This window comes from Gobio gobio (assembly GCF_949357685.1).
Source record: "Gobio gobio genome assembly, chromosome: 16".
In the NCBI taxonomy this organism is placed as follows: Eukaryota; Metazoa; Chordata; class Actinopteri; order Cypriniformes; family Gobionidae; genus Gobio; species Gobio gobio.
In genome coordinates, this window is record NC_137109.1 from 24084460 (window position 1) to 24372817 (window position 288358).

The following is a 288358-nucleotide window of genomic DNA, read 5'->3' on the forward strand; positions in this document are numbered from 1 at the left end:
TGCTATTTCTTTTGAAAAATAATTATTTCGTCACTGGCGCGCAATGAATTCTGGGGTAGGCAAGGCTGTGAAGGATCCATCTGTTGTATCCTTCATTTCACGGGAAACAAAGGACACATTTAAAGGAGCCTTCGAATTAGGGCAGCCTTTATCGTGCCACGGTGACACAATTGTCCTTTGAAGGACGCAGCCTCTGAATTGGAACGTAGTAAGGACTCATCCACAGTTTTACATCATCAATCCGTGACACGTTCAGCATAGTGAGCTGCATTTACATGCAGGATAAAAATGGTGGCTAGCAAACCAAAACCATCTTGAGCATTAATTTTGTTCATGACTTTTCTTGAAAAGAAAATGAAATAAAAAGATAAGAAAATGAAGATGTGTGTGTGAGCAAGTGGCGGTTTGTTGTTGTCTCATTAATTGCGTCATCAGGTTTGGTGCCCCTATTGGTTTTTGATTTGACGGTTGTCGTAGGAGAAGCCGACTACAGCTGCGCCTCAAAACTTCTGTCACTTCCAGAATTCAGTTGGAGGGTATCAGAGTCTTCAGATTTTGGCCCAGGATCAAAGAAATATTTTAGGATCCTAAAAATGTGTCTCAGACAGCCAAAATTGTACAGTGTGAACCCGGCTTTAGATCCTCTGACTTTTCCCCATTTTATGTTTAGACATTTTGACCACCTTATTCACAATCACCTTGGCATACAAATAACATCACAGTATCCAGAAATCAATTTCAATAGTACATTGAGTTTAATGTATCATATTTTTCATGTTTCATCCTTACATCTATAGGTTGTTAGTCCTGAGATTCTTCACGTCAGTGAATACATAGATCTGCTCTAAGTGTTCAAGAGCTGTATGGTCTGGTGGTAGAGCTTTTGTTAGGCCTATAAGCATGCCAGAGGTTCTGGTTCCTAATCTGCCCTCCTATAGTTTATTTATTTTTTTCTCAATAAAACCAAAGATGTTCATCAGTGATTTAGTTCATATTGGTTTTGTTTCTGCAATGGTTAGAGATAGATTAAGCCTGGCAAAAAGTGGCATAGACATGTCCTATGCGCCCCACCCGCAAATTACATCCATTTATGCATGCTTTATAGTAAGTGTTGGCAAAAATATTTACGTAATTGCTAAATAATGATGTTACAAATTAAATTGCAATGAAAAAATGCATATCTGTATGTAGTGCCTTTTTTTTAACACAGGTTGTGATTCAAAGACCTTTCAAAATCAGAGAACAGACAGCTAATGGTCTATGCCATCCTATAACACCTGCTAAAGTCATTGAGATGTTCCATGTCTTTGAGACATCCTTTCTCTCTGGCTGCCTTAGAGATGTGACAAAAATAAATTATTTTTGACAGGAGACAAACTGGCCATAGAATCTAAAAGCAACATAAACTGCAGATGTGCTGCCATAGTTCTCACGCCAAACTTTCAGAGCACTCGTATAAAAAATTACCTGTCAGCAGCTACATAAAACACTGGAATTTTAGTACATTTTCATCTGCGTTATACCATAAATCTGGGTGGGTGGATGTTTCCCAGCACTGATATGTCAGTATTTTTGAAAGTCAAAGCAATAGTTCACCCAAAAAATGAAAATGTTGACATAATTTACTTTACAATAAGGTTGTATTAGTTAACATTAGTTAATGCATTAGTTAACATGAACTAACCATGAACAACACCTCTGTTCAGCATTAGTTAATCTTTGTTAACGTTAGTTAATAAAAATCCAGCTTTTTTCATGTTAGTTCACAGTGCATTAACTAATGTTAACAAGATTTTAATAATGCATTAGTAAATGTTGAAATTGTATATTTCAACATTAACAAAGATAAATAAATGCTTTTAAAGTGCAATTCATTATTAGTTTATGTTAACTAATGTAGTTAACTAATGTTAACTATGAACCTTATTGTAAAGTGTTACCAAGATAATATATTTCAGAAATTTCTCAAAATATCATTATAAGTTTGGAACAGCATGATGGTGAGAAAATAACAAAATTTTCAATTTTAGTTGAACTATCCCTTTAAAGACTACATGCATAATAACATGATTTGTGGCAGAACAATGCTGCACACTGGTGGTAGCTTTGAGTTAAAGCACCTTTTCTAAAAGTATGCAATAAATGATTTTTCCTCTCCCTCATTATTTTCACTTAGAAAAAAGAATATAATATACGACTAAAATCTCAGAATAAAATACACACAGAGAAAAAGGCTGAAAAAGGGTGTCATTGGGGCAGTAGCGGTCCGTGTAACGCTTCACAATTCAATTTTCAGACCATATAGTGCAAATGCAAAAAATAAAATATTGAAACAAACGTCCATTTTTTCCTTTTTCTCGGTTACTTCATCAGTGGATTTTTGCCATTTTCTCTCCTTTTTTCAAATTTCCTTTTGCTAAATTATGACTTAAGAAATTATCTTTTGAATAAATTGAAATCTAACCGATTTTATTTTCCTTCTATTTTTTCCCCCAATTTACGTGGACTGTGCCATATAACAGCGGGGGGAGGTCGCGGACTGTTTTACATCGTTTATGTAAGCTATAGCCTGTGTGCACGTTGAGAAGTAACTTATAGTTTAAAAGGCTAACACAGAGGACGCCATAGTTTTTATTGTTAATAACTGTGCTAAATGTAGAATTCAGGTCTGGCCATCGGGAGCAGCGGGCAAAACGGTGGCCTGGCTACTTATTTCGCCCGCTGCTTTGTATTTATCTATACTTATTTGTTATTAGTGCACGCACACACACATACACACACACACACACACACACACACACTCACTCACGTGCACACATGCACAAACACACACACACACACACACACACACACACACACACACACACACACACACACACACACACACACACACACACACACACACACACACACACACACACACACACACACACACACACACACACACACACTTTATTATATTGATGCATGCCTCGATGTACCCGAATGATTTAAGGACTCGCCATTTGATAATTAACGGCTTGTAATGAACTGAGTTAATGACTGCTAAATTTAAGGGCAAGAGAAGATGTGAGAAGCAGTATATTCAATGAAAAGTTCAATGTTGCCATGGAAACGAAGAATGATGATCACTAAGTGAAAACAATAACATTGACAAAGGAGTTTATTTAGGCCCAAATATTTTGTATGTTTGCATGTAGGCTAGGCTAAGATGTGAATAAAAGCTAACAAAAATTTGCTGAACTTTATAACTTAAAAAAAAAATTATAAAGAAAGAAAAAGAGAAAAGACAGTCACAGACATAGGCTACCAATTCAGATCGATTTTAAACATTAATAATAACTTATTGTACTCTACAAGAAGAAAAAGTGAAAAAAGAGAGAGAGCATTTTCTTGTGGTGCCCCCCTGAGCACTTGGTGCCCTATGCGCAGCGCGTGATGTGTGTAATGGGAGCGGTGGCACTGTACATTTGTCACACTTCCATGTCTGAAAAGCAGAAGCAAGCTCAGCGTAAAATAGACTCTTCCGCTGCCTGTATCAGTGGCAGTGCCCATAGCACGAAAGTATCGTAATTTATTGATGTAGCCTGCAGTTCATAACAGCCACGGGTAACAGGTGCCGCCACGGACCGCTCATGTTCGCATCAGTGGCATAACTTTAACCTAGAAATCATAGACCCCGGTGCACAAATATTATAACTATCTAAAATAAGCCTACTGTAATACATTGTATGTTATACTGTAGGCCTAATACAGTGAGGAAAATAAGTATTTGAACACCCTGCTATTTTGCAAGTTCTCCCACTTAGAAATCATGGAGGGGTCTGAAATTGTCATCGTAGGTGCATGTCCACTGTGAGAGACATAATCTAAAAAAAAAAAAATCCAGAAATCACAATGTATGATTTTTTAACTATTTATTTGTATGATACAGCTGCAAATAAGTATTTGAACACCTGAGAAAATCAATGTTAATATTTGGTACAGTAGCCTTTGTTTGCAATTACAGAGGTCAAACGTTTCCAGTAGTTTTTCAACAGGTTTGCACACACTGCAGGAGGGATTTTGGCCCACTCCTCCACACAGATCTTCTCTAGATCAGTCAGGTTTCTGGCCTGTCGCTGAGAAGATTCTCTGTTGGGTTTAGGTCTGGAGACTGGCTAGGCCACGCCAGAACCTTGATATGCTTCTTACAGAGCCACTCCTTGGTTATCCTGGCTGTGTGCTACGGGTCATTGTCATGTTGGAAGACCCAGCCTCGACCCATCTTCAATGCTCTAACTGAGGGAAGGAGGTTGTTCCCCAAAATCTCGCAATACATGGCCCCGGTCATCCTCTCCTTAATACAGTGCAGTCGCCCTGTCCCTTGTGCAGAAAAACACCCCCAAAGCATGATGCTACCACCCCCATGCTTCACAGTAGGGATGGTGTTCTTGGGATGGTACTCATCATTCTTCTTCCTCCAAACACGTTTAGTGTAATTATGACCAAAAAGTTATATTTTGGTCTCTTCTGACCACAAGACTTTCTCCCATGACTCCTCTGGATCATCCAAATGGTCATTGGCAAACTTAAGACGGGCCTGGACATGTGCTGGTTTAAGCAGGGGAACCTTCCGTGCCATGCATGATTTCAAACCATGACCATGTCTTAGTGTATTACCAACAGTAACCTTGGAAACGGTGGTCCCAGCTCTTTTCAGGTCATTGAGCAGCTCCTCCTGTAGTTCTGGGCTGATTTCTCACCTTTCTTAGGATCATTGAGACCCCACGAGGTGAGATCTTGCATGGAGCCCCAGTCCGAGGGAGATTGACAGTCATGTTTAGCTTTTTCCATTTTCTAATGATTGCTCCAACAGTGGACCTTTTTTCACCAAGCTGCTTGGCAATTTCCCCGTAGCCCTTTCCAGCCTTGTGGAGGTGTACAATTTTGTCTCTAGTGTCTTTGGACAGCTCTTTGGTCTTGGCCATGTTAGTAGTTGGATTCTTACTGATTGTATGGGGTGGACAGGTGTCTTTATGCAGCTAACCACCTCAAACAGGTGCATCTAATTTAGGATAATAAATGGAGTGGAGGTGGACATTTTAAAGGCAGACTAACAGGTCTTTGAGGGTCAGAATTCTAGCTGATAGTCAGGTGTTCAAATACTTATTTGCAGCTGTATCATACAAATAAATAGTTAAAAAATTATATATTGTGATTTCCGGATTTTTTTTTAGATTATGTCTCTCACAGTGGACATGCACCTACGATGACAATTTCTGACCCCTCCATGATTTCCAAGTGGGAGAACTTGCAAAATAGCAGGGTGTTCAAACTTATTTTCCTCACTGTGTAGAAATGTAGAATTCTAGAAATGTATTAAAAAGAAAGACGCTTTCAGCCTTACTCAAAGGCCGCAGAAACATGGCCAGTGGGTTCTTTACACAATCCATTCCTGGCATTCTTATTTTGCTTTTATGTATTAAATATACAGGCCATTAGTTTATGAAACCTTGATCAAAATTAAAATACAATTTATAGAAAAAGAAATTCACTTTAAAGAAATTATTTCTGCAAAACACTCAATAAAAATCATGTCTGACCCCACTCCATGTCTCCAGACATATTGCGCGTCTTATAGCCTATATCTTACTCATGCTGCTCACTTTTCATCATCAACATATGAAATTAAAACAATAATACAACAGGCTTATATTTAAACATATAGCCTAACTATGAATCTAAATAGGCTACGTTTTGCATTTAGCCTACTCCACTCCAAACGCTTCAAAAATGTATTTTGTTTATTAACGCAAAGTTTTTAATTTCAAATTTAATTTCTAAATTCAGTTCATATTTCCAACAAACGAAATTCCGAGCCAAAATAACGAAGTGGTAAAAAAAACTGCAAAAATGAAAAATATTAAAGAATTCGTGGGCGCTTTCGTCGGCATGAGTAAGATAGGCTATAAGACGCGCAATATGTCTGGAAACATGGAGTGGGGTCAGACATGATTTTTGTTGAGTTTTGTTTTGCAGAAATAATTTCTTTGAAGTGAATTTAGTTTTCTATAAATTGTATTTTAATTTTGATCAAGGTTCATCTAATTGCCTGTATATTTAATACATAAGAAGCAAACCAAGAATGCCGGGAATGGATTGGCATGCGTAACGAACCCACTGGCCATGTTTCCGCTGCCTTTGAGTAGCCTAAGGCTGAAATAGCGTCTTTCTGTTTTTAATCCATTTTTTGAATATATGTCTTAATTACAGTAGGCCTATTATAGACAGTTATGATATTTGTGGCTGCACCGGGGTCCATCATTACTAGGTTAAAGTTACACGCTTATCATTAGTGATCCATGGCACCTGTTACCCATGGCTGTTATGAACTGCAGGCTTCAATCAATAAATTACAACAATTTCGTGCTATGGGCACTGCCACTGATACAGGCAGCGGATTATATTTTTCTGCTTTCAAACAAGTGTGACAAAGGCATGGGCTAAATACATTCTCTAATGTGGATACAGACATATATACACACATCACTATACAACACCCTATTAGGAGAAAATACATGTCGTTTTAATGAAAAAAATATGTTGTTTTAACGACATAAGATCTCGTTATTACGAGACAATTATGTTGTTTTTACGACATAAGATCTCGTTATTACGAGAAAAGATGTTGTTTTAACGACATAAGATTTTTTTTTTATTTGTCCTTTGTTTTACCAGGGTAGTCACATTGAGACAGTCGTCTCTTTTCCATAAGATCTCGTTATTATGACATAATTGAGTGAAAAAAATAATATGTATGTGGCAGCAATGCGTCACCGTAATATTTACATAAGGCAAAATGTTTAAAATCTATCTGAATTGGTAGCCTATGTCTGTGACTGTCTTTCCACTTTTTCTTTCTTTATAATTTTGTTAAAGTTATAAAGTTCAGCAATTTTTTGTTAGCTTTTATTCACATCTTAACCTAGCCTACATGCAAACATACAAAATATTTGGGCCTAAATAAACTCCTTTGCCGATGTTTTCACTTAGTGATCATCATTCTTCGTTTCCACGGCAACATTGAACTTTTCATTGAATATACTGCTTCTCACATCTTCTCTTGCCCTTAAATTTAGCAGTCATTAACTCAGTTCATTACAAGCCGTTAGCCGAGAATGATAGGCTTTGATATGCCTATGTATATGTAGGCTATATAATGATATGCTGCAAGTCAAGAGTAGCAGATTCATAATTTGTAACGTTTAATTATCAAATGGCAAGTCCTTAAATCATTCGGGTACAACGAGGCATGCATCAATATAATAAAGTAGGTGTGTGTGTGTGTGTGTGTGTGTGCATGCGTGCACGTGAGTGTGTGTGTGTGTGTGTGTGTGTTTGTGCATGCGTGCACGTGAGTGAGTGTGTGTGTGTGTGTGCGTGCACTAATAACAAATAAGTATAGATAAATACAAAGCAGCGGGCGAAATAAGTAGCCAGGCCACCGTTTTGCCCGCTGCTCCCGATGGCCAGACCTGAATTCTACATTTAGCACAGTTATTAACAATAAAAACTATGGCGTCCTCTGTGTTAGCCTTTTAAACTATAAGTTACTTCTCAACGTGCACACAGGCTATAGCTTACATAAACGATGTAAAACAGTCCGCGACCTCCCCCCGCTGTTATATGGCACAGTCCACGTAAATTGGGGGAAAAAATAGAAGGAAAATAAAATCGGTTAGATTTCAATTTATTCAAAAGATAATTTCTTAAGTCATAATTTAGCAAAAGGAAATTTGAAAAAAGGAGAGAAAATGGCAAAAATCCACTGATGAAGTAACCGAGAAAAAGGAAAAAATGGACGTTTGTTTCAATATTTTATTTTTTGCATTTGCACTATATGGTCTGAAAATTGAATTGTGAAGCGTTACACGGACCCGGTAGCCTACCCTTAAAGGGTTAGTTCACCCAAAAATGAAAATAATGTCATTTATTACTCACCATCATGCCGTTCCACACCCGTAAGACAAATTAAGATTTTTTTTTTTGTTGAAATCCGAAGTCTTAGTGAGGCCTCCATAGAGACCAAAGCAATTTACACTCTCAAGATCCATTAATGTAGCCTACTAAAAACATATTTAAAGCAGTCCATGTGAGTACAGTGGTTCAATATTAATAGTATAAAGCGACGATCATATTTTTGGTGCAGCAAAAAAAAAACTAGGCTAAACGACTTGTATAGTGATAACCGATTTCAAAACAATGCTTCATGAAGCTTCGGAGTGTATCGAATCAGCGAGTCGATTCAGTGGTTCGATTCAAGTCGTTATTTAGGTTTTTTTTGGCGCACCAAAAATATTATCGTCGCTTTATAATATTAATATTGAACCACTGTACTCACATGGACTGATTTAAATATGTTTTTTGTACATTAATGGATCTTGAGAGTATAAATTGCTTTGCTCTCTATGGAGGCCTCACTGAGCCTTCGGATTTCATCAAAAATATCTTCTTATATCTTGTGTTCCGAAGATGAACGGAGGTCTTACGGGTGTGGAACGGCACGAGAAATAAATTACATTATTTTCATTTTTTTGGGTGAACTTTAAAAGGACATCTTTGTACTTTTTTTTTTTTTTTTTAACCACAAAAAGGTTAATAGTAGTACCTTAAGGTACGTATTTGTACTCTATGGTATATGCCCCTTTTAGGAGTAAAAAAGGTACAAATATGTCCTTTTAAGGGTACTGCTCCAGCGACAAACTGTTGTATCCCTAAAGGTACAATTTTGACACCCCTTTTCTCTGTCTGTATTAATTCAGCAGATTGGCAGAGGAAGCATCTGATGCAATATGAAAGTAAAGCCAATTCAGATTTCTCATCAAGACAAAGACAACTTAGTTTTCTGTAAACATTCAGTTTATTGTATTTGTAGAAAACACGTAGGACATATGTTTCCCACCAATATCCATGATCACAAACATACAATGTGTAGTCGTATAGTTGCATATGGGAATACCTGGATTTGTATACATAGATATTTTAAAAACATAAAATACATCTGTAAAAATGAAGTAAAACTTCAGAGCTGATGCAGTAATTATAATAACAAGTAATTGAGATGCACAGGAACTAAAAGAATCTAAAAGCATTAACTTAAAACCATTAGATATGTTTCAATAAATAAAGTATCACCATAGACACTGTGTAAGCTTATAACTACATAAATAGTTCCAAGTTTAGACTAAAAATTGTATGTCTATTTGTGCTAGAATTCTATCAATGATGCATTGCAAAAGCTCCAGCATTTCAGACGGATCTGTATTCATACCCAGTTCAAATTATAGGAGGACAGGTTGTCAGTTCCCTGAAGTTAGTACACAGTAGCGGTCGGATCACCCGGCTGTGTCTCCAGCTCCTTTAAACCTGTTCAACAGGTCAGACATGATGCCATTAAAATGCTTTACCTGAGCCCTCTTTGCTTTCTACACAGAACAAAAGCTATCAAAGCAAAATCCTTCGGCCCCTCCAGCAAAGGCTTTAAAGAAAGGAAGGCTGCTACTCTGTGGCGGCACAGTCACAGTGACAAGGCACATCGGCACTCTGGTATTTCTGCAATTGAGGTAAACATCTGGTGACTGGGTGAAAGAGTTCAACTTGCATTCACCCAGACAACAATCGCTCAGTTTATATCCAAGCTTTATGGTCATTGAACCTGCACAAGTACCCATAAAGCTGGGTAAATGTCACAAATGAGATATCACATAATTCTGACTGAATCAGCAACAAAACTAGAGTCGAATGAAATAAGGAGTAAATATACAAGCTAGTCTAGAATAAACATTTCTATTCATGACGACAAATCGAGCCCTTATACTTAATTTTAGCTATTTAAATTAAGCTAAATGTGTAAATGTCACAATACATAATTTTAAAACAAATGTCATGATACACAATGACTTACAGTTAAAGTTTGAACTACTATTTAAAGGCCTTGAATAATACCGCACATCTTTTTTGATTGTCTGTCCATTTGCAGAACCTTAAAGCGGTAGTTCATCAAAAAATTCAACATTTTCACATAAAACGTTTGACTTCATCCAAAAATCGCACACTTCCCTACTATAGCACTACTAATAGTAGGTGTAAACAGTATGTGACAAAAGAAGTATGTCCGAATTTACAGTAGGAGCAAAAAGTACCCGGATGACCTACTTCTTCTGGTGATATTCTGAACTTAGCATACGATGGACACTTTACTATCCCATGAAGCCAAGGGAGAGGGTTTGTGAATGGCAGAAAAGCGACGTAACTGACGCTGATAATGACAACATGGCGAACAATGGTACATCCGGATTACATTCATACTACACAAATACTACTCATACTACATAGAACATATTTTTTTAACATTTGTGAAGTAATAACCTATTCAAAATAAGAGAGCATGCAAATACAGACGCTTCCTATGACTGAAAAATAAAGCATGTTGTTTTGGACCCTATTGACTTTCACTGTATGGACAAAAACACTGTTCAAAATATCATCTTTTATGTTCCACAGAAGATATTAAGTAAACACATGTGGGTGAGTAAGTTATGACAGAATTTTCATTTTTGGGTGAACTATCCCTTAGTTCAATCCAACTATATAATTCAGAAATCATTTAAGGCTGGCTTTCAAAATGTGAGAGACCATAAACATGACGAAAAAAGTTATATAGATTTAACAGTTTTGTTCCGCAATGTGACCAAGACAGCACAGCACACACTAATAGATTCCCGACTGTGAACACAGGAAATCTTGCGAAATCTGACTTTAGAGTAAACAAACATGGCGCACAACGGGCAAGAATAAATGGCTATAATTGTGTTTGCACTGCTTTTTACAGAAAATTCACAGGGAAAAATAGAAAAAGGTTTGGATGAAGGTGTGTTATGCTTCTGTCAGCTCGCTCTCTGATTGGGTATTGTTTCATTCCTCGTGACAATCTAGTGTGTGCGCGCGTTTGTCCTTCGCGGCTCCGTTCTTCCAGGCAGTTTAATTCGCTCTTAACACAAGTCACACAACAGTAAAATCTGATTCGATTGGAACTTTACCTAGGATTGTCGGAAGGGGAGAATTGGGCCCAAAATCAGCCTGATTATCTTGTAGTGTGTGGGTGCCTTTAAATATAAATCGCTATATAATGCTAAAACAGACAAATATTAAAATGATAAAAATCAATACATTACAAATTATTACACAACAGTGTCACAATCACCATTCTGTGACTTCAGGCTTTGGGCATAAGAGATGGCATCACCAACAGTGTGAAACTTTATTTCTTTGGTCCCCGTCTTTGGGTCATAGTAGCCTCCCCTTCGCAAAGAATCAATGACAGAGGTGTTGCATTGCGCCAAAAGTACATTGACTCCCAGCTCCTTGTAGTCCTTCCATACCTCTTTCAAAGAATTGACTCCGGCAGTGTCCAGAAACAGCACTGGACTGCAATCTATGACCAATGTGTGTAAACTGGTGTGTTGTAGCAGATACACATTGGTGGACACGTCAATCTCTTGCTTCTGGTCTTCTTCGCCTTGTTTCTGATTCCTCTGCTTTTCTAGTTTCCTGCGCCTGGCCTTCTCTTTAAGTGGATCCAGTCCCACACTGCGGTACAGTGACTTCTTAAACAGAGTTTGGTTGGCGTAGTAGATGGGAGCCTCGTATCGGAAAACAGCCACTCCTGGTTGAGTCTGAAGGCCCTTGTAAGACCCAATGTCCTCAAAGAGCTCACGATCCCCTGCTTGGCCCAGCTGAATGACTTGGGCAGTCTGGGTTCGACCTAGCACACAGAACGCAGAGACCAGAACTCCAACCAGCAGACCTAGCTCAGTGTTCACTAGTGCTGACATTGACATGGTAACCAGCCAGATGATAGTGTCCACACGATTGACACGCCACATTTGGGGAATGTCCCCAAACTTTCGCAGTGCCCCACGGAGGTTGACGACTATGATGACGGCCAGAACACATCTGCAGAGTTAAAGAGGATGCAATTAGGAGAAGTATAGTGGAAATACACACAATTTCAACGTGAAAATTGGACTGGGTGTGAAAACCTGATTACTAGGTCTCAAAATGGAAAAAGAGTGTCCAAGATTAAGTAAATCTAAAAAAATTCTTGTTTAAAAGGTTTTTTTTTCTTTTTATATATTTTGACAATATATATATATATAAAATTGTTTTTGTCAAACAAATACAAATATCATGAATTATTAATTCATTAATATCATTACGTGTTTTGGAAGTTGCACCACAACATGAACCAACTTTGCTCTGTCATAAAATTATAAAATAATCAAAAATTTTAACACTTGTTGACCTTGACAAACAGCCATGAGTGTCTGCAAGGACGCTCTCTATGATATCATTTCCCATTTAATATGATTTTTTTTAATGTCACATCACATGACTTTGATTTAGTGTATTTAATGCTGCACTATCGTTTCATTTGGCTTCAGACCATAATACTTTAATTTATAATTATAGTATTAGGAGAGTTAAATTTCCAAATCAGAAATTAAAAGCATGTCCATCATAAGTGGAGGGCTTGACATTAACTTCTTTGCTCACCAGCCACTGTGGCTAGTGGTTTTCTAAAATTACTAGCCACTCAGCATTTTCACTGGGCACAATTTTGACATTGATATTATCTCATAATTGGCAAGCAGCATTTGGCAGCAGGTTTATTAGGCTGCTGTCACTTTAGACCTGAAGCACGGATCCATTGTACTGTTACACACGCATTTCCTTTCTGACGGATTTCAAAACAATGCATCATGAAGCTTCGAAGCGTTATGAATCAGCGAGTCGAATCATGATTCGGATCGCGTGTCAAACCGCCAAACTGCTGAAATCACGTGACTTTGGCGATTCAAACTGCTGAATCGACTCACTGATTCATAACGCTTCGAAGCTTCATGATGCAGTGCTTTGAAATCGGTCATCACTATATAAGTCGTTATTTAGGGTTTTTTTGCGCACAAAAACTATTCTAGTCGCTTTATAAAGTTATTGTAGAACCACTGTAGTGAGATGGACTTTGTGACGACGTCTTCAGTACCTTTTTATAGGTCTTGAGAGTGTAAAGACCATTGTGCCAATGGAGGCCTTTCTGACCCATCGGATTTCAACTAAAATATCTTCATTTGTGTTACGAAGATGAACGGAGGTCTTACGGGTGTCCAACGACATGAGGGTAAGTAATTAATGACAGAATTTTCATTTTTGGGTGAACTAACCCTTTAAAACATAACTGACTGTGTTTAAGGGTTTTTCCTACATTGAAATTTTTTTGGCGGCCGCCAAAACAATTTTTTGTCCCGCCAAAGATTTATTTGATGAGTTATTGTGATTTATGAATGATGTAGAATAGTTGTTGCGCTTGTAACTGAGTGACAGAGAGAACGATCCGAGCTCCTCCCCGCTCGCACTCTCTCTGTCTTCAAAATAAGCATTCTTAGCTTTCTAATATTTCACATATTACGTTAATCAAAATCAAAAGGTCGGAAGACCGAATCCATGTTGCACGTGGCGCTATCAGACGATGTTTTCCTTTCATTACCGCTGGGTGTGAAATGCGCTCAAAAAACATTGACTGATTCTCTGGCCAGCTGACATAAACCATACTTTCAATAAACGGGTAACAAATCGTGTCCAGTTATGAAGTGTTTTCTGTGTGTTGACAAATCTTTCGCGATGTTCTAACAGACGGGATTCGCACACAACGCGTCTGCTAATGTCCGATTCACCACCTGATGACTCCTTTGAACCGAATCATTTTAAAGACGGGTTAGAACAACTGATCTGTCCAACACTGAACTAACGAATCAGTTTAATCATTTACTCAGAACACCTGAAATGAGAACACAAGTGTGCTTACCCCATTTAGCAAGAGTGGGTGTAAGAGTTAGTTTGAATTATCCACAGTCTTTCAGCTTATTTATGTTCATAATGTGTAGTAAAATAAATACCCTATAAATCACTTAGTTTAGACTGGAGTGAGGTGAACCCAGAACAAAGTTGTTGTTAGCTAGCTGATAATTTTATGAAATTGAATATGGCAGAAAATTAGGCTATTTGTTCATTTTCTAAATAGCCTACTACTTTTTAGTATTGATATGATTATATACCAAAATAATTATCAGTAAATAGTGTAAAAATGAGGAACAAAAACAAACATCAAGGTATCCCACATGAAAAAATACTATAGTATATTATAGTTTATTATAGTAAAATTACTATAGTGTTTTTGAACCATACTTTAGTAAAGATACTACAGTAAATTGTAGTATTTACTACACTTTGTTTATTTACTGTAGTATATTTACTATAGTACGGTTCAAAAACACTATAGTATTTACCAGAGTAATTTTACTATAATATACTATAGTATTTTTTCATGTGGGATCAAAATAAGATAAGCAAAAGTTACAAACTTTCTTTGAATTTATTTAAAATGTATTGTCAGTATTGCGCTTGCAGATCACGTGGGTAGGGTACTTTTTTACTGTGCGTGCGTGTGTGTATGGATGACCATGTCTGTCAGCCACCACCGAAGACCATTTTTGACCCAGGAAAAACCCTGGAATACTCGCAAAGACCAGCATTTTGACATTATTTTGTGTGTATTTGACAGTTTAAGCACAAGAAGCAGCGAAAAATAACTCAATTCAGTACTGAGGCGGCTTTATGTGCGCACACTTTGGGTGTTTGCAAAAAATCTGCAAGAATGAGTAAAATTATGAGCAATGCGCACTATCCCACCATGAAATTTAAGCCCTGTAAAACCAACAATATTCCTCCGGAGCAAATGAAGCGAGGTGGGTTTGTGTGTCAACTTACTTTTGTAGAGATGAGAGAGCGAAAAAGCGCAGCTGGTATCGTGTATCTATTCTGAGGAAAACTAGTATGGGAAGCGTTTCAGATATTTCAGTATCGAAAAGTCGAAATTTTTGTCAACACTACATTGCACTTAGTTTATTATTTCTTATGTCTTTTTAAAACACTACAATTGAAAAATGTATATATTAAATATAAAATTCAACCTGCCGAAGTGGCTAGAAGGAGTGACTGCGTTACATGCCACCGCTGAAATCCACCGTTTAGACACCGTATGAATGAATTGCACTTTAATTCAATGTTTTTTAATAAATTAATAGATCCTGACCCTTCCTAAATTGACAATTTATTACCAAGTTCATGCAAAAGAAACTGACATAGTTTATACGTACTTCTGCAATGAGTAGAAGAGAGGTGCGATAACAAGCAGGACGAGCAGCAGCACTAGAGCGGTCACCAACCCCGATACCTGGGTCTGGCAACCTGTGGACTCCTTCACAAGAGTTTTGGTCAAGGCGGCACTGGTCGTGAAACAACGGAAGAAGGAAGGAATGATATTACAGAATCCAATGGCATACATCTCTTGGTTAGGGTCCACCATATAACCATGCTTCTTGGCAAACATCTCTGACAGAGACACCGTAATGGCGAAACCAACGATGGCAATTGAGAATGCATCGACAGCGATATTGGGTATGAGAGACCAGTTCGGAAGCTGTGGTGGCATAAAGCCCGTGGGAATGTTGCCGGCTACATCCGAGCCATAAGTTTCCTTAAATTGTCCGAAGTGGGAAGCTAGAGTAGCAGCAATGACCACAAAGAGCTCAAAGGGAATAGGGGCCTTGAGCTTAGCCTTGAAGCGGTTGTTGAGCTCTTTCGTGGGTACAAGTACAAGCAAGCAGACCACGCTTGTTATGAGGTCGCATATGTTGGTATGACCCAGATTCTTTAGCAGACAGATCCAGGTTTTTATGAGCGAACCCCAGCCTTGGACACGAGGAATGTGAAGCCCCAGAAAGTACTTTATCTGGGATGTGAGGATGGTGAGAGAGGCGCCAGTCGCAAAACCGCTCAACAGAGAGTCGGAGAGGAAGACTGAGACAAAGCCAACCTGTAAGAGACCCATTAACACCTGCAACCCAAGCAGAGCAAGACATTAATACATTTAGAGATTTTAAAAACTTCATAGAAGAAGACTTAACTTGATAGATGTACTAACCTGGTAGACCCCTGCTGTGAAAGTTAGTGTTGCTCCCACCATGATTGCATAGCAGCTTCGGTCACAGACTGGACCAGTGCTGTTGTCCACAATTCCTATGATGGTCTGATTGGTGCCCGATGGGTATCCTGCCAGAGTAAGTTCCCTGTCCACAACCTGTCCCACCAGAAGACACAATACCCCAAACATCCCAACCGATATGTGCCTGGAGGTTCCGAGCAGGGCGTAGATAATGCTGGCAAAGAAGGAAGTATAGAGCCCATAAATAGGGTCTTGTTCTGCCAGTAAAGAATAAGCAATGGACTGGGGTACCAACAGGATGCCAACGATAAGGCCAGACATGGCATCCCCAATGATCCAGTCTTTGAAGTGATATCGCGGCAGCCATTTTACAATCGGGATGGAGTCTACGAGCAGAGCTTTGACTCGCGCAGAACTGCAGGAACACTTTTTTTGCACCTTCCTTCTCAACACCTCCTTCCATGGCACCTTTTCTTTTACATGCTCTTCTAAAAGGAAAGGAACATCCGACCCCGTATTCGCATCATCCTCTGCTGAAACCCTATCACAGGCCTCTTCAACTGGCATAATGTCCAGAAACTCTTGCTGAAACAGGACATATAAAAAAGCACATTGATTAATTTGACTTGAAAAGAAATCAGTTTGTATTACATATATAAACATATGTAAGATCCAAAGGGAATCCCAAGATGACTTGGGAAGAATTTATTCTTCGGAGTATAAATGCCAATAAACTACTTACTGCCTAAGAAAGAGATTAGAATTAATTAATTAATAAATGTAAGTACCAGCAGACTTCTAGTATACATCTAGTAAGACCTTGACTCTCTCAAATCATAAAAAAAAACCCACTTCATCAGAGAAAACAGATGGCAAATATTATCACTCATTATGACTGCAGGAACAAAAATGTAAGAAGCATCTGGCACAGTCTTGCTACTTTGCCAACTAAAGGATTCAAAGTCTACTGAGAACTGCTGCATGTTTGTTCTTATCAGTGAGGCAACATTGGAACACAAATTTTATTTGCCTGTGATTTGGTTTATGTTACGTCAAAATTCACACAGTAGTAACATATGAGGACCATAAAGGATGAATGATTATATAGAGCAGTAAAAAAATGTACTTTGGGTGAATTGTTAACTACTTTTTTATGTTATGCCATTTATGTACTGCTGAGTACATTAACTACTCAGATGGACTGTTTTAAAATATTGAAAAGGTGTAAACTGAAGACATTTATCTCTTTGCATGCTCTCTATCACACTTATTATAATATTTGTCATAGATGCTTAAAGGGGTGATGAATTGAGAAATCAACTTTCCCTTGAGCTTTTGATATATAAAAGGTCATGGTAATATAAGAATATCCTGTAAGTTTCAGAGCCGAAAACTTCCTTGTTAGCCAAAGAAAAGCTTTTATAGACACCAGGCCCAGCAAACGGCAGGTTTTTCAAAGTGGGGATCTATGACGTCAAAGGGAGGCAAGCACCGCCTCAGCAGAAGAATATCAACGCCTACTTCATCAATGCCTGTTTAGCCCCGCCCACCGATTCGCGCATGTAAAATAGGCCTAGTGTGGTAGTGTCAAACCTTCGAGCAACAAAGCAATAAACATGCCATTGAGGATTACAAAATATTGTGCAGTGACTGGGTTCAACAGTAATGCAACATGTAAGTAACTGTGTTCATTCTAATGCCTGATCTGAAATGTGATGAGTCATGTAGGCTAGTCAGATTTTCTTTGTCTGTGTGTCAGTAAATCAGACCAGTGACTAAACGTTTCTCTTAGTAGGATGAAAATAATTTTTTATTTAATGGTGATTCAATTCTATAAAGAAAGCGATCAAAGAAAGCTCCCTTTGCAATCGTTTGAGCAGCGCGCGCTGGTCAATCAAACAGAAGAGTTTATCAGTGACGCGTTTATCAGTGACTCTTGTTTTATTCAACGAATCTCAACTAGATCACGTTTCCGCTGTTAGTGAAGATGAAAACATTCGTTAGTGTACAGAAACTGAGCTGCAATGACGAGATTGCGGCTTTCATGCGCTCAGCATGCGTGTGATCGGCTACAATGATCACCACTGCAACCTTTCATGCCACAATCTTAATATAATGCCATAGATCTAAATGTAATGCACCACTTTTCACGATTAGTAAACCATGAGAGCTGTAATAAAACGAGCTAAAAGAGGGAGTAATACTATTTCAAATGCAAAGACGTTAGCCAATCACAGCAGTGGGTGTTTACACTGAAGTCTCCAAGCAGACATGCCTCTTAAAATGGAGCGTTCAGAGCAGAAGGCTAAAATCAGGTTAGGAAAAATGCCTTTTATTTATCAATTATGACAATTTTTGATGTAAAAGCATTCTAACATTATAAATGCACCCCAGGAAACATCATAAAATACATTAAAAAAAATTTATAATAAAAAAAAAAACACAGTTCATGACCCCTTTAACACCAATTGACTTTCCAATTGAGTGCAGCTTGCATCCTTCATATCTTCCATTGCATACATGTGAAAAAAAGGTCATACATATCACTGATAATAAGAAATGTTTATTGTGCAGTAAATCAGAATACAAGACTGATTTCTGAAGGATCATGTGACACTGAAGACTGGAGTAATGATTCTGAAAATTCAGCTTTGCCATCACAGAAATAAATTGCATTTTAAAATATATTACAATAGAAAAGGTGATATTAAAATTGCAAAACTTTTTCACAATATTACTGTTTTTAATATATTTTAGATCAAATACTTAAAGGCTTAATAGCGCAATCTTCCTGACTGAAAAGTTTGGAATGGTAGTGTATACATATAATAAACATTTAACTCAAGAAACCTGCATTCCCAAAACTGTAAAGAAGTTGTATTATTAAATTATCTTGGTAATACTTTACAATAAGGTTTAATTTGTTATCATTAGTTAACTACAGTAGTTAAAATAAACTAACAATAAGCAATATATTCTTACAGCATTTATTAACCTTTGTTAATGTTATTTAGTTTGTTAGTTAGTTAGTAAATTTTTTTATAGTATATTAATGTTAACTACCGTACAGTTTTTGATATTAAAAATATATTAGTACATGTTGAGCATAACATTAACTTAGATTAATATTAATATTAATATTAATGCTGTAAATGTATTTTTCTTTGTTGGTTAACTAATGTTAACAAATAAAAAAAATAAAAAAAGTTGTGTGAAAAGTTTAACTTTATCACCATCTTCATTATCTATATGGGACAAAAAAGGGCTAATTTGGAGCTAATTTACTAGGTGTTTGCTAATGTCATCACAAAAGAATAGAAAGAGATAAAGGGAAAAAAGAAAGTGAAACGTGTAGATACCCACCAACTTGTGGCTGCCATAATTACATTTACTTAACATTATCCTGTTATTTACTATTGTTCAATTTATTACTATTGTCTATCATTATATCTTGTAATAGTGTTATTTACGATAATTGTATCACCCCAATTACAAATCAGCCCGATCATTAAGTACTTCAAGCCGTAATTGCTGTGGAGATGCTGAAGTTTTCTGAAAGAGTACAGAATCTCCTGATCAAAACACAGGGGAAGAAGAAGCTGAAACCATAGATAGAAGAATTGCTTATGCATATGTAAAATAATATGTAACTTAAAGGGTTAGTTCACCCAAAAATGACAATTGTCATTAATTAATCACCCTTATGTCGTTCCAAACCCATAAGACCTTCGTTCATCTTCAGAACTCAAATTAAGATATTTTTGATGAAATCCGAGAGCTCTCTGACCTTTAATTCCCCCTTTCAAGGCCCAGAAAGGTAGTAAAGACATCGTTAAAATAGTCCAGTGACTCCAGTGGTTCAACCTTAATTTTATGAAGCGACAAGAATACTTTTTGAGTGCAAAAAAAAAAAAAAAAAAAACGACTTGATTTAACAGTCTCCTACATAATGAGAGAATTTTCATTTTTGGGTGAACTATCCCTTTAATATTACAGAATGAAATGTCGACCCAGGATGAGGTATAAGACTGTGAAGCTTTGAGGGTGTACTCATCGTGTCAGGGGTAACTCTTTTGGTGTAAGTCGACTTGCGTAGGCAATCAGCCAGAAGCTACTTAGTTTGGTCTAATAAGTTTTAAATATGGATATTTTTTCTTGCAAAAACATAGCTTTGCTTTAGAAGGCCTTTATAACTCCCTGAAGTCGTATGGATTACTATTATGATGGATGGATGCACTTTTTTGGACCACCATTCACTACCATTATAAAGATTGGAAGAGCAATGATATTTATTAATATAACTTCGATTGTGTTCGTCTGAAAGAAGATTGACATAAACACCTAGGATGGCTTGAGGGTGAGTAAATCATGGGATCATTTTTGGGTGAACTATCCCTTTAAAATGCTATGCCTGAGCATGTGCACTAAACTGAAGTATACTTTGGGCTTAGAGGAGTAGTTCAATTCAGAATTAAAGTTCAAGTCTTTCTTTCATCCTTTTTCAAATAAATTAGGGTTTTTGAGGAAAACATTCCAGGATTTTTCTCCATATATTGGACTTCAATGGGGTACGAAGGTTTGAAGGTTCAAATAGCATTTTCAATGCAGCTTCAAAGAGCTCTACATGATCCCAGCCGAGGAATAAGGGTCTTATCTGCGAAAACGATCGGTCATTTAAAAAAAAATTTTTTTTTAATTGTATATACTTTTTAACCGCAAATGCTCGACTAGCACTGAGATGCGCCAGGCATTATCAGGGCTCGAGAGTGCGACTAAATGGTCGCATTTTGCGACTAAAATTTGAGAGTGTGCGACTGAATTTTACATCCAGTCGCACATGTACGACCAGTAAATTTGCCTGCTGTCGGTACTGGAGAAATTAAGAAAATACACTTACTAATTATAATTGATAGACGTTATGTCTGGCAAATTCTATCTTTGCCAGCCGTTTCTATATGAGATAATATTAAACCATTTGTCCGTGATGCATTTTTGCCATTCGCAATCCAGAAGAGAGAGAAAGCGAGCGAGCTCAGAGCTAACAACTCCACAGCTGTCACGTGGAGCTCCAGCGAACACAACACCACCGTCAGCTTTAATGAGTGAGGATGGCCAAGAGAACTACACAAAAGTTTAGTCTTCTTAAACTTTAGGGATGTGCTGTGATATTAATCTAATTTTATTTTCGATTTTGGCTTTCAAGAATTATAAAAAGAATGAGAAAAAAACTATTCCTATAGCCGTGTTCAGTCGAGCTCATCCTTCCCTTCACAGCTGCTGTCATTTCTCCTTAAACCTAAACTAAACGTCAGATTCAGTGGTTGTTGTAAACTGCAGTCTCTACTGTTGGCGGGATGTGTTTAAAGAGCTATTAAATGCACAATAATCCGCGCAAGAGACGCTGTTTCCAACTTCAAGGCGGTTTATGTGTGTGTGCTGCGAAATTGACCGATTTGCACATTATATTGTAGGCTTTGTGTGCGCGTCTAAACCATCAAATAAACAACAAATAGCCAGTGTCAAAATGACCGGATTGGAGAGTAGTTATTTTAACAGTTTATATCTTAAATGGGCGTAAATAGTTTGGAGAAATAGGAGAATATGATATTAGGCTATTAGTTCTACCTTCGATCTGTCTTAAAGGGGCAGCGTCTAATAAACCTGCTGACGATTGAGCCATTCATTCGAATCGAACAAAAGGCAAATAGAAAATATTCACATCTCTTGAATTAATAACTTTAGCTTTTATAAGCATTAATCTATCCATTTATACAGTGAAAACTATGCAGTGTTATTTTACATTTCATTGCTTTATTAGATTTCTTTGTAGGTTTGTTCTTTCTAAGTAATATTGATGTTAGCAGACCTTCCGAATGCCTGCACCTGGTCCATTTACAAATAGATGTTTTATATTTTTGTTCAAACTTTGCGGTTTCTTTTGCTATAGATATTTTACTTTTCAGATTATAAAGCCATGTTAATTATGTTCTTAATTATGTTTTTTTTTTAATAAAAAAATTATATAAAGTATAATAAAAAGAACCGGTAAGAATACTGTTAAAGTACCGGATCGATAAGCAGTATTAGTAAGAGTAGTAATACCATTAAAACCTTAACGATACCGATCCCTATTAGTAATATAGTGGAAATTAGTAGATTTAGTTAGCATGTTGATTTACGGTGTGCGCCCCTAAAATTTCTGGTTGTGCCCCTAAAATTTTCAGTTGGGGGCCACTGTGCTCCTAGTGAAAAAAGTTAGTCTGGAGCCCTGATTATGTAGTCATATTGAAAAGGTCACGGGTGACGTAGGTGGAGAAGTACCGACCTAGCTTAGAAAGTGAACATGCAAAGTCAAAGCCCTTTAGAAAATAAATAAATAAAAAGGTAAAACAACAATGTCAGATGATTTTGAAGTTGGAGGAGAAAATTAGAATTTTCGCCCTACTCTACCTTTTTGAACTATGTGACGCGTGACCTTTCCAACATGACTGCACAATGCCTATGGTTGCAAAAATCTGGGAATTTTCAAGGCTGGAAACTTTCCGTGGGAATTAACGGGAATATATGGAAATTCATGGGAATAAACTGGGAATTTGCAAAATTGCAGGTTAGCCTATAACAGGGAACTTGAATGCAGTCTTGAAAAATCTTGGTTAAAACAACTAGATTTAATGCACTTTCAGTTGAATTTCTATTATTTCTATTTCTATTACAGCAGGGCTATTGAGGCCACACACCCTGCATGCACTGAGTTTGATAAAAAAAGACAGGAAAAAAACTGAAATATTATTACAATTTAAAATAGTGGCTTTCTATTTTAATAGACTTTAAATTATAATTTATTTCTGTAATGCAAAGCTGAATTTTCAGCATCATTACTCCAGTCTTCAGAGTCACATGATCCTTCAGAAATCATTCTAATATGATGATTTTTTTAAGGATTCTTTGATGAAGCATATTAGAATTATTACTGAAGGATCATGTGACACTGAAATAAATAACATGCATAACAATAAATATATTTAATTTACATATTTACTACATTAGAAGTCATTTATTGGAAACAAATATATCAATATGCAATATATAAATAACATGTCCGCTTATGACCAAACAAAATGTTTATATTTATGTTTGTATATGATACCGTTTATAACATTTCCCAAAATTTAAAAGTTCCCAAAATTTCCAATTTATTCTTATAATCCGTAGATTGCCATAAATTCCTGTCAAATTTCAAAATTGGAATATTTCCAAAACTCCCCAGATTAAATGTACTGGAAATGTTCCGCCCCTTTGCAACCAATGCCTAGCGCATCTTAGAAATAGTGCTAGTCGAGCATTTGTGGTTAAAATGTTTTGTTTTTTTGGGGTTGAAAATGACAAATTGTTTCGCAGATAAGACCCTTATTCCTCGACTGTGATCGTGTAGAGCTCTTTGAAGCTGCATTGAAAGTGCAATTTCAACCCGTTGTACTCCACTGAAGACCACTATATGGAGAAAAATCCTGGAATGTTTCCTCAAAAACCTTCATTTCTTTTTGACTGAAGAAAGAAAGACATGAACATCTTGGATGGCGTTGGGGTGAGTAAATTATCAGGAAATTTAAATTCTGAAGTGAACTACTCCTTTAACAGCTGTTCATTGAAATACAAAATTTTATTGCACCAAATTTTCACCCCAAATATGTGTCCAGGTGTGAACAGTCCTAAAGACAAAACTGTTCAAATTAAATTGTGGCAAGGCATCATGAATAGGCTACACATTGTGTGATTTTTATAACCTTAAAATCGTTTAACACCTTGATCATTGATGCAATTACATGCAAATGTGGCACACTGGGGCAGCCACATTTTAAAGCTTTGATAAAGTGCCCTTTTGGTTGGCCCTTTGTGGTCCAGTTGTCAGACGGGGTTGTAACTTGCGTCACTGAACATGATAACGTTCAGTCTGGGGAAACACACACATGTCATGGTCTTGCGTAAAAAATAAAATAAAAAAACAGTGTGTGTGTGTGTGTGTGTATACACACACACACACACACACACACACACACACACACACACACACACACACACACACACCAAGTGGTGTTTATTAGTGATACTGGCGTGTACAATATGCACTCATAATCTCATCTTCAAAGATGCCTTGAAATTCCGATGAAGTAGACTACTTAAATGATCAAAAATAAGTTATTTAAACAGAAAAGCCACGTTGCAGAAAGTGCATTTTCATACATCTCTCTCTCTCTCTCTCTCTCTCTCTCTCGCTCGCTCGCTCTCTCTCAAATTTGAACACTATGAGGTGTTAGTGTGACAAATTAAAAATAGCAACATTCAAAAACCAAAGTCTGAATATTATTAACGACACCCAAACTTTATAAACAAATGCAACCATTCATAAATAACTATCTATACACAATCAATCCCAATTTCACATCAAGTTAAGCAAAATAGGCTTAACTTCTCGTATAGCCTAATCGCATAAACTTTATGAAAAACGTATGAAATGTATTACGAAAACTAAATAGCCTATATGAAAGAAACGAGGTAATATAACAGTGGTTTGTTTCATGCTCTGTGCTCTGACTGCATGAATGGCACTATTGAAAACAAAACTGCAACGTGTACAACTGACTTACAGTATCCGATGAAGGAAAAGCTGCAGAGATTGTGTTGAAAACTCACCTCAGACCGTCTGCGCTGCGTGATCGATTCATTTAGTCATGGTCATCCGGGAGGACATTCAATCACTCAAGAGTTTCGTCTGACAGCATGTACAGATGTATTACTTAAACTTCAGGATCTACTCTGTGACATATATGAAGCCATGCTAAATTCCTAATATCACGTGGACAGCGAAAAGCTAGCCTATTACCACTTGTCACGTGACTGTTAATTCCTAGCTGGATCCGAAGCCTAAAACACTGCTTTCTCAGTATTCATATAGTTTTCGGAGCCGGAGGTCGACAGCACAAACCTCACAAAGTTTTGACACAGACCCTGTGTCCGGGTTGCGAATACTACGGCGAAGGCTTGTCTTATGAATATTTATTTTGTGCGCCCAGTAGGTCGACTTGATTGGCCATAAGCAGACATAGGTCAGTGTGACGAATGTTACTGTGCTGAAGGTTTGGCTCATGAATATCAATAAGTCTATTTAATAGTCATAAATCAAACCTTCGCAATAGTAGGCTATATAGCTAATTCATACATAGCCTTTTTAATTTATTGTAACCCAGGTCTAAATTAGAAATGAATAGGGTATAATGCCAACTGCTTTTGATTTACCTTTGAATTAGGGTAAATTGTCCATTAATTTTACATAAAGGTACAAGGGGTCATATATGAAGTATATATCCTAAATTTCATGATATTTCTAATGGATTAATTTTTACATTTCTAACTAAATATGCGCATTTAGAATTAATGCTCTTATGAAAGTCGTGGTAAAATATGTTTGCTATGGGTCCCTGGGTTAGCTGATAATCTAGACATGTTGAAAACATTTGTTTTAACAATAGCTACATTGTTCACCAATAACTTTTGAGCAAAAATCCTGCGATAACTAATTGAGGCTTTGTCAGAAGATTGAAAAACCCAATATTTACTAACATTAATGTTAGTATCGGCAGACTTTATCACCATTACATAATTTAGCAAGACATTGACTTTCTTAATCTACAAAAATCCAGCAATTTATTCATCAGAGAAAACAGACAGATGCAAATATTTTCACTCATTTTGACTGAAACAAAAATAAAATATATATTGATATATATATATATATATATATATATATATATATATATATATATATATATATATATATATATATATATATATATATATATATATATATATATATATATTTAAATATATATATATATATATATATATATATATATATATATATATATATATATATATATATATATATATATTAATCTTTGTTAACGTTAGTTCATAAAAATACAGCTGTTCATGGTTTGTTCATGTTAGTTCACAGTGCATTAACTAATGTTAACAAAATTTTTATAGTGCATTAGTAAATGTTGAAATGAACATTAACAAAGATAAAGAAATGCTTTATGAGTGCAGTTCATTATTAGTTCATGTTAACTTATGTAGCTAACTAATCAACCTTATTGTAAAGTGTTACCATTTAGTCATATTTTAAAGTCTCAAAGCCTATTGAGAACTGCTGCATGTTTGTTCTTATCAGTGAGGCAACATTGGAACTCTAATTTTATTTAGCTGTGACTGGGTTGTCAAAATTCACTCAGGAGTAACATATGAGGACCATAAAGGTTTAATGATTATGTGAGCAAATGTACTTGATCAAAGCTTGTGGCTGTGTTTTACTTTCAGAGCTGATTTGATTAATCAAAAAGATTTGATTAACAATCAATCACTGGAATGAGGCTGACAATACACAAACTATCAACACATCTCTGTGATTGATTTTGTATTTCGTAGTAAGATTTGTTGTGAATTCATCATAGGACAGGACGATTTTCATTATTTTATTCTTTTGATTTTGTGTGAAATATGATCCAGATGAGAAGCAACTGCGTGATTACTAAAGTTTTTAACATTTCCTTGACAGATTTGTTGAGCACCAAAATATATTTACGTCCTATAGGATAATGAAACCCTGTGGGTCGAGTAAGAGCATAAAAATGAGTACTCCACTGCTGTGAGGTCACAGGTTTTAATCCATACAGCCTTCAAACTCTACATGCTTGTGGAAATTTAGCCACACTCCCCTGGAAGAAACAAAGAGCACAGTGTGTGTATGAATGTTCCTAGAACACAGGGAGGGGTTTGATGCAGTGTATTTGTGTGGAATCTTTCCATTGCTCAACATTCCTGTGACAGTAATTATTTGTGCAATGTTTTAATCGACATAGCATTTTCAAATCCTTTTACATATAACTGCAATCTGCATGTATGGAATAGAAACTACTGCAGAAGATATACCATTCTGTACATGTTTGTGAGTTTATATGCTACAATGTAAAATAACTGATTTCTTGAGAAAGGGGCTGTTTAAGCAGGTGTTGTTGTTGTTCACTATTATACAAGTGTTTGTCATTTCAACAGATTATACCCCAATTTTCATAAATACAGCTAACAATCAGCTAATACATGAAGGAAGCATGCAGGCAATGTCATGTAACAACAGTAGAGTGATTCAGTGGCAGGTGAATGAGGAGCACAAATCTGCTCTCATGTACCATATGGGCATCCAATTCTCACTATGTTAACTATGACTTTTGCCTCAATAAACTCCTAATTACATCTTATTAATAGCAGTTGTTACGTTTAGGTTTTGCGATTATGAATGTAGAGTAAGTTAATGCAGAATAGGGCATTAATATGTGCTTTAATAAGCAGCCAATATCCTAGTAATATGCATGCTAATAAGCAACTAGTTAAAAGCGAGAATTGGACCCTAAACTAAAGTGTTACCAAAATATTATTTATTTTTAAAAAGTCACTTCGAAGTTTCTGCTAATGTATAACTGTGCATCTCTTCCTTAATCAGGCAGCTAAACCATCTTTTCAAGTTTGTTTCAGTTCAGGTTGGACTGGTTGAAAACCAACATGACTGCAACGTCGAGTGTACAACTGAGTCACTATATCCACTGAAGGATAAAGCTCCACTTAAAATATAGGTTGAAAATACACCTCTAAATTGTAGGTGTTACTGCAATCCTACATTTGCATATATGTTCACGTCTGGCAGACAACTTGACAACTTGTCATGCTTAGCCTACATTAATACAGACATTGGCATTGAACCCATGACCTTGGTTTTTGTAACCCTGTCAGGTACAGGAACTACAGCCGGACTACTGAAACTGTCAATAAACAATACATGCAGTCACTTTACAAAAGAGGTGCTGCTGACAAAAAAACTCGCCTATATAACAAACATGCCAAAGCTTCAGGAACACATTCAACAGCCCTTCAATGGACATAATTACGACATTCAAGATAAACAGAAAGCACGTCATATAGGTAACAACAGGTGAAGATTCATTCAAAAATATAGCCCATGTCATGTTAAAACAGTGAAATCCCAGTTAAAATCAGTTAAATGCCTCTATTCACTTCTGAAATGCCCTCTTCCTTCCTAATCATCATGGAAGCAAAGCCCTCACTTCAAAGGTTGTGCATACGGAAACTTGTTTAGACATTTGTTGGGTCTACTTAGTTACTTATGGAAAGTAATCGTTACGTTACTTTTGTGTTACGTTTTCACTTGAGATGGGCGTGCTTGTTTGCTTTTTTTAATAACCAAAAAACACAAAAGTTGTATTTTGCCAACTGTAAAGGCTCTTTCACAACAAAAGTTAAATGAATAAGCCTCAGGCTGAATTAAATGCAAATTCACACCTGTACAGTACAGACCTTTCAGCTGTGCTGCCATTCTGAATCATAAAAGAACAGGACGCAGGAAAATAAAGTGCACCTTACACATGATTTCTCTCTACATGAGGACAGAAGCGCTGTTGGTCAATAAATGGGAAAACAAAGTAACTGGCATTACTTATCTGAAAACGTAACTCAGATATTTTGTTTTAAATTTAAAAGTAATGCATTACTTTACTAGTTACTTGAATAAAGTAATCTGATTATGCAACTTGCGTTACTTATAATGCGTTAAAAAAACGCACACTCTGTCAAGTCAAGTCATCTTTATTTATATAGCGCTTTTAACAATGCCGATCGTTTCAAAGCAGCTTCAAAGTGTTAAACAGGAAAATAATGCAACCGAATTTTATTCAGCCGTATAGCCATTCCGGAGAAAACGGTGATGTCATCATTTCATTTCAATTATCATACAGTGACAGTGTGGGCTTTAGATCAGTAATTTGATCAGTAATTTAGTTTATTTGGATATTTAGTTGAACAATTTAGTGTCCCCAACTGAGCAAACCAAGCCAGAGGCAACAGTGGCAAGGAAACCAAAACCCCATCAGGTGACCTAATGGAGAAAAATAAACCTTGGGAGAAACCAGCCTCAGCCGGGGTGCCAGTTCTCCTCTGGCCAATTAACAAACATCGTATGATTATTATTCTGGCAACTTTACAGGTCAGAGGTCATAATAGATCGGAATATTCGAAAGATCAGAGGCAGCAGGCCGGAGACGGGTTTTTTGAGGATGATGTGTCGATTAAATAATTATTAAATAGGAATAATCGAAATATCGGAGTTATCACGCCGGACACGGGTTTATTGAGGATGCCGTGTTGATGAAACAATTATTAAAGTGCAATATTCGAAAGATCAGTGGCAACACGCCGGAGATGGATTTGAGGATGCCGTATTGATGAAACAATTATTAAATTGTAATATTTGAACAATCTGAGTCATCACGCCGGAGACGGGTTTGAGGATGCCGTATTGATGAAACACTTATTAAATTGTAATATTTGAACAATCTGAGTCAACACGCCGGAGACAGGTTTATTGAGGATGCCGTGTCGATGAGGCAATTTCAGGGGGAGTCTAATTGACACGGTCTCTGCAGACACTTCAGGGTCATGCGTTGGTCATGTCTGGTCCACCATCTGATCTGGATACGGCCTGGATCTGGCTGACTGCAGTAGACCTCGGGATAAAGCAGAGAGACTATCATTAGCGTAGATGCCATTCTTCTGATGATGTCACGAGTACATCAGGTGTTATGGGAAGTGTTCCCGGTTCTGGCTGACCTAGTTAATGCAGCCTAACAATCATTTAATTGAAAAAGTGTTTTATGTGTATGCCATATAAAGAGATGTGTTTTTAGTCTAGATTTAAACTGACAGAGTGTGTCTGCTTCCCGTACAATGTTAGGAAGACTGTTCCAGAGTTTAGGTGCTAAATAGGAAAAGGATCGACCGCCTGCAGTTGATTTCGATATTCTCGGTATTATCAACTGGCCAGAATTTTGAGACCGTAGTAGACGTGATGGAGTATAATGTGTTAAGAGCTCGCTCAAGTACTGGGGAGCTAAACCATTTAGTGCTTTGTAAGAAATAAGCAAGATTTTAAAATGTATTCGATGTTTAATAGGGAGCCAGTGCAGTGTTGACAGAACCCGGCTAATATGGTTATACTTCCTGATTCTAGTAAGAACTCGAGCTGCTGCGTTTTGGACCAGCTGGAGTTTGTTTATTAAGTGAGCAGGGCAACCACCCAGTAGAGCATTACAATAATCTAGGTCCTTTTGCATTTTGCATTGAGAGCATGTGCCGTAATTTAGATATATTTTTAAGATGGCAGAATGTAATTTTACAGATGCTAGAAACGTGGCTTTCAAACGAAAGATTGGAATCAAAGAGCACACCCAGGTTCCTCACTGACGACGAGGACTTGACAGAGCAGCCATCAAGTGTTAGACAGTATTCTAGGTTACTACTTGTGGAGCTTTTTTGTCCAATAATTAAAAATTCATTTTTTTCTGAATTGAGTTGCAGGAAATTACTGGTCATCCAATGTTTTATATCAGCTATGCATTCCGTTAATCTTGTGAATTGGTAAGTTTCTTCGGGGCGTGAAAAAATATAGAGCTGAGTATCGTCAGCATAACAATGAAAACTAACAGCATGCTTACTAATGATATCTCCCAGTGGTAGCATGTACAGGGTGAAAAGCAACGGTCCTAGCACTGAGCCTTGCGGTTCTCCATACGGAACTTGTGATTGGTGTGACATATCTTCATTTACTACTACAAACTGATAGCAGTCACATAGGTATGATTTAAACCATGCCAATGCAATTCCACTAATGCCTACATCATTTTCGAGTCTATTCAAAAGAATGTTGTGGTCGATAGTATCAAATTCAGCGCTAAGATCGAGTAACACTAATAGACAGATACAGCCACGATCGGATGATAAGAGTAAATAATTTGTAACTCTGATGAGAGCAGTCTCAGTACTATGATACGGTCTAAATCCTGACTAGAAATCCTCACAGATACCATTTCTTTCTAAAAAGGAACATAATTGTGAAGACACTGCCTTTTCAAGTATTTTTGACAGAAAGGGTAGATTTGAGATTGGCCTGTGATTGACTAATTCTGTAGGATCAAGTAGCATTTTTTTAATAAGTGGTTTAATAATAGCCAACTTAAAAGTTTTCGGTACATATCCTAATGACAAAGATGAATTAATGATATTAAGAAGAGTCTATGAACTCTGGTAGCATCTCTTTTAATAGCCTAGTCGGTACAGGGTCGAGCATACATGTTGTTGATTTTGATGATTTAACAAGTTTAGCCAATTCTTCTTCTCCTATAGCAGTGAATGAGTGATTTTTCCTCAGTGACACTACAATGCTCTGTCTGATGTGATACTGTAGTAGACGGCTGCATGGTTCAAATTTTCTTCCTAATATTATCAATCTTACATGTAAAGAAGTTCATATAGTCATTACTGCTGTGCTGTTTACAAACATCAGAAGTTGAAGCTTTATTTTTGGTTAATTTAGCTACTGTATCGAATAAATACCTTGGGTTGTGTTTGTTTTCTTCCAAGAGAGTCGATAAATAAGCAGATCTAGCAGTTTTTACGGCCTTTCTGTATGCGATCATGCGCTCTTTCCACGAATTACGAAAGACCTCTAGTTTTGTTTTCTTCCAGCTGCGCTCCATTTTTCTGGCTGCTGTTTTAAGAGCCCGAGTGTGCTCGTTGTACCATGGCGTTGGACTATTTTCTTTAATCTTCTTAAAGCGCAGGGGAGCAACTGTGTCTAAAGTTTTGGAAAAGAGAGAGTCAATAGTTTCTGTTGCAACATCGAGTTCTTCTAAGCTATCTGGGACGTTGAGGAGATGATACTGATGAGGAAGATTATTTCAATTTAAAGATTACTCTGATTATTTATTACTTAGTATCTCATAACTTTTACATTTTATGTCATCATTGCAATTTTATGATTATTAGTCATAATTAGGATTTACCAAACCATGTTTTTTGGTAACGCTTTAGATTACGGCCTGGAAAGTACTGTGTAAGTAAAGAGAATTTACAGCATAATTTTCGGTAATTATAGTGTAACTATAAAGTAAGTATGTGTAGGTATAAGGGAACAATATGTAATAGTGGGGGAATAAAGGGGTAACTATCAGGAAAATTAACACATTATTTATACTGTAAGTATTTTTTAATTAAGGGGTAATTATCCATGTAGTTACAGGGTAAGTACAATAAACAACACATACAAAATCGGATATCACTCGGAAATATTTAATCCAAACTTAATCCAAAACAGATTTGACACTTCTTATTCATTTTTTTTTTTTTTTAAATAAACTTTCCATTTCAAATAATAACGTCCGGACAGAAAGAGGCACGTTTTGTCCCTTTTTTTGTTTCTCTTGCTTGTCTTCCTCTTCTTCTTTATCATTATTTCGACTGATGGATCTTAAAATGATATTTTGATGATGAAAATGATGGTCTTTTGATATTTTGTATTATTATTTATTAAAATAAAAAGTACACCAAGAAATGCTCTCATAATTTACTAATCTTTTCGCCTCCGATCAGCTGTTACCAGCGCGTGCATGAGTAAAGAAGCTTCAAGCTTTCATGACGTTCTCGCGCGCGTTTAATCTGAAACACACGTGAGAACTGCTGGTCGGAAGCGATAGTCTACAGTTTAAATTTTTTTTTATATTGTTATTTTTCTTATAAACACTTATCGTTTCACTTCAGAAGACATTGATTCATCCATTGGGGTCGTATGGATTACTGTAGTTATTGCTGTATGTGCTGTTTGATGCTTGAACTTTTAGGAACCCAAATGAGTTTTCATTAGCAGAGATTATTTATTTTTCTGTGTTCATATGAAGAAATAAAGTTGTATGTACATCTCGGATGGCATGAGGGTGAAAGACGAGTAAACGGTGAGGACATTTCTGCGTGAACTGTATTTTCAGTGTAGCTGATACATAATACAGAATAGCTAGAGACATCCATCTTAAGATTCATCTGTGGCAAGGACGAAAAAGTAGAGGAACTAGACGAAGATAAAGCCAAGCACGAGAAACGAATAAATGTTGTAAATCTGTTTTAAAAAACTTGTTTTTTAAATAAAGGTTTCCGAGTAATATCAGATTGTGTACGTGTTTTTATTGTACTTACCCTGTACTACATGAAACAAGAGGGGAACAAGAACCACTTTAATTTACAGCCCGCAGATTCATACTTACCCTGTAACTATACGAAACAAGAGGGGAACAAACACCACTTTAATTTACAACCCGCAGATTCATGCTTACCCTGTAACTATACGAAACAAGAGGGGAACAAACACCACTTTAATTTACAACCCGCTGATTCATACTTACCCTGAAACTATACGAAACAAGAGGGGAACAAACACCACTTTAATTTACAACCCGCAGATTCATACTTTCCATGTAACTATACGAAACAAGAGGGGAACAAACACCACTTTAATTTACAACCCGCAGATTCATACTTACCCTGTTACTACATGGATAATTACCCCTTAATTAAAAAATACTTACAGTATAAATAATGTGTTAATTTTCCTGATAGTTACCCCTTTATTCCCCCAATATTACATATTGTTCCCTTATACCTACACATACTTACTTTATATTTACACTATAATTACCGAAAATTATGCTGTAAATTCTCTTTATTTAGGCAGTACTTTCCGGGCCGTAATCTAAAGCGTTAAATGGGATTCCATAATTATGAGATTTAAAATGGCATGTATAAAGCTTGTAGTGAGTTGAAACAAGGGCAAAAGTCCTGGGTGAATAGAGCTATGTGATGTGATTTATTGGAATCATCAACAGAGGAATTATAAAGAAAAGTGGGGGAAGTAGAAACAAGGCATTTGCAGGTGAACGTGGAAGGAAAAGCTTCTGTATTGTTGAAGAATGACGAGGGATCTTACCTGAAATGGTTAAGACCAATCAGGCATAACATTATGACAGGTGAAGTGAATAACACTGATTATCTCTTCATCACGGCACCTGTTAGTGGGCGGGATATATTAGGCAGCAAGTAAACATTTTGTCCTCAAAGTTGATCTGTTAGAAGCAGGAGAATTGGGCAAGCGTAAGGATTTGAGCGAGTTTGACAAGGGCCAAATTGTGATGGCTAGACGACAGTCAGGGCATCTCCAAAACTGCAGCTCTTGTGGGGTGTTCCTGGTCTGCAGTGGTCAGTATACTGGTCCAAGGAAGGAACAGTGGTGAACCTGCGACAGGGTCATGGGCGGCCAAGGCTCATTGATGCACGTGGGCTGGCCCGTGTGGTCCGATCAAACAGACGAGCTACTGTAGCTCAAATTGCTCAAGAAGTTAATGCTGGTTCTGATAGAAAGGTTTCAGAATACACAGTGCATCACAGTTTGTTGTGTATGGGGCTGCACTGCATAGATTTTGCTGTGTACCTAAGCATTGTTGCAGACCTTTCATGGGAACGGTATTCCCTGGTGGCTGTGGTCTCTTTCAGCAGGATAATGCGCCCTGCCACAAAGCAAAAATGGTTCAGGAATGGTTTGAGGAGCACAACCTCAATCAACAAACAAGTCCGATCCATGGAGGACCCACCTCGCAACTTACAGGACTTAAAGGATCTGCTGCTAACATATTGATGCCATACCACAGCACGCTACAACAGTGTGTAAGCCAAAGAGGAGAAGTGCATGTTGTGAAAGTGAGTGTGACTCGTAACTGTTGCATATTAGGTCAGTGAAATCATCAAAAACACAATGTAAGTGCAACAAGAGTGAGCTAAATATGTATATGCAGAAGTGGTGAAAGCTGTTGAAATGAGGACCAAATGGAAGAGAAAGGAGAGTAATGCCAGAAACATATACTGTACAAAAGTACATGAACGTTATTGCTTGGCCATTGCACTGCAAGTGGGTGGTCCTGTTAGGTTAACCTTAACTCTTGCGTTACTGTAGTGATAATAAACCTCAGTACTCAAGCAATACCGTTACTTTCAAATATCTGTGCCATGACTTACAAGTATAGCAAGCTGCATTATGCACGAAAATTATGAAGCAACCAGAGGCATCTGTTTTTGCTTCTGCCTTAAATCTATAAGCCAAGGACCCCTTCAGTGGGAATTACATTTTTATTTTACTTACTACATTTTATTGACATATTATAGAAGAATTAATATTAAAAAAAAAATTAAGCTTTAGTTAAAAATGTTAAATAAAAAGGGATGGGGGATAATAGAGGACACTACCTTTTAAACAGACAAGATGCATATAATAGTAAAATTATTTGAAAGATGCAAAAGAGCTGGTGTTATTGACTTATGCAATATGTTGTAGTTCAGACACTGGAAAAGGAGAAGGGTTTCAGGCACATAACACTTTATATTTATTCCATTAATATTAAATTCCATTATGAGCAGTGTTGAGTTTAACTATTACTAAGTAATCCCATACTAAAGTTTTAACCTTACTAAAGGATTAATCTTATTTTTTCTGTAATTTAATTACAGTTACTTCTGATTGAACTAAATACTGTGTATAGAACAATTATATATAATACAATAGTGGAATTAACATCAGAAATGTAGTGTCCTAACTTTAAAATGCATTATTTTTTATGTAGGGGCTATCATTCTCACATTTGTAACTTTGCTGCAGTTAATAAGAATGATTGATGTAGTTGTATATTATTTATTTGAATGAATTAAAAGAGACGTTTCCTGTCTGAATCACTAGTCAAGGTTGATATAGGATTTAGAAAGTAATTAGTAATGCTACTTTTTGGAGAGAGTTATTTGTACAGTAATATAATTACACTATTGAAGATAAGACTAAGTAATTTCATTTCATTTCATTTCATTTCAATACTTTATTCATCCCCAAGGGGCAATTAACAAGGCCACGTAGAGTAACACACAGTCACTATCATAAAATAGTCATACAATAGACATATAACACTGTGCACAAGTGCAAATATTTATGAATATTTATGAGATTTATTTGTAACTAGTATAGGCTAATAAATAACTTTTTAGAGGAATTTACCCAATGCTGATTATGAGTTCTGTTGGGATAAGGAGGAGGTCCCAGTGAAAGCCCTCAGAGGTCACAGAAGGGGGCACTAATGAGACGGTTTTCACTAAAAGAGATCAAGATAAAACGCAAAACTAGATTTAAAGGAACCGGGATTATCAATAATATATTGTTGATGATTTACCTTTGAATCTATTTTTGTTGTTGTTGTTTTATTATTCCATAAAAAGAAGCCTTGTTAATAAAATTCGTTGTAGGCTATTCAGCATCATATTAATGATTTCTCTGTTTGATACAAGGTATTTTCTCTTATTGATTTTTATTATAGATAGATAATGTCAGTTTAATGTCATATGTCACCGTAAGTAAATAAAACTATACTATTTTATGTTAATTAAAACATATTTTAATGTTATTGCAAAATAAACAAATCGAAGAAGCCTAATCTGACTCGCTGGCGTTATTCACGGTGCTTTATGGGAGTGGGTGCTGAGCTCTGAGATCTGCATTATGAGAGTAGTGTAGCTCTTCAAAGATAAATGAAGGAGAAATCGCATAGCGAATGAATATGTCATGCCAAACATATACAACGAACAGATAAAGCACTCAATTTATTATATTACAATATGTTTTCACTCAAAAGTAGCCTAGTTCATATTGCGCTGAAGCATCTTCGTTGACTCAAGAGTTTGGCTCCCTCTAGCGGAGGAGCTGCTGCTAGCGTCTTGTCACGTGACACAAATTAATATTCAGTAGTATTCGTATCCGGCCGCCTTTCAACAAATCGAGTAATTGGATTGGGGGAACGTGACTTAATCATCTTAATATTCATGAGTCAAGCCTTCGCCATAGTAGACACCCGGGTGGTACTGGTACATTGACTGGCCGAGTCTGTGTGAGGAGGGGAGATGGATGCTCCGCCGCTGTCTACCGGCTGTGGTACTGAACATTTTAAATATAACATTCGAGTCGACTTGTTTTGAATGGCAATGATATTACCGAGGAAAGCAGCATATGAGATGATTGTTTGAATGTTTATTGTATTGTTGTACGAGTAATTGTGTTGATTTATGCAGTGAGTGAGATGGAGGCCGGTAGAGATGAAGAGGGAGAGGCTCGGGAGGAGAGCACGGAGGTGAGAGAGGATGCATGCATGGAAGAATAGGCTAAATCCTTAATGCCTTCGCATCTAATTGTTAGCAATAACGCTCTTTGTTCATAAACATAAATTATTCTCAGAGTAGTGAGAAAAAGGGAAATGGGAGATCTGGATGTGGCTGTGTGAGTTAACCGGCTTTTTAATCCATTCGAGGGTTGACACCCTTTTCATGTGACACTGTCTGCGCATCTTTTGTATTTCATATAAGAGCGCACATCATACAAATGATGACCTTAAATGAAAATTATTAGTTTACTTTGACTCGCATCATTTGTGGTTGCAGATGAAACACCTCTCCTATTGTGGTTTCATGCATTTTCATATTTTGGATGTGGTTTCATTCATATTAATATGTCCAATTCTTGAATTAAACGTTCCAAATAACCTGCATTTATTTAAATTTACAAACGCATTGATGGTTTATAGTGACATTAAGGTTTCAGGTATCAGTGGGTCACATTTTGTGTGTCAAGGCAACACATGTGTTTGCAATGTATAGGAGATTTATGTGATTTACTTAGAAAGGTGCCAATAGGTTCTGCAGAGCATTGCACCACTGTCACTATATCTGACAAAGCCCAAAAGTATAATTTAATATTTAGTGTAGGACCTAAGACAGGTGTATTAGTTTTGGGGTCACAAGACATCTTTAATGAGAGACTGATATCCAGAATAAACTAGCTGGAACATACATACCCTTACATCTACATTTGTATGAGTATACAATAGAGTTAAAAAGTTTGAGGTTGGTAAGAATTTTTTTTTTTTTAATAAGTCTCTTAAAAATCCTCCAGAAATCATTCTAAAAGGCTGATTTGCAATTTCTTCTTATTATATATATTATCTGAAAACAGTAATGCTGCTTAATATTTTTATGGAAACCATGTTTTTTTTCTGGACCCTTTGATGAATATAAAGTTCAAAAGAACAGCATTTATTTAAAATAGAAAACTTTTGTAACATTTACATGTCTTTACATCACTTTTGATCAATTGAACGCATTCTTGCTAAATAAAATAATTAATTTATTTGAAAAAAAAAAAAAATCTTACCGAACAGTAGTGCACATATAAAACTGGTGCTCTCAAACGGTTTAATTTGTTATAACTTGTTATATAAATTCTGTTTATATGCCAACACTTGTTCTGTTTTTTAGTGCCTGAGACTTGCTGCAGAAAGAGATGAGGCTGAAAGGCAACTCAAGCACATTAAACGAGGTAAGATCAAGAAACCTGACTGTGACAAAGAATGTGAAGTCATCTTCTGTTATTTTTTTATTTTAAGGCATGCTTGTCGTTTCAAAATGACAATTAATAGATGTCATCAGTGTAAAGTATCAGATTCATTTTCTAATCTTCTGTGTAGACCGAAGGCCGCCAATTAGCTTATTGTGGTCCAGACCCCGGCTCAGTGTGGACCGCAAATCATTTCTTATAATTTTATACTAATAAATAGCCTTTTTTCCCATAACACCCAAAATAACCCTTGATGGCTCTTTTACTACAAAGATAGTCCAAAAGTCTGGAGGTCACATGAAACGAAAGTTGCTACAGCCTTTTCTTACATATTGTAACTTGTATCCAAGTGAAACTGCTTCTCGAACAAGAAAAAATGTAGGTTGTGTCCATCAGGAATTGATTGGATGGTTGTGCTATTGCTGTGATGTCATGTGATTGACAGATAGGTTGTCCCGCCCTCGCACCGGTAAACATGTCATCAGAGAAGAGATGAGATGTTGCTGCAAGAGGCAGGGGAGGTTATTTAGATTAAAGATTATGCATGAGTAACAATCCTTTTCACTTGTTCCAGCGCTTGAATATTTACATTGGAAAGGCTGAAACTTTTGTGATGATGCAGCACTGACCTGTCAACTGTACGGAGCGTCGTTCATGTTTGTTCACATTCATTGCGTCAAAACATTGCATTGTTTGAAATTAAAAAAAAATTACAGGCCAACTGGCGACTGACAGTTTCATGTACTCACCAACATAATTTTTTTACTCGCATTTGGGGCTTGGGCGAGTGTTCATTTTAGGCCCTATATAGTCACGGTTCTGTGCAGGCAGGAAGACGAAGACGAGTAAATACAGTTCCCAGACATAGTTTAATTATAAATACTCCAAAGACAGCACAACATTTACATTTAAATTTTACATTTATGCCTTTGGCAGACGCTTTTATCCAAAGCGACTTACAGTGCACTTATTACAGGGACAATCCCCCTGGAGCAATGTGGAGTAAAGTGCCTTGCTCAAGGACACACTGGTGGTGACCGCTGGGATCGAACCAGCAACCTTCTGCATATCAGTTCAGTGGTTTAACCAACACATGGTTCAAGTGGTTTAACACATCTTAGCATAACGGTGACCGGACAAGGAGGGCAGGAGAAGGAACAACTTAAATGGTGAACACAAACAAGATGATTAAACAGACACAGCTGAACTAAATGAACTCAATGCTGGTAACCAGGGAGACAGACGAGTGGCGGGAAACTGAACAAAGAAACATGTGACAAATGAAAACAAACTGAAAGTCCATGAACAAAACTAAACAAAATGGGGACATAACGCCCCCTCCGACAAGGCTCGGTCTCGCGCCGTAACATGGTGACACATTGGGAGGGGGTTCTGGAGGGGGACGACGAGATGGCGAAACGATGCCGGGGGGCAGAAGAGAAGGGATGGCGACAGGATGTTGCGAAGAGATGATGATGGCAGGATGACTGGATACAGGTGTGGTGAAGACAGAATGATGAGACACAGGGCTGGTGATGATGGGACGACAAGATCCCAATGCAGCAGGTGGAGGAAGTCCAGTGGTGCAGACCCAGAGCCTGCCAGTGCCGACAGCCCATGGCGGAGATGAGGGAGGGAGGAGTCCAGGCTGATGATGACTGGGGAACGACAGACGGAGGCGTGATCGAAGGATTCGCAGGCGCAGACGGAGAGCTGATGGACTCCAGTGGCATCGCTGGCTCTGGAGATCTCGGCGATGTCGCAGCAATGACCGTCGAAGGCGGAGCCAGAGTACCTCGTAGGCTGAGGTGGAACCGGTGTGACGGAGGACAGATGTGACACAGAGGGGAAGGAGGAGCCTGCTGCAGCCAAAGGGGTGGAGGGACGGAGAGCAACGGATGGCCTGCAAGTCCGTGGCAAAAGTGCTGTGATGACTAACCAAGGGGGAGCCGGCAGGACGAGGGAACCCGGCGAGGCCGCAAGTCCGAGGGTCTCCGGTGGAGCCGTAGGTAGGAAGTGCAAATACGGAGCCGACAGGTCAAGATGGAGCGAAGAGGTCGAAGGCAGGAGGCGGAGCTGCAGGATCCTCTTGCACTGACGCTGCTGGTGGTAACACGACCTGCGGCTCGACGTCATAACAGGGCTTCCACGGAGACGGTGCAGCACTGGAGGACTGGCTGAGTTTAGCAGTGATGGTGATAGTGAGGATTTCCATAGAATGACACAGTCCATACAGTCAATAGAGCAATGAAGATGAAGGTACCGGGTGGGAGCTGGTGTTTCATCCTCGAAGTTAATCAGCCAGTCCTCATTCTCCGTAGTTACGATCCCCTTGTCCACTGATGTCGTGGGCTCACACCCCTGGTCAGACTCATGCTGGAGCTCCTCTTCCAGGACAAAGGTCAGCTCTGTCCTCTTCTCCTCTGGCTCTGGCTGACGCATCACGGCGGGTAGTAGCTCTCCGTCTGAGGGGGGCACACACACAAGTTCTCCGTGGTCAAAGGTAGAACATCGGGCTCTGGGTCTGGCTGTGTCCTGGATCGGGACTGGATGCTCTCCAGACACCGGATGAGGGCTTCCTTCCAATTCAGACCGTTGGTCTCTGGGAGGTCAACGGGGTGATGGTAATTTGTCCCGATCCAGAACAGTGACTTCAGGGTCTTGTCGTCATAGGGGCTATTGATGGTAAGATGCAAAAAACCTGAAAAAAGAAAAAAATCATTGCTGTCCTGAGCCACAACAGCAAATCTTGCTGCATAATCCATTTCTGGTCCGGTCATCTGTCACAGGTCTGTGCAAGCAGGAAGACGAAAACGAGTTAATACAGTTCCCAAACGTAGTTTAATTATAAATACTCCAAAGACAGGCAGACAGGTAATAGCACAACACAACTTAGCATAATGGTGACCGGACAGGGAGTGCAGGAGAAGGAACAACTTTGGCCTAGTCCACACGTACACAGGTATTTTTATAGGTAGTTTTTCCTCCTCCGTTTTAAAAAACAATCCCGTCCACATGAAAACGCAAAACCGCGCTATGATTGGCTGCCTGATACTGCGTTTGCGTGTGGACGCACAGCCAAACCGCGTAGAAAAAGCTGCGGTTTTGAAAATACCCGTGTTCGTGTGGACAGGGCCTTAAATGGTGAACACAAATGAGATGATTAAACAGACACAGCTGAACTAAATTAACTCAATGGCGGTAACCAGGGAGACAGACGAGTAGTGCGAAACTGAACAAAGAAACACGTGACAAATGAAAACAAACTCAACAAACAAAAGTCCATGAACAAAACATATATATATATATATATATATATATATATATATATATATATATATATATATATATATATATATGTATATATATATATATATATATATATATGTATATATATATATATATATATATATATATGTATATATATATATATATATGTATATATATATATATATATATATATATATGTATATATATGTATATATATATATATATATATATGTATATATATATATATATATATATATATGTATATATATATATATATATATATATATGTATATATATATATATATATATATATATATGTATATATATATATATATATATATATATATATGCAATTCTGACCTAAATGAGCTCCATACATCACCTTTTTTGAGGTGAAGATGATCTCACTTGGCTCATCCCACTAAACTGACGCTTGGTGTTGTCTTATCTCATTTCCTATCCCCTCACCCTCACCCATATCACCATGACATTACCTGGGGGCTCTTCTGAATGGTCTATTATTCGTAGGTGTTAGCAGGTATCCCAGTCTCCATGGCTACTGGGAGCCAACCGTGGGGATGCATTAGTGTTAAGGTGACCTTACCTGCTTCCATTCCATTTTGTGACATGTAAGGAAACCCAGCCTCAGTTACTAACTAATTTGTTAGCACTCTGACAACACTCTAGTGGCTGCCAGGAACAGAATCTGGAAATTGTTCTCAGGTGAGAAAATGTTCATTATTCTCTGCAAGATTAAAGTTAGGGTTTCACTTGACATGGTTTCACTTGCTTTTACATAAAAAGGCCCATTGCTGAACTTTTATATTTATGTTTATATAATGAATATGTGCAGCACTGAGGAGTATTTTAACGCATAAGTGCCTATTTATGTAGAAAATAGTAAAGAAAGCACCTATCTTTGGGGTAGCACAACATTCTTTTTGCTGGAGTTTTATTGGTAATACAGTATGAACAGACTTTTGTGCAATTACTACAATTAATTGTTACCAAATTTTATGTATGTGATATTTATATAGTGGATATTTTCTTAATCATACTTTATTCAATGATAACTGGAAGCCTATTTGGTAGATCATTGTGAATATTAGTTATTGTTCATAACTGAGTATTGAGATGAATCCAGTTTTATTTTAGACTAGTTTGGCTTCTGCTTTTAGGATATGCTTGCTGCTCTTTTTTTATTGGTGCCCTGGAATTGTCATTGTTATTCCCTAGGGAGGCAACGTAGACCAGCTGAATTCAGCTCTCATCACTGTCTTGTTATATCACTAAATTATTAAAAATCACCAATTATGAATTATTTATCAGTAGAAAATGAATAGGTACCCGCCTTTCAACCTTCCATTGTAGTTCATTCCAAACAACTCACGCACTCTCATATCATTTCTGAAATGCAATTTAGTGGAAATATATTCAAAATGAATGTCTTGTTATAGGCTATGTGATGTACACAAAATGCATGATAATTTCACAATTACCTTGTGAGTTATGGTAGATTTTTGCACCACATTTTCTTCTTTGTTTTTAACAAAATGGCAGTGTATTTATTTTATAACCTCACTAAATGGCACAAACATGACACAGCAAATGTCAGTAGTTTGCCCTACTTGCTGACATATAGGACAATAGTCTTGTGCAGGGTGCATGTGATTGGTCTGTGTTCTATTTAATGATTGGCTGCTGCAGGGGAACTGCTGTTGAGTATCTGGGAGGTTCTAGATCTGTGTCTGGCAAAGCAGCTGTCTCCCACCTCCTCTTCATTAAGAATCTCCTCTACACTTATGCAAATTAAAACACAGGCCCATGTGTTAAGCTATCAGCCTCATTACTCAGCTTATTTACCTTTACGCTTTACATATCTTACAGTTTGTGTGTAGAAAGAGTGAAATCTTTAGGCCTATATTTACACAAAAATGAATGCTGTTTGCATTTGAATGCAGTCTACTCATCCACCCTGCGTTCGGAGTAGATTATAGGTTGCAAGCACAGGCACAATTAGTCCTGGAGTTGAAATCAAAATTGCTGGGTGATTTAAACCTGAACTGTTACGATTTATTAAAAGAGCTTAATCACTGTGATCAAAATTGGAATGGAAGTGCTTTAGACTAATGCCAGCCTAACATTTTCTTAAAGTGGCAGACAAATGCTTGTTTGAAGCAGCAGTTTCCTGTCTGCTAAGGATGCTACAGCATTACTTTAAGCTTTCGCCTCTGTTCGACTGACACCGCAGAGCCATATTTTGCTCATGCAGCATTAAGCATGGTGGACTTGCTGACCTAGAATCTGCACACAGAAGAAAGCCCAGAAGCAGAGCTCTCTCGGTCAATCATTAGAAGCCAAATGAGTTGAGCAGATGAGTTTGGACTGATCTGCAAGGGCAAGAGGGAGCCACACCTCTTTTATTGTCCTGCTTTATTTTCATGGGCCGCACGTGCAAACTTGCACACCCTGACTCATTAAGTGAATGACCCAGTGTTGGGGGTAATACATGAGTTACGTAATCAGATTACTTTTTTAAAAAAGTAACTAGTAAAGTAACACATTGCTTAAATTTGCAACAAAATATCTGAGTTACTTTGTTTTCCCATTAATTGACTGACAGCTCTTCTGTCCTCATGTGGAGAGAAACGAGGAGTAAATGCAAAGGCGTTGTGTGCGCTGTGTGTAAACATGATGCTTATTGTAGTTCTAGACTAAATGTGAGCATGTATTTACTCATCTCACTTGCACAAAACAGATTCTGTATTCCTCAAAATGAATAAAAACTGTGACATGCAAACTCAGAATATTATGCAAACCTGCAATAATTAAATATATTAAATGACACAAAATATATTTTATGTATTTAATCTCACTTTATTAGCCAACAACCTATTCTACTGCAATCCAGAACTACAGCAGCTGAAATGTTTGTTTGAGCTGCGCCCTCTACTGTACTGTACTCTAATTTGCATTTCCTTCAGTCTGAGACTTATTCATTTCACTTATGGGGGAAAAAAGTGCTGTGGAAAGTAACTTTGAAAAGTAATGCATTACAATATGAACTACTTTACATAGTTACTTTTTAAGAAAAGTAAAGCGTTACGTTACTTTTGCGTAACGTTTTTTCACCTGGCCTGGGCTTGTTTATTTTTTAAACAAAAAAAAGTTATATTTTTGGGAAAATGTAATAAAATTTTTATAATAAGCCTCAGGCTGAAGGAAGGGCATATTCACACGTGTACAGTAGAGAGTGCAGCTCAAACAGCTAAAAAAATAGTAATTTTTGCTTATGATTGAACTGAATCATTAAAGATCAGCAGCAAGTACATTGGTCAATAAAGTGAAATTAAATGCATATTTGTTTTATTCAACATATTTAATTTTTGGAGGTTTGCATAGTATTCTGATTTTGCATTTCAATGATTGTATTCATTTTGAGGAATAATGAATCTTTTTTTGTGCAAGTGAGATGCATGCTCACATTTAGTCTACACTCTAAAAAATGCTGGGTTAAAAATAACCCAAATTGGGTTGAAAATGGACTAACCCAGAAATTGGGTTGTTTTAACCCAGCATTTGGGTTGTTTTAACCCAGTGGTTGGGTTAAGTGTTTGCTTAAAACAACACAATTGCTGGGTTAGTCCATTTTCAACCCAACTTGGGTTATTTTTAACCCAGCATTTTTTAGAGTGTAGATTAGAACTACAATAAGCATCATGTTTACGCAGCACACACAACACCTCTGCGCTCACGATTTTTCTCAACATTGGGACAAGAGAGCTGTCAGTCAATAAATGGGAAGACAAGTAGTGAAAAAGTAACTGAGGTATTTTGTTGTAAATTGTAAAAGTAATGCGTTACTTTACTAGTTACTTGAAAAAGTAATCTGATTACGCATTACTCATGTTACCTGTAATGCGTTACCCAACACTGTAAGTAATGCAATTAATTACTTTTTAGGGAGCAATGCAATTTTGTAATGCATTACTTTTAAAACTTTCAGATTAAGTTCATTTTTGCTTTTATTTTAACTTACAAATGGCAGATCTGGTGATTTATACAGTATTTGGGTAGCAGTTTCTGCCATGTTCAGTGGTGTGATTTTGGTTTAAAACGTATTATTATATATTAGTTTTCATGTCCTTATATTAATTGAGACATGTGGAATAACCTTGTATATGGATTTGGTTAAATGATGTACATTGACATGTGTTGGGTCAATAACCTAAGAAAATGGATGGAATGAATTTTGTATGTTTTTTGATGTGCATTTCTTTAATGGACATTTTGCTGTACTGAATTCTATTTTTATTTTATGTTTTAGCAAGAGCTCTGATAGTTGTTAAAGCTGTGAACGTCACACGTCCCTGCCAGGTTATTTTCTCACTGGCTCTGCAGAGCTGCTCACTGCCGCACTGCTGCCCATCCTGCATATTTAACAGGAATGAAGAAACAGTTGTCTTAATCCTGCTGAATTTGGATTACCCAATAGGATAATGTGAATGTATAAATTATAAAACCATATGTTGTAATGGAAAAAAATTTATTAAATAAAAAATTATGAGATTTGATTAAATTGAAGGACAGTTTTTTTTTTTTTTTTTTGAGGTGATATAATTTCATGGATCACCCTGAATAAGGGGTCAAAGTGAGGCCATGCATTCATAACGTCCCGCTTTCCATTCTCACAGTTTACAGTATGTTACCACATAAAAAGAAAATGAGGATGAATATTTATTCAGAGAAAGGGCTCCAGGGCAGGCTGGTGATGTACTTTGCTGTGACTGCATGTGGAGAGACGCATCGTTCCTGCATAATTCAACAGCCTTTCATGGAATAATGTATAATACTCCCACCCTTGATCATTTCCTGTGAAACGCACAGGCACAAACAATGCATTTACCCCCCTATTTTTGACCGTATGCATCTATTATGTTTTATTTGATTGAAATAGTTAATTAATTTTCAATGTACCGTTTTAAAGACCTGCTGAAAGTTTAGGGTTTTTAGATTCCACCTAAATGTATTTTAGAAATAGCACAATGCACTAAACACAAATGGCTTGTTTAGGAATGACCTCTTTGATGTGAGCAGCTCTGACATTTGCTATGACATCCAATCCTCTATTTGAGAGGCCAGTGTAGTGTATAGAGTTACCGTGCCGGCGCTTTGTAGCAACAGTCCATCAATGGTACCCAAAGTGTTGGGAAATGGTCCCATTGTGAGCATGTAACTGATAACTGTCTATCTCATTAGACTCTGGTAATGTGTCACTGCTGATAAAACCACATCTAAATGAAAATGTACTTTATACAGTTGATATTTTAATAATACTTGTTTTATATGCTGGTAATGAGCCACGCTATTTTTCAGGTTTGATGAATAAAATAACCTGTTTCCTCATTTTAAATATAAGTTATATAATACAAAGTAGCATTTGAATAATTTCTGTATATCTGGATTTGACAGACCCCTCATGAACTGTGTAGAAGATAGTGTGAGAATAGCTTTCTAGCTGATGCTTATATCTAAAATGTGCGTCCCTGTATGCCTGTATTTCTATAGACCACAGAAACACAGTTCCTGCATGATGGATTAGACTGTAAATATGACCTGCTTTGCTTTCATTTACTCCTAAATGCATTTCCTTTCTTTGCAGTTTCCCAAATGGTGATCGAGGAGGTGAACGTACTACAGACCCAGCTTGAGATTGAGAAATCTTGCCGGGAAAATGCAGAGGCTCTGGCTACCAAGGTGTGTATCCAACAATACTATTCTTCTGTTTCGTCCGACAACACTAACAGCCCTGAGATACTCTTTTACATTCTTCCCTTATTGGTATAAAAAAATAAATAAATAAAGTAAATACTTTTTCAGCGGTATACTGTTAGCAAACGTCACAACACCACCCCAAGCTGCTGAGAGCTGCGTTTATATGAATGTGTAAATATATGCCACACGCTTTCCTCTCAATAACACAAATGACAGTGGTGATAAAAAAGAAAGCATGTAGATATGTTTTCACAAGCTCTTCAATTCAGCAATACATTCAAGTCGCGTCACTTTATCTATTTAGCACTTTATACAATAGACTGCTTTAAAGCAAGCAGTTTTACATTATTAAACTTGAGAAGTGTCTCTTTCAATTAAACTACAACTTCAGCTTCTAATACTAAGCAGCTCTACAATGTGTTCATGTTTTTACTTACGTCTGACTCATGGACTGAACAGAAGAAATGAACTGGAGAAGATTTCCACCTCAAAGAAGGCGACACCTCAGAGCACCTTTTATGTATCGCCACGGACCAATGGAAGTTCGAAGGTGTTTAACTTTTTCCGGAAAGTTTGTTTTGGCAAGCTGTTTCAAACTCCCGAAACAAACTCCAAACGAACTTAGTTTTGGCCTGTTTTTATTCAAAATGACGTCACACCAGTTTCGCTTGAAGTATCTCTGGGCCTTAATGATTTTATCTGTTTATTTCTGTTTGTTGACATCTTCAGGCTCTTCAAATATTTTTACTGGAAAGCAATATAATATAATATAGCATGAAAACAAATTCTGGTGTCAACATGATTATAACTGTTGAACACAAAAGGAGACATTTTGAAGAATGTATTGGTCGTGGGCTTGAACTTGAGAATCGGATCAGTATGATTCACGAATGAATCATTTAGAGCACTTTTGTCGAATGTGCCAAGGAAAGCTATGGCAAATGTCAAAATGTTCAAACTTTTATGATAACATATGGTCTTAAATCATTTTGTTTTGATCACTTATAGTTGAACTGCGAGAACAGGAAGCTAAAGTATTTGAGCCTGTCATCACGGCCGTGTCTGGATGAGCTGCTGCCCAGTATTTCTGATTGCATTTCCCTAGAAGAGGAGGCTGAACAACCAGATCCAAGCTCTGACCCCTTTTCTCAGTATAAGCTGCAGGTCAAAGGTAAATACCACAACACCTGTGTATCATAGCAGTGTATTAAAATGAGCTGCAGTTGTACACATTGTAATAAGCCTGTGTACAATTTCCTTCGCCAAGGAATCTGTCGTCATAAACATCAAGGGTAACGTCCATTACAAATTCTCCTTTTTCCACAGATCTCCAAGAAACCCTGAGTTCTTTGCTGGAGGAGAAGAAGCAGTTGGCTTGTCAGCTTCAAGAGCAGAAGCGGCAGATAGAGGAGTTGACAGCACTTGTGAGTAGCAAAGCAACGCTTTTACTTTTAACTCCAACTGAAAGACAGAGCTCAGTTGGTCTGCAAAGCGTCTTCCAGTATTTTAACCTGTTCATAAATAATAAATGATCTTGAAATGAAGCCTGTGGTATTGCTGATCCTAAAAGGATATCAGAGTAACAATGTCTATTTGAGGTTCCTCTCAAATATGTGCCTTATGCTGATTTACAGACTGATAAGGAGCAGGCCGAGATGAAGGAGCTTTATAAAACCATTGAGCAGCAAGGCAAGACCATTAAGAGGTTCAACAGGGGTGAGTGTGGACGTTATGAGAACAGAGCCTCTTCATTTCCTCTCTTGTATTCAAATGCATAAGCATGACATCATCTCAAATGGCCTGCAGTGCATCTGTGCATGTGCCTTCCAAGAAGATTAATGTTTCCCACCAGCCCACTCACTACCGGCCGCACGTCAAAGTCCTTGATCAAATTATCTGTAAAAGATTCACCACAGGAAGTCCCTCTGTTCCAGCTGGGGGTGATGCACTTTGTTTTGACATCCTCCCAGCTCCCTCTATGCTCATTTGTGTTATTACTCTGACTGGAATATTGGAAACAGAAGTGCTCAGGTCATATACTGAACTGACTTATTCAGCGGGTTTACAATGTTTGTTTATTTTTTTGTTTGTTCATTTCAATCTGAGTGAAGGAGCCACAATTGCTGATATATGCACACGTGATTGAATATCGGTTGAATAATGTATGAATGTGTCACTGCTCTTTAGGGCTGGGAACCGAGAATCTGTTCTTATTTTACAGTTCCATATACAAATAATACCATGACAGTTAAGAGACAATACAACCAAATATGTTTTCACTAGTAAATTAATATTATGAGCTGGTAATTATTGATGAAAATGCTTAAAAACCTCCAAAAAGTTCTAACGTTTGTGGTCTGTATGTTTTTAAAGAAGTCTCTAATGCTCACCAAAGCTACCATTTATATACAGTACAAATATTGGGAAATGTTTTGAATACTCAAGAAACATTTCTTATTATTATCAATGTTGAAAACTGCTTAATATTTTTGTGAAAATGGGATATATTTTCAGGATTCTTTGATGAATGTGTTAATAGTTCAAAAGAACAGCATTTATTTGAAGTAGAAATATTTGAACATTTTAAATGTCTTTACTGTAACTTTTGATCACATTTGATCAATCTTACTGACCCCAAATGTTGGAACAGTAGTGTATGTTACCATAAGGCAATACTGTTTATTTACTGAATTTGTTAAGTATATAGTTAGAACCAGTCAACCAGTAACTAAAATAATCATTAATGTAAAATTGGAACCAGTAAATTCCTTGCCATTCCCATCCGTATACTGTAAATCGAATAATAATATGCCTGTAATACTGTCTATTATGATATTTATTTGCATTACACCCCAAAAAGCCTTACAGGGATTTTGCTAGGTCTATTGCTTTATTAGAATAAATAAAGTATTATTAGAAATAACAATCTTTAAACATTTAGGGCCCTATTTTAACGATCTATGCCCATGGTCTGAAGTGCATGCACTTAGGGCGTGTCCAAATCCACTCATGGGTGTGTTTTGGGTTTAACGTGCAATAAACCAATCAGAGTCTCATCTTCCATTCCCTTTAAAAGCCAGTTGCGCTTGCACCATGGTGGATTTGCTATTTACATGCCATAATTTGCGAACGGAAAGACTGAACGCTTCTCCAGAGAGGAATCCTTTTATTTGTAATATTTAAAAAGTTTGTGTGTTGCTGCACGTCCCTGTGTGTGTAATAAGCAGAGTGTACACGTGTTGTGCACCCGCCTATAGGTGCATATTACTAACATGCCCTTTAAATAACACAAAAAATACTGAGCTATTGACTTTAGACCAGATATTTGTTGGTCAATGGCGCAGTCATTTTCAGTTCAACAATGCGCCTGAACACACCTCGTTTTCAGACTAGCTCGCTCATGGGCAAACAGATGGGCACGAGTCCATTTAAAACTTAAACAACGTGGCGCTGGATGTGAAAATGATAACTGTGTCTGGCTGAAACTAGCAAAAAACACTTGCGTCGCGCCTGGCATCGCATTGCGCCAGGTGTATGATAGGGCCCTATAAATGTCTTCACTGCAACTTTGATCATTTTGATCAAACTTACTGACCCCAAACTTTTGTACAGTAGTGTGTTACCTTAAAGCAGTATTTTATATTAGTATGTTTATAGTTAGAAACCATTATTATAAATAATTCATTTAAAAGTGTAACCAATAAATTTCTTACGATTACCATCCATACGGTCCATAGAATAGTCTATGCCTGTAATAAAGTGTCTTTGATATTTATTTGTGTTATACCCGAAAAAGCCTTTGAGGTTTTTTTGCCAAGCCTATTGCTTTATTATCATTGTTTATCTCTTTAGTGTCTATGATGGCCACTCATGAGTATGGAAACATGAAGGAGCAGCTGGATTTGGAGCAGAGCCTCAGGCAGAAAGCAGAGACCTATGCACACGAGGTATGAAAAAAGAAAAAGAGAATTCACTTCATCAGTACACGGGTGACAGGCCAAATTCAGTCCCTGCTCTGACAAACTGTGACCTGGTGACCTCAAAAGACCCCTTATTATTAAGATAAATGTATTTATTGACTGGAGGGTTTGAATTGTCCACGGATACCTGCATCACATGTTTTATTTCTTTTAGTTGCTGGTGAAAACCTTCTGAAATTGTTGTTTCCTCATGTTCATTTTGTCCTGTAGATGATGGTGAAGCAAAAAGAAGCAAACAGACAGAGCTGCATTCTGCTGCAACAGGCAGATCCCAGCATTCAACTGCTCAAAGCTTTGGAAGATGTGGCCAATGTGACCAAAACATTAGAAGAAGAGAGGATACAGCACCAAGACAAGGTACCTTTGAGTCTTTTGAACACATTTTAACTAGATTCTTAGATGTACAAAACCCGAGTACATGTTTTCAATTTTATTAGCTCATTACAGAGAAGAAAAAAAAAGTGAAATGTTAACCATATTTCCACTAACACAATAAGCCTTATGAGTAATCATGGATTACATGATAGGATCAGACAATGGAATTAAAACTAAAACCCCTTTTCAGTTATTTAAACCAGTCAGCTAGGGCTTTTCATAGACATAAATCCTTTTATAAATATTAATCCTCTAATGTTCGTTTTTTAAATCTTCGTAAACGGTTTTGTCTGTGGTCTTATTCACTAGCCACACACAATCCAGTTTAAGAAGGCACTAAATGGGATAAAATAGTGCTATGCATTTATCTAACTTACTTAAAGTTAATCATTAAAAAGTGTTAAAAAGTAAATATAATATTTAGAAAATCTCAAAATGACAATTTTTAAATTGTACATTATAATGTTGTGATGCCTTAATTCTCTTGTTTTTAGTATTCTATTTTTCATTTATTTAGACATAATAGTATTGATTATTTCAATAGTATTTTAACATCTGCAGCACATATCCAGGCATGCAGAGAAGTTGGCATTTCAAACAGCTGATTCAGGTGTCTGGTATCTGGTTGAGTGATGCTGTACAGCCCCAGTAGACTAGAGTATGCCAGATCGTAGACCGCATTCATTCATTCTTCAATTCCCCCACAATGTCTGGTTGGTAATATGTTATTTTCATCTGTCTCCTGTGGCTCTTCTGTTCTACATTTGCATCCTCAGCAATAACATGTAATAGTTTTTAACCACATTAAATGACAAACATATGTGAGTGGTAAGCTGTCAACACAACCACAACTATATTAAACCAACAAAAATCTCAGAGCACCAGAAGGGACATCCAGAGGCTTTGAGAGATGTCATAATTTTGGGATTCATTCAGCAGCTTTCTGTCATATAAGCCGTGGCAACAAGTAAAGAGTTTCCAGATCATCAGATACTTTTTTAGACATTATAGTTACTGATTGGATGCGTGAGGAATCACATGTAAGCAATATTCTGTTCATGCAGGCAGTTACAAAACAATCGCAGTATCACTAATACTAGCAAATGGGGTTTAGAGTTTGTGAATCAGTAGCACTGTTGTGTCATCAGTCAATAAACAGTATGACCCACAATTCAAATCCAAAGAGCATGGATCCTAACTTCAGACGTCATATAATCAATAGGCCATGTTAGCAAAACCTTGTTTACAAGTCAGCCTGTAAATATGTGCTAATTCTGTACCTAAGTCAAGGACATTTTAAATTTTGCTCCAGTCTGAGTTCCACTTCAGTTTATTGTACCAATTCATTCTAAAAGAATGACAACATTTTAATCATTTAACATGTAACCATTTATGGGCATTTAACTAAAAATATTGGATAATTCAAGTCCTCCTTGGAATTTCATATTTACGAGTTGGGAAGTTTGTATGTAAGTTGGGAAGTCGTAATTACGACTTCAGCTGCATTAAAATACCTTGGGTCGGAGCAACCCAACTAAAAATATGTTAAAGGGTTGGTTCACCCAAAAATTTAAATTCTCATTCTCATTAATTATTCACCCTCATGTCGTTCCAAACCCGTAAAACCTTCGTTCATCTTCGGAACACAAATTAAGATATTTTTGATGAAATTCGAGAGCTCTCTGATCCCTTAATTAACACTTCCAAGACCCAGAAAGGTAGGAAAGATATCATTAAAATAGTCCATGTGACTCCAGTGGTTCAACCTTAATTTTCTGATGCCATGAGAATAATCTTTGTGCGCAAAAACAAACAAAAATAATGACTTTATTCAACAATTTCATTCTAGCCTGTGTCAGTATCCAATGCAATTGACATTTCATTCAGTAACATTAGGCAGTTTGAATTTATATCAAAGGCTTTATATATAGGAAGACGTGGTGCACTCTGATTACTAATGAATGGAATAAAGTGCAACGTACAATATGGCGAATAAGCCCCGTCTTCTAAATGAAAGAGCCAATCGTTCATTACTTCATTAGTTCATCACTGCAGCTGCCGTTAGAAGCTCCGTTTGCTGTCAGATTTCATTGGTGATTTCAAATATGAAATTTAATCTTAAGCTTGGTGAACAGTTTTGGAGAATTTGATGTTTCCCCATTCAAAGAGATAAGAGCTGCACTTGCGTTCCGAGAGGCTTTTCAAAGATGGCCGCAGAGTGAAATGGGTTGTCTTAAAGGAACTTTGTTTACATGCTGTTTAATGTCGATGATCGCGTTATTATACATATGCATATGCTTACATATTCTATCGCTTGTAACTGCTTCTTCTTCGCCTGTGTTTTTTATTAGGAGATTCTGTACTCTTTCAGAAGATGCATAATAGTGTCCCCTACCGTATAACAGGGAAAACACGGAAAGCTAGCATTTTGACTTCTTTTTTGCTAGCATTTTGAGATCCTTATTAAAGAACAGATAACTTTGAAAAAACATTCTATTAACAAGATCTGGAATAATGTTTGTTCATAACTTTAAGAGAACCTTGCCAAAGTTCTCAGAATGTTTCCTGTTAGACTTTTCTACAATAATTTTCTTTGAAATGTTTTTATTCAATTTAGGTGCTGTAAATTTAATTATTATATAGACTATGGTAATTGTACAACACTATGGTATTTTGCACATACAATTTAGTTTTATTGTAAATGAAACATTTAAAAAAAAAAAAATATTTTAATACATTTGCCATTAATACAGATGCTGCATCCATTGCTGCATCCGACATGTTTTCTCACTGACAGGCCCCCAACTCGGAGACTTTGGGCTTAAATAAAATCGGTGCATTCAACTCATAAATACGATCTTTTCAACATGACTTGAACGTACCATGTGTGTCTCATTTGTTTGCAGGTAAAGGCTCTAGAGGCTGAACTGGAAGAATGTGCTTTGCGTAAGCAGCTAGCTCAACTGCAAAGGCAACTAGAGATATTAGATGAAGAAAAGAAAGAGACGGAGGGACGACTGCAGGAGGAAGAGAAGAAAAACACTATCTTGGAAAAGAAAGGTAAAATTAAGGATGATTTTACATTTTGAAGGCTAGATACTGAAACGTCTTTAAGAGAGCATATAGGCACCAACTGCAGTGACACACATAACATCCCGGCATCCTTCTGTCATTTGTCACAGTTAAAGAGCTGCAGGAGGCGAGGAGGAGCTGTGATTCAGCATCAGGGCCCTCCCCTGGGACCGCTCCTCCCCCGGCCCCTCTGCCTCAGCCACCTCCACCTCCCCCACCCCCTCCTCCGCCACCTCCCCCACCTCCTCCCTCCCGCTGCAACCCCCTCAGGTAACGCCCCACTTTACTGCACTGAAGCCAGACTGTCATATACCATCATTAAGAACAGTGTTGTTCTTGATCCCAGCTGTGAAAATCTAATTACACTCTTTGTTTACGGCAGCTCTCTCATTGCGATTATGAGGAAATCTTCCAAGGGAGGTAAAGGAAGCCCAAAACTAGAGCAAGCCCCAGGTGATTGTTTCCTTTACACTATAGGCTAGTCAGAACAGTGTATTTTTTTATTCGGTTGCCCTAATATTGGTACCCTGACAAAACACAATCTCTCTCGATGCAGCAACTGAAGCTGTGGATGATGTCAAAGTGAAAGCCGTCAATGAGATGATGGAGAGAATTAAACACGGAGTGGTTCTCAGGCCTGTGAAAGGTCAGGACACTAAGGTGAGTTTTTGAACCTGGACTAAGTTTGGGAAAAATTCCCTTTATGAGTTAAAATTTGAATAGAATTGGTCACACCCCACATTGATGTTGAATTGGAATGAAAGGAAGAGGAATTTAGGCCTACTTTAGTGCAATATAAAGAAATTCAACACAGTCACGCAGCAGAGCAATTTAATTCACCAACAAAATTGGCAAGAACAAATAAATTAATGTTTAACATAATGAAATATTTAATATAAATACTTCTATTTAAATACATTTTATAATGTAATTTATTAATGTGATGGCAAATCTGAATTTTCAGCATCATTACTCCAGTCTTCAGTGTCAGGTGATCCTTCAGAATTAATTCTAATATATTAATTTGATGGTCAAAAAAAAAAAGCGTATTAACATCAATGTTGAAATCAATACATTTTTTTCAGTATTCCTTGGTAAATAGAATGTTCAAAAGAACAGCATTTATTTGAAATAGAAATATGTTGTAACATGTAATATGTCACTTTTTATCAAATATTTTATCAATTTATTATTGTTCTTGTTTTTCATGCTGAAAAATGTTATGCATTATTAAAAAGTATAATTACAGCAATACTTTTAAAATAATTCATTCCAATTGAATTTCTTAAATTTAAATTGCAATCCTACATCGTCATTCAATTGTAAATTGTGCACCTGTGTTACATTGGTTATGAATATATTGTGTGTACTGATTGATGGTCTGTTGTGTTTCTCTACTCTGCACCATCATCTGCTGACCTCATCGTTGCAGAGATTTGGCACGAAGGTATGTCAACTCACACATATTGTTCACGGTGTTTAACAACAATCATCACACCATCATTGTTCCACTTGTTAAACAGCTCAGACTGCTCCATTACAATCAAAGGAAATCCTGTGTTTTACAACTCAGCCCCATTTTGTCAATACAAAGATCCTGTAGAAATGGTTCATAGCATTTGATCGTCCTCCCTTGAGGAAGGGTCAGGTCATTAAAGCATTTTGCGTATAGACAGTTCATAGCCTGAGTCCATCTTGTTCAAGTTATTGATGGGCAAAGCCATCTAGATCATCCTGAGGCTCTGAGGAGCTATAACTTCAGATCAATAGGTATAGTCCTGACTTTAGACATTGCCTATTTCTCATTATGCTGCACGGGCAGATTGTCTTTTGTCTTTTGGGCATTACTCATCTAAAATGCATTGCCTGGCCTAAAACGGCAGGTGTTTTTTGCTAGTTTCAGCCCGACGCAGTTATCATTTCCTTGTCCAGCACCACATTGTTTAAATAGCAAATGCCCTCGTGCCCATCTGTTTGCCCACGTGCTGGTCTGAAAACGAGCTGTGTTCAGGCGCATTGTTGGCACATTGCTGTTTTGAGGAACTGAAAACGACTGCACCATTGACCAACAAAACCAGTAAAAACCCAAGCAGTATTTTTGTGTTATTTAAAGGGTGCGTTAGTAATATGCACCTATAGGAGTGTGCACAATGCGCATACACTCTGCTTATTACACACACAGGGATGCGCAGCAGCACACAAACATGTTTAAATATTAAAAATAAAAGGATTCCTCTCTGGAGAAGCGTTCAGTCTTTCCACTTTGCAAATTCTGCCATGTAAATAGTGAATCCTCCATGGCGCGAGCGCAACTGGCTTTTAAAGGGAATGCATGTAGGGCACCAAGTGCTGAGGGGGGCACCATATATATATATAATTTTTGTGAAATACTTTGTGATTTGATCGTATCATGTAACTTTTCTTTGTTCCTGATCCACAGCAGCCGGCCCCAGCAGCAGCAGCAGCAGCAGCAGTACCAGCAGTAACAGCAACAGTGGAGGAAAAGCATCAAGAAAGTGCAATGGAAGAGCTAAAAGGCATTCTGGTAGGCTTTCTGATTAATGGCTGCTTGCCATTCAATCACCTGATTTTAATACACCCATGTTACATCCACCCCAATCTGTTTGTTTGCAAAAAAATAGTTCTATGATGATGATCATGGTGTTTAGTAGTGGTTGTTCAAACAAATGCATAATATACTGAAGTGTTCTTTGCTCGGAAATGCCAAGATGTCAAACTCATCTGTGGAACGTTGATTCATCAAATTCTGTTCTCTCTCTGAACCTATAGGAGACGGTGAAGAAGAGTCCCAGTCGTGGGTTCCAGGAAGTAGTTCATGCTAAAAAGGACAGTGAACTGGAAGTAATTCTGAGGAGGAGACGCAAACAGGCCTGTGATCCCGACACAGAAGGCAAGAGGATAAACAATACCCTTCAAGAAACCATGAAATAGTTGAACGCATACGTTTCCTATGTATGAAACAGGAAATGTAACATACTTTATCAAAGGCCTTTTAAAATAGCTTTCAAATTTGGCCCAAGAATGTTTTGGTAACGTTCCAGTTAAGTTATGAAAACATTATATTTCTGAATGTTCTCTGAACTGTTTTTTACTTGTTGTAAAAACGTTTCTCGGTCATGCGAACGCTAAGGAAACACACAATTTTGTCATTTTGCAAACATTGTGGGATACGGTACTTTTCAGAGTTCTCGAAAGATTTGTTTAAGAAATGTACACAAACGTCCAGTTAAAAAGTTTCCGAAAAAAAAGCTTTCAATGAATGATATATAAATAATACGTTTTGAGAACATTAAACATTCTATTAATGTTACAAGGAATGTTTTTTTCATAATTTTGAGAGAACCTTGCCAGAACTTTGTAAAGTTCTGGGAACATTCGCTGTCAATTGGTTAGTTGACAACCATGAACCACAATTTGCTACTTTCTATTGCTAGGCAGAGATTTGTGAAATTTTGAAAAATATGTTTAAGTAAAAAGTGCAATAAGTCCTCTTTTTGGCACTATAAACTTTTTATATTTATTGTTGACCTAAAAAATGACGTCTTGATTTAGGATTATGAGTGAATAATGACGATCCTTCATCTGTTGCTCTGTAGGTGACGGGCAGCTGAGTAAAGTCTCCTCATCAAACAGCCTGAACGGGCGACACAGCTCTGACTCTGGCAAAGACACAGAAGGGCCCGGCAGCAGCTCTCTGTCAGGCAGTGAGCGCGGATCAAGAACCAGCTCAGACTCGGGCCGAGAGCCAGCCATGGCTCGACAGAGCTCAGATTCTGGCATGGAGTTCAAAGGAGGCGCTCAGACAGACAGTGTCTGCAGATCTCTCTCTGAGAAAGAGCCCACTGAGCCGGTCAGCAACGGGTGCTGCTCAGGGTAAGGTTACGCTCGCAAAACTCGTTTGTTCAGCCGTGAACCACAGTAACTCAATTAAGTTTTTAAATAAAATTTTTAGTTAATAATTTTGCTAGGTGTTAAAGTGCCCCAATTATGCTATTTTGAAGATTCCAAACTTCTACAATACATGCATCCATGGTCAAAAAACACTTTATTTTTCTCATAATGTACAATGCAGCATCACCTCTTTTCTCACAGTGTCTGAAATGTTTAGATAAAAGTTTCTCTAAACCCCTTTCCTAGAGAATGCTCTAATCAGCTTACAGCGTGTGTCAGAAACAAAATGTCCATTACCATACCTGAATTTCAGCTCCGGGGGCTTCCTCAGTGCTTAACACACATTGATACGAACAGTGACGATGGTGTCAGTTGTACTGTATTCATGAAGTTTAGAAACTGTACATTTTTTAGGAGGCAATAACTTCATTTACCTGTACTTTGATCTGTGAATGTTTGCAGACCTTTTACGTTCACAAAGAGCTAGGGATGCGAAATGAAAAAATATGGGCCAGAACCGAAAATTCTGGATCCTCTTGGCTGAAAACCGAAACTGCTTTTTAAAAAATGCTTTATTATTTTAAAATAACTTATTTTTGTATAATTGTATTAATATTAGGTGTGTGTGTATATATATATATATATATATATATATATATATATATATATATATATATATATATATATATATATATATATATATATATATATATATATATATACACACCGATCAGGCATAACATTATCCCTAATATTGTGTTAGTCTCCCTTTTGCTGCAAAAACAGACCTGACCCGTTGAGGCATAGACTCCACTAGACCCCTGAAGGTGTGTTGGGGTATCTGGCACCAAAATGTTTGCAGCAGATCCTTTAAGTCCTGTAAGCTGTGAGGTGGGGGCTCCATGGATTGGACTTGTTTGATCAGCACATCCCACAGATGCTCGGGGAATTTGGGGGCCAAGTCAACACCTCAAACTCGTTGTTGTGCTCCTCAAACAATTCCTGAACCATTTTTGCTTTGTGGCAGGGCGCATTATCCTGCTGAAAGAGACCACAGCCACCAGGGAATACCATTTCCATGAAAGGGTGAACATGGTCTGCAGTAATGCTTAGATAGCTGGTACGTGTACGCTTTCGGCGGTGGACAGGGGTCAGCATGGGCACCCTGACTGGTCTGCGGCTATGCAGCCCCATACGCAACAAACTGCGATGTACTGTGTATTCTGACACCTTTCTATCAGAACCAGCATTAACTTCTTGAGCAATTTGAGCTACAGTAGCTAATCTGTTTGATCGGACCACACGGACCAGCCTTCGCTCCTCACGTGCATCAATGAGCCTTGACCCTGTCCCTGTCGTTGGTTCACCACTTCCTTCCTTGGACCACTTTTGATAGATACTGACCACTGCAGACCGGGAACACCCCACAAGAGCTGCAGTTTTGGAGATGCTATGACCCAAGCCTGCCGTACTCGTGTTAAAAACTGAAGCCAAAACGTCTCGATTGCCCCCAGGTGGTTGGTCCCAGTATAGGTCATAACTTCCCCCTGCCCCTCTGTGTATTCTAATGGACGCGAGACAAACTAAACAATCAAATTACACATAATATAATTTTTTCCCAAAGTTGGTTTCTTTCATTTTAGGCTATATTTTATTTTACGTCATGATTGACTGCTGTGATTGACAGCTTCTCTGAATGAAGTAGTCACTGAGGAACCAACAGACTTTTTTCAGGATTTTTGGAAGAAGATTGGAGCTTTAGCTATTTATTTCACACCGACATAATATATTTTTCTGCATCTGCGAGAGTGTGAGTTGGCTTTTGAAATCGCTGCTCTACTTCCTGGGGTGGGGCGCCATTTTCAGCTCATATATTCGGCCGTTTTTCTCTTTCAGCAAAAAAACAAAAATGCAATTTTCGGTCAATAATTTTCGGCGGCCGAAATTTCGGTGCATCCCTAAAAAACAGCTATATTACACACTACATGAAAGGTAATAATCGAAAAAGCTTAATAGGGGCACTTTAATATGGTATCTGTATATAAATATTATTGTCTGTGTTCAATTTTGTTGTCATTTTTGCATATACTTTTATTATCAGTGAAGTGAAGGATGGAGATCCAGAGAAGTGGAAGGGGCCCAACGGGATCGGCCATTCGGATGCAAGTGACGACCTGCAAACCATGAGCTCCTCTGCACAAAGCCCCAATGCAGCAAACAGTAGCACAGATGCCGAATGTTAACGGCAAGTGGCGCTGCAAGGACAGCTGCATTATTTGCACAAAACCATGCTTTCTAAATTAGTTTATTCCAAATTTAAAATCAGCTGTTCATATTTCAATTATTATAGGAAGATCATTTCAACATTTGCAGCTTGATTAGAATTACACTTTGAAAAAACATCTTACCAGACACATTTTTTATTCCTTTCACTGAAAATGTACTGTATCTGCCTTTACCAATAAACACAGGGTGTTTAGACTTTAGGGACATCTGTCATACACTTCAGATTAATTCTGCACAATAGTTACCATTAGATTCATCTTGGATTCATGGATTCAACATCTGAGTAGCATTTCCATAAGGACGCAAGCAAGGAAACTTTAAGTGTGTTATTTCTGTGCCACTAGCAGAGTCTGTTTGTAAGTCTGTAATACCTGAAGGATCCTTCGGCATTCACATTAATCTCAATTGCAGGACCCCATGGATATATGGGATTTATGATCTGCCGAAGTTGCAGCCAGTGTCCTCATTCGTCCCTCATGTTGTTCCAAACCTATTTTAAGTCTCAGGCTGCATCCAAAATCGCATACTTCCCTACTATATAGTAGGCGAAAAACAGTATGTGACAAAAGAAGTATGTCTGAAATCACAGTTCTCATAAAAGAGTAGGCAAAACGTCCCCAAAAGATCTAGCAAGATTCTGAATTGTGCATACGATGGACACTTTACTATCCCATGAGGCCACGGGAGAGGATTTGTGAATGGCAGTGAAGTGACGTAACCGACGCTGGTAGTCACATGATAATGACAACATGGCAAATGTAGTAGTGAAGTAATTACTTATTCAAAAGAAGTATCTATGTAAGAGATTATGCGATTTCGGACACAGCCACTGGCTGAATAAATGGTGTGAGTTTGGGGCGGGATTACCTTTTTGAACACTGGCAGAAACTGCTAGTAGCACAGAATTTACTTCACATTCAATGCAAAGCAGCAGAACAATCCTGACAAAATCACTGCACTGCACATCATGGCACCTTTGTTGTTCTAAAAAGGTCCTAAGTGTGGACTAGACTATCCAAATTAATCAAGAGATGCAATTATAAGCCATGTAATCGATTCTTACCTTAAAGAGGATCTGTGTCTGTTCTGTCCTCTTAAGACACACTCACCTCTTGGGGATTTGAGATCATACATCTTAGATATTAGGAAAATGAATACCATCAAGTCATGGAGGGCTACACACGCATGTCTTCCGCCGTTTCCAAAACTTTGCACTGCATGAATGCACTGTACAAAAGTTTGGCTTTGATTGACAGTTGCGTTTTGATTAGATCTGCTCACTAAATCTGAGCTGTTCCAATGCAATATCATCTGCAAATTGTAATATTGTGCAGGATCAGGCTGCCTTTAATAACTGCGAATATTTGCCTTGTGACTCCTCTTGACTCCAAGCGGATCGTGTTAATGGTACAACGTGAGTAATATTAATGAGACAGTAGAGTTCTGGCCATCTCAGTTGTCCTGTTTTTATTGCCCAGCTAACAGGGAACGTTCTCAGAGCGTTGGCTAATGTTCTGCTAAGAATTTCTGGTAAGTTCTGAATAAATGTTCTTCCAGTAATGTAACATTTGTTCTAAGTTATCTGGTGTTTAATAACTTCTCAAAATGTTACTTATACATTGTTCAGTTGGATAATCATCTAACGTTTTTTTAAACGTTACTCGCTGCTCGTTTCAGAACGTTCAGAGAACACTCAAAAGTAACGTTCCCATAATGTGTGCAAAATTATAACATTTTAAACGTTCCCTTAACGTTTTCTGTCACATTTGCAATGTCTGCACCTTTTGAACACTAAGAAAACGTTCAGAAATAATGATTTCATAACTTAATGGGAACGTTAGCAAAACGTTCTTAGAATATATTTTTGTTAGCTGGGTGGTCTGAAGTCTTGATATCAGGCTATCTGACAGCTGCAATAATATATGGCCAATAATTGCAAATGCTGAATTACTTGTGGTTGCAATTATGTATCACTTGTCAGAAAATCTGAATTCTTTTATTATATATTCTTGTTTTCACACTGTCATCTCTAGAGTTTCTGATAACCCACATTGACGTGACTCATTTACACTCTTTTTTTATGTAGGAGACTTGTTTAAATTTGCTCCTTAATTTCTCACCACCTCTGGAATGTGTTTTGGCCTTAATGTCTGCACCACTTCTTCCTTTTCGGCCTTATTGGAGTGTAGGCTTGATTTTGTATAAGAACTCTGAGAGGTGATTGATCTGACTTGTGATCTTGAAATGAGTGTGTTTTGAAGCTTATACTGAGTGTACCTGTTTTTATTAGAACTGATATAAATCTCCCTCTTCAACATACCTTTTAAACTCAACTGAATAAACTTAAGAAGAAATACAGACTGCTCTTTATACCTCTTTTTTTCAGTTTCAAACAGCACCACATCTTCTCATTAAATTTGTCATTTAGCACAATATATGGTAGTTAAAAGGAGCTTCTTTTAATATGAACTTGCATATTCAATTACACAAAAGTCGTACCTTACAGGATTAAGTAGTGTGTTTGGATCTAGATTCTCTAAGTGGTTTGTATAGCCTACTCAAAATGGTATAGTCTTGCGTTCAGTTTAACATTGTAACAAAAGAAAGTGCAAAACATTACAAAGAGTGCAATGAAATATACATGAAGGCATTAACAGGTAATGCAACTGGATCTGCCAGTGAGAAACAGAACCTGGACAAGTAGTGTGATGGGGATTGGCAGGAGTTGACAGAGAAGAAAAGGAGACACACTATATTAACTTTTCCGGGTTAGCGTAGAGAGTACAGCATAATCCAGGGTTCCTACGTAGTTGAAAAATATAAGGAATTTGATTAGAATAATTTCCAGACCTGGATAAGGAAAAAATATGGATTGTGCCGGTGTATGATAGGGCCCTAAGTGACTATGGAAACATCCATAGTCCATAGACACTTAGGGCCCTATCATACACCCGGCGCAATGTGACGCCAGGCACGACGCAAGTGTTTTTTGCCAGTTTCAGGCCAACACAGTTATCATTTTCACATCCAGCGCCACGTTGTTTAAATAGCAAATGCCCTCACGCCTATCCGTTCGCTCATGGGCGAGCTAGTCTGAAAACGAGCTGTGTTCAGGCGCATTGTTGGCGCGTTGCTATTTTGAGGAACTGAAAACGACTGCACCATTGACCAACAAAAACCTGGTCTAAAGTCAATAGCGCAGTGTTTTTTTGTGTTATTTAAAGAACACGTTAGTAATATGCGCCTATAGGTGGGTGCACAACGCGTGTACACTCTGATTATTATACACACAGGGATGTGCAGCAACACACAAACATTTTTAAATATTAAAAATAAAAAGATTCCTCTCTGGAGAAGCGTTCAGTCTTTCCGCTCGCAAATTCCGGCATGTAAATAGCGAATCCGCCATGGTGCAAGCGCAACTGGCTTTTAAAGGGAATGTGAGGTGAGACTCTGATTGGTTTATTGCATGTTATGCCCACACTCTCAGAAAAAAAGGTACAGCGGAGGAACAAAACGTATAACTGTACCTGTAAAATGTACCCTTAAGGGTACCACCCCAGTGACGGCCTCTTAAAAGGGACAATTTTGTACTTTTTTTTGAGAGTGCAAAACACACCCATAAAATAGGGCCCTTGGTGTTTCTTTACATTGCCAACTACTGGCCTGGCATGAATAATACAGTGTTTTAAATCAATCTTTTTTTAACAGGGATTGTTTTGACAATGTTGCCGTCTGTACGCAAAAAAACACAAAGGAAAATTATTTTCTTGTAAACATACACTAAATCAGACTGTACTTCACTGTTTTAGGTTTCTTCTCATCATTATAATCACATGCTATCACTTTGAGAAAACCCAATGAAAAAAAAAAAACTGAGAAAATAAAAATATTATAAAAATAGATTTCTGTCCAAATGCTGATAATAATGCTGTGTGGACTGTATGAATTTATGTTTTAATGGTATGAAAAATTGAAATTTGAGCCTGGAAAAGTATGACATTTTGCAATGGAAAATGTGTAGGAACCATAATAATCATATGCATTATTATTCTGACTAACTAACTTTTAATTCATATTTAACAGTGCTTTGTTATTATTTTAATTGTTGCGTAATTGTTAATGGTTCCATATATCATTATAATTAATAAAACTGTTTTTAACACAATTTACCAAAAAATCACACTATGAAAAAAATAGTAATCATTGTGAATAGCAAACACGTCAAAACAGTATTGTATTATAACAAAATGATGACTTATGTTGGTCAGTCTTTTTGCAGTTTAGTGTTTTGAACATGCTGTACGTCATAATTATGAGATAAAAAGTCATTAAGACATGAAGTTTAGTTATACGTTTTGTTAATGTCCAATTTGTTTCTATTTTTTTGTCTAATTTTGACTTTTATGTTCAATTCACATTTATTTGTATAGTGCTTTTCACAAAATGTATTGTTTAAAAGCAGCTTTACGGAGAATACTTGTTTCTACATTGAAAAACATATTACTCTAAATTGTAGAGTTGACTGTGTCAAAATAATGTCCATATGTCAGAAATGTACAGTTCTATGATAGTACAAATCATGAAGTAAGCTATAACACATTCATTTTGATTTTAGGCTGAAACAATGAGCTCATTATATCAATTATTACAAATTGTGATGTTAATGATTTATATATATATATATATATATATATATATATATATATATATATATATATATATATATATATATATATATATATATATATATATATATATATATATATATATATATATACAATTTGGCAGTCGGTGTGTATGTTGAGTCGGGGTTTTAATCATCAGACATTTCATCATAATTATGATTTATTAAAGCTTGTTTTATTTTTCTTGTGCTGAGGAAATAGGGTCGTTATATGATTTAGTGTGTCATGTCACTCCCGTACACTAGGTGGCAGTAAGTAACTGAAGATGAAGCTTAAATACACGGCGAATGACAAGCTAACATGGCGTCCTCGTACTATCAGGAGATGCAGGAGGTTTTCAGGAATAACAATAAAAGCAGAGAGTTCCCGGCTCACAGTGCTAAAGTGCATTCGGTTGCCTGGAGCTGTGATGGAAAACGTCTGGCGTCCGGATCGTTTGACAAAACCGCCAGCGTGTTTGTTCTGGAAAAAGACCGACTGGTGAGGTTTACCATCCCTGAAATTATACAAGTGATTCATATATGTTGATTATTTGTGGTTAAACGAAATTTCAGCAGTTAGTTCTTAATTTATGTATTTCTTTTACAAGGAAAATGCACGATCTCCAAGATTTCTGTTATTTTGATTCGCCTATATTTAAGTAACACCACGTGATAACTGCAACTACTGTCATTTTAGGTTAGCTGTGTTTACTATGGCAATTAGTTTGGTTTACTGACCCTTGAACCTTCACCCAGGTGAAGGAAAACAATTACCGCGGACATGGAGACAGTGTGGATCAGCTGTGCTGGCATCCCACCAACCCTGATCTGTTCGTCACTGCATCCGGAGACAAGACCATCCGCATCTGGGACGTACGGACCACCAAATGCATGGCCACAGTCAGCACGAAAGGTGAAGCTCTAAACCTTATCTTATGTTCTCGTGAAATATAATTTATTTATCTGTTGGATATTGTCTGACAACTTTTAGGGGAGAATATCAACATATGTTGGAGTCCTGATGGTCAGACCATTGCTGTAGGCAACAAGGATGATGTTGTGACTTTCATTGATGCCAAGACGCACCGTCCACGTGCTGAGGAGCAGTTCAAGTTTGAGGTCAATGAGATCTCCTGGAATAATGACAATGACATGTTCTTCTTGACTAACGGCAATGGCTGTATCAATATATTAAGGTATGTTCATCTGTAGTTGAAATAGGCTGCTGGTGTGCAGAATGGTTGGGTGATTTTATGAAGATTTTAGTTAATGGCAAATGTCATGTTTCTCTCCCTGTTTCAGTTACCCTGAACTCAAGCTTATACAGTCAATTAATGCCCATCCGTCCAACTGCATCTGCATTAAATTTGATCCCACTGGCAAGTATTTTGCCACAGGAAGTGCAGATGCTCTGGTCAGCCTGTGGGATGTGGAAGAGCTGGTGTGTGTTCGCTGCTTCTCCAGGTCAGCTGACATTTTACATTTCACATCTTTAACCCTCATAGTATATCATAGTATTTATTATCCAGGTCGGTATGGTTATTGCTAATGAAAACTATTTAAGGAAATGTGCTAATTGAAATATATCTGAAACAAAATATACATTTTAGATGAAGAAAAACTTTCTTGTTTCGGGTTACACTTTACTTAATCCCTTTATGTGTGATTAGGGCTGAACGATTAATTGCATTTGCGATAATATCGCGATATGATAAAACACGATTTCCTAACCGCAAAGGCTGCGATTACAGTCTGGTCACGTGACACGCAAGAGTAAAGTCTGCAGAAGAAGCAACTTGGCACGTTACACATGCCTGGCCTAAAAGGGGAAAAAAACTGTTTGTGTTTGATCTATCTAATATTGTGTTGTTCATACTATAGGCTACAATAGAGGTGGGAGAAAAGATTCTTCTCCAATGATTCTGGATCGATTCTGAGCTTAGATTTTAACTGCAGGTGCGTGGTGGCGCTGCGTGTGTTTTAGAAACACCCGTATTCTGATTGCTTCCATTATCTCTCTCTTTCTCTCTCTCTCTCTCACACATACACACACACACACACACAATCACACACGAACCATAAAATAATATTTTATAACGTCCGGAACGGTTGACGGCGCGAATCGCAATGACATTCGCAGGCTTCTTTGCACAGGATCAGGATATGCGCTGTGAGAAACGTAGCTTTGATGTCACGCTTACAGAGTGTGTTCTCGCCCGCCGGTATTTTCCTTACAAACGCTCAACGAAGGCTTCATTCATGTCGTTAGGAATGCAGTGTGCTTGTATATTAAAAAATAAGTAACTCACTGACAGAAGGTTTTCCATTTCAAATGCTCACGCGGCGCTTTGTGAAGAGTGCTCGCGAGCACGCGTCTGTGTGAGTCTCAAAATGCTTTTATGACGCAAAATTAATGTAAACACCGTCAGTAATGTCTTAATGAATTAATCAGACAGGGCAAAAACATCTTATATTTCAAAAGAGATCTGTGCGTTAGTGTGAATGCAGGTCTCCCGCTGTCTATGATGATGTCATGATTAATAATCAAACAACAGTAAAGCTGAGAAAGAGAAAAATCACTCACAGTTCAGACACTCTTAAATTCTGAAAGCACTCTTTGTTCATTGCTTGTAATATGTTTTTTGTTCCTCTTTATGATTTACTAGCTTATGTTTTGCAGCTATATTAGTTTATATATTTAAAATTATTAACATGCAATTGTTTTAATTAAAATGTTATAATGTCCTAGTTATTTTAAAAAGCTTATAATTACATATATCATAATAAAAAACATTTTAAGTTTTTAATAAATTAATAAGATTAATTAATAAGGAAAAAGTTCAATAATTTTTTTGGAATCGGATCGTGACTCCCGGAATCGGATCGTGAGGTACCAATTAACGATTTCCACCATTACTATACAATGATGTATTGTTGAATAATACAGAAGATAAAGAGTTTAAAAAATAATCGCATATTAAATCGCAATCGCAATATTGGTTAAAAAAATCGCAATTAGATTTTTTTCCAAAATCGTTCAGCCCTATGTGTGATGCATTATAAAGTTATGCATAATGTATGGTATAATGCAAAGTTAAAATGCTTTACAGGGAGTGCAGAATTATTAGGCACATTGATTTTCTGATCATATTTTTTTTCTAGGCACATTTGACCAATTCCAAACCACAGTAATCCTAATAACTACTATTGATTTAGTATTTAATAATGTATAAGTGATATATAATTGTTCATGAAGGCTGGAAATGAAAATCACCTTATATTCAGGTGTGCAGAATTATTAGGCATGTTTTCTTTTACAGATAAATTGAGCCAAAAAAGAGATTTAACTCTTTAACTCATTTAACTATTAAGAGATTTAACTATTTAACTCATAATTGCAATACTAATGCAATACGAGACATTGCAGTTAAGGCATGACCATTGGACAGTGAAATGCTCGTTGGGTCAGCAGGATCTGACAAAAACAGGTGGTGAAGAAAAGACACCTGTTAACTGCAAAAGAATTAAGAATTAAGGTGAAGAATTAAGGGTGAAACCATCAGGAAGCCTTTAGTCTCCAGCGCCACCATTTTCTAAAGCTGCAACCTACCTGGAGACTCCAGAAGTGCAAGGTGTCAGGATCTCAGAGACTTCAGTTAGGTAAAGAATCCTAAAGGGAGTTCATTTTTAGTCCATCTCTGCAAAACGGACTTCAGGATGGACTAAAATGAACTCCCAAAACGTACTGCCAGATTCTGGAAGATGAATTCTTCAAACAGTGGTACTAGAGGATGTGGTGCTGGTCCTTCAAGAGTCACTCTCAACCTATCTGTCCACAAAGCCTATAAAAAAACCTTCTTCATGTATTTTACAACACTTCAGCTTGTGATTCTTATCTAGTGGGGGTCATTTTTTAGGATTCTTTACCTAACCGAAGTCTCTGAGATCCTGACACCTTGCACTTCTGGAGACTCCAGGTAGGTTGCAGCTCTGGAAAATGGTGGCGCTGGAGACTAAAGGCTTCCTGATGGTTTCACCCTTAATTCTTCACCTTAATTCTTATTTCTTTTGCGGTTAACAGGTGTCTTTTCTTCACCACCTGTTTTTGTCAGATCCTGCTGACCCAACGAGCATTTCACTGTCCAATGGTCATGCCTTAACTGCAATGTCTAGTATTGCATTAGTATTGCATCCTTCTCATGGGCATTTAATACTTTTTGACTTTTCAGTCTGAGTTAAATCTCTTTTTTGGCTCAATTTATCTGTAAAAGAAAACATGCCTAATAATTCTGCACACCTGAATATAAGGTGTTTTTCATTTCCAGCCTTCATGAACAATTATATATCACTTACAAATTATTAAATACTAAATTAATAGTAGTTATTAGGATTACTGTGGTTTGGAATTGGTCAAATGTGCCTGGAAAAAAAATATGATCAGAAAATCAACGTGCCTAATAATTCTGCACTCCCTGTATAATCACAGATTCATTGTTACATCTGAAATGTTTTTTGTTGTTGTGTTTTTAATGCATTATTCTTTCTAAAAGTGTATTATAACTGGGGTTACAATTATTAATGAGACCATACAACGCATTATAATGTGCATCACAGGCCATAATTAATGGATTAAATATACTTTTATAATGCATTTTACTCTTCCCGGACAAAAAAAAATTGCTGTTTGGATTTAAATAGGCAAATGCTTAAGAATCTATGATTGGATCATTATTGTGTGTCTAGCATGTTTTATGTTTGGCAACAGTTCTTTTAACCCTATTTGATGGAGTGTAGCTTTTGATTTCTTAAACAACCATGTAGGACACACATCATGGCCATATTACAGGATGACAATGTCAAGATTCATCAGGATCCAACTGTGAAAGAATGGTTGGGAGGGAGCATGAAGAATAATTTTCACACATGAATTGGCACCTCTGAGTCCAGACCACTGATATATAAAAATGATTATAATCATAATTAAAATGGATATTGGATCATTTATATAGATCAGTGGTCCAGACCTTAAATTCATTTAAAATATTTGGGATGTGCTGGAGGACACTTTACAGAGTGCTGGACTCTTGCATTGTCAATACAAGCTCTTGAGCAAAAATTGATGCACCTCTTTATGGCAATATCATCACAACATTTAAGATCATGTATTGACAATGCAAGAGTCAAGCACTCAGTCAAGTCTCCTTCAGCACATCCCAAAGACTTTCAATGAATTTAAGATCTGGACCACTGGTCTATATAAATGGTCCAATATCCATTTTAATTATGATTATAATCATTTATATAGATCAGTGGTCTGGACTCAGAGGTGCCAATTCATGTGTGAAAAGGATTCTTCGTTCTCCCTCCCAACCATTCTTTCACAGTATGAGCCTGAAGAATATTGACATTGTCATCCTGGATGATGTGTCTTCCTACATGGTTGTTTAAGAAATGAAAAGCTACACCCAATCCATTAGGGTTAAAATAACTGTTGCCAAACATATAACATGCTAGAAACATAATCATCACTGCAATAATGATCCAATCTTAGACTCTTAAGTATTTGCCTATTTAAATCCAATCAACTTTTTTTTTTTTTTGTCCGAGAAGTGTATAATGCATTATAAAAGTATATGTAATGCATTCATTTTGCCCTGTGGTGCATTGTATGGTCTCATTAAGTTGGCTTGGAAGAGCCAACTTACTGATATTGTACTTAAACTTATTATTAAGTTGGCTTGGAAGAGCCAACTTACTGATATTGTACTTAAACTTATTATTAAGTTGGCTTGGAAGAGCCAACTTACTGAAATCCTAATAAACTTATTATTAAGTTGGCTTGGAAGAGCCAACTTACTGAAATCCTAATAAACTTATTATTAAGTTGGCTTGGAAGAGCCAACTTACTGAAATCCTAATAAACTTATTAAGTTGGCTTGGAAGAGCCAACTTACTGAAATCCTAATAAACTTATTATTATTAGTGGTGCTTGCGTAGCAAGGCATCACTATTACTATCTAGCCCCAGAACGAGTTTTAGTGATGCCTTGCGCAGCAAGGCATCACCATCACTCTCAAACATACCTATTAGTGTTGCTTGTGAAGCAATGCATCAATATTGTTATTCTCCATACTTATTAATATTAGTGGGGCTTGCGTAGCAAGCCCTAAATATTAATATCTCACCCCATATCGGTTTATTAGTGGTGCTTGCGTAGCAAGGCATCACTATTACTATCTAGCCCCAGAACGAGTTTTAGTGATGCCTTGCGCAGCAAGGCATCACCATCACTCTCAAACATACTTATTAGTGGTGCTTGCCACGCAAGGCATCAATATTGTTATTATCCATACTTAAAATTATTATTGGGGCTTGCGTAGCAAGCCATAAATATTTAATATCTCACCAGGATCGGTTTATTAGTGGTGCTTGCGTAGCAAGGCATCACTATTACTATCTAGCCCCAGAACGAGTTTTAGTGATGCCTTGCGCAGCAAGGCATCACCATCACTCTCAAACATACCTATTAGTGTTGGTTGTGAAGCAATGCATCAATATTGTTATTCTCCATACTTATTAATATTAGTGGGGCTTGCGTAGCAAGCCCTAAATATTAATATCTCACCCCATATCGGTTTATTTTTATTATTCTTATTCCGGACAACATTTTGTCCCGCTACTCCTCCCACATTTTTCGTCACAGACCCATGAATGAGGTGTCAAAACGTGCGGCCTATTCGGGAATGGTGTGCTATATCTTTTCTAAGGGGTCGGGGGTGCGGTGTTCGCCCCAGGGGCGAAAAAGTAGCGAAAAAAATCCCATAGACTTAACATTGCAAACATGTAAAAAAAAATTAACAAGTCATAACTCTAAGCGAGGATTTCGTAGAAACTCGTGGGTCACCACATTTGAAGAGGCTGACAGGCCCTGTAAGATGACACATCTCAATGGGGTATAAGTTGTACCCCTGGGGTGCAGGAGCTGCCTAAATTTGCCCCATTGACTTACTATGGGGAGGGACGTCCCATAAAACGCATGCGTTTCTCTTACTATGGGAAATTGCATAGGGATTTTGTATTGACCACAGCTCTGGCTCACAGTGTCTCAGAGACAAGGGGGTGGGCTCAATTTACTCAGACAGCCAATCACTATCTCAGGATGATTGTCAACCTATGAAGCCACGCCCTAGCAACCATTTAGAGCTCCCTAGCAACTGATCCCATAGACTTCCATTGAAAGAGATCAAAGGGATATCTTTGGATAGAAGTGTCATAGAAACACGAGGGTGGGTTTGTTTGACTCGGGGCATCAACAGCCAATCACAAATCACCTTCAATACTTCCTAGCCACGCCCTAGCAACCATTATCAAGCAGCCTAGCAACCGTTAATCACGACCTATATCTCTGCCTCAGAACATCATAGAGGCATGGGGGTTGGTTTATATCATTCATACTGACAAGCAGCCTTTGGAGTATTGTCATTGGATGCTGCCAAGCCACTCCATAGCAACCAAACAGAGTACCTTAGCAACCGTTTACCAAGACATATATCTCTGCCTCAGAACATCATACAGACATTGGGGTTGGTTTATATCATTCATACTGACAAGCAGTATCATCATTGGATGCTGCCATGCCACTCCATAGCAACCAAAAAGAGTACCCTAGCAACCGTTTACCAAGACTTATATCTCAGCCTCAGAACATCATGCAGACATGGGGGTAGGTTTATATCATTCATACAGACAAGCAGTATCATCATTGGATGCTGCCAAGCCCCCCTAGCAACCAAACAGAGTACCCTAGCAACCGTATACCAAGACCTATATCTCTGCTTCAGAACATCATAGAGGCCTGGGGGTTGGTTTATATCATTCATACAGACAAGCAGTATCATCATTGGATGCTGCCAAGCCCCCCTAGCAACCAAACAGAGTACCCTAGCAACCATATACCAAGACCTATATCTCTGCTTCAGAACATCATAGAGACATGGGGGTTGGTTTATATCATTCATACAGACAAGCAGTATCATCATTCGATGCTGCCAAGCCCCCTTAGCAACCAAACAGAGTACCCTAGCAACCATATACCAAGACCTATATCTCTGCCTCAGAACATCATAGAGACATGGGGGTTGGTTTATATCATTCATACAGACAAGCAGTATCATCATTGGATGCTGCCAAGCCCCCCTAGCAACCAAACAGAGTACCCTAGCAACCGTATACCAAGACCTATATCTCTGCTTCGGAACATCGTAGAGACATGGGGGTTTGTTTATATCATTCATACAGACAAGCAGTATCATCATTGGATGCTGCCAAGCCCCCCTAGCAACCAAACAGAGTACCCTAGCAACCGTATACCAAGACCTATATCTCTGCTTCAGAACATCATAGAGGCATGGGGGTTGGTTTATATCATTCATACAGACAAGCAGTATCATCATTGGATGCTGCCAAACCCCTCCATAGCAACCAAACAGAGTACCCTAGCAACCGTTTACCAAGACCTATATCTCTGCCTCAGAACATCCTAGAGACATGGGGGTTGGTTTATATCATTCATACAGACAAGCAGTATCATCATTGGATGCTGCCAAGCCCCTCCATAGCAACCAAACAGAGTACCCTAGCAACCGTTTACAAGGACCTATATCTCTGCATCAGAACATCGTAGAGGCATGGGGGTTGGGTCTTTTGACTCAGACTGGCAAATAGTCTTTAAATGTCACCCCATAAATTGTATAGCCACTCCATAGCAACCATATAGAGTACCCTAGCAACCGTACAAACACATGAATAGGACATATCTCAGCTCCACAACATCGTACAGACTTGGGGGTGGCCTCTTTTGTTTCGGGTGAGAATCCAGTACACACAACATAGCATCCGAGAGGATTTTTTTGCCACGGCAAGCACCACTCACATTTTCTTCAGGAAATGTACATTCTAGTTAGTGGTGCTTGCGTAGCAAGGCATCACTATTACTATCTAGCCCGAAAACGGTTTTAGTGATGCCTTGCGAAGCAAGGCATCACCATCACTCTCATACATACATATTAGTGTTGCTTGTGAAGCAATGCATCAATATTGCTATTCTCCATATTTTTATTATTAATGGTGCTTGCGTAGCAAGCCATAAATATTATTTAGATCGGTTTATTATTCTTTATCTTATTCTTATTCCGGACAACATTTTGTCCCGCTACTCCTCCCACAGTTTTTGTCACAGACCCATGAATGAGGTGTCAAAACGTGCGGCCTAATCGGGAATGGTGTGCTATATCTTTTCTAAGGGGTCGGGGGTGCGGTGTTCGCCCCAGGGGCCAAAAAGTAGCGAAAAAAATCCCATAGACTTAACATTGGGAAAATTTTTAACGAGTCATAACTCTGAGCGAGGATTTCGTAGAAACTCGTGTGTCACCACATTTGAAGAGGCTGACAGGCCCTGTAAGATGACACATCGCAATGGGGTATAAGTTGTACCCCTGGGGCGCTAGAGCTCCCCAAATTTCCTCAAATTTCCCCATTGACTTATAATGGGGAGGGACGTCCCATTAAACGCATGTGTTTCTCTTACAATGGGAAATTGCATAGGGATTTTGTATTGACCACAGCTCTGGCACACAGTGTCTCAGAGACAAGGGGGTGGGCTCAATTTACTCAGACAGCCAATCACTATCTCACGATGATTGTCAACATATGAAGCCACGCCCTAGCAACCATTTAGAGCTCCCTAGCAACTGATCCCATAGACTTTCATTGAAAGAGATCAAAGTGATATCTTTGGATAGAAGTGTCATAGAAACACGAGGGTGGGTTTGTTTGACTCGGGGCATCAACAGCCAATCACAAATCACCATCAACACTTCCTAGCCACGCCCTAGCAACCATTATCAAGCAGCCTAGCAACCGTTAACCAAGACCTATATCTCTGCCTCAGAACATCATCGAAGCATGGGGGTTGGTTTATATCATTCATACTGACAAGCAGCCTTGGGAGTATTGTCATTGGATGCTGCCAAGCCACTCCATAGCAACCAAACAGAGTACCTTAGCAACCGTTTACCAAGACCTATATCTCTGCCTCAGAACATCATACAGACATGGGGGTTGGTTTATATCATTCATACTGACAAGCAGTATCATCACTGGATGCTGCCATGCCACTCCATAGCAACCAAAAAGAGTACCCTAGCAACCGTTTACCAAGACTTATATCTCAGCCTCAGAACATCATACAGACATGGGGGTAGGTTTATATCATTCATTATGACAAGCAGTATCATCATTGGATGCTGCCAAGCCCCCCTAGCAACCAAACAGAGTACCCTAGCAACCGTATACCAAGACCTATATCTCTGCTTCAGAACATCATAGAGGCATGGGGGTTGGTTTATATCATTCATACAGACAAGCAGTATCATCATTGGATGCTGCCAAGCCCCCTTAGCAACCAAACAGAGTACCCTAGCAACCATATACCAAGACCTATATCTCTGCTTCAGAACATCATAGAGACATGGGGGTTGGTTTATATCATTCATACAGACAAGCAGTATCATCATTGGATGCTGCCAAGCCCCCTTAGCAACCAAACAGAGTACCCTAGCAACCATATACCAAGACCTATATCTCTGCCTCAGAACATCATAGAGACATGGGGGTTGGTTTATATCATTCATACAGACAAGCAGTATCATCATTGGATGCTGCCAAACCCCTCCATAGCAACCAAACAAAGTACCCTAGCAACCGTATACCAAGACCTATATCTCTGCCTCAGAACATCATAGAGACATGGGGGTTGGTTTATATCATTCATACAGACAAGCAGTATCATCATTGGATGCTGCCAAGCCCCTCCATAGCAACCAAACAGAGTACCCTAGCAACCGTTTACAAGGACCTATATCTCTGCATCAGAACATCGTAGAGGCATGGGGGTTGGGTCTTTTGACTCAGACTGGCAAATAGTCTTTAAATGTCACCCCATAAATTGTATAGCCACTCCATAGCAACCTTATAGAGTACCCTAGCAACCGTACAAACACATGAATAGGACATATCTCAGCTCCACAACATCGTATAGACTTGGGGGTGGCCTCTTTTGTTTCGGGTGAGAATCCAGTACACACAACATAGCATCCGAGAGGATTTTTTTGCCACGGCAAGCACCACTCACATTTTCTTCAGGAAATGTACATTCTAGTTAGTGGTGCTTGCGTAGCAAGGCATCACTATTACTATCTTGCCCCAGAACGCTTTTTAGTGATGCCTTGCGCAGCAAGGCATCACCATCACTCTCAAACATACTTATTAGTGGGCCTTGCGAAGCAAGGCATCAATATTGTTATTCTCCATACTCATTAATATTCGTGGAGCTCGTTTAGCAAGGCGTATATATACTATGTAACCCAGGATCGGTTTATTATTATTTATAATTATTCTTATTCCGGACAACATTTTGTCCCGCTACTCCTCCCACAGTTTTTGTCACAGACCCATGAATGAGGTGTCAAAACGTGCGGCTTAATCGGGAATGGTGTGCTATATCTTTTCTAAGGGGTCGGGGGTGCGGTGTTCGCCCCAGGGGCGAAAAAGTAGCGAAAAAAATCCCATAGACTTAACATTGCGAAAATTTTTAACGAGTCATAACTCTGAGCGAGGATTTCGTAGAAACTCGTGTGTCACCACATTTGAAGAGGCTGACAGGCCCTGTAAGATGACACATCGCAATGGGGTATAAGTTGTACCCCTGGGGCGCTAGAGCTCCCCAAATTTCCTCAAATTTCACCATTGACTTATAATGGGGAGGGACGTCCCATAAAACTCATGCGTTTCTCTTACAATGGGAAATTGCATAGGGATTTTGTATTGACCATAGCTCTGGCTCACAGTGTCTCAGAGAAAAGGGGGTGGGCTCAATTTACTCAGACAGCCAATCACTATCTCAGGATGATTGTCAACCTATGAAGCCACGCCCTAGCAACCATTTAGAACTCCCTAGCAACTGATCCCATAGACTTCAATTGAAAGAGATCAAAGGGATATCTTTTGATAGAAGTGTCATAGAAACACGAGGGGGGGTTTGTTTGACTCGGGGCATCAACAGCCAATCACAAGTCACCTTCAACACTTCCTAGCCACGCCCTAGCAACCATTATCAAGCAGCCTAGCAACCGTTAACCAAGACCGATATCTCTGCCTCAGAACATCATAGAGGCATGGGGGTTGGTTTATATAATTCATACTGACAAGCAGCCTTTGACATATTGTCATTGGATGCTGCCAAGCCCCTCCATAGCAACCAAACAGAGTACCCTAGCAACCGTTTACCAAGACCTATATCTCTGCCTCAGAACATCATAGAGACATGGGGGTTGGTTTATATCATTCATACAGACAAGCAGTATCATCATTGGATGCTGCCAAGCCCCTCCATAGCAACCAAACAGAGTACCCTAGCAACCGTTTACCAAGACCTATATCTCTGCCTCAGAACATCATAGAGACATGGGGGTTGATTTATATCATTCATACAGACAAGCAGTATCATCATTGGATGCTGCCAAGCCCCCCTAGCAACCAAACAGAGTACCCTAGCAACCGTATACCAAGACCTATATCTCTGCTTCAGAACATTGTAGAGACATGGGGGTTGGTTTATATCATTCATACAGACAAGCAGTATCATCATTGGATGCTGCCAAGCCCCCCTAGCAACCAAACAGAGTACCCTAGCAACCATATACCAAGACCTATATCTCTGCCTCAGAACATCATAGAGACATGGGGGTTGGTTTATATCATTCATACAGACAAGCAGTATCATCATTGGATGCTGCCAAGCCCCTCCATAGCAACCAAACAGAGTACCCTAGCAACCGTTTACCAAGACCTATATCTCTGCCTCAGAACATCATAGAGACATGGGGGTTGATTTATATCATTCATACAGACAAGCAGTATCATCATTGGATGCTGCCAAGCCCCCCTAGCAACCAAACAGAGTACCCTAGCAACCGTATACCAAGACCTATATCTCTGCTTCAGAACATCATAGAGACATGGGGGTTGGTTTATATCATTCATACAGACAAGCAGTATCATCATTGGATGCTGCCAAGCCCCCCTAGCAACCAAACAGAGTACCCTAGCAACCGTATACCAAGACCTATATCTCTGCTTCGGAACATCGTAGAGACATTGGGGTTGGTTTATATCATTCATACAGACAAGCAGTATCATCATTGGATGCTGCCAAGCCCCCCTAGCAACCAAACAGAGTACCCTAGCAACCGTATACCAAGACCTATATCTCTGCTTCGGAACATCGTAGAGACATGGGGGTTGGTTTATATCATTCATACAGACAAGCAGTATCATCATTGGATGCTGCCAAGCCCCCCTAGCAACCAAACAGAGTACCCTAGCAACCGTATACCAAGACCTATATCTCTGCTTCAGAACATCATAGAGGCATGGGGGTTGGTTTATATCATTCATACTGACAAGCAGTATCATCATTGGATGCTGCCAAACCCCCTTAGCAACCAAACAGAGTACCCTAGCAACCGTATACCAAGACCTATATCTCTGCTTCAGAACATCATAGAGGCATGGGGGTTGGTTTATATCATTCATACAGACAAGCAGTATCATCATTGTATGCTGCCAAACCCCTCCATAGCAACCAAACAGAGTACCCTAGCAACCGTTTACCAAGACCTATATCTCTGCCTCAGAACATCCTAGAGACATGGGGGTTGGTTTATATCATTCATACAGACAAGCAGTATCATCATTGGATGCTGCCAAGCCCCTCCATAGCAACCAAACAGAGTACCCTAGCAACCGTTTACAAGGACCTATATCTCTGCATCAGAACATCGTAGAGGCATGGGGGTTGGGTCTTTTCACTCAGACTGGCAAATAGTCTTTAAATGTCACCCCATAAATTGTATAGCCACTCCATAGCAACCATATAGAGTACCCTAGCAACCGTACAAACACATGAATAGGACATATCTCAGCTCCACAACATCGTATAGACTTGGGGGTGGACTCTTTTGTTTCGGGTGAGAATCCAGTACACACAACATAGCATCCGAGAGGATTTTTTTGCCACGGCAAGCACCACTCACATTTTCTTCAGGAAATGTACATTCTAGTGTTGTGATTACTATTCACCTTGACAAAACTTTGCCGTGCTACTCCTCCGGCACCGTTTGTCGTAGACCCATGAATGAGGTGTCAAATCGTGCGACTTATTGAGGAGAGGTGTGCTATATCTCTTCTAAGCGATCGGGTGTATGATGTTAGTTTTCGGCGGGAAAAAAATCGTCCCAATCAAATCCCCATTGACTTAACATGGAGAAGAGGTTTATGTGATCATATCTCCGCCTCAGAACATCACAGAGACTTGGGGCTGGTCTCATTTGAATCGGCCTATCAAGCAGCTAATAACTAGTGACATTCAAACTTCATAGCCACTCCCTAGCAACCAGGTACAGCCCCCTAGCAACCATATATCAACATTAACGAGCCATATCTCAGCCCCAGAACATCGTACAGACATGAGGGTGGTCTCTTTTGACTCAGACTGGCCAATAGTCTTTCAATATCACCCCATAAACTGTATAGACACATCCTAGCAACCATGTACAGTACCCTAGCAACCGTACAAACACATTAATAAGCCATATCTCAGCCCCAGAACATCCTACAGACATGTTTCTTAGCTTTTTTGCATCCCAGTAGCATCCGAGAGGATTTTTTTGCCACGGCAAGCACCACTCACATTTTCTTCAGGAAATGTACATTCTAGTTAGTGGTGCTTGCGTAGCAAGGCATCACTATTACTATCTTACCCCAGAACGATTTTAGTGATGCCTTGCGCAGCAAGGCATCACCATCACTCTCAAACACACTTATTAGTGGGCCTTGCGAAGCAAGGCATCAATATTGTTATTCTCCATACTTATTAATATTCGTGGAGCTTGTTTAGCAAGGCGTATATATACTATGTAACCCAGGAATGGCTTATTAGTGGTGCTTGCGTAGCAAGGCATCACTATTACTATCTAGCCCGAAAACGGTTTTAGTGATGCCTTGCGAAGCAAGGCATCACCATCACTCTCAAACATACATATTAGTGTTGCTTGCCAAGCAATGCATCAATATTGTTATTCTCCATACTTAAAATTATTATTGGGGCTTGCGTAGCAAGCCATAAATATTAATATCTCGGTTTATTATTTTTATTTTTATTCTTCTTCTTCTTCTGGACACTTTTTCGGCGCGCTACTCCTCCCACAAATTTTGTCACAGACCCATGAATGAGGCGTCAAATCGACCGGCCTATACGGGAATGGTGTGCTATATCTTTTCTAAGGGATCGGGGGTGCGGTGTTCGCCCCAGGGGCGAAAAAGTAGCCGAAAAGTCAATGGGATTTAACATTGCGGAAACTTTGACCCCTCATAGCTCCGAGCGAGGATTTCGGAGGAACTCGTGTGTCACCACATTTGAAGAGGCTGGCAGGCCCTGTAAGATGACACATCTCAATGGGGTATAAGTTGTACCCCTGGGGCGCTACAGCTCCCCAAATTTCCTCAAATTTCCCCATTGACTTATAATGGGGAGGGACGTCCCATTAAACTCATGCGTTTCTCTTACTATAGGAAATTGCATAGGGATTTTGTATTGACCATAGCTCTGGCTCACACTGTCTCAGAGACAAGGGGGTGGGCTCAATTTACTCAGACAGCCAATCACTATCTCAGGATGATTGTCAACCTATAAAGCCACGCCCTAGCAACCATTTAGAGCTCCCTAGCAACTGATCCCATAGACTTCCATTGAAAGAGATCAAAGGGATATCTTTTGATAGAAGTGTCATAGAAACAAGAGGGTGGGTTTGTTTGACTCGGGGCATCAACAGCCAATCACAAGTCACCTTCAATACTTCCTAGCCACGCCCTAGCAACCATTATCAAGCAGCCTAGCAACCGTTTAGCAACACCAATATCTCTGCCTCAGAACATCATAGAGGCATGGGGGTTGGTTTATATCATTCATACTGACAAGCAGCCTTTGGAGTATCATCATTGGATGCTGCCAAGCCACTCCATAGCAACCAAAAAGAGTACCCTAGCAACCGTATAACAAGACCTATATCTCTGCATCAGAACATCGTAGAGACATGGGGGTTGGTTTATATCATTCATACTGACAAGCAGTATCATCATTGGATGCTGCCAAGCCACTCCATAGCAACCAAACAGAGTACCCTAGCAACTGTTTACCAAGACCTATATCTCTGTCCCAGAACAACCTACAGACATGTTGCTTGGCTTTTTTGCATCCCAGTAGCATCCGAGAGGATTTTTTTGCCACTGCAAGCACCACTCACATTTTCTTCAGGAAATGTACATTCTAGTTATTATTCTTCTTCTTCTGGCCACTTTTTCGGCGCGCTTCTCCTCCCACAAATTTTGTCACAGACCCATGAATGAGGCGTCAAATCGACCGGCCTATACGGGAATGGTGTGCTATATCTTTTCTAAGGGATCGGGGGTGCGATGTTCGCCCCAGGGGCGTAAAAGTAACCGAAAAGTCAATGGGATTTAACATTGCGGACACTTTGACCCCTCATAGCTCTGAGCGAGGATTTCGGAGAAACTCGTGTGTCACCACATCTGAAGAGGCTGACAGGCCCTGTAAGATGACACATCGCAATGGGGTATAAGTTGTACCCCTGGGGCGCTAGAGCTGCCCAAATTTCCTCAAATTTCCCCATTGACTTATAATGGGGAGGGACGTCCCATAAAACTCATGTGTTTCTCTTACTATGGGAAATTGCATAGGGATTTTGTATTGACCATAGCTCTGGCTCACAGTGTCTCAGAGACAAGGGGGTGGGCTCAATTTACTCAGACAGCCAATCACTATCTCAGGATGATTGTTAACCTATGAAGCCACGCCCTAGCAACCACTTAGAGCTCCCTAGCAACTGATCCCATAGACTTCCATTGAAAGAGATCAAAGGGATATCTTTTGATAGAAGTGTCATAGAAACAAGAGGGTGGGTTTGTTTGACTCGGGGCATCAACAGCCAATCACAAGTCACCTTCAATACTTCCTAGCCACGCCCTAGCAACCATTATCAAGCAGCCTAGCAACCATTTACCAAGACCTATATCTCTGCCTCAGAACATTATAGAGGCAAGGGGGTTGGTTTATATCATTCATACTGACAAGCAGCCTTTGGAGTATCATCATTGGATGCTGCCAAGCCACGCCATAGCAACCAAACAGAGTACCCTAGCAACCGTTTACCAAGATCTATATCTCTGCATCAGAACATCATACAGACATGGGGGTTGGTTTATATCATTCATACTGACAAGCTGTATCCATTGGATGCTGCCAAGCCACTCCATAGCAACCAAACAGAGTACCCTAGCAACCGTTTACCAAGACCTATATCTCTGCATCAGAACATCATAGAGACATGGGGGTTGGTTTATATCATTCATACAGACAAGCAGTATCATCATTGGATGCTGCCAAGCCCCCCTAGCAACCAAACAGAGTACCCTAGCAACCATATACCAAGACCTATATCTCTGCCTCAGAACATCATAGAGACATGGGGGTTGGTTTATATCATTCATACAGACAAGCAGTATCATCATTGGATGCTGCCAAGCCCCCCTAGCAACCAAACAGAGTACCCTAGCAACCATATACCAAGACCTATATCTCTGCCTCAGAACATCATAGAGACATGGGGGTTGGTTTATATCATTCATACAGACAAGCAGTATCATCATTGGATGCTGCCAAGCCCCCCTAGCAACCAAACAGAGTACCCTAGCAACCGTATATCAAGACCTATATCTCTGCTTCGGAACATCGTAGAGACATGGGGGTTGGTTTATATCATTCATACAGACAAGCAGTATCATCATTGGATGCTGCCAAGCCCCCCTAGCAACCAAACAGAGTACCCTAGCAACCGTATACCAAGACCTATATCTCTGCTTCAGAACATCATAGAGGCATGGGGGTTGGTTTATATCATTCATATTGACAAGCAGTATCATCATTGGATGCTGCCAAGCCCCCCTAGCAACCAAACAGAGTACCCTAGCAACCGTATACCAAGACCTATATCTCTGCTTCAGAACATCGTAGAGGCATGGGGGTTGGTTTATATCATTCATACAGACAAGCAGTATCATCATTTGATGCTGCCAAGCCCCCTTAGCAACCAAACAGAGTACCCTAGCAACCGTTTACCAAGACCTATATCTCTGCATCAGAACATCATAGAGACATGGGGGTTGGTTTATATCATTCATACAGACAAGCAGTATCATCATTGGATGCTGCCAAGCCCCCCTAGCAACCAAACAGAGTACCCTAGCAACCGTATACCAAGACCTATATCTCTGCTTCGGAACATCGTAGAGACATGGGGGTTGGTTTATATCATTCATACAGACAAGCAGTATCATCATTGGATGCTGCCAAGCCCCCCTAGCAACCAAACAGAGTACCCTAGCAACCGTATACAAAGACCTATATCTCTGCTTCAGCACATCATAGAGGCATGGGGGTTGGTTTATATCATTCATACAGACAAGCAGTATCATCATTGGATGCTGCCAAGCCCCCTTAGCAACCAAACAGAGTACCCTAGCAACCATATACCAACACCTATATCTCTGCTTCAGAACATCATAGACACATGGGGGTTGGTTTATATCATTCATACAGACAAGCAGTATCATCATTGGATGCTGCCAAGCCCCCTTAGCAACCAAATAGAGTACCCTAGCAACCATATACCAAGACCTATATCTCTGCCTCAGAACATCATAGAGACATGGGGGTTGGTTTATATCATTCATACAGACAAGCAGTATCATCATTGGATGCTGCCAAGCCCCCCTAGCAACCAAACAGAGTACCCTAGCAACCATATACCAAGACCTATATCTCTGCATCAGAACATCATAGAGACATGGGGGTTGGTTTATATCATTCATACAGACAAGCAGTATCATCATTGGATGCTGCCAAGCCCCCCTAGCAACCAAACAGAGTACCCTAGCAACCGTATACCAAGACCTATATCTCTGCTTCAGAACATCATAGAGGCATGGGGGTTGGTTTATATCATTCATAGAGACAAGCAGTATCATCATTGGATGCTGCCAAACTCCTCCATAGCAACCAAACAGAGTACCCTAGCAACCGTTTACCAAGACCTATATCTCTGCCTCAGAACATCCTAGAGACATGGGGGTTGGTTTATATCATTCATACAGACAAGCAGTATCATCATTGGATGCTGCCAAGCCCCTCCATAGCAACCAAACAGAGTACCCTAGCAACTGTTTACAAGGACCTATATCTCTGCTTCAGAACATCGTAGAGGCATGGGGGTTGGGTCTTTTGACTCAGACTGGCAAATAGTCTTTAAATGTCACCCCATAAATTGTATAGCCACTCCATAGCAACCATATAGAGTACCCTAGCAACCGTACAAACACATGAATAGGACATATCTCAGCTCCAGAACATAGTACAGACTTGGGGGTGGCCTCTTTTGTTTCGGGTGAGAATCCAGTACACACAACATAGCATCCGAGAGGATTTTTTTGCCACGGCAAGCACCACTCACATTTTCTTCAGGAAATGTACATTCTAGTGTTGTAATTACTATTCACCTTTTCAAAACTTTGGCACGCTACTCCTCCGGCACCGTTTGGTGTAGGCCCATGAATGAGGTGTCAAATCGTGCGGCTTATTGAGGAGAGGTGTGCTATATCTCTTCTAAGCGATCGGGTGTATGATGTTAGTTTTCGGCGGGGAAAAAATCGTCCCAATCAAGTCCCCATTGACTTAACATGGAGAAGAGGTTTATGTGATAATATCTCCGCCTCAGAACATCACATAGACTTGGGGCTGGTCTCATTTGAATCGGCCTATCAAGCAGCTAATAACTAGTGACATTCAAACTTCATAGCCACGCCCTAGCAACCAGCTACAGCACCCTAGCAACAATATATCAACATTAACAAGCCATATCTCAGCCCCAGAACATCGTACAGACATGAGGGTGGTCTCTTTTGACTCAGACTGGCCAATATTCTTTAAATATCAAACCATTAACTGTATAGCCACACCCTAGTAACCATTTACAGTACCCTAGTAACCGTACAAACACATGAATAAGCCATATCTCAGCCCCAGAACATCCTACAGACATGTTGCTTGGCTTTTTTGCATTACAGTAGCATTCGAGAGGATTTTTTTGCCACGGCAAGCACCACTCACATTTTCTTCAGGAAATGTACATTCTAGTGTTGTGATTACTATTCACTTTTATGAAACTTTGGGGCGCTACTCCTCCGGCACCGTATGTCGCAGACCCATGAATGAGGTGTCAAATCATGCGGCTTATTGAGGAGAGGTGTGCTATATCTCTTCTAAGCGATCGGGTGTATGATGTTAGTTTTCGGCGGGAAAAAAATCGTCCCAATCAAGTCCCCATTGACTTAACATGGAGAAGAGGTTTATGTGATCATATCTCCGCCTCACAACATCACAGAGACTTGGGCCTGGTCTCATTTGAATCGGCCTATCAAGCAGCTAATAACTAGTGACATTCAAACTTCATAGCCACTCCCTAGCAACCAGCTACAGCACCCTAGCAACCATATATCAACATTAACAAGCCATATCTCAGCCCCAGAACATCGTACAGACATGAGGGTGGTCTCTTTTGACTCAGACTGGCCAATATTCTTTAAATATCAAAACATAAACTGTATAGCCACACCCTAGTAACCATTTACAGTACCCTAGTAACCGTACAAACACATGAATAAGCCATATCTCAGCCCCAGAACATCCTACAGACATGTTTTTTGCCTTTTTTGCATTATCCGGGTGGCGAATTTTGCCACGGCAAGCACCACTCACATTTTCTTCAGGAAATGTACATTCTAGTTAGTGGTGCTTGCGTAGCAAGGCATCACTATTACTATCTAGCCCCAGAACGAGTTTTAGTGATGCCTTGCGCAGCAAGGCATCACCATCATTCTCAAACATACTTATTAGTGGTGCTTGCCACGCAAGGCATCAATATTGTTATTATCCATACTTAAAATTATTATTGGGGCTTGCGTAGCAAGCCATAAATATTTAATATCTCACCAGGATCGGTTTATTATAATTATTCTTTTTCCACACAACATTTTGTCCCGCTACTCCTCCCACAGTTTTTGTCACAGACCCATGAATGAGGTGTCAAAACGTGCGGCCTAATCGGGAATGGTGTGCTATATCTTTTCTAAGGGGTCGGGGGTGCGGTGTTCGCCCCAGGGGCGAAAAAGTAGCGAAAAAAATCCCATAGACTTAACATTGGGAAAAATGTAAAAAAAAATTAACAAGTCATAACTCTAAGCGAGGATTTCGTAGAAACTCGTGGGTCACCACATTTGAAGAGGCTGACAGGCCCTGTAAGATGACACATCGCAAAGGGGTGTGAGTTGTACCCCTGGGGTGCAGGAGCTGCCTAAATTTGCCCCATTGACTTACTATGGGGAGGGACGTCCCATAAAACGCATGCGTTTCTCCTACTATGGGAAATTGCATAGGGATTTTGTATTGACCATAGCTCTGGCTCACAGTGTCTCAGAGACAAGGGGGTGGGCTCAATTTACTCAGCCAACCAATCACTATCTCAGGATCACTGTTAACCCATCAAGCCACGCCCTAGCAACCATTTAGAGCTCCCTAGCAACTGATCCCATAGACTTCCATTGAAAAACATCAAAGGGATATCTTTGGATAGAAGTGTCATAGAAACATGAGGGTGGGTTTGTTTGACTCGGGGCATCAACAGCCAATCACAAAACACCTTCAACACTTCCTAGCCACGCCCTAGCAACCATTATCAAGCAGCCTAGCAACCATTTACCAAGACCTATATCTCTGCCTCAGAACATTATAGAGGCATGGGGGTTGGTTTATATCATTCAAACTGACAAGCAGCCTTTGGAGTATCATCATTGGATGCTGCCAAGCCACTCCATAGCAACCAAACAGAGTACCCTAGCAACCGTATAACAAGACATATATCTCTGCATCAGAACATCATACAGACATGGGGGTTGGTTTATATCATTCATACTGACAAGCAGTATCATCATTGGATGCTGCAAAGCCACTCCATAGCAACCAAACAGAGTACCCTAGCAACCGTTTACCAAGACCTATATCTCTGCCTCAGAACATCATAGAGACATGGGGGTTGGTTTATATCATTCATACAGACAAGCAGTATCATCATTGGATGCTGCCAAGCCCCCCTAGCAACCAAACAGAGTACCCTAGCAACCGTATACCAAGACCTATATCTCTGCTTCAGAACATCATAGAGGCATGGGGGTTGGTTTATATCATTCATACAGACAAGCAGTATCATCATTGGATGCTGCCAAGCCCCCCTAGCAACCAAACAGAGTACCCTAGCAACCGTATACCAAGACCTATATCTCTGCTTCAGAACATCATAGAGGCATGGGGGTTGGTTTATATCATTCATACAGACAAGCAGTATCATCATTAGATGCTGCCAAGCCCCCCTAGCAACCAAACAGAGTACCCTAGCAACCGTATACTAAGACTTATATCTCTGCTTCAGAACATCGTAGAGACATGGGGGTTGGTTTATATCATTCATACAGACAAGCAGTATCATCATTGGATGCTGCCAAGCCCCCCTAGCAACCAAACAGAGTACCCTAGCAACCGTATACCAAGACCTATATCTCTGCTTCAGAACATCATAGAGGCATGGGGGTTGGTTTATATCATTCATACAGACAAGCAGTATCATCATTGGATGCTGCCAAACCCCTCCATAGCAACCAAACAGAGTACCCTAGCAACCGTTTACCAAGACCTATATCTCTGCCTCAGAACATCCTAGAGACATGGGGGTTGGTTTATATCATTCATACAGACAAGCAGTATCATCATTGGATGCTGCCAAGCCCCCCTAGCAACCAAACAGAGTACCCTAGCAACCGTATACCAAGACCTATATCTCTGCTTCGGAACATCGTAGAGACATGGGGGTTGGTTTATATCATTTATACAGACAAGCAGTATCATCATTGGATGCTGCCAAGCCCCCCTAGCAACCAAACAGAGTACCCTAGCAACCGTATACCAAGACCTATATCTCTGCTTCAGAACATCATAGAGGCATGGGGGTTGGTTTATATCATTCATACAGACAAGCAGTATCATCATTGGATGCTGCCAAGCCCCCCTAGCAACCAAACAGAGTACCCTAGCAACCGTATACCAAGACCTATATCTCTGCTTCAGAACATCGTAGAGACATGGGGGTTGGTTTATATCATTCATACAGACAAGCAGTATCATCATTAGATGCTGCCAAGCCCCCCTAGCAACCAAACAGAGTACCCTAGCAACCGTATACTAAGACTTATATCTCTGCTTCAGAACATCGTAGAGACATGGGGGTTGGTTTATATCATTCATACAGACAAGCAGTATCATCATTGGATGCTGCCAAGCCCCCCTAGCAACCAAACAGAGTACCCTAGCAACCGTATACCAAGACCTATATCTCTGCTTCAGAACATCATAGAGGCATGGGGGTTGGTTTATATCATTCATACAGACAAGCAGTATCATCATTGGATGCTGCCAAACCCCTCCATAGCAACCAAACAGAGTACCCTAGCAACCGTTTACCAAGACCTATATCTCTGCCTCAGAACATCCTAGAGACATGGGGGTTGGTTTATATCATTCATACAGACAAGCAGTATCATCATTGGATGCTGCCAAGCCCCTCCATAGCAACCAAACAGAGTACCCTAGCAACCGTTTACAAGGACCTATATCTCTGCATCAGAACATCGTAGAGGCATGGGGGTTGGGTCTTTTGACTCAGACTGGCAAATAGTCTTTAAATGTCACCCCATAAATTGTATAGCCACTCCATAGCAACCATATAGAGTACCCTAGCAACCGTACAAACACATGAATAGGACATATCTCAGCTCCACAACATCGTACAGACTTGGGGGTGGCCTCTTTTGTTTCGGGTGACAATCCAGTACACACAACATAGCATCCGAGAGGATTTTTTTGCCACGGCAAGCACCACTCACATTTTCTTCAGGAAATGTACATTCTAGTTAGTGGTGCTTGCGTAGCAAGGCATCACTATTACTATCTAGCCCCAGAACGAGTTTTAGTGATGCCTTGCGCAGCAAGGCATCACCATCACTCTCAAACATACTTATTAGTGTTGCTTGAGAAGCAATGCATCAATATTGTCATTCTCCATAATTAAAATTATTATTGGGGCTTGCGTAGCAAGCCATAAATATTTAAATCTCACCCAGGAATGGTTTATTATTATTATACTTATTATAATTCCGGACACTTTTTCGGCGCGCTTCTCCTCCCACAAATTTTGTCACAGACCCATGAATGAGGCGTCAAATCGACCGGCCTATACGGGAATGGTGTGCTATATCTTTTCTAAGGGATCGGGGGTGCGCTGTTCGCCCCAGGGGCGAAAAAGTAACCGAAAAGTCAATGGGATTTAACATTGCGGAAACTTTGACCCCTCATAGCTCCGAGCGAGGATTTCAGAGAAACTCGTGGTTCACCACATTTGAAGAGGCTGACAGGCCCTGTAAGATGACACATCACAATGGGGTATAAGTTGTACCCCTGGGGCGCTAGAGCTCCCCAAATTTCCTCAAATTTCCCCATTGACTTATAATGGGGAGGGACGTCCCATAAAACTCATGTGTTTCTCTTACAATGGGAAATTGCATAGGGATTTTGTATTGACCATAGCTCTGGCTCACAGTGTCTCAGAGAAAAGGGGGTGGGCTCAATTTACTCAGACAGCCAATCACTATCTCAGGATGATTGTCAACCTATGAAGCCACGCCCTAGCAACCATTTAGAACTCCCTAGCAACTGATCCCATAGACTTCAATTGAAAGAGATCAAAGGGATATCTTTTGATAGAAGTGTCATAGAAACACGAGGGGGGGTTTGTTTGACTCGGGGCATCAACAGCCAATCACAAGTCACCTTCAACACTTCCTAGCCACGCCCTAGCAACCATTATCAAGCAGCCTAGCAACCGTTAACCAAGACCGATATCTCTGCCTCAGAACATCATAGAGGCATGGGGGTTGGTTTATATAATTCATACTGACAAGCAGCCTTTGACATATTGTCATTGGATGCTGCCAAGCCCCTCCATAGCAACCAAACAGAATACCCTAGCAACCGTTTACCAAGACCTATATCTCTGCCTCAGAACATCATAGAGACATGGGGGTTGGTTTATATCATTCATACAGACAAGCAGTATCATCATTGGATGCTGCCAAGCCCCTCCATAGCAACCAAACAGAGTACCCTAGCAACCGTTTACCAAGACCTATATCTCTGCCTCAGAACATCATAGAGACATGGGGGTTGATTTATATCATTCATACAGACAAGCAGTATCATCATTGGATGCTGCCAAGCCCCCCTAGCAACCAAACAGAGTACCCTAGCAACCGTATACCAAGACCTATATCTCTGCTTCAGAACATTGTAGAGACATGGGGGTTGGTTTATATCATTCATACAGACAAGCAGTATCATCATTGGATGCTGCCAAGCCCCCCTAGCAACCAAACAGAGTACCCTAGCAACCATATACCAAGACCTATATCTCTGCTTCAGAACATCATAGAGACATGGGGGTTGGTTTATATCATTCATACAGACAAGCAGTATCATCATTGGATGCTGCCAAGCCCCCCTAGCAACCAAACAGAGTACCCTAGCAACCGTATACCAAGACCTATATCTCTGCTTCGGAACATCGTAGAGACATTGGGGTTGGTTTATATCATTCATACAGACAAGCAGTATCATCATTGGATGCTGCCAAGCCCCCCTAGCAACCAAACAGAGTACCCTAGCAACCGTATACCAAGACCTATATCTCTGCTTCGGAACATCGTAGAGACATGGGGGTTGGTTTATATCATTCATACAGACAAGCAGTATCATCATTGGATGCTGCCAAGCCCCCCTAGCAACCAAACAGAGTACCCTAGCAACCGTATACCAAGACCTATATCTCTGCTTCAGAACATCATAGAGGCATGGGGGTTGGTTTATATCATTCATACTGACAAGCAGTATCATCATTGGATGCTGCCAAACCCCCTTAGCAACCAAACAGAGTACCCTAGCAACCGTATACCAAGACCTATATCTCTGCTTCAGAACATCATAGAGGCATGGGGGTTGGTTTATATCATTCATACAGACAAGCAGTATCATCATTGTATGCTGCCAAACCCCTCCATAGCAACCAAACAGAGTACCCTAGCAACCGTTTACCAAGACCTATATCTCTGCCTCAGAACATCCTAGAGACATGGGGGTTGGTTTATATCATTCATACAGACAAGCAGTATCATCATTGGATGCTGCCAAGCCCCTCCATAGCAACCAAACAGAGTACCCTAGCAACCGTTTACAAGGACCTATATCTCTGCATCAGAACATCGTAGAGGCATGGGGGTTGGGTCTTTTCACTCAGACTGGCAAATAGTCTTTAAATGTCACCCCATAAATTGTATAGCCACTCCATAGCAACCATATAGAGTACCCTAGCAACCGTACAAACACATGAATAGGACATATCTCAGCTCCACAACATCGTATAGACTTGGGGGTGGCCTCTTTTGTTTCGGGTGAGAATCCAGTACACACAACATAGCATCCGAGAGGATTTTTTTGCCACGGCAAGCACCACTCACATTTTCTTCAGGAAATGTACATTCTAGTTAGTGGTGCTTGCGTAGCAAGGCATCACTATTACTATCTAGCCCCAGAACGAGTTTTAGTGATGCCTTGCGCAGCAAGGCATCACCATCATTCTCAAACATACTTATTAGTGGTGCTTGCCACGCAAGGCATCAATATTGTTATTATCCATACTTAAAATTATTATTGGGGCTTGCGTAGCAAGCCATAAATATTTAATATCTCACCAGGATCGGTTTATTATAATTATTCTTTTTCCACACAACATTTTGTCCCGCTACTCCTCCCACAGTTTTTGTCACAGACCCATGAATGAGGTGTCAAAACGTGCGGCCTAATCGGGAATGGTGTGCTATATCTTTTCTAAGGGGTCGGGGGTGCGGTGTTCGCCCCAGGGGCGAAAAAGTAGCGAAAAAAATCCCATAGACTTAACATTGGGAAAAATGTAAAAAAAAATTAACAAGTCATAACTCTAAGCGAGGATTTCGTAGAAACTCGTGGGTCACCACATTTGAAGAGGCTGACAGGCCCTGTAAGATGACACATCGCAAAGGGGTGTGAGTTGTACCCCTGGGGTGCAGGAGCTGCCTAAATTTGCCCCATTGACTTACTATGGGGAGGGACGTCCCATAAAACGCATGCGTTTCTCCTACTATGGGAAATTGCATAGGGATTTTGTATTGACCATAGCTCTGGCTCACAGTGTCTCAGAGACAAGGGGGTGGGCTCAATTTACTCAGCCAACCAATCACTATCTCAGGATCACTGTTAACCCATCAAGCCACGCCCTAGCAACCATTTAGAGCTCCCTAGCAACTGATCCCATAGACTTCCATTGAAAAACATCAAAGGGATATCTTTGGATAGAAGTGTCATAGAAACACGAGGGTGGGTTTGTTTGACTCGGGGCATCAACAGCCAATCACAAATCACCATCAACACTTCCTAGCCACGCCCTAGCAACCATTATCAGGCAGCCTAGCAACCGTTAACCAAGATCTATATCTCTGCCTCAGAACATCATCGAAGCATGGGGGTTGGTTTATATCATTCATACTGACAAGCAGCCTTTGGAGTATTGTCATTGGATGCTGCCAAGCCACTCCATAGCAACCAAACAGAGTACCTTAGCAACCGTTTACCAAGACCTATATCTCTGCCTCAGAACATCATACAGACATGGGGGTTGGTTTATATCATTCATACTGACAAGCAGTATCATCACTGGATGCTGCCATGCCACTCCATAGCAACCAAAAAGAGTACCCTAGCAACCGTTTACCAAGACTTATATCTCAGCCTCAGAACATCATACAGACATGGGGGTAGGTTTATATCATTCATTATGACAAGCAGTATCATCATTGGATGCTGCCAAGCCCCCATAGCAACCAAACAGAGTACCCTAGCAACCGTATACCAAGACCTATATCTCTGCTTCAGAACATCATAGAGGCATGGGGGTTGGTTTATATCATTCATACAGACAAGCAGTATCATCATTGGATGCTGCCAAGCCCCCTTAGCAACCAAACAGAGTACCCTAGCAACCATATACCAAGACCTATATCTCTGCTTCAGAACATCATAGAGACATGGGGGTTGGTTTATATCATTCATACAGACAAGCAGTATCATCATTGGATGCTGCCAAGCCCCCTTAGCAACCAAACAGAGTACCCTAGCAACCATATACCAAGACCTATATCTCTGCCTCAGAACATCATAGAGACATGGGGGTTGGTTTATATCATTCATACAGACAAGCAGTATCATCATTGGATGCTGCCAAGCCCCCCTAGCAACCAAACAGAGTACCCTAGCAACCGTATACCAAGACCTATATCTCTGCTTCGGAACATCGTAGAGACATGGGGGTTGGTTTATATCATTCATACAGACAAGCAGTATCATCATTGGATGCTGCCAAGCCCCCCTAGCAACCAAACAGAGTACCCTAGCAACCGTATACCAAGACCTATATCTCTGCTTCGGAACATTGTAGAGACATGGGGGTTGGTTTATATCATTCATACAGACAAGCAGTATCATCATTGGATGCTGCCAAGCCCCCCTAGCAACCAAACAGAGTACCCTAGCAACCGTATACCAAGACCTATATCTCTGCTTCAGAACATCATAGAGGCCTGGGGGTTGGTTTTTATCATTCATACAGACAAGCAGTATCATCATTGGATGCTGCCAAGCCCCCTTAGCAACCAAACAGAGTACCCTAGCAACCATATACCAAGACCTATATCTCTGCCTCAGAACATCATAGAGACATGGGGGTTGGTTTATATCATTCATACAGACAAGCAGTATCATCATTGGATGCTGCCAAGCCCCCCTAGCAACCAAACAGAGTACCCTAGCAACCGTATACCAAGACCTATATCTCTGCTTCGGAACATCATAGAGACATGGGGGTTGGTTTATATCATTCATACAGACAAGCAGTATCATCATTGGATGCTGCCAAGCCCCCCTAGCAACCAAACAGAGTACCCTAGCAACCGTATACCAAGACCTATATCTCTGCTTCGGAACATCGTAGACGCATGGGGGTTGGTTTATATCATTCATACAGACAAGCAGTATCATCATTGGATGCTGCCAAACCCCTCCATAGCAACCAAACAGAGTACCCTAGCAACCGTTTACCAAGACCTATATCTCTGCCTCAGAACATCCTAGAGACATGGGGGTTGGTTTATATCATTCATACTGACAAGCAGTATCATCATTGGATGCTGCCAAGCCCCTCCATAGCAACCAAACAGAGTACCCTAGCAACCGTTTACAAGGACCTATATCTCTGCATCAGAACATCGTAGAGGCATGGGGGTTGGGTCTTTTGACTCAGACTGGCAAATAGTCTTTAAATGTCACCCCATAAATTGTATAGCCACTCCATAGCAACCATATAGAGTACCCTAGCAACCGTACAAACACATGAATAGGACATATCTCAGCTCCACAACATCGTACAGACTTGGGGGTGGCCTCTTTTGTTTCGGGTGAGAATCCAGTACACACAACATAGCATCCGAGAGGATTTTTTTGCCACGGCAAGCACCACTCACATTTTCTTCAGGAAATGTACATTCTAGTGTTGTGATTACTATTCACCTTGACGAAACTTTGGCGTGCTACTCCTCCGGCACCGTTTGTCGTAGACCCATGAATGAGGTGTCAAATCGTGCGACTTATTGAGGAGAAGTGTGCTATATCTCTTCTAAGCGATCGGGTGTATGATGTTAGTTTTCGGCGGGAAAAAAATCGTCCCAATCAAGTCCCCATTGACTTAACATGGAGAAGAGGTTTATGTGATCATATCTCCGCCTCAGAACATCACATAGACTTGGGGCTGGTCTCATTTCAATCGGCCTATCAAGCAGCTAATAACTAGTGACATTCAAACTTCATAGCCACGCCCTAGCAACCAGCTACAGCACCCTAGCAACCATATATCAACATTAACAAGCCATATCTCAGCCCCAGAACATCGTACAGACATGAGGGTGGTCTCTTTTGACTCAGACTGGCCAATATTCTTTAAATATCAAACCATAAATTGTATAGCCACACCCTAGTAACAATTTACAGTACCCTAGTAACCGTACAAACACATGAATAAGCCATATCTCAGCCCCAGAACATCCTACAGACATGTTGCTTGTCTTTTTTGCATTATCCGGGTGGCGAGTTTTGCCACGGCAAGCACCACTCACATTTTCTTCAGGAAATGTACATTCTAGTTATTTATAATTATTCTTATTCCGGACAACATTTTGTCCCGCTACTCCTCCCACAGTTTTTGTCACAGACCCATGAATGAGGTGTCAAAACGTGCGGCCTAATCGGGAATGGTGTGCTATATCTTTTCTAAGGGGTCGGGGGTGCGGTGTTCGCCCCAGGGGCGAAAAAGTAGCGAAAAAATTCCCATAGACTTAACATTGCGAAAATTTTTAACGAGTCATAACTCTGAGCGAGGATTTCGTAGAAACTCGTGTGTCACTACATTTGAAGAGGCTGGCAGGCCCTGTAAGATGACACATCGCAATGGGGTATAAGTTGTACCCCTGGGGCGCTAGAGCTCCCCAAATTTCCTCAAATTTCCCCATTGACTTATAATGGGGAGGGACGTCCCATAAAACGCATGCGTTTCTCTTACTATGGGAAATTGCATAGGGATTTTGTATTGACCATAGCTCTGGCTCACAGTGTCTCAGAGACAAGGGGGTGGGCTCAATTTACTCAGCCAACCAATCACTATCTCAGGATGATTGTCAACATATGAAGCCACGCCCTAGCAACCATTTAGAGCTCCCTAGCAACTGATCCCATAGACTTCCATTGAAAGAGGTCAAAGGGATATCTTTGGATAGAAGTGGCGTAGAAACACGAGGGTGGGTTTGTTTGACTTGGGGCATCAACAGCCAATCACAAATCACCTTCAACACTTCCTAGCCACGCCCTACCAACCATTATCAAGCAGCCTAGCAACCGTTTAGCAACACCAATATCTCTGCCTCAGAACATCATAGAAGCATGGGGGTTGGTTTATATCATTCATACAGACAAGCAGTATCATCATTGGATGCTGCCAAGCCCCCTTAGCAACCAAACAGAGTACCCTAGCAACCATATACCAAGACCTATATCTCTGCTTCAGAACATCATAGAGACATGGGGGTTGGTTTATATCATTCATACAGACAAGCAGTATCATCATTGGATGCTGCCAAGCCCCCCTAGCAACCAAACAGAGTACCCTAGCAACCGTATACCAAGACCTATATCTCTGCTTCTGAACATCATAGAGACATGGGGGTTGGTTTATATCATTCATACAGACAAGCAGTATCATCATTGGATGCTGCCAATCCCCCTTAGCAACCAAACAGAGTACCCTAGCAACCATATACCAAGACCTATATCTCTGCCTCAGAACATCATAGAGACATGGGGGTTGGTTTATATCATTCATACAGACAAGCAGTATCATCATTGGATGCTGCCAAGCCCCCCTAGCAACCAAACAGAGTACCCTAGCAACCGTATACCAAGACCTATATCTCTGCTTCAGAACATCATAGAGGCATGGGGGTTGGTTTATATCATTCATACAGACAAGCAGTATCATCATTGGATGCTGCCAAGCCCCCTTAGCAACCAAACAGAGTACCCTAGCAACCATATACCAAGACCTATATCTCTGCTTCAGAACATCATAGAGACATGGGGGTTGGTTTATATCATTCATACAGACAAGCAGTATCATCATTGGATGCTGCCAAGCCCCCCTAGCAACCAAACAGAGTACCTTAGCAACCGTATACCAAGACCTATATCTCTTCTTCAGAACATCATAGAGACATGGGGGTTGGTTTATATCATTCATACAGACAAGCAGTATCATCATTGGATGCTGCCAATCCCCCTTAGCAACCAAACAGAGTACCCTAGCAACCATATACTAAGACCTATATCTCTGCCTCAGAACATCATAGAGACATGGGGGTTGGTTTATATCATTCATACAGACAAGCAGTATCATCATTGGATGCTGCCAAGCCCCCCTAGCAACCAAACAGAGTACCCTAGCAACCGTATACCAAGACCTATATCTCTGCTTCAGAACATCATAGAGGCATGGGGGTTGGTTTATATCATTCATACAGACAAGCACTATCATCATTGGATGCTGCCAAGCCCCCTTAGCAACCAAACAGAGTACCCTAGCAACCATATACCAAGACCTATATCTCTGCCTCAGAACATCATAGATACATGGGGGTTGGTTTATATCATTCATACAGACAAGCAGTATCATCATTGGATGCTGCCAAGCCCCCCTAGCAACCAAACAGAGTACCCTAGCAACCGTATACCAAGACCTATATCTCTGCTTCGGAACATCGTAGAGACATGGGGGTTGGTTTATATCATTCATACAGACAAGCAGTATCATCATTGGATGCTGCCAAGCCCCCCTAGCAACCAAACAGAGTACCCTAGCAACCGTATACCAACACCTATATCTCTGCTTCAGAACATCATAGAGACATGGGGGTTGGTTTATATCATTCATACAGACAAGCACTATCATCATTGGATGCTGCCAAGCCCCTCCATAGCAACCAAACAGAGTACCCTAGCAACCGTTTACAAGGACCTATATCTCTGCATCAGAACATCGTAGAGGCATGGGGGTTGGGTCTTTTGACTCAGACTGGCAAATAGTCTTTAAATGTCACCCCATAAATTGTATAGCCACTCCATAGCAACCATATAGAGTACCCTAGCAACCGTACAAACACATGAATAGGACATATCTCAGCTCCACAACATCGTACAGACTTGGGGGTGGCCTCTTTTGTTTCGGGTGAGAATCCAGTACACACAACATAGCATCCGAGAGGATTTTTTTGCCACGGCAAGCACCACTCACATTTTCTTCAGGAAATGTACATTCTAGTGTTGTGATTACTATTCACCTTGACGAAACTTTGGCGTGCTACTCCTCCGGCACTGTTTGTCGTAGACCCATGAATGAGGTGTCAAATCGTGCGACTTATTGAGGAGAGGTGTGCTATATCTCTTCTAAGCGATCGGTGTATGGTGTTAGTTTTCGGCGGGAAAAAAATCGTCCCGATCCAGTCCCCATTGACTTAACATGGAGAAGAGGTTTATGTCATCATATCTCCGCCTCAGAACATCACAGAGACTTGGGGCTGGTCTCATTTCAATCGGCCTATCAAGCAGCTAATAACTACTGACATTCAAACTTCATAGCCACGCCCTAGCAACCAGCTACAGCACCCTAGCAACCATATATCAACATTAACAAGCCATATCTCAGCCCCAGAACATCCTACAGACATGAGGGTGGTCTCTTTTGACTCAGACTGGCCAATATTCTTTAAATATCAAACCATAAACTGTATAGCCACACCCTAGTAACCATTTACAGTACCCTAGTAACCGTACAAACACATGAATAAGCCATATCTCAGCCCCAGAACATCCTACAGACATGTTGCTTGGCTTTTTTGCATTATCCGGGTGGCGAATTTTGCCACGGCAAGCACCACTCACATTTTCTTCAGGAAATGTACATTCTAGTTAGTGGTGCTTGCGAAGCAAGGCATCACTATTACTATCTTGCCTCAGAACGGTTTTAGTGATGCCTTGCGCAGCAAGGCATCACCATCACTCTCAAACACACTTATTAGTGGGCCTTGCGAAGCAAGGCATCAATATTGTTATTCTCCATACTAATTAATATTCGTGGAGCTTGTTTAGCAAGGCGTATATATACTATGTAACCCAGGATCGGTTTATTATTATTATTAAGTTGGCTTGGAAGAGCCAACTTACTGAAATCCTAATAAACTTATTATTATTATTATTTTTCTGACCGCTAACTTTACAACTCTAACTCCTCCTAGAGCTTTAACTCCACATACTCCAAACTCGGCTCAGACCTTCAAACTAGTCTAACTCGGTATGCTATATCTTTTCTAACTGATCCGACTCACGGTTTTCCTAAAAATGACGATTAAAACTCGGAAAAACTCCCATAGACTTAACATTGACGGAATGTTCAGATTTTCAAACTGTCCAACTGTCAAAAATTCAAATCTAAACACTGAAGCCCAGACTCACTCCAACTGACATTCTGTGAAATACATCTGAGCCATAGAGACTCATTAAACTCATCTGGGGTAAACTGGGGCAAATCATACTAGAGCGGGGTAAACTGGGGCAAATCATACTAGAGCGGGGTAAACTGGGGCAAATCATACTAGATCGGGGTAAACTGGGGTAAATCATACTAGATCGGGGTAAACTGGGGTAAATCATACTAGATCGGGGTAAACTGGGGTAAATCATACTAGAGCGGGGTAAACTGGGGTAAATAATACTAGATCGGGGTAAACTGGGGTAAATCATACTAGATCGGGGTAAACTGGGGTAAATCATACTAGATCGGGGTAAACTGGGGTAAATCATACTAGATCGGGGTAAACTGGGGCAAATCATACTAGATCGGGGTAAACTGGGGCAAATCATACTAGATCGGGGTAAACTGGGGTAAATCATACTAGAGCTGGGTAAACTGGGGCAAATCATACTAGATCGGGGTAAACTGGGGCAAATCATACTAGATCGGGGTAAACTGGGGCAAATCATACTAGATCGGGGTAAACTGGGGCAAATCATACTAGATCGGGGTAAACTGGGGCAAATCATACTAGATCGGGGTAAACTGGGGCAAATCATACTAGAGCGGGGTAAACTGGGGCAAATCATACTAGAGCGGGGTAAACTGGGGTAAATCATACTAGAGCGGGGTAAACTGGGGCAAATCATTCTGGAGCGGGGTAAACTGGGGCAAATCATTCTAGAGCGGGGTAAACTGGGGTAAATCATACTAGAGCGGGGTAAACTGGGGCAAATCATACTAGAGCGGGGTAAACTGGGGTAAATCATACTAGCGCGGGGTACACTGGGGCAAATCATACTAGCGCGGGGTACACTGGGGCAAATCATACTAGCGCGGGTATGATCTATCTATCTATCTATCTATCTATCTAAACTACTAAAACTCAAACTATTTCAAACTTTAAACTTTTCAAACTATTTCAAACTATTTATTTCAAACTTTTCAAACTATTTCAAACTTTCTGGTCTAGCTTTTCCAAGCCAACTTAAAGTTTGTCTCGACGAACTTTTTTATCTAGTTAGTGGTGCTTGCGTAGCAAGGCATCACTATTACTATCTAGCCCCAGAACGCTTTTTAGTGATGCCTTGCGTAGCAAGGCATCACCATCACTCTCAAACATACTTATTAGTGGTGCTTGCCAAGCAAGGCATCAATATTGTTATTCTCCATATTAAAATTATTATTGGGGCTTGCGTAGCAAGGCATTAATATTTAATATCTCACCCCAGATCGGTTTATTATTTTTATTTTTCCGGACAACATTTTGACGCGCTACTCCTCCTGCACCGTTTGTCACAGACCCATGAATGAGGCGTCAAAACGTGCGGCTTAATCGGGAATGGTGTGCTATATCTTTTCTAAGGGGTCGGGGGTGCGGTGTTCGCCCCAGGGGCGAAAAAGTAGCGAAAAAAATCCCATAGACTTAACATTGCAAAAATTTTTAACGAGTCATAACTCAGAGCGAGGATTTCGTAGAAACTCATGTGTCACCTCATTTGAAGAGGCTGACAGGCCCTTTAAGATGACACATCGCAAAGGGGTGTGAGTTGTACCCCTGGGGTGCAGGAGCTGCCTAAATTTGCCCCATTGACTTATAATGGGGAGGGACGTCCCATAAAACTCATGCGTTTCTCTTACTATGGGAAATTGCATAGGGATTTTGTATTGACCATAGCTCTGGCTCACAGTGTCTCAGAGACAAGGGGGTGGGCTCAATTTACTCAGACAGCCAAACACTATCTCAGGATCATTGTGAACCTATGAAGCCACGCCCTAGCAACCATTTAGAGCTCCCTAGCAACTGATCCCATAGACTTCCATTGAAAGAGATCAAAGGGATATCTTTGGATTGAAGTGTCATAGAAACATGAGGGTGGGTTTGTTTGACTCGGGGCGTCAACAGCCAATCACAAATCACCTTCAACTCTTCCTAGCCACGCCCTAGCAACCATTATCAAGCAGCCTAGCAACAGTTAGTCACGACCTATATCTCTGCCTCAGAACATCATAGAGGCATGGGGGTTGGTTTATATCATTCATACTGACAAGCAGCCTTTGGAGTATTGTCATTGGATGCTGCCAAGCCACTCCATAGCAACCAAACAGAGTACCTTAGCAACCGTTTACCAAGACCTATATCTCTGCCTCAGAACATCATACAGACATGGGGGTTGGTTTATATCATTCATACTGACAAGCAGTATCATCATTGGATGCTGCCATGCCACTCCATAGCAACCAAAAAGAGTACCCTAGCAACCGTTTACCAAGACTTATATCTCAGCCTCAGAACAACATAGAGACATGGGGGTTGGTTTATATCATTCATACTGACAAGCAGCCTTTGACATATTGTCATTGGATGCTGCCAAGCCACTCCATAGCAACCAAACAGAGTACCCTAGCAACCGTTTACCAAGACCTATATCTCTGCCTCAGAACATCATAGAGACATGGGGGTTGGTTTATATCATTCATACAGACAAGCAGTATCATCATTGGATGCTCCCAAGCCCCCCTAGCAACCAAACAGAGTACCCTAGCAACCGTATACCAAGACCTATATCTCTGCTTCGGAACATCGTAGAGACATGGGGGTTGGTTTATATCATTCATACAGACAAGCAGTATCATCATTGGATGCTGCCAAGCCCCCCTAGCAACCAAACAGAGTACCCTAGCAACCGTATACCAAGACCTATATCTCTGCTTCGGAACATCGTAGAGACATGGGGGTTGGTTTATATCATTCATACAGACAAGCAGTATCATCATTGGATGCTGCCAAGCCCCCCTAGCAACCAAACAGAGTACCCTAGCAACCGTATACCAAGACCTATATCTCTGATTCGGAACATCGTAGAGACATGGGGGTTGGTTTATATCATTCATACAGACAAGCAGTATCATCATTGGATGCTGCCAAGCCCCCCTAGCAACCAAAAAGAGTACCCTAGCAACCGTATACCAAGACCTATATCTCTGCTTCAGAACATCATACAGGCATGGGGGTTGGTTTATATCATTCATACAGACAAGCAGTATCATCATTGGATGCTGCCAAACCCCTCCATAGCAACCAAACAGAGTACCCTAGCAACCGTTTACCAAGACCTATATCTCTGCCTCAGAACATCCTAGAGACATGGGGGTTGGTTTATATCATTCATACAGACAAGCAGTATCATCATTGGATGCTGCCAAGCCCCTCCATAGCAACCAAACAGAGTACCCTAGCAACCGTTTACAAGGACCTATATCTCTGCATCAGAACATCGTAGAGGCATGGGGGTTGGGTCTTTTGACTCAGACTGGCAAATAGTCTTTAAATGTCACCCCATAAATTGTATAGCCACTCCATAGCAACCATATAGAGTACCCTAGCAACCGTACAAACACATGAATAGGACACATCTCAGCTCCACAACATCGTATAGACTTGAGGGTGGCCTCTTTTGTTTCGGGTGAGAATCCAGTACGCACAACATAGCATCCGAGAGGATTTTTTTGCCACGGCAAGCACCACTCACATTTTCTTCAGGAAATGTACATTCTAGTGTTGTGATTACTATTCATCTTGACGAAACTTTGGCGTGCTACTACTCCGGCACCGTTTGTCGTAGACCCATGAATGAGGTGTCAAATCGTGCGACTTTTTGAGGAGAGGTGTGCTATATCTCTTCTAAGCGATCGGGTGTATGATGTTATTTTTCGGCGGGAAAAAAATCGTCCCAATCAAGTCCCCATTGACTTAACATGGAGAAGAGGTTTATGTGATCATATCTCCGCCTCAGAACATCACATAGACTTGGGGCTGGTCTCATTTGAATCGGCCTATCAAGCAGCTAATAACTACTGACATTCAAACTTCATAGCCACGCCCTAGCAACCAGCTACAGCACCCTAGCAACCATATATCAACATTAACAATCCATATCTCAGCCCCAGAACATCGTACAGACATGAGGGTGGTCTCTTTTGACTCAGACTGGCCAATATTCTTTAAATATAAAACCATAAACTGTATAGCCACACCCTAGTAACCATTTACAGTACCCTAGTAACCGTACAAACACATGAATAAGCCATATCTCAGCCCCAGAACATCCTACAGACATGTTGCTTGGCTTTTTTGCATTATCCGGGTGGCGAATTTTGCCACGGCAAGCACCACTCACATTTTCTTCAGGAAATGTACATTCTAGTTATTATTATTATTCTTCTTAGACTAAAAAACTAATTGCTACTCCTCCTAGACTGTTCAAGCTACATCCACCAAACTCGGATCAGACCTTCAGACTAGTCTGACTCGGGTTGCTTTATCTTTTTAGACTGATCCGACTTACGGTTTTCCTAAAAAAGCTGATTAAAACTTGGAAAAACTCCCATAGACTTTCATTGACGGAATGTTCAGATTTTCAAACTGTTCAACTGTCAAAAATTCAAATCTAAACACTGAAGCCCAGACTCACTCCAACTGACATTCTGTGAAATACATCTGAGCCATAGAGACTCATTAAACTCATCTATCTATCTATCTATCTATCTATCTATCTATCTATCTATCTATCTATCTATCTATCTATCTATCTATCTATCTATCTATCTATCTATCTATCTATCTATCTATCTATCATCTGACTATTTCTATCTATCTATCTATCTATCTATCTATCTATCTATCTATCTATCTATCTATCTATCTATCTATCTATCTATCTATCTATCTATCTATCTATCTATCTGACTATTTCTTTCTATCTATCTATCTATCTATCTATCTATCTATCTATCTATCTATCTATCTATCTATCTATCTATCTATCTATCTATCTATCTATCTATCTGACTATTTCTATCTATCTATCTATCTATCTATCTATCTATCTATCTATCTATCTATCTATCTATCTATCTATCTATCTATCTATCTATCTATCTATCTATCTATCTATCTATCTGACTATTTCTTTCTATCTATCTATCTATCTATCTATCTATCTATCTATCTATCTATCTATCTATCTATCTATCTATCTATCTATCTATCTATCTGACTATTTCTTTCTATCTATCTATCTATCTATCTATCTATCTATCTATCTATCTATCTATCTATCTATCTATCTATCTATCTATCTATCTATCTATCTATCTATCTATCTATCTATCTATCTATCTATCTATCTATCTATCTATCTATCTATCTATCTATCTATCTATCATCTGACTATTTCTATCTATCTATCTATCATACTAGAACGGGGTAAACTGGGGCAAATCATACTAGAACGGGGTAAACTGGGGCAAATCATACTAGAACGGGGTAAACTGGGGCAAATCATACTAGAACGGGGTAAACTGGGGCAAATCATACTAGAACGGGGTAAACTGGGGCAAATCATACTAGAGCGGGGTAAACTGGGGCAAATCATACTAGAACGGGGTAAACTGGGGCAAATCATTCTAGAGCGGGGTAAACTGGGGCAAATCATTCTAGAGCGGGGTAAACTGGGGCAAATCATACTAGAGCGGGGTAAACTGGGGCAAATCATACTAGAACGGGGTAAACTGGGGCAAATCATACTAGAGCGGGGTAAACTGGGGCAAATCATTCTAGAGCGGGGTAAACTGGGGCAAATCATTCTAGAGCGGGGTAAACTGGGGCAAATCATACTAGAGCGGGGTAAACTGGGGCAAATCATTCTAGAGCGGGGTAAACTGGGGCAAATCATTCTAGAGCGGGGTAAACTGGGGCAAATCATACTAGCGCGGGGTAAACTGGGGCAAATCATTCTAGAGCGGGGTAAACTGGGGCAAATCATACTAGAACGGGGTAAACTGGGGCAAATCATACTAGAGCGGGGTAAACTGGGGCAAATCATTCTAGAGCGGGGTAAACTGGGGCAAATCATACTAGAACGGGGTAAACTGGGGCAAATCATACTAGAGCGGGGTAAACTGGGGCAAATCATACTAGAACGGGGTAAACTGGGGCAAATCATTCTAGAGCGGGGTAAACTGGGGCAAATCATTCTAGAGCGGGGTAAACTGGGGCAAATCATACTAGAACGGGGTAAACTGGGGCAAATCATACTAGAACGGGGTAAACTGGGGCAAATCATACTAGAGCGGGGTAAACTGGGGCAAATCATTCTAGAGCGGGGTAAACTGGGGCAAATCATACTAGAACGGGGTAAACTGGGGCAAATCATACTAGAACGGGGTAAACTGGGGCAAATCATACTAGAGCGGGGTAAACTGGGGCAAATCATACTAGAACGGGGTAAACTGGGGCAAATCATTCTAGAGCGGGGTAAACTGGGGCAAATCATACTAGAACGGGGTAAACTGGGGCAAATCATTCTAGAACGGGGTAAACTGGGGCAAATCATACTAGAACGGGGTAAACTGGGGCAAATCATACTAGAACGGGGTAAACTGGGGCAAATCATTCTAGAGCGGGGTAAACTGGGGCAAATCATACTAGAGCGGGGTAAACTGGGGCAAATCATACTAGAGCGGGGTAAACTGGGGCAAATCATATTAGAGCGGGGTAAACTGGGGTAAATCATACTAGGACGGGGTAAACTGGGGCAAATCATACTAGATCTATCTATCTAAACTACTAAAACTCAAACTATTTCAAACTTTAAACTTTTCAAACTATTTCAAACTATTTATTTCAAACTATTTCAAACTTTCTGGTCTAGCTTTTCCAAGCCAACTTAAAGTTTGTCTCGACGAACTTTTTTATCTAGTTTATAATTATTATAATTCCGGACGCTTTTTCGGCGCGCTTCTCCTCCCACAAATTTTGTCACAGACCTATGAATGAGGCGTCAAATCGACCGCCTTATACGGGAATGGTGTGCTATATCTTTTCTAAGGGATCGGGGGTGCGATGTTCGCCCCAGGGGCGAAAAAGTAGCCGAAAAGTCAATGGGATTTAACATTGCGGAAACTTTGACCCCTCATAGCTCCGAGCGAGGATTTCGGAGAAACTCGTGTGTCACCACATTTGAAGAGCCTGACAGGCCCTGTAAGATGACACATCGCAATGGGGTACAAGTTGTACCCCTGGGGCGCTAGAGCTCCCCAAAATTCCTCAAATTTCCCCATTGACTTATAATGGGGAGGGACGTCCCATAAAACTCATGCGTTTCTCTTACAATGGGAAATTGCATAGGGATTTTGTATTGACCACAGCTCTGGCTCACAGTGTCTCAGAGACAAGGGGGTGGGCTCAATTTACGCAGACAGCCAATCACTATCTCAGGATGATTGTCAACATATGAAGCCACGCCCTAGCAACCATTTAGAGCTCCCTAGCAACTGATCCCATAGACTTCCATTGAAAAACATCAAAGGGATATCTTTGGATAGAAGTGTCATAGAAACATGAGGGTGGGTTTGTTTGACTCAGGACATCAACAGCCAATCACACATCACCTTCAACACTTCCTAGCCACGCCCTAGCAACCATTATAAAGCAGCCTAGCAACCGTTTAGCAAGACCTATATCTCTGCATCAGAACAACATAGAGACATGGGGGTTGTTTTATATCATTAATACTGACAAGCAGCCTTTGGAGTATCATCATTGGCAGCTGCCACGCCACTCCATAGCAACCAAACAGAGTACCCTAGCAACCGTTTACCAAGACCTATATCTCTGCCTCAGAACGTCATAGAGGCATGGGGGTTGGTTTATATCATTCATACAGACAAGCAGTATCAACATTGGATGCTGCCAAGCCCCCCTAGCAACCAAACAGAGTACCCTAGCAACCGTATACCAAGACCTATATCTCTGCTTCGGAACATCGTAGAGACATGGGGGTTGGTTTATATCATTCATACAGACAAGCAGTATCATCATTGGATGCTGCCAAGCCCCCCTAGCAACCAAACAGAGTACCCTAGCAACCGTATACCAAGACCTATATCTCTGCTTCGGAACATCGTAGAGACATGGGGGTTGGTTTATATCATTCATACAGACAAGCAGTATCATCATTGGATGCTGCCAAGCCCCCCTAGCAACCAAACAGAGTACCCTAGCAACCGTATACCAAGACCTATATCTCTGCTTCGGAACATCGTAGAGACATGGGGGTTGGTTTATATCATTCATACAGACAAGCAGTATCATCATTGGATGCTGCCAAGCCCCCCTAGCAACCAAACAGAGTACCCTAGCAACCGTATACCAAGACCTATATCTCTGCCTCAGAACATCATAGAGACATGGGGGTTGGTTTATATCATTCATACAGACAAGCAGTATCATCATTGGATGCTGCCAAGCCCCCTTAGCAACCAAACAGAGTACCCTAGCAACCATATACCAAGACCTATATCTCTGCTTCAGAACATCATAGAGACATGGGGGTTGGTTTATATCATTCATACAGACAAGCAGTATCATCATTGGATGCTGCCAAGCCCCCTTAGCAACCAAACAGAGTACCCTAGCAACCATATACCAAGACCTATATCTCTGCCTCAGAACATCATAGAGACATGGGGGTTGGTTTATATCATTCATACTGACAAGCAGTATCATCATTGGATGCTGCCAAGCCCCCCTAGCAACCAAACAGAGTACCCTAGCAACCGTATACCAAGACCTATATCTCTGCTTCGGAACATCGTAGAGACATGGGGGTTGGTTTATATCATTCATACAGACAAGCAGTATCATCATTGGATGCTGCCAAACCCCTCCATAGCAACCAAACAGAGTACCCTAGCAACCGTTTACCAAGACCTATATCTCTGCCTCAGAACATCCTAGAGACATGGGGGTTGGTTTATATCATTCATACTGACAAGCAGTATCATCATTGGATGCTGCCAAGCCCCCCTAGCAACCAAACAGAGTACCCTAGCAACCGTATACCAAGACCTATATCTCTGCTTCGGAACATCGTAGAGGCATGGGGGTTGGGTCTTTTGACTCAGACTGGCAAATAGTCTTTAAATGTCACCCCATAAATTTTATAGCCACTCCATAGCAACCATATAGAGTACCCTAGCAACCGTACAAACACATGAATAGGACATATCTCAGCTCCACAACATCGTACAGACTTGGGGGTGGCCTCTTTTGTTTCGGGTGAGAATCCAGTACACACAACATAGCATCCGAGAGGATTTTTTTGCCACGGCAAGCACCACTCACATTTTCTTCAGGAAATGTACATTCTAGTTAGTGGTGCTTGCGAAGCAAGGCATCACTATTACTATCTTGCCCCAGAACGCTTTTTAGTGATGCCTTGCGCAGCAAGGCATCACCATCACTCTCAAACATACTTATTAGTGGGCCTTGCGAAGCAAGGCATCAATATTGTTATTCTCCATACTTATTAATATTCGTGGAGCTCGTTTAGCAAGGCGTATATATACTATGTAACCCAGGATCGGTTTATTATTATTTATAATTATTCTTATTCCGGACAACATTTTGTCCCGCTACTCCTCCCACAGTTTTTGTCACAGACCCATGAATGAGGTGTCAAAACGTGCGGCTTAATCGGGAATGGTGTGCTATATCTTTTCTAAGGGGTCGGGGGTGCGGTGTTCGCCCCAGGGGCGAAAAAGTAGCGAAAAAAATCCCATAGACTTAACATTGCGAAAATTTTTAACGAGTCATAACTCTGAGAGAGGATTTCGTAGAAACTCGTGTGTCACCACATTTGAAGAGGCTGGCAGGCCCTGTAAGATGACACATCGCAATGGGGTATAAGTTGTACCCCTGGGGCGCTAGAGCTCCCCAAATTTCCTCAAATTTCCCCATTGACTTATAATGGGGAGGGACGTCCCATAAAACTCATGCGTTTCTCTTACTATGGGAAATTGCATAGGGATTTTGTATTGACCACAGCTCTGGCTCACAGTGTCTCAGAGACAAGGGGGTGGGCTCAATTTACTCAGACAGCCAATCACTATCTCAGGATAATTGTCAACATATGAAGCCACGCCCTAGCAACCATTTAGAGCTCCCTAGCAACTGATCCCATAGACTTCCATTGAAAGAGATCAAAGGGATATCTTTGGATAGAAGTGTCATAGAAACACGAGGGTTGGTTTGTTTGACTCGGGGCATCAACAGCCAATCATAAATCACCGTCAACACTTCCTAGCCACGCCCTAGCAACCATTATCAAGCAGCCTAGCAACCGTTTAGCAACACCAATATCTCTGCCTCAGAACATCATAGAGGCATGGGGGTTGGTTTATATCATTCACACTGACAAGCAGCCTTTGGAGTATCATCATTGGATGCTGCCAAGCCACTCCATAGCAACCAAACAGAGTACCCTAGCAACCCTTTAGCAAGACCTATATCTCTGCATCAGAACATCATAGAGACATGGGGGTTGGTTTATATCATTCATACTGACAAGCAGACTTTTGAGGATCATCATTGGATGCCGCCAAGCTACTCCATAGCAACCAAACAGAATACCCTAGCAACCATTTACCAAGTCCTATCTCTCTGCACCAGAACATCATAGAGGCATGGGGGTTGGTTTATATCATTCATATTGACAAGAAGTATCATCATTGGATGCTGCCAAGCCACTCCATAGCAACCAAACAGAGTACCCTAGCAACCGTTTACCAAGACCTATATCTCTGCTTCAGAACATCATAGAGACATGGGGGTTGGTTTATATCATTCATACAGACAAGCAGTATCATCATTGGATGCTACCAAGCCCCCTTAGCAACCAAACAGAGTACCCTAGCAACCATATACCAAGACCTATATCTCTGCCTCAGAACATCATAGAGACATGGGGGTTGGTTTATATCCTTCATACAGACAAGCAGTATCATCATTGGATGCTGCCAAGCCCCCCTAGCAACCAAACAGAGTACCCTAGCAACCGTATACTAAGACCTATATCTCTGCTTCGGAACATCGTAGAGACATGGGGGTTGGTTTATATCATTCATACAGACAAGCAGTATCATCATTGGATGCTGCCAAGCCCCCCTAGCAACCAAACAGAGTACCCTAGCAACCGTATACCAAGACCTATATCTCTGCTTCGGAACATCATAGAGGCATGGGGGTTGGTTTATATCATTCATACAGACAAGCAGTATCATCATTGGATGCTGCCAAACCCCTCCATAACAACCAAACAGAGTACCTTAGCAACCGTTTACCAAGACCTATATCTCTGCCTCAGAACATCCTAGAGACATGGGGGTTGGTTTATATCATTCATACAGACAAGCAGTATCATCATTGGATGCTGCCAAGCCCCTCCATAGCAACCAAACAGAGTACCCTAGCAACCGTTTACAAGGGCCTATATCTCTGCATCAGAACATCGTAGAGGCATGGGGGTTGGGTCTTTTGACTCAGACTGGCATATAGTCTTTAAATGTCACCCCATAAATTGTATAGCCACTCCATAGCAACCATATAGAGTACCCTAGCAACCGTACAAACATATGAATAGGACATATCTCAGCTCCACAACATCGTACAGACTTGGGGGTGGCCTCTTTTGTTTCGGGTGAGAATCCAGTACACACAACATAGCATCCGAGAGGATTTTTTTGCCACGGCAAGCACCACTCACATTTTCTTCAGGAAATGTACATTCTAGTTAGTGGTGCTTGCGTAGCAAGGCATCACTATTACTATCTTGCCCCAGAACGGTTTTAGTGATGCCTTGCGAAGCAAGGCATCACCATCACTCTCAAACATACTTATTAGTGGGCCTTGCGAAGCAAGGCATCAATATTGTTATTCTCCATACTTATTAATATTCGTGGAGCTTGTTTAGCAAGGCGTATATATACTATGTAACCCAGGAACGGTTTATTATAATTATTATTATTTTTCCACACAACATTTTGACGCACTACTCCTCCCACAGTTTTTGTCACAGACCCATGAATGAGGTGTCAAAACGTGCGGCTTATTCGGGAATGGTGTGCTATATCTTTTCTAAGGGGTCGGGGGTGCGGTGTTCGCCCCAGGGGCGAAAAAGTAGCGAAAAAAATCCCATAGACTTAACATTGCGAAAAATTTTAACGAGTCATAACTCTGAGCGAGGATTTCGTAGAAACTCGTGTGTCACCACATTTGAAGAGGCTGACAGGCCCTGTAAGATGACACATCGCAATGGGGTATAAGTTGTACCCCTGGGGCGCTAGAGCTCCCCAAATTTCCTCAAATTTCCCCATTGACTTATAATGGGGAGGGACGTCCCATAAAACTCATGCGTTTCTCTTACAATAGGAAATTGCATAGGGATTTTGTATTGACCACAGCTCTGGCTCACAGTGTCTCAGAGACAAGGGGGTGGGCTCAATTTACTCAGACAGCCAATCACTATCTCAGGATGATTGTCAACCTATGAAGCCACGCCCTAGCAACCATTTACAGCTCCCTAGCAACTGATCCCATAGACTTCCATTGAAAGAGATCAAAGGGATATCTTTGGATAGAAGTGTCACAGAAACACGAGGGTGGGTTTGTTTGACTCGGGGCATCAACAGCCAATCACAAATCACCGTCAACACTTCCTAGCCACGCCCTAGCAACCATTATCAAGCAGCCTAGCAACCGTTTACCAAGACCTATATCTCTGCCTCAGAACATCATAGAAACATGGGGGTTGGTTTATATCATTCATACTGACAAGCAGCCTTTGGATTATTGTCATTGGATGATGCCAAGCCACTCCATAGCAACCAAACAAAGCACCCTAGCAACCGTTTACCAAGACCTATATCTCTGCATCAGAACATCGTAAAGACATGGGGGTTGGTTTATATCATTCATACAGACAAGCAGTATCATCATTGGATGCTGCCAAGCCCCCCTAGCAACCAAACAGAGTACCCTAGCAACCGTATACCAAGACCTATATCTCCGCTTCGGAACATCGTAGAGACATGGGGGTTGGTTTATATCATTCATACTGACAAGCAGTATCATCATTGGATGCTGCCAAGCCCCCCTAGCAACCAAACAGAGTACCCTAGCAACCGTATACCAAGACCTGTATCTCTGCTTCAGAACATCATAGAGGCATGGGGGTTGGTTTATATCATTCATACAGACAAGCAGTATCATCATTGGATGCTGCCAAGCCCCCCTAGCAACCAAACAGAATACCCTAGCAACCGTATACCAAGACCTATATCTCCGCTTCGGAACATCGTAGAGACATGGGGGTTGGTTTATATCATTCATAGAGACAAGCAGTATCATCATTGGATGCTGCCAAGCCCCCCTAGCAACCAAACAGAGTACCCTAGCAACCGTATACCAAGACCTATATCTCTGCTTCAGAACATCATAGAGGCATGGGGGTTGGTTTATATCATTCATACAGACAAGCAGTATCATCATTGGATGCTGCCAAGCCCCCTTAGCAACCAAACAGAGTACCCTAGCAACCATATACCAAGACCTATATCTCTGCTTCAGAACATCATAGAGACATGGGGGTTGGTTTATATCATTCATACAGACAAGCAGTATCATCATTGGATGCTGCCAAGCCCCCTTAGCAACCAAACAGAGTACCCTAGCAACCATATACCAAGACCTATATCTCTGCCTCAGAACATCATAGAGACATGGGGGTTGGTTTATATCATTCATACAGACAAGCAGTATCATCATTGGATGCTGCCAAGCCCCCTAGCAACCAAACAGAGTACCCTAGCAACCGTATACCAAGACCTATATCTCTGCTTCGGAACATCGTAGAGACATGGGGGTTGGTTTATATCATTCATACAGACAAGCAGTATCATCATTGGATGCTGCCAAGCCCCCCTAGCAACCAAACAGAGTACCCTAGCAACCGTATATCAAGACCTATATCTCTGCTTCAGAACATCATAGAGGCATGGGGGTTGGTTTATATCATTCATACAGACAAGCAGTATCATCATTGGATGCTGCCAAACCCCTCCATAGCAACCAAACAGAGTACCCTAGCAACCGTTTACCAAGACCTATATCTCTGCCTCAGAACATCCTAGAGACATGGGGGTTGGTTTATATCATTCATACAGACAAGCAGTATCATCATTGGAAGCTGCCAAGCCCCTCCATAGCAACCAAACAGAGTACCCTAGCAACCGTTTACAAGGACCTATATCTCTGCATCAGAACATCGTAGAGGCATGGGGGTTGGGTCTTTTGACTCAGACTGGCAAATAGTCTTTAAATGTCACCCCATAAATTGTATAGCCACTCCATAGCAACCATTTAGAGTACCCTAGCAACCGTACAAACACATGAATAGGACATATCTCAGCTCCAGAACATCGTACAGACTTGGGGGTGGCCTCTTTTGTTTCGGGTGAGAATCCAGTACAGACAACATGGCATCCGAGAGGATTTTTTTGCCACGGCAAGCACCACTCACATTTTCTTCAGGAAATGTACATTCTAGTGTTGTGATTACTATTCACCTTTACGAAAACTTCGGCGTGCTACTGCTCCGGCACCGTTTGTCGCAGACCCATGAATGAGGTGTCAAATCGTGCGACTTATTGAGGAGAGGTGTGCTATATCTCTTCTAAGCGATCGGGTGTATGATGTTAGTTTTCGGCGGGAAAAAAATCGTCCCAATCAAGTCCCCATTGACTTAACATGGAGAAGAGGTTTATGTGATCATATCTCCGCATCAGAACATCACAGAGACTTGGGGCTGGTCTCATTTCAATCGGCCTATCAAGCAGCTAATAACTAGTGACATTCAAACTTCATAGCCACGCCCTAGCAACCAGCTACAGCACCCTAGCAACCATATATCAACATTAACAAGCCATATCTCAGCCCCAGAACATCGTACAGACATGAGGGTGGTCTCTTTTGACTCAGACTGCCCAATATTCTTTAAATATCAAACCATAAACTGTATAGCCACACCCTAGTAACCATTTACAGTACCCTAGTAACCGTACAAACACATGAATAAGCCATATCTCAGGCCCAGAACATCCTACAGACATGTTGCTTGGCTTTTTTGCATTATCCGGGTGGCGAATTTTGCCACGGCAAGCACCACTCACATTTTCTTCAGGAAATGTACATTCTAGTTAGTGGTGCTTGCGTAGCAAGGCATCACTATTACTATCTAGCCCCAGAACGAGTTTTAGTGATGCCTTGCGCAGCAAGGCATCACCATCACTCTCAAACATACCTATTAGTGTTGCTTGTGAAGCAATGCATCAATATTGTTATTCTCCATACTTATTAATATTAGTGGGGCTTGCGTAGCAAGCCCTAAATATTAATATCTCACCCCATATCGGTTTATTTTTATTATTCTTATTCCGGACAACATTTTGTCCCGCTACTCCTCCCACATTTTTCGTCACAGACCCATGAATGAGGTGTCAAAACGTGCGGCCTATTCGGGAATGGTGTGCTATATCTTTTCTAAGGGGTCGGGGGTGCGGTGTTCGCCCCAGGGGCGAAAAAGTAGCGAAAAAAATCCCATAGACTTAACATTGGGAAAAATTTAAAAAACATTTAACAAGTCATAACTCTAAGCGAGGATTTCGTAGAAACTTGTGGGTCACCACATTTGAAGAGGCTGACAGGCCCTGTAAGATGACACATCGCAATGGGGTGTGAGTTGTACCCCTGGGGTGCAGGAGCTGCCTAAATTTGCCCCATTGACTTACTATGGGCAGGGACGTCCCATAAAACTCATGTGTTTCTCTTACAATGGGAAATTGCATAGGGATTTTGTATTGACCATAGCTCTGGCTCACAGTGTCTGAGTGACAAGGGGGTGGGCTCAATTTACTCAGACAGCCAATCACTATCTCAGGATGATTGTCAACATATGAAGCCACGCCCTAGCAACAATTTAGAGCTCCCTAGCAACTGATCCCATAGACTTCCATTGAAAGAGATCAAAGGGATATCTTTTGATAGAAGTGTCATAGAAACAAGAGGGTGGGTTTGTTTGACTCGGGGCATCAACAGCCAATCACAAGTCACCTTCAATACTTCCTAGCCACGCCCTAGCAACCATTATCAAGCAGCCTAGCAACCGTTTAACAAGACCTATATCTCTGCATCAGAACAACATAGAGACATGGGGGTTGTTTTATATCATTAATATTGACAAGCAGCCTTTGGAGTATGATCATTGGCAGCTGCCACGCCACTCCATAGCAACCAAACAGAGTACCCTAGCAACCGTTTACCAAGACCTATATCTCTGCATCAGATCATCATAGACACATGGGGGTTGGTTTATATCATTCATACTGACAAGCAGTATCCTCATTGGATGCTGCCAAGCCCCTCCATAACAACCAAACAGAGTACCCTAGCAACCGTTTACCAAGACCTATATCTCTGCCTCAGAACATCATAGAGGCATGGGGGTTGGTTTATATCATTCATACAGACAAGCAGTATCATCATTGGATGCTGCCAAGCCCCTCCATAGCAACCAAACAGAGTACCCTAGCAACCGTTTACCAATACCTATATCTCTGCCTCAGAACATCATAGAGACATGGGGGTTGGTTTATATCATTCAAACAGACAAGCACTATCATCATTGGATGCTGCCAAGCCCCCTTAGCAACCAAACAGAGTACCCTAGCAACCATATACCAAGACCTATATCTCTGCCTCAGAACATCATAGAGACATGGGGGTTGGTTTATATCATTCATACAGACAAGCAGTATCATCATTGGATGCTGCCAAGCCCCCCTAGCAACCAAACAGAGTACCCTAGCAACCGTTTAGCAACACCAATATCTCTGCCTCAGAACATCATAGAGGCATGGGGGTTGGTTTATATCATTCATACTGACAAGCAGCCTTTGGAGTATCATCATTGGATGCTGCCAAGCCACTCCATAGCAACCAAACAGAGTACCCTAGCAACCGTATAACAAGACCTATATCTCTGCATCAGAACATCGTAGAGACATGGGGGTTGGTTTATATCATTCACACTGACAAGCAGTATCATCAATGAATGTTGCCAAAACATTCCATAGCAACCAACCACAGTTCCCTAGCAACCGTTTACCAAGACCTCTATCTCTGCCTCAGAACATCCTAGAGACATGGGGGTTGGTTTATATCATTCATACAGACAAGCAGTATCATCATTGGATGCTGCCAAGCCCCTCCATAGCAACCAAACAGAGTACCCTAGCAACCGTTTACAAGGACCTATATCTCTGCATCAGAACATCGTAGAGGCATGGGGGTTGGGTCTTTTGACTCAGACTGGCAAATAGTCTTTAAATGTCACCCCATAAATTGTATAGCCACTCCATAGCAACCATATAGAGTACCCTAGCAACCGTACAAACACATGAATAGGACATATCTCAGCTCCACAACATCGTACAGACTTGGGGGTGGCCTCTTTTGTTTCGGGTGAGAATCCAGTACACACAACATAGCATCCGAGAGGATTTTTTTGCCACGGCAAGCACCACTCACATTTTCTTCAGGAAATGTACATTCTAGTGTTGTGATTACTATTCACCTTTTCAAAACTTTGCCACGCTACTCCTCCGGCACCGTTTGGTGTAGACCCATGAATGAGGTGTCAAATCGTGCGACTTATTGAGGAGAGGTGTGCTATGTCTCTTCTAAGCGATCGGGTGTATGATGTTAGTTTTCGGCGGGAAAAAAATCGTCCCAATCAAGTCCCCATTGACTTAACATGGAGACGAGGTTTATGTGATCATATCTCCGCCTCAGAACATCACAGAGACTTGGGGCTGGTCTCATTTGAATCGGCCTATCAAGCAGCTAATAACTAGTGACATTCAAACTTCATAGCCACGCCCTAGCAACCAGCTACAGCACCCTAGCAACCATATATCAACATTAACAAGACATATCTCAGCCCCAGAACATCGTACAGACATGAGGGTGGTCTCTTTTGACTCAGACTGGCCAATATTCTTCAAATATCAAACCATAAACTGTATTGCCACACCCTAGTAACCATTTACAGTACCCTAGTAACCGTACAAACACATGAATAAGCCATATCTCAGCCCCAGAACATCCTACAGACATGTTGCTTGCCTTTTTTGCATTATCCGGGTGGCGAATTTTGCCACGGCAAGCACCACTCACATTTTCTTCAGGAAATGTACATTCTAGTTATAATTATTCTTTTTCCACACAACATTTTGTCCCGCTACTCCTCCCACAGTTTTTGTCACAGACCCATGAATGAGGTGTCAAAACGTGCGGCCTAATCGGGAATGGTGTGCTATATCTTTTCTAAGGGGTCGGGGGTGCGGTGTTCGCCCCAGGGGCGAAAAAGTAGCGAAAAAAATCCCATAGACTTAACATTGGGAAAAATGTAAAAAAAAATTAACAAGTCATAACTCTAAGCGAGGATTTCGTAGAAACTCGTGGGTCACCACATTTGAAGAGGCTGACAGGCCCTGTAAGATGACACATCGCAAAGGGGTGTGAGTTGTACCCCTGGGGTGCAGGAGCTGCCTAAATTTGCCCCATTGACTTACTATGGGGAGGGACGTCCCATAAAACGCATGCGTTTCTCCTACTATGGGAAATTGCATAGGGATTTTGTATTGACCATAGCTCTGGCTCACAGTGTCTCAGAGACAAGGGGGTGGGCTCAATTTACTCAGCCAACCAATCACTATCTCAGGATCACTGTTAACCCATCAAGCCACGCCCTAGCAACCATTTAGAGCTCCCTAGCAACTGATCCCATAGACTTCCATTGAAAAACATCAAAGGGATATCTTTGGATAGAAGTGTCATAGAAACACGAGGGTGGGTTTGTTTGACTCGGGGCATCAACAGCCAATCACAAATCACCATCAACACTTCCTAGCCACGCCCTAGCAACCATTATCAGGCAGCCTAGCAACCGTTAACCAAGACCTATATCTCTGCCTCAGAACATCATCGAAGCATGGGGGTTGGTTTATATCATTCATACTGACAAGCAGCCTTTGAAGTATTGTCATTGGATGCTGCCAAGCCACTCCATAGCAACCAAACAGAGTACCTTAGCAACCGTTTACCAAGACCTATATCTCTGCCTCAGAACATCATACAGACATGGGGGTTGGTTTATATCATTCATACTGACAAGCAGCCTTTGAAGTATTGTCATTGGATGCTGCCAAGCCACTCCATAGCAACCAAACAGAGTACCCTAGCAACCGTTTACCAAGACTTATATCTCAGCCTCAGAACATCATACAGACATGGGGGTAGGTTTATATCATTCATTATGACAAGCAGTATCATCATTGGATGCTGCCAAGCCCCCATAGCAACCAAACAGAGTACCCTAGCAACCGTATACCAAGACCTATATCTCTGCTTCAGAACATCATAGAGGCATGGGGGTTGGTTTATATCATTCATACAGACAAGCAGTATCATCATTGGATGCTGCCAAGCCCCCTTAGCAACCAAACAGAGTACCCTAGCAACCATATACCAAGACCTATATCTCTGCTTCAGAACATCATAGAGACATGGGGGTTGGTTTATATCATTCATACAGACAAGCAGTATCATCATTGGATGCTGCCAAGCCCCCTTAGCAACCAAACAGAGTACCCTAGCAACCATATACCAAGACCTATATCTCTGCCTCAGAACATCATAGAGACATGGGGGTTGGTTTATATCATTCATACAGACAAGCAGTATCATCATTGGATGCTGCCAAGCCCCCCTAGCAACCAAACAGAGTACCCTAGCAACCGTATACCAAGACCTATATCTCTGCTTCAGAACATCATAGAGGCCTGGGGGTTGGTTTTTATCATTCATACAGACAAGCAGTATCATCATTGGATGCTGCCAAGCCCCCTTAGCAACCAAACAGAGTACCCTAGCAACCATATACCAAGACCTATATCTCTGCCTCAGAACATCATAGAGACATGGGGGTTGGTTTATATCATTCATACAGACAAGCAGTATCATCATTGGATGCTGCCAAGCCCCCCTAGCAACCAAACAGAGTACCCTAGCAACCGTATACCAAGACCTATATCTCTGCTTCGGAACATCATAGAGACATGGGGGTTGGTTTATATCATTCATACAGACAAGCAGTATCATCATTGGATGCTGCCAAGCCCCCCTAGCAACCAAACAGAGTACCCTAGCAACCGTATACCAAGACCTATATCTCTGCTTCGGAACATCGTAGACGCATGGGGGTTGGTTTATATCATTCATACAGACAAGCAGTATCATCATTGGATGCTGCCAAACCCCTCCATAGCAACCAAACAGAGTACCCTAGCAACCGTTTACCAAGACCTATATCTCTGCCTCAGAACATCCTAGAGACATGGGGGTTGGTTTATATCATTCATACAGACAAGCAGTATCATCATTGGATGCTGCCAAGCCCCTCCATAGCAACCAAATAGAGTACCCTAGCAACCGTTTACAAGGACCTATATCTCTGCATCAGAACATCGTAGAGGCATGGGGGTTGGGTCTTTTGACTCAGACTGGCAAATAGTCTTTAAATGTCACCCCATAAATTGTATAGCCACTCCATAGCAACCATATAGAGTACCCTAGCAACCGTACAAACACATGAATAGGACATATCTCAGCTCCACAACATCGTACAGACTTGGGGGTGGCCTCTTTTGTTTCGGGTGAGAATCCAGTACACACAACATAGCATCCGAGAGGATTTTTTTGCCACGGCAAGCACCACTCACATTTTCTTCAGGAAATGTACATTCTAGTTTTTATTATTCTTATTCCGGACAACATTTTGTCCCGCTACTCCTCCCACATTTTTCGTCACAGACCCATGAATGAGGTGTCAAAACGTGCGGCCTATTCGGGAATGGTGTGCTATATCTTTTCTAAGGGGTCGGGGGTGCGGTGTTCGCCCCAGGGGCGAAAAAGTAGCGAAAAAAATCCCATAGACTTAACATTGGGAAAAATTTAAAAAACATTTAACAAGTCATAACTCTAAGCGAGGATTTCGTAGAAACTTGTGGGTCACCACATTTGAAGAGGCTGACAGGCCCTGTAAGATGACACATCGCAATGGGGTGTGAGTTGTACCCCTGGGGTGCAGGAGCTGCCTAAATTTGCCCCATTGACTTACTATGGGCAGGGACGTCCCATAAAACTCATGTGTTTCTCTTACAATGGGAAATTGCATAGGGATTTTGTATTGACCATAGCTCTGGCTCACAGTGTCTGAGTGACAAGGGGGTGGGCTCAATTTACTCAGACAGCCAATCACTATCTCAGGATGATTGTCAACATATGAAGCCACGCCCTAGCAACAATTTAGAGCTCCCTAGCAACTGATCCCATAGACTTCCATTGAAAGAGATCAAAGGGATATCTTTTGATAGAAGTGTCATAGAAACAAGAGGGTGGGTTTGTTTGACTCGGGGCATCAACAGCCAATCACAAGTCACCTTCAATACTTCCTAGCCACGCCCTAGCAACCATTATCAAGCAGCCTAGCAACCGTTTAACAAGACCTATATCTCTGCATCAGAACAACATAGAGACATGGGGGTTGTTTTATATCATTAATATTGACAAGCAGCCTTTGGAGTATGATCATTGGCAGCTGCCACGCCACTCCATAGCAACCAAACAGAGTACCCTAGCAACCGTTTACCAAGACCTATATCTCTGCATCAGATCATCATAGACACATGGGGGTTGGTTTATATCATTCATACTGACAAGCAGTATCCTCATTGGATGCTGCCAAGCCCCTCCATAACAACCAAACAGAGTACCCTAGCAACCGTTTACCAAGACCTATATCTCTGCCTCAGAACATCATAGAGGCATGGGGGTTGGTTTATATCATTCATACAGACAAGCAGTATCATCATTGGATGCTGCCAAGCCCCTCCATAGCAACCAAACAGAGTACCCTAGCAACCGTTTACCAATACCTATATCTCTGCCTCAGAACATCATAGAGACATGGGGGTTGGTTTATATCATTCAAACAGACAAGCACTATCATCATTGGATGCTGCCAAGCCCCCTTAGCAACCAAACAGAGTACCCTAGCAACCATATACCAAGACCTATATCTCTGCCTCAGAACATCATAGAGACATGGGGGTTGGTTTATATCATTCATACAGACAAGCAGTATCATCATTGGATGCTGCCAAGCCCCCCTAGCAACCAAACAGAGTACCCTAGCAACCGTTTAGCAACACCAATATCTCTGCCTCAGAACATCATAGAGGCATGGGGGTTGGTTTATATCATTCATACTGACAAGCAGCCTTTGGAGTATCATCATTGGATGCTGCCAAGCCACTCCATAGCAACCAAACAGAGTACCCTAGCAACCGTATAACAAGACCTATATCTCTGCATCAGAACATCGTAGAGACATGGGGGTTGGTTTATATCATTCACACTGACAAGCAGTATCATCAATGAATGTTGCCAAAACATTCCATAGCAACCAACCACAGTTCCCTAGCAACCGTTTACCAAGACCTCTATCTCTGCCTCAGAACATCCTAGAGACATGGGGGTTGGTTTATATCATTCATACAGACAAGCAGTATCATCATTGGATGCTGCCAAGCCCCTCCATAGCAACCAAACAGAGTACCCTAGCAACCGTTTACAAGGACCTATATCTCTGCATCAGAACATCGTAGAGGCATGGGGGTTGGGTCTTTTGACTCAGACTGGCAAATAGTCTTTAAATGTCACCCCATAAATTGTATAGCCACTCCATAGCAACCATATAGAGTACCCTAGCAACCGTACAAACACATGAATAGGACATATCTCAGCTCCACAACATCGTACAGACTTGGGGGTGGCCTCTTTTGTTTCGGGTGAGAATCCAGTACACACAACATAGCATCCGAGAGGATTTTTTTGCCACGGCAAGCACCACTCACATTTTCTTCAGGAAATGTACATTCTAGTTAGTGGTGCTTGCGTAGCAAGGCATCACTATTACTATCTAGCCCGAAAACGGTTTTAGTGATGCCTTGCGAAGCAAGGCATCACCATCACTCTCAAACATACTTATTAGTGTTGCTTGTGAAGCAATGCATCAATATTGTCATTCTCCATAATTAAAATTATTATTGGGGCTTGCGTAGCAAGCCATAAATATATTTAGATCGGTTTATTATTATTATTATAATAATTATTATTCTTACTTCTGGACACTTTTTCGGCGCGCTACTCCTCCCACATTTTTTGTCACAGACCCATGAATGAGGCGTCAAATCGACCGGCCTATACGGGAATGGTGTGCTATATCTTTTCTAAGGGATCGGGGGTACGATGTTCGCCCCAGGGGCGAAAAAGTAGCCGAAAAATCCCATTGACTTAACATTGCGACGAATTTTAACGAGTCATAACTCTGAGAGAGGATTTCTGAGAAATTCGTGTGTCACCACATTTGAAGAGGCTGACAGGCCCTGTAAGATGACACATCGCAATGGGGTGTAAGTTGTACCCCTGGGGCGCTAGAGCTCCCCAAATTTCCTCAAATTTCCCCATTGACTTATAATGGGGAGGGACGTCCCATAAAACTCATGCGTTTCTCTTACTATAGGAAATTGCATAGGGATTTTGTATTGACCATAGCTCTGGCTCACAGTGTCTCAGAGACAAGGGGGTGGGCTCAATTTACTCAGCCAACCAATCACTATCTCAGGATGATTGTCAACATATGAAGCCACGCCCTAGCAACCATTTACAGCTCCCTAGCAACTGATCCCATAGACTTCCATTGAAAGAGATCAAAGTGATATCTTTGGATAGAAGTGTCACAGAAACACGAGGGTGGGTTTGTTTGACTCGGGGCATCAACAGCCAATCACAAATCACCGTCAACACTTCCTAGCCACGCCCTAGCAACCATTATCAAGCAGCCTAGCAACCGTTTAGCAACACCAATATCTCTGCCTCAGAACATCATAGAAACATGGGGGTTGGTTTATATCATTCATACTGACAAGCAGCCTTTGGAATATCATCATTGGATGCTGCCAAGCCACTCCATAGCAACCAAACAGAGTACCCTAGCAACCGTATAACAAGACCTGTATCTCTGCATCAGGACATCGTAGAGACATGGGGGTTGGTTTATATCATTCATACTGACAAGCAGTATCATCATTGAATGTTGCCAAAACATTCCATAGCAACCAACCAGAGTTCCCTAGCAACCGTTTACCAAGACCTATATCTCTGTATAAGAACATCGTAGAGACATGGGGGTTGGTTTATATCATTCATACTGACAAGCAGTATCATCATTGGCAGCTGCCACGCCACTCCATAGCAACCAAACAGAGTACCCTAGCAACCGTTTACCAAGACCTATATCTCTGTATAAGAACATCGTAGAGACATGGGGGTTGGTTTATATCATTCATACAGACAAGCAGTATCATCATTGGATGCTGCCAAGCCACTCCATAGCAACCAAACAGAGTACCCTAGCAACCATATACCAAGACCTATATCTCTGCATCAGAACATCGTAAAGACATGGGGGTTGGTTTATATCATCCATACAGACAAGCAGTATCAACCATGGATGCTGCCAAGCCCCCTTAGCAACCAAACAGAGTACCCTAGCAACCGTTTACAAGAACCTATATCTCTGCATCAGAACATCGTAGAGGCATGGGGGTTGGGTCTTTTGACTCAGACTGGCAAATAGTCTTTAAATGTCACCCCATAAATTGTATAGCCACTCCATAGCAACCATATAGAGTACCCTAGCAACCGTACAAACGCATGAATAGGACATATCTCAGCTCCACAACATCGTACAGACTTGGGGGTGGCCTCTTTTGTTTCGGGTGAGAATCCAGTACACACAACATAGCATCCGAGAGGATTTTTTTGCCACTGCAAGCACCACTCACATTTTCTTCAGGAAATGTACATTCTAGTGTTGTGATTACTATTCACCTTGACGAAACTTTGGCGTGCTACTACTCCGGCACCGTTTGTCGCAGACCCATGAATGAGGTGTCAAATCGTGCGACTTATTGAGGAGAGGTGTGCTATATCTCTTCTAAGCGATCGGGTGTATGATGTTACTTTTCGGCGGGAAAAAAATTGTCCAAATCAAGTCCCCATTGACTTAACATGGAGAAGAGGTTTATGTGATCATATCTTTGCCTCAGAACATCACAGAGACTTGGGGCTGGTCTCATTTGAATCGGCCTATCAAGCAGCTAATAACTAGTGACATTCAAACTTCATAGCCACTCCCTAGCAACCAGGTACAGCCCCCTAGCAACCATATATCAACATTAACGAGCCATATCTCAGCCCCAGAACATCGTAGAGACATGAGGGTGGTCTCTTTTGACTCAGACTGGCCAATAGTCTTTCAATATCACCCCATAAACTGTATAGACACATCCTAGCAACCATGTACAGTACCCTAGCAACCGTAAAAACACATTAATAAGCCATATCTCAGCCCCAGAACATCCTACAGACATGTTTCTTAGCTTTTTTGCATCCCAGTAGCATCCGAGAGGATTTTTTTGCCACGGCAAGCACCACTCACATTTTCTTCAGGAAATGTACATTCTAGTTAGTGGTGCTTGCGTAGCAAGGCATCACTATTACTATCTTACCCCAGAACGATTTTAGTGATGCCTTGCGCAGCAAGGCATCACCATCACTCTCAAACACACTTATTAGTGGGCCTTGCGAAGCAAGGCATCAATATTGTTATTCTCCATACTTATTAATATTCGTGGAGCTTGTTTAGCAAGGCGTATATATACTATGTAACCCAGGAATGGCTTATTATTATTCTTCTTCTTCTGGCCACTTTTTCGGCGCGCTTCTCCTCCCACAAATTTTGTCACAGACCCATGAATGAGGCGTCAAATCGACCGGCCTATACGGGAATGGTGTGCTATATCTTTTCTAAGGGATCGGGGGTGCGATGTTCGCCCCAGGGGCGTAAAAGTAACCGAAAAGTCAATGGGATTTAACATTGCGGACACTTTGACCCCTCATAGCTCTGAGCGAGGATTTCGGAGAAACTCGTGTGTCACCACATCTGAAGAGGCTGACAGGCCCTGTAAGATGACACATCGCAATGGGGTATAAGTTGTACCCCTGGGGCGCTAGAGCTGCCCAAATTTCCTCAAATTTCCCCATTGACTTATAATGGGGAGGGACGTCCCATAAAACTCATGTGTTTCTCTTACTATGGGAAATTGCATAGGGATTTTGTATTGACCATAGCTCTGGCTCACAGTGTCTCAGAGACAAGGGGGTGGGCTCAATTTACTCAGACAGCCAATCACTATCTCAGGATGATTGTTAACCTATGAAGCCACGCCCTAGCAACCACTTAGAGCTCCCTAGCAACTGATCCCATAGACTTCCATTGAAAGAGATCAAAGGGATATCTTTTGATAGAAGTGTCATAGAAACAAGAGGGTGGGTTTGTTTGACTCGGGGCATCAACAGCCAATCACAAGTCACCTTCAATACTTCCTAGCCACGCCCTAGCAACCATTATCAAGCAGCCTAGCAACCATTTACCAAGACCTATATCTCTGCCTCAGAACATTATAGAGGCAAGGGGGTTGGTTTATATCATTCATACTGACAAGCAGCCTTTGGAGTATCATCATTGGATGCTGCCAAGCCACGCCATAGCAACCAAACAGAGTACCCTAGCAACCGTTTACCAAGATCTATATCTCTGCATCAGAACATCATACAGACATGGGGGTTGGTTTATATCATTCATACTGACAAGCTGTATCCATTGGATGCTGCCAAGCCACTCCATAGCAACCAAACAGAGTACCCTAGCAACCGTTTACCAAGACCTATATCTCTGCATCAGAACATCATAGAGACATGGGGGTTGGTTTATATCATTCATACAGACAAGCAGTATCATCATTGGATGCTGCCAAGCCCCCCTAGCAACCAAACAGAGTACCCTAGCAACCATATACCAAGACCTATATCTCTGCCTCAGAACATCATAGAGACATGGGGGTTGGTTTATATCATTCATACAGACAAGCAGTATCATCATTGGATGCTGCCAAGCCCCCCTAGCAACCAAACAGAGTACCCTAGCAACCATATACCAAGACCTATATCTCTGCCTCAGAACATCATAGAGACATGGGGGTTGGTTTATATCATTCATACAGACAAGCAGTATCATCATTGGATGCTGCCAAGCCCCCCTAGCAACCAAACAGAGTACCCTAGCAACCGTATATCAAGACCTATATCTCTGCTTCGGAACATCGTAGAGACATGGGGGTTGGTTTATATCATTCATACAGACAAGCAGTATCATCATTGGATGCTGCCAAGCCCCCCTAGCAACCAAACAGAGTACCCTAGCAACCGTATACCAAGACCTATATCTCTGCTTCAGAACATCATAGAGGCATGGGGGTTGGTTTATATCATTCATATTGACAAGCAGTATCATCATTGGATGCTGCCAAGCCCCCCTAGCAACCAAACAGAGTACCCTAGCAACCGTATACCAAGACCTATATCTCTGCTTCAGAACATCGTAGAGGCATGGGGGTTGGTTTATATCATTCATACAGACAAGCAGTATCATCATTTGATGCTGCCAAGCCCCCTTAGCAACCAAACAGAGTACCCTAGCAACCGTTTACCAAGACCTATATCTCTGCATCAGAACATCATAGAGACATGGGGGTTGGTTTATATCATTCATACAGACAAGCAGTATCATCATTGGATGCTGCCAAGCCCCCCTAGCAACCAAACAGAGTACCCTAGCAACCGTATACCAAGACCTATATCTCTGCTTCGGAACATCGTAGAGACATGGGGGTTGGTTTATATCATTCATAGAGACAAGCAGTATCATCATTGGATGCTGCCAAACTCCTCCATAGCAACCAAACAGAGTACCCTAGCAACCGTTTACCAAGACCTATATCTCTGCCTCAGAACATCCTAGAGACATGGGGGTTGGTTTATATCATTCATACAGACAAGCAGTATCATCATTGGATGCTGCCAAGCCCCTCCATAGCAACCAAACAGAGTACCCTAGCAACTGTTTACAAGGACCTATATCTCTGCTTCAGAACATCGTAGAGGCATGGGGGTTGGGTCTTTTGACTCAGACTGGCAAATAGTCTTTAAATGTCACCCCATAAATTGTATAGCCACTCCATAGCAACCATATAGAGTACCCTAGCAACCGTACAAACACATGAATAGGACATATCTCAGCTCCAGAACATAGTACAGACTTGGGGGTGGCCTCTTTTGTTTCGGGTGAGAATCCAGTACACACAACATAGCATCCGAGAGGATTTTTTTGCCACGGCAAGCACCACTCACATTTTCTTCAGGAAATGTACATTCTAGTGTTGTAATTACTATTCACCTTTTCAAAACTTTGGCACGCTACTCCTCCGGCACCGTTTGGTGTAGGCCCATGAATGAGGTGTCAAATCGTGCGGCTTATTGAGGAGAGGTGTGCTATATCTCTTCTAAGCGATCGGGTGTATGATGTTAGTTTTCGGCGGGGAAAAAATCGTCCCAATCAAGTCCCCATTGACTTAACATGGAGAAGAGGTTTATGTGATAATATCTCCGCCTCAGAACATCACATAGACTTGGGGCTGGTCTCATTTGAATCGGCCTATCAAGCAGCTAATAACTAGTGACATTCAAACTTCATAGCCACGCCCTAGCAACCAGCTACAGCACCCTAGCAACAATATATCAACATTAACAAGCCATATCTCAGCCCCAGAACATCGTACAGACATGAGGGTGGTCTCTTTTGACTCAGACTGGCCAATATTCTTTAAATATCAAACCATTAACTGTATAGCCACACCCTAGTAACCATTTACAGTACCCTAGTAACCGTACAAACACATGAATAAGCCATATCTCAGCCCCAGAACATCCTACAGACATGTTGCTTGGCTTTTTTGCATTACAGTAGCATTCGAGAGGATTTTTTTGCCACGGCAAGCACCACTCACATTTTCTTCAGGAAATGTACATTCTAGTTAGTGGTGCTTGCGTAGCAAGGCATCACTATTACTATCTTACCCCAGAACGATTTTAGTGATGCCTTGCGCAGCAAGGCATCACCATCACTCTCAAACACACTTATTAGTGGGCCTTGCGAAGCAAGGCATCAATATTGTTATTCTCCATACTTATTAATATTCGTGGAGCTTGTTTAGCAAGGCGTATATATACTATGTAACCCAGGAATGGCTTATTATTATTCTTCTTCTTCTGGCCACTTTTTCGGCGCGCTTCTCCTCCCACAAATTTTGTCACAGACCCATGAATGAGGCGTCAAATCGACCGGCCTATACGGGAATGGTGTGCTATATCTTTTCTAAGGGATCGGGGGTGCGATGTTCGCCCCAGGGGCGTAAAAGTAACCGAAAAGTCAATGGGATTTAACATTGCGGACACTTTGACCCCTCATAGCTCTGAGCGAGGATTTCGGAGAAACTCGTGTGTCACCACATCTGAAGAGGCTGACAGGCCCTGTAAGATGACACATCGCAATGGGGTATAAGTTGTACCCCTGGGGCGCTAGAGCTGCCCAAATTTCCTCAAATTTCCCCATTGACTTATAATGGGGAGGGACGTCCCATAAAACTCATGTGTTTCTCTTACTATGGGAAATTGCATAGGGATTTTGTATTGACCATAGCTCTGGCTCACAGTGTCTCAGAGACAAGGGGGTGGGCTCAATTTACTCAGACAGCCAATCACTATCTCAGGATGATTGTTAACCTATGAAGCCACGCCCTAGCAACCACTTAGAGCTCCCTAGCAACTGATCCCATAGACTTCCATTGAAAGAGATCAAAGGGATATCTTTTGATAGAAGTGTCATAGAAACAAGAGGGTGGGTTTGTTTGACTCGGGGCATCAACAGCCAATCACAAGTCACCTTCAATACTTCCTAGCCACGCCCTAGCAACCATTATCAAGCAGCCTAGCAACCATTTACCAAGACCTATATCTCTGCCTCAGAACATTATAGAGGCAAGGGGGTTGGTTTATATCATTCATACTGACAAGCAGCCTTTGGAGTATCATCATTGGATGCTGCCAAGCCACGCCATAGCAACCAAACAGAGTACCCTAGCAACCGTTTACCAAGATCTATATCTCTGCATCAGAACATCATACAGACATGGGGGTTGGTTTATATCATTCATACTGACAAGCTGTATCCATTGGATGCTGCCAAGCCACTCCATAGCAACCAAACAGAGTACCCTAGCAACCGTTTACCAAGACCTATATCTCTGCATCAGAACATCATAGAGACATGGGGGTTGGTTTATATCATTCATACAGACAAGCAGTATCATCATTGGATGCTGCCAAGCCCCCCTAGCAACCAAACAGAGTACCCTAGCAACCATATACCAAGACCTATATCTCTGCCTCAGAACATCATAGAGACATGGGGGTTGGTTTATATCATTCATACAGACAAGCAGTATCATCATTGGATGCTGCCAAGCCCCCCTAGCAACCAAACAGAGTACCCTAGCAACCATATACCAAGACCTATATCTCTGCCTCAGAACATCATAGAGACATGGGGGTTGGTTTATATCATTCATACAGACAAGCAGTATCATCATTGGATGCTGCCAAGCCCCCCTAGCAACCAAACAGAGTACCCTAGCAACCGTATATCAAGACCTATATCTCTGCTTCGGAACATCGTAGAGACATGGGGGTTGGTTTATATCATTCATACAGACAAGCAGTATCATCATTGGATGCTGCCAAGCCCCCCTAGCAACCAAACAGAGTACCCTAGCAACCGTATACCAAGACCTATATCTCTGCTTCAGAACATCATAGAGGCATGGGGGTTGGTTTATATCATTCATATTGACAAGCAGTATCATCATTGGATGCTGCCAAGCCCCCCTAGCAACCAAACAGAGTACCCTAGCAACCGTATACCAAGACCTATATCTCTGCTTCAGAACATCGTAGAGGCATGGGGGTTGGTTTATATCATTCATACAGACAAGCAGTATCATCATTTGATGCTGCCAAGCCCCCTTAGCAACCAAACAGAGTACCCTAGCAACCGTTTACCAAGACCTATATCTCTGCATCAGAACATCATAGAGACATGGGGGTTGGTTTATATCATTCATACAGACAAGCAGTATCATCATTGGATGCTGCCAAGCCCCCCTAGCAACCAAACAGAGTACCCTAGCAACCGTATACCAAGACCTATATCTCTGCTTCGGAACATCGTAGAGACATGGGGGTTGGTTTATATCATTCATAGAGACAAGCAGTATCATCATTGGATGCTGCCAAACTCCTCCATAGCAACCAAACAGAGTACCCTAGCAACCGTTTACCAAGACCTATATCTCTGCCTCAGAACATCCTAGAGACATGGGGGTTGGTTTATATCATTCATACAGACAAGCAGTATCATCATTGGATGCTGCCAAGCCCCTCCATAGCAACCAAACAGAGTACCCTAGCAACTGTTTACAAGGACCTATATCTCTGCTTCAGAACATCGTAGAGGCATGGGGGTTGGGTCTTTTGACTCAGACTGGCAAATAGTCTTTAAATGTCACCCCATAAATTGTATAGCCACTCCATAGCAACCATATAGAGTACCCTAGCAACCGTACAAACACATGAATAGGACATATCTCAGCTCCAGAACATAGTACAGACTTGGGGGTGGCCTCTTTTGTTTCGGGTGAGAATCCAGTACACACAACATAGCATCCGAGAGGATTTTTTTGCCACGGCAAGCACCACTCACATTTTCTTCAGGAAATGTACATTCTAGTGTTGTAATTACTATTCACCTTTTCAAAACTTTGGCACGCTACTCCTCCGGCACCGTTTGGTGTAGGCCCATGAATGAGGTGTCAAATCGTGCGGCTTATTGAGGAGAGGTGTGCTATATCTCTTCTAAGCGATCGGGTGTATGATGTTAGTTTTCGGCGGGGAAAAAATCGTCCCAATCAAGTCCCCATTGACTTAACATGGAGAAGAGGTTTATGTGATAATATCTCCGCCTCAGAACATCACATAGACTTGGGGCTGGTCTCATTTGAATCGGCCTATCAAGCAGCTAATAACTAGTGACATTCAAACTTCATAGCCACGCCCTAGCAACCAGCTACAGCACCCTAGCAACAATATATCAACATTAACAAGCCATATCTCAGCCCCAGAACATCGTACAGACATGAGGGTGGTCTCTTTTGACTCAGACTGGCCAATATTCTTTAAATATCAAACCATTAACTGTATAGCCACACCCTAGTAACCATTTACAGTACCCTAGTAACCGTACAAACACATGAATAAGCCATATCTCAGCCCCAGAACATCCTACAGACATGTTGCTTGGCTTTTTTGCATTACAGTAGCATTCGAGAGGATTTTTTTGCCACGGCAAGCACCACTCACATTTTCTTCAGGAAATGTACATTCTAGTTAGTGGTGCTTGCGTAGCAAGGCATCACTATTACTATCTAGCCCCAGAACGAGTTTTAGTGATGCCTTGCGCAGCAAGGCATCACCATCACTCTCAAACATACCTATTAGTGTTGGTTGTGAAGCAATGCATCAATATTGTTATTCTCCATACTTATTAATATTAGTGGGGCTTGCGTAGCAAGCCCTAAATATTAATATCTCACCCCATATCGGTTTATTTTTATTATTCTTATTCCGGACAACATTTTGTCCCGCTACTCCTCCCACATTTTTCGTCACAGACCCATGAATGAGGTGTCAAAACGTGCGGCCTATTCGGGAATGGTGTGCTATATCTTTTCTAAGGGGTCGGGGGTGCGGTGTTCGCCCCAGGGGCGAAAAAGTAGCGAAAAAAATCCCATAGACTTAACATTGCAAACATGTAAAAAAAAATTAACAAGTCATAACTCTAAGCGAGGATTTCGTAGAAACTCGTGGGTCACCACATTTGAAGAGGCTGACAGGCCCTGTAAGATGACACATCTCAATGGGGTATAAGTTGTACCCCTGGGGTGCAGGAGCTGCCTAAATTTGCCCCATTGACTTACTATGGGGAGGGACGTCCCATAAAACGCATGCGTTTCTCTTACTATGGGAAATTGCATAGGGATTTTGTATTGACCACAGCTCTGGCTCACAGTGTCTCAGAGACAAGGGGGTGGGCTCAATTTACTCAGACAGCCAATCACTATCTCAGGATGATTGTCAACCTATGAAGCCACGCCCTAGCAACCATTTAGAGCTCCCTAGCAACTGATCCCATAGACTTCCATTGAAAGAGATCAAAGGGATATCTTTGGATAGAAGTGTCATAGAAACACGAGGGTGGGTTTGTTTGACTCGGGGCATCAACAGCCAATCACAAATCACCTTCAATACTTCCTAGCCACGCCCTAGCAACCATTATCAAGCAGCCTAGCAACCGTTAATCACGACCTATATCTCTGCCTCAGAACATCATAGAGGCATGGGGGTTGGTTTATATCATTCATACTGACAAGCAGCCTTTGGAGTATTGTCATTGGATGCTGCCAAGCCACTCCATAGCAACCAAACAGAGTACCTTAGCAACCGTTTACCAAGACATATATCTCTGCCTCAGAACATCATACAGACATTGGGGTTGGTTTATATCATTCATACTGACAAGCAGTATCATCATTGGATGCTGCCATGCCACTCCATAGCAACCAAAAAGAGTACCCTAGCAACCGTTTACCAAGACTTATATCTCAGCCTCAGAACATCATGCAGACATGGGGGTAGGTTTATATCATTCATACAGACAAGCAGTATCATCATTGGATGCTGCCAAGCCCCCCTAGCAACCAAACAGAGTACCCTAGCAACCGTATACCAAGACCTATATCTCTGCTTCAGAACATCATAGAGGCCTGGGGGTTGGTTTATATCATTCATACAGACAAGCAGTATCATCATTGGATGCTGCCAAGCCCCCCTAGCAACCAAACAGAGTACCCTAGCAACCATATACCAAGACCTATATCTCTGCTTCAGAACATCATAGAGACATGGGGGTTGGTTTATATCATTCATACAGACAAGCAGTATCATCATTCGATGCTGCCAAGCCCCCTTAGCAACCAAACAGAGTACCCTAGCAACCATATACCAAGACCTATATCTCTGCCTCAGAACATCATAGAGACATGGGGGTTGGTTTATATCATTCATACAGACAAGCAGTATCATCATTGGATGCTGCCAAGCCCCCCTAGCAACCAAACAGAGTACCCTAGCAACCGTATACCAAGACCTATATCTCTGCTTCGGAACATCGTAGAGACATGGGGGTTTGTTTATATCATTCATACAGACAAGCAGTATCATCATTGGATGCTGCCAAGCCCCCCTAGCAACCAAACAGAGTACCCTAGCAACCGTATACCAAGACCTATATCTCTGCTTCAGAACATCATAGAGGCATGGGGGTTGGTTTATATCATTCATACAGACAAGCAGTATCATCATTGGATGCTGCCAAACCCCTCCATAGCAACCAAACAGAGTACCCTAGCAACCGTTTACCAAGACCTATATCTCTGCCTCAGAACATCCTAGAGACATGGGGGTTGGTTTATATCATTCATACAGACAAGCAGTATCATCATTGGATGCTGCCAAGCCCCTCCATAGCAACCAAACAGAGTACCCTAGCAACCGTTTACAAGGACCTATATCTCTGCATCAGAACATCGTAGAGGCATGGGGGTTGGGTCTTTTGACTCAGACTGGCAAATAGTCTTTAAATGTCACCCCATAAATTGTATAGCCACTCCATAGCAACCATATAGAGTACCCTAGCAACCGTACAAACACATGAATAGGACATATCTCAGCTCCACAACATCGTACAGACTTGGGGGTGGCCTCTTTTGTTTCGGGTGAGAATCCAGTACACACAACATAGCATCCGAGAGGATTTTTTTGCCACGGCAAGCACCACTCACATTTTCTTCAGGAAATGTACATTCTAGTGTTGTGATTACTATTCACTTTTATGAAACTTTGGGGCGCTACTCCTCCGGCACCGTATGTCGCAGACCCATGAATGAGGTGTCAAATCATGCGGCTTATTGAGGAGAGGTGTGCTATATCTCTTCTAAGCGATCGGGTGTATGATGTTAGTTTTCGGCGGGAAAAAAATCGTCCCAATCAAGTCCCCATTGACTTAACATGGAGAAGAGGTTTATGTGATCATATCTCCGCCTCACAACATCACAGAGACTTGGGCCTGGTCTCATTTGAATCGGCCTATCAAGCAGCTAATAACTAGTGACATTCAAACTTCATAGCCACTCCCTAGCAACCAGCTACAGCACCCTAGCAACCATATATCAACATTAACAAGCCATATCTCAGCCCCAGAACATCGTACAGACATGAGGGTGGTCTCTTTTGACTCAGACTGGCCAATATTCTTTAAATATCAAAACATAAACTGTATAGCCACACCCTAGTAACCATTTACAGTACCCTAGTAACCGTACAAACACATGAATAAGCCATATCTCAGCCCCAGAACATCCTACAGACATGTTTTTTGCCTTTTTTGCATTATCCGGGTGGCGAATTTTGCCACGGCAAGCACCACTCACATTTTCTTCAGGAAATGTACATTCTAGTGTTGTGATTACTATTCACCTTGACGAAACTTTGGCGTGCTACTCCTCCGGCACTGTTTGTCGTAGACCCATGAATGAGGTGTCAAATCGTGCGACTTATTGAGGAGAGGTGTGCTATATCTCTTCTAAGCGATCGGTGTATGGTGTTAGTTTTCGGCGGGAAAAAAATCGTCCCGATCCAGTCCCCATTGACTTAACATGGAGAAGAGGTTTATGTCATCATATCTCCGCCTCAGAACATCACAGAGACTTGGGGCTGGTCTCATTTCAATCGGCCTATCAAGCAGCTAATAACTACTGACATTCAAACTTCATAGCCACGCCCTAGCAACCAGCTACAGCACCCTAGCAACCATATATCAACATTAACAAGCCATATCTCAGCCCCAGAACATCCTACAGACATGAGGGTGGTCTCTTTTGACTCAGACTGGCCAATATTCTTTAAATATCAAACCATAAACTGTATAGCCACACCCTAGTAACCATTTACAGTACCCTAGTAACCGTACAAACACATGAATAAGCCATATCTCAGCCCCAGAACATCCTACAGACATGTTGCTTGGCTTTTTTGCATTATCCGGGTGGCGAATTTTGCCACGGCAAGCACCACTCACATTTTCTTCAGGAAATGTACATTCTAGTGTTGTGATTACTATTCACCTTTTCAAAACTTTGCCACGCTACTCCTCCGGCACCGTTTGGTGTAGACCCATGAATGAGGTGTCAAATCGTGCGACTTATTGAGGAGAGGTGTGCTATGTCTCTTCTAAGCGATCGGGTGTATGATGTTAGTTTTCGGCGGGAAAAAAATCGTCCCAATCAAGTCCCCATTGACTTAACATGGAGACGAGGTTTATGTGATCATATCTCCGCCTCAGAACATCACAGAGACTTGGGGCTGGTCTCATTTGAATCGGCCTATCAAGCAGCTAATAACTAGTGACATTCAAACTTCATAGCCACGCCCTAGCAACCAGCTACAGCACCCTAGCAACCATATATCAACATTAACAAGACATATCTCAGCCCCAGAACATCGTACAGACATGAGGGTGGTCTCTTTTGACTCAGACTGGCCAATATTCTTCAAATATCAAACCATAAACTGTATTGCCACACCCTAGTAACCATTTACAGTACCCTAGTAACCGTACAAACACATGAATAAGCCATATCTCAGCCCCAGAACATCCTACAGACATGTTGCTTGCCTTTTTTGCATTATCCGGGTGGCGAATTTTGCCACGGCAAGCACCACTCACATTTTCTTCAGGAAATGTACATTCTAGTTATTATTATTATTTTTCTTACTCAAATTTCTGACTCTAACTCCTCCTAGAGCTTTAACTCTACAAACTCCAAACTCGGCTCAGATCTTCAAACTAGTCTGACTCGCGTTGCTATATCTTTTCTAACTGATCCGACTCACGGTTTTCCTAAAAATGACGATTAAAACTCGGAAAAACTCCCATAGACTTAACATTGACGGAATGTTCAGATTTTCAAACTGTCCAACTGTCAAAAATTCAAATCTACACACTGAAGCCCAGACTCACTCCAACTGACATTCTATGAAATACATCTGAGCCATAGAGACTCATTAAACTCATCTATCTATCTATCTATCTATCTATCTATCTATCTATCTATCTATCTATCTATCTATCTATCTATCTATCTATCTATCTATCTATCTATCTATCTATCATCTGACTATTTCTATCTATCTATCTATCTATCTATCTATCTATCTATCTATCTATCTATCTATCTATCTATCTATCTATCTATCTATCTATCTATCTATCTATCTATCTATCTATCTATCTATCTATCTATCTATCTATCTATCTATCATATTAGAACGGGGTAAACTGGGGCAAATCATACTAGAGCGGGGTAAACTGGGGCAAATCATTCTAGAGCGGGGTAAACTGGGGCAAATCATACTAGAGCGGGGTAAACTGGGGCAAATCATATTAGAACGGGGTAAACTGGGGCAAATCATACTAGAACTGGGTAAACTGGGGCAAATCATACTAGAGCGGGGTAAACTGGGGCAAATCATACTAGCACGGGGTAAACTGGGGCAAATCATACTAGAGCTGGGTAAACTGGGGCAAATCATACTAGATCGGGGTAAACTGGGGCAAATCATACTAGAGCGGGGTAAACTGGGGCAAATCATACTAGAGCGGGGTAAACTGGGGCAAATCATATTAGAACGGGGTAAACTGGGGCAAATCATACTAGAACTGGGTAAACTGGGGCAAATCATACTAGAGCGGGGTAAACTGGGGCAAATCATACTAGCACGGGGTAAACTGGGGCAAATCATACTAGAGCTGGGTAAACTGGGGCAAATCATACTAGATCGGGGTAAACTGGGGCAAATCATACTAGAGCGGGGTAAACTGGGGCAAATCATACTAGAGCGGGGTAAACTGGGGCAAATCATACTAGAACTGGGTAAACTGGGGCAAATCATACTAGAGCGGGGTAAACTGGGGCAAATCATACTAGAGCGGGGTAAACTGGGGCAAATCATACTAGAGCTGGGTAAACTGGGGCAAATCATACTAGAGCGGGGTAAACTGGGGCAAATCATTCTAGAGCGGGGTAAACTGGGGCAAATCATACTAGAGCGGGGTAAACTGGGGCAAATCATATTAGAACGGGGTAAACTGGGGCAAATCATACTAGAACTGGGTAAACTGGGGCAAATCATACTAGAGCGGGGTAAACTGGGGCAAATCATACTAGCACGGGGTAAACTGGGGCAAATCATACTAGAGCTGGGTAAACTGGGGCAAATCATACTAGATCGGGGTAAACTGGGGCAAATCATACTAGAGCGGGGTAAACTGGGGCAAATCATATTAGAACGGGGTAAACTGGGGCAAATCATACTAGAACTGGGTAAACTGGGGCAAATCATACTAGAGCGGGGTAAACTGGGGCAAATCATACTAGCACGGGGTAAACTGGGGCAAATCATACTAGAGCTGGGTAAACTGGGGCAAATCATACTAGATCGGGGTAAACTGGGGCAAATCATACTAGAGCGGGGTAAACTGGGGCAAATCATACTAGAGCGGGGTAAACTGGGGCAAATCATACTAGAACTGGGTAAACTGGGGCAAATCATACTAGAGCGGGGTAAACTGGGGCAAATCATACTAGAGCGGGGTAAACTGGGGCAAATCATACTAGAGCTGGGTAAACTGGGGCAAATCATACTAGAGCGGGGTAAACTGGGGCAAATCATACTAGAACTGGGTAAACTGGGGCAAATCATACTAGAGCGGGGTAAACTGGGGCAAATCATACTAGAGCGGGGTAAACTGGGGCAAATCATACTAGAGCTGGGTAAACTGGGGCAAATCATACTAGAGCGGGGTAAACTGGGGCAAATCATTCTAGAGCGGGGTAAACTGGGGCAAATCATACTAGAACTGGGTAAACTGGGGCAAATCATACTAGAACGGGGTAAACTGGGGCAAATCATACTAGCACGGGGTAAACTGGGGCAAATCATACTAGAGCTGGGTAAACTGGGGCAAATCATACTAGCGCGGGGTAAACTCGGGCAAATCATACTAGCACGGGGTAAACTGGGGCAAATCATACTAGAGCTGGGTAAACTGGGGCAAATCATACTAGAGCGGGGTAAACTGGGGCAAATCATACTAGAGCGGGGTAAACTGGGGCAAATCATACTAGAACTGGGTAAACTGGGGCAAATCATACTAGAGCGGGGTAAACTGGGGCAAATCATTCTAGAGCGGGGTAAACTGGGGCAAATCATACTAGAGCGGGGTAAACTGGGGCAAATCATACTAGAACTGGGTAAACTGGGGCAAATCATTCTAGAGCGGGGTAAACTGGGGCAAATCATACTAGAGCGGGGTAAACTGGGGCAAATCATACTAGAGCGGGGTAAACTGGGGCAAATCATACTAGAGCTGGGTAAACTGGGGCAAATCATACTAGAGCTGGGTAAACTGGGGCAAATCATACTAGAGCTGGGTAAACTGGGGCAAATCATACTAGAGCGGGGTAAACTGGGGCAAATCATACTAGAACTGGGTAAACTGGGGCAAATCATACTAGAGCGGGGTAAACTGGGGCAAATCATTCTAGAGCGGGGTAAACTGGGGCAAATCATACTAGAGCGGGGTAAACTGGGGCAAATCATACTAGAACTGGGTAAACTGGGGCAAATCATTCTAGAGCGGGGTAAACTGGGGCAAATCATACTAGAACGGGGTAAACTGGGGCAAATCATACTAGAGCGGGGTAAACTGGGGCAAATCATACTAGAACTGGGTAAACTGGGGCAAATCATACTAGAACTGGGTAAACTGGGGCAAATCATACTAGAACTGGGTAAACTGGGGCAAATCATACTAGAACTGGGTAAACTGGGGCAAATCATACTAGAGCGGGGTAAACTGGGGCAAATCATTCTAGAGCGGGGTAAACTGGGGCAAATCATACTAGAGCGGGGTAAACTGGGGCAAATCATACTAGAGCGGGGTAAACTGGGGCAAATCATACTAGAGCGGGGTAAACTGGGGCAAATCATACTAGAGCGGGGTAAACTGGGGCAAATCATACTAGCGCGGGGTAAACTGGGGCAAATCATTCTAGAGCGGGGTAAACTGGGGCAAATCATACTAGAGCGGGGTAAACTGGGGCAAATCATACTAGAGCGGGGTAAACTGGGGCAAATCATTCTAGAGCGGGGTAAACTGGGGCAAATCATACTAGAGCGGGGTAAACTGGGGCAAATCATTCTAGAGCGGGGTAAACTGGGGCAAATCATACTAGAGCGGGGTAAACTGGGGCAAATCATACTAGAGCGGGGTAAACTGGGGCAAATCATACTAGAGCGGGGTAAACTGGGGCAAATCATACTAGCACGGGGTAAACTGGGGCAAATCATTCTAGAGCTGGGTAAACTGGGGCAAATCATACTAGAGCGGGGTAAACTGGGGCAAATCATTCTAGAGCGGGGTAAACTGGGGCAAATCATACTAGAGCGGGGTAAACTGGGGCAAATCATTCTAGAGCGGGGTAAACTGGGGCAAATCATTCTAGAGCGGGGTAAACTGGGGCAAATCATACTAGAGCGGGGTAAACTGGGGCAAATCATACTAGAGCTGGGTAAACTGGGGCAAATCATACTAGAGCGGGGTAAACTGGGGCAAATCATACTAGAGCTGGGTAAACTGGGGCAAATCATACTAGAGCGGGGTAAACTGGGGCAAATCATACTAGAGCGGGGTAAACTGGGGCAAATCATTCTAGAGCGGGGTAAACTGGGGCAAATCATTCTAGAGCGGGGTAAACTGGGGCAAATCATACTAGAGCGGGGTAAACTGGGGCAAATCATACTAGAGCTGGGTAAACTGGGGCAAATCATACTAGAGCGGGGTAAACTGGGGCAAATCATACTAGAGCTGGGTAAACTGGGGCAAATCATACTAGAGCGGGGTAAACTGGGGCAAATCATACTAGAGCGGGGTAAACTGGGGCAAATCATACTAGAGCTGGGTAAACTGGGGCAAATCATACTAGAGCGGGGTAAACTGGGGCAAATCATACTAGAGCGGGGTAAACTGGGGCAAATCATACTAGAGCGGGGTAAACTGGGGCAAATCATACTAGAGCGGGGTAAACTGGGGCAAATCATACTAGGACGGGGTAAACTGGGGCAAATCATTCTAGAGCTGGGTAAACTGGGGCAAATCATACTAGAGCGGGGTAAACTGGGGCAAATCATTCTAGAGCGGGGTAAACTGGGGCAAATCATACTAGAGCGGGGTAAACTGGGGCAAATCATTCTAGAGCGGGGTAAACTGGGGCAAATCATTCTAGAGCGGGGTAAACTGGGGCAAATCATACTAGAGCGGGGTAAACTGGGGCAAATCATACTAGAGCTGGGTAAACTGGGGCAAATCATACTAGAACGGGGTAAACTGGGGCAAATCATACTAGAGCGGGGTAAACTGGGGTAAATCATACTAGAGCTGGGTAAACTGGGGCAAATCATACTAGAACGGGGTAAACTGGGGCAAATCATACTAGAGCGGGGTAAACTGGGGCAAATCATACTAGAGCTGGGTAAACTGGGGCAAATCATACTAGAACGGGGTAAACTGGGGCAAATCATACTAGAACGGGGTAAACTGGGGCAAATCATACTAGAGCGGGGTAAACTGGGGCAAATCATATTAGAGCGGGGTAAACTGGGGCAAATCATACTAGGACGGGGTAAACTGGGGCAAATCATACTAGAACGGGGTAAATCATACTAGATCTATCTATCTAAACTACTAAAACTCAAACTATTTCAAACTTTAAACTTTTCAAACTATTTCAAACTATTTATTTCAAACTTTTCAAACTATTTCAAACTTTCTGGTCTAGCTTTTCCAAGCCAACTTAAAGTTTGTCTCGACGAACTTTTTTATCTAGTTAGTGGTGCTTGCGAAGCAAGGCATCACTATTACTATCTTGCCTCAGAACGGTTTTAGTGATGCCTTGCGCAGCAAGGCATCACCATCACTCTCAAACACACTTATTAGTGGGCCTTGCGAAGCAAGGCATCAATATTGTTATTCTCCATACTTATTAATATTCGTGGAGCTTGTTTAGCAAGGCGTATATATACTATGTAACCCAGGATCGGCTTATTATTATTCTTACTTCTGGACACTTTTTTGGCGCGCTTCTCCTCCCACATTTTTTGTCACAGACCCATGAATGAGGCGTCAAATCGACCGGCCTATACGGGAATGGTGTGCTATATCTTTTCTAAGGGATCGGGGGTACGATGTTCGCCCCAGGGGCGAAAAAGTAGCCGAAAAATCCCATTGACTTAACATTGCGACGAATTTTAACGAGTCATAACTCTGAGAGAGGATTTCGTAGAAACTCGTGTGTCACCACATTTGAAGAGGCTGGCAGGCCCTGTAAGATGACACATCGCAATGGGGTATAAGTTGTACCCCTGGGGCGCTAGAGCTTCCCAAATTTCCTCAAATTTCCCCATTGACTTATAATGGGGAGGGACGTCCCATTAAACTCATGTGTTTCTCTTACAATGGGAAATTGCATAGGGATTTTGTATTGACCATAGCTCTGGCACACAGTGTCTCAGAGACAAGGGGGTGGGCTCAATTTACTCAGACAGCCAATCACTATCTCACGATGATTGTCAACCTATGAAGCCACGCCCTAGCAACCATTTAGAGCTCCCTAGCAACTGATCCCATAGACTTCCATTGAAAGAGATCAAAGGGATATCTTTTGATAGAAGTGTCATAGAAACACGAGGGTGGGTTTGTTTGACTCGGGGCATCAACAGCCAATCACAAGTCACCTTCAACACTTCCTAGCCACGCCCTAGCAACCATTATCAAGCAGCCTAGCAACCGTTAACCAAGACCGATATCTCTGCCTCAGAACATCATAGAGGCATGGGGGTTGGTTTATATAATTCATACTGACAAGCAGCCTTTGACATATTGTCATTGGATGCTGCCAAGCCCCTCCATAGCAACCAAACAGAGTACCCTAGCAACCGTTTACCAAGACCTATATCTCTGCCTCAGAACATCATAGAGACATGGGGGTTGGTTTATATCATTCATACAGACAAGCAGTATCATCATTGGATGCTGCCAAGCCCCTCCATAGCAACCAAACAGAGTACCCTAGCAACCGTTTACCAAGACCTATATCTCTGCCTCAGAACATCATAGAGACATGGGGGTTGATTTATATCATTCATACAGACAAGCAGTATCATCATTGGATGCTGCCAAGCCCCCCTAGCAACCAAACAGAGTACCCTAGCAACCGTATACCAAGACCTATATCTCTGCTTCAGAACATTGTAGAGACATGGGGGTTGGTTTATATCATTCATACAGACAAGCAGTATCATCATTGGATGCTGCCAAGCCCCCCTAGCAACCAAACAGAGTACCCTAGCAACCGTATACCAAGACCTATATCTCTGCTTCAGAACATTGTAGAGACATGGGGGTTGGTTTATATCATTCATACAGACAAGCAGTATCATCATTGGATGCTGCCAAGCCCCCCTAGCAACCAAACAGAGTACCCTAGCAACCGTATACCAAGACCTATATCTCTGCTTCGGAACATCGTAGAGACATTGGGGTTGGTTTATATCATTCATACAGACAAGCAGTATCATCATTGGATGCTGCCAAGCCCCCCTAGCAACCAAACAGAGTACCCTAGCAACCGTATACCAAGACCTATATCTCTGCTTCGGAACATCGTAGAGACATGGGGGTTGGTTTATATCATTCATACAGACAAGCAGTATCATCATTGGATGCTGCCAAGCCCCCCTAGCAACCAAACAGAGTACCCTAGCAACCGTATACCAAGACCTATATCTCTGCTTCAGAACATTGTAGAGACATGGGGGTTGGTTTATATCATTCATACAGACAAGCAGTATCATCATTGGATGCTGCCAAGCCCCCCTAGCAACCAAACAGAGTACCCTAGCAACCATATACCAAGACCTATATCTCTGCTTCAGAACATCATAGAGACATGGGGGTTGGTTTATATCATTCATACAGACAAGCAGTATCATCATTGGATGCTGCCAAGCCCCCCTAGCAACCAAACAGAGTACCCTAGCAACCGTATACCAAGACCTATATCTCTGCTTCGGAACATCGTAGAGACATTGGGGTTGGTTTATATCATTCATACAGACAAGCAGTATCATCATTGGATGCTGCCAAGCCCCCCTAGCAACCAAACAGAGTACCCTAGCAACCGTATACCAAGACCTATATCTCTGCTTCGGAACATCGTAGAGACATGGGGGTTGGTTTATATCATTCATACAGACAAGCAGTATCATCATTGGATGCTGCCAAGCCCCCCTAGCAACCAAACAGAGTACCCTAGCAACCGTATACCAAGACCTATATCTCTGCTTCAGAACATCATAGAGGCATGGGGGTTGGTTTATATCATTCATTCTGACAAGCAGTATCATCATTGGATGCTGCCAAGCCCCCCTAGCAACCAAACAGAGTACCCTAGCAACCGTATACCAAGACCTATATCTCTGCTTCAGAACATCATAGAGGCATGGGGGTTGGTTTATATCATTCATACAGACAAACAGTATCATCATTGGATGCTGCCAAACCCCTCCATAGCAACCAAACAGAGTACCCTAGCAACCGTTTACCAAGACCTATATCTCTGCCTCAGAACATCCTAGAGACATGGGGGTTGGTTTATATCATTCATACAGACAAGCAGTATCATCATTGGATGCTGCCAAGCCCCTCCATAGCAACCAAACAGAGTACCCTAGCAACCGTTTACAAGGACCTATATCTCTGCATCAGAACATCGTAGAGGCATGGGGGTTGGGTCTTTTGACTCAGACTGGCAAATAGTCTTTAAATGTCACCCCATAAATTGTATAGCCACTCCATAGCAACCATATAGAGTACCCTAGCAACCGTACAAACACATGAATAGGACATATCTCAGCTCCACAACATCGTACAGACTTGGGGGTGGCCTCTTTTGTTTCGGGTGAGAATCCAGTACACACAACATAGCATCCGAGAGGATTTTTTTGCCACGGCAAGCACCACTCACATTTTCTTCAGGAAATGTACATTCTAGTGTTGTGATTACTATTCACTTTTATGAAACTTTGGGGCGCTACTCCTCCGGCACCGTATGTCGCAGACCCATGAATGAGGTGTCAAATCATGCGGCTTATTGAGGAGAGGTGTGCTATATCTCTTCTAAGCGATCGGGTGTATGATGTTAGTTTTCGGCGGGAAAAAAATCGTCCCAATCAAGTCCCCATTGACTTAACATGGAGAAGAGGTTTATGTGATCATATCTCCGCCTCACAACATCACAGAGACTTGGGCCTGGTCTCATTTGAATCGGCCTATCAAGCAGCTAATAACTAGTGACATTCAAACTTCATAGCCACTCCCTAGCAACCAGCTACAGCACCCTAGCAACCATATATCAACATTAACAAGCCATATCTCAGCCCCAGAACATCGTACAGACATGAGGGTGGTCTCTTTTGACTCAGACTGGCCAATATTCTTTAAATATCAAAACATAAACTGTATAGCCACACCCTAGTAACCATTTACAGTACCCTAGTAACCGTACAAACACATGAATAAGCCATATCTCAGCCCCAGAACATCCTACAGACATGTTTTTTGCCTTTTTTGCATTATCCGGGTGGCGAATTTTGCCACGGCAAGCACCACTCACATTTTCTTCAGGAAATGTACATTCTAGTTAGTGGTGCTTGCGTAGCAAGGCATCACTATTACTATCTAGCCCGAAAACGGTTTTAGTGATGCCTTGCGAAGCAAGGCATCACCATCACTCTCAAACATACATATTAGTGTTGCTTGTGAAGCAATGCATCAATATTGTTATTCTCCATATTTTTATTATTAGTGGGGCTTGCGTAGCAAGCCATAAAAATATTTAGATCGGTTTATTATTATTATTCTTATTCTTATTCCGGACAACATTTTGTCCCGCTACTCCTCCCACAGTTTTTGTCACAGACCCATGAATGAGGTGTCAAAACGTGCGGCTTATTCGGGAATGGTGTGCTATATCTTTTCTAAGGGGTCGGGGGTGCGGTGTTCGCCCCAGGGCCGAAAAAGTAGCGAAAAAAATCCCATAGACTTAACATTGCGAAAATTTTTAACGAGTCATAACTCTGAGCGAGGATTTCGTAGAAACTCGTGTGTCACCACATTTGAAGAGGCTGACAGGCCCTGTAAGATGACACATCGCAATGGGGTATAAGTTGTACCCCTGGGGCGCTAGAGCTCCCCAAATTTCCTCAAATTTCCCCATTGACTTATAATGGGGAGGGACGTCCCATAAAACTCATGTGTTTCTCTTACAATGGGAAATTGCATAGGGATTTTCTATTGACCATAGCTCTGGCTCACAGTGTCTCAGAGACAAGGGGGTGGGCTCAATTTACTCAGACAGCCAATCACTATCTCAGGATGATTGTCAACCTTTGAAGCCACGCCCTAGCAACCGTTTAGAGCTCCCTAGCAACTGATGCCATAGACTTCCATTGAAAGAGATCAAAGGGATATCTTTGGATAGAAGTGTCATAGAAACACGAGGGTGGGTTTGTTTGACTCGGGGCATCAACAGCCAATCATCAATCACCGTCAACACTTCCTAGCCACGCCCTAGCAACCATTATCAAGCAGCCTAGCAACCGTTAACCAAGACCTATATCTCTGCCTCAGAACATCATAGAAGCATGGGGGTTGGTTTATATCATTCATACTGACAAGCAGCCTTTGACATATTGTCATTGGATGCTGCCAAGCCACTCCATAGCAACCAAAAAGAGTACCCTAGCAACCGTTTACCAAGACCTATATCTCTGCCTCAGAAAATCATAGAGACATGGGGGTTGGTTTATATCATTCATACAGACAAGCAGTATCATCATTGGATGATGCCAAGCCCCTCCATAGCAACCAAACAGAGTACCCTAGCAACCGTTTACCAAGACCTATATCTCTGCCTCAGAACATCATAGAGACATGGGGGTTGGTTTATATCATTCATACAGACAAGCAGCATCATCATTGGATGCTGCCAAGCCCCCCTAGCAACCAAACAGAGTACCCTAGCAACCGTATACAAAGACCTATATCTCTGCTTCAGAACATCATAGAGGCATGGGGGTTGTTTTATATCATTCATACAGACAAGCAGTATCATCATTGGATGCTGCCAAGCCCCTCCATAGCAACCAAACAGACTACCCTAGCAACCGTTTACCAAGACCTATATCTCTGCCTCAGAACATCATAGAGACATGGGGGTTGGTTTATATCATTCATACAGACAAGCAGTATCATCATTGGATGCTGCCAAGCCCCCCTAGCAACCAAACAGAGTACCCTAGCAACCGTGTACCAAGACCTATATCTCTGCTTCGGAACATCGTACAGACATGGGGGTTGGTTTATATCATTCATACAGACAAGCAGTATCATCATTGGATGCTGCCAAGCCCCCCTAGCAACCAAACAGAGTACCCTAGCAACCGTTTACCAAGACCTATATCTCTGCTTCAGAACATCGTAGAGACATGGGGGTTGGTTTATATCATTCATACAGACAAGCAGTATCATCATTGGATGCTGCCAAGCCCCCTTAGCAACCAAACAGAGTACCCTAGCAACCATATACCAAGACCTATATCTCTGCTTCAGAACATCATAGAGACATGGGGGTTGGTTTATATCATTCATACAGACAAGCAGTATCATCATTGGATGCTGCCAAGCCCCCTTAGCAACCAAACAGAGTACCCTAGCAACCATATACCAAGACCTATATCTCTGCCTCAGAACATCATAGAGACATGGGGGTTGGTTTATATCATTCTTACAGACAAGCAGTATAACCATTGGATGCTGCCAAGCCCCCCTAGCAACCAAACAGAGTACCCTAGCAACCGTATACCAAGACCTATATCTCTGCTTCGGAACATCGTAGAGACATGGGGGTTGGTTTATATCATTCATACAGACAAGCAGTATCATCATTGGATGCTGCCAAGCCCCCCTAGCAACCAAACAGAGTACCCTAGCAACCGTTTACCAAGACCTATATCTCTGCCTCAGAACATCAAAGAGACATGGGGGTTGGTTTATATCATTCATACAGACAAGCAGTATCATCATTGGATGCTGCCAAGCCCCCTTAGCAACCAAACAGAGTACCCTAGCAACCATATACCAAGACCTATATCTCTGCTTCAGAACATCATAGAGACATGGGGGTTGGATTATATCATTCATACAGACAAGCAGTATCATCATTGGATGCTGCCAAGCCCCCCTAGCAACCAAACAGAGTACCCTAGCAACCGTATACCAAGACCTATATCTCTGCTTCGGAACATCGTAGAGACATGGGGGTTGGTTTATATCATTCATACAGACAAGCAGTATCATCATTGGATGCTGCCAAGCCCCCCTAGCAACCAAACAGAGTACCCTAGCAACCGTATACCAAGACCTATATCTCTGCTTCAGAACATCATAGAGGCATGGGGGTTGGTTTATATCATTCATACAGACAAGCAGTATCATCATTGGATGCTGCCAAGCCCCCTTAGCAACCAAACAGAGTACCCTAGCAACCGTTTACCAAGACCTATATCTCTGCTTCAGAACATCATAGAGACATGGGGGTTGGTTTATATCATTCATACAGACAAGCAGTATCATCATTGGATGCTGCCAAGCCCCCTTAGCAACCAAACAGAGTACCCTAGCAACCGTATACCAAGACCTATATCTCTGCCTCAGAACATCATAGAGGCACGGGGGTTGGTTTATATCATTCATACAGACAAACAGTATCATCATTGGATGCTGCCAAACCCCTCCATAGCAACCAAACAGAGTACCCTAGCAACCGTTTACCAAGACCTATATCTCTGCCTCAGAACATCCTAGAGACATGGGGGTTGGTTTATATCATTCATATAGACAAGCAGTATCATCATTGGATGCTGCCAAGCCCCTCCATAGCAACCAAACAGAGTACCCTAGCAACCGTTTACAAGGACCTATATCTCTGCATCAGAACATCGTAGAGGCATGGGGGTTGGGTCTTTTGACTCAGACTGGCAAATACTCTTTAAATGTCACCCCATAAATTGTATAGCCACTCCATAGCAACCATATAGAGTACCCTAGCAACCGTACAAACACATGAATAGGACATATCTCAGCTCCACAACATCGTACAGACTTGGGGGTGGCCTCTTTTGTTTCGGGTGAGAATCCAGTACACACAACATAGCATCCGAGAGGATTTTTTTGCCACGGCAAGCACCACTCACATTTTCTTCAGGAAATGTACATTCTAGTTATAATTATTCTTTTTCCACACAACATTTTGTCCCGCTACTCCTCCCACAGTTTTTGTCACAGACCCATGAATGAGGTGTCAAAACGTGCGGCCTAATCGGGAATGGTGTGCTATATCTTTTCTAAGGGGTCGGGGGTGCGGTGTTCGCCCCAGGGGCGAAAAAGTAGCGAAAAAAATCCCATAGACTTAACATTGGGAAAAATGTAAAAAAAAATTAACAAGTCATAACTCTAAGCGAGGATTTCGTAGAAACTCGTGGGTCACCACATTTGAAGAGGCTGACAGGCCCTGTAAGATGACACATCGCAAAGGGGTGTGAGTTGTACCCCTGGGGTGCAGGAGCTGCCTAAATTTGCCCCATTGACTTACTATGGGGAGGGACGTCCCATAAAACGCATGCGTTTCTCCTACTATGGGAAATTGCATAGGGATTTTGTATTGACCATAGCTCTGGCTCACAGTGTCTCAGAGACAAGGGGGTGGGCTCAATTTACTCAGCCAACCAATCACTATCTCAGGATCACTGTTAACCCATCAAGCCACGCCCTAGCAACCATTTAGAGCTCCCTAGCAACTGATCCCATAGACTTCCATTGAAAAACATCAAAGGGATATCTTTGGATAGAAGTGTCATAGAAACATGAGGGTGGGTTTGATGACTCGGGGCATCAACAGCCAATCACAAATCACCTTCAACACTTCCTAGCCACGCCCTAGCAACCATTATCAAGCAGCCTAGCAACCATTTACCAAGACCTATATCTCTGCCTCAGAACATTATAGAGGCATGGGGGTTGGTTTATATCATTCAAACTGACAAGCAGCCTTTGGAGTATCATCATTGGATGCTGCCAAGCCATGCCATAGCAACCAAACAGAGTACCCTAGCAACCGTTTACCAAGATCTATATCTCTGCATCAGAACATCATACAGACATGGGGGTTGGTTTATATCATTCATACTGACAAGCTGTAGACATTGGATGCTGCCAAGCCACTCCATAGCAACCAAACAGAGTACCCTAGCAACCGTATAACAAGACCTATATCTCTGCATCAGAACATCGTAAAGACATGGGGGTTGGTTCATATCATTCTTACTGACAAGCAGTATCATCATTGAATGTTGCCAAAACACTCCATAGCAACCAAACAGAGTTCCCTAGCAACCGTTTACCAAGACCTATATCTCTGCATCACAATATCATACAGACATGGGGGTTGGTTTATATCATTCATACTGACAAGCAGTATCATCATTGAATGTTGCCAAGCCACTCCATAGCAACCAAACAGAGTACCCTAGCAACCGTTTACGAAGACCTATATGTCAGTCCCAGAACATCCTACAGACATGTTGCTTGGCTTTTATGCATCCCAGTAGCATCCGGGTGGCGAGTTTTGCCACGGCAAGCACCACTCACATTTTCTTCAGGAAATGTACATTCTAGTTATAATTATTCTTTTTCCACACAACATTTTGTCCCGCTACTCCTCCCACAGTTTTTGTCACAGACCCATGAATGAGGTGTCAAAACGTGCGGCCTAATCGGGAATGGTGTGCTATATCTTTTCTAAGGGGTCGGGGGTGCGGTGTTCGCCCCAGGGGCGAAAAAGTAGCGAAAAAAATCCCATAGACTTAACATTGGGAAAAATGTAAAAAAAAATTAACAAGTCATAACTCTAAGCGAGGATTTCGTAGAAACTCGTGGGTCACCACATTTGAAGAGGCTGACAGGCCCTGTAAGATGACACATCGCAAAGGGGTGTGAGTTGTACCCCTGGGGTGCAGGAGCTGCCTAAATTTGCCCCATTGACTTACTATGGGGAGGGACGTCCCATAAAACGCATGCGTTTCTCCTACTATGGGAAATTGCATAGGGATTTTGTATTGACCATAGCTCTGGCTCACAGTGTCTCAGAGACAAGGGGGTGGGCTCAATTTACTCAGCCAACCAATCACTATCTCAGGATCACTGTTAACCCATCAAGCCACGCCCTAGCAACCATTTAGAGCTCCCTAGCAACTGATCCCATAGACTTCCATTGAAAAACATCAAAGGGATATCTTTGGATAGAAGTGTCATAGAAACATGAGGGTGGGTTTGATGACTCGGGGCATCAACAGCCAATCACAAATCACCTTCAACACTTCCTAGCCACGCCCTAGCAACCATTATCAAGCAGCCTAGCAACCATTTACCAAGACCTATATCTCTGCCTCAGAACATTATAGAGGCATGGGGGTTGGTTTATATCATTCAAACTGACAAGCAGCCTTTGGAGTATCATCATTGGATGCTGCCAAGCCATGCCATAGCAACCAAACAGAGTACCCTAGCAACCGTTTACCAAGATCTATATCTCTGCATCAGAACATCATACAGACATGGGGGTTGGTTTATATCATTCATACTGACAAGCTGTAGACATTGGATGCTGCCAAGCCACTCCATAGCAACCAAACAGAGTACCCTAGCAACCGTATAACAAGACCTATATCTCTGCATCAGAACATCGTAAAGACATGGGGGTTGGTTCATATCATTCTTACTGACAAGCAGTATCATCATTGAATGTTGCCAAAACACTCCATAGCAACCAAACAGAGTTCCCTAGCAACCGTTTACCAAGACCTATATCTCTGCATCACAATATCATACAGACATGGGGGTTGGTTTATATCATTCATACTGACAAGCAGTATCATCATTGAATGTTGCCAAGCCACTCCATAGCAACCAAACAGAGTACCCTAGCAACCGTTTACGAAGACCTATATGTCAGTCCCAGAACATCCTACAGACATGTTGCTTGGCTTTTATGCATCCCAGTAGCATCCGGGTGGCGAGTTTTGCCACGGCAAGCACCACTCACATTTTCTTCAGGAAATGTACATTCTAGTGTTGTGATTACTATTCACCTTGACGAAACTTTGGCGTGCTACTCCTCCGGCACTGTTTGTCGTAGACCCATGAATGAGGTGTCAAATCGTGCGACTTATTGAGGAGAGGTGTGCTATATCTCTTCTAAGCGATCGGTGTATGGTGTTAGTTTTCGGCGGGAAAAAAATCGTCCCGATCCAGTCCCCATTGACTTAACATGGAGAAGAGGTTTATGTCATCATATCTCCGCCTCAGAACATCACAGAGACTTGGGGCTGGTCTCATTTCAATCGGCCTATCAAGCAGCTAATAACTACTGACATTCAAACTTCATAGCCACGCCCTAGCAACCAGCTACAGCACCCTAGCAACCATATATCAACATTAACAAGCCATATCTCAGCCCCAGAACATCCTACAGACATGAGGGTGGTCTCTTTTGACTCAGACTGGCCAATATTCTTTAAATATCAAACCATAAACTGTATAGCCACACCCTAGTAACCATTTACAGTACCCTAGTAACCGTACAAACACATGAATAAGCCATATCTCAGCCCCAGAACATCCTACAGACATGTTGCTTGGCTTTTTTGCATTATCCGGGTGGCGAATTTTGCCACGGCAAGCACCACTCACATTTTCTTCAGGAAATGTACATTCTAGTGTTGTGATTACTATTCACCTTTTCAAAACTTTGCCACGCTACTCCTCCGGCACCGTTTGGTGTAGACCCATGAATGAGGTGTCAAATCGTGCGACTTATTGAGGAGAGGTGTGCTATGTCTCTTCTAAGCGATCGGGTGTATGATGTTAGTTTTCGGCGGGAAAAAAATCGTCCCAATCAAGTCCCCATTGACTTAACATGGAGACGAGGTTTATGTGATCATATCTCCGCCTCAGAACATCACAGAGACTTGGGGCTGGTCTCATTTGAATCGGCCTATCAAGCAGCTAATAACTAGTGACATTCAAACTTCATAGCCACGCCCTAGCAACCAGCTACAGCACCCTAGCAACCATATATCAACATTAACAAGACATATCTCAGCCCCAGAACATCGTACAGACATGAGGGTGGTCTCTTTTGACTCAGACTGGCCAATATTCTTCAAATATCAAACCATAAACTGTATTGCCACACCCTAGTAACCATTTACAGTACCCTAGTAACCGTACAAACACATGAATAAGCCATATCTCAGCCCCAGAACATCCTACAGACATGTTGCTTGCCTTTTTTGCATTATCCGGGTGGCGAATTTTGCCACGGCAAGCACCACTCACATTTTCTTCAGGAAATGTACATTCTAGTGTTGTGATTACTATTCACCTTGACGAAACTTTGACGTGCTACTCCTCCGGCACTGTTTGTCGTAGACCCATGAATGAGGTGTCAAATCGTGCGACTTATTGAGGAGAGGTGTGCTATATCTCTTCTAAGCGATCGGGTGTATGATGTTAGTTTTCGGCGGGAAAAAAATCGTCCCCATCAAGTCCCCATTGACTTAACATGGAGAAGAGGTTTATGTGATCATATCTCCGCCTCAGAACATCACAGAGACTTGGGGCTGGTCTCATTTCAATCGGCCTATCAAGCAGCTAATAACTAGTGACATTCAAACTTCATAGCCACGCCCTAGCAACCAGCTACAGCACCCTAGCAACCATATATCAACATTAACAAGCCATATCTCAGCCCCAGAACATCGTACAGACATGAGGGTGGTCTCTTTTGACTCAGACTGGCCAGTATTCTTTAAATATCAAACCATAAACTGTATAGCCACACCCTAGTAACCATTTACAGTACCCTAGTAACCGTACAAACACATGAATAAGCCATATCTCAGCCCCAGAACATCCTACAGACATGTTGCTTGGCTTTTTTGCATTATCCGGGTGGCGAATTTTGCCACGGCAAGCACCACTCACATTTTCTTCAGGAAATGTACATTCTAGTTAGTGGTGCTTGCGTAGCAAGGCATCACTATTACTATCTTACCCCAGAACGATTTTAGTGATGCCTTGCGCAGCAAGGCATCACCATCACTCTCAAACACACTTATTAGTGGGCCTTGCGAAGCAAGGCATCAATATTGTTATTCTCCATACTTATTAATATTCGTGGAGCTTGTTTAGCAAGGCGTATATATACTATGTAACCCAGGAATGGCTTATTATTATTCTTCTTCTTCTGGCCACTTTTTCGGCGCGCTTCTCCTCCCACAAATTTTGTCACAGACCCATGAATGAGGCGTCAAATCGACCGGCCTATACGGGAATGGTGTGCTATATCTTTTCTAAGGGATCGGGGGTGCGATGTTCGCCCCAGGGGCGTAAAAGTAACCGAAAAGTCAATGGGATTTAACATTGCGGACACTTTGACCCCTCATAGCTCTGAGCGAGGATTTCGGAGAAACTCGTGTGTCACCACATCTGAAGAGGCTGACAGGCCCTGTAAGATGACACATCGCAATGGGGTATAAGTTGTACCCCTGGGGCGCTAGAGCTGCCCAAATTTCCTCAAATTTCCCCATTGACTTATAATGGGGAGGGACGTCCCATAAAACTCATGTGTTTCTCTTACTATGGGAAATTGCATAGGGATTTTGTATTGACCATAGCTCTGGCTCACAGTGTCTCAGAGACAAGGGGGTGGGCTCAATTTACTCAGACAGCCAATCACTATCTCAGGATGATTGTTAACCTATGAAGCCACGCCCTAGCAACCACTTAGAGCTCCCTAGCAACTGATCCCATAGACTTCCATTGAAAGAGATCAAAGGGATATCTTTTGATAGAAGTGTCATAGAAACAAGAGGGTGGGTTTGTTTGACTCGGGGCATCAACAGCCAATCACAAGTCACCTTCAATACTTCCTAGCCACGCCCTAGCAACCATTATCAAGCAGCCTAGCAACCATTTACCAAGACCTATATCTCTGCCTCAGAACATTATAGAGGCAAGGGGGTTGGTTTATATCATTCATACTGACAAGCAGCCTTTGGAGTATCATCATTGGATGCTGCCAAGCCACGCCATAGCAACCAAACAGAGTACCCTAGCAACCGTTTACCAAGATCTATATCTCTGCATCAGAACATCATACAGACATGGGGGTTGGTTTATATCATTCATACTGACAAGCTGTATCCATTGGATGCTGCCAAGCCACTCCATAGCAACCAAACAGAGTACCCTAGCAACCGTTTACCAAGACCTATATCTCTGCATCAGAACATCATAGAGACATGGGGGTTGGTTTATATCATTCATACAGACAAGCAGTATCATCATTGGATGCTGCCAAGCCCCCCTAGCAACCAAACAGAGTACCCTAGCAACCATATACCAAGACCTATATCTCTGCCTCAGAACATCATAGAGACATGGGGGTTGGTTTATATCATTCATACAGACAAGCAGTATCATCATTGGATGCTGCCAAGCCCCCCTAGCAACCAAACAGAGTACCCTAGCAACCATATACCAAGACCTATATCTCTGCCTCAGAACATCATAGAGACATGGGGGTTGGTTTATATCATTCATACAGACAAGCAGTATCATCATTGGATGCTGCCAAGCCCCCCTAGCAACCAAACAGAGTACCCTAGCAACCGTATATCAAGACCTATATCTCTGCTTCGGAACATCGTAGAGACATGGGGGTTGGTTTATATCATTCATACAGACAAGCAGTATCATCATTGGATGCTGCCAAGCCCCCCTAGCAACCAAACAGAGTACCCTAGCAACCGTATACCAAGACCTATATCTCTGCTTCAGAACATCATAGAGGCATGGGGGTTGGTTTATATCATTCATATTGACAAGCAGTATCATCATTGGATGCTGCCAAGCCCCCCTAGCAACCAAACAGAGTACCCTAGCAACCGTATACCAAGACCTATATCTCTGCTTCAGAACATCGTAGAGGCATGGGGGTTGGTTTATATCATTCATACAGACAAGCAGTATCATCATTTGATGCTGCCAAGCCCCCTTAGCAACCAAACAGAGTACCCTAGCAACCGTTTACCAAGACCTATATCTCTGCATCAGAACATCATAGAGACATGGGGGTTGGTTTATATCATTCATACAGACAAGCAGTATCATCATTGGATGCTGCCAAGCCCCCCTAGCAACCAAACAGAGTACCCTAGCAACCGTATACCAAGACCTATATCTCTGCTTCGGAACATCGTAGAGACATGGGGGTTGGTTTATATCATTCATAGAGACAAGCAGTATCATCATTGGATGCTGCCAAACTCCTCCATAGCAACCAAACAGAGTACCCTAGCAACCGTTTACCAAGACCTATATCTCTGCCTCAGAACATCCTAGAGACATGGGGGTTGGTTTATATCATTCATACAGACAAGCAGTATCATCATTGGATGCTGCCAAGCCCCTCCATAGCAACCAAACAGAGTACCCTAGCAACTGTTTACAAGGACCTATATCTCTGCTTCAGAACATCGTAGAGGCATGGGGGTTGGGTCTTTTGACTCAGACTGGCAAATAGTCTTTAAATGTCACCCCATAAATTGTATAGCCACTCCATAGCAACCATATAGAGTACCCTAGCAACCGTACAAACACATGAATAGGACATATCTCAGCTCCAGAACATAGTACAGACTTGGGGGTGGCCTCTTTTGTTTCGGGTGAGAATCCAGTACACACAACATAGCATCCGAGAGGATTTTTTTGCCACGGCAAGCACCACTCACATTTTCTTCAGGAAATGTACATTCTAGTGTTGTAATTACTATTCACCTTTTCAAAACTTTGGCACGCTACTCCTCCGGCACCGTTTGGTGTAGGCCCATGAATGAGGTGTCAAATCGTGCGGCTTATTGAGGAGAGGTGTGCTATATCTCTTCTAAGCGATCGGGTGTATGATGTTAGTTTTCGGCGGGGAAAAAATCGTCCCAATCAAGTCCCCATTGACTTAACATGGAGAAGAGGTTTATGTGATAATATCTCCGCCTCAGAACATCACATAGACTTGGGGCTGGTCTCATTTGAATCGGCCTATCAAGCAGCTAATAACTAGTGACATTCAAACTTCATAGCCACGCCCTAGCAACCAGCTACAGCACCCTAGCAACAATATATCAACATTAACAAGCCATATCTCAGCCCCAGAACATCGTACAGACATGAGGGTGGTCTCTTTTGACTCAGACTGGCCAATATTCTTTAAATATCAAACCATTAACTGTATAGCCACACCCTAGTAACCATTTACAGTACCCTAGTAACCGTACAAACACATGAATAAGCCATATCTCAGCCCCAGAACATCCTACAGACATGTTGCTTGGCTTTTTTGCATTACAGTAGCATTCGAGAGGATTTTTTTGCCACGGCAAGCACCACTCACATTTTCTTCAGGAAATGTACATTCTAGTGTTGTGATTACTATTCACTTTTATGAAACTTTGGGGCGCTACTCCTCCGGCACCGTATGTCGCAGACCCATGAATGAGGTGTCAAATCATGCGGCTTATTGAGGAGAGGTGTGCTATATCTCTTCTAAGCGATCGGGTGTATGATGTTAGTTTTCGGCGGGAAAAAAATCGTCCCAATCAAGTCCCCATTGACTTAACATGGAGAAGAGGTTTATGTGATCATATCTCCGCCTCACAACATCACAGAGACTTGGGCCTGGTCTCATTTGAATCGGCCTATCAAGCAGCTAATAACTAGTGACATTCAAACTTCATAGCCACTCCCTAGCAACCAGCTACAGCACCCTAGCAACCATATATCAACATTAACAAGCCATATCTCAGCCCCAGAACATCGTACAGACATGAGGGTGGTCTCTTTTGACTCAGACTGGCCAATATTCTTTAAATATCAAAACATAAACTGTATAGCCACACCCTAGTAACCATTTACAGTACCCTAGTAACCGTACAAACACATGAATAAGCCATATCTCAGCCCCAGAACATCCTACAGACATGTTTTTTGCCTTTTTTGCATTATCCGGGTGGCGAATTTTGCCACGGCAAGCACCACTCACATTTTCTTCAGGAAATGTACATTCTAGTGTTGTGATTACTATTCACCTTGACGAAACTTTGGCGTGCTACTCCTCCGGCACTGTTTGTCGTAGACCCATGAATGAGGTGTCAAATCGTGCGACTTATTGAGGAGAGGTGTGCTATATCTCTTCTAAGCGATCGGTGTATGGTGTTAGTTTTCGGCGGGAAAAAAATCGTCCCGATCCAGTCCCCATTGACTTAACATGGAGAAGAGGTTTATGTCATCATATCTCCGCCTCAGAACATCACAGAGACTTGGGGCTGGTCTCATTTCAATCGGCCTATCAAGCAGCTAATAACTACTGACATTCAAACTTCATAGCCACGCCCTAGCAACCAGCTACAGCACCCTAGCAACCATATATCAACATTAACAAGCCATATCTCAGCCCCAGAACATCCTACAGACATGAGGGTGGTCTCTTTTGACTCAGACTGGCCAATATTCTTTAAATATCAAACCATAAACTGTATAGCCACACCCTAGTAACCATTTACAGTACCCTAGTAACCGTACAAACACATGAATAAGCCATATCTCAGCCCCAGAACATCCTACAGACATGTTGCTTGGCTTTTTTGCATTATCCGGGTGGCGAATTTTGCCACGGCAAGCACCACTCACATTTTCTTCAGGAAATGTACATTCTAGTGTTGTGATTACTATTCACCTTTTCAAAACTTTGCCACGCTACTCCTCCGGCACCGTTTGGTGTAGACCCATGAATGAGGTGTCAAATCGTGCGACTTATTGAGGAGAGGTGTGCTATGTCTCTTCTAAGCGATCGGGTGTATGATGTTAGTTTTCGGCGGGAAAAAAATCGTCCCAATCAAGTCCCCATTGACTTAACATGGAGACGAGGTTTATGTGATCATATCTCCGCCTCAGAACATCACAGAGACTTGGGGCTGGTCTCATTTGAATCGGCCTATCAAGCAGCTAATAACTAGTGACATTCAAACTTCATAGCCACGCCCTAGCAACCAGCTACAGCACCCTAGCAACCATATATCAACATTAACAAGACATATCTCAGCCCCAGAACATCGTACAGACATGAGGGTGGTCTCTTTTGACTCAGACTGGCCAATATTCTTCAAATATCAAACCATAAACTGTATTGCCACACCCTAGTAACCATTTACAGTACCCTAGTAACCGTACAAACACATGAATAAGCCATATCTCAGCCCCAGAACATCCTACAGACATGTTGCTTGCCTTTTTTGCATTATCCGGGTGGCGAATTTTGCCACGGCAAGCACCACTCACATTTTCTTCAGGAAATGTACATTCTAGTTATTATTATTATTTTTCTTACTCAAATTTCTGACTCTAACTCCTCCTAGAGCTTTAACTCTACAAACTCCAAACTCGGCTCAGATCTTCAAACTAGTCTGACTCGCGTTGCTATATCTTTTCTAACTGATCCGACTCACGGTTTTCCTAAAAATGACGATTAAAACTCGGAAAAACTCCCATAGACTTAACATTGACGGAATGTTCAGATTTTCAAACTGTCCAACTGTCAAAAATTCAAATCTACACACTGAAGCCCAGACTCACTCCAACTGACATTCTATGAAATACATCTGAGCCATAGAGACTCATTAAACTCATCTATCTATCTATCTATCTATCTATCTATCTATCTATCTATCTATCTATCTATCTATCTATCTATCTATCTATCTATCTATCTATCTATCATCTGACTATGACTATCTATCTATCTATCTATCTATCTATCTATCTATCTATCTATCTATCTATCTATCTATCTATCTATCTATCTATCTATCTATCTATCTATCTATCTATCTATCTATCTATCTATCTATCTATCTATCTATCTATCTATCATATTAGAACGGGGTAAACTGGGGCAAATCATACTAGAGCGGGGTAAACTGGGGCAAATCATTCTAGAGCGGGGTAAACTGGGGCAAATCATACTAGAGCGGGGTAAACTGGGGCAAATCATATTAGAACGGGGTAAACTGGGGCAAATCATACTAGAACTGGGTAAACTGGGGCAAATCATACTAGAGCGGGGTAAACTGGGGCAAATCATACTAGCACGGGGTAAACTGGGGCAAATCATACTAGAGCTGGGTAAACTGGGGCAAATCATACTAGATCGGGGTAAACTGGGGCAAATCATACTAGAGCGGGGTAAACTGGGGCAAATCATACTAGAGCGGGGTAAACTGGGGCAAATCATATTAGAACGGGGTAAACTGGGGCAAATCATACTAGAACTGGGTAAACTGGGGCAAATCATACTAGAGCGGGGTAAACTGGGGCAAATCATACTAGCACGGGGTAAACTGGGGCAAATCATACTAGAGCTGGGTAAACTGGGGCAAATCATACTAGATCGGGGTAAACTGGGGCAAATCATACTAGAGCGGGGTAAACTGGGGCAAATCATACTAGAGCGGGGTAAACTGGGGCAAATCATACTAGAACTGGGTAAACTGGGGCAAATCATACTAGAGCGGGGTAAACTGGGGCAAATCATACTAGAGCGGGGTAAACTGGGGCAAATCATACTAGAGCTGGGTAAACTGGGGCAAATCATACTAGAGCGGGGTAAACTGGGGCAAATCATTCTAGAGCGGGGTAAACTGGGGCAAATCATACTAGAGCGGGGTAAACTGGGGCAAATCATATTAGAACGGGGTAAACTGGGGCAAATCATACTAGAACTGGGTAAACTGGGGCAAATCATACTAGAGCGGGGTAAACTGGGGCAAATCATACTAGCACGGGGTAAACTGGGGCAAATCATACTAGAGCTGGGTAAACTGGGGCAAATCATACTAGATCGGGGTAAACTGGGGCAAATCATACTAGAGCGGGGTAAACTGGGGCAAATCATATTAGAACGGGGTAAACTGGGGCAAATCATACTAGAACTGGGTAAACTGGGGCAAATCATACTAGAGCGGGGTAAACTGGGGCAAATCATACTAGCACGGGGTAAACTGGGGCAAATCATACTAGAGCTGGGTAAACTGGGGCAAATCATACTAGATCGGGGTAAACTGGGGCAAATCATACTAGAGCGGGGTAAACTGGGGCAAATCATACTAGAGCGGGGTAAACTGGGGCAAATCATACTAGAACTGGGTAAACTGGGGCAAATCATACTAGAGCGGGGTAAACTGGGGCAAATCATACTAGAGCGGGGTAAACTGGGGCAAATCATACTAGAGCTGGGTAAACTGGGGCAAATCATACTAGAGCGGGGTAAACTGGGGCAAATCATACTAGAACTGGGTAAACTGGGGCAAATCATACTAGAGCGGGGTAAACTGGGGCAAATCATACTAGAGCGGGGTAAACTGGGGCAAATCATACTAGAGCTGGGTAAACTGGGGCAAATCATACTAGAGCGGGGTAAACTGGGGCAAATCATTCTAGAGCGGGGTAAACTGGGGCAAATCATACTAGAACTGGGTAAACTGGGGCAAATCATACTAGAACGGGGTAAACTGGGGCAAATCATACTAGCACGGGGTAAACTGGGGCAAATCATACTAGAGCTGGGTAAACTGGGGCAAATCATACTAGCGCGGGGTAAACTCGGGCAAATCATACTAGCACGGGGTAAACTGGGGCAAATCATACTAGAGCTGGGTAAACTGGGGCAAATCATACTAGAGCGGGGTAAACTGGGGCAAATCATACTAGAGCGGGGTAAACTGGGGCAAATCATACTAGAACTGGGTAAACTGGGGCAAATCATACTAGAGCGGGGTAAACTGGGGCAAATCATTCTAGAGCGGGGTAAACTGGGGCAAATCATACTAGAGCGGGGTAAACTGGGGCAAATCATACTAGAACTGGGTAAACTGGGGCAAATCATTCTAGAGCGGGGTAAACTGGGGCAAATCATACTAGAGCGGGGTAAACTGGGGCAAATCATACTAGAGCGGGGTAAACTGGGGCAAATCATACTAGAGCTGGGTAAACTGGGGCAAATCATACTAGAGCTGGGTAAACTGGGGCAAATCATACTAGAGCTGGGTAAACTGGGGCAAATCATACTAGAGCGGGGTAAACTGGGGCAAATCATACTAGAACTGGGTAAACTGGGGCAAATCATACTAGAGCGGGGTAAACTGGGGCAAATCATTCTAGAGCGGGGTAAACTGGGGCAAATCATACTAGAGCGGGGTAAACTGGGGCAAATCATACTAGAACTGGGTAAACTGGGGCAAATCATTCTAGAGCGGGGTAAACTGGGGCAAATCATACTAGAACGGGGTAAACTGGGGCAAATCATACTAGAGCGGGGTAAACTGGGGCAAATCATACTAGAACTGGGTAAACTGGGGCAAATCATACTAGAACTGGGTAAACTGGGGCAAATCATACTAGAACTGGGTAAACTGGGGCAAATCATACTAGAACTGGGTAAACTGGGGCAAATCATACTAGAGCGGGGTAAACTGGGGCAAATCATTCTAGAGCGGGGTAAACTGGGGCAAATCATACTAGAGCGGGGTAAACTGGGGCAAATCATACTAGAGCGGGGTAAACTGGGGCAAATCATACTAGAGCGGGGTAAACTGGGGCAAATCATACTAGAGCGGGGTAAACTGGGGCAAATCATACTAGCGCGGGGTAAACTGGGGCAAATCATTCTAGAGCGGGGTAAACTGGGGCAAATCATACTAGAGCGGGGTAAACTGGGGCAAATCATACTAGAGCGGGGTAAACTGGGGCAAATCATTCTAGAGCGGGGTAAACTGGGGCAAATCATACTAGAGCGGGGTAAACTGGGGCAAATCATTCTAGAGCGGGGTAAACTGGGGCAAATCATACTAGAGCGGGGTAAACTGGGGCAAATCATACTAGAGCGGGGTAAACTGGGGCAAATCATACTAGAGCGGGGTAAACTGGGGCAAATCATACTAGCACGGGGTAAACTGGGGCAAATCATTCTAGAGCTGGGTAAACTGGGGCAAATCATACTAGAGCGGGGTAAACTGGGGCAAATCATTCTAGAGCGGGGTAAACTGGGGCAAATCATACTAGAGCGGGGTAAACTGGGGCAAATCATTCTAGAGCGGGGTAAACTGGGGCAAATCATTCTAGAGCGGGGTAAACTGGGGCAAATCATACTAGAGCGGGGTAAACTGGGGCAAATCATACTAGAGCTGGGTAAACTGGGGCAAATCATACTAGAGCGGGGTAAACTGGGGCAAATCATACTAGAGCTGGGTAAACTGGGGCAAATCATACTAGAGCGGGGTAAACTGGGGCAAATCATACTAGAGCGGGGTAAACTGGGGCAAATCATTCTAGAGCGGGGTAAACTGGGGCAAATCATTCTAGAGCGGGGTAAACTGGGGCAAATCATACTAGAGCGGGGTAAACTGGGGCAAATCATACTAGAGCTGGGTAAACTGGGGCAAATCATACTAGAGCGGGGTAAACTGGGGCAAATCATACTAGAGCTGGGTAAACTGGGGCAAATCATACTAGAGCGGGGTAAACTGGGGCAAATCATACTAGAGCGGGGTAAACTGGGGCAAATCATACTAGAGCTGGGTAAACTGGGGCAAATCATACTAGAGCGGGGTAAACTGGGGCAAATCATACTAGAGCGGGGTAAACTGGGGCAAATCATACTAGAGCGGGGTAAACTGGGGCAAATCATACTAGAGCGGGGTAAACTGGGGCAAATCATACTAGGACGGGGTAAACTGGGGCAAATCATTCTAGAGCTGGGTAAACTGGGGCAAATCATACTAGAGCGGGGTAAACTGGGGCAAATCATTCTAGAGCGGGGTAAACTGGGGCAAATCATACTAGAGCGGGGTAAACTGGGGCAAATCATTCTAGAGCGGGGTAAACTGGGGCAAATCATTCTAGAGCGGGGTAAACTGGGGCAAATCATACTAGAGCGGGGTAAACTGGGGCAAATCATACTAGAGCTGGGTAAACTGGGGCAAATCATACTAGAACGGGGTAAACTGGGGCAAATCATACTAGAGCGGGGTAAACTGGGGTAAATCATACTAGAGCTGGGTAAACTGGGGCAAATCATACTAGAACGGGGTAAACTGGGGCAAATCATACTAGAGCGGGGTAAACTGGGGCAAATCATACTAGAGCTGGGTAAACTGGGGCAAATCATACTAGAACGGGGTAAACTGGGGCAAATCATACTAGAACGGGGTAAACTGGGGCAAATCATACTAGAGCGGGGTAAACTGGGGCAAATCATATTAGAGCGGGGTAAACTGGGGCAAATCATACTAGGACGGGGTAAACTGGGGCAAATCATACTAGAACGGGGTAAATCATACTAGATCTATCTATCTAAACTACTAAAACTCAAACTATTTCAAACTTTAAACTTTTCAAACTATTTCAAACTATTTATTTCAAACTTTTCAAACTATTTCAAACTTTCTGGTCTAGCTTTTCCAAGCCAACTTAAAGTTTGTCTCGACGAACTTTTTTATCTAGTTAGTGGTGCTTGCGAAGCAAGGCATCACTATTACTATCTTGCCTCAGAACGGTTTTAGTGATGCCTTGCGCAGCAAGGCATCACCATCACTCTCAAACACACTTATTAGTGGGCCTTGCGAAGCAAGGCATCAATATTGTTATTCTCCATACTTATTAATATTCGTGGAGCTTGTTTAGCAAGGCGTATATATACTATGTAACCCAGGATCGGCTTATTATTATTCTTACTTCTGGACACTTTTTTGGCGCGCTTCTCCTCCCACATTTTTTGTCACAGACCCATGAATGAGGCGTCAAATCGACCGGCCTATACGGGAATGGTGTGCTATATCTTTTCTAAGGGATCGGGGGTACGATGTTCGCCCCAGGGGCGAAAAAGTAGCCGAAAAATCCCATTGACTTAACATTGCGACGAATTTTAACGAGTCATAACTCTGAGAGAGGATTTCGTAGAAACTCGTGTGTCACCACATTTGAAGAGGCTGGCAGGCCCTGTAAGATGACACATCGCAATGGGGTATAAGTTGTACCCCTGGGGCGCTAGAGCTTCCCAAATTTCCTCAAATTTCCCCATTGACTTATAATGGGGAGGGACGTCCCATTAAACTCATGTGTTTCTCTTACAATGGGAAATTGCATAGGGATTTTGTATTGACCATAGCTCTGGCACACAGTGTCTCAGAGACAAGGGGGTGGGCTCAATTTACTCAGACAGCCAATCACTATCTCACGATGATTGTCAACCTATGAAGCCACGCCCTAGCAACCATTTAGAGCTCCCTAGCAACTGATCCCATAGACTTCCATTGAAAGAGATCAAAGGGATATCTTTTGATAGAAGTGTCATAGAAACACGAGGGTGGGTTTGTTTGACTCGGGGCATCAACAGCCAATCACAAGTCACCTTCAACACTTCCTAGCCACGCCCTAGCAACCATTATCAAGCAGCCTAGCAACCGTTAACCAAGACCGATATCTCTGCCTCAGAACATCATAGAGGCATGGGGGTTGGTTTATATAATTCATACTGACAAGCAGCCTTTGACATATTGTCATTGGATGCTGCCAAGCCCCTCCATAGCAACCAAACAGAGTACCCTAGCAACCGTTTACCAAGACCTATATCTCTGCCTCAGAACATCATAGAGACATGGGGGTTGGTTTATATCATTCATACAGACAAGCAGTATCATCATTGGATGCTGCCAAGCCCCTCCATAGCAACCAAACAGAGTACCCTAGCAACCGTTTACCAAGACCTATATCTCTGCCTCAGAACATCATAGAGACATGGGGGTTGATTTATATCATTCATACAGACAAGCAGTATCATCATTGGATGCTGCCAAGCCCCCCTAGCAACCAAACAGAGTACCCTAGCAACCGTATACCAAGACCTATATCTCTGCTTCAGAACATTGTAGAGACATGGGGGTTGGTTTATATCATTCATACAGACAAGCAGTATCATCATTGGATGCTGCCAAGCCCCCCTAGCAACCAAACAGAGTACCCTAGCAACCGTATACCAAGACCTATATCTCTGCTTCAGAACATTGTAGAGACATGGGGGTTGGTTTATATCATTCATACAGACAAGCAGTATCATCATTGGATGCTGCCAAGCCCCCCTAGCAACCAAACAGAGTACCCTAGCAACCGTATACCAAGACCTATATCTCTGCTTCGGAACATCGTAGAGACATTGGGGTTGGTTTATATCATTCATACAGACAAGCAGTATCATCATTGGATGCTGCCAAGCCCCCCTAGCAACCAAACAGAGTACCCTAGCAACCGTATACCAAGACCTATATCTCTGCTTCGGAACATCGTAGAGACATGGGGGTTGGTTTATATCATTCATACAGACAAGCAGTATCATCATTGGATGCTGCCAAGCCCCCCTAGCAACCAAACAGAGTACCCTAGCAACCGTATACCAAGACCTATATCTCTGCTTCAGAACATTGTAGAGACATGGGGGTTGGTTTATATCATTCATACAGACAAGCAGTATCATCATTGGATGCTGCCAAGCCCCCCTAGCAACCAAACAGAGTACCCTAGCAACCATATACCAAGACCTATATCTCTGCTTCAGAACATCATAGAGACATGGGGGTTGGTTTATATCATTCATACAGACAAGCAGTATCATCATTGGATGCTGCCAAGCCCCCCTAGCAACCAAACAGAGTACCCTAGCAACCGTATACCAAGACCTATATCTCTGCTTCGGAACATCGTAGAGACATTGGGGTTGGTTTATATCATTCATACAGACAAGCAGTATCATCATTGGATGCTGCCAAGCCCCCCTAGCAACCAAACAGAGTACCCTAGCAACCGTATACCAAGACCTATATCTCTGCTTCGGAACATCGTAGAGACATGGGGGTTGGTTTATATCATTCATACAGACAAGCAGTATCATCATTGGATGCTGCCAAGCCCCCCTAGCAACCAAACAGAGTACCCTAGCAACCGTATACCAAGACCTATATCTCTGCTTCAGAACATCATAGAGGCATGGGGGTTGGTTTATATCATTCATTCTGACAAGCAGTATCATCATTGGATGCTGCCAAGCCCCCCTAGCAACCAAACAGAGTACCCTAGCAACCGTATACCAAGACCTATATCTCTGCTTCAGAACATCATAGAGGCATGGGGGTTGGTTTATATCATTCATACAGACAAACAGTATCATCATTGGATGCTGCCAAACCCCTCCATAGCAACCAAACAGAGTACCCTAGCAACCGTTTACCAAGACCTATATCTCTGCCTCAGAACATCCTAGAGACATGGGGGTTGGTTTATATCATTCATACAGACAAGCAGTATCATCATTGGATGCTGCCAAGCCCCTCCATAGCAACCAAACAGAGTACCCTAGCAACCGTTTACAAGGACCTATATCTCTGCATCAGAACATCGTAGAGGCATGGGGGTTGGGTCTTTTGACTCAGACTGGCAAATAGTCTTTAAATGTCACCCCATAAATTGTATAGCCACTCCATAGCAACCATATAGAGTACCCTAGCAACCGTACAAACACATGAATAGGACATATCTCAGCTCCACAACATCGTACAGACTTGGGGGTGGCCTCTTTTGTTTCGGGTGAGAATCCAGTACACACAACATAGCATCCGAGAGGATTTTTTTGCCACGGCAAGCACCACTCACATTTTCTTCAGGAAATGTACATTCTAGTTATTATTATTATTTTTCTTACTCAAATTTCTGACTCTAACTCCTCCTAGAGCTTTAACTCTACAAACTCCAAACTCGGCTCAGATCTTCAAACTAGTCTGACTCGCGTTGCTATATCTTTTCTAACTGATCCGACTCACGGTTTTCCTAAAAATGACGATTAAAACTCGGAAAAACTCCCATAGACTTAACATTGACGGAATGTTCAGATTTTCAAACTGTCCAACTGTCAAAAATTCAAATCTACACACTGAAGCCCAGACTCACTCCAACTGACATTCTATGAAATACATCTGAGCCATAGAGACTCATTCAACTCATCTATCTATCTATCTATCTATCTATCTATCTATCTATCTATCATCTGACTATTTCTATCTATCTATCTATCTATCTATCTATCTATCTATCTATCTATCATCTATCTATCTATCTATCTATCATCTATCTATCTATCTATCATATTAGAACGGGGTAAACTGGGGCAAATCATTCTAGAGCGGGGTAAACTGGGGCAAATCATTCTAGAGCGGGGTAAACTGGGGCAAATCATACTAGCACGGGGTAAACTGGGGCAAATCATTCTAGAGCGGGGTAAACTGGGGCAAATCATACTAACGCGGGGTAAACTGGGGCAAATCATACTAGCACGGGGTAAACTGGGGCAAATCATTCTAGAGCGGGGTAAACTGGGGCAAATCATACTAGAGCTGGGTAAACTGGGGCAAATCATACTAGAGCGGGGTAAACTGGGGCAAATCATTCTAGAGCGGGGTAAACTGGGGCAAATCATACTAGAGCGGGGTAAACTGGGGCAAATCATTCTAGAGCGGGGTAAACTGGGGCAAATCATACTAGAGCGGGGTAAACTGGGGCAAATCATACTAGCACGGGGTAAACTGGGGCAAATCATACTAGAGCGGGGTAAACTGGGGTAAATCATACTAGAGCTGGGTAAACTGGGGCAAATCATACTAGATCGGGGTAAACTGGGGCAAATCATACTAGCGCGGGGTAAACTCGGGCAAATCATACTAGCACGGGGTAAACTGGGGCAAATCATACTAGAGCTGGGTAAACTGGGGCAAATCATACTAGAACGGGGTAAACTGGGGCAAATCATACTAGAGCGGGGTAAACTGGGGCAAATCATACTAGAACTGGGTAAACTGGGGCAAATCATACTAGAGCGGGGTAAACTGGGGCAAATCATACTAGAACGGGGTAAACTGGGGCAAATCATACTAGAGCGGGGTAAACTGGGGCAAATCATTCTAGAGCGGGGTAAACTGGGGCAAATCATACTAGAACGGGGTAAACTGGGGTAAATCATACTAGAGCGGGGTAAACTGGGGCAAATCATACTAGAACGGGGTAAACTGGGGCAAATCATTCTAGAGCGGGGTAAACTGGGGTAAATCATACTAGAGCGGGGTAAACTGGGGCAAATCATACTAGAGCGGGGTAAACTGGGGCAAATCATACTAGAACTGGGTAAACTGGGGCAAATCATTCTAGAGCGGGGTAAACTGGGGCAAATCATACTAGAACGGGGTAAACTGGGGCAAATCATACTAGAGCGGGGTAAACTGGGGCAAATCATACTAGAACTGGGTAAACTGGGGCAAATCATACTAGAACTGGGTAAACTGGGGCAAATCATACTAGAACTGGGTAAACTGGGGCAAATCATACTAGAACGGGGTAAACTGGGGCAAATCATTCTAGAACTGGGTAAACTGGGGCAAATCATACTAGAACTGGGTAAACTGGGGCAAATCATACTAGAACTGGGTAAACTGGGGCAAATCATACTAGAACTGGGTAAACTGGGGCAAATCATACTAGAACTGGGTAAACTGGGGCAAATCATACTAGAGCGGGGTAAACTGGGGCAAATCATACTAGAACTGGGTAAACTGGGGCAAATCATACTAGAACTGGGTAAACTGGGGCAAATCATACTAGAACTGGGTAAACTGGGGCAAATCATACTAGAACGGGGTAAACTGGGGCAAATCATTCTAGAGCGGGGTAAACTGGGGCAAATCATACTAGAGCGGGGTAAACTGGGGCAAATCATACTAGAGCGGGGTAAACTGGGGCAAATCATACTAGAGCGTGGGGCAAATCATACTAGAGCGGGGTAAACTGGGGCAAATCATACTAGAGCGGGGTAAACTGGGGCAAATCATACTAGAGCGGGGTAAACTGGGGCAAATCATACTAGCACGGGGTAAACTGGGGCAAATCATTCTAGAGCGGGGTAAACTGGGGCAAATCATACTAGAGCTGGGTAAACTGGGGCAAATCATACTAGAGCGGGGTAAACTGGGGCAAATCATTCTAGAGCGGGGTAAACTGGGGCAAATCATACTAGAGCGGGGTAAACTGGGGCAAATCATTCTAGAGCGGGGTAAACTGGGGCAAATCATACTAGAGCGGGGTAAACTGGGGCAAATCATACTAGAACGGGGTAAACTGGGGCAAATCATTCTAGAGCGGGGTAAACTGGGGCAAATCATTCTAGAACGGGGTAAATCATACTAGAGCACTACCTTAGCAACTGCATAGCAACCACCCTAGCAACCACATAGCAAGACCTTAGCAACCACCTGAGTACCCTAGCAACCGCACGGCAACCACCCTAGCAACCTCCTTAGTAGCCTAGCTTTCTATCTATCTATCTATCTATCTATCTATCTATCTATCTATCTATCTATCTATCTATCTATCTATCTATCTATCATCTATCATCTGACTATTTCTATCTATCTATCTATCTATCATCTATCATCTATCATCTGACTATTTCTATCTATCTATCTATCTATCTATCTATCTATCTATCTATCTATCTATCTATCTATCTATCTATCTATCTATCTATCTATCTATCTAAACTACTAAAACTCAAACTATTTCAAACTTTAAACTTTTCAAACTATTTCAAACTATTTATTTCAAACTTTTCAAACTATTTCAAACTTTCTGGTCTAGCTTTTCCAAGCCAACTTAAAGTTTGTCTCGACGAACTTTTTTATCTAGTTATTATTATTTTTCTTACTCAAATTTCTGACTCTAACTCCTCCTAGAGCTTTAACTCTACAAACTCCAAACTCGGCTCAGATCTTCAAACTAGTCTGACTCGCGTTGCTATATCTTTTCTAACTGATCCGACTCACGGTTTTCCTAAAAATGACGATTAAAACTCGGAAAAACTCCCATAGACTTAACATTGACGGAATGTTCAGATTTTCAAACTGTCCAACTGTCAAAAATTCAAATCTACACACTGAAGCCCAGACTCACTCCAACTGACATTCTATGAAATACATCTGAGCCATAGAGACTCATTCAACTCATCTATCTATCTATCTATCTATCTATCTATCTATCTATCTATCTATCTATCTATCTATCTATCTATCATCTGACTATTTCTATCTATCTATCTATCTATCTATCTATCTATCTATCTATCTATCTATCTATCTATCTATCTATCTATCTATCTATCTATCTATCTATCTATCATCTATCTATCTATCTATCTATCATCTATCTATCTATCTATCATATTAGAACGGGGTAAACTGGGGCAAATCATTCTAGAGCGGGGTAAACTGGGGCAAATCATTCTAGAGCGGGGTAAACTGGGGCAAATCATACTAGCACGGGGTAAACTGGGGCAAATCATTCTAGAGCGGGGTAAACTGGGGCAAATCATACTAACGCGGGGTAAACTGGGGCAAATCATACTAGCACGGGGTAAACTGGGGCAAATCATTCTAGAGCGGGGTAAACTGGGGCAAATCATACTAGAGCTGGGTAAACTGGGGCAAATCATACTAGAGCGGGGTAAACTGGGGCAAATCATTCTAGAGCGGGGTAAACTGGGGCAAATCATACTAGAGCGGGGTAAACTGGGGCAAATCATTCTAGAGCGGGGTAAACTGGGGCAAATCATACTAGAGCGGGGTAAACTGGGGCAAATCATACTAGTACGGGGTAAACTGGGGCAAATCATACTAGAGCGGGGTAAACTGGGGTAAATCATACTAGAGCTGGGTAAACTGGGGCAAATCATACTAGATCGGGGTAAACTGGGGCAAATCATACTAGCGCGGGGTAAACTCGGGCAAATCATACTAGCACGGGGTAAACTGGGGCAAATCATACTAGAGCTGGGTAAACTGGGGCAAATCATACTAGAACGGGGTAAACTGGGGCAAATCATACTAGAGCGGGGTAAACTGGGGCAAATCATACTAGAACTGGGTAAACTGGGGCAAATCATACTAGAGCGGGGTAAACTGGGGCAAATCATACTAGAACGGGGTAAACTGGGGCAAATCATACTAGAGCGGGGTAAACTGGGGCAAATCATTCTAGAGCGGGGTAAACTGGGGCAAATCATACTAGAACGGGGTAAACTGGGGTAAATCATACTAGAGCGGGGTAAACTGGGGCAAATCATACTAGAACGGGGTAAACTGGGGCAAATCATTCTAGAGCGGGGTAAACTGGGGTAAATCATACTAGAGCGGGGTAAACTGGGGCAAATCATACTAGAGCGGGGTAAACTGGGGCAAATCATACTAGAACTGGGTAAACTGGGGCAAATCATTCTAGAGCGGGGTAAACTGGGGCAAATCATACTAGAACGGGGTAAACTGGGGCAAATCATACTAGAGCGGGGTAAACTGGGGCAAATCATACTAGAACTGGGTAAACTGGGGCAAATCATACTAGAACTGGGTAAACTGGGGCAAATCATACTAGAACTGGGTAAACTGGGGCAAATCATACTAGAACGGGGTAAACTGGGGCAAATCATTCTAGAACTGGGTAAACTGGGGCAAATCATACTAGAACTGGGTAAACTGGGGCAAATCATACTAGAACTGGGTAAACTGGGGCAAATCATACTAGAACTGGGTAAACTGGGGCAAATCATACTAGAACTGGGTAAACTGGGGCAAATCATACTAGAGCGGGGTAAACTGGGGCAAATCATACTAGAACTGGGTAAACTGGGGCAAATCATACTAGAACTGGGTAAACTGGGGCAAATCATACTAGAACTGGGTAAACTGGGGCAAATCATACTAGAACGGGGTAAACTGGGGCAAATCATTCTAGAGCGGGGTAAACTGGGGCAAATCATACTAGAGCGGGGTAAACTGGGGCAAATCATACTAGAGCGGGGTAAACTGGGGCAAATCATACTAGAGCGTGGGGCAAATCATACTAGAGCGGGGTAAACTGGGGCAAATCATACTAGAGCGGGGTAAACTGGGGCAAATCATACTAGAGCGGGGTAAACTGGGGCAAATCATACTAGCACGGGGTAAACTGGGGCAAATCATTCTAGAGCGGGGTAAACTGGGGCAAATCATACTAGAGCTGGGTAAACTGGGGCAAATCATACTAGAGCGGGGTAAACTGGGGCAAATCATTCTAGAGCGGGGTAAACTGGGGCAAATCATACTAGAGCGGGGTAAACTGGGGCAAATCATTCTAGAGCGGGGTAAACTGGGGCAAATCATACTAGAGCGGGGTAAACTGGGGCAAATCATACTAGAACGGGGTAAACTGGGGCAAATCATTCTAGAGCGGGGTAAACTGGGGCAAATCATTCTAGAACGGGGTAAATCATACTAGAGCACTACCTTAGCAACTGCATAGCAACCACCCTAGCAACCACATAGCAAGACCTTAGCAACCACCTGAGTACCCTAGCAACCGCACGGCAACCACCCTAGCAACCTCCTTAGTAGCCTAGCTTTCTATCTATCTATCTATCTATCTATCTATCTATCTATCTATCTATCTATCTATCTATCTATCTATCTATCTATCTATCTATCTATCTATCTATCATCTATCATCTGACTATTTCTATCTATCTATCTATCTATCATCTATCATCTATCATCTGACTATTTCTATCTATCTATCTATCTATCTATCTATCTATCTATCTATCTATCTATCTATCTATCTATCTATCTATCTATCTATCTATCTATCTATCTATCTATCTATCTACTAAAACTCAAACTATTTCAAACTTTAAACTTTTCAAACTATTTCAAACTATTTATTTCAAACTTTTCAAACTATTTCAAACTTTCTGGTCTAGCTTTTCCAAGCCAACTTAAAGTTTGTCTCGACGAACTTTTTTATCTAGTTATTAAGTTGGCTTGGAAGAGCCAACTTACTGAAATCCTAATAAACTTATTATTATTATTATTTTTCTTACTCAAATTTCTGACTCTAACTCCTCCTAGAGCTTTAACTCTACAAACTCCAAACTCGGCTCAGATCTTCAAACTAGTCTGACTCGCGTTGCTATATCTTTTCTAACTGATCCGACTCACGGTTTTCCTAAAAATGACGATTAAAACTCGGAAAAACTCCCATAGACTTAACATTGACGGAATGTTCAGATTTTCAAACTGTCCAACTGTCAAAAATTCAAATCTACACACTGAAGCCCAGACTCACTCCAACTGACATTCTGTGAAATACATCTAAACCATAGAGACTCATTAAACTCATCTGGGGTAAACTGGGGTAAATCATACTAGAGCGGGGTAAACTGGGGCAAATCATACTAGAACGGGGTAAACTGGGGCAAATCATACTAGAGCGGGGTAAACTGGGGCAAATCATACTAGAACGGGGTAAACTGGGGCAAATCATACTAGAACGGGGTAAACTGGGGCAAATCATACTAGAGCGGGGTAAACTGGGGCAAATCATACTAGAGCGGGGTAAACTGGGGCAAATCATACTAGAGCGGGGTAAACTGGGGCAAATCATACTAGAGCGGGGTAAACTGGGGCAAATCATACTAGAACGGGGTAAACTGGGGCAAATCATACTAGAACGGGGTAAACTGGGGCAAATCATACTAGAGCGGGGTAAACTGGGGCAAATCATACTAGAACGGGGTAAACTGGGGCAAATCATACTAGAACGGGGTAAACTGGGGCAAATCATACTAGAGCGGGGTAAACTGGGGCAAATCATACTAGAGCGGGGTAAACTGGGGTAAATCATACTAGAACGGGGTAAACTGGGGAAAATCATACTAGAACGGGGTAAACTGGGGCAAATCATACTAGAGCGGGGTAAACTGGGGCAAATCATACTAGAACGGGGTAAACTGGGGCAAATCATACTAGAGCGGGGTAAACTGGGGCAAATCATACTAGAGCGGGGTAAACTGGGGCAAATCATACTAGAACGGGGTAAACTGGGGCAAATCATACTAGAACGGGGTAAACTGGGGCAAATCATACTAGAGCGGGGTAAACTGGGGCAAATCATACTAGAACGGGGTAAACTGGGGCAAATCATACTAGAACGGGGTAAACTGGGGCAAATCATACTAGAGCGGGGTAAACTGGGGCAAATCATACTAGAGCGGGGTAAACTGGGGCAAATCATACTAGAACGGGGTAAACTGGGGCAAATCATACTAGAACGGGGTAAACTGGGGCAAATCATACTAGAACGGGGTAAACTGGGGCAAATCATACTAGAGCGGGGTAAACTGGGGCAAATCATACTAGAACGGGGTAAACTGGGGCAAATCATACTAGAACGGGGTAAACTGGGGCAAATCATACTAGAGCGGGGTAAACTGGGGCAAATCATACTAGAGCGGGGTAAACTGGGGCAAATCATACTAGAACGGGGTAAACTGGGGCAAATCATACTAGAGCGGGGTAAACTGGGGCAAATCATACTAGAGCGGGGTAAACTGGGGCAAATCATACTAGAGCGGGGTAAACTGGGGCAAATCATACTAGCGCGGGGTAAACTGGGGCAAATCATACTAGAGCGGGGTAAACTGGGGCAAATCATACTAGAGCGGGGTAAACTGGGGTAAATCATACTAGAGCGGGGTAAACTGGGGCAAATCATACTAGAGCGGGGTAAACTGGGGCAAATCATACTAGAGCGGGGTAAACTGGGGCAAATCATACTAGAACGGGGTAAACTGGGGCAAATCATACTAGAGCGGGGTAAACTGGGGTAAATCATACTAGAACGGGGTAAACTGGGGCAAATCATACTAGAACGGGGTAAACTGGGGTAAATCATACTAGAACGGGGTAAACTGGGGCAAATCATACTAGAACGGGGTAAACTGGGGCAAATCATACTAGAACGGGGTAAACTGGGGCAAATCATACTAGAGCGGGGTAAACTGGGGCAAATCATACTAGAACGGGGTAAACTGGGGCAAATCATACTAGAGCTGGGTAAACTGGGGCAAATCATACTAGAACGGGGTAAACTGGGGCAAATCATACTAGAACGGGGTAAACTGGGGCAAATCATACTAGAGCGGGGTAAACTGGGGTAAATCATACTAGAACGGGGTAAACTGGGGCAAATCATACTAGAACGGGGTAAACTGGGGCAAATCATACTAGAGCTGGGTAAACTGGGGCAAATCATACTAGAACGGGGTAAACTGGGGCAAATCATACTAGAACGGGGTAAACTGGGGCAAATCATACTAGAGCTGGGTAAACTGGGGCAAATCATACTAGAACGGGGTAAACTGGGGCAAATCATACTAGAGCGGGGTAAACTGGGGTAAATCATACTAGAGCTGGGTAAACTGGGGCAAATCATACTAGAACGGGGTAAACTGGGGCAAATCATACTAGAGCGGGGTAAACTGGGGTAAATCATACTAGAGCTGGGTAAACTGGGGCAAATCATACTAGAACGGGGTAAACTGGGGCAAATCATACTAGAACGGGGTAAACTGGGGCAAATCATACTAGAGCGGGGTAAACTGGGGCAAATCATATTAGAGCGGGGTAAACTGGGGCAAATCATACTAGGACGGGGTAAACTGGGGCAAATCATACTAGAACGGGGTAAATCATACTAGATCTATCTATCTAAACTACTAAAACTCAAACTATTTCAAACTTTAAACTTTTCAAACTATTTCAAACTATTTATTTCAAACTTTTCAAACTATTTCAAACTTTCTGGTCTAGCTTTTCCAAGCCAACTTAAAGTTTGTCTCGACAAACTTTTTTATCTAGTTATTATTATTCTTCTTAGACTAAAAAACTAATTGCTACTCCTCCTAGACTGTTCAAGCTACATCCACCAAACTCGGATCAGACCTTCAGACTAGTCTGACTCGGGTTGCTTTATCTTTTTAGACTGATCCGACTTACGGTTTTCCTAAAAAAGCTGATTAAAACTTGGGAAAACTCCCATAGACTTTCATTGACGGAATGTTCAGATTTTCAAACTGTTCAACTGTCAAAAATTCAAATCTAAACACTGAAGCCCAGACTCACTCCAACTGACATTCTGTGAAATACATCTGAGCCATAGAGACTCATTAAACTCATCTATCTATCTATCTATCTATCTATCTATCTATCTATCTATCTATCTATCTATCTATCTATCTATCTATCTATCTATCTATCTATCTGTCATCTGACTATTTCTTTCTATCTATCATCTGACTATTTCTATCTATCATCTGACTATTTCTTTCTATCTATCATCTGACTATTTCTTTCTATCTATCATCTGACTATTTCTTTCTATCTATCATCTGACTATTTCTTTCTATCATCTGACTATTTCTATCTATCATCTGACTATTTCTATCTATCATCTGACTATTTCTATCTATCATCTGACTATTTCTATCTATCATCTGACTATTTCTATCTATCATCTGACTATTTCTATCTATCATCTGACTATTTCTATCTATCATCTGACTATTTCTATCTATCATCTGACTATTTCTATCTATCATCTGACTATTTCTATCTATCATCTGACTATTTCTATCTATCATCTGACTATTTCTATCTATCATCTGACTATTTCTTTCTATCATCTAACTATTTCTATCTATCATCTAACTATTTCTATCTATCATCTGACTATTTCTATCTATCATCTGACTATTTCTATCTATCATCTAACTATTTCTATCTATCATCTGACTATTTCTATCTATCATCTGACTATTTCTATCTATCATCTGACTATTTCTATCTATCATCTAACTATTTCTATCTATCATCTGACTATTTCTATCTATCATCTGACTATTTCTATCTATCATCTGACTATTTCTTTCTATCATCTGACTATTTCTATCTATCATCTAACTATTTCTATCTATCATCTGACTATTTCTATCTATCATCTGACTATTTCTATCTATCATCTGACTATTTCTTTCTATCATCTAACTATTTCTATCTATCATCTAACTATTTCTATCTATCATCTGACTATTTCTATCTATCATCTGACTATTTCTATCTATCATCTAACTATTTCTATCTATCATCTGACTATTTCTATCTATCATCTGACTATTTCTATCTATCATCTGACTATTTCTATCTATCATCTGACTATTTCTATCTATCTATCTATCTATCTATCTATCTATCTATCTATCTATCTATCTATCTATCTATCTATCTATCTATCTATCTATCTATCTATCTATCTATCTATCATCTGACTATTTCTATCTATCTATCTATCTATCTATCTATCTATCTATCTATCTATCTATCTATCTATCTATCTATCTATCTATCTATCTATCTATCTATCTATCTATCATACTAGAGCGGGGTAAACTGGGGCAAATCATTCTAGAGCGGGGTAAACTGGGGCAAATCATTCTAGAGCGGGGTAAACTGGGGCAAATCATTCTAGAGCGGGGTAAACTGGGGCAAATCATACTAGCGCGGGGTAAACTGGGGCAAATCATTCTAGAACGGGGTAAATCATACTAGAGCACTACCTTAGCAACTGCATAGCAACCACCCTAGCAACCACATAGCAAGACCTTAGCAACCACCTGAGTACCCTAGCAACCGCACGGCAACCACCCTAGCAACCTCCTTAGTAGCCTAGCTTTCTATCTATCTATCTATCTATCTATCTATCTATCTATCTATCTATCTATCTATCTATCTATCTATCTATCTATCTATCTATCTATCTATCTATCTATCTATCTATCTATCTATCTATCTAAACTACTAAAACTCAAACTATTTCAAACTTTAAACTTTTCAAACTATTTCAAACAATTTATTTCAAACTTTTCAAACTATTTCAAACTTTCTGGTCTAGCTTTTCCAAGCCAACTTAAAGTTTGTCTCGACGAACTTTTTTATCTAGTTATTAAGTTGGCTTGGAAGAGCCAACTTACTGAAATCCTAATAAACTTATTAGTGGTGCTTGCGTAGCAAGGCATCACTATTACTATCTAGCCCCAGAACGAGTTTTAGTGATGCCTTGCGCAGCAAGGCATCACCATCACTCTCAAACATACCTATTAGTGTTGCTTGTGAAGCAATGCATCAATATTGTTATTCTCCATACTTATTAATATTAGTGGGGCTTGCGTAGCAAGCCCTAAATATTAATATCTCACCCCATATCGGTTTATTTTTATTATTCTTATTCCGGACAACATTTTGTCCCGCTACTCCTCCCACATTTTTCGTCACAGACCCATGAATGAGGTGTCAAAACGTGCGGCCTATTCGGGAATGGTGTGCTATATCTTTTCTAAGGGGTCGGGGGTGCGGTGTTCGCCCCAGGGGCGAAAAAGTAGCGAAAAAAATCCCATAGACTTAACATTGGGAAAAATTTAAAAAACATTTAACAAGTCATAACTCTAAGCGAGGATTTCGTAGAAACTTGTGGGTCACCACATTTGAAGAGGCTGACAGGCCCTGTAAGATGACACATCGCAATGGGGTGTGAGTTGTACCCCTGGGGTGCAGGAGCTGCCTAAATTTGCCCCATTGACTTACTATGGGCAGGGACGTCCCATAAAACTCATGTGTTTCTCTTACAATGGGAAATTGCATAGGGATTTTGTATTGACCATAGCTCTGGCTCACAGTGTCTGAGTGACAAGGGGGTGGGCTCAATTTACTCAGACAGCCAATCACTATCTCAGGATGATTGTCAACATATGAAGCCACGCCCTAGCAACAATTTAGAGCTCCCTAGCAACTGATCCCATAGACTTCCATTGAAAGAGATCAAAGGGATATCTTTTGATAGAAGTGTCATAGAAACAAGAGGGTGGGTTTGTTTGACTCGGGGCATCAACAGCCAATCACAAGTCACCTTCAATACTTCCTAGCCACGCCCTAGCAACCATTATCAAGCAGCCTAGCAACCGTTTAACAAGACCTATATCTCTGCATCAGAACAACATAGAGACATGGGGGTTGTTTTATATCATTAATATTGACAAGCAGCCTTTGGAGTATGATCATTGGCAGCTGCCACGCCACTCCATAGCAACCAAACAGAGTACCCTAGCAACCGTTTACCAAGACCTATATCTCTGCATCAGATCATCATAGACACATGGGGGTTGGTTTATATCATTCATACTGACAAGCAGTATCCTCATTGGATGCTGCCAAGCCCCTCCATAACAACCAAACAGAGTACCCTAGCAACCGTTTACCAAGACCTATATCTCTGCCTCAGAACATCATAGAGGCATGGGGGTTGGTTTATATCATTCATACAGACAAGCAGTATCATCATTGGATGCTGCCAAGCCCCTCCATAGCAACCAAACAGAGTACCCTAGCAACCGTTTACCAATACCTATATCTCTGCCTCAGAACATCATAGAGACATGGGGGTTGGTTTATATCATTCAAACAGACAAGCACTATCATCATTGGATGCTGCCAAGCCCCCTTAGCAACCAAACAGAGTACCCTAGCAACCATATACCAAGACCTATATCTCTGCCTCAGAACATCATAGAGACATGGGGGTTGGTTTATATCATTCATACAGACAAGCAGTATCATCATTGGATGCTGCCAAGCCCCCCTAGCAACCAAACAGAGTACCCTAGCAACCGTTTAGCAACACCAATATCTCTGCCTCAGAACATCATAGAGGCATGGGGGTTGGTTTATATCATTCATACTGACAAGCAGCCTTTGGAGTATCATCATTGGATGCTGCCAAGCCACTCCATAGCAACCAAACAGAGTACCCTAGCAACCGTATAACAAGACCTATATCTCTGCATCAGAACATCGTAGAGACATGGGGGTTGGTTTATATCATTCACACTGACAAGCAGTATCATCAATGAATGTTGCCAAAACATTCCATAGCAACCAACCACAGTTCCCTAGCAACCGTTTACCAAGACCTCTATCTCTGCCTCAGAACATCCTAGAGACATGGGGGTTGGTTTATATCATTCATACAGACAAGCAGTATCATCATTGGATGCTGCCAAGCCCCTCCATAGCAACCAAACAGAGTACCCTAGCAACCGTTTACAAGGACCTATATCTCTGCATCAGAACATCGTAGAGGCATGGGGGTTGGGTCTTTTGACTCAGACTGGCAAATAGTCTTTAAATGTCACCCCATAAATTGTATAGCCACTCCATAGCAACCATATAGAGTACCCTAGCAACCGTACAAACACATGAATAGGACATATCTCAGCTCCACAACATCGTACAGACTTGGGGGTGGCCTCTTTTGTTTCGGGTGAGAATCCAGTACACACAACATAGCATCCGAGAGGATTTTTTTGCCACGGCAAGCACCACTCACATTTTCTTCAGGAAATGTACATTCTAGTGTTGTGATTACTATTCACCTTTTCAAAACTTTGCCACGCTACTCCTCCGGCACCGTTTGGTGTAGACCCATGAATGAGGTGTCAAATCGTGCGACTTATTGAGGAGAGGTGTGCTATGTCTCTTCTAAGCGATCGGGTGTATGATGTTAGTTTTCGGCGGGAAAAAAATCGTCCCAATCAAGTCCCCATTGACTTAACATGGAGACGAGGTTTATGTGATCATATCTCCGCCTCAGAACATCACAGAGACTTGGGGCTGGTCTCATTTGAATCGGCCTATCAAGCAGCTAATAACTAGTGACATTCAAACTTCATAGCCACGCCCTAGCAACCAGCTACAGCACCCTAGCAACCATATATCAACATTAACAAGACATATCTCAGCCCCAGAACATCGTACAGACATGAGGGTGGTCTCTTTTGACTCAGACTGGCCAATATTCTTCAAATATCAAACCATAAACTGTATTGCCACACCCTAGTAACCATTTACAGTACCCTAGTAACCGTACAAACACATGAATAAGCCATATCTCAGCCCCAGAACATCCTACAGACATGTTGCTTGCCTTTTTTGCATTATCCGGGTGGCGAATTTTGCCACGGCAAGCACCACTCACATTTTCTTCAGGAAATGTACATTCTAGTTATTATTATTATTTTTCTTACTCAAATTTCTGACTCTAACTCCTCCTAGAGCTTTAACTCTACAAACTCCAAACTCGGCTCAGATCTTCAAACTAGTCTGACTCGCGTTGCTATATCTTTTCTAACTGATCCGACTCACGGTTTTCCTAAAAATGACGATTAAAACTCGGAAAAACTCCCATAGACTTAACATTGACGGAATGTTCAGATTTTCAAACTGTCCAACTGTCAAAAATTCAAATCTACACACTGAAGCCCAGACTCACTCCAACTGACATTCTGTGAAATACATCTAAACCATAGAGACTCATTAAACTCATCTGGGGTAAACTGGGGTAAATCATACTAGAGCGGGGTAAACTGGGGCAAATCATACTAGAACGGGGTAAACTGGGGCAAATCATACTAGAGCGGGGTAAACTGGGGCAAATCATACTAGAGCGGGGTAAACTGGGGCAAATCATACTAGAACGGGGTAAACTGGGGCAAATCATACTAGAACGGGGTAAACTGGGGCAAATCATACTAGAGCGGGGTAAACTGGGGCAAATCATACTAGAACGGGGTAAACTGGGGCAAATCATACTAGAACGGGGTAAACTGGGGCAAATCATACTAGAGCGGGGTAAACTGGGGCAAATCATACTAGAGCGGGGTAAACTGGGGTAAATCATACTAGAACGGGGTAAACTGGGGAAAATCATACTAGAACGGGGTAAACTGGGGCAAATCATACTAGAGCGGGGTAAACTGGGGCAAATCATACTAGAACGGGGTAAACTGGGGCAAATCATACTAGAGCGGGGTAAACTGGGGCAAATCATACTAGAGCGGGGTAAACTGGGGCAAATCATACTAGAACGGGGTAAACTGGGGCAAATCATACTAGAACGGGGTAAACTGGGGCAAATCATACTAGAGCGGGGTAAACTGGGGCAAATCATACTAGAACGGGGTAAACTGGGGCAAATCATACTAGAACGGGGTAAACTGGGGCAAATCATACTAGAGCGGGGTAAACTGGGGCAAATCATACTAGAGCGGGGTAAACTGGGGCAAATCATACTAGAACGGGGTAAACTGGGGCAAATCATACTAGAACGGGGTAAACTGGGGCAAATCATACTAGAACGGGGTAAACTGGGGCAAATCATACTAGAGCGGGGTAAACTGGGGCAAATCATACTAGAACGGGGTAAACTGGGGCAAATCATACTAGAACGGGGTAAACTGGGGCAAATCATACTAGAGCGGGGTAAACTGGGGCAAATCATACTAGAGCGGGGTAAACTGGGGCAAATCATACTAGAACGGGGTAAACTGGGGCAAATCATACTAGAGCGGGGTAAACTGGGGCAAATCATACTAGAGCGGGGTAAACTGGGGCAAATCATACTAGAGCGGGGTAAACTGGGGCAAATCATACTAGCGCGGGGTAAACTGGGGCAAATCATACTAGAGCGGGGTAAACTGGGGCAAATCATACTAGAGCGGGGTAAACTGGGGTAAATCATACTAGAGCGGGGTAAACTGGGGCAAATCATACTAGAGCGGGGTAAACTGGGGCAAATCATACTAGAGCGGGGTAAACTGGGGCAAATCATACTAGAACGGGGTAAACTGGGGCAAATCATACTAGAGCGGGGTAAACTGGGGTAAATCATACTAGAACGGGGTAAACTGGGGCAAATCATACTAGAACGGGGTAAACTGGGGTAAATCATACTAGAACGGGGTAAACTGGGGCAAATCATACTAGAACGGGGTAAACTGGGGCAAATCATACTAGAACGGGGTAAACTGGGGCAAATCATACTAGAGCGGGGTAAACTGGGGCAAATCATACTAGAACGGGGTAAACTGGGGCAAATCATACTAGAGCTGGGTAAACTGGGGCAAATCATACTAGAACGGGGTAAACTGGGGCAAATCATACTAGAACGGGGTAAACTGGGGCAAATCATACTAGAGCGGGGTAAACTGGGGTAAATCATACTAGAACGGGGTAAACTGGGGCAAATCATACTAGAACGGGGTAAACTGGGGCAAATCATACTAGAGCTGGGTAAACTGGGGCAAATCATACTAGAACGGGGTAAACTGGGGCAAATCATACTAGAACGGGGTAAACTGGGGCAAATCATACTAGAGCTGGGTAAACTGGGGCAAATCATACTAGAACGGGGTAAACTGGGGCAAATCATACTAGAGCGGGGTAAACTGGGGTAAATCATACTAGAGCTGGGTAAACTGGGGCAAATCATACTAGAACGGGGTAAACTGGGGCAAATCATACTAGAGCGGGGTAAACTGGGGTAAATCATACTAGAGCTGGGTAAACTGGGGCAAATCATACTAGAACGGGGTAAACTGGGGCAAATCATACTAGAACGGGGTAAACTGGGGCAAATCATACTAGAGCGGGGTAAACTGGGGCAAATCATATTAGAGCGGGGTAAACTGGGGCAAATCATACTAGGACGGGGTAAACTGGGGCAAATCATACTAGAACGGGGTAAATCATACTAGATCTATCTATCTAAACTACTAAAACTCAAACTATTTCAAACTTTAAACTTTTCAAACTATTTCAAACTATTTATTTCAAACTTTTCAAACTATTTCAAACTTTCTGGTCTAGCTTTTCCAAGCCAACTTAAAGTTTGTCTCGACAAACTTTTTTATCTAGTTATTATTATTCTTCTTAGACTAAAAAACTAATTGCTACTCCTCCTAGACTGTTCAAGCTACATCCACCAAACTCGGATCAGACCTTCAGACTAGTCTGACTCGGGTTGCTTTATCTTTTTAGACTGATCCGACTTACGGTTTTCCTAAAAAAGCTGATTAAAACTTGGGAAAACTCCCATAGACTTTCATTGACGGAATGTTCAGATTTTCAAACTGTTCAACTGTCAAAAATTCAAATCTAAACACTGAAGCCCAGACTCACTCCAACTGACATTCTGTGAAATACATCTGAGCCATAGAGACTCATTAAACTCATCTATCTATCTATCTATCTATCTATCTATCTATCTATCTATCTATCTATCTATCTATCTATCTATCTATCTATCTATCTATCTATCTATCTATCTATCTATCTATCTATCTGTCATCTGACTATTTCTTTCTATCTATCATCTGACTATTTCTATCTATCATCTGACTATTTCTTTCTATCTATCATCTGACTATTTCTTTCTATCTATCATCTGACTATTTCTTTCTATCTATCATCTGACTATTTCTTTCTATCATCTGACTATTTCTATCTATCATCTGACTATTTCTATCTATCATCTGACTATTTCTATCTATCATCTGACTATTTCTATCTATCATCTGACTATTTCTATCTATCATCTGACTATTTCTATCTATCATCTGACTATTTCTATCTATCATCTGACTATTTCTATCTATCATCTGACTATTTCTATCTATCATCTGACTATTTCTATCTATCATCTGACTATTTCTATCTATCATCTGACTATTTCTATCTATCATCTGACTATTTCTTTCTATCATCTAACTATTTCTATCTATCATCTAACTATTTCTATCTATCATCTGACTATTTCTATCTATCATCTGACTATTTCTATCTATCATCTAACTATTTCTATCTATCATCTGACTATTTCTATCTATCATCTGACTATTTCTATCTATCATCTGACTATTTCTATCTATCATCTGACTATTTCTATCTATCATCTAACTATTTCTATCTATCATCTGACTATTTCTATCTATCATCTGACTATTTCTATCTATCATCTGACTATTTCTTTCTATCATCTGACTATTTCTATCTATCATCTAACTATTTCTATCTATCATCTGACTATTTCTATCTATCATCTGACTATTTCTATCTATCATCTGACTATTTCTTTCTATCATCTAACTATTTCTATCTATCATCTAACTATTTCTATCTATCATCTGACTATTTCTATCTATCATCTGACTATTTCTATCTATCATCTAACTATTTCTATCTATCATCTGACTATTTCTATCTATCATCTGACTATTTCTATCTATCATCTGACTATTTCTATCTATCATCTGACTATTTCTATCTATCTATCTATCTATCTATCTATCTATCTATCTATCTATCTATCTATCTATCTATCTATCTATCTATCTATCTATCTATCTATCTATCTATCTATCTATCTATCTATCTATCTATCTATCTATCTATCATCTGACTATTTCTATCTATCTATCTATCATCTGACTATTTCTATCTATCTATCTATCTATCTATCTATCTATCTATCTATCTATCTATCTATCTATCTATCTATCTATCTATCTATCTATCTATCTATCTATCTATCTATCTATCTATCTATCATACTAGAGCGGGGTAAACTGGGGCAAATCATTCTAGAGCGGGGTAAACTGGGGCAAATCATTCTAGAGCGGGGTAAACTGGGGCAAATCATACTAGCGCGGGGTAAACTGGGGCAAATCATTCTAGAACGGGGTAAATCATACTAGAGCACTACCTTAGCAACTGCATAGCAACCACCCTAGCAACCACATAGCAAGACCTTAGCAACCACCTGAGTACCCTAGCAACCGCACGGCAACCACCCTAGCAACCTCCTTAGTAGCCTAGCTTTCTATCTATCTATCTATCTATCTATCTATCTATCTATCTATCTATCTATCTATCTATCTATCTATCTATCTATCTATCTATCTATCTATCTATCTAAACTACTAAAACTCAAACTATTTCAAACTTTAAACTTTTCAAACTATTTCAAACAATTTATTTCAAACTTTTCAAACTATTTCAAACTTTCTGGTCTAGCTTTTCCAAGCCAACTTAAAGTTTGTCTCGACGAACTTTTTTATCTAGTTAATAATTGTAACCCTAGTTATAATGCATTATAACACACTTTTAGAAAGAATAATACATTAAAACACAACAAAAAAACATTTCAGATGTAACAAGGAATATGTGATTATTATAATGCATTTTATCTGAAGCAGTTATCCAAAGAACAATTATTAAATTATTATTTCCTGCGTTAATAAGCACAGAGCTTACAGTCAAATAATATACTGTGTATCGCTACATTACCCCGAACTATACTACGCTGTATTGACTAATTGTTAGCAGGCAAGCACATTGAAATTTGTTTCAATCTTATGTTATATAAAGTGATATTTTCATAATATTTTGAATCCCATAGACTAGACTGGCCTGTGCGGACGCTTAGTTTCAGTCATGATGGTAAAATGCTGGCGTCAGCCTCTGAGGACCATTTCATTGACATCGCTGAAGTTGAGACAGGTGAGCAGATACATTTTGAAATGATCACGAAAGCTTGACTTGTTTTCTTTTTTACCAACTGAATCCTGTTTGTTGTTCTGTGTTATTGCGGTAGGTGAGAAACTCTGGGAGATTCAGTGCGAGTCTCCAACCTTCACTGTAGCGTGGCATCCAAAGAGACCCCTGCTGGCGTATGCCTGCGACGATAAAGAGGGCAAATATGACAGCAACCGAGAGGCAGGGACCGTCAAGCTCTTTGGGCTTCCCAATGACTCTTGAGGACCAGTATTTTTTGGTTTTCCAGCTTATTCAGGCCTCGTTTGAGGTTTAATGAATAGTTAATTTGATTTACTTACTTTTTATTAGATTTCAACTTATTTTGAAGTAAATGCTGTAAATAGTTCAAAGATATTGGGATGTTCTGCTCTCCACATTACTTGAGTTCCTAAATGATCAAGGTATAAATAAGTACTGACTGCAGCTCATCTTCAGAACATAAGAATGTTCGTCTTTTTCCCCAAAAAAATAGACTGTGCATGGTGACATGGATAGAAATCTAGTCTTAGTGGTGTAATCATGTCTGTGTAGAGGACTTGAAAATCATTTGACTTACAGCTCATGTTATTGTTTCCATGATTGACCATTGCCATTTTGGGGGAAATTGGTGGATCAAATGCATGTCGCGTATCTACAATTTTTATAAATGACCAATAGAGGGCATCATAAGCTCAGAGGCATGACATTATTGTCTAATATGAGCAGTTTTGTGTTGTTTTTGTTTTTTACTGAATTAAATTGTATTTTTTAATGAAAATTGTTTCATAAAGTATGATTGACTTAAAAGCCTGATATGTTTTGTGTGTTTATGATTTTATGGAAAAGTGACTCAATTGTTTTATTTATTTATTTCTATTGTTGTTTGCCTAGTCCTTAGTCAATTTAATTATGACTTCTGCATAAGCTTTTTTTTATTGGTTATGTGAAGAAACAGTAAAAGAAAAGTATATCTAAACCACTGCCTTTGTTCACAGTTTTTGAATTATTAGAAGAGCATCCTGAATGCTGCAATGGCAGGTTAAATATTTGATCATATTTAAATAATTTGTCTCTGATATTACTGCATACTAGACAAGTTGTTTGTTAAACATGTTCAAAATCAGTGTGGATAGATTTGTCTCTGGAGGCTGTGATTTTTCCAAGCAAGACATGCTCCTGCATCAACATTCCTGTCCAAAAACATAGTCCTAACCTTATTCTTATTAAACCTGACGAGACCCATAACTTAACCCTAAAATCAGAGGGAAATGATAGGTGAATAAGAATGGTGTAGAGGTCCCTCAACCTTGTTGTAAGCCTGAACTTCATCCTTCCCTCTGGTAATTTTGAGCTGATTTTTTTTTAGCTTTCTTCGGATTGATCCAAGACCTCAGGACTTCTGTTGCACTTGAACCATAAATACAATAAAAAATAGACTGAACCAAAAATACACAAAAAAAATTATTGATCCACGAATACACACACTTTTTTTTTTACTGAGCCATGAATACACACAAATCCTTCCCTCATGGGTCAGCTTGAATGGAATGAGGAATGCTTCAGCCTACATAGAAAAACCTAAAAAAAATTATAATGTCAACATGTGTATGCATACTGAAGAGATAAACTCGAGAACTGACTTTAGGACTTAGCGGAACAGCTCATTTGCTCCATACAGAGCTATACAACGATCAGGCATAAGTCAAGTGAATAACACTGATTATCTCTTCATCACGGCACCTGTTAGTGGGTGGGATATATTAGGCAGCAAGTGAACATTTTGTCCTTGATGTGTTAGAAGCAGGAAAAATGGTCAAGCTGAAGGATTTGAGCGAGTTTGACAAGGGCCAAATTGTGATGGCTAGACGACTGGGTCAGAGCATCTCCAAAACTGCAGCTCTTGTGGGGTGTTCCCGGTCTACAGTGGTCCAAGGAAGGAACAGTGGTGAACTGGTGATAGGGTCATGGCCTGGTCTGATGAATCACATTTTCTTTTACATCAGGTGGATGGCCGGGTGCGTGTTCGTCGCTTACCTGGGTAACACATGGCACCAGGATGCACTATGGGAAGAAGCCAAGCTGGCGGAGGCAGTGTGATGCTTTGGGCCATGTTCTGCTGGGAACCTTGGGTCCTGCCATCCATGTGGATGTTACTTTGACACTTACCACCTACCTAAGCATTGTTGCAGACCGTGTGCACCCTTTCATGGAAACGGTACTCCCTGGTGGCTGTGGCCTCTTTCAGCAGGATAATGCGCCCTGCCATAAAGCAAAAATGGTTCAAGAATGGTTTGAGGAGTTGAGGAGTTTGAGGAGTTGACTTGGCCTCCAAATTCCCCAGATCTCAATCCAATCAATCATAATGTTATGCCTGATCGTTGTATAATGTCAAGAGTCATGAAATATCATGTCATGTTATATACACAAACAGATGAGCTGTGGTTCATATTGCTCAAGAAGTTAATGCTGGTTCTGATAGAAAGATGCCAAAATACACAGTGCATCGCAGTTTGTTGCGTATGGGCAGGGGCGCTGCTAAGGGGGGGAAAGTTGGGACGATTCTAAGGGCCCACGCACTTTTGGGGCCCCCAGAGATTGGTTTTATTAGTAGTAACAGTACTAGTAGTAATGTAATAGAAATTATATATGTATAATCTACCAAACAGTTACAAATATAACAAAATTATGGCTTATTTCAGCATTTCCGGCAAAATCCAGCAAAACGCTCCACTCATGAACCGCTCGCGGGTAAAACGACATTTGCTCAAATCCCACTCCGACATGAAATTTTTCGGTACTGTAGGCAGTATTGTTGCAGCCATTAAGAAAAGGTATTTCGTTTTATTTTTATGTTTAAATATTATAATGTTATTTTTTTATATCTATCTATGTTGTCAATCTGTCAATCTATGTTGATTATGAAAAGTGAACAGCATGAGTGAGAAAGGACACACCGTAAGATGCGCAATGCCAGGAGACACGGAGTGGGTCAGACATGATTTTGACCGCTTCATCAAGTTTTATTTAGTAGAAAGCCTTTCTTTAAAGTTAATTACATTTTGTATAAATTTTATCTTAATTTTAATCAATGTTTCATCAGCCAATTGGGGCATTCTGGGTAGAGCTTAATTGGTCAGTATTATTACATAGCAGACAAAGATTTTGGATAGCTAGGTTGGTGCGGTAGAGGGCCCAAAATCATTTTCTTTCATAGGGCCCAAAATTGCTAGCGGCGCCCCTGCGTATGGGGCTGCATAGCCCTAGACCAGTCAGGGTGCCCATGCTGACCCTTGTCCACCGCCGAAAGCGGCAACAATGGCAACAGTATAGCTTTCTGGACAAAAATAAATAAGTTATAGAGGATGAGGATGTTGATCCATGCAGGAACATGCTCTACTTGGTGAAATCATGTTGACCATGACATCAGGTCTTCTGATCATTGTTCTTCAAATCTTAACGAATGCTGATATCACGATTTCTCTGAGATGGCAGTGTGGTGGAGGGTCACTGCAGGTGGAGCAGCAGTAGTCTGTAGACTTGGAGGAGTGTCCAGTCAGCAGGGAATAGTTTGTCAGTAAGATTAGGTACACCCCCAACATTAATCTTTCTCTGTTGTGACAGACTTGCACAGCACGAGTGTCCTCCGTGCCCACTTAAGGAGCCTCTAGTCTGTCTGGTGGCAGCTGTCCTCACCCTTCTCTGGTGATTCACCTCAGCAGGCTCCAGGATGTCTCGCTTTGCCACTTCCCATGACACGCTGCTACAGGCGTCCTTCGATTGATGCTTAAATACATTTAATTTCATTTAGCAGAGGCCATTTCCCTTGTGATGTCCAGTTTCCAGGCTTTGGCTCATCACTATTATTTTCATCCTCTTGTTTATGGTTGAGGATTAAAATCCAATATTACCGCTTATTGATAGTAAGTTGTTTAGTGGTAATGTTTAGGTATTGGCATTAATATGTTCTTTATAAATACTGATGAAAAGCCAATATACTAGTAATATGCATGTTACAGCAGAAGAGGACTGTTTTGCATTGCATGAGCAGCCTTCTATTTCATAATTAAAGAAAACGCACCACTGCATTTTAGCAGTTTAAAATGAGTTACTAATTTAGTTTACAGAAATTAAATAAAAAAAAGGACAAAAAATAAATGAATGAATGAATTAAAAAAATACCATAGAAACGTGAGGTCTGGTCAATGTTTGAAAAATTGAACAGTGTCTATTTATGCTTTGGTAACATTTTACATAGCCTAGTGTTTAATGTTTTGCTATGCTAGTTTAGAAGAGTTTCTGTTATATTTCTGTTCTCAAACTAAGATCATGCTCCACTTGTCACCATGATATATATATATATATATATATATATATATATATATATATATATATATATATATATATATATATATATACCCATATTTTTTTTTGTAGGGTTACCATCATGGTGACAAGTGGAGCATGATCTTAGTTTGAGAACAGATAAAATATTTTAAATGTATTATATTGCTGTCCTCATTCAGCAAGTGCTATGCTAATGTTAGCAAAGTAGCATTTATTGAATTAAGCTAATTCTAATTCTAATTCTAAGCTAAAAGCTAGTCACATTTCCACTACAATTTTTTTTAGATTGCATGATATTTTTAAATTAAATGTATGAATTAGCTTGCTCAAATATCTAAATTTAAATTTCTTAACTTAAAAAAAATTTGAGGCAACTGATGATTGCCTACATTTTTTTTTTAGTTTTGACAACTTATTCAGGTTTACTGGAGAACATCTGCTTCATTTTGTTAGAATGTTTACATGTTTAATGTTGTACTACTTCTAAATGTGTTTAACATTTGAATAATGTATTAAGAATGAGTCATAAGATGGTTATAAAGTCAGATGATGAGAGTGTTTGCATTTAAATGAACTCATGTATATTAAGAATAATATTAAGATATATTAAGTAAAATCAACAGCCAGTGATAACATAAATGAAAGATCTGTCTTAAAATAGCATTTTATAAGGAGGATTGTGTTTATTGATATTGTTGATATGATGTTTTATGATGTTTATGATCTATAGAAAGTATGCATTTATTGGCTAATATGCAGAAAGCTAAATGTTTATTTTTTACTACTTTTTTTCTGTGCTTCACGTAACAGTAGAATTGTGCAATATGCCATAATAAAAGACCATTGGTTAAACCACAGAACACACACAAACACACAAATGAAGAGGCAGAAGTGAAATGCTTTCTGCTTTTCTCTGCTAAAACGACATGACACATTTTCGTATCTCCCCTAATTTCCATTTCAATAGATAGAGCTTCCAGGTCCCTTATGAGACTCTCTCAGTCCCTCAGGTCTTAATGGATTAGTTTCTCCACCAGCCATATTATTGGCTTTCGTTACTCTTCCAATTTGTATTTCAGTCTTTGCTCCAGTAATTTATGGGGCTTGATGTGAAACAAAACATTTTTGACATGCAATTTATTAGCACCCCACAGTAACCTTTGCTGTTAAACAAATCAGGCTCTCTGAAAATTATTTTTTTTATTTTTATTTTTTTAACAGCTTTTGAATGAATAAAATTTGCAATTCACATTCTGGAGCAATATTTTATGCTTGGCCACTTTTCTGCTCTATATGTGTTCAAATATTCAGATTGAACTACGTTTCTTACTATCAGGATGTTTCTTGTTAAATATGTGCCAACTTTAAATGGTTAGCCCTTTAAAGTCTCACCAGTGTTGGTTAAGTAACTCCAGAAAAATAAATACATCTCCAACAGTGTAATTAGATTACTGTAGTTATTATTTCTTTACTGATTACTAATTACTTTCTTAAATTGTATTTTCCTTTTCGGGTTAGGATTTTGGAAAGAGGTTTTAAAATAAGTTTTAAGTTTTGTTTGGTAATTTTGATCCCGGACGAGCCCCCAATTTCATGTTACGCCCCGTTTAGGGGAAAGCAACATGACAAACTCTGGAAAAGCAGTGAATTTGAACAATGATGAATTTATCGAATTACTTTGGGACTCTTGATTCAAGAGCTGACCAGGCCAAAATAACAAACCATTTTAAATCCTCTTTCCTAAACCCTAACCCAAAAAGAAAAGAAAAGAAAAGGAAAATACAATATACAAACCTAACTACCTATCCGAAAACAGAGATCAAAACAGTTTACAATAAACAAAAATGGCACAATGACACAAGATATTTCTCTCTCTGGAGGAAGTGATGACGTGGTTTTTAAAGTACTGTGCACCAATCAGGACATATCATCAATCATCATTTAGGAACCAACCAGATGGCGTTCCTAGACAGACACACACAAAGCAACAGAGATATCACAAAAAACAACCAGAGGGTTATAACAATATCCAGCATGAGCATATTCTACAACCCTTAATCCTACCCAATGCTTAAACTTAAGTACCTTACTAACTATTAATAAGCAGTAATTAGGAGTTTATTGAGGCAAATGTCATAGTTAATATAATAGTTTAATAGTGAGAATTGGAATTGAAGTGTGACCAAATCTTCTCTTGGTCTCACGTTCTGTCACAGTTAAGCGTGTAGATAATCCAAAGAATAGATGCATAATGCATCATGATCATTAGAAATATAAACCATACATTTAATCTAACTTTACAGCGAAATAACATTAAACAGTTTTTAGAAGTGAAAAAGAACAAACCGGTGTATAATTTACAGTGAAAAACACTGAGTGCAGCTTTTATATATTAGACATCCACAGCTTGTGGAAAAGCTGCTCATGATGAGCTTTGATTCATCATGTGACTTTCTTATTCCTGTTTTTGGTGGTTGTCAGTGTATTTCAAAGGTACAAAACAGATATCAGTGCTTCAAAAGGTAGGTAAATTAACATTATATCAGTTAATGAAATACGGTTTTGAACTGTAAATATAAGTTAAATCAGTAAAACCTAAAAAACTTTTTATGGTGCATTTCTGGCAACCAGAACTGCTGTTTTTTACTGTAAGTGTAACAGATTTTTATTATATTTTACAGTGTACAGTGAGAGAATCTTTGGAAGATAAATTGGGACAACTGTGGGAGATAATGGGTGCTGGGTCATTTATTCACCGGTCAGGCATAACATTATGACAGGTGAAGTGAATAACACTGATTATCTCTTCATCATGGCACCTGTTAGTGGGTGGGATATATTAGGCAGCAAGTAAACTTTTTGCCCTCAAAGTTGATGTGTTAGAAGCTGGAAAAATGGGCAAGCGTAAGGATTTGTGGGCCAAATTGTGATGGCTAGACGACTGAGTCAGAGCATCTCCAAAACTGCTGCTCTTGTGCTGTGTTTCTGGTCTGCAGTGGTCAGTGTCTATCAAAAGTAGTCCAAGGAAGGAACAGTGGTGAACCAGTGACAGGGTCATGGCCGGCCAAGACTCATTGATGCACGTGAGGAGTGAAGGCTGGCCCGTGTGGTCCGATCAAACAGACGAGCTACTGTAGCTCAAATTGCTCAGAAGGTAATGCTGGTTCTGATAGAAAGGTGTCAGAAAACATAGTGCATCGCAGTTTGTTGTGTATGGGGCTGCATAGACGCAGACCAGTCAGGGTGGTCATGCTGACCCCTGTCCACCACCGAAAGTGGCAACAGTGAGCATCAGAACTGGACCACGGAGCAATGGAAGAAGATGGCCTGATCTGATGAATCATGTTTTCTTTTACATCACGTGGATGGCCGGGTGTGGGAACACCTGGGTAACACATGGCACCAGGATGCACTATGGGAAGAAGCCAAGCTGGCGGAGGCAGTGTGATGCTTTGGGCAATGTTCTGCTGGGAAACCTTGGGTCCTGCCATCCATGTGGATGTTACTTTGACACGTACCACCTACCTAAGCATTGTTGCAGACCATGTACACCCTTTCATGGAAACGGTATTCCCTGGTGTCTGTGGTCTCTTTCAGCAGGATAATGTGCCCTCAGCCCTGCCACAAAGCAAAAATGGTTCAGGAATGGTTTTAGGAGAACAACAATGAGTTTGAGGTGTTGACTTGGCCTACAAATTCCCCAGATCTCAATCCAATCGAGCATCTGTGGGGATGTGCTGAACAAACAAGTCATATCCATGGAGACCCCACCTCGTAACTTACAGGATCTGCTGCTAACATCTTGGTGCCAGAAACCACAGCACACCTTCAGGGGTCTAGTGGAGTCCATGCCTCAACCGATCAGGGCTGTTTTGGCAGCAAAAGGGGGACCGACACAATATTAGGAAGGTGGTCATAATGTTATGCCTGATCTGTGTATGTAATGCACCAAATGTTAAAGATTTTTTTGAAAATGTTAGATTAATAAGAGAAAAAAAACATATGAAATAACAAACACAAAACCTGTCATCAGATTCTTACAGTCTCCTAGGACCATGATAAATATAAACGTGAGTGGGTTTCGGTGAGCAATTCCCACGTCAGCATTTGCTCATGAAATTCAGTCATAACCTTGCCTAATACATTTCAGGAAATCAGTGGGAGCTTAACTGTCAGAATGAGAGTTTTAAGGAAAAGATATGGTATTTTAAAGGGTTCGACCAAAAATGAAAATTCTGTCATTAATTACTCACATTCATGTCATTCCAAACCCCTTAAGACCTTCGTTCATCTTCGGAACACAAATTAAGATATTTTTGATGAAATCTGAGAGCTCTCTGACCTCTCCATAGACAGATATTTAATTACCATTTTCAATGTCCAGAAAGGTAGTAAAAACATCATTAAAATCATCCATGTGACTCCAGTGGTTCAACCTTAATTGTATGAAACCACAAGAATACTTTTTGTGCGCAAAAACAAACAAAAATAACAACATTATTCAACAATTTTGTTCTAGGCAAGGTAAGGCAAGTTTATTTATATAGCACATTTCATACACAATGGTAATTCAAAGTGCTTTACATAGAAAATTTATTAAAATAGTGATAGGGGAGAGCAGGGACGAAAGTACAATTTTTCAGAAAATCGTAATTTTAAAAGATAATGTTTTAGACCGAGATATATTTTTGCTGTGGCCAATAACTCACAAGTGTGGTCTATCAATAGCAGGTGGTATTTTGTACAAATGTAGAACGACTACAGTATAATTTCACTTTGAACATAAGCTGCACATTGTTACTTTTGACCCCATCAGGTGGGACGAAAGTAACACGCAGGTGGGTCAAAAGTAACACAACAATACAAGCTAGATTTTTTGGTGCTACTCTTGTTTTTATTAAACATACCTGACTATGACCTTGTTAATAGGTAACTGCAAACATATTTTGTCCTTTATCTTTGCAAAAAAATTATTAAATTACATTTTCATTTTATATGTTAAAGTTCATCAAATGTTTCAAATGTAATATGACAGTACAAACTTGAATTGTTTAGAATATTTTTTATTTTCAATGTCAATCTATTTGATACGTTTTTTTCTTCAACAGTATGAACAATATAACAATTTTATTAAATTAAATTTGCATAATATGCATTATATATATAATAGCGGGACAAAAGTGACAAGTGTTACTTTCGTCCCGACAGGAAGTCCTGACATTTAAACATGATTTACTTTTATACTGAAAAACTCTGAAAAGACAAACCTTCAGGGTGTGTAACAGCACTAAATAACCCATAGATTGATCATTACTGTGACACATGAAACAAGAAACACAACTTGTAATTAGAAAAAAAGTACCGCTTCATTAAATTACTTGCCGTACTTGAAAACTGCATTTCGGACCTAACCGCGGGAAACGATGGCGGAATCACATGATATTTGGCAGATCCGTCAAGGGTTGTGTGCTGAACGTGCTGTCATAGCTTGAAATACAAATGTATTCAGGGCTCGGAGAAAATCGCGTTGTTACTTTCGTCCCGTGTTACTTTCGCCCCGGTTCTCCCCTAACATATGAATACCATGTATAAGAATTAAAAATAAAAACAAGGCTAATTAAAGGAAATGTATGTAAGATTGTGGCCAAAACTGGTACTGCAATCACTTTCAAATTACTGTAGAGCGGTGTATCCCCTCTCCCCCTCCCCCTTGACTCGAGGTTGCCAGATAGGCTGCAGGATCCAGCAGGAACGTAGGCTTCTACAAGGAGCTTCCAATGGCAAGTGACGAGTCCTACACAGCAAGTTTTTTGTTTTTCTGATTCATAACGAGGTCTTTTAGATTTCGTAAAGTTTAAATTTTTATCCAAAAAGTTTGTAGCTGCAGCTGTGGTAACTAGAGCAGAGCAATCCGGATGCCAAAACACTACTGACTTCGTGATTGGTAGATAGGTGGAGGGTTCTCCATTTAATGAACTTCACTGGCCCCCAAACGGTTCAAGGTGCAAATGACAGCTTCGGTGCAGCTTCAAAGGGCTTTAAATGATACCAAACGATGAATAAGGGTCTTATCTAGCGAAACGAGGCTAAGTGTGTCAGGGTTCTGTCACTTCGGTCTAGTTTATTCATGGTTTTGTGACAGAGCCCTGACACTCCTGTATTGTTTGTCTTGTGTGAGCGTGCAGCTTTGAGCATGCTCGAGCTGCGTGCTCTTCTGTCCTTGTGTTTTGTGTGCAGGGCGTGGTGTTCGGATCCCAGCACTTCGGTCTAGTTTGGGTTTCAGTTTTGTGTTGGGATTCGGACATTCATGCTCCGCGTGTTTGTTTTTTGTCACGAGCGCACGGAATGAGCATTTGCTCGTTCTCGTGCGCTCTGTCTTGTCATGTGAGTGTGTGCATGGTTCATATTTACATCGGCTGTGTGCTTTCATGTTATGTTTTGTCTTATGTTGTGTAGCACGTGGTTGGTGTTTTTCACTGGCTGCGTGCTTTCATGTTGTCATGTTTTGTGTGAACATGCAGCTGATGAGTTTTCATTTGCTGCATGTTCATGTCACGTTTGGTGTGAGCACATGTCTTGTCAAGTGTTTCTTTGTGCCATGTGCTCATGTCTATTGTCTAACCCTGCCCACCTTGTTTCCTCATTATTGGTTAATTTGCCCCACCTGTCTACCCTCTGTCACATGGTGTTTTGGTGTTGGTTCATGTTTCATGTGTTTAGTTCATCAAGTTTACTGTCATGTTTCTAGTTTGTCTTGTCCTTTCAGTTTCCTGGTTTTGTCATGTGTTTCATTGTCATGTGACTCCCATGCCCTCATGTGATCTTGTGTCTTGTCCTGTCATTGGTTCATTGTCTCATCACTGTTCACAGGTGTCACTTGTCTTGTCATTAGTGTGTGTATTTAAGCCCTCATGTTTGCCATGTGTCTTTGTCTGTTATTAACGTTGTAACCTGCTGGTGGTGAGTTTTGTTTAGCCATGCCATGACTTTGTTTTATGTTTTGACCAAGTTAAGCCAAGTCTTTGTTTTAAGTTTTGTTTATTGTTAATAAATGCTGCACATGGGTTCAAAACACTTGCCTCCAGTGGATCTACTTGTTACAGAATAACAGACCAACATTATGAACCCAGCAGTTGCCATCCTTCACCTACGCCAAGGCCATCGATCCATTGAGGACTATGTTGAGGAGTTTTGTGGACTCTCCAGCCAGGTGGAATTTAATGATGTTGCCCTCAAGGGGATTTTTCTTAATGGACTTAGTGAGGTTGTAAGCTATTTGATGCCCGAAAGCAACTCCCCGGGGACTCTGGCCCAGTATATTGACTTTGCACTTCTGCTGAGTGATTCCTCGTTCACTGTGGGTTTTGCAGAAGAGGAGCTCCACTGTCCCACAGTACTCACCACAACCCAGCCAGAGTCATATGCTCCAGCCCACGTCCATGCTCCAGCCCACGTCCATGCTCCAGCCCACGTCCATGCTCCAGCCCACGTCCATGCTCCAGCCCACGTCCATGCTCCAGCCCACGTCCAGGCTCCAGCCCACGTCCAGCCCACGGCCCCGTCCAGGCTCCAGCCCACGGCCCCGTCCAGGCTCCAGCCCACGGCCCCGTCCAGGCTCCAGCCCACGGCCCCGCTGTCCCGCCCAAGAAAATGTTTTGGGGGGGCAGGGGGTACATGGAGGCCATGAAGGCCACGCCTCTGTGGGCCCCTGAACCGCCATTACCGCCATGGCCTGATGAACTGCAGTTACCGTCATGGCCTGATGAACTGCCGTTACCGTCATGGCCTGATGAACTGCCGTTGCCGCCATGGCCTGGTGAACTGCCGTTGCCGCCATGGCCACCCACGCCTAAGGGTCCAGGTCCTCCCACGCCTGAGGGTCCTGGTCCGCCCACGCCACAGGGTCCGCCCACGCCACAGGGTCCAGGTCCGCCCACGCAACAGGGTCCGCCCACGCCACAGGGTCCGCCCACGCCACAGGGTCCAGGTCCGCTCACGCCACAGGGTCCGCTCACGCCACAGGGTCCAGGTCCGCCCACGCCACAGGGTCCAGGTCCGCCCACGCCACAGGGTCCAGGTCCGCCCACGCCACAGGGTCCAGGTCCGCCCACACCACAGGGTCCAGGTCCGCCCACGCCACAGGGTCCAGGTCCGCCCACGCCACAGGGTCCTGGTCCGCCCACGCCACAGGGTCCGCCCATGCCACAGGGTCCAGGTCCGCCCACGCTCCCAGGCCCGTCCAGGTCATGTCTGGGTCCGGTGCCCCTGCACGGGCCTGGCCCACCATCCCTCCCCCAAGACCGCCCCCCAAGACTTTTTGTTAAGACTCTGTTAGGTTATTGATGTGTTGGTGTTGTTTGGGCGTCAGGGGCCGCCCATAGAGGGGGGGATCTGTCACATGGTGTTTTGGTGTTGGTTCATGTTTCATGTGTTTAGTTCATCAAGTTTACTGTCATGTTTCTAGTTTGTCTTGTCCTTTCAGTTTCCTGGTTTTGTCATGTGTTTCATTGTCATGTGACTCCCATGCCCTCATGTGATCTTGTGTCTTGTCCTGTCATTGGTTCATTGTCTCATCACTGTTCACAGGTGTCACTTGTCTTGTCATTAGTGTGTGTATTTAAGCCCTCATGTTTGCCATGTGTCTTTGTCTGTTATTAACGTTGTAACCTGCTGGTGGTGAGTTTTGTTTAGCCATGCCATGACTTTGTTTTATGTTTTGACCAAGTTAAGCCAAGTCTTTGTTTTAAGTTTTGTTTATTGTTAATAAATGCTGCACATGGGTTCAAAACACTTGCCTCCAGTGGATCTACTTGTTACACCCTCGTTACCCTCTTTTGTTTGTTCCCTATTTAATCTCCTTGTGTTTGCAGTCCAGTGCGGAATCGTCGTCAAATGTACCTCTTGTTTTCCTGCTCCTGTCAAGTCAAGTCTGTTTTTCCCCTTCGGGCTAGTTTGTTTTGTCTTGTTTTATTTTGTTATTATCATTAAAAAGTCCATTATTTCTGCATCTTTGAGTCCTCGCCTCATCCCTTCTACAACCCTGACAGTACGATTCCGCCAAGAAGAGGACTCTGCAGACAATGGGCATCTTCCTTTTTCCTTCTCCCACCACTGAACCTTCCATCCGCCACTAACCGTTCCCCTCTTCCATCGGCAGTCAGTGGAAGCCGGAAACGGAGTAGGAGGAGGAAGAAGAACCGGCCCGCCTCATCGGTCTCCAATCCAGTGGGGGCAACACACCCCGCAGGTTTGCCCATGTCGTGTGTGTCCGCTGCAGGTTTGCCAGAGGTGGCCGAAGACTCTGCAGCATCCACAGAGGCGGCCGTAGAAGCTGCAGCAACCCCAGAGGCGGCCGAAGAGGCTGCAGCAACCCCAGAGGCGGCCGTCAACACTGCAGCAACCCTAGAGACGGCCGAAGATGCTGCAGCTCCCCTGGAGGCGGTAAGCACCCGACCACCGCCTCGTTCTCGGAGGAGGAGGAGAAAGAAGGCTTCCTCCACCCTACATGGCCTGGAGGCCATCCCTGAGCCTGCTGCTGGCCCAGAGACGCCCCCCAGATGTCTTGCCCAGCCCGCGCCCCCCAGGCGTCTTGCCCTGCCCGCGCCACCCAGGCGTCTTGCCCTGCCCGCACCACCCTGGCATTTTGCGCTGCCCGTGCCACCCATTTGCTTTGCCCTGCCCCCCGCCACCCAGGCGTTTTGCCCTGCCCGAGCCACCCAGGCGTCTTGCGTTGCCCGTGCCACCCATTCGCTTTGCCCTGCCAGCTCCAGCCCCTGACCCGAGGCCGGTGAGGTCTCCGGCCCCTGATCAACGTCTGATAATGACTCTGTCTTCCGTCCTGTGTCCTGTCATGCCTCCGGCTCCTGTCCTGAGTCCAGTGAGGGTTCCAGTCAGGCATCCTTACCCGCCTGACCCACCCTGGCCCTCTGCCAGGATTCCTGAACCGCCAGGAGCCCATCTGGTATGTCCCTACGGCACCGCCCTGGCCTTCAGCCAGGACTCCTGACCTGCCGGAACCTCCCTGGTCCATCCCTCCGGTTCCACCCTGGCCATCTGTCAGGGCTCCTGAACAGCTGGAGCCCGCCTGGTCTGTCCTTCCAGCACCACCCTGGCCTTCAGCTAGGACTCCTGACCCGCTGGAGCCTGCCTGGTCTGTTCCTCCGGTCCCGCCCTGGTCATCTGCTGGGGTTCCTGAATCGCTGGAGCCACCCTGGTCCGTCCCTCCGGCTCCGCCCTGGACTTCTGCTGGGGTTCCAGGCCCACCTGAGCCTTCCTGGCTCAACCCTCCCGTCCCTCCTTAGTCCATGCTGGAGACTTTCTGGACTGTCCTGCTGGCTCTGACTTGGCTCCCCTCCTTCCCCTCTTTGTATCTGTGTTTTGATTTTCCTGTCTTGTGTTTCAGTCTGTGTATCTGTCTTGTGTTGTCTTGTTCCTGTCTTGTTTTGGTGTCCCTCGTTAGGGACGCCAGGTGGCGTCCCTTTTGATGGGGGGCAGTGTCAGGGTTCTGTCACTTCGGTCTAGTTTATTCATGGTTTCGTGACAGAGCCCTGACACTCCTGTATTGTTTGTCTTGTCTTGTGTGAGCGCGCAGCTTTGAGCATGCTCGAGCTGCGTGCTCTTCTGTCCTTGTGTTTTGTGTGCAGGGCGTGGTGTTCGGATCCCAGCACTTCGGTCTAGTTTGGGTTTCAGTTTTGTGTTGGGATTCGGAAATTCATGCTCCGTGTTTGTTTTTTGTCACGAGCGCACGGAATGAGCATTTGCTCGTTCTCGTGCGCTCTGTCTTGTCATGTGAGTGTGTGCTCTTCTGTTTGTGTGTTGTGTTCTGTGTAGCACATGGTTCATATTTACATCGGCCGTGTGCTTTCATGTTATGTTTTGTCTTATGTTGTGTAGCACGTGGTTGGTGTTTTTCACTGGCTGCGTGCTTTCATGTTGTCATGTTTTGTGTGAACATGCAGCTGATGAGTTTTCATTAGCTGCATGTTCATGTCACGTTTGGTGTGAGCACATGTCTTGTCAAGTGTTTCTTTGTGCCATGTGCTCATGTCTATTGTCTAACCCTGCCCACCTTTTTTCCTGTTTATTGGTTAATTTGCCCAACCTGTCTACACTCATTTCCCTCTTTTGTTTGTTCCCTATTTAATCTCCTTGTGTTTGCAGTCCAGTGTGGAATCGTCGTCAAATGTACCTCTTGTTTTCCTGCTCCTGTCAAGTCAAGTCTGGTTTTCCCCTTCGGGGTTGTTTGTTTTGGCTTGTTTTATTTTGTTATTATCATTAAAAAGACCATTATTTCTGCATCTTTGAGTCCTCGCCTCATCCCTTCTATAACCCTGACAAAGTTAGGTCAAAATATGAGCATGGTCATAGATATATCGATCGTAGATGCCTCATTCTACTGATCCGTACAAGAGCTAATGAGGTATCTACATGTACATCTATGACCACGCTCTATTTTGACCTCACTTAGCAGAAGTAATGGCTGAGCTCAGAGATGATCACGTTCGTCTGAAAAGAGGTAAAATAATAGCATAAATACTGCTCGGTTTCTCGCAGAAACTGATCGTTTCGTTAGATAAGACCCTTATTCATCGTTTGGTATCGTTTAAAGCCATTTGAAGCTGTACTGAAACTGTCATTTGGACCTTGAACCGTTTGGGTTGAAGTCCATTATATGGAGAAAAACCTTGGACTGTTTTCATCCAAAACCTTAATTTATTTTTCGACTGCAGAAAGAAAGACATGGACATCTTGGATGACATGGGGGTGAGTAAATTATCAGCAAAAGTTTATTTAAAAGTGAACTAATCCTTTAAGGAGTTCTGACTGCTCTCTCTGAATATTGTTCTTCCCCACATGAATGATTAGTCGATTTGCAGTCTTATGTTTCATCCGAATGCTCTGAAGTTCCCTGTTTACATCAGAAACTGTTGCTTGTGGAAGGCAGCACACAGTTGTATCCCTACTGCTAATGTTTAATGATAATGGAGTCACCCACTATCAGAGTTGTTGGCTCGGCTACGCTCTGAGCTGAATGCCGCTGTCTGCTCGATCTTGATTGCCTGTTAGCATCAGTGTTAGCTACGGGCTGATTCCATCTGTGTTCAATCACATTCATCATGTTTGGGGATTCCTCACCCACATTCGTTAATACTTTAAATCTGTTTTCAAGATGTATAGTTGGTGGTAGGAAACAAGTCTTTGCAATCCTTGTGTCTGGGGTTGAGCTTGCAAATGTAGCAATATGTGATGCTCGTGACAAATCTGATGTCTTGAGTGCCTTTGGGTCTTGCTCCCTGTTTGTGCCATCGATTAGTGTGTTGATCAGTTATGGCTTGTTTCTCTAAACTCATTTTGGTCTGTTGAGGAGAACTACATTCATGGTCTTCACCATCTTCACCAGCTGTATGCTGAGGGCGTCCATGATGACGCTCTGCTGTGTGATTCGTCTGGTTTGGTAGTTCCGCAAGCAACTTTGTTTCAAGAACAGCAATCCTTTGTAAAAGTCTGTGGCAATTTGTGCAGCAGGTAGATTCTTGAACTAGAAGAACATTTTCTTATCCTTTTCAATGTAGGCAGCTGTGTTTTTCCTTCTCCGGAATGTAAGCCAATGGCAGCGGGAGGCTGGTCAGATAAAATATTCCGCTTTTTTTGTAGTCATCTTCCAGTCACCGGAGTTTCTAATTTTATCATTGAAGACAAGCTTTGTCATTTGAGCACTGTGCTGATTTGCTGAAGTTAAAATTATGAGATTAAATATAGAAGCGATAGAGCAAAGGAAGCAGGTGTTCGTCTCCTATGCACTTACATTGAAAAGTGCAGCGCTTTCAAGATCTATGCCAGCCAATACTGTTCACGTGAGCACCACGACACATGTGTGTGATGATGACATGGGAGGTGCCTTGTTTTTACAATGTAAACTGCCTAAGAGACTAGGAGCTAGAACAAATGTGTTAAATTAAGTTGTTATTTTTGTTTGTTTTTGCGAACAACAAGTATTCTTGACGCTTCATAAAATTAAGGTTGATCCACTGGAGTCACATGGACTATTTTAATGAAGTCTTTACTAACTTTCTGTGCCTTGAAAGTGGTAATTAAATAGCTGTCTATGGAGAGGTCAGAGAGCTCTCAGATTTCATCAAAAATATCTTAATTTGAGTTCCGAAGATGAACGAAGACCTTACAGGTTTGGAAACGACATGAAGGTGAGTCATTTTTTGAAAATAGGCTCATTTTACAAGTCCCCTAGAGTTAAATAGTTGAGTTTTACCGTTTTTGAATCCATTCAGCCGATCTTTGTATCTGGCGGTAGCACTTTAGCATAGCTTAGCATCATTGATTCTGATCAGTCCATTAGAATCTCATTCAAAAAATGAGGAAAGACACTTTCAATATTTTCCTATTTAAAACTTGACTCTTCTACAGTTACATCGTGTGCTAAGACACACTGAAAATGAAAAGTTGCGATTTTCTACACCTATATGGCTAGGAACTATACTTTCTCATTCCTGCGTAATAGTCGCGGATCTTCGCGGCAGTACCATGGCTGCAGCAGCGCAATTATATTACAGCGCCTGAAAGTAGCCCCCAGCTCGGTAACTTTCAATATGACCGGCACTAAGTTCGTGTAGTTGCAGAGAAAGTTTCAGGCTTGCAGCCGACAAATTGTGTTGTGGATTTACCTGTGTGATTAGCCATGCTTCTGTGTGTTGTAAAGGGCTGTGATAGTAAGTCGAAGGTGTATACTACCACCATGTTTCACAGAATACCAACGAATCATTGCGCCGCTGCAGCCATGGTATGGCCGCGAAGATCCGCGACTATTACGCAGGAATGAGAACGTAGTTCCCAGCCATATAGGTATAGAAAATCGCAACTTTTCATTTTCAGTTGGTCTTAGCACACGATGTAACTGTAGAAGAGTCAAGTTTTAAATAGGAAAAATATTGAAAGTGTCTTTGGTCATTTTTTGAATGAGATGCTAATGGACTGTTTAGAATCAATGATGTATGCTAAGCTATGCTAAAAGTGCTACCGCCAGATACAAAGATCGGCTGAATGGATTCAAAAACGGTAAAACACAACTATTTAACTCTAGGGGACTTGTAAAATGAGCCTATTTTCAAAAAAAGTGGAGTGTTCCTTTAATGACAGAATTTTCATTTTTTTGGGTGAACTAACACTTTAAGTCTTTTTCAAACACAGTAAAGCAAACTTATGAAAAGAATGAAAGAAATGCTGACAGCAGAACACACTTATCGACTATATGAGTTTGAAACATGAAAGCCTGTTCAGATTGGAAGTAAAACTTAGCTATAAATAACACAACCAGTGTTGCACCTCAGGATTAACTGTGGCCAAACTAATCTTTTCACATTCAAACTTTCAAAAACTAGCCTAATTACAGCACTTGTGTGCTCATAAAATAAAATATAGGGCTTTGTTGATGTCTGTGACAGGTTGCAGCATTTCTCCATTTCAGTTTTAAGAAATGCTTCATAATCAAACATATTTTTCCGACCAGATGAAGCTGAAATTTTGCAGTGGGGTTTAATCTAAGGTTAATTTTGACAGAATAGTTGCTCAATAGTTCATGATAAATTATCAGAGATGCAGTAAACAGTTGACTAATGTTACATGTCTATATGGTTTGCAATTGCTTTTAAAATAATAACATTCTGAAACTGTTTTAGAAATCAAAGCCTCAAACACACAGCAAGAGGATAGAAATCTGTTTTACTACATCATACAATTTACAGATGTTTAGGAAACTACTTTAAGCTGAAATTAACTGTTACAAATTCATTCAATTCAAGTTGCTTACAACAGAATCAAGCTCAGTTGAATGATACTTTCATTATTTCACCCCAAACAGCCTCAAAATTCTGGCACAATGTGAAAACATACATGTTGAATATATATATAAATGTCTTGATTAAGTGTTTCTAAAATCCAATATGCCTAATATGTACAAAATGATTCATATTTTGTTATGCTGAAACAAAAAGACCAGTCATGGCCTGCAGATTGACAGTTCTTCAGCTGACAGTGTTGAACAGTGATGCTGTAGTTGGTCAAGGTCACAGATGTACTGAATTTAATTGAATATTTGCAGTGATCAATACAAATTCTTTTCTCTTTTATGCACGTACTGTACATGGAATGGACAGTGCTGAAGTAAAAAGTGAAAACGTTTACAAAGAATATCATGCATTTGCATGCAAAGAATGAAAACAAATATCTCATTTCACGCCATTCCTGAAGTAAATTAAAGCATTCAAGCGTTTAGTCCATCTCAAATGAAAGGTATGGTGGAAATATGGCACGTTGTGGCAAGCTGCCAGTTATTAATCCTATCATTAAGAACCCACAACTAGATCCAAATGAATTGGGAAATTACAGACTCATTTCAAATCGTCCATTTATGTCTAAAATATAAAATCCGCTCAGTTGTGCTCCTTCCTGCCAAAAAATATATCTATTAAAAATTTATAGATTTTTAAATTTTATAGAAATTTAAAAATCAGGAATCAGGCCCCATCATAGCACAGAAACTGTGCTCTTTAAAATTACACATAACTTACTTCTATCTTCTGACCAAGGCTGTCTCTCAATACTTGTTTTTCCTTGATCTTGGTGCTGCGTTCGACACATATAGATCATAACATACACCGATCAGGCATAACATTATGATGACCTAATCATTATGACCTATGTTGGTCCCCCTTTTGCTGCCAAAACAGCCCTGACCTGTCAAGGCATGGACTCCACTAGACCCCTGAAGGTGTGCTGCCAAGTTGTTAGCAGCAGATCCTTTAAGTCCTGTAAGTTGCGAGGTGGGGCCTCCATGGATCTGACATATTTTTTCAGCACATCCCACAGATGCTCGATTGGATTGAGATCTGTGGAATTTGGAGGCCAAGTCAACACCTCAAACTCGTTCCTGAACCATTTTTGCTTTATGGCAGGGGAAGGGCGCATTATCCTGCTGAAAGAGGCCACAGCCACCAGGGAATACCATTTCCATGAAATTATGTATATGGTTTGCAACAATGCTTAGGTAGGTGGTACGTGTCAAAGTAACATCCACATGGATGGCAGGACCCAAGGAGATGCTCTGACCCAGTTGTCTGGCCATCACAATATGGCCCTTGTCAAACTCGCTCAAATCCTTACGCTTGACCATTTTTTCCAGCTTCTAACACATCAACTTTGAGGGAAAAATGTTCACTTGCTGCCTAATATATCCCACCCACTAACAGGTGCCGCGATGAAGAGATAATCAGTGTTATTCACGTCACCTGTCAGTGATCATAATGTTATGCCTGATCCAAAATGTGCATTTAGAAGGATGCACTGTTACTTCATCAACCACAGTAAAAGACCTGGCTGTTATATTGGACAGCAGCTTGTCTCTAATCATATTTCAAATGTTAAAAAAACAGCCTTCTTCCACCTCAGAAATGTTGCTAAGCTACAGAACATGTTATATATTTCTGATGCAGAAAAGTTAGTTCATGCATTTGCAACCCATACTAGCAATTCTTCCTGCATCCTCAATAAACAAGCTACAATAAGTCCAAAATGCAGCTGCTAGAGTTCTTACCAGGTCAAGAAAATAAGATCATACCAATTTTATCATCTCTACACGTGTTAATAGCAATTTCTCACGATTTACAAATAGTTGGAAACATTTGGGATATTCTAAGTACTCAACTGAACAAAATATATAACACTGGCCTAGTGGTTTTTGGATATTTTACTGCAAAAATCTTACATAGCTCACCTTTAAGGTAACAAAACACTGGGCTTTTGGTAGTATCCAAGTCCACTAAAGGAGGGAGAGCGTTTTCGCATTTGGCTCCTACTCTCTGGAATCGGCTTTCTGATGATGTTCAGAGCTCAGACTCACTCTCACAGTTTAAATCTAGACCAAAGATGCATCTCTTTAGCCAAGCACTCACATAATGCATCTCAAAACCTTGTATATATCTGTCATATCAGATCAAATGCACATGATTATCTTTGCTTGAAATGTTATGAACAGCAGTTAAGCTAATTATGTTCCATTTGCTTTTCTGTTTTATCTCGGGACACCCATCCCAAGGTAATTAGTGACTACACCAGCTCCAGTTTGGATCCAGTCTCTTATGAAGACTTCAGATGACCCAACATCTTTGAAGAGAAGACGCCCTCCCAGGACTTCAGATGATGCCAACTCTGAATTAACATGCACTTTGTATTGTAATGTGGGAATAAATTATTCAACTAATTGATAAATAGTTTTAAAAGCAGACTACGTAACACATTTGAGTTTCTTTATAAGCTGGGTTTCCATGGCCGGGAACTTTCCCCAGGAATTAGGGACTTTGGGGTGTACTCGGTGTGTTTCGAATCAACAGTGGAGTTAAAAAAATATGACCGTTGGACAGGCGAAGAGGTTCAGTCCGACTTCAACGGACTAATTTGCCTAATCTTCACGGTACTTTAGACCTCGATGGAAACTCAGACAGCAACAGGTCTAGGGGAAAAAAAGTTCCTGGGACAAATTGTTCTGGGTAATTCCAGTGGAAACACAACAATGGAATGACAATAGGAGCACTGACAGTATCTAATAGAATGGAAAGAGTTCAGGTATAATATAATGTGATTATATGATATGATCAACCAAAAAAAAATATTCTTTCCAAAAGATATCTCAACACTTATTAAAATAATTGAAAATGTGTATATTATTTTTTTTCTACTGCTGAACATCTACAGTCCAATAGCATCTTAAAGATTACAGAATCACCAACACAGTCAGCCCTTTTACCCAGTTTATTATGTAATGTTCATGTAATCAAAATTACATAAATTAAAATTCCAAATATGACTGTGATACATATGAAAAGATGGAAGTATCAATAAAGTGGGAATTGAAAACGAAAGTGTTTTGATTCTGTGGGGAATCAACTATACTTGGACCTCAAAAAGTATTTGAACAAGTGAGCCATAATTAATATACAAATTTCTTTGCGTTGTATGTATAACAAAATATGGCTACACTTTATTTTCGTGTCCTTAATACAGTGTAATTACATCTTAAAGTACATCTTAAGTGCTGCGTAATATTAAGTAACTACATGCACTCATTACAGGGTTAGGATTAGGGTTGCACTTTATTTTACAGTACATGTACTTACCTAAGAAAGTAAGCCAGGGTTAGTACCAGTTATAAGTACATATATGTACATGTGGAGCATGACTGTAAAATAAAGTGCTACCAGGTTTGGTTTATGGTTACTTACATGTAATTATGATTAATGTATAGGTATTACTATAGTAACTATGTGTGTAACAAGGACACTGTAAAATAAAGTGTTTAAAATGTATATGGAACAATATTAGTGAAAGTTCATAGTGTTAATGTGATGAACTGAAGTTAGTTCTAGAATCAGTTGTTTGCTTGATATTTTGTATCCGATGACATTACAACCAAAAAAGTGTCCAAATACGTTTTGGGGTGAATCTGTCATAAAACGGATGAACCATTGCATTGTGGCTCAGGATACTGCATGATTGTTTATGCCAAGAGGTATATTGGAAGTACAACTACAATATCACATTTTTAGTCTGAGATCAAGTTGCAAATGATAAATGACTAAGAAATGATCCAGTTCAGCAGTATCAAAGGGTTTGAAATGATCTCTCGGTTCTGTCAGTACCAAACAACCTGAATGATAGGCCTGCTGGTGATAATTCACCATATCCCATCAGACAGATGGGAACTAATCCCTGGATAAAGGGTGCAGCTTCTGTTGCAGGGACAGAGATACATAAACAGGTACAACCTGACGTTCTGATTTGGTATTTAATGCAAAGTTTATCTGCATGCATACAGCAACATTAGGACTCCCATAACCCGATCCCACCATCTTCATGACAGTTGACACAGCCTGCTTTAGACTGTACATAAGAGACATCAACAGGTATAACATGAAGGAACATTTTACAGCACAAACAGGTACAGACGCACATAAATACCCACTTACATTGAGAACATAGAAACACGGAAATGCCATATACCTTAGTATATACACTTTCTGACATGAAGAGTTAGATATCAACACATTTTTACAGGTAACAGATGCATGACTACAAGATGATTCTTTTTTTCATTAATTATTGCAGTCTAACAATATGGCTTTGACTAGTGAAAAATCTTTCAGCACTACAAAAATTAAAAAGTCAACCTCATTCTTTCTTTATAATTGATTTTTTTTTAAAAGTACTTCCGTACTGCTAAAATTAAAGTCTACTTGAGAGTAGCATGTGTTATTCTAAATTATGTCATTCTGTTCTTACTAAGATTTTTATTTACTTTACAATCTGAAAAGCATTTTGATCACAGAACAACCAGCCTAATGGGTACGGACACATTCCTGTAGTTATATCATTTGCTAACAGAGCTTAAACAGGGACACATTTTCAATCTGACTGATTGGGAAACATACAAGTACTAACTTTGTGTGTAATCAACAAAATGAAAAGTTAGCCTACCTATAGGTTTATATTTCCCATCATGCAATACAATAGCCATTTGAGCATTACTTTACAAAATGAGTTTGCCTCTTTTCCCCAGTATTCATAAACACTTATGTAAACATTTAACCCCCCCCCCCCCTCCAAAAAAAGTGTCCAACATGTTTATCAAATGGCAGTGTTTACTCAATGCTTAAAAACATGAAGACATTGATAATTGAAATAAAAAAAGCCTTAGTTCACCATATCTGCAACCCCACATCCGATTTTGCCAGCAGTGTATGAATATTTTGGGTAGAATATGAGCTAGCATTTTTTTTATAAATTGTGTTCATGTTGGTATAGTCTCACAGCAGGATCAGAATATAAAAAATTCTCAAAATGACAATGTCAGTTTCTTCATGCCAATCACATCTTTACTAAGGTGTATAATTCTCTCTTTGGTATTTTTTTTTTTTTTTTTACTTTTGTGATTAAAGCTCATGTATTCTCATAATTAATTTAGTATATATTTTCAATAATAAATTATTTTCAATAACACAATGTCTCCATTTTCTGCAACAGTACTACTTCCGGCAATTGCCTACTTTTTTAAGTAAAAGCACATTAAAAGTCATGTCAGACCTTTACGTATCTTTCAGCTGAGGCAGGTATTTTCATATGGCACCCCACATATTTAGTTTTTAATAACATTTTGATGCCAATTGATTCTTACTGTTTGTATGAGACAATTGAATTTCTGATTGTCGTATGTGTTTTGGCAGTGATGAATGTGCTGTGAAACAGTGACTTCAGATCCTGAATAACTCTTAATTGTAAAGATGATTTGGTCCAGTTTGTAAAACACAGAAACTGTGGTTTCGTCACAGTTCTAGTACATACTGAGCTTTTCCTGATCTTTTGCTGACAAGGCTCATGTGAATATTAGTTGTGGTCAAATCAATATCTCACAAGACACTCTTAAAAATAAAGGTTCCAAAATAACCATTTTATAATCTAAAGAACCTTTTTCCAGTATAAAGAAACTTTTGTGCATTGAAAAGGTTCCATAGATGTTAAAGGTTCTTCACTGAACCATCAATGCCATTAAATAACCTTCATTTTTTTTAAGAGTGTACTACAAAAATAAATATCAATGCATCACAGACAAATGAGAACTGCCAGGCTGCATTCAGGTGGTCTAACGTGGCACAACTAAGACAACTAAGTGTCTCTCATTTGAACAAATGCCAATGTATCAACGATGGCAAATGTAATTCATCATATAGTAAACTTTTGACATCATGCACACAACTAAAAGCATTATGGCTGCATTCTGCACTTCACTGACATTTGTTTTCTGTGAAATAAGGAACAATTATATCGAGCTACTGTTTCAAAATGCTCTGTGTTTGAAATAGATAGATAAATGAATCCAAGTAACCATCAAATTCCCAGAGCCAGAGCTCAGTATCAAGATCCTGGAATGTGCTGTTACTGTGGGGCTGATCGTTGAGTACCTAAGGCAGATAACTTTCTACGTATCAGAAACCCTGGTGATCAGTAAACAAATAGAGATATCTATAGAAAGTGTAAACAGTTTGAACCTGAATGGCAGTGAAAAGACCAAACGTTGTTGGGTAATGATTTGTGTTTCTATCCGTAGAAAAGAACAAATGAAATTCCGTCAAGGCAGTGAAAAGCCTTTCACCTGTTTGGCAAAAATCCCCCCTCACCCATTTTCTTCCAGAAACAGCATTGTGCCTGTGTTACTTTTTAAACATGTCCTGCAGAGGTCCCGGTAGGAATTTGAGAACGGTGTCTAGAATGCTCTCCTCATCTTCGTCATCATCTGCTCCGCAGCCCGCTGGGATGGCCTTTTTGGGGCGAGTCAAGGAGCCCTCGCACGCTTGTTCCATAGCTGCTTTCTCCTCTGCTTCCTTCTCTTCTTTCTTCTTTAGTCCATACTATATAAACACAACACATATATCAAGATAATTAGACAATAGGGGAAGAGGGCTATTCAAAATGTTGAAATGATGCCATTTCTCATTGTAGTGTAGGTTTACTGTATATCTTATTTAAGGGAAATAAAGTAGCCTACTGTAAAATACCATGAACTGCATAGATCCAACTAGATCCAACAAAATTATTAACATGACTAGGAAAAGTTTATTCAGTTTTTCAGCAATTTTATGCTATATACTATACTATACTATACTATACTATACTATACTATACTATACTATACTATACTATACTATACTATACTATACTATACTATACTATACTATATATGATATAATATACTATATGCTATATTATCCTATACTATACAATATACACAGTACCGTTTAAAAGTTTGTAGTCTGTATGTTTTTGAAAGATTTTGTTTTTTGAAAGAAGTCTCTTAGGATTAATATATATACATATATATATTTATTATTTAAATTATATATTAAAATATATATTTATTCTTGTAATGACAAAGCTGAATTTTCAGCATCATCACTCCAGCCTTCAGTGTCACATGTTAAGAACTGTCTCATTTAGATTTATATTTATGCATGTAGCAGACACTTTTATCTGAATCGACTCACAAAAGAGGATCAGGCAATTCGTCAAAGAGCCAACAATATTTATTATATTGGCTTTAAAGGGTTAGTTCAGCCAAAAGTGAAATGATCCCATAATTATCCCATAATTTACTCACCCTCAAGCCATCCTAGGTGTATATGGCTTTATTCTTTCAGCCAAACACAATTGTTTTATTTCGTTACATTAATAATACATTAATAATAGTTAAAGGGTTAGTCAAGAAAATTCTGTCATTAATTACTTACCCTCATGTCGTTCGACACCCGTAAGACCTCCGTTCATCTTCGGAACAGAAATGAAGATATTTTAGTTGAAATCTGATGGCTCTGAAAGGCCTCCATTGGCACAATGGCACGGTTCACTCTCAAGACCCTTAAAAGGTACTAAAGACGTCGTTACAAAGTCCATCTCACTACAGTGGTTCTAAAATAACTTTATGAATCGGCGACAATAGTTTTGTGCGCAAAAAAAACCTAAATAACGACTTACATAGTGATGACGAATTCAAAACAAGGCATCATGAAGCTTCGAAGCGTTATGAATCAGCGAGTCAATTCAGCGGTTTGAATCGCCAAATTTCAGCAGTTTGGCGGTTTGACACGCGATCCGAATCATCATTCGGCTCACTGATTCATAACGCTTCGAAGCTTCATGAGGCCTTGTTTTGAAATCGTCATCACAATGTAAGTCGTTATTTAGGGTTTTTTTGCGCACAAAAACTATTGTCGCCGATTCATAAAGTTATTTTAGAACCACTGTAGTGAGATGGACTTTGTAACGACGTCTTTAGTACCTTTTAAGGGTCTTGAGAGTGAACCGTGCCATTGTGCCAATGGAGGCCTTTCAGAGCCATCAGATTTCAACTAAAATATCTTCATTTCTGTTCCGAAGATGAACGGAGGTCTGACGGGTGTCGAACGACATGAGGGTAAGTAATTAATGACAGAATTTTCATTTTTGGGTGAACTAAAGGCCTGTTCACACCGGGACGATTTTCGCACGCGTTTATCGCCGACGTTTAACGCCTCGGGACTAAACAATGGGCGCCAATGTGAGTGTTCACACCGACGCGCAAAATGCCAGGCGTAAAAGCGTCATTTTTAAAAAAACGCCTCGGGTTCGTTTTTTTATTTTGACGCGGCGCGTAAAAAACTGTCCGACCAATGAGATCGGCGCTTTTGTTCACGTGCCTGGAGCTGCTGAAGTGACAGTAAAACACGACTTGGTGGCGCTCGAGCACAAAACGGTCTTGCCGAGCACACATTGATACGACGAAGAAGTAGTAAGTAGAGAAAGAAGAAGATGAACTGCTAATGCTGCTTGCCAGTTAGCAAAAAGTGTGTGAATGGTTTTGTCCATATACATAATATGTCTATGGTTTTGGCAAGCACGTAAATACTGTCTCTCTTCTCCTTCTGTGTGACAAGCGAGTGTCAGAGGCTTAAAGTGCCGCAGCACCATCTTGTGTACCGGGAGCGCATCTACTGAATGTGCACATTCACTCGGCGCAGCGCCAGTGAAAATCGCTTGGGTGTGAACACTCAAGACGCGCCGAAAAACGGCACGAAAAACGCTGGTGATAAGCGCGCGATATTCGTCCCGGTGTGTACAGGCCTTAACCCTTTAATATATAACTATTAACTATATATTAAGTGGCTGGACTCCCATCATGTGCAATGCAAACACTTCGGATGGTTCAGAACGCAGCAGCACGTCTTGTCTTCAACGAGCCCAAAAGGACTCACATCACACCTCTCTTCATATAACTATGAATAGTTAATATGAATTATATTAAAGAATATCTCTTCCAAGAGATATTCCAAGCTTTATAATGGGAGTGACTAATAACTTGGTTTTTGAAGCCAAAAAAGTGCATCCAGCCATCATAAAAGTAATCTACACGGCTCCACGGGGTTAATAAAGGCCTTCTGAAGAGGCTTCCTGTAATGGTTGTACACAAGTTGAGTTCCAGAGTGACCTCTGAAGAAGAAAGTCATATACACCTAGGATGGCTTGAGGGTGAGTAAATTATGGCTCTTAGGCTTGAATGAGATCAGGCCAGGTCCAGAAGTTCTCCTCCTGCTTCATATGTCTACATTCATGATACCTGATGCTCTCGGCTAACACTAACTATTTTCCTGCCTTAGGAAGGAGCTGTTAAATTAGCTGTAATTAGCTGACATTAAGACCTCCTGCAAATGTGACATTTCATTAAAGGGTAATGGAGATTTTTATATGATGCATTGCCCCACACACACATTAATCATTAAGTCCTGTCATTATGGTATAACGGCTTCATCCTGCTTTAGTTTGAAATTGATTAGCAAGTAGCAAATTATAACATGCTTACCAATTCACGTTCTCAGTCTAAACAGTTGTCACGCGAAGCTAAAGTGGATGGGAAACGTGAAACGAGTACCTTATCTCGAATGGCCTGTCTGACTTTTTCTCTGTCTGCCTCCATACGAGCATGTTTGGCTTTTCGTTCCTCCTCTTGTTGTCTCAGCGCCTCCTGCCTTTCTTCCTCCTTCTTCTGGGCATCGGGGTCCTTCTCCTCCTCTCCACCTAACATCTTCCCCATGTCTTTGGTGGCCCCTGTACAAAAAAAACAACAAAAAATACAGCAAATAAATCTTATTACCATCATAGAAGTCACCTATAAGTGGATTTCAATGGCTGAAACTGAATAATTGAAGAAGAAAAAAACTTAACTTAATATTTTTATTCAGCAAGGATGCATTAAATACATCAAAAGGGTTACAAAGGATTTCTATTTCAAATAAATGCTGTTCTTTTGTATCTTTTGTAAAAACATGTATCATGGTTTCCACAAAAATATTAAGCAGCACAACTGTTTTCAGCATTGATAATAAAAAGAAATGTTTATTGAGCAGAAAATCAGCATATTAGAATGATTTCTGAAGGATCATGTGACTGATAACTGGAGTAATGATGATGAAGATTCATCTTTGCCAGACAGTTATTTTAAATTGCAATAATATTTCACAATATTACTTTTTACTGTATAGTTGATCAGTTAAATGCAGACTCCAAAAACACTTCAAAACACAGAGAGACGGATCACGTTCTCTATTGCACAATCTCTTAATATGATCATATACTGGAGCCAAAATGATGAAGGCAAACAGAGACACCAGAATGATGCATGTGCCACTCCTCTCACTGCCATCTGTTTAAATGGTGCGACTCTACCTATCATGCTGTGTATTCGACATCATGTTTTGGTTTCAGCAAACAACAGCCGTAGGTCATTATGGGTAATGCAGCATTAAATGCTTTTAAGCAATGCCCATGTTTGCATATACTGTACCTCGATTTTCACTTCAACAATATGTTTTAAAATGCAAAGCACAGCTGTGTTTGAAAATTGGTACAGACGGTATCAGAAACATGCTGAAAGATTTGGTTGCAAATGCTGTCCTATTGCTTTAAGTCATTAATCATTTGCATAATGGCTGTGCGTAATGTGTCTCTACAAGCAACTGTACACTCATTTATTATTAATGACAGTAGTTTATTATGCATGAGTGTGCATTTGAAGCCCAGCGTCAAGGTCTACGCATTACCTTCACATGTGTTTAATTGCTTCCGTATGCCACTCAGGACACTCAAGGGGAAAGGAGTGACAGCGTACTCCTTAAGTGGAGTGTACACCTTGAGCTGACATAACAGTTCTCGTATTGGGTCATGCTGCAGGTTGCCCATGGTCCATAAGGAACGTATGAATTCATTCACTTTCTGTGGCCTCAAACCCCACACTAACCCCCCACTAACTCCAAGCCTTCCTGATTGATATATATATGTTATCATGCTGTTTCTTACTATCTTTTGCAAATCAAGTATATTTATCTTGTTTAAAAGATTGGAAAACAAGACAAAAATACTGATTTTGTTTAGCAGTATTTTAATGTGAGCTTTAGTCTGAACCACTGTCATGTGTTCAAGTAACAACCACACATTTACAGCTATACAGGAACGTTTTTGTGGTTAAAAACTTCTTGACACCCAGATCAGTGGAATAGGGGAAAAAAAGCCAAGAGATGCATTTTTTAAAAGTTGAACTTCTTTTAAGGTGCCGTATGTAATATTTACAGTTAGTGGTTGAAAGGGGCACTGCAGTCCAAAGTTGTTTGCCCCGCCCTCTCCTTCTAAGACTCGACGCTCATGCAGGTTGCCAGATTGAGGACATGCAACAGGAATAAATGTGCAATTGACAATGGAAGGCAACAAGCCTGACTAAGTAAGTTGTTGAAATGATTTCTCCGCGTTTTAATGTCTCTGCATAGAGGTTTTTAGATGGATGCTGAGGCTTTTTAGGTTGGGTAGAATCTGCAATCTCTGACCCAGTTTGTTTCCTGGGGGCGTATTACAGAAACATCTTAACTTTAGAATCCTATCTTATCTGTTTGGTAACCATGGCAATTTCAGTTAGGACAGCTATTACAGAATGACATTTCTTAAATGCATAATCTTATCTTAACTATGGATAGGAAACGGGTATTACAGAAGCATCCTAACTCGACAAAAAATCCTAAAAGCTGTCTTAACTTTAGGACAACCTCACTGGTGTCCTAACTTCAAACCTTTTTGAAATCCAACGGTAAAAATCACAGTACAAAAGCCTTTTTCGAGAGAGGGTTACATTTATTAATGATATAAGATGAAGAGCAGCGACGTTTGATGGCGGAGAGACTTTTGGAGGACCCAGAAGATGTGCTGTACTTTGATAAAATGCTGGTAAATAATTACAGACTCCCACGACACATGATTTTGCAGTTAGTAGACGAATTGCGACCAACATTACAGAGGCCAACGAGCCATCACGGAGCATTACCGGTCGTTCTTCATTGGCCTAAAGTTGGTTTGACGCTGGACGTTCGATATTTGCACATTTAAGGACCGTCTCTGAAGCTACATATGATGTTGATACCTACACATTTCTAACTTCAATAGCATTTGAACGGAACATGTCAAATGTGTGCATCATAACTGACACCTAGATGAACACTTTACACCTGGTTTCGAAACTGTAAGTCATCCTGTTCAAATGCTATTTAAGTTAGAAATGTGTATATCAATGTCAGATGTAACTTTAGAGACGGTCCCTAAATTTGCGCATATCGAACGTCTAATAATGTCAAACCAACTTTATGCCAGTTCATTCTTCAAGTGAATAACGCCTTATCCTTTTCATTTTCATTTAATTTTCTGCCGCACTGGAATTAAAAGCACGCCATTGTTTTTCCATTTTGATTTTAGGTTTACCTCAGAAGCAGTTTGCGTTATTGGTTGCTTGGTAACAGACCTGACAGTTGATTACCGAACTCGATGGAGCGGGTTAAGATTTCCTAACTACAGATAAGATGAGAGTTTGTATGATAGGATAAGAATCCTAATTCAAGTTAAGATTTGCTTCAGTAATACGAAATTGTGAAAAATCCTAAATTAACTTATCATATCTTAAGTTAAGACCTAAGACAGAAAGTTTCTGTAATACGCCCCCTGGTTTCCATGAAACGTACATTTCTAAATAGAATAACTGGCTGTAGCATTGTTTTTTGTAGAAACTAGTATGTTAACTTAGTATGATTCCTAAATGTCCGCAAACATGATATTTGTATGCTTTACATACATAAAAGAAATTACATACAGCACTTTTAAATTGAGCGATGCATTTTTAGAATGCAGTGTTACGCAAGAGAGGCTGCAAAAGACGCAAGACATGAGCACAACGGTCAAATACATCTGTCTAGTGCATGTTTACATAGAACAACTACAGAAAAGTAGCGAAAGAAATGGAAAAACACTTCTATGTGAATGGCCCCTTAGGGCCAGATTTTCTAAACAGGGCAAATTACTGCGAGAACGCAATTCCATAAAAGCGCAGATGGGAGTGGAAAGTTCTGAGTCTGGCTTAAGACATGTTTTTGGGGCGTTAAATAATGGCGCAAATACCAGTCAACTGACTAGCGCAAACTTTAGTAAATCACCTTACATGATTAATTTAAATACTCTTCTCCCATAACTTTTGCATCTGAAAGGGAAGCTCCTACAAATGCATATAAAGTCAGCCGCAAAAACAACCCTGTCCACGCCTTTTCAGTGCTAATTTTTCAATGTGTGTCTTTCACTGTGAGTTTTTACCAAGCGGCAACCTCCCGCAGTTTCTCTTGAAGCCAATACGGAAGTGACATTTACTGCAATTCATCGACTGGCCGCTAGGGACAGGCTCCAGAAGGGAGCAGAATCTCATTGAGGCCCATGTTAAAATGCCCAACTTTACAGCAGATTAAAACATGTTTACAGCCTGGTACAAATTGTGGTTTTGGTCTATACGGCTAATTTTGCCCTTCATGACAACTGTGAGGGGGGTGAATTTTTTTATAACTCATTCGTTTACATTATATAAAGCATTAAAGTCCTGCATAATTAAGGGCGTGGCCACTTCGAGTGACAGGTGGATAGCCATTTATCGGCTGTCTGTTAGTCATCGCGTCACTTCAGCTCCGCCCACGTCCCGCCTTTTTGCCCATTTTCTGTTATCCGGGAGTGACGCGCGATGAATCGATGCCAAGATGGCAACGGCCATCTCGTCCATACTTTGCGCTTCAGAACAGCTCATCAGAATCCTATGGGTGACGTCACGGACACTACGTCCATATTTTTTTACAGTCTATGGTTTTTACATTGGCTGTTAGTAAATCTGGCCCTTAGTGTGTAATTTCTGGGCTCTTCTCCCTTCTGCCATTGGTAGATCAAACCGATAGCCCTGCCCTAAACTCACACCATTGGTTGAGCCAGTGTTGCTGTTGTCAGGCTAGTCGCGATGCTCAAACAAACAGAGTAATGTTTTAATAATGACACAGCCACAGTGCTACTCTTTATAGGGATATAAATCCACAGATGTCTTAATTATAATTGTCTCTGCATATTAAACTGGGATATGACAAAGTATTTCAAAAACGACACGCTACAGCATTAAGATTTAGATGTTCTTCAGATGTTCATGTTCATGAATTGTTCTACAAACACAAAGCAATTGCCACTCCTGAGAGCTTAAAGCAAGATGTAGGCCACTGAATGTAGTTCTGTTGTCATGTTTAAAGCCACACAGAGGGTTGGTTAACATAAAAAAAGAACTGCTTCCCTCTATCAGATTCTTCATGGCTTTACATCAAAGCACTTGGCAGGAACAGCAGTGATGGTTATGGATGGAAGAGCAAATCTGGGCTCTGGATAATGATGGCGCAGCGGCCGGAACTGTATTCCAGTATCTCTGAAAAAAAGCCTAATTCTTAATGATATGTGAATTATCGGAGCTTAGGAAATTTGCATATTAATTACCTTCTTTTATAACGGTAAATTAGTAGTAGTAAAATAGGTCACTTGTATTTTATAAGCTCTGCTAGCCTTTAATACGTCTCAAAAAACAAATATTGTGTGTAAAATATCTTACACTAGGAGAAGAGAATGCATGATTAATAAGAGGTTGGTTAGTGTATCTGGAGATATTTTGTGTGATTATGCCCTCTTATAATATCACATGAATGCTACAGCCCTATCCATTATTAAGCAGACCTGTCCGGAAGCAGATTTTTATAACATTTTATGCCGTTTATGTTTTCCATCTTTCTTTAATAAAAGTCTTTCACACCAACAGACAACAAATAAAAACATATTTTTTTTTACAGTCTGCTGAATGCGGAGGGCAGCGTGGGGTGACTTCTCTGTGGGATCTTAAAGAAATTCTATATTCTTCTGAATAATTTGCAAGGGTTGAGGAAATCTAGCTAGGGAAAGTCTGTTTAATAATGGATGATTTTCATGAGTAAATCATGCTTCATTACCTCAGAGCTATGGAGCAGAATTTAAACAGTCGTTTTATAAGGTCTATGCTGCAAACACAGTAAAAATCAGCACATTTGGTAAAGATTTTAGACTTCAGGATCAAATTTAGGGCACATTTACATATCAAAGCTTGTTTTGATATATTAAAAGTGCGACACGAAACATTTCTTTCATATTAAATTTTATGTTTCTCAATACATAGTCATAATCTGATGTCTTGGCCTCATCCATGTGGAACACCAAAGGAACTGTAAAATACGACGTGCAGTGAAAAGACAATCTGTGTTTCTTAAAGACACCTCACGCAGAAGGTCATTGTGTGGTCACACAATCTGCTACATCTGGCCCACTCAAGGGAATTGAAAGTGGAGAAATACATTTTGTTTTATTGCCCATAGTCACTCAGCTGATAAAACCAAATCATGAAATTGATTTAAGGGCTCAGTGACCTTTAGACAAAGTTATGTTCATGGGATGGGATCTATAACATATACACAAAACAAATAAATGTCAAATAAACCAGAACCAGATCAATAAACACTATGTTTTGATACTGTTAAAAATGTATGAATTATAAAAAACATATTGCTGACCTATTGCAGCATTTTAACTAAATGAATTAGTATTATTCTAAAATGTCCACCAAACAGTCTAACCTAATGCTTTTCAATATATTGTTGGTTTTTAAGGAATAAATTATTTTAATTGCACACATTTTACAGTGAATACAAATTCATCTCTTAAAAACGTCATCAGTTCCTGGTTACATGTACATTTTTAGGATAATAATAATATATCAAATATATCAAATATAAATATAAAAACTGATTATAGTCATCAGATCCAAACATAGACCTAAATATTATGTATAATAGCAGACATATCCTGTGCTTACAGCAGACAATTTGAAATGCAACAAGTATTATTTAATTAACTGGTATTATTAATAAATACTTTTTTAGTATTACTAGTAAATACTTTTAAAATAATTGTATTTTTTTCAATAATTTAATTATCAATAAATATTGTTGTTTTTTCTTTCATTATTTTAATTTTATAGTGAAGAAAAATGTCTCATTGCCATCAGTTTATGCCACACGTCAAATGAAAGTTAAATAATGAACCAAATAAATGCAGCATATAGAAACAATACAATCTGATTCTTGGTCTTGACCAAAGTGACATTTGGATTGCGACTAAAATGCTAGTTTGATAACATGCCACTTACCGCCCAATGCTTGCTTCATCACAAAATCCATGATGCACTCAGATATCTGGTCCTCTTACAGCTAAATAAAATGTTGCATTTAGTCTTGCCGTGATCCTGATTCTGCTGGTCCACCACAGTGTGTCAGTCTTCAGTGTCCTGATGAATCCTTCAGACCTATTGGGAAAAAAATGAAGAAAACCTGATCAGCATGCAACGTTAATCAGAAACACAGAGTACAGTTATAATATTGATCACTATATTGTCAATACAACCTCATCCGTCAAATCTGTAAGTATTGGAGCTGAAATTTTACAAAGCTACCATAAAAAGTTATAATATCTGCAAACAAAAGCACATTTATGTTATTCTGAGCTTCTAGACCAGTCTCACGCAGCAGTTGCTCAAAATAAATTCACAGTCAGTTCTGAAAACTCACGAAAATCACAGTAATTATTGCTTACAGGAACAGACTGAACATTTCCAGCCACACCGTTATTGTGTATATTTCATCTCAAGGAGTTCGTCTGAACCTTTATAAAAGCTTGCTTTCCTTCAGTAGACAAGAGATGATTTGTCATTTGTAATTTTTGAGACATTTGCCACATGACCATAACATATACAAAAAAATAAACCTAAAAAAGAGCTGCACTGAGCCTTTGAATGCTAAAAAAAATATGTTTTCAGCACAGGAACAACCAAAACAAGCCCTATATGATAGCCAAACAGGAGACAATACTAAAGAACAACAGACTGGCATTATGTGTTTAACTGTTTGTAACCAGTTATGTATTTGCTTAAATAAATCTACCTCCCACTTACCAGTTTACTGACTTTTGCTATTTGTTCTTTTTTGAAGTATTCCTGACTGAACGTTGTAAAAAAAAAAAAAGCCTACTTGCTCGAATAGCTGGAACATGGAAAAACTCGCTGGGTCCTGATAAACCACCTCTCTCTCTCTTTCTTTCTTTCTCTCTCTGTCTGTTGCTCCAATAGCCTCATTCATACTCCCCCACACTCCGCCTCCTCATCTTTCCATCTCCCTTCTGTAAAAGGAAGTTTATTTTGCTCAATTTAAAGGACAGATTATCCCAATTACTGCGTGTTTCTGTTTGCTTAAAGCATACATATTTTTTTTAAACAATTCTTTACTTTTATAACATCTTTTTTCCCAGTATTATCCCATTATATATATATATATACACACAATATTGCCAAAAGTTTTGTAATGCCTGCCTTTACATGCACATGAACTTTAATGACATCCCATTCTTAATCTGTAATCTTCTGGGAAGGCTTTCTACAAGGTTTAGGAGTGTGTTTATGGGAAATTTTGACCACATTTGTGGTGTCAGGCACGGATGTTGGACGAGAAGGCCTGGCTCACAGTCTCCGCTCTAATTCATCCCAAAGGTAATCAATCGGGTTGAGGCCAGTCAAGTTCGTCCACACCAAACTCGCTCATCCATGTCTTTATGGACCTTGCTTTGTGCACTGGTGCGCAGTCATGTTGGAACAGGAAAGGGCCATCCCCAAACTGTTCCCACAAAGTTGGGAGCATGAAATTGTCCAAAATGTCTTGGTATGCTGAAGCATTAAGAGTTCCTTTCACTGGAACTAAGGGGCCAAGCCCAACCCCTGAAAAACAACCCCACATCATAACCCCCCCTCCACCAAACTTTACACTTGGCACAATGCAGTCAGGCAAGTACCGTTCTCCTGGCAACTGCCAAACCCAGACCTGTCCATCGGATAGCCAGACAGAAAAGCGCTATTCGTCACTCCGGAGAACACGTCTCCACTGCTCTAGAGTCCAGTGTCTGCATGCTTTACACCAATGTATCTGACACTTTGCATTGTAAGGCTTGGATGCAGCTTGAAACAGCATGACATGCTAAAATTCTCTGAGACGTTCTCTAAATTCATCTTCTCTAAAACATCACCATGCAAAATATTTATTATTATTATTAAAAAGCTGGACCCTTGAGATTAACAATTGTGTTGTGTTAAAAACCCTATAACACTTGTGGTGTTCCCGGTCAAAAATGACTGGCCAACAAATAATAGCTTATAAATTACTCGTTATGCTATATTATCACCAAATATTGGATTCAATCTTTTTGTCAACTTGTTTTCTTTCAATTAGGACTGTTTTTGTAATCATTTAAAATGTTTTTATTTAAATTTAAAATCAATTTTAACCACTCTTTTCAGAATTAGGAAGGTCAAACAAATGAGTTTCAACACTATGTATGAATAGCATCTAACTACTATTTGCATTTAGTGCAAATAACATCCATCTACTAAATTTTACACTTAGTGAAAAGAAAACATAGTTTTTTTCAATTAGTGTAAATAGCATTTAACGCAAATAGCCTCTGCCCAAGAAAAATATTAAAGCTAAAAAGAATTAGACAAATGAATCATCCTGACCCATCCTTACATGCAATGGCTGTTTTAATATAGCAAACTAGGTCCTGCCAGTGTTTTGTACATACAGTAAATGCTTCCATTAAATGTCTTCGAGTGTTTTCACATGAGCAATGAATTGAGAGACTTAAGATGTTGTGCATTAACCATTTGGTTTGAATGATTTGCATTATCATACCTTGCTTTACATCTAATTATGAATCTGTTTCTGTCATTCCCTATAAAACCATATTCTATCCAGCACAGGCGTAAGTTCTGGTGAATGCAAATGATCTGACATCCGAATGTGGAGATTTGTAACGAAAAAAACCAGCAAAAGTATATATGTCATCTGAAATCTCACAATGAACTATAATGGTGGGATAACATCAAGGAGAAACAACCTTCTGATTGATTCTGATTGTGCATTTCATCCATCTTTGAGTTTCTAGAATGATATAATGGGATTTGAATGAAAGCCTCAAGGTTACAGTTTGTCAACTGAAAGCATAAACTGAAACTCAAAAGTGTTTTTTATTATAAAACTTAAAAAAGTTATTAAAAAAGAAGAAGAGGAGGAGATCATATACTTTATAAGCTATTAGTGGATTCTTATGTAAGCTCTACTTCAGTGGCAAACTACAATATCACCGCAGGACGTTTGAATCACTGATGTATGGCACAAAATAACATTGTGATAATATGACAATTAATTTGAGATGCTTATTGTGCTAAATACTGAGGTGGATTTTTAAATTCAAAGGTCTCACAAAAACAGCATAGCTGCTTAAAGCGTAGATGGAGCTGGCTGCGACTTTGCCCAACCAGGCATGAAATTATTACTCTTCCTATTAAAGACTTTACACAATTATGCAACACAATAATGCATGAATAGAAACACGGTCTTTGCACATGTACAGGAAACCTCTCTGAGGAAGTCATTGCTCCAGCATCAGTAAGAATAATAGATGCTTTTTATGGGTTTTGGGTCCTATTAAATTCCTTTTCCACAAAAAAACAGCAACAATATGCCTCTTTAAAAAAAGCAATTATAAGAGACTCTCACATGCCTTGTTTAGAAAACACTACAGCCAGATCACAGCAGATCTGTTTTCGAGAGATTTCATCCTATATTTTTAGTTTGAAAATACATTCACAAATCAATTGATTTGCTTGGGCAAATTAACAACTGGTTAAATAAAGTAAATATCTGTGAATGTATCTGCTAGACTGCCCACAAGTCACTTTCTATGTGGCAGTGGAAAAATGACTTCAGTGAAGATACGTTCTCCATGATGCTGTCCACATCCTCTCTTATCTTCTTACAGATCCTTTCAAAGACAGGCATTTAGGAGTAATACACATGGTCCCTGATTGCATCCATTAAGCCTATTGGAGTATACCTTCAGCCACAGCTTAATGACTCAGGTAAAAGACGCCTGGGGCAGTTCAAATCAATAGATATGGACAAGGAAAGATTCCTGACTTTCCCGACAACCCCAGAGCTTTCAGCTTAAAGGCAGGGCTGAGTGCAGATACACAACTTTAAAACACATTACAACCTTTCTGACAGACAGTTTCTTATCCACAAAGATGCCTTGAAAGCAAAAGGGAGATACAGTAGCATCAAAGCCTTGAGGAAATATCAGCGCGCTCATGTTCCTTGATGGACTCTGCCATATGAATACACCACACAGAATTGTATCGCTCTGCTTTTTTGTGTTTGTTCATTCCAGGCAGACTGTCAGTCTCTGCATTAAAATCGGCATGAAACGGAAGTTGGGATAGTCTTTTCTTCCCTGTTGTGATGTATATCTGAGTGAAACGTTGTCGAACAAGAACAAAAATATAGGGCAGGACTTGATTTTGTCCATCAGGAATTGATTGGATGGTTGTGGTTTGCTATTGCTGTGATCTCATGTGATTAACAGGTTGTCCCGCCCTTGCGCCAGTAAACACATCATCAGAGAAGGCGTTACTGCAAGAGGGAGGGGACATTATTTGGAAATTAAGATTATGAGGGCACATAAATAAAAAATGATGATGTGCACGGATAAATCGTTTATATTAAATACTGCAATATTCCATAAAAAACAAGAATAGTCCATTTTGATTTCATGGTGACTTTAAAGCCAAAAGTATCGTCTGCATAATTTTCAGAACTCTGCTGATGTTTATGCACAGTCTTGTGCACGGACAACATAAAAGAAAAGTCAACTAGTGCACACTTTAGTGCTTGCGATCTTTGAAAGGCTTCAACAGTTCTACGTTCAGCAAGATATCTACCAATGAATTTTTATATGATTGTTAGTGAATGGGATGCTAGAAATCATTTTGGTTTTAATACGTTTTTCCCAATAAATAGGCAAGAATAAACCTGGTGTCCTCCATGATTCCGGTTCTTTCCGACAAACAAAGCATTTGAATGCAACAACTCGCAATCACAACATCAGAAATGGGAAGTAGCACATTTCTGATAGAATGTGAAGACCTGTTGAGTGAGCCATTTTATATATCAGTATTATTTATGCATATATAAAAAAACAAGGGAAGCTACTTGTATTCTAACCAGCCAATCAGTTTAGTACCATAGCATAGTATGTGAATTTATATATATATATATATATATATATATATATATATATATATATATATATATATATATATATATAAATATATATATATATATATATTGTGACAAGTCTCCCGAGCTCTCGTCAGCGTCGCTCTGGCAACGAACACCGATCACCTGCCAGCACTCAGCACGGACCGGATTGGCACAGCTGCAGGCGATCACCACACCACATAAAGCACCGCACATGGGAACACCAGTCTGAGCACGAACACTCCATGAAGCAGCGCACTAACCTTTCTCTCTTTCTCAGACAGCAGCCTGTGACACTCCGGCCACCCAGTCCCTCTGACGTCACCGCGAGTCACCACTGCACTACCGGGAAGAAGGAAGCACCGCGCACCAAAGACTTCACTACCTCACTGTTCGTTCACTTGACCACAATAAACCCACCCTCCGGGGGCTTTTCACCTAGCACTGTGTTGTGTGATTCTTCACCCTGCCACAGTGGTGAAGAATGCGGTGCAGAGCGTGAAGAATCACCAACCATCCCCAGACTTTTATTTTGTTTTTTTTCTGTTTCCCCAATCACTCACGGAACCCGGAAGTAGGGCGGCGCTTCTCCCCATCATGGAAGACCTGCTCAAATGCTTAACGGAAGTGAGTGCACGTCAGCAGCAGATCACTGAACACCTGGCCGCCCGTCAAGCCACCATAGAAGAAGAGTTCGCCACCCTCCGCCGCCCATCACGTTCCGCTTCCTGATCCGCGTGTCCGAGCAACCCAACTACTGCCAAAACTGACCTCACAAGATGATGTTGAACTGTATTTGCAGATGTTCGAGACCACGGCAGTTCGGGAAGGCTGGGAACGAAGCGAGTGGGCGCGGGTCCTGGGACCCCTATTGTCTGGTGAGGCTCAAAGAGCGTACTTTTCTCTTCCCGCTGAATCGGCTGATAATTATGATGAACTTAAGAAAGAGATCCTCGGACGCCTTGGGCTATCCGCCATCTCCGCAGCCCAGCTGTTCCATGAGTGGGAGTTCAAGCCTCGACGCCCAGCCCGCGCCCAAGCCGCAGAACTATCGCGGCTCGCACAACACTGGTTGCTCGAGGGGCGGTGGGAATGAAAAATCCGGCAACCATCGCCGAGCTCGTTGAAGCCGTCGAGTTGGCGGAGGCGGCGATGCACCGCGAGCCCGGGGAGCGAGCGCCGTCCTTCCCTCGGAGGGTGGTCCAGGAGCGACGCACACCGGAAGGTACCCCGCGACCAGTGCACAGGCCAGCGGCTCCCGGCCCCGTCGACGAACCAATGCCCACGGAGGAACCTGCCCCGCCAGCACGCGCATGGCTGGCTGGTTGCAGCCTACACCAGGACCCACCCCGCGAGGCTCCGCGAGCGGAGGTGAAGGTAAATGGGCGGACAGTCCTGGCCCTCTTGGATTCCGGAAGCTCGGTCAGTCTCGTCCAAGCCACCGTCCTCCCACCGCAGAATGCCGTCAAGGCACAGCTCCCGATTACCTGCGTTCACGGCGACACTCGTCATGTTCCGGCCCGCCGAGTGACAATATCAGCGGGCCCTGGCGCCTGGCCAGTGGAGGTTGGCGTGTTGAAAGATCTTCCGGTTCCTGTGCTTCTTGGGCGGGACTGGCCGGGGTTCGAGGAGCTTCTTCGGGCCACCACGCAGCCAGCCAGCCGGGCCGGGAGCCGCCCCCATAGTCGTCGCCGCCGGAAGAGGAGCCACAACACCGCCCTGTTGGTGACAGACAGCGGGAGAGATGGTGAGTCCCCCTCCCCGGTTACTGACGTGTTCTTTGATGTCTTCCAACAGGTCCAGGGAGGGGGCTCGTTCGCGAAGGCCCAGCTGGAAGATGATCGGCTCAAGCATTGCTGGTCGCAGGTCCGGACAGTGGATGGCCACGAGCACCAACCAGCACCCCATCCTCTCCTGCACTTTGTCGTCAGGAACGGCCTGTTGTACTGTGTCGCCCAGCGAAGGGGGGAGGTAAAAGAACTGCTCGTGGTTCCCAAAACAAACGTGGAAATGGTCATGGAGCTAGCCCACAGCCATCCGATGGCCGGCCACCTGGGAACCACCAACACCATCCAGCGCATCCGGGACCGTTTCCACTGGCCGGGCTTGGATGGAGAAGTGAAGCGGTTCTGCCAAGCCTGTCCCACCTGCCAGAGGACCGCGCCACGAGCACCTCCCCCCAGTCCGCTCATCCCACTGCCCATCATCGGGGTACCTTTCGAGCGAATTGGAATGGACCTGGTGGGGCCGTTGCCGAAGTCTGCCCGTGGACATGAACACATCCTGGTGATTGTCGACTACGCCACCAGGTATCCAGAGGCACTTCCCCTACGGAAGGCAACGGCAAAGAACATTGCCAAGGAACTCTTCCTCCTCTGCACCCGAGTCGGCATCCCAGCGGAGATACTGACGGACCAAGGAACTCCCTTCATGTCCCGGCTAATGGCTGACCTCTGCCGGCTGCTGAAGGTGAAGCAGATCCGGACCACAGTATACCATCCGCAGACAGACGGCTTAGTAGAGCGCTTCAATCAAACCCTCAAGCAGATGCTCCGGCGAGTGGCCGCCGAAGATAAGCGAGACTGGGATCTGATGCTTCCCTACGTCCTGTTCGGAGTCCGCGAAGTTCCCCAAGCCTCCTTGGGTTTCACCCCGTTCGAGCTACTCTTCGGCCGTCAGCCACGAGGGCTCCTGGATGTGGCCCGGGAAGCCTGGGAACAGCAGCAGCCGACACCTCTCCGCTCCGCCATCGAACACGTGAGGGAAATGCGTGAGCGGATCAAGAGGGTCATGCCATTAGTCCGGGAAGGCCCAGCAGAGCCAACGGCAGCTGTACGACCGGACGGCTCAACCCCGCGAATTCCAGCCCGGCGACAGGGTCATGGTGTTGGTCCCCACCTCCGCCTGCAAGTTTCTGGCGACCTGGCAGGGTCCGTTCACGGTCATAGAGCGAGTGGGTCCTGTCAACTACCGGCTGCGCCGGCCGGAGGCGTGAAGAGCAGCTATATCATATTAACCTGCTGAAGAGGTGGGTGGGGACCAGAGACCAACTCAGCGCACTGGCCTCTGTCGAGCCCCCGGTCGTGGACGTGGGAACACAGCTGTCGGCCCCCCAGAAGACGGAGCTGGATCATCTGGTCCGTCAGTTCTCTGTGTTCTCCACACGTCCCGGGCAGACCAAAGTCATCCAGCACGACATCCGCACACCACCCGGCGTCATTGTGCGGCAGCGGCCCTACCGAGGACGAGGTCGGTGAGATGCTGAAGTCGGGGGTAATCGAGCCATCACGCAGCGCCTGGTCCAGCCCCATCGTCATGGTCCCGAAGCCGGATGGCACCCTCCGCTTCTGTAATGACTTCCACCGGCTCAACGAGGTCTCGGAGTTCGATGGCTACCCGATGCCCCGAGTGGACGAGCTACTGGAGCGCCTGGGGAGGGCTCGGTATATTTCGACGCTCGACCTCACAAAAGGTTACTGGCAAGTTCCCCTCACCGACTCCGCCAAGGAGAAGACGGCGTTCTCCTCACCCAGTGGGCACTGGCAATACTGAGTCCTCCCCTTCGGCCTGCACGGGGCCCCCGCTACGTTCCAGAGGATGATGGACATTCTTCTACGTCCCCACCAAGCGTACGCGGCGGCGTACCTCGACGATGTAGTCATCCACTCCGAGACCTGGCAGGACCACCTGGAGCGGTTGCGGAGGGTGCTCCTGGAACTCCGGCGGGCTGGGCTAACCGCCAACCCCCGGAAATGCCATCTCGCCCTCGCCGAGGCTCAGTACCTGGGTTTCCGGGTGGGTAGAGGACTGATCCAGCCCCAGCAGAAGAAAATAGACGCCATCCTGTCGACGCCCCGCCCGGAGACCAAAACCCAGGTACGAGCCTTTTTGGGGTTGGCGGGGTACTATCGCTGTTTTATCCCCGACTTCTCCACCCTAGCATCTCCCCTGACAGACCTGACCAGGAAGGGGCAGCCGGAGAAGGTGCAGTGGGACAGCAGCCTGGACAGGACCTTCCGGAAGATCAAGACCGCCCTGACCACGGAGCCGGTCTTGCGGGCGCCCGACTTCAACTGCCCCTTCCTGCTGCAGACGGATGCCTCGGACACGGGCCTGGGGGCGGTCCTTTCCCAGGTCCGCGAAGGTGAAGAGCATCCGGTCACGTACATCAGCCGTAAGCTGACCCCAGCCGAAACCAGGTATGCGGCGGTGGAGAAGGAAGCCCTGGCCATAAAGTGGGAAGTCCTGGAGCTCCGCTACTACCTGCTGGGACGCCGCTTCACCCTGATGACGGACCACGCCCCGCTGCAGTGGATGGCCCGAGCCAAGGACACCAACGCCAGGGTGACGCGGTGGTTCCTGGCGCTCCAGGACTTCCACTTTACGGTGGTGCATCGGGCCGGGACGGCCAACTCCAACGCGGACGGACTCTCCAGGCTGTGGTCGGCTTACGCAGGTCTGTCAGGGCGCACTCCCCGCCCACCCCTATGTTCCCCAATGTGTGTGTCTAACTATCGTTACAGGACCAGAGCGACGCTTAGGGGGGGGGTGACAAGTCTCCCGAGCTCTCGTCAGCGTCGCCCTGGCAACGAACACCGATCACCTGCCAGCACTCAGCACGGACCGGATTGGCACAGCTGCAGGCGATCACCACACCACATAAAGCACCGCACATGGGAACACCAGTCTGAGCACGAACACTCCATGAAGCAGCGCACTAACCTTTCTCTCTTTCTCAGACAGCAGCCTGTGACACTCCGGCCACCCAGTCCCTCTGACGTCACCGCGAGTCACCACTGCACTACCTGGAAGAAGGACGCACCGCGCACCAAAGACTTCACTACCTCACTGTTCGTTCACTAGACCACAATAAACCCACCCTCCGGGGGCTTTTCACCTAGCACTGTGTGTGATTCTTCACCCTGCCACTATATATATATATATATATATATATATATTTTTTTTTTTGTGAATAACTTTTCCCAGTTGTTCTACTAGGTCACATTGCTGAGAAAATAGATTTCTTTTGTGTCCTCTAGAATCAGAATGCTTTCCTGGTTTTAATAATAATAATAAATAAATAAAACGAATCTACAAGAACACCATGTACCTGAGGGTAATAAACATGCCTGACATTTACAAAGAAATGTTTTGAGGTTTACACCATTACAAATGACCAATAACTACTGTTCTTCTATTTCAAGATTAAAACAATCTTGAGTAAAGCAATAAAATGCAAATTATATATTAATTATGATTTGTTTAATGCTTGTGCTGAAATGAAGTTATTTACTTAATCGTTTCAGACATTTGCAGCCCGAGACAAGACTGAAATAAACAATATTTTTCGGTTGAGTTGCATGTCCATGATGCCTATGGCGAGTTGTTCACTTAGACCAGTTACATTTATTCTGTGACATTTCTGCTAAGTTTGCCAAGCTTCAGTTATTACTTGATTAAAAAAAGCAAAATTGCAGTGAATATGTAGAAGTATGAAACCATGCACGCAATCTGGATCCTGGAAGCTTGCCAGCACAGAATCTTCATACCATATGCCATAATTGTGTTTAATTGTCATCACATAAAAATTAAAAGCACTGGTTACGCAACCGTAACAGTAAACCAAATGGTTTCAACCTACTAGTCTGGACAGTAAATAAGGAACTGATACACTTCCCGCAAAAGGGAAGGCTGTGGGAGGGATACAGGAAGGAAGGGCATGAAAGGGTAATTAGGTTAAACTCTGAGCAGCTCTCCCTGGTTTACAAAGCCATTCTGACAGAAAAGCACCATTCACGAGATTAAATATAGGGCACGGGGCCTGGCTACAATACTATACCGATTCATCCCAACACACAGGAGCAGGAAAGCAATCTGTTCATTCTCAGCATGTATATTAATACATCATGCCTGGAATCATTTTGCTGGGAATCGGCATGTATTAGCACAACAAAACACAGACCTAGTGCAGAGCACTGTATCCTACTTTCACACGGCCATGTGTCCTGTTCCCTTTCGAAAGGGAACTCGCACTGCGTCAGCTTTTGCTTACGCTATGGGGAACGCCTCCAGCGTGACTGGTGCCTGAAATCACAATACCAAAACGTCAATCCTATTGACCGGCGACAGCCTATGATGTCATCAAGGTGCGACCAGGAAGTATATAAGGGCGCCTTGCCAACATGACAGTATCTCTTCGTCTTCAGGGACTGTTTTGCCTGTCTTCACGTGAAACGTCTACAAGAAGGATAACAATGAAGTGTGCTGAGAACGCCACTTCTGCAGGTGTGTTTTGAATGTGTATCTTGCGCTTTGGATACACACACACTTTGCGTTTACTGTCTGGGAGAAGAGCATGCATGAGAGGTTTGCGAACCTCTTGTGAAAGTATTTGTGAGCGTTGTCCTCTGGAAACGCTCCGCTCTCGGTGGGACCTCTTCTCGAGGGGAGAGGTTTCAGCATCTGGGAAAGACCACGCTCAAGCTGAGGCTGAGCGGCGTCTGAAATGCGCTTCCCAGATGGATCTGGCTCGTCGCTTGGAGACAGTTATGGTTCTTGAGGACGATCCAGATCGCGAGAGGCTCGAGCAGAGGATGGGTGAGTCAGTTAAAGATGCTGAAGCTTTTCAAACCATCCTGTCCCATGTACGGGGAGTTGCTGGAAGTCATGGAACGCGCTGCGGGTAGACTGCAGCTGCCTTGCGGCGCGTGAGGAGAAAGGCTGAGCGTCCAAACAGTTCGGACGATCGGTTTCTCTCCGCCCATGACCTCCCAACTCCTGGGAGTCTTCCATTCTTTCCAGATCTCCATCAACAGATCTCGAGGGAATGGAAGAAACCATACTCAGCCCCGCATCTGTCGACATCGGCGAGCTAGATGTCGCTGATGTCGAGGGACTGCCTGGCTGGGTATATGTCGATGCCGCCCGTGGACGAGATTTTATGTTTATCTCGCCTCTGGGCGGCCGGCGACACTGTGGCTCCCACCCTGCCGGTCTAAATGCCTGAATGGCAGGGCGTACATGTCAGTGGGTCGCGCTGCAGCGGCTTTGCACACCACAGCTGTGTTGCAGGCGGACCTGCTGAGGGACCTCGATCAGGGGGGAGGGACCCCCTGAGGCGGTAGTCGAGTCGCGCCGGACCGCAGTTTTCGCTCTCCGGGCCACCGTACAAATAGCGCCGATGCGGCGAGGGTGGCCACGGAGAGACATCTGTGGTTAAACCGTTTGGACATCAGGGAGAAGGAAAAAATCCTTTCTCCCTGATGCCCCGGTTTCGCCATCTGAACTTTTCGGCACCTCCGTAGAGGCGGTGGTGGGAAAGTTCGGAGAGGCGAAGGCGCGCTCGGCGGCATTCAGGACATGCATTCCGCTGAGGTCCGGGACCGTGCCCAGGCAGTCGGGTGTCCCCGGCCCGTCCCAGTCTGAGGGCTGGAGACGGGAATAGCGAGCCAGCGTCGCCTCTCGTGCGCCCCGCCGCGGAGGACTGGGGGCGCAGGGGAGGCGGGACACCCGCGACAGGAAGAGGAAGGAAGCCGGGGCTGGTAACCGGAACCAGCGCAGGCAGCAGACTCCACCCCCCGAGGAGCGCGGAGATGAACGCTGCCTTTTTTCCCTTCCTCTGGTTTTCCCCCGGGCGCTTTTACATCAGGCCGGTGGCCTATGATGAGCAGAAAATGTAAGATTCTGCCGGCTCGCCTGGCTAGTTTGGTGAAAGCGCCCCCCTCAGGATGGCGGGCGGATACTAGCTCGATGGCTGGGTCGAAGCACCGCGAGGAGCGATTGGTAAGTCCCCCTCTATGAGGGCGAAACATTTTCAAAACTATGTTTTTCAGGACTTTTTGACCGTCACTCCCCTGAGGGGTTGCTTGGGGAAATTTTGGATCATCGAGGGATTTCGCAGGGCCTGCAGCTCCCCGTGAGTAAGCTAAGAACGATCTTCTTTGCAACATTATGTGGTTGTCTGTGAATGCCTCACTTTTGCTAGTAGAGTCTTGCTGCCTCTCCGTGTTATTTTTCCCACTATGTGGGTGTTTAATTTGCGCTCTTGCCCAAGGGCTTGTAGTGTAGAGGGCTAGCTGTGTTTTCCTAGCGTAAAAGTGGGAAGTAGCTGAAGACCGGGTACGCGCTAATGCGCGAGCTGTAGTAAGATCTGCGCCCAGCTCTGCGGGGCTTTGGGAAAAGGGGTTTCGGGGCCTCAGTGTGTTATATTAGAGGTAATAATATTTCTTTCCCGAGCCCTGAGTAGATCTAGTGCGGTATGCCGCACCACTTGGCCTAGGCTTTGTCAAGGATGGGGGCGTTCCCTTTTAATGAAGGTTGTTCGCCCCTGGCCTGTCCTTTGATATGAGAACATGGCGTGGTTTATGCATCCTTGTTTCAGCCTCCTCTTGTTACAGAGTCGTCCGGCCAAGGCCCGCCCCCTTCTCTGCGTTCTGGGGTTACGAGTAACGCAGTCGGGGTGTTGCAGCAGACAGCGACTTTGCCAGTGGTCGTGGGGCGGAGTGAAGCGTCTTTCGCTGGTTTTGCGATCAGACTTTATCTGCCGTTTCCGCCTTTCAGAGCTTGGTGGCCGCCATCTTTTGGCGGCCCCCGGCCTCTTCCTGGAGGATGTTCGGCCGGTGGGTTCTATATTTTCTAAAAGAAAAGGTATTGTTTCACCCTTGCTCTATGTCTCTGCTCCACCTCCTTTAGGGCTCGGGTTGAACTGAACATCGGATAAACCTCTGTGAAGGTTCTGGTCGGATGCTCCCCTGAGGCCCGAGCATTACCAATGGCTGACGCCCTCGCACTTATGTTTGGCCGCTGCATGGAAAGTAAGACAGCCGCCCCGAGGCAGGTGACGTAAGTTGTACTCCCCTCGCTTTAGAGGGTCTTTGTTTAAGCACTTTCGCTGAGTACACTGCTGTTGGCAATGTGATTAGGTCCATGTTTGTAGGCGCTGCCCGAGAGACTGCGCCGTCCTAGGGGCCCTAGGACACGGCGATGCAAGTTGTCCCTAGCTGCCTCTGGGATGGAGCCAGCCCCAGGGCGTAGGAGCCAGCTGGTTGTTAGTAGCCAGCTTGGGCAGTCTGGGCAGTTGGACTTCAGAACAGGTAGTAGGCGTCAACTGGCCTCCCTGCAAGGAAGTCTCGACGCCGTGGCCCACGAGTGGGCCCTGGAGGATTTTCTCCACTGGTGTTGACATCAGCAGTAACTTCGTCAGCTAGTCTCCTTGGGGATGAGTCCCCAGGTGTGATCTGGATTTCCAGGCTTTGTCAGCAGCAGACAGCTGCCGCCAGCCCAGGCGCAGCAGCCAGCCTTCTTTAAGGCCGCCCTGAGGGGTAGGCTCCCGGTTGGGTTACCTTCGCTCAGGTGGTAGGCCCGATTGGCCTCCCTGAGGGCCTGCTGTGGTCAGCAGGCGCTGCCTGGTCTTCCCCGAGGGGGCACTACTGGCATTAAGTCCCTCGACGGCTGGTACAAACTGCTAGTAGGCACTGGATGGCTAGCACGAGTGCTAGTAGGTAGTAGGCCACAACTGGCCTCCCTGAGTGCAGCCGCTGAGGCGGTGACCATGGAGTGCTATGAGTAGCACATTCTGGCTATGGGCGGCATGTTCTGTCATCAGGTGGAGGCCCCTCTCGGCCTCCCTGAGGAACGAGTTCCCTGGGTGGGAACGCACAACTGGCTTTACGCTGACAGCTAGTGGTCACCCGCTATCAGGCGCCGGTCTCTGGCCGTTCGCGAGACCTGGAGGCGGTGCTCTTACCCTAGCACGACGAGACGTTACTGCTGCTATGCGGTCCCCACGGGAGGGGTCTTTCATAGTTTGCCTACTGCATGGTTACCTACCAGGCAGGCTTATGAGCTCCTCTCGAATGAGGGTCTACTATGAGCTTACGGCCGCTTGGCGCTGGTTAAGGGTCGTAGGCCCTTCGGGGCCTCCCTGGCATAATCAGCCTGTAAGGCCTCTGGCCTCCTAAGCACGTTTTAAAGTAGGTGCTTGGTAGATCCGAGGATCGAGCGGCTAAACTCCCCTCGCTAGCAAGGGTTATATAGCACTTCGCTGAGAGCTGCTCTCCGGGATAACCCGTCTCTGAGATCTGGCTAGTGGATGTCACTGCCTTTTTTGCAGCACCCTAGCGGGATGCCTCTTCGGAGGCGAGTACCAGAGGCTCTGTACTGTACAGACAGGGTTGACCGTATTACGTGTCCCACATTAGTCTGGGTCACCTGGTCAGGTCTCCCTGGTGGCATTCGGTGAGAACCTCCCGAATAGTGACTGGCATAGGGTTCCCTCGTAGTTCCCTTGCCACGTTCCCTTAAAGGAACCCCTTCTAAGTCGAATGGGCTGGTTCCAGGCCTTCGAGCAGGGCCTGGGAAGGACCTCATGTGTGTGAAGGTTCCTTCTTGGGCGATAGCTTGGGCTATGACCGTAGGGAGCGCTGTCACTGACAGCCTAATGTGACCAGAAGGGGAGTGGTTCAGGCATCTCAGTAGAATTTGCTTGTCTTGACAGTTGTCACTGCCAGTGGGCATGCACTCCCGTCGGCATGGCGGCGTTGGTATATCGTTCCCCATAGCGTAAGCAAAAGCTGACGCAGTGCGAGTTCCCTTTCGAAAGGGAACGTCTCAGGTTACGAATGTAACCATTGTTCCCTGAGAACAGGGAACGAGACACTGCGTCGCTTTGCCATGCCGCAGGGCTTGCCTGCTGAAAACAGTCCCTTCAGACGATTTGATACTGTCATGTTGGCAAGGCGCCCTTATATACTTCCTGGTCGCACCTTGATGACATCATAGGCTGTCGCCGGTCAATAGGATTGACGTTTTGGTATTGTGATTTCAGGCACCAGTCACGCTGGAGGCGTTCCCCATAGCGTAAGCAAAAGCTGACGCAGTGTCTCGTTCCCTGTTCTCAGGGAACAATGGTTACATTCGTAACCTGAGACGTTCTGCAGGTACAGTGCTACTACTGCTATATTACAAAAACACAGCATAATAAATATAATGCCACATGGCTGGATGAAAAGGCATCCTCAGAGGTCTACCATGATCTATCAGGGCAGCAATACCTTTTTCAGTCTCAGAAAACCACATAGTATAGATATATACGGTATAGATAGACATTAATGTCTTCGATGAAAAAAGCGATATAAATTTGTTTGGACTTTAGCGAAAAATAATATATATTATTATAATTCTAACTCATTTAACATACATGTGACAATTCGAAATTCTGTATAAAATGGTTTACTTTGTATATTTATTTGACAGTTTCACAGAGGTAATCATTTTACTTGGGATCAAAATTATATCAGTGTTTTTGTTTTTTATTACTTTTTTTCTACAGACTTTGCAAGCATGCCACCAAAACAGAAAGCACATCTGTCTTCAAGTATCATTTACACACATTGCTAAATATAGGGATGCACCGATATGAAACTTTTGGCAGATATTGATAATTCTTCATATTTGAAATCCAATAACTGATATTGGCTAGTAAATCTAAATCCAAATTTGTATATCATTTTTGAGAGCCTGATTACAAAAACAAGTCTCACCATTAAATCCATGCCCCAGGCACACAATTATAATGATGTTCTCATTATAATTGTATGTAGCCTATATGACAGGCTTGCTCTGCACATGTTGCTCTTCTCTTCACCCAAAAATGGAAATTATCCCATAATTTACTCACCCTCAAGCCATCCTATGACTTTCTTCTTTCAGGCGAAAACAATCAGAGTTATATTAAAAATGTCCTGGCGAATCCAAGCATTGCAGTGAATGGCAGCCCAAAATTATAAGCCCACAAAAGTTTTCTAATTAACGCAGAAAGTGTAACGCCTCTCGCAGTTCAAACGCTTCATCCGACGTCATCGTCGCACCAGTTACGCTTTTTTCGTAAGTTGAATATGGAAGGCGGTCTGGCAAAAGCTAGATCTTACTTTATAACGTGTTAAATATTTTTACAGAAACCCATCGATTCGCTTCAGAAGGCCTTTATTAACCTTCTGGAGCCATGTGGATTACTTTTAAATTTGGATGGATGCACTTTTTTGGCCTTAAAATTTTGGGCTGCCATTCACTGCTTGGAAGAGCCAGGACATATTTTAATATAACTCCGATTGTATTCGTCTGAAGAATGTCATATACAAGTAGAATGACTTGAAGGTGAGTAAATCATGGGCTAATAATTTTTTTTTGTGAACTATCCCTTTAACTGTATTTTCCTTTTTGAAGTAATTCCAATCTTATTTCAAGCAATTCAAAACCATCATAGCGAACAGTGCACATCTGAAATGTGAAATAATCTATTATGTATCGGCTTTAATATATAATTTTCCTACAATATTTTCGTAGGCCTAATTTTCCTATTGGACCGATAATGACAACATAAAAAATGAACATATATCTGCCAATAGCGATATGGTGGCTGATATATTGTGCATCCCTAAAATATACAGTGTCAAATGTTCATTTGAGTATTTCTTCAACTTCTTCAACACCATTTGTGGTGTCATTTACAAACCTATAACAATTTTGTCCCTAATAATTTTTTTATTCTTGTTTACCAAAAGACATTTTATCAACAACCATGCTTGAGATTACGGTGATGCATTGCTGCCACATACATGTAATTTTTTCCACTCAATTATGTAGTAATAACGAGATGTTATGTCGTAAAAACGACATATTTTCACGTAATAAGATGTTATGTCGTAAAAACGACATCATTTTCTCGTAATAACGAGATATGTTGTTAAAACGACATATTTTTCTCATTAAAATGACATATATTTTGTCCTAATAAGGATTTATATAGCCTATGTGCGTTTTCACACTTTCATGTTTAAAAAGCAGAAGCAAGCTCAGCGTAAAATAGGCTCTTCCGCTGCCTGTATAAATGGCAGTGCCCATAGCATGAAATTGTTGTAATTTATTGATGTAGCCTACAGTTCTTAACAGATAGCCATGAGTAACAGGTGCAATGGACCGCTCATGATTAGTGGCGTAACTTTAACCTAGTAATGACGGACCCCGGTGCAGCCACAAATATCATAACTATCTATAATAGTCCTAATTAAGACATATATTCAAGAAATGTATTAAAAACAGAAAGACGCTGTAGCTTCAGCCTTACTCAAAGCCAGAGAACAAATTATTTTGCATGCACTCCCCTCCAAACGCTGTCTTCATTTCAAAAAATGTATTTTGTTTATTAAACGCAAAGTTTTTAATTTCAAAAGCATTTCTAAATTCAGTTCATATTTCCAACAAACGAAATTGCGAGCAAAAATAACAAAGTGGTAAAGAAAAACTTGTGAATTGGTTCCGTTGTCATAAAGGAAAAAATGCACCGACGCTTTCGTCGGCATGAGTATGTCTGGAGACATGGAGTGGGGTCAGACATGATTATGACCATTTCATTGAATTTTGTTTTGTGGAAAGTCTTTCTTTAAAGTTAATTTCTTTTCTATAAATTGTATTTTAATTTTGATCAAGATTCCATCAACTAATTGCCTTTATATTTAATAAATAAGAAGCAAACCAAGATCGTCGGGAATGGATTGACGTGCGTACCCACTGGCCATTTTTCCGCTGCCTTTGAGTAAGGCTGAAGCTACAGTGTCTTTCTGTTTTTAATTAATTTCTTGAATATATGTCTTAATTACAGTAGGCCTATTATAGATAGTTATGATATTTGTGGCTGCACCGGGGTCCATCATTACGCCACTGAGGCTAATCATGAGCGGTCCATTGCATCTGTTACCCATGGCTATCTGTTAAGAACTGTAGGCTACATCAATAAATTACAATAATTTCGTGCTATGGACACTGCCATTGATACAGGCAGCTGAAGAGCCTATTTTACGCTGAGTTTGCTTCTGCTTTTTAAACATGGAAGTGTGACAAAGGCACATAGGCTATATAAATTCTCTAATGTGGATACAGGCTTATTTTTGTACACATCACTATACAACACATGTCCTTATTAGGAGAATATATGTCGTTTTAACGACATAACATCTCGTTATTACGAGAAAATGATGTCCTTTAAACAACATAAGATCTCGTTATTACGAGAAAATTGTCATTTTTACGACATTACATCTCGTTATTACGAGAAAAGATGTCGTTAAAACGACATAACATCTCGTTATTACGACATAATTGAGTGGAAAAAATTATATGTACGTGGCAGCAATGTGGCACAAAGATAAATATGTAAGATATGATGTGCCAAGAATGTGCATGCATGGCACACAATACAAATATTCTGCTCAAGTAGTGATATTTAACTTAATGTACTGTAATATTGTCTAATTAATGAGGAAAAAGTAAGATGATTTGTATTTAATTGTATGTATTTAGGATTTTACTGTAGCTGTACAATTTGACAAGAGAGTCCCCAATGTAATATATTCACAGAATGCTATGAAACACATAATTTTCATGTTCGGGCAAAAATGACAGAACTGTCCTGTGATGAATATACTGTAAGCTATTTTTTTCATCAATAATTAAATGTTGAAAAAGCATAATGAGCTCTTGATCACTGCCGGTTGTGACATGAGTACCAGTCTGATACCTAAATATTTTAGTAGGTTGAATTTTTTACAGTATTTTACAGTACAGTAAGTTGTAATTTCTGATTTATAGGTTTAACAAAGCATATCAAACCATTTTCAAAGTAAAACCTATACCCCTGGTTGGGAATCACTGGCACAGAAGAAAAATCGGATATTTTACGGCAATGTATCAAGAGTCAGCATTGACCCACTTAAGCCAGCATATGAATATTACACCCCCTGCTGCGTGAGAGCAGTTGAGGACACTTGATTTCAGGAAGGGGGTCTGCAGCTACTTCCACTGGACTCCTGCTATGTAATTGTCAAAGCTATCATTGCGTGCTGGGCTGGGCTCACACAAGAGGTCATGGGAACCCCCCTCTCCAATGGGGGCCAATTAGCTCTTGTCACATTAAAGTTAGCATGTCATAAACACATTACTGTATTGTTGCTGACTGCACTGCTTAACACCTGATTCACACTTTCCATTTTTCTGTATTCAAACCAGGCCTGTGCATTGCAAACAGATGGGCCTGACTTTGAAAAATAAACTGTTGCGCTGAATGCACACAATATTTTCGTGTGCAATCTTGTGAGAATGCCAGAATAAATTTGTATACTTCACATTGGGAAACATTGGACCACCTGTGGAAAGAGATTAGAATTTATGCAATATGGAATATGCCTGGTATTGCTTTATTGGTTATGGCAGATCCAATAGTTTAAAACTTCAACCCGCCTTCAAAGGAAGTTAACGCTTGTCAATGGAGAGTGGCCAGACTCTCTGTACAAATGAAATGTATGAGAGTCTGGTAAGACCAGGCTAATGCACATGTGCACTCTTCAAAAAATGGAGCTGATTGTTGATGCTAAAACTCAATTTAAAGATTAAACTGTACATGTATTAAACTGTAAGGGATTTTTCAAAAACGGTGTTGAAAAGTTGGTCGGTCCGAGCACCACAACAAACGTGTAGCCAATCAGCATTAGAGAGTGTATAATGGAGGTGGAGAGAGAGTGAGCAAGAGGGAGATTTGAAGAAAGATTGTTTGAAGAGAGATGAGAGACAATCCAAAAGAGAAAATCTCAGAGGAATATCACTGGAAAAAAAGAAGGGTTATGATCAGACAAGAGCTTTAGGACCCGCTTTAATATTTAAGCTATACTATAAAATCTTTCCAGCGCTGGAGAGACCTATGCGGGAAGGCCTGGAAACGGATGCCGAGGTTGTGTTGTTTCTGCTCCATACGTGAGTAACATTGGTTTTGCGGTTTCATGCTGTTGTTGTAATGTTAGCTATAGTTACAGCACAGTTTTGAGTGTCATTGTTTGTCTGGAGCTGCTGTGCTGCTGGCGACTAACAACCAACTCTTGCTAGTAATTATACTCTTGTGTAGCCTACTGTGTTAATTTGTTGTGTATTCTTGTCGTTTGTTTATCATCTTTGCTTTTTTTTGTGAAGCATTATTTTGCTTCGCTTCTGATATGATAAACAGACATCCACTCTTGCATTGAGTGTGTAACGGAGGTCACCAAGTGACGCTAGACTAGAAAATGTGTTTTTTAGTGTCCTTGTTAGTGTGTCTGCCTCACGATCAAGGTTCGAGACCAGGTTATGTGCGGGCTGTAAAGTGTTGGTAAATTTTGGATGTGGAGCAATGAAGAGGGGGATAGGTTTGTTTGGGTTGAGTTTAATTATAAAAAGTGTTCAACAACAATTCTGGGAGATCGCATACTGCACCTTTAAATAGAATGAAAGATATGTACTGAATGTTAGCTTGCTTATTGTGGCCAAGAGCATAATCTACATATCACATGTAATTTTACCAAAACAAATTATGCTTCTAACCACCACCATGTAGCACCAACCAATGTTCGTTGTGGTTTCGAGAAAAAAACAAATAGTTGAAATAGGACCATTAGCTCTTTCCCCGCTAAAAACACACAATTTTCTGTTATTTGTGAGAAAATGCTTCCCCGCTAAACAGACATTTTGGTGTTTCCGTGTTTTCACTGTTATACGCTATGAAACATCTTCTGAGAACGTACTGAATCTCCTGATCTAAACATATGCGAAGAAGATGCAGAAACAAGCAATCTCATATGAAATAATAAGCATATGTAAATGTGATAATGTGACATTAAACGGCGTATAAATCAAAACTGCCTAATGTTACTGAATAAAATGTCAACCCAGCACAAGCTATGGTACTGTGAAGCTTTGGGGGTGTAGATGAAGTCGATTTACTCCATCTGTGTTTTGATTATCGTTCTGAATGTGATCCAGATGTAGTCTTTTGCTCAAAATGTTGTCTTTTTTTATAAAACTTACCCACATTCAAGTATTGATAAAAAAAAGAATGCATGAAGCTAGAATAAAACGTTTTTTTTTTTTTTTAAAGCAGAGGACAGTTCTTTCCTTTGATATGTTGCATGTTCAGATATTCAATATTCAAATTTTTGTGAAAATGATAAAAAATACTGGTGGCTGGCAACTTTTTTTTAAAAACGCTGGCAGGGAAAGAGTTAACGATGCTTTCAGGAAACGCACCCCAGAACTGCAGCACAGCTGAGGCTTATTCATTGCACTTTTGATGTGAAAGAGCCTTTATATTTGCCAAAATTAGCTTTTTTTTCATTAAAAAAGCAAACAAACAAACAAGCCCAGCCCAGATGAAAAAAGTAATACAAAAGTAATGTAACACATTACTTACCATAAAGGTATCTATCTAAGTAACACAATTAGTTACTTTTTTAGAGAGTACCACAATATTGTAATGCATTACTTGTACAAGTACAACACTGTTGTTGACCCATAGGTTGTCCCTTTCAGCTAACTCGTGCCTCTTCCTTGAGTCTTAAGTGTGTTTGGTGTTTGTATGTGTCTGCCAAGTGGCTAACCATGCAGAGGGAGTAAAGAAATCTGGGGAAGAGAGATAAGCTTTCATTTGAGATACTTGCTGCAAACATTTCATCCAAAGAGCATTATCTTCAGACCATTTAGCCAGATTAAAGGTCTTTTCAATTACGATCAACCTCTCCAATATCTTTCCACATTTGACTTGGTTACATATACATCTAGTTCACAAACTCGTGACCAGCTTTATTCTTTTAGGAAGCATTTCCGTCAGCATTTGTGCTGGCTTTATCCATTGTGTTTATCGCATGCAAAAATATCTGTACTGGTATTATCTGAAGTAAATCTAATCGTTCAAATTTCAGTTTATCAATAATCACAAAAGAGACAAAAGCTTCTGGTAAGCTGTCACTCCACACCTATTGGCTGTTTTGTGGTGTTGCTCAGCAGCTGTTTTATCAGAATTCTGAGAAATTTAGGGCATTTCAATGGTGGCAGCAGAACCATAGCCTGCAAAACGGAATATGATCATAAAGCCTCACAATGCAATTTGATGGAGGTTGGACACAGCTATAAATAATTCAGCACTTGATTTCTCCCCTGCAGCTAGACCTCTCCTGACGACTCTCAGCACCAAACACACAGTGGAGGCTTCAAAACCGCCACTCCACACCTGTCACAAACAACACCTCTCTGAGACGCTCCTTCCTCTCATGCTGGTGGACAGATGTGTCCACATGACTGACTTAAAGTGTCATGAATCAATGTTATGCCTGTGTGAATTTCTCCTCCTTTTTTTGGTATTAAAATACTTTCATAACTGGCTAATGGCAGGAAGTCCAATTATCTGGCTCTCTTCAGTGATTGAAACACAAAAATGAAACACTAGCTTTAAAAAAAAAAAAAAATTTTAAACCTGTTGCTTTCAATTCGGTAGGCTACAGCCAAAAAATTAAAGCAACATTTTCTGCATACAATTCAACTAAATATTATCCAGAATAATGCACTTACATTAGAAACAATCAAGGAAAATGGTGCATACACCTCTGTATTTTCTTTTGCAAAGTTGCATGACATTATGAAAGCCTAGTAAACATCAAGCAGCATAGCCAATATAAATTGCAGCATAGCAAATCCAAGTTTCAACAGAAATAACGTGATCTTATCCATTCCACTGCTATACATCCATGCATCCTTTCTCTCTTTCGCTCCTTTTATCTCTTCTTTTCACACTCACAGCACATGAATAATGGTCAAGGGTTAGGCCTTATTCCCGTTCTTGCCTAGGGCCAAATATAAGAAATAGTAATGTGCATTTGCTGAGTCCAATCAGGGAGAATTCTTCTGAAAGCTCATGCGCATGAAAACAGTGGGGCTGCATACGAAAGCTATTTGAATAGCTCAAAACATAATTACTGTAACATCGACGTAACTGATTATAAACTAAATTTCATCTCGATGTCATGCTTAAAAAATATCGCAATACTTACGACCCCAGATATGAACATAAATACATGAATTAATGTGCACATGATTAGACAAACTCCTGGCATTTTTAATCAGATTTTTATTGCGCAATTTAACCCCACAAAAACACTACTATATTGTTATGGTTAAAATGAATGAAAAAAACGCATGCCTAATTTATGTTATTAATATTATGTTATGTTATTATCTGTCTAACGGTTCAAAGAAGCATATTATAGAATTTGAAGAGGTTAATTTCAATCGCAGGGGGTCACACATAAAAACAGAGTTTCTCTCAACAGAATAAGTCAGTCACTAATACGCCTGTTACTTTGGCTCATGGTACTTATAAATCGTAATCAAATTATAAACCATCTCCTACATCTTCATTCTGTTTCATTTATAGAGAAAGACAGTTAGATATCAAGTGTTCGTGTTTTAAAAATTACATAATGAACCAATACAATGGACAGTAAGAGCATATATAGGGAAGGAGCTGTCCTATATATACCAGGCTATTCTACTGTACTGAAGCTCAAGGCAATTTTAGTCTCAGATACTGGTTTCTCATACACCCACTGATGAGAGAAGATTTCTAAAGCTCATCTCACCATACCAGAAAAGATCAACAGTAGAATCATGTAGGCCTATCTTATTCAGTTGTTTTCGGCCTTGCCCACCACTAACGGTATACAATGCAATCATGCAGTCCATCAGCTGACAGATTCATCAATTGCTGCACCTGCGCATATTGTCATCTCTCTCTCTCTCTCTCTCTCTCTCTCTCTCTCTCTCTCTCTCTCTCTCTCTCTCTCTCTCTCTCTCTCTCTCTCTCTCTCTCTCTCTCTCTCTCTCTCTCTCTCTCTCTCTCCCCCCCTCATCATGAATGTCGCGCGCGCTTTCTGTCTCTACGTTTACCTGAAAACACACAAGGCATCTCAAGCACCTGACAACTCACATTTCTCTTGCCCTTTTCTTACAAACATGGAGCTGAAACTGGCAGATCACGCCTTACCCTGCGTGCCCAACCCTCTCCATCGCCGAGTTCAGCACCGGGAACATGCAGCATTCAATGGCAACAGCGCACCGAGTCTGATCAAATGGATGGAGAAAAGAGAGCATGCGATGAGCGAACATTTACAAACCTCCGCGATGTGAGAGAGCTCGGTGGTCCTGACTGCTTTGAATTCGGCGTCTGGTGTGATGTGTGCTGCTCCGTATCGAATCGCACCCTCCCTCTCGCTCTTGTCAGATTCTCGCTCTGCCGCCACCCGCCCCTCTTCCACACTCTGCCTTTAACAAATGATCCTACAGCATTATGTCATGAGGAGGTTTAACCCCCCCAAAGTACAAACAAAAGCTGCGGGGTACATGTAGTTTTTTTTAAAACAAGTATACATACATTTCAGCCGGGTTTTCAAACCGTTAAATAAACACCAAAGTTAGATGTAGAAGTTAGTCAGAGCGCATCAGCGAAAAGACGCCAGCGAACTGATGTCGCTTTCGCCTGAAGAGGTAGTCATAGCAACAGTACGCCGCTTCTGCCCTCGCGGTCGACAGAACACCACTGCCATTATCTTTTAATTATAGACGTAGATATCAAAATTAAACTTTTAGTGTTTTGTTTAAAATATCATTTTGCTATTTAGCATATAGCTAACTATAGCTATAGCATATAGCTATAGATTTCCTTTTTGATTCATTATTTAAAAGTTAAATTGCAGCATTTTTAAAAATCTGAATGTAAATGCAAATTGAATTCCATTGCTTTGGCAGTGAGGATTATTTTATTTTATTTTTTTTACTGAATAATGACTTTTATCTTTGATCTGCTGATATTTTGCTAACATGCAGGCCCGACGAATTTGGCATGATGCCCTGTTTTAATTTTTTTTATTATGATTATTTTATATTAATGCCTGCCCATTTTACCAAAGTGATAATTTCTGAATTAATACATTTATAGATCATGAATCTGTTAGTCTTCTTGACCAGATATGGTCTTGACTGGCAAAAATTTGGTTGGCGTCTGCTCCGCACTTTCTCCAAGTAGGCTAGGTATAACTGCAGGTAGTGAACTCCAAAAGTGGGCAGAACCTTCAAAAGGGGGCGCGGTTTCCAGTGCAAAGACTTTCGCTATTGGCTCTGGCTTCATCCAATTGTCATTGACTTACATTTCAAAATAAATGTTGGTAAATTAAGCATTGTTTCTAGTTGATATTAGAACAAAAAAGTTATAAAATATACTAAATATGGTCCATGAGAGAGGAGCCCAGAGCTCATGGCCAGTGGCATTTGGACCGGACTCGAAGTTTGAACCTCTTTTTTTTGCAACAGGGTGGAGGCAGTTCTGTTTATAACAGTAGACCTGCTGAAGTGTAGGGCTGGGAATCGATTCCTCGAAAATCAATCAGAGTTACTGAAATGTGTCTTTATTTTACAAATAAAGCTTCAGATAAGGATGCTTTCTACAACTTGTGGTCACTCCGGGACTAGGTTCCTTCTATCTGTCATTAAAAAACAAGAATTAAAAACAACAGTGAGGAATCGATACTTGGAATCGACTCCATCTATTCCAGAATCGAAATCGATTCCAAAAATTTCAGAATCGAATAGCCCTACTGAACTGGTGAAGAAGTGACATGTACAAGAAAAATAGTCAATCAACAGAGAGATATCAGGGGAAATGAAGAAAAGTATAGTTTTTTTTATAGTTTTAGAAGAGAGAACCTTTAATTATTTTGCATGACTACAGCCTAAGGAGTCAGACCATACAAAAAATAGTGTTGTCTGTGGTTTCAACATGTATTGTGGGTGTATGGGATGGCCTGGATGAGTGTGAGATTATGGCAATAGTAATATATATTGTGAACTATCCCTTTAAACTGCTTTTTCTGAACTGTTATGAACAGAATAGTAATTTTCCTTTTACACATCCGTACACACCTGATCTGGTTCTGTGATTAATTACTCACCTTCATGTCAAAGTTGTAAGACCTTCGTTCATCTAAGATATTTTTTATGAAATCCGAGCGGTTTCTGAACCATCCATTGGCAGCAACGTCATTGCAACTTTCAAGGCAGTAAAGACATCGTTAAAATAGTCCATGTAACTCCATTGGTTCAACCTTAAAGTTATGAAGCGACGAGAATACTTTTTGTGCATAAAAACAAACAAAAAGAACAACTTTATTCAACAATTTCTTCTATGCTGTTCACGTAGTAAACACAGTACATCGCTTCTGAGTTCTACATCAGAACTGCTCATAATTGGTATGAGGGTGCGGCCGTGCGGGTGAGTAATTAATGACAGAATTTGTATTCCTGTCAGGACTACTATCGTCAAAGATGATTGATTGACTATTAGCATATTTGGATTGGCGGTATGGTTCTGTTCTGGGCAAGAACTCCCTGTGCATCCATGCAGCTTAGCATATAGGGAGAGCAGCACTAACCCCCCTAAGGAAAAACAGAACAGAACCAACCTAATGTATTTGCAAATATCATTAATGTCGATATATTAAATGTACAAAATAATTCGGAAATTTAGTCTGATTCAAGGGGAATCAGAATCCCAAATCCTGACTGGACGAGAAGAGGAGCTGGGTACATGAGTTCTGGAGAAACGCGATTGCTGATAGTACTGAAGGAGCTTATATGTATGCTGTGATAGACATCGTATTCCTATAGGTAGACGTGATCAGCTGACAGTCAGTTGATGCAAGCTTGACTAATGTGACCTGCCAGAACTGACACTACATGCTTGATTTTTGGGTGAACTAACCCATTAAGACTTGATCTTAAGTAAAGAACTAGCATGACCAATGGCAGTTAGTCAAGGGGCAACCAGTCTTACTTTTCGTATCAAATGAGACCAATCTGCATTTTTATGTAACTGACTTAAAACAAGTTCTGAATAACATATAAAACTAGTCTTAGCAGTTTGTGCAACCATTTTTAAAGGTGCTGAAATGGTGTTGAATATAAACAATACACATTCATAAACAATAATGTTCAGTGACACTATCTGTCAGCAACGTGGTATTATGTGCGTTCAGCTATTTTAGACTTCAGTGTTTTTCCTTTCGGTCAGCAGGATCTTGTTGTAAAACGCGCTGTGTACAGTGATTACTGATCCCTCATTACCTCCTGTACATAGACCTGAACAAATATTACTGACAGGTGCTACACTGAGTAACACAATCAGTTCAAACAAAGCAGAACATGTACAAGCCATATGGGGTCTGATTTCAGAGGTCTGCTCTATTTGAAACTGGTTTTATGACATCACGTCTGTAAAAAGAGAATAATGATGTTTAGGTAGCTGTAATGGGAGCCACAATGAAATCATACTCTTAATATGTCACTGAGTGAGCCATGAGGAACCCTTCAGAGATAAAAATCCATACGGAAGTTTGAATTAATTTCAATGTCAGGGGAGACCGGGGATGGTTGTAACATTTTTGACCTTTCTGTCTATATCTTAGAGTACTTTTAAGCCAGTGTGTTCAAAATGTGATTCAAACTAGTTACAAGTGTTTGCTATTAAATTAAATAGCTATTATCTTTGCAAGACAAACAGAAAATGTGTTGTTTCGATTCAAGGAAACAAGGAGTGAAATTTTACAATTCACCCCATAGTCTGGTTTAGTTGAGATGTAACATTGTGATATCCACCGGGGTGACATGTAACATAATGTAATAAGGATTATGACAACAACAAAAAAATAGGATGCAAATGAGGATAGCACTTATAAGTTGTCACAGGCTTTTTAAAAGAACAGCACCTGGCATGCACATCTCTTTTTTTATGGAACAACAATTGGCCAATAACAAATAATTAATGACGTATATGAACAGCCCAAGAAACCACAAGCACCAGGGAACCTGTATACATGCAACGTATTGCTTTAGAGCTGGACTTTGTGTGCTCATTATATATAAATCATATTGAATAATATTCACACATCACATCACCTCTTTGTACAAAAGCCTGGAAAAAGAACAGGCATTATGCAGCTGATTGTGACGAGCAGGCCATCCATCATCATTAGGCTGTTTCACGCAGTCTGGAATTCAGCGATATGAAGTTGTCAATATTCATGCACGCAAATAAGTTAATAAGATCAACAACAAAAATAGATCAAATCTCTGCTGCATATGGAGCCCCAACATCGGAGTCATCATTTAATCTGAAGATATGAATAATATCTTTCAAAATGCTTTTTAATTGCCTGCGTTATCATTATTCCATCAGTTTTTTTTATTTGTTTTTTTTTTATTATCAGATTAGTAACACTTAAGTATTACTTTAGGTACATTAAACTTTACATTTCTTTTTGTATATTGTGCACACAGCTAAAGCCAAATAATGAGCATTAGATGAACATTGATGGATTTAAAATAGAGACAATGATATACAAACAGTATGTCATTTGAGGTTTAATGCAGTCTATAGCCTATCATTACTGAAGCACTACTAAAAGGGTTTTTGGCAGTATCTATATGGCTTAATTGACTTGAACTTATGCTGTTTTGCCTGTGGCTTCTAGGGAAAAGCAGCGTCAGTTTTCAGTAGAGGTGGAGTTTGGCGGAGGCCATTCAGCTTCAGTGAGGTTGACACAATGCAGGCTGGTGCTTTAGATGCTGCCTGTGTCCTCAGCTGTTTTCACTTAAATCTCATCTATCACTTCACTGGCTACACATAAAAGGAGACCGCTATAACTGTATCTACGAGGCATCTGTGCTCATGTTTAAAGCAAGCTGTTTAAATGTGACTGAAACATTTTTTAGGTCCATATATTTAATAAACAATCAATCAATAATCAACCAAATCAATTTACTTTACTGATATTTCCTGTAGTAATTGAGAATATGTTCATTGCAGTGCCATAGACATTGGCAGCATATTTTGCAATCATTTTGTTTCTGAATAAGGTTTGTAATTATTCAGACATACTGATGATCCCTCAACAATGCTTGTTAGAAAAGGTTGCTCTCGCAGGTTTGATTTTGGATACAGTGTCACCATCTGGTGGAAAAAAAAATTCTTTATATTTTCATGCAAACTGCTGACTTTTGTAACATAATGAAACAGCGCTACCTAGTGAATCAGTCATTTTAGTCTAAGTGCAATTTATATATTTATATTATTTTTGCATCTCTATTCTTGACCTGATGTTCCCCTTTCCATAGTAATTAGATGATAAGAGGATAGTGGAGGTTGTGTAAAAAAGGGATATGAAGTATTAAAAGACTTAAGGACATGAACTGTGCAATTGGTTAAAGCATTTTCTTATTTACCACAGCTGAGATCAAACTTTTTCTTGATTAAACTATCTTGAGAGATTATTCTATATATATATATATATATATATATATATATATATATATATATATATATATATATATATATATATATATATATATATATATATATATATATATATATATATATATATATATACATAGAAGCCTGACAAAAAATGCTTATTTTAAAGAAAAACATCAGACGGATTTAGAGGCTTTTGCATCTGATGTCTTCATATCAGTATTAGTTTAAAAGTGCTTAATACAAACAAGCAAGCAAAACTGTAAAATGCTTTGACTAGTGTCAAATTTAAGTTAAACCAAGCCCTTTCCATCATTTACCAATACAAGGGACATTTTTAGTGGGAAGTACAGTGATAAATCTCAAAACAATCCAAACTCTGACACTCCTTAGCAAATAGTACACTTGTTAATCTGTGCTTGACTGCTGAGAAGTAGTTTGGTGTCATACCGAGATTCTGACACAGCTTTTTGAACTTGAGAAAACTATTACCCCTGGTAAATATTATCAAAGATGGCTGTAAAAATAAAACTGCATCGTTTATCCTTTTTATCTTTTATTCAAAATATTCACAAAAATCGAACCTTTTATTGAAGAATTGAAAGTGGGGGGTAAATCACATTATGAAATAAATGCTTTTCTCCAAAACACATAGGCCATAAAAAAATTACTGCCACCCTTTTATTAAATACTTTTTGCAACCTCCTTTTGCTAAAATAACAGGTCTGAGTCTTCTCCCACAATGCCTGATGAGTTTGGAGAACACCTGACAAGAGATCAGAGACCATTCCTCCGTACAGAATCTCTCCAGATCCTTCAGATTCACAGATTCATGTCGGTGCTTCTTCTCTTCAGTTCACCCCACTCATTTTCTATAAGGTTCAGGTCAGGGAACTGGGATGGTCATGGCAGAAGCTTCATTTTGTGCTCAGTGACACATTTGTGTGTTGATTTTGATGTTTGTTTTGGATCATTTACCCGATGGAAGATCCAACCACTGCCCATTATCAGATTTCTAGCAGAGGCCGTCAGGTTTAGTTTTTTTTATCTGTTGGTATTTGCTAGAATTCATGATACCATGTATCTGGACAAGATGTCCAGGACCTCCAGCAAAAAAAACAGGCCCACAACATTAAAGATCCAGCTGTATTTTTATTTTACTTTTTATCCGTTTGCACCAAACACATCTGGTGGCTTTGCTACCAAAAAGCTATTTTTTGTAGTTTCATCTGACAAAAGAACCATGCAGGTCCCTTTTGAAGTTCCAGTCGTATCTGACAACTGAATATGCTGGAGTTTGTTTCTGGATAAGCAAGAAGGATTTTTCTTGAAACCCTCCCAAACAACATGTGGTAATGTAGTTTTTTTTTTTTAGGCTTTCCGACCCAACTAATCTCTGCAATTCTCCAGCTGTGATCTTTGGAGAGTCTTTGGCCACTCAAACTCTCCTCCTCGCCTTGCATTAAGATGATATAGACACACGTCCTCTTCCAGGCAGATTCATAACATCTTTAGTTGATTGGAACTTAATTATTGCCATGATGGTGGAAATGGGAATTTTCAATGCTTTAGCTATTTTCTTACAGCCACTTTCTATTTTGTGAAGCTCAACAATCTTTTCAAGAATAGAGTAAGACATCAGAACTATATTCTTTGGTGTTACTCATTGTGATGAATGATTAAGGGAATTTTGCCTTTTCGTTTCCTCATATTTATACTCCTGTGGAACAAGACGTCATAGCTGGACAATTTCATGTTCCTAGTTACCCTGGTGTGCTAAAAAAATTAAATATTAATGGGAATATACTTCAGAGATATTTTACTCAAAAAAAAATTCTAGGGCTGCCAATATGTGGCCAACGTGTTTTGGAGAAAAACATTTATTTCATAATGTGAATCAAAAATTCCCTTAATCATTCATCACAATGAGAACCCCCCCACCCCCCCCGACCCCCCACCCCCCCCCCCCCCCCCCCACACACACACACACACACACTTTCCATTCTTTTACTTCAAGGAAAGGTTAGATTTTTGTGAATCTTTTGAATGATAAAAAAATTAAACACATAAAGTACAATACATCAGTATTAGTTTGAAAGTGATTAATACAAACAAGCAGACATATTACAGGTTCATTTTATAGTTTGATTTATTTCTATTTTCATCATATTGCATTAGCAGATAATCTTAAAAGCACACTGCATTGAAAGCCTACAAAACTTATCTAAAAAGATGGGAAAAATGCAGATAAAAACATTTAAGCACTGGCTAATTGTCACAGATCTATGAGAGAGGACTCAAATCGCAGAATGAGTGTAACAGGTTTATTAAACAAGACAAAACACAGGACGAGAGATGGTGGGTGAGCAGGTGACAACAGTCCAAACAGTAGGCAGGGAACGAAGCACAATGACAGGCAAGCTGAGAGAGTGGCAGCTGAGACCAGCCAAAAATGTGAACAGGCTGGTGTGCTGTGGTAGACGTGCACATGTAGATAGACTCACGGGGCATGATCAGGCATTGCACCGGTCTTGCTGCTTGGCAGAGAGAGGAAGCAGCCAGAGAAGCTCAGCTGGACAGGACTGGAACAAAGAGGAGACACAGCAAACACAAGACAAGACAACGTAGATGGCAGAAACTAATGCTTAGCAATAACTAGAGAAACTACTACTAGCAAACAACTAATTGCAACAGCAAAACAAACTCACACAGTGGCACAATGCATAACAAACTGGCAAAACATGAGGAAAAGAAAGCACATTATAAAGGGAGCTGAGAACATGAGGAACCGGTGACAACACTCAGACTAACGGGGATTCATCAAGGCTTAAACAAAAGGGCGGACAAGAGGAGCAATGGAAAACACAAACAAAGACAAAGCCATGTGCTGACAAACAACACACACATGATAGAGACAAGACTGACAGAGCTGTCAGAGGAGAACCCTGACAGTGTTAGCTGATAATGCAAGATAGTGACCATTTTAAAATGCTGAAAGTATTTACAGGACAGATATTTTTGGAGAAAAATACAAATGAGTATATCATTCACATGCAGACAATGCATAATCATATATTAAAATATCTGAGCAAACCAAATATGTTCAAAATACGTTTCTATTTTACACTATTTTCTTAATATAAGAAACACCTAAAAGCTTCACTGATACTCTTCATTGTATCAACAATGAACTCATATAAATGCCACATGTAAGTCTACATGCCAATAAAATCACGAATACTAATATAATTTCCGGAAACATATAATGTGTATTAGCTTGTTTCTGCTTGAGTCTGTGTTAGAAACTGCGGAAGAACTGGAGGGAAAGCTCATATCCAAGAAACATGGTTGCACACATTGGAAATCCTCTGATAGCATTCACAGTCGCCCCACGAAAGAAAACCTGCATTGGACATTGACAACAAAATCAAAAAAACAAAACAAAAGCATCAGTATTATATTCATATTTCACAAAACTCTGAATTTAAACATAAACAGCATAAACAGCTGATCTCCATAAAATGACTTCATGTTGGTGTTTTGTAGGTATGTAACAGAAGGTGAGACTGGAATTGCTGACAAATAGTTTCGGCTGTTCAGAATCGATTCTTTCCATTTATCTGCACTTTGAACTTTGCAAACCTTTTACATTCACAAAGCTAACACACTACATGAAAGGTAATACTGAAAAAGCATAATGGGGCGCTTTAAAGATTACAATCTTATTTAGATGTAACCGCATGAAGCACATTTGATAGGTTACCTGACCAAACCTGTTTGACAGTGTACTTGTTTCTACTTCTACTTTTGTAACTGTTAAGCAGCTGTTGTAACTATCATTTGCTGCATAAACACTTCATTTTTAACCTTACTCAAAAAAAAGTTGTTTAACATCCATCAGCAACTTACATGTATTCCCTCTGTCTTGTAACTTTGCGTAATGCAATGCATAATGCCCTTGTATTTCCTCTGCTGCATGGCATCCGCTTGCAACCTACTTTTCACCACGTCCGTAGGTGTGGCGGTGACCCATGAGATGGATCCTGTGGAACAACAGCATAACCACAAGTGAAATCTCATTTAGAGTGTCCTTAAAATGCTTGACTCCCACTAGTTTCATATTTAGGTTGGACCAGGCCCTTCCCATAATTCACCAATACAAAGGACATATTAGTGGGAAGTAGAATGATAAATCTCAACACAATCCAAACTCTGACAATCCCAAACTCCTGTGCATGACAGCTGAGAAGTAGTTTGGTGTCATACTGAGGATCTGAAAGGTTTTTGAACTTGAGAAAACAATTTTGGAATATAGCAGTGTTTTTGGAAAACACTACATCTGGTGTTGAAAAGAAATAAAGTGCATCTTGTGTTTCTTTACACTCTTGAAAGTAAGGGGTCTAAAAGGTTTTTTTCCACACCAGTGCCATTGAAAAACCATTTTGGGTTCCCCCCAAAAACTTTAAGTGAACAGTTCTTAAAAGAACCATTTTTTTCTTGGAGTGAAGAGCATCTTAATAATCTTAAAATAACCTTTTTTTGCAATGGAAAGGTTTCATGGATTTTAAAGGCTCTTCATGAAACCATTGATGCCAATAAAGAACCTTTATTTTTAAGAGTGTAGGTAAGCGTCACATTCAGGCAAGAAAAATAATAGCTCTCTTAAACTTAGTGAACTAACACTATCTATTTTCGTTTTTATGCATTGCAACAAGCTAAAAAATAACCATCTAAGATGGAAGACCAAGGAAGAAAATGTTGATTATATATATAATTCATGAAACAGTATAATTCATTAAAACTATAGTGCAGTATATTTCAAATTGACTATTGTTGGACTATGTTATTAATTTAGCATCATGCTAACATTCAATTCTAATGGAATCTACTTCAAATCAGTCACTTTGGTTAAAAGCCAGCTGTCTGTGTAGGCAGTAGATAGCAGCTACTAGTTTTTGGAACAGAACTTTAAACTCGTGTCCCATTTACCTGCTAAACCTCCTGCTAGCCAAATGGAGCAGGGATTAGGGGGGCCATTGCCATCAGGATTCAGCCAGTTACAGAATAATGAGTATGGTATGAAGTACAGGGTGTAACCAGGTACATCCCGCAATATCATGGCTCCTGCTCCTCGATAGAGTCCTTGAATGCCCTCGTTCTGCAGGATAGTACTAATGCAGTGCAGTGGCCCTCTGTACATTGACTGGGACTGAATTCCCATTGACCGAAGAGGGACACTCCCATTTCCAGCAAGGTTAAAGTTCTCTGAAAACACACAAAGCAGTGCATGAGTAATACTGTGAGTATTTTTATAGACTTTCTTTTCACAATTGTTCATTTCTTTGGAAAGATTAGCTTTCAGTATGTCATTACCTAGGAATTATTTTCTTTAACCTTTGGACATCTAATTGAAAAGCCATTTTCTTGCATATGCATGGGTTTTGATGGCATAGTTGCACATCAACCACTACAGTGGACACTAGTGCATCATCCTATACACTGCCACCAAGTGGCAAGCCTTTGTATGTGTAATTTTTGTTTTCTCCAAACCAACTTTGCCAATATCCAGTCAGAAATGCCCAGTTGCTCTGGAAAATCCATCCTTTTCTTCTATCTTAGGAGACTCTTGCAGGACATCTAAGGAGTCATATCATTGTTGAATTTTCCAAGTATTGATTTTAGATTGGTAGGAAATTCTGATTAGTCATCTGTGTATTACAGAAACTTTCGAGTTCAGTAATCTACTCTCAGTTCTGTTACCAAGCAACCAATGACACTCAAGAAGCTGCTGTGAAGTAAATGCTAGAGATTAAAATGGAGAAACAAAATAGGTGTGCTTTTAACTAAGTGCTGCAGAAAGAGAAGTTATGACAAGCTTGGTAGAAAAGGCAAAGCCCATCACTCTATTTCATGGGAGTCTGTAATTATTTATCAGTGTTTTGTCATCAAAGTGCAGCACATCATTTGGGTGTTCAGAAACTATTTCCACCCTCAAACATTGCTGTTTGTCATCTTGTATCATTCATAAATGTGACACCATTATCAGATGACTATTGTTATGTGATTTTTACAGTTGGCTTTCAAATGATTTTGAAGTTAGGACACCAGTGGGGTTGTCCTAAAGTTAAGACTGTTTTTAGGATTTTTTGTTGAATTAGGATGCTTCTGTAATACCCTTTTCCTATCCGTAGTTAAGATGAGAAATGTCATTCTATAATAGCTAAATAAGGTCCTAACTGAAAGCGCCATGGTTTACCAAACAGGTAAGATAGGATTTTAAAGTTAGGATCTTTCTGTAATACGCCCAATTTCCACTAAATTGGACATAATGCTATACTAGCTACAGTTCATAGTATACTATTACTGTGACCGTTGTCTTCATCTGCAGTAACTTTTTTGGCTGTAGATAAATGTATTTGTGTTATTAGATAGTAATTTGCAGTTACGTCAAAAAAGTTATTTGATCGTGTAATGCACATTACTTGTAATGTGTTACTTTACTCGTTACATCAAAAAGTAATCTGATTATGTAATGCATGTTACTTATAATGCAGTACTTTACTCGTTACAGTCAAAACATAAAACTGATTATGTAATGCACATTACTTGTAATAAGTTACTTTACTTGTTACATCAAAAAGTAATCTGATTACGCAATGCACATTACTTGTAATGCACTACTTTACTCTTTACATCAAAAAGTAATCTGATAACCTAATGCATGTTACTTGTAATGCACTACTTTACTCATTACATCAAAAAGTTATCTTATTGCGTAATACACATTACTTGTAATGCACGACTTTAAATTACTATCAAACTTTAAATTACTATAAAAAGTCTGATTACATAATGCTAATTACTTGTAATTCCTTACTTTATTCGTTACATCAAAAAGTAATCTGATTACCTAATGCACATTACTTGTAATGCACTACTTTACTTGTTATATCAAAAAGTAATCTGATTATATCAAAAAGTAATCTGATTACCTAATGTCATTTGTAATGCACTACTTTGTTTAAATTTGTCTATTTTGAACATTATCAGCTAATAAGGGTAAATCGACATACAGGGAACAAACTCAATTGCCTTTTCCATAATTGTTTTTAAAATATAATTTGTATTATATTGGGTCACACTTTAAACTAGGGTCCAATTAAAATAGCGAAAGTTAAAATAGTGAAAGTGGATTCGGACATGCCCTAAGTGCACTTGCGCTGTGCGCTTTAGACCATGTGCTTAGATCATTAAAATAGGGCCCTTCATCTTTCATTTGCACTGAAACCAGAGTTAATAGTTAATAGTGAGTATTGGACCCTAAACTAAAGTGTTATATTTTTCACATGATTTTATAAAATGTTATTAATTGGTTTGTTTAATACACACAGTATTACTGTGCTATTACTGTATTATGTTTAATGTTTCTCTTCAGTTGTAAACATAACAGATATCCACTTGAGTGGATATCTAAAAATCTCCTTGTAAAATATGTGTAAAAAGTTTTTCATGCCCTCAGAGCAATAAAATCGCATAGGAAAAAAAACTCTTGACTGTGGTTATCATAATTCATGCATGAAGGGTTAGCTCCAGGGTGCTATAATGTTAAGTCTCTATAGCTTACCTGCAAGAACAGGTTGCGGTTGCATCTGTAGTCTAATTTTGACAAGGTCAACAGGGGCGCCCACCCCCACCGAAACCAGACCGGTCAACATGCTCGCTACAGTCAAGTCAAGCATGCTGCAAGGGTGTCTACCGTCACCATAACGATATCTGCTAATGAGGCGTTGTGAGTTGCTGAAGAAGCCGAACACCAAAGAGTTATAGAGGGTGATGCTAGCCAGTGGAAAGGACAGGCCTTTGAAAAACCCTGTAACCTGAGACAACACAAAAGAGAGAGATGTCTTTGTCATGGGTTGTTTTGCTTCCAAGTAAAAGAAAGGTCTTTTCATCCCAGGGACAACTGGGAACATCATGTGCCCTGTACATTTTTTACTTTGGTCAATCCTAATTGTTTTAATATATATTATATACAATTAAGTAAAACATAGGGTGTTTTTTTTTTTTATATATAATTTTACTACTTGCTTGAGTGGATGTTGCCCTTTTTGTCATATCTCAAGATGCTGCAACATTTTACATGAACAATTGGGAATTTATTAGGAATGTTATCATTATTTCCCAATTAGAAGGTTTTAACCAACATTTTCTTTGGGATTATTGGTTATTTTGTTGTTGTAATAATTGTTTTATAGTGTTTTCAATCATCCTGTAGGAAGTGACGTCATCTTTGTAAGGAATTAGTATGATATTAACAACATTTGACAACAGGATGAAAAAACTATAAATGTCTAATCGAAAATTCTGTAACTTCAAGTTAACTTAAGTGTCAATCTCTGAACAATGGCTGACTTTGAATCTTTGTTTTCATTTGGATCCATGCTGATATAGCCATCTTTCCATTATGTATGTTGTTTTCATATAGCCTACTTCATAAAGTTTAAGAGCCTGAGGAAAAGTATATCTCTAAAGGTAGAGCTCAACAAATACAAGGTCTTAATTGTGATACAGTTATTGGGGAAAACAAAAACAAAAACTTAAATTAATTGATAAAGATGTAAAGTTTTACATTTTCTTTTTTGTAGATTGAAACAACACAGTGGAGAGTATTCTTGTATCCTTTTCCAGCTTGTAAACGAGTCTGTAAAAGAGCACAAATAATTTTTTTTTCATTATTCCCTGGGTTGGCACATTCCTAACCAATAAATTTTATGCCAGCCCAGTGGGTAAAAAAGGACAATAATGCCTTATGAAGTCACTTGGAGTATAAAACCTTTAGAAAGGGAATATAAATACATAATATAATTATTTATAAATGTATATAGGCTAATAAATAATATCTAATCTTACATTTGTACAAATCCTACCTTGACTGTGTCAAGCGGATGTCCTACAATCACACTGGATGCTCCTGTAACAAAAACAGTGGTATACGTTCAAAATGTTGCAAATGAAGTGTACAAAGACAATGATTATGATAGATGTACTGCATAGCTTTGTAGGAGGCTCTTCTTGCAGAACACAGTGTCCGTTTTCATGAATAAGTTATTGTTTTGAACATTTCATGGTGGATGGGCATGCACATTAGGGCTTTACAGAACACATTCTCGGTGGAGAACCAAAACCCGTTTTCTTCCCCAACCAAAACCCGTTTAAGTCTCAGAAATGTTGACTTGCCACAACACGAAATCGGCGTTGGTTGCAAGAGCGCGTAAACTAGTTTAATACTTGTCTGGAAAATGACTAGATAACCTACAAGAAGAAGAAAAAAAACTTTTTCAAAATGCAGATAATATTGCTTAAAACTGTTTAAAAAGTGGTAGTTTAATTGAAATTTACAAATCTGTTTGTATCCAACGCGAGGACAATAGCTAGACTAACTTCTTCACGGAAAAAAAGAAAAGTAGGCTATAAACTGTTCGGGAAAGACGCATAAATACATAGCCTACTGTTAAATTGCACAATATTACCCTGTGAAAATATATGGTTGGGGGTTTGCAATGTTAAACAAACAACTTTTTTTTGTTTTGTTTTTACAAAACATGAAAAACAAATAAAACTCACCTCCAATCCATCCTGCTAAGAAATCATCCAAATGAAAGATTGTCATTGTACAATGACTGAATCTACACTGGAGATCTCCACATAAGCGTCGGCATCGATACAGTTTAAATGTTGACGCTAAACGTTCGGAAGCCCATTTACAGTTCGTCAGATCGATAAAAACAAAGGTAACTTCAGCCTCATCCACACATTTAAATCGGTGAGGAGGAGTATATGGGGGCGTTGCAGACATACGAAAATAGATTTGTCCACCAACACCCATAGTGAGCTGATTAAAACCATTTGCTGCAGACATATTTCTCACTATTGTGTAATGCAATGGTTAAAGTGCGTGAATTTTTATCATGTGACTCTTTAACGTGGCTGCGGAGTTCCTCTATATATTGAGGAATGCCTGGAATGTGGTGGTGTCCATGACTCACATCTGAACCATAAATCCAATATGTTTTTCACAAACCACCCAACGTTCTCTTGAAAATAATGCTTAATTATGTATAAATTATAATCTTGACAGTTGTTTACGCTCCCATCAGCCAAGTCCTTGACATGAAACCTTAGGTTGAAATGTAAACAGACCTTCTGTAAATAACGTGCTTCAGTTATATGGAAAGTTACTGGCAGTGTCACTGGCATAATGGAAAGTAGTTTTGCAAACTTTTGTATGTGGACATATCTATAGTTATGAGGAGGAGTGCCATGGAACACAATAAAAAAATTCAACTCACTAAAACTGAAAATGTAATTGGTGCCTCAAATCAAAATGATACCAAAGGTACAACCAGCAGTTAGTTCATTGCACCTTTCCGACCCCTTTCAGTTAAATGACTCTGATTGAAACTGTTTATCTCATAGACTCAAGTCAATAAATTACAATAAATGATTGTGACTGGGATTATTGTGGACTGGTATAGGTCTGTTGCTATAATACCTGATGGACATCTACAGTATAGATGCAAATCCTCTCTTGTGTACACCGAAATCACATTTTCTTCATTGTGTAATATATTGTTGATTCACATGCTCTCCCAAAAAGTTTGTGACTCAGACAGAAAAATGGACCCTATATGACATTTAGTTGTAAACCCAAGTTCTCAGAACTTCCCCAATGTTTAGGCAAGGTTATCTCAACATTTAGAGAACATTCAGAAATAATGTTTTCATAACTTAATAGGGATGTTAGAAAAAGAAGTTAGCTGGAAAATAGACCTATTTTAATTGGGGTTAAATGGTGGTATAAAGAGAGCTTTAGAGTAACAATGGCTGGTTTACCACACAGTGTATTATAATGGTGCAGTCAAAAAGGCAGAACATCTGGTTTAATGTTTTGTTTGACTATTTGGCCGATTGTGACTTATCATTAACTCACTCATAGCAATAAAGTCGTATCGTATGGGCCATTTAAGCGTTGTCACCTGACCTGAGATGGGTGGGGCCGTGAGGCAATCCACTCATGCATTGCAGCAATCCTTGTCCTGGCTGCTTTGAAATGCAAGTTTGGGGAATAAAAGGGTTTTTAAGGATTTTAAAAAGGGTGATTCAGGTCTCTGATTAGTATCTTTGAGCACAGCTATTGTTGTGATAAGTGATCAATATTTAACCACACAACACAGCCGTCTTATCACAGCATACTGGATTGCATGCAAGGTACAGAACGCTCCGTCTGTCTGTGCAAATAACTGACAAGGCAGCTGAAATGTACTTGTACTCATTTTCATGCACTACAAGAGATCTCCTGTGCATCTGTTGTAGACTTGACTACTGATGAGGATTTGTTTGGGTGTTAAGAAGAGGCTTGGCTGCAAATTCGGTCAAACGTCAGCAGAATAAATTAAAAGCCAACAACGCATGGACAAAACAAAGTCTTTGTTTCTGACACAGAATGAGTAGTGCATGCCTGGGAGAGCCTGGTAGATTGCAGCCTTCAGATGTTTTTTTCTTAAGCTTTCTATTTTTGATAGAAAAAAAGCTGTAAAAAGTTGTTGGTGAACTGAGTAACAAACAAGTAAAAATAGGCTGGAATATGCATTTCTTTTGAATTCTGTTTTTTTTTTTAAAACAGTTCACATTCACCATTTTCAACTTTTCCCCCTCAGAAATAATATACATGACTAAAGAAAAAATGTGCATGATACTTCTGGTTATGATTTCAGAAGGCTGAGCATTCTTGTTGGTCAGGTTTCTTTTAGTCTGCTGAAATTAGAAGTTGGCCAGGTCAAGGTCTCTGGTTTCAGTGCAAATGAAAGATGAAGGGCCCTATTTTAATGATCTAAGCACATGTTCTAAAGCGCACAGCGCAAGTGTACTTAGGGCATGTCCGAATCCACTATTGCTATTTTAACAAGGAAAAAACAGGCCGGCGTGCCTGGTGCATGGTCTAAAAGGGTTGTACCTCTCTTAATGAGTCATGGGTGTGTTTTGGGCGTAACCAATAAACCAATCAGAGTCTCATCTCCCATTCTCTTTAAAAGCCAGTTGCTCTCATGGCATGGCGGATTCGCTATTTACATGGCGGAATTTGCAAGCGGAAAAACTGAACGCTTCTCTAGCTATAGCGTGGAAACGGATCTGCTTCAAGGATGCCTGCTTGCTAGTCATTACTGCAAATAGGTAGGCTAATTCTGATACATGCAATGACTATCCATTATGACATGTAGGCATTTTTATGTACACAATAATAATCTTTTACATTTTAATCCTTTAATTTTTCATATAATGTTTGTGTGCTGCGCTTCCGTGTGTGAAATAAGCAGAGTGTACGTGCATTGTGGACCTGCCTATAATACTAACGTGCTCTTTACATAACACAAAAAATACTGCGCTATTGACTTCAGACCAGGTTTCAGTTGGTCAATGGCACAGTCAATTTGAGCTACCTCAAAATAGCAACGCGCCAACAATACGCCTGAACACACCTCGTTTTCAGACCAGCACGCCCCTTGGGCGCACAAATGGACGCAAATGCATTTGCTATTTAAACAACGTGGAACAGGACGTGAAAATGAAAACTTGCAAAAAACACTGTGACGGGTGTATGATAGGGCCCAAAGTCTTTTTAACCAACTCATGCGAACCCTCTTGGCCCACTGACATAGTTAAAGGGGTTATAAATTAAGAAATCTAATTTTTCTTGAGCTTTTGACATATAAGAGGTCATTGTACTATAAAAATATCCTGTAAGTTTCAGAACTTAAAACTTCCTCATTAGTCCAAAACCTTTATTGAAACCAAGCCGCCCAAATGATTTGTTTTGGATTTTGTCCACCTCTGCAGAAGAAGACCAACGCCTTTTTCTACATCATTGCCTATTTAACCCCGTCCACCGATCCACGCATGTCACGTAGTAGTAAATATGAGAAAGAAGCAAACAGGATTACTCAAGCAACAAAACCATAGAGACGCCTCTGATCATTACAGGACGTTTTGCAGTGCCAAATTGAATCCAGTCAGATTGTGTCAGTAAGACATTTGTTTGTTCACTTCATTTTACTGTTGATTAGATTTTAAATAAGACACTGTTTGGCACAGGATTTTCAGAGAGACTGAAAATAAAAGATGATGCAGTGACAAGACAACTATATTGGATCTAACAGTATACTGTAATGCTGCAGTCAAACTGAATAGTTTTGATTTGCTGTTCTTTCCATTGATTCGGCATTTATGGGGTTAACGCACATTCACAACACGTTTCATTTTATTTAAAACACGACACTGAAAATGACAATGTATAGGCCTACCCTTTTTTCACTTTATCAAAAAGGATGAACAATGAAAAGCCTATAAGAACAACAATGTGACAAACAATGGTATAATTTGTGTACACGAAACACCATAAGTCATTCTGTCAACTATAACTGTGGTAACTCAGTACTTAAACTTTGTTAGCCACAACCAAGTCCTGTAATATGCATAAATGTTTCAGATTGTTGGAAAATGTTTCAACTATGTAACAAGATATTCTTCAACATCAGAAGTTTTCAAAACAATTAATGGTGGGGACGGTGAAAATATTTTAATATTCAGAACTGTTACCCATTCATAGCAGTGAGTGTTTACTTCCAAGTCTTTAGTGAGTAGGGTCCTTTGGCTTGTAACAATAGCAGAACCCTTTTTGGTGCTAAATAGAACCCTTTTTATAAGGTTCCACAGATCCATGCTTTAAAAGTGCGACCTTAATGGTGTTATAAATAACCTTTTTAATAATATCTTATTTAATTTATATTAGTATTTTCATTATTATTAATGGAAGTATTATTTACATTATTTTTATACAGTTGTGGTCAGAATTATTGGCACCCCTGGTAAATATGATCAAAGATGGCTGTAAAAATAAAACTGCATCGTTTATCCTTTTTATCTTTTATTAAAAAAATTCACAAAAATCGAACATATTATTAAAGTAAAAAAATAGAAATTTGGGGGTAAATCAAATTATGAAACAAATGCTTTTCTCCAAAACACGTTGGCCATAATAAATTATTGGCACCCTTTTATTAAATACTTTTTTCAACCTCCTTTTGCCAAGATAACAGGTCTGAGTTTTTTCCTATAATGCCCGATGAGTTTGGAGAACACCTGACAAGAGATCAGAGACCATTCCTACATACAGAATCTCTCCAGATCCTTCAGATTCACAGATTCATGTCGGTGCTTCTTCTCTTCAGTTCACCCCACTCATTTTCTATAAGGTTCAGGTCAGGGAACTGCGAAGGTCATGGCAGAAGCTTCATTTTGTGCTCAGTGACACATTTGTGTGTTGATTTTGATGTTTGTTTTGGATCATTGACCTGATGGAAGATCCAACCACTGCCCATTATCAGATTTCTAGCAGAGGCCGTGGTTGGATCTTCCATCAGGACAATGAAAACAGGCCCACAACATTAAAGATCCAGCTGTATTTTTAACCGTGGGCATGGGGTACTTTTTATCCCTGTTTGCACCAAACACATCTGGTGGCTTTGCTGCCAAAAAGCTATTTTTGTAGTTTCATCTGACAACAGAACCAGGTCCCGTTTGAAGTTCCAGTCGTCTCTGACAACTGAATATGCTGGAGTTTGTTTCTGGATTTTTCTTGAAACCCTCCCAAACAACATGTGGTGATGTAGGGGTTGTTTGATTTTTTTTTTAGGCTCTGTCCCCAAGACTCAATTAATCTCTGCAATTCTCCAGTTGTGATCCTTGGAGAGTCTTTGGCCACTCAAGCTCTTCACCGTGCATTAAGACGATATAGACACAGATTCATAACATCTTTAGTTGATTGGAACTTCTTAATTATTGCCCTGATGGGGAATTTTAAATGCTTTAGCTATATTTTCCTACAGCCACTTTCTATTTTGTGAAGCTCAACAATCTTTTGCTGCACATCAGAATTAATTGGTGTTACTCATTGTGATGAATGATTAAGGGAATTTGGCCTTTGTGTTTCCTCATATTTATACTCCTGTGGAACAAGACGTCATTGCTAAACCATTTCATGTTCCTAGTCACTCTGGTGTGCTAAAAAATTAAATATTAATGGGAATATACTTCAGAGATTGTTTACTCATAAAACATTCTAGGGGTGCCAATAATTGTGGCCAACGTGTTTTGGAGAAAAACATTTATTTCATAATGTGATTTTCCCCTGTGTGAATGTGGGTAGGGTCTCCCAAGGCAAACAGGTCCTTGGTGACGGGCCAGACTAAGAACAGTTCATAAACCCTTATGATTTCAACTACAGCAAGGACCGTGACGTCGCCCGGCATGGCGCAGCCGGGGCCCCACCCTGGAGCCAGGCCTGGGGTTGGGGCTCGTATGCGAGCACCTGGTGGCCGGGCCTCCCCCCATGGGGTCCGGCCAGGCACAGCCCGAAGGAGTCACGTGGGGCCGCCCTCCTGTGGGCTCACCACCTGCAGGAGGGAGTGTAAGGGGCCGGTGCATAGTGGATCGGGCGACAGTCGAGGGCGAGGCCCCCGACGACCCGATCTCTGGACACGGAATCTGGCTTTAGGGACGTGGAATGTCACCTCGTCGGCGGGGAAGGAGCCTGAGCTTGTGCGGGAGGTCGAGAGGTACCGACTAGAGATAGTCGGGCTCACTTCCACGCACAGCTTGGGCTCTGGAACCACACTTCTTGAGAGAGGCTGGACTGTCTACCACTCTGGAGTTGCCCATGGTGAGAGGCGGAGGGCTGGAGTGGGTTTGCTTATAGCCCCCCAGCTCAGCCGCCATGTGTTAGAGTTCACCCCGGTGAACGAGAGGGTCGCTTCCCTGCGCCTTCGAGTCGGGGATAGGTCTCTCACTGTCGTTTGTGCCTACGGCCCGAACGGCAGTGCGGAGTACCCGGCTCTCTTGGGGTCTCTGGGAGGGGTGCTGGAAAGTGCTCCGACTGGAGACTCCGTCGTTCTACTGGGGGACTTCAACGCCCATGTGGGCAGTGACAGTGACACCTGGAGGGGCGTGATTGGGAGGAACGACCCCCCTGATCTGAACCCGAGCGGTGTTCTGTTATTGGATTTCTGTGCTAGCCATGGTTTGTCCATAACGAACACCATGTTCAAGCATAAGGGTGTCCATCAGTGCACGTTGCACCAGGACACCCTAGGCCGGAGGTCGATGATCGACTTTGTGGTCGTGTCATCAGACCTTCGGCCATATGTCTTGGACACTCGGGTGAAGAGAGGGGCGGAGCTGTCAACTGATCACCACCTGGTGGTGAGTTGGATCCGATGGCGGGGGAGGAAGCTGGACAGACTCGGCAGACCCAAACGTACTGTGAGGGTCTGTTGGGAACGTTTGGCCAAGCCCCCTGTCAGAGTGATCTTCAACTCCCACCTCCGGCAGAGCTTCGACCGGATCCCGAGGGAGTCTGGAAATATTGAGTCCGAGTGGACCATGTTCTCCACCTCCATTGTCGCTGTGGCCGCTCGGAGCTGTGGACGTAAGGTCTCCGGTGCCTGTCGAGGCGGCAATCCCCGAACCCGGTGGTGGACACCGGAAGTAAGGGATGCCGTCAAGCTGAAGAAGGAGTCCTATCGGGCCTGGATGGCTTGTGGGACACCGGAGGCAGCTGACAGGTACCGGCAGGCCAAGCGGACTGCAGCCCGGGTAGTCGTGGAGGCAAAAAATCGGACCTGGGAGGAGTTTGGTGAGGCCATGGAGAAAGATTATCGGTTGGCCTCGAAAAGATTCTGGCAAACCGTTCGACGGGTAGTCGTGGAGGCAAAAAATCGGACCTGGGAGGAGTTTGGTGAGGCCATGGAGAAAGATTATCGGTTGGCCTCGAAAAGATTCTGGCAAACCGTTCGACGCCTCAGGAGGGTGAAGCAGTGCCCTACCAACACTGTTTACAGTGGAGATGGGCACCTGTTGACCTCAACTGGGGATATCGTCGGGCGGTGGAAAGAATACTTCGAGGCTCTCCTCAATCCCACCAACATGTCTTCCATTGAGGAAGCAGTGGCTGGGGACTCAGAGGTGGACTCGTCCATCACCCGGGCTGAAGTCATCGAGGTGGTTAAAAAGCTCCTCTGTGGCAAGGCACTGGGGGTGGATGAGATCCACCCTAAGTACCTCAAGTCTCTGGATGTTGTGGGGCTGTCTTGAATGACACGCCTCTGCAACATCGCATGGCGGTTGGGGACAGTACCTCTGGACTGGCAGACCGGGGTGATGGTCCCTCTTTTCAAGAAGGGGGACCAGAGAGTATGTTCCAACTATAGGGAGATCACACTTCTCAGCCTCCCCAGGAAAGTCTATGCCAGGGTACTGGAGAGGAGAATTCGGCCGATAGTGGAACCTCGGATTCAGGAGGAACAGTGTAGTTTTCGTCCCGGTCGTGGAACACTGGACCAGCTCTATACCCTTTCCAGGGTGCTGGAGGGTTCATGGGAGTTTGCCCAACCAGTCCACGTGTGTTTTGTGGATTTGGAGAAGGCATTCGACTGTGTTCCTCGTGGTATCCTGTGGAGGGTGCTCTGGGAGTATGGGGTCGGCGGCCCCATGCTTAGGGCTGTTCGGTCCCTGTACGACCGGAGCAAGAGCTTGGTTCGCATTGCCGGCAGTAAGTCAGACCTGTTCCCGGTGCATGTTGGACTCTGGCAGGGCTGCCCTTTGTCACCGGTTCTGTTCATAATTTTTATGGACAGAATTTCTAGGCGCAGCCAAGGGCCGGAGAGTGTCCGGTTTGGGGACCACACGATTTCGTCGCTGCTTTTTGCGGATGATGTTGTCATGTTGGCCTCCTCAGACCAGGACCTTCAGCGTGCACTGGGACGGTTTGCAGCCGAGTGTGAAGCGGCTGGGATGAGAATCAGCACCTCCAAGTCCGAGGCCATGGTTCTCAGTCAGAAAAGGGTGGATTGCCCACTTCAGGTTGGTGGAGAGTTCCTGCCTCAAGTGGAGGAGTTCAGGTATCTTGGGGTCTTGTTCACGAGTGAGGGAAGGATGGAACGGGAGATTGACCGACGGATCGGTGCAGCTTCTGCAGTAATGCAGTCGAATGCAGTAATGCACGACAGGTCTGTCGTGGTAAAGAAGGAGCTGAGCTGTAAGGCAAAGCTCTCGATTTACCGGTCAATCTTCGTTCCTACTCTCACCTATGGTCATGAGCTGTGGGTCATGACCGAAAGGACAAGATCCCAGATTCAGGCGGCCGAAATGAGCTTTCTCCGTAGGGTGGCTGGGCGCTCCCTTAGAGATAGGGCGAGAAGCTCGGTCACTCGGGAGGAGCTCAGAGTAGAGCCGTTGCTCCTCCACATTGAGAGGAGCCAGCTGAGGTGGCTCGGGCATCTATTGCGGAGGCCTCCTGGACGCCTTCCCAGGGAGGTGTTCAAGGCACGTCCCACCGGGAGGAGGCCCCGGGGAAGACCTAGGACACGCTGGAGGGACTATGTCTCCCGGCTGGCCTGGGAATGCCTTGGGGTTCCCCCGGAAGAGCTGGAGGAAGTGGCTAGGGAGAGGGAAGTCTGGGTGTCTCTGCTTAGACTGTTGCCCCCGCGACCCGGCCCCGGATAAGCGGAAGATGATGGATGGATGGATTTTCCCCTGACTTTCTATTCTTTTACTTCAATGAAAGGTTATACTTTTGCAATTTTTTTGAATGATATATCAAAAGGATAAACAATGCAGATTTATTTTTACAGCCATCTTTGATCATATTTACCAGGGATGCCAATAATTCTAAAACTGTATATTATTTATTAATATTGTTTTCTTAGTTTTATATCTGCCTGGTCTTATAATATCGTGTTGCCTCTATTTGGATTTACATAAAATAAACCCCAGCATGTTGTGTCAATTGAGTACTTTTCTTTTTAAATGACAGTGCTCTAACATATAAATAATAATACTAATTAATAATAAATAACAATTGACATTGAACATGATATAGATACAGTATAATGAAGACCAAGTTCCAGTGAAAAATCTTAATCCTCTATGTCTTTACATCCTTCATTATGTGTGTATTCTGAGTGGCAGTTTTGAAGCATCTGAAATACACAATTGAGTTTAGAGCTACAGTCTGTCACATTTGATTATGCAAAAACAAGCATGTTTACGAAAGCCAAAATTAACAAAAAATAACAGTGTGTGAGCCCTTTACTGTGTTAAAAGGAAAACGTTAGGCCTATATAATGTTTTTTTTGTGAATGGGTATGTTTAAGCATAAAATAATAATAAAAATTCAAAAAATCAAACAAATGAATTCAATATCTCTGTTAACGTTGCTTACTTTGTGGAGAAGAGAATATGAGTATCCCTAACTGAACAGAGCTGCTCACACTAACATGTTCTGTTTAACTAAAAAGAGAAAAAGACATTGGAAGGAAACCAGTTACAATTTGAAAGTTAAAATTGATAGATATTTTAAGAAATAAATAATTTACCTGTCGAGAGTGTGTTGACAGTCTGTGTAGTTGAATAGCTGAGCTCCAGAAAATCAGTAGGCCTAATGATGAGGTGGCTTTGACAGTTACAGATTTGAAAAACAAAAAGGCGGGAATTAAGAACCCTAAGCGCGAATACAAAGAACCATTTCAGCATATAAAGGGTTCTTTAGGACGATACGGTTCTAATTAGAAATGAAAGCTCTAGCGTGAAGTTCTGCCAGGAAGATTCAATGTTATGTCACTTATCACATTCATGTCCTAATTCTCAGAGTATAAAAGATGGTCACTTACACATGTCTGAGTTTGCAGATGCTGACGCCAACATTTACTTCCATCCTCCCCACCACCACCAGGTTGGTCACCGCCTATACCTTCCAGGGGGTCAGCTGCGCCCCTGCCTTCATCTTTAGGCAGGATATGCAGAGTCTGTTACCCTCGAGACGAGAGCTTTTTTAGTGCTATATAGCACCAATTTTGGTGCTTCAGTGGTTCTTCAGCGGTTCTTCAGAGGTTCTTCAGCGGTTCTTCAGAGGTTCTTCACCGGTTCTTTGACTAAGGTGCTATATAGCACCTCTGAAGAACCGCTGAAGAACCACTGAAGCACCAAAATTGGTGCTATATAGCACTAAAAAAGGTTCCCCTATGATTACGAGCCTTTTTTTTTAGAGTGTACAGAGAAACTCTAACGCCAAAGAAACTCTAATTATAATACTTGCTGGTCTGTTAATAAACTTGCTACTTTATTGTACTTCATCTGGCCTTCCAAGTCTTTCTGGTAGAACTGTTACTACGTGTAAAGAACCTTTTAAAGAACCATCTTTTAAAGTGCCCCATTGCGAATTTTTGAAAATTACCTTTCATGTAGTGTGTAACATAGCTCTAAGTGAATGAAAATATCCTGCAAAGTTTTAAATCTGAAAGTGCACCGCATATAAAGATATTGTCTCTCAAAAGTAAGAGTCGTCAATTAAACGAATCGTTTTTTAAAATTGAATCCCAAGCCGTTTCGTTGTGACGTCAAGCCAAAACATTAGCATTTTGCCCACATTTTCAGCCATTTTGATACCGCTCCCACGTGCACTAAAATAAATTTGGCAATTAATGTGTTTGAAAGAGGATAGAAAAAAATAATCAGTACATTTTCCATAAACCCTTTAATCTCAGAATTAGAGAAATAACATGACATCTTTTCTGTTGTTGTGCAGTTTTAAAGTTCAGAGATCAGAGATATGTAGTTCAGTTAGGTCAGTGACCTGAACATGTTTTCAACCTTGAGGTTTTGAGGTCTGTGTTGACACAGATCACAGTGAATTGCCACCACATATCAGTAACCTTTGTTTTTGTTTGTTGAAATTAAAAGTACAAACCCAATCCGGAATGGAAAACTTCCAAATGGAAGGATATATTTAAATATTATATTATATTATATTATATTATATTATATTATATTATATTATATTATATTATATTATATTATATTATATTATATTATATTATATTATATTATATTATATTAATTATATTATATTATATTATATTATTATATTATATTATATTATATTATATTATATTATATTATATTATATTATATTATATTATATTATATTATATTATATTATATTATATTATATTATATTATATTATATTAATTAAATTATATTATATTATATTATATTATATTATATTATATTATATTATATTATATTATATTATATTATATTATATTATATTATATTATATTATATTATATTACACTCTAAAAAATGCTGGGTTAAAAACAACCCAAGTTGGGTTGAAAAAGATGGCGATTGAGTTGTTTTAAGCAAACATTTAACCCAACCGCTGGGTTAAAATAACCCTTTCACTCCGTTAAAACAACCTAATTGCTGGGCTTGTCCATTTTCAACCCAACTTGGGTTGTTTTAACCCAGCATTTTTTAGAGTGTATATTATATTATTATATTATATTATATTATATTATATTATATTATATTATATTATATTATATTATATTATATTATATTAATTATATTATATTATATTATATTATATTATATTATATTATATTATATTATATTATATTATATTATATTATATTAATTATATTATATTATATTATATTATATTATATTATATTATATTATATTATATTATATTATATTATATTATATTATTCTTACTTATAGAATTCTACAATTATTCCCACCCACTTTTAATTAGAACAGTTAAATAGTTCCTTTGACCCCAAAGTTGCATAAAAGTTCAAGGAATGCAAATAAAATGAAATATGTTGAGTAATTTAGATCACTTTATACGTCATCGTAAAACCTTGACAATCAGGGTGTGTTGAACTTGTGAATTCCCATTGGCTCTCAGGGCGCAGTGAAATAAAAGCCAAAGATATGTCAAACTTCAGGGTTAGTCCTTTCAAGTCATGATGAGCAGTCATTTTTACAAATGCAGAACAGTGACACTTTTTGTTATGCTTTGATCACCTGCTGTACACCTATACATCCCAACAAAGTTATTGCAAGGATAACCTTTTTTGGACAGCCCTGACTATAAACATTAGCCAGCCTGATAAGTCTTCTAGTGTAAACCACATAGAGAAGTGCAAATGACACTAAATTAATATTCAAAATATAATTTTTCCTCTCTTGATATATTTGCATGTTGATATATTTATGCCTTACATGTTTGCTCAACACGCTTTACAATATAATGTCTTCTTGTCAGAGAGATATGTAATTTACTTGAATGTAACGAGGCTTAAACGAGTAAGAATTCCTGTGAATATAGCTGCAAGCAGCAATTATCGGAGCTGAGCGAGCTATCTGTAAAAATGTTATTTGAACATGTCATTGTGGAAATGAAATTGATATGGCATTGTCAGGAGAGGATTACAATGGCACTTTCATCTCAAATTTAATCTAGATACACCAAAGCATTGCAGAAGTAGCCTACAGCCTAAGATCCTGAATAACACCTTGCCTTAGTCAAGATACAGGACTGTCATCATGAACTATGAATGCAAATCAGATAGCCAATCAAACCAATGGTTCTGTTGATAGAGCCAATGCCATGTTTTGTTGTATGATAGTGGGACCACACACAACACACCACACCACCATTTACGGCTCTGTTGAGGCCACCTCAACCATGCAGTCGCTAGGCCCTTTTTTAGGGGGACTTCAGCACCTCCTCCCCGTTGCTGCCGGGTGTATGTGTGTGTGTGGGGTGGGGGGTGTGTGTGGGCTGTATCGGGGGCTATAGCATCCCAAATTGGTGTGGTGAAATTTGTTGTGTGTGGTGGGGGTTGTGACATTGTTATTCTCTTTGTATATTAATGTATATTAATTGACATTGTTAATATACATGGTGTTATTCTCTTTATTAAAATTAACTTTACTGGTTTATAGCCACGCCCTTCAGATTATTTGTTGTTAATCGTTGTTTACACCTGCTATAAACCTTATTTACAATAATCACATGAGTGGATCTAAAGACATATAGGCTGCAAAATAAAGAACAACTCAGTAAAACAGTTCACTTGATATGCAATGACATAAATGGAGCTGAAGCTGTATGATTCTTGTGTTGGTTTCTGTATTTAAACATTCAGTATGATTAAATAAATTATAAGTTTATTATAAACTGAGCACTGATCACTGTTTGGTTATGTTATTGAAATTTAGAGGTGTGTGTAAGTGTACATGCTTTTTTATCCCAGTGGAGACTTTAACCTGAATGCACACAGACTCATGGGGACTCGTGTCACAGGAAACAAGCGTATAAATCATACAGAATGAGGTTTTTTTTTTTTTTTTTTTAATGGCAGGACCCAAGGTTTCCCGGCAGAACATTGCCCAAAGCATCACACTGCCTCCGCCGGCTTGCCTTCTTCCCATAGTGCATCCTGGGTGCCATGTGTTCCTCAAGTAAGCGACGCACACGCACCCGGCCATCCACGTGATGTAAAAGAAAACGTGATTCATCAGACCAGGCCACTTTCTTCCATTGCTTCGCGCTTCAGTTCTGATGCTCATGTGCCCAGTGTTGCCGCTTTCTATGGTGGACAGGGGTCAGCATGGGCACCCTGACTGGTCTGCAGCTATGCGTATATATATATATATACACACACACACACACACACACAAAGACTCCTCTTTGTGCAGCTAAAAACTGATGTGTTTGCTGTGATAGCAGGTGACATTAAACTAAAAGAAACTAAAATCATGCTGTAGGCACATGACATATTCTGATCACAAGATGTGGTCATTTAGACAGTAATCCCACAAACACGAAGTGCAGATCATTCCAGGTATCAGGTCAAAGTGCATGTGCTACTTACAACTTTTGACAGTATCTTAGAATAATTATGATCTTACAGTAATTTAGGTTACTACTTAAAGTTCATGTGATGCCGGTCAGCGTTAAAGTAATGTACAGTAATAGTATTACTCTCATATTCATGTAATATGTGGCAGTGTTGTTACGTTTTGTTAAGGTTTGACATAATTATTTGATTCTCATGACGTTTCTTGTCAATGGTAATGTAATGTTTCACATGACATTCCGTGAATCTCATTCCATGACATTCCATCCCATACCCCCAAAATCCATGACATGTAATTTCAAGAAATTTGCCATTAAACCTACTGCATCGCCAAGAATTCAGTCCATGACATTACAGTCAAACTCCAAGAATCACATTTTGTGGTGCAATAGCCCTTATTTTCAGAAATATAGGTCTATATATAGAATATAGATATAATACATATTCACATAAACACAAGGAACATTGTTTTAATTCCTATAAATTAGATTTGCACTGACACTGAAGAATTAAAAGCACTTTAGTTTGTTAATTTTCTACATGAATGGTCTGTTCTAACAATAAGGATTTAGGATAAAAAATTCCCCCATATTTCTTGTTTTCAATAAAATTGTATTTTGTTGCTAATACTGTATTTTGCTGTCAAACTCACACACAGCAAATCTAGCTTCATCTCAGTAAAATGGCTTATGCTAATACTTATGCAAACCTGAAAAACTCCTTATTCAGCTGTATATGTCATGTTAATAATAGGCCTTTAAATTTGCGTATTGTTAGGACTACGCCGTTCATGGCAATAATAATACATTTCATGTTTCATTGTAGAGACATTTTTGTACTTGTAATTTTGAACGATAACCACTTTTGTTACTATGTTGGGTCTGCACTGAAGAAAAACTAACAAACAAACAAACAAACAAACAAAAAAGCTAGACACAAATTCTTGGTGAGGTTTTATATCCGAGAGATAAGTGTGATTTGGTGTGCAAACTGCAGTTGTTTGAAAATGCAAGCATGTTTCTCTTTTAGTGAACACAAGAGGGCAGAATAGCATAATCTATTTTTTTTTTTTTTTGCCAACCATATACGAAATTTGTGGTTTCTCCGTGGTTTTGTACTTTAATTACCACTGACCTTTTCTCTCTTACTATAGATTCTAATCACGGAGCACAAGGCTCCGGACCAATCCCTCCAGTTCAGTGGAAATGTGGAAAGGTGAAATTTCCTATAAATCTTTCCAGCGTACCCTCCTCTGCCCTTGCAGATGGATGGAACTGCATACTCATTGGCTCTGTAATAATTATGTCATTTTTTCCACCATTCACAAGTCTTTCTCTCTCTTTCATTCTTCTTTTTATATATGTAGACCTACATTAACAATTGAAACTATTTGATTATTTAGCATGTATGGTTCTTCTGAAGCTGATTATGCCTAGTCTACTACTGGAATAAAAAGTTTATATTCCTTTTTTAAAGCAACTAAAATACATGTATTTATGTTTCCTATACACTACAGTTAAAAAATGTGGGGTCGGTAAGGTTTTTGAAAGTTTTTTACTCACCAGATTATTTTGAGCAATAATTCAGTAAAAACTGTAACATTGTGAAATATTATTACAATTTAAACTGTTTTCAATTTGAATATATTTTAAAATGTAATTTGTTCCTGTGATATCAAAACTGAATATTCAGCATCGTTACTCCAGTCTTTAGTGTCACATGATCCTTCAGAAATCATTCTGCTGATTTGATCTATGAATTATCATCAATGATAATTTCAGGATTATTTAATGAATAGTTTAAAAGAAGAGTATTTATCTGAAATAGAAACCTATAACAATGAAACACTTTTCACGCAAAAATTAAATCATTTACTGACCATTAAGTTGTTCAAAACCTCTTTCTTCTGAATCTGAACACAGAAGATATTTTGAAGAATGTGGGTAACCAAACAGTTAATGGTAGCCAAATAGCCAACGACTTCCATAGTATGATTAAAAAAAACCCTCTCGTTTTATTAAAAACAGTTGTGTGCAGGCAAACTAAACAATCTTTCACATTACCAGTTGAAAGTAAAATCATGAACTAGGCTACGTCTTACAAGGACAAGGACATTGTGTTCTTATAGCATTACAGCTTAAATAGATTTTGTTTTCACTAGTTGAGCAAGCTGTAAAATATTACCTTTCCTCTTCAATGTAATTTGCAATCCAGGAATCTAGTCTAATTACACACGGAAATGACCACTGTATTGGCTAGGGAGCATAAAGCTCATTTGCATTCAACGAGAATCACAGTGAAGGGCAACGTGAAACAGCAGACAGGAAAATGTGCAGGCGTCTGTTTGTGACATGCTGGGACAGTAGTAGTAGCAAATACAAATATTAAACTGATGTATAATTCATAAATCAAGAGCCCAACTCTTGGAGCAACATGATTGCGTGCTGAAACAAAACAAGATCGACCGCTCTGGTTAATATAGAGACCGTCGAAGGACACAGTCCTTAAGGGAAAGGTTAGCGCTGTCCTTGAGTCACATGAACAGATTGTGTGAATCACACAAGGGTGGATGAAGCAGTCAAAGTTCTACAAGAACAAATTTCTTATGTAAAAGCATGACTGCATTTTCCCCTACAGCTGCAGATTAAAGGAGAAGCGACTTAATGTAGAGTGACAGTCCTAACGGAACTGGCTGAGAGTGGCGTGGTATGGCAACGCGACGCTGACTGGCCACAGATTTACAAAGACTTCTGCAAGATCTACAACGACACCCAAGGAGGGGCTGAACTCTGCCTCAGTAAAAAAAACTGTCTAACAAGCCAGGAAAGGTTTTCGAGAGCTGCAGAGGGGAGCGTTGTGAATAGAGCCATCTTGCTGCTCCTGTCTCATTCAAAGATTCCTGACACCTAGTGTTGACGGTGCACTCTGGAGACATGCCTTCAGTCTGCCTCCTCTCTCCACCACCTGGACAGGAATAACCCAAAAAGATGCTCCTAAAGGGGGTGTTGTTGTGCTGGCTGTCTCTCCATGTGTCTGACCTCTGTAAAACAGTGAAATCACTTCCAGCAAAGAAGGATCCAAGCCACTTTGGGAAGAATGAGGTTATGGATCAGTGGAAATTTTGCATTTTGCATGCACCGTGTGAGCAAATCTGAGGCGACAGAGGTCCAGCATGGGAGAGCTGGATGAATAGTCTTCCAGCAGCAGCTCAACGCTGGCAGGCTCTTGTGCTTAGTCATCTCTGGATTTTCTTCTCTGCGCTGCCAGGCCTGGACCCTGCTCAGTCTAGACACTATCTGCCATTGGTCATATGCTGCTGGGAGCTGTCAAGCTTTTCAATCATTTTAATATGTCTACAGGGTCCTCGATCTCATCTGATAATCCACGCTAGCAGCAAAGATTAAAAAGGGAAAAGAAAAGCCTCCAGTTATAATCTATTGTATATCAAGAACACAAAAAGGGAGTTTTATGAATCCATGCCGAAATGGATTCATAAAACTCCCTTGTTATGTTCTTGATATACAATACAATACTCTGCACTCAAAAAAAAAAAATTCATGCCTAAACATAAGCTTTATGTATTTGAATTGCATATAATTTTTCCATGCATTTGGATTATATAATTTTAACATAAACAAATTAATAAACTTAATGTGATTCATACTTGTAAGTCATACATAGATGTAGCAGGTAAGATTTATGTAATTGTATTGGTAAACTGAATGTGATTTATATATCAGATTTATGTAAATGAAACAGGTAAGATTTATGTAATAGTACACAGAAAAACGCCCATGTTAAATTAACACTTCCTAGTGTTCATGTGTGTGCTCACTACTGAGTTAAAGTACCATTGAAGCAGTGTTGATGTTAATGAGATAATTAAGAGATGATTGAGCATTGATGATGAACACCTGATGATAATGAGCAGAATCACTGAAGGAAAGAGAAACACAAGAACTACAACTGACTTCAACCACAGCCTTAGATGAAATCAACTGAAGGTAAAAGAAGACATTATGGCCCTGTCCACACGAACACTGTATTTTCAAAACCGCAGCTTTTTCTACACGGTTTGGCTGTTCGTCCACACGCTTTTTATTTACAATAATCAGACTTTTTTGAAAACTCCAGCCAGGGTGAAGATTTTTAGAAACTTCGGTCACAGCGTTGTCGTGTAGATGGTGAAACCGGAGATGTATTGTTGGAGTAACTGAATAACTCCAGGATGTTGGTTTATTTTGAGTCAGAAGGACAGTTAGTTTATAAATTTGTGGATTAGTGCTTACTAGACATGCGAACTGTTTCGAACGATTCAGTCCGATTTGGTGAACTGGTTCGACCGTTTTGCGAACTGGACATCACTCACCGTTAACGCTTTTGTTTACATGAGTGGAGTATATGCAATGGCGGACGTAGCGTTTAATAACTCTGCTAACAGCGCTTATCACATGTATACAGATACATGCGCAGTTATCTCATTGTATTGCAGAACAGAGGCGCCAGAATGCAATAATACAACATAGGGGCCCTGCCCTGCCCTGTGTACAAGTACCTGTCACTGAGCCCATGGTGCATCGGTGCCGTGGCAAAACCATGCTATGATTGGCTGCCTGATTTCCACATGGGTCCCATGTGGAAATCAGGCAGCCAATCATAGCATGGTTTTGCGTTTTCATGTGGACAGAGATTTTTTTTAACTGTGCTTGTGTGGACGCGATTGTTATTTCAAAGGGAGGAGGAAAAACTCTGGTTATAAAAATACCCGTGTACGTGTGGACTAGGCCTAAATCTCTGAAGATCTCAGCAGAGGAGAATTAAACAACTCCACAAACAGCATTACCAGCTTCACGCATTTAGGAGTAAAATAAATAATAAAAACGTTATAAAAATAGGATTGATCAACTTGTTTTTTGCTGGCTTGGGTTCTAAAATAAGCAATATGACACAAGCAAGAGAGCAAAATATTCCAACCCATTCTCAATCCCAAGGCGTCAAAATCTGAAGCATGGTCAAGTGCCTTCTGCGTCACAATGAAGAGGTACCCCTAGGCGTAATTTTTCGATGCGTAGGGTGTTCCATTTCTTTGGGCAATGGAATGTTATCGTCATGATGAAATTATATATTGGGTTATGATTTTGCCATTATGATATGTTGGAGTATGATTCTCAATTTAATCAGCCAGCATAATTTTATTTACAGTTATTTTATTTTACGCTATTTAGACACGTTTGAACTAGGGGTGCACCGATCCGATATTAGGATCGGATATCGGCCGCGATACTGACAAAATAGCTGGATCGGGGATCGGAAAAATGAACAGATCCACAAGCCGATCCAGGTGATTTTTTTTTCGTCACAGCAGAACCTACGTCATTCGTCAGCTTCACGTGAGTCGCATGCTAGAAGCAACATGGAGCGAGCCAGAGAGTCGGCTGTGTGGAGGAGATATTTCACGCTTGCCATGCCAACTAGTTCGTCGGCTGTTTGCAATGTCTGCAAAGTAACTTAAATGTTTCGAGGGGAGGTGGTATTACTGCAAAGTCAGGGTTTTTCCTGCATTGAAAATTTTTTGACGGCCACCAAAGCCTAATTTGATGAGTTATTGTGATTTACGAGTGATGTAGAACAGATGCTGCGCTTGTGACTGAGTGACAGAGAGACCGATCTGAGAGCTCCTCCCCCGCGCGCGCTCTCTGGGTCTTCAAAATAATCAGTGTTCGCTCTCATATTTCACATATTAATCCAAATCAAAAGCTCGGAAGACCGAAACCATGTTGCACGTGACACATTCGGACAATTTTGTCCTTGAATTATCACTGGGTGTGAATTGCGCTCAAAAAACATTGACTCTTCTCTGACCAGCTGACATAAAGCATACTTTCAATAAGCGGGAGACAAATTATATCCAGTTATGAAGTGTTTTCTGTGTGTTGACATCTTTCTCGATGTTCTAACAGACAGGATTCACACACAACGCGTCTGCTAATGTCCGATTCGTGACCTAATGACTCCTTTGAACCGAATCATTTTAACGACTGGCCAGAACAACTGATCTGTCCAACACTGAACTCATGAATCAGTTTAATCATTTACTCTGAACGCATCTGAAATGAGAACACAAGTGTGCTTACCCAATTTAGCAAGAGGGGGTAGTAAGAATTATTTTTAATTATCAACAGTATTTCAGCTTATTTATGTTGACAATGTGTAGTAAAATAAATAGGCCTAGCCTACAATCATTTAGACAGGAGTGAGGTAAAGCCAGAACAAAGTTGTTATTAGCTAGCTGATAATTTTTTATTAAATTGCATATGGCAGAAAATTAGACTATTTGTTAATTTGTAATGCTACTTTTTAATATTGATATGATTATATATCAAAACAATTATCTGTAGTGTAAAAAATGTTTGGTAACTGTCCGATTACTATTGTATGTTTGACTGTTTTTTGTTTCCACTGCTACATTTTATTTATTTAAAGAAGTTTGATTACATTCTATTTTAGATTTGAATGCACAATTGTTTTTTAAATAAATAAGAATTCAACACTTTACATACATCTGTTATTTTGTCTTAGTTATGTTTAGTTAGTAAAGTCTGGTGCCTTTAGTCTCTTCAAGGAAGGGATAAGGTGGAAGATATACAGTTTATTATTAATTTAACAATAGTATCGGATCGGTATCGGGTATCGACAGATACACAAAGCCCAGGCATCGGTATCGGTATCGGGACTGAAAAAGTCGGATCGGTGCACCCCTAGTTTGAACATGTTTGAACCCAACCGCATCCCATCCCTAAATCTACCCATTTGTGTATTATGATGTGAAACACAAGATATAACAGGCAGATATGACTGCATGCACAATTTATTCAAAAAGTACAAATATCCCAAGTGTTCCAAGGCTAAACGATTGATTTGTGTGAAGAAAATCCCCAAAAGCGATCAGCTTCTCCATCCGCCGAAGATCATGCACACATTCAAATAAAAAAAATTGCCTCCCGAAGAAACATTACATCAGATTTCATAGTGAAATTGCAGTGGCTCTCATGACCAATTGCGTTATTACATCAGCTTTGATTGTAAAATGTGACTGGCTCTTGTGTGTCTCATGACCGATTGTGTCATGCTCACTGTGCTCACATGTTCACTGTGTGTGTGCACTTGGATGGGTTAAATGCAGAGCAAAAATTCCAAGTATGGGTCGCCACATGTCACTTCACTTCACTTCACTTCACTTCACTTCACTTCACTTCACTTCACTTCAGGGTAGGAGTTGGGTCAGTTGCTCCAAAATATAAAAGTAGCCTATAAATATTCATAAAATCATGTCTGCTTTTACAAATGCAAAGAATTAATTGCATCTTGATCTGACGCATTGGGCAAACAACTGAAATCAATGGTGCACCCTGCGTGTCGATATAGTGACACCTAGGGGTACCTTGACCATGCTTCAGATTTTGACGCCTTGGGAGTGAGAATGGGTTGAATATTCAGGCCAGCATGCTGACTGTGAATGTGAGGTTAGTTCAGGGTCTGCCGTAGAACTAGGAAGTGCAGCACTTCCTAGTTCTACGGCAGAACGACTCGTGCGCATGCGTTGTGGTGCACACGTGACCAGCATCGGCCAATGGTAAGTCTGTGTTTTGGAAGCACTGCACTGTTTACAATGTGTCAACAGCGTAAAAGTCTGACACAGGCTAAAAGAAATTGTTGAATAAAGTCGCTATTTTGTATATTCTCGTCGCTTCATAAAATTAAGGTTGAACCGTTGCAGTCACATGGATGATTTTAACAATGTCTTTCTTACCTTTCTGAGCCTTGAAAGTGTTAATTAAATTGCTGTCTATGGAGGGGTCAGAGAGCTCTCGGATTTCATCAAAAATATTTTAATTTGAAAAGGTCTTAGGGGTTTGGAACGACATGAGAGTGAGTAATTAATGAAAGAATAAAATTTTTTAGGTGAACCCTTTAACACAAACAGTAAACAAAAAGCTAATATTAACTTGTATGTTTTATAAATTTTTACCACTTACATTTTCCATTTTTGCTCCAGCAACAAAAATATTAATAAACAAAGACAAAGCAAGAAGCAACAGGCTTGAATTTATCAGCATTTTTGAACAAATCGGTTGAGTGCATGATTTAATGACTCACTCATAAAGACAGTCACTTGTTGCCACCTTCTGGTGTAAACAGGGATGGATTAACTCATGGGCCTGGGCCTAGAGCAGAATGCCCTTGGCATGTGGTCAACGAGAAATCTGAGCGCCACACCGCTAAACCCATACACAATGAGAAATCTGAGCACCGCTATCACCAACCTGAGCATGAGAGCAAGGTGGTAATATTTCCTCCTCCGCTCATCCCAGAATGCTCTTTGTGATATGCTGATTGGAGAATATGTAAAACAAGCAATATGTCTAAGGTTATGGAGTTCAAATATTGTTTTCACTGTCAGAAAAAAGTAAGTACCTTAAGGAACCTATACTGCTACTCTAAGGTACCAATATGCACCTTTTAAGGGTGCAAAGGTACAAAGATCTCCCTTTAAGGGTACTGCCCCAGTGACAACCTGTTGTACCCCTAAAGGTACAATTTAAAAAAAAAAAATTCTGACAGTGTTGATGGTGCGAACCTTACACATAGCCTAGAAACTGTGATACCAATAGCAAAGTTATTTTTAATTGTTTTGCTTATGGATAAAAATACGTTTGAAATACCTTCGCAGTGCTACTGGTAACAAACATTTGTTGAATTATTGTTGGAGTGGGATTTAAGTGAATGTCATTTTACCAGTGAGTGTGAGTGGTACATGAGTGGAGCCATAAGTGTGATTTGCGGGTGGGACGGGCGGGACATGCCCCCACAGTTTTTGCCAGGGTCGATACTGTCCCCACCACTTTTTGAAAACCGTTTTTTTCTTGTGGCTTGTGCACACTGTGCAGTCTTCACACGGACGAGCAATTGAATCTATCGCTTAACGCCTTTGCAAGGACTTTTTTGTTTGTTTTGGTGAAATCGCGAAACAAAATGCACAAAAAAACTGTCCCTGCTCTTGATATACAATCACTGACGATATTCGATTTTGATGAGAAAAAAAATTATACAAGGGAAGATTACAACCCAGCACCTCTGATACGCTTAACAAAAGTTCTACCACTAGACCATTAGGGAATCTATGTCAATCTATATCAAAATTTGCGAATATATGTTCACATGAAAAATCTTGGCACTAACGATATATTGGGACCCACTTTATATTAGGTGGCCTTAACTACTATGTACTAACATTTTAATTAATAATTTGATACAATGCACTTATTGTGTACATACGTGTTTTTACATTGTACTTACATTTAAAAAAATACCTGCATGTAATTATGTCTGTAATTAATTTCTTTAGTTATATTTGTAATTACACAGTTGGCACTTCCCTTACACCTAACCCTACCTTTAAACTTGCCCATACCACCACACCTGTCCCTAACTCTACCCGTATCCCACCTCAATATCAGCAAAGGTGTTTTGCAATACAATTTGAACACAGTAAGTACATTGTACTTATTTTTTGATGTAAGTACATAGTACTTAAGGTCACCTAATATAAAGTGGGGCCATATAAGTCACATTAAACTTTCTATATGGATAAATTAAACCCAATGTACTGTATTCCCAATGTATCCCAATTCTGGAAATCTTAATATTATTTTTTCTGCAATTGTTATTGTACATATGTTACATCTGCTATAGCATTGTATTAGCAATGCTATATCAGAAATACCCCGTACTTTGCACACACACCTTTCCCTCCCACTTTTTAAACAAAGTTACGCCACTGAGTGGAGCGTTCGCTTGTGCCCAACATTCCACACTTCGGGTGCTTTTAAATTGGAAGGCTGCATTCTATAAAGCTTAATTTCTCAGCTGCCATGTCATCATGCACTGCTGAAGGTCATCTTAATTTGAAAGATCATTGCAAGGCATCCTTCATTTGCCGTATCTTGAAGGATACATCACCTCCATCCTTCACATACTTGAAACACTCACAATCCTTTGCACACCTTCCAATGGACAAAAAAGATTTGTTGGAAAGATATAAGCTTGTTCAGTTTCATTATGAAATGCAAAGAAATGTTATTTGCGATTAAGGCATTATGTTTTCTTTTGTTTTG

At 41.1% G+C, this 288358-nt stretch overlaps 5 protein-coding genes across 7 annotated transcripts; 2 read left to right on the forward strand and 3 right to left on the reverse strand.

Moving 5' to 3' along the window:
* Positions 1 to 8887: 8887 nt before the first annotated feature.
* slc26a2 (solute carrier family 26 member 2) lies at positions 8888 to 48053 on the reverse strand. Of its 2 annotated transcripts, none has more exons than XM_079839711.1 (4): positions 48008 to 48053; positions 16085 to 16690; positions 15258 to 15997; positions 8888 to 11997 (listed from the first exon to the last, which is right to left on the reverse strand). In XM_079839711.1, the coding sequence occupies exons 2-4, from the start codon at positions 16670 to 16672 to the stop codon at positions 11223 to 11225; spliced, it is 2103 nt and encodes a 700-aa protein (XP_079695837.1). In that variant the 5' UTR covers positions 16673 to 16690; positions 48008 to 48053; the 3' UTR covers positions 8888 to 11222. The 2 variants fall into 2 exon arrangements, with proteins under 2 accessions (XP_079695837.1, XP_079695836.1); XM_079839710.1 differs by lacking the exon at positions 48008 to 48053 and adding an exon at positions 24797 to 25130.
* shtn3 (shootin 3) lies at positions 37016 to 63554 on the forward strand. Its single transcript, XM_079839712.1, has 18 exons — positions 37016 to 37070; positions 37208 to 37266; positions 38447 to 38507; positions 47458 to 47552; positions 48579 to 48741; positions 48897 to 48994; positions 49205 to 49286; positions 51423 to 51517; positions 51761 to 51907; positions 54832 to 54985; positions 55108 to 55267; positions 55380 to 55450; positions 55554 to 55657; positions 56430 to 56444; positions 57438 to 57542; positions 57788 to 57908; positions 58615 to 58891; positions 61011 to 63554. Exons 1-18 carry the CDS (start codon positions 37040 to 37042, stop codon positions 61150 to 61152), a joined length of 1980 nt encoding a protein of 659 aa, XP_079695838.1. The 5' UTR covers positions 37016 to 37039; the 3' UTR covers positions 61153 to 63554.
* Positions 63555 to 66152: 2598 nt separating this feature from the next.
* Positions 66153 to 189599, forward strand: thoc3 (THO complex 3). Its single transcript, XM_079838174.1, has 6 exons — positions 66153 to 66363; positions 66621 to 66777; positions 66856 to 67060; positions 67167 to 67328; positions 188503 to 188603; positions 188698 to 189599. Exons 1-6 carry the CDS (start codon positions 66184 to 66186, stop codon positions 188859 to 188861), a joined length of 969 nt encoding a protein of 322 aa, XP_079694300.1. The 5' UTR covers positions 66153 to 66183; the 3' UTR covers positions 188862 to 189599.
* A 23353-nt stretch (positions 189600 to 212952) lies between these two features.
* cplx2b (complexin 2b) lies at positions 212953 to 249289 on the reverse strand. Of its 2 annotated transcripts, none has more exons than XM_079839664.1 (4): positions 249172 to 249289; positions 224158 to 224313; positions 217480 to 217655; positions 212953 to 214429 (listed from the first exon to the last, which is right to left on the reverse strand). In XM_079839664.1, exons 2-4 carry the CDS (start codon positions 224186 to 224188, stop codon positions 214232 to 214234), a joined length of 405 nt encoding a protein of 134 aa, XP_079695790.1. In that variant the 5' UTR covers positions 224189 to 224313; positions 249172 to 249289; the 3' UTR covers positions 212953 to 214231. The 2 variants fall into 2 exon arrangements, with proteins under 2 accessions (XP_079695790.1, XP_079695791.1); XM_079839665.1 differs by lacking the exon at positions 249172 to 249289 and adding an exon at positions 224959 to 225115.
* Positions 249290 to 256350: 7061 nt separating this feature from the next.
* Positions 256351 to 264255, reverse strand: slc25a48 (solute carrier family 25 member 48). The gene is made up of 7 exons (XM_079838702.1): positions 263982 to 264255; positions 263285 to 263328; positions 262987 to 263058; positions 261982 to 262234; positions 259347 to 259622; positions 258267 to 258400; positions 256351 to 257760 (listed from the first exon to the last, which is right to left on the reverse strand). Exons 1-7 carry the CDS (start codon positions 264241 to 264243, stop codon positions 257656 to 257658), a joined length of 1146 nt encoding a protein of 381 aa, XP_079694828.1. The 5' UTR covers positions 264244 to 264255; the 3' UTR covers positions 256351 to 257655.
* Between the last annotated feature and the right edge of the window lie 24103 nt (positions 264256 to 288358).

Coding starts and splice junctions, on each gene's coding strand:
- slc26a2 (XM_079839711.1), bottom strand. CDS start 16,672: ATGCCAGTTGAAGAGGCCTGTGATAGGGTTTCAGCAGAGGATGATGCG. Junction 15,998..16,084: donor TCACAGCAGGGGTCTACCAG/GTTAGTACATCT, acceptor CTTGGGTTGCAG/GTGTTAATGGGTCTCTTACA. Junction 11,998..15,257: donor CTCTTCTACTCATTGCAGAA/GTACGTATAAAC, acceptor TTAACTCTGCAG/ATGTGTTCTGGCCGTCATCA.
- shtn3 (XM_079839712.1), top strand. CDS start 37,040: ATGGATGCTCCGCCGCTGTCTACCGGCTGTG. Junction 54,986..55,107: donor CACTATCTTGGAAAAGAAAG/GTAAAATTAAGG, acceptor CATTTGTCACAG/TTAAAGAGCTGCAGGAGGCG. Junction 57,543..57,787: donor AAGAGCTAAAAGGCATTCTG/GTAGGCTTTCTG, acceptor CTGAACCTATAG/GAGACGGTGAAGAAGAGTCC.
- thoc3 (XM_079838174.1), top strand. CDS start 66,184: ATGGCGTCCTCGTACTATCAGGAGATGCAGGAGGTTTTCAGGAATAAC. Junction 66,364..66,620: donor TTCTGGAAAAAGACCGACTG/GTGAGGTTTACC, acceptor ACCTTCACCCAG/GTGAAGGAAAACAATTACCG. Junction 188,604..188,697: donor CATCGCTGAAGTTGAGACAG/GTGAGCAGATAC, acceptor TTATTGCGGTAG/GTGAGAAACTCTGGGAGATT.
- cplx2b (XM_079839664.1), bottom strand. CDS start 224,188: ATGGATTTTGTGATGAAGCAAGCATTGGGCG. Junction 217,656..224,157: donor GATGAAGCAAGCATTGGGCG/GTAAGTGGCATG, acceptor TTTTTTGTACAG/GGGCCACCAAAGACATGGGG. Junction 214,430..217,479: donor GACAGGCCATTCGAGATAAG/GTACTCGTTTCA, acceptor GTGTTTATATAG/TATGGACTAAAGAAGAAAGA.
- slc25a48 (XM_079838702.1), bottom strand. CDS start 264,243: ATGGGTGTTGGTGGACAAATCTATTTTCGTATGTCTGCAACGCCCCCA. Junction 258,401..259,346: donor GCTAGCAGGAGGTTTAGCAG/GTAAATGGGACA, acceptor GTTGTTCCACAG/GATCCATCTCATGGGTCACC. Junction 257,761..258,266: donor ACAAGACAGAGGGAATACAT/GTAAGTTGCTGA, acceptor TGTCCAATGCAG/GTTTTCTTTCGTGGGGCGAC.